This window comes from Cygnus atratus, chromosome 1 (genome assembly GCF_013377495.2).
Source record: "Cygnus atratus isolate AKBS03 ecotype Queensland, Australia chromosome 1, CAtr_DNAZoo_HiC_assembly, whole genome shotgun sequence".
NCBI classification, from domain to species: Eukaryota; Metazoa; Chordata; class Aves; order Anseriformes; family Anatidae; genus Cygnus; species Cygnus atratus.
Window position 1 is genome coordinate 82457427 of NC_066362.1, and position 243793 is coordinate 82701219.

At 38.5% G+C, this 243793-nt stretch overlaps 1 protein-coding gene, 1 long non-coding RNA gene and 1 pseudogene across 2 annotated transcripts; 1 reads left to right on the forward strand and 2 right to left on the reverse strand.

The window, feature by feature from the left end:
* Window positions 1-76397: 76397 nt before the first annotated feature.
* On the reverse strand, window positions 76398-92270 carry LOC118245205 (uncharacterized). The gene is made up of 4 exons (XR_004777802.2): window positions 92163-92270; window positions 90657-90750; window positions 87865-87925; window positions 76398-76435 (listed from the first exon to the last, which is right to left on the reverse strand). It is a non-coding gene; the product is annotated as an uncharacterized LOC118245205 (long non-coding RNA).
* Window positions 92271-111642: 19372 nt separating this feature from the next.
* LOC126913302 (uncharacterized) lies at window positions 111643-114855 on the forward strand (annotated as a pseudogene).
* Window positions 114856-117888: 3033 nt separating this feature from the next.
* Window positions 117889-242654, reverse strand: LOC126913304 (uncharacterized). Its single transcript, XM_050710571.1, has 5 exons — window positions 242478-242654; window positions 167569-167913; window positions 158727-158757; window positions 121456-121607; window positions 117889-118204 (listed from the first exon to the last, which is right to left on the reverse strand). The coding sequence occupies exons 1-4, from the start codon at window positions 242652-242654 to the stop codon at window positions 121540-121542; spliced, it is 621 nt and encodes a 206-aa protein (XP_050566528.1). The 3' UTR covers window positions 117889-118204; window positions 121456-121539.
* Between the last annotated feature and the right edge of the window lie 1139 nt (window positions 242655-243793).

Here is a 243793-nt window from a genome sequence, read left to right on the forward strand (position 1 = left end):
AATAGAGGAGAGCAGCAGAGGAGATTATTCCCTTCTGAAATTCAATATTGTTATTATTAAATTAAAAGAAGATAATTTATTAGTTACTGCTCAGTAGCTGGAGTTGCCCTATCCTTTGTTTGACTGGAAATAAAGGCAGGTCAAAAGACTCATGAGCAGGATGTCAGGGGTACCAAGGGTTTTGGCTGTCAGAAGAGATTACCAGACTAGAGGCACAGAAAGGCAAAAAGAAACGACAAAAATCTATATATTTTGCTTAACTAAACATAAATTAAAGGAATAACAAATTTAAAATTTTCTTTCATTGTCTTGAACATTTTCTTTCAGAAGTAGCACTTAATGGCATTTTTTGATTCAGGTTTATTCTGAGAGATGCTTGCACAAGAAGCCTTCTCCTGGACTAAATTCTGTGTCTTAGAATCCTTCCTTCTATTCCCTTTATATTTTCATACATTTACTACTAAAAACCATTAAGTCTATTCAAGACAGAACATCTTTCTACCTTTTACCACCTTACCTCACCAAGATCCTCACTTCTGCAGAGTACAAACATGTGCAATGTGTCTCTCCATAAGAACAGGCAAGGATCCTGAATTCAAAATACATATGATACGAGAGGCAAACTAAACAAAACCATCCTTGTATCTCCGAAAAACTCATTTAGATTTCCTAACATAACAAAGCAGATGTGAATCTACTGCCTGGAGGTACACTGTGGCACACTTAACACATTGCCAAACAGATGCCCCTATTTGAATCCTCAGATGGCTAAAGTTGTTTTTTTGCAACATACTGCTACCTTTAGTGCCTCAGAAAATTGTTATTGAAATCACTCTCAAAATAGCCAAAACTGTCTAGGAACTAACAAGAGCGATGAAATTGTACATATTCTACCCAAGAATATTCCACTTAATTTTCTTAGTATTCACCTGTTTGCGTGGTCTTAAATACCCCAGAAGTTGCTACTTCCTTCAGGATTTACTGTTCCTGGAACTTCAGTGTAATTTCCTTCCAATATCAGAACAGGCAGCAGCTTTAAATGACTGTGACACCTGCTGGGCTAACCAAAAATCTTTTCACAGACATGGTACCCTGCTCTGTTTAGGTATTTCAGATGGGCCAGTACCGGTAATATTCAGAGCTTAAAATTTCTTATGATGGAGGAGTGTTGGGGAGAATCCTCCCTGGTAGGTTCCCTGGTGCCAATTTAGGCAGACCTCTAGTTTCCCCTGTGGAGAGAGTCCCAGACTGTGCACTTCAGAGAATGCAGATCTCCCCTAAGAAAACTAGGGTTTTACTCACAGCATGAGAGAGTGACTATTTTTTATCACCAGGTCAATATGAAAGGTAAGGTCCACTATCTCCTTTACAAGAAGGGCTCAGGGGCAACACAGTTTAATAGAATGGACTTTCTCTGCAAACTCGATAGGACCTTTTCATGCCCTGTTTAGTGAATTTGTGAACAATGCGGCCATATAACCTGCACGACACATTTATTACTCCCTCATTGGTATACAGCTATTCTTTATCATACGCGCGCGCACACATATATATTTCCTACCCAGTATATACCCATATATAATATATGATATTGTAAAAGAAAAGTAAGACCATTCACTTAATAAATCACTGTCCACCTTTGAATCATTTTTTCTCCCTTTTCCACAAAACAATCCTTTCCTTAAATACACTTTCCATGTCTCTCTATATAGTTCACATTTATTATTCAGAATCCTGCTAACTGTTGTTGAGTGTTGGGTCACGTAGACTGAAACATTTTGCTTTCTCAGACTGAAATATGTTGCTTTGCATTATTCCTGTTCTCCACAGCTATTGTTATTGGACATGGGAGTTTCTTTGGATGGATTATTGACTCTTCTAATAGCATGGGATAAAATCCATAGCTACATTTTCCATAATGCTCTCACGTAATGTTCACTGCCCAAACTGCTAGAATATATCAGGCAATCTGTGACGCCAGAAAAAGGGGAACGTGAAGGATCAGAATTAGAAATCTCATTTGGTGTCTTAAAGCTCAGAGATGCATCAGACAGTTTATTGTTTCTTTCAGAACACAAAAGTCAAGATATAGTATTTCAGCATTTCTGAATATAAATAAAGTACTTCAAAATATTTTAAAAGCTTTTTGTTTGGTTGATTGATTGTCTTCTTGGTTTGTGGTTTTTGTTTGAATCTTTAATAAGGAGGACAGACAGTAAATTTTGGATCATTACAAAAGAAAGCATTATGGACTTTTCTTGGACAAGAAGAAGGAAGACGGAAAAAGGAAGAAGAAAAAGGATTATTTTTTTTCTTTGCTGTACCAGCTCACATAGGGATCAAATAATAAGTAGAATCAGTATAAGATTGGAGGAGAGACTGGAGGGAGAAATGGTCTCTGTTAGTGTCAGTTAGATAGGCTCAGCTGAATTGTGAAAGGGGGGGAGGTGGCGAAGGGGGGAAGAGTGCTATTCTGCAGTGAAACAATGGATAAGAAAAAACTGTATTTCAAAATTTTCATTTTAATCTGCCACACCCAGCAGTTTCAGGTCCACTCTACTAAAAAATAAAAAATAATATAAAATAGAACTTCCTTTAGAGATTAAAAGCCCTTTGGTATGTTTTGCTGTTCTCATATAAAATAAAATGTCCAAGTCTCATCAGCAAGAAATCCATCCCATCCTTCACTTTGTTCAAACTTTTCCTTCATTAATGAGATTTTAGAAACCACTTTTAGTGCTAAAGATTTTTAGGAAATGGGCACCAAAATCTTGTGGATGTTTTCTCAATCAACACAGAGTAACATGAACAGATAATTTATCCAGCCAAGAACAGCTATCTTGGGGAGGTTCCAATTATGCACATTTTTACAATCAATCTACGGAGAGGACAAGAACTGAAGAGTCACTTCAGAAATTTAATTTAAAGGAGTTGCCACAGTCTGAGTCACTGTGATACTAATTCATACTAAGTAGTTGGCACTAGCATTTTGTTGTGTGCATTTGGACTTTTTAAACTGCTGTTCACAACGTAAAACATCTCTCAAGCCACACACAGTTCACCTGAACTTTTCTTCTTATGAATGGAGGAAGGTTAATGTCATGAATGCTGGATGTCTGTTACTTCTCAAACAGCTGCTTGTGTTAGAGGAACAGAGCTTTGAAAACACAGCTCTTGCAATCTGAAGGAATTTACAATCGCTTCTTCAGCGCCCTTAAAATTAGTGTTTTTTTGTTGTTGTTATTTTGTTTTTAATGGTAAAATAGTGAACATCTCAAAAAGTAAGGCCCTGTGGAAATTATATAAAGACTGAACAGGTGGAAGCCTTTGCCAGCTCAAGGCTGAAAGTTTCTAACATTGCACATTTAGCTTTGCGTGTGTTGAACAGCTGAGGTCTACATGGCACTCTCTGATACAAAGGTGCACCTCACTTTTTGAGAAACTGATCTACTTCAAGAAATATTTGGTACAACCAAATCCATGTTTTACTGTCATTTTTTTTTTCCTTCAGGCAAAATGCCCCATGCTGATAAAAAGTCCTTTTTCTTAAATCATATCAAGTTTTAGCAAGGTCAAATTTATGGCAAACTTGAAATTTTCTACTATAGGAAAATAAAATGGAAGTAGAAGCTAAATGAAATTTTAGTATTTAATCTGGTTAACTTCTAGAAGTTTAAATCAACTTCAGAACTTTAAAATTGCTTTTAAGAGATTTTTTTGTTTGAAATTTTCACCTATTATTCACCTATTATTCTTCTGTTCTGAGAGTAACAGAAACAGCAATCTAAGTTTTGTAGCAACAGGAAACTAAATAGTAAACTAAACCTAAGCTAAAGTGAGCAACAAATGAAAAAGTTTACATGGTAATGCAAACACTGGAGGAGAATAAAAAAGCTGTGAAGATATTCCTACAATTTACTGTAAAAGCTTGGGGTGTATAAATGACAAAAACAATGATCATAATAGCCATGAGAATGACAATTTTGAAGTGGAAAGAATATAAAAAACCTGCCAGACATAAGTTCAGAAACCTGACTTTATTTACAAATCATGGTTTGTAAGCCCAGCGTGAAATCTTTGGATACAAATCACTTTGGAGGAATTTGATTTGACACCCTACAGCTGGGATGATGATGTAAGTGATGAACAGAGTGTATTGCATTGCAAACACAATTTGTCTTTTTTTGAAGCACTCAGCCATGCTCAAATGTAATGAAACCTATACGGCCATGTCTATTGAGATTTCAACGAGTGTGATACTCGCCATTACACTAATGCATATAAGCTTCAAACTAAACTTCAGAGGAACCTCTGGCTTGGAGGTAGTTCACCAGACTCTGTTTTTCCTCATTAAATCTTCTAGTTAACAATGGTGACTGGAAAACATCTATATCATGGTAAGAAAGGAAAACACTTATTTTTTTTCCTGAAAGAACGCATAAGTAATTGTACTCTGTATGGTATAACTTCCTAAGACTGTTTATTTTGAAAGAAATTAGCTGTTCTTTAATTTTCTAAAACCAAGAAAGAAAAACCTCCAGTTAAATGTTCCTACTCTGCCTCAAAAATGCAGTACTTATGAAAATGAAATTTTGGCACATTACTTAGTGCATAGAAAACCAAACATACTTTCTAGTATGATTGTTTTTAACTTTTGTTGCAACTACTGCTGACATTAGACAAAAGAAAATTGCCTGCATGCATCATAGCTTACCCCAGTTCATCTCATAATCACCTTCAAGCAAGCGACTGAACATTTAATCCTAATAAACTGCTAGAGAGCGTGGTGGTAAAATCTTCTGGCTTCATTGCTCACAAGTGTTCTCTTGGCAGTACAGCTATTTCCAGCTCTCCTGCTGTGAAATGTACCACTATTAAATCTTTCATACGAAAATCAAAGAAAAACAAAACAAATGTATTAATTTTCTTTAATATTATTAAAGTTTTGAGTTGTTTATGACTTCTCCTTCTTCCTGGTTATCACTTACTGTAGTTATATAAAGGTTCTAATTTTCAAAACAAATTAAAGCACTTAGCTGCTTGCTCCATCTTAGTCCTCCTGAATGACTAACAACCACTCCGCCAGCACGCCCTTGTCTCTCCTCTAGTGAAATGGTGATAATACTTCTTGGTCTCACAGAGCTGTTCCTTTATATTTATGCAGATGAAAAAAAAATATATCCTAGAAGCTTGCCTATTCTAGGCTTTGTGGAGTATCCATATCTTCTTTCTACTAAGATCCAGTTCAGATGTTCAAATCCAGTCAGTATTAGAGTATGGGACATGGGAGGAGCAGTGGGGTGCAATACCAACGCCATTTAAAACCTCGTATGTCTTGACAAATAGCCTCCACTCAGAAACCCATGACCAACGAGTACTGCAAATCGTGGAACACTGACTTCAGCTGCAAGATGCACCAAATGAGCTATGCATCCTCTACCAACTTTCATTTTCAAAGAAACAATTCCATTTTGCATTATTCTAGCTCAGAGTAGGCCCTGTGGTGTAATCTGCAACACTAAGAAAAGGTTCTGCATTCCTAGACAGAAACTGATACTACATGATTACCAGGCCTCCGCTGTGGTATCATCATCATTAATAGAAGTGGCTTTATAATTACCCTGGAACCACTTACAGCTGAGAGATCTGCAGATGAAAAAGCAGTATCCTACAAGTATGCATAATGCCTCTCTAAGAATCACCAAAATCTGCAGTCTGGAAGGGACCTCTGGTGGCCTCTATTCCAATCCATGGCTTAATGCAGGACAAGTTAAAGCAGGTTACTTAGGCAGTATCTAGTAACATTTTAAGTATCTCCAGGGATAGAGAACCCATGATCTCTTTATGCAACCTGTTCCAGTGCTGACTGCACCCCGGTTAAAAAATAAAAATTAAAAAAATATTACATCAAATTGTAATTTCCCATATTTTCACTTGTGTTAATTCTATCCCTGTACACCCCTGTCTGGCTCTAACACCCCTGAACCCTTCCTGCATTAGTTAGGTAGAGAGAGAAACATGAACTCCCTCAAGTCTTCTCTTCCTCAAGCTGACCAAACCCGACTCCCTCAGCCTCTCCTCCTACCTCCTGTGCTCCATCCCACCCAGCCATCTTTGTGGCTTGCCACAGGACTTGCTCCAGTATGTCTCTGTCTGTATTGCATTGGAGATGCCAAAAGTGAATGCAGCACTCCAGATGGGGTCCTACAATTGCCAAATAAAGAAACAGAATCAATTCCCTCTACCTACTGGCTGAATTTTTGCTGATACTGCCCAGAATATGTTTGATCTTCTTTACCATAGGGACAGACACATTGTTGACTTGTTGTCCCACAGATCTTTTTCTGAAAATCTGCTTTATAGCCATGGGCCCTCCATTGGTACTGTTGCCAGGGATTAGTCTATCCCAGATGCAGGACTTCCACCTCTGTTGAACTTCAAGAGATTCCTGCCAGCCCATTTCTCCAGCCTATGTCTCTCTGTCTTTCAGCATACTTACTGTTTCTCCCAATTTGATATTGTACCAAGCCACACGCTTACAAAGAACAAACTCTGCCCCATCATCCAGGTCATCAGCAATGAGTGGTGCCTCCCTGCTAACCAGTCACTAGTTGGACTTTGTGTCTCTGAGCCTGATGATCCAGCTGGTTTTCTGCCCAACTTATCCACTCCGCCAGTCCACACCTCACCACTTTGTCTAGAGCGTGGGAAGCGGTGGGAAGAAAGAACAAAAACACTGGGAACAGAGAGGAGAGAGGACACTGTCCCTGCCAGAGCCTGTACAATGGCTGCAGGAGAGCAAACCCTGCTGTTTTAAAGAAACATTCAAAACTTCTGAAATGAATCTGAACTTTGGTCTAGGACTGGAATGGGAAATCACAATAGAACTGAACACCTCTTGATAGTTATTTTCTGGTTCATTTGGGAGTGAAATACTGCAAGTACCTCATTTGGTTTGCCATTATTTCTGTCTCCGCAGTACGATGCAGTCTCAGAAATCTGTGTAAAGATGTGCACTGATCCTGATGTGTTAGTAATCAGGATAGCAGAAATTCAAGACATGCAGAATCCCATGAAAAAATTAACTTTAAACCAGCACACTTTCAGAAAGGAAAACTTTGGATTTTATTCTGATGTTCAAGACAGAGAGCTGTTAGTGGTTCATTTTTATCCAAACCATTCCACACATCAATGAGAAAGGCTGCTTGGATCCAAGTATTTTATGACATGTCTACTGTAAGCTAGGAAGTGAAAAACCATTGAAACTTATTCTTTTCAAACCTTCAGTTTTAGTTATTTTAATTCCCAGGCTTCCAGTGTTCTGAAGTCTGCATCACTTTAATCACTTGTCAAAACTTCTCCTTCTCCTGAAAGTTTTAAAAAAGAAGAGAAGATGCTCTACAGTTTGGAACTTTGTTGAAGGCTTTCTGTTGAAGACATGGATATAACAGGTACTTCAGAATAATACCTCTTACTAAAAAAAGACTGTTTTGCCATAAATAGTTAACTCCTGCTGAATGATTTTACTTTGATTCTCTTCCCAGCTGCCTCCACTCTAAGTGGAGGCAACCCTTCTAAAATTCCTGTCTTTTAGCAGTGAGAGGAGAATGAGGCCCTAACAGCACGTAGAGAGAGTTTGAAAACATAAAATCAGTTGCTGAAGTTAAAAACCAAAACAAAAAATCCACAACACTTAGGGCACACAATGGAAGTTTTGCCGTAGTAACGTTGGGACTTGGCCTCATAAGGCAAGATAATCTACGTAACTGGTGAACGTGTTTTGGTTGTTTCTTTTACAAGAATGTTTGCAGGATGAAGGCCATTACCCACAGTAGCAAAAAATGCATCTTACATAGATTTGCCTTCCAGAAATGCCCCTGTACATTATTACAAAGTGAAAATGTGGGAGAATATGTCTGCAGTATGAAAGAACTGAAGCGGCATGCATCCCTAGAGGAGAGGATGTGCATGTGTGGAAAATCATCATCCCTACCATCAGAGGAAGCTAGGAGATCCCCAAATCTGGAGCTTCTTGCTAAAATAAAGCAGCATCCACTTGCAGGATGGAAGCAGAACACAGCAACCAGATCTACAGAGCCACTTTTCCTAACAGCACATATGTTACTACTGGTGGCTAAGATTTGTCTCAAGGTTGGAAAGATACTGTCGATTAGCTGTAGCAATACTAAAACAGTGATGGATTCATTTATGAAGTTGTGATTTATTTTTGGAGTTTCCTTGAGTAAGAAATGAACCTGGTCTTAACAGCATGCTATGTAAAACAAATGACTGTGTTTTGCAGGCATACAAAGATAGACTCGGCCTGTTTGAGAATGCAACCAGAGGAGATGAAAAATAAGCCAGTCTATTTTACAGGATCCCTGCCTTAAAAGACATAATGCTGTTATTTCAGTGCTATGTTAATTTTGCAGCGAAGCAGTGTGGCAGGACACAGAGCTGCTCTCTCAGGGAGCAGCTAGGCACTGCAGCCAAGCTGCTCTACTGCCTTTTCAGCCAGACAGCCAAAACAGAAGGGCCTATTTCACCTTCTTCATCTCCTCCACCCTTCTCTTTTTCCCCTCCCCTAACTGAACACCACTCACCACTTCCCCTAAATCAGCTTTGGTATCTAATGCCACGATAAAGCAGCCAAGCTGGAAGAGCTAATTTTTTGCTAGCAACCAAATGAATCGAATCAAATCAGCTCATGATGAAAAGCAGGTGGATAAGAGAACTGTCACAAGGAGGTGGTGGGGTGATTTGGGGGACAGGGATGAAATGAGAGAAAACACACCTTTTGAATCGTGGTGAGCTCAGCAGTTGCAGCTGAAATTGCACCTCTGAATCAGAAACACCTAATGTTTTTTTCTGACTTCTAGAGGCTGAGCAGAAAGCGAGTGTCACTAATGGCTTGCTATAAAAGGCCAGCTCTGTAAAAGCCTTCTATGGACATACTCTCACGCATATATTTGTGCCATTAAGTGCTTTTCAGATAATGATTTCTGCAACCAATTATCCATGGCATTGTACATTTGATATGTACTAAAAGATACTGTTAAAAAACACTATCATATAATGTAAATAATAAGCTCGCAGATTTTGTAGTTAAGTAGAATGATCGTTAAATAGAGCTCCTTAAAAGATCTTTCTGAAAAATTAATATGTTGAAGAGTTTTAATAACTCCAAATGCCAAAGATGATAGGAGTTGTATTTCCTAGTATCAGGATCCATTTTTAAATATCTGCATACCTACTCAGCTCCAGTTACATCTGGTTATAAAGTATTTAAGAAAAACAAGGTACAGCAGTATTTTGCAATTCTAAATGTATGTCACCAGGAAATATCTCTTCAGGTGACAATTTGTACATGGAAAGCATTTTCAAAAGCATTAGTAGCCATAGAAGGACTTTCTTCCTCATGACCTAACATTAAAAAATTGTGATATTCTGTGAAATTGCAATGGCAATTTCCTCTTTGTTCTTTACAGAAGCACAAATCACATAATTGCACAATGATATTCACAGTAATCCATAAGACAATAGAAAGAAGAACAATGTATCTCACCTTTCATATGTTCCTTTTTCTGTTTTTTTTTTTTTTTTTTTGTTTTTTGTTTTTATTCTAGGGAAAGAACAATATTACGTTAGGTACAGAAATAATGTAGGGATAGTGGAGGTGGAGGGAAGAGGGAGCGAGAGACAAGAAAATACTGAAAACACTGAAAACACTGTCTGAGAATAATAAGGCAAGGGATGCATTGGTTACACAATTATCAAAAAAAAAGTTATCGCTTTGAACTACATGAAACATGAACTTGTATCTTTGGAGGCCTCCAATCAAAAATTTTCAAATTCAGTCTTTAACAGACAATAACCTGCCCAACCTCTACTAGACACGATATTAGCAACCAGACAAATGCACAACAGGAAATAATTCAGCAATAGGTGTTATTACAAATAAATTCCACAAATTGTTTTTGCTGATAATTATGACTGTTCCAATTGATTTTTCTGAGAACAGTTATGCCAAGGACGTTTTGTTATCAGCAATTATTATTACTCATTAAATGCACTGAGGAGGTCTCAAAAGTTCAAAATAATGAACATCCCTAGCCTAAAATGTCTACAGACTAAAAGACTGTTCCCGAGGAGGAAAAAAAATTAAAAAAATAATAAAAAAATTCTGAGGAGTTGTTTGTTAGTCATGACATTTTATACTCATTTTGCTTCAGTCCTTTCCAGGGAACCAAGTTAGAAGCAATGAGCAAAACTAAGTGGGTAATGCCTTGCAGAAGAAGAAACACACAGAAAACCAAATCAACAGAAATTAACCACATCATGAAAATTTGCTGATTTAGGCATTACAGACAATTGATTCCAGGGGTAGGAGCTGCACTACCCTCTGCTCCCTAGGGCCAGGGTCTACACATACCAGCTCCAGCAATCACTGCCAGAATAGCAAGCAGCAGCTTAGCAACAGTTAAATGTATTCAGAACTCTCACTGGACAAATAACAAGTGCATTCATAAAAAGTCACAAGAACAGTTTATAGGTATTTCCAAACAGAGACAGGTATCATACTTGCCTGACAAAATATGTATGACTTGTACTCACGCAGCTTTATCATATTTTTTTTCATCTCCATCCAACTCCTTGAAGGGAAAAAATTCTAACTACTTATTTTTCATTTGAAAATATCTCAACTGAAAATAACTCTGTTCCCAGACTTCATATGTGAGATATTTTGTTTAATAAGGATGCAGTTGTTCAGTAAACCACTCATTATTCCTCCCAACCTACAGAGATGCATGTCTGTAGGAGGAGATACAGGCTTTTACTGGAGAGTAGCAAGGGCAACAGCTGTTGGGACAACTGTGTACCTACCTCCTTTGACAGAAAAAAAACAAACAAAAAAAAAGGCGGTTTAATGACAGCTGTCAAAAAAAATCAAACTAAAGGAAGCCAGAACAGATTTTACCTTCCTCCGGTGAACAATTCCTTCTTATAAGAGCATAGCTTCCAGCTAGTTCCTTCAGGAGGAACTCCAAGTGTAATGCTGCTGTTAAGAGCTCACTGTACAGAAAACAGATTTATTTCATTCCTCTATGTGAATTTATTTTAATCCAACAGGCAGCTAAATGGGACTCTCATATGATTCATCTTTGTATTGCATACAGAACGTGTTCAGTTACTATTTGTTTTCCCTAAAGGCTTTTAAATAGAAATGAGAAGAATTAAGATATTTGGTTATTCATTCCTTAGTTTAAGCAAAAGCCTTCTCCATGTAGAAATAATAAAACATTAAGAGATATATCAGAAATAAATGCATGATTGTTGGATATAATTATTAAAATTTGAACGTTAGAAAGATCACTTAAACTTTATGCAGAACAATTTGGCTTTTGGTAACATGCACAGAGAGGCATTTTGGGGAGAAAAAGGTTGTGATAATTAAGCAGTGGCTAAAGACCAAAGAGAAAAAAAAAAAACTAGTGAAAAAATGAAAGGGGAATATCACCAAAGAGTTCAGATTCTTAAAGCCATGTTCTTGAGTGCCTAATTTGATTTTTGGACTTTTTTGACTGAACTTCAGCCAGTTTGCATGCAACTGCAGTCTAGTTATATTCAGCCAGCAGCTGTACCTGAGACACGCTCAGCACTGTAGTTCTCCTTTCCATGTGCCAGGTGTGATAGTTCAATTTTCCATTGTTGGTCTCCCACTATGAACTTTATTAGTTCTCTCGGTGCCTGGCTGGGGAAAGATCCCCAACCGTACGTGTGGGCCAGGTAACTGAGCCTTGGTTTGGATCACCCTGCAGTGTCACAAGAACATGGCTCATGTCAGACCAGGCCAACACCCACACAGTCAAGCATGTGCTTTCCAATAACTATCAGGTGGATGCTTCGTGAAGAGTTCAAGAGTCAAGGAAGACCACAGTTCAGGAGTGCCAGAGATCATTCTTATTTAGCACCTCACCGAAGAGCAGAACTTCCCTGAACTTCCATCAGTGTTACTCTCACACAAAATGCTTTTGCAAGCGAAGGATACAGAAATAAGATATGTTAGCATGCCAGCTAATTAATAACTTATCCTTAATTGCTCTTAACATCTATATTAGCTTGTCAAGAACGTCTGCTTGAGTTGCAAGCATGTTTGGATCATTGAACAAGGACTTCTTGAAATCTGACATCAAAGTCAAACAAGTTATTGTGACTTCTTCCGAACCTTGGTTGCAGACAGGTTTTCAGAGCTTTCAGACATGTAAGACTTCAGCAGCTGTAAATGGGACAGGTGGGTGTTCAACACCTTGGAAAATTGGGTTACTACAGTTTAGGTCAGAATCAGAAACGTGGGTGGTACTGGAGAGCCAGGATTCTCTCCTCAGGACTTTCTCTCTTCTGAATACAGAAAATTGGCCAAGTTAATTTAAGGCCCTTCAATTGTCCTACAGCATGATCACTACAAAGCCAAATTGTATCAGGAATGTTTTAGCCACTGTCCATCTTAAAGATTTATAAATGAAGAAAAGGATTGTCATTTCACTTCAGGGTAGGTTTTTTACCTACTATAAACTAGGAACTGAGGTAATTTGAGAGTAACTTATAGAAACACTGTCATCCTTTCTATCACGCTTTTGCAACATGTTTTTGCTTGCATATTCCTTAGAATAAACTACAAATACAGGAAGGAGAAAGGAACAATGACAGTTGACATTGTCAGTAATGCAAAACACAACTTAAGGTCATGGTGAGGAATGCTATGATTTCTATTCAGTATCACACTTAGGAATACGCTGAAACATAGTTCTGGATGCTGACTCTTTCATCAATCTTAGCTCAGTTTCTAAAAGGTAAAATTGTCAAAGTCATGATGATTCAGCACTGCTACCATCCTTTTAACTCCCACAAACAAAATGAATGAGTTAGTGCCATTTCATTACCAGTGTATGTCATTATTACACAACACTTACTGGCTATAAAGCAAAACTGTAGACAGTCATGTTTAAAAAAATCCCTTTTCCTTATGCTCCATTTTACGTAATAAACAAAGAATGTACAAGGAATATATCTTAAGAACCACCTCACACATTTGCAAATGCTTCCCTATTGAGGATTCAGTTTTCCACTTTGTTTGTGTATCAGTAGCAAGCTGACAGCCACTTGAGGGAATTCCACCCCATCTCTCAGCATACAGAACATGTTCTTCAGTGATTTTTAAATAATACAGTAATGAAATGCTTAAAGCATTTTATTTATAGATATATGTTTATTTATACATATAAAAGATAATGAGAAATATTCACAATCAGGGATCCTCGGCACCGTTTGAGGAACAATCAGAAAGATAGTCCTAAAATAGAAAGTGTGGTATTTCCTAGAAAATATATTTCCCAGTTCTGGACATATTATTGATTTTTAACGTTCCTAACGGCTCTATATTTGTAAAAGGTGCTGCTAGGAATTTTAACTTTTTTCTTTTTTTTTTTTTTTTTCAGTGCTAACTAAACTACACACTAGGACAGTCACCAGGACATTGTTTAACCGGTTTTGGGAGGACCTTAGATTTCTCTAAGATTCCAGTAGGGAAAAGAAAAGACATTGAAATATAATTTTTGTAACCTGCCTTTTACTTATCAGTGAGAAGTTACTACTGACACTTGAGATTTATGGTTCTTAGGACGTGCCCATCTGTTCCTGTGAACTCACAGAAAGAACTTTAGATCCACTTCACTTTGGGTGCAGTTCAAAGAGAACAGTTCTGAAAGTAAGGGTAATACTGAAGTAAATACATTATGTAAAAGTCATTCCCAGCTGGGTGACTCTCTTCTCATGGGGGCACAAGCATTCATACACTATGTACATGTGTATGCTTCATGATAATTAATTAAACAACATTGCGTGTACCATATTCTCCTTTTTGAATTTTTCATTATCAGGTACTACCTATAATTGGTGGAAACCATATTATGATTAGTTATCGTTTAAGAATATCAAGATAATTCAATTATGCTTCCTAAAAATAAGCCTCATTTATGAGTGTAACCAAGAAAAGGAAAATTTCCACTTCAGAGATCTTAATTCTCAAAAGAGATGAACGTTATGTTACTTAATGAAAAAACACACTTAAGCTAAAATAGTATAAGACTAAGTGCTGTGTTAGAAAATCTACAGGCAAAAAGACTACTACAGAAGGTAAAAGTGAGTGTCATGTAGATCCTATGCCACAGATGGCTGGAAAAGAGGTCAGCTCTAACACGATTAGGAAAGGAGAGAATTTCAAAATTTTGAAAAATTGGCTCTCTTAAATTACGTTTGGATTTATAGTGGTTCTGATATTTTGGGAAACTGATGAGCACCTCCCATAGCTAAGATCCTCAAAGGAGTTATTTTCTCTACCACTCCATCAGGCAGCGAGTCCTTTAAAGGATTTCTGTTTAGAATCAATGGCTTAGCACCTCAAATAATAGTTACATCACGAGCCCTGTGTGGGAGAGCTAGGTGGACTGAGGAGTTGGAGGGATGAGAAGAGATGGTTTCTGTGCAGGTTAATGAGTACTCTTGGTAAAACCATCACTACTGTTTCAAGAGTTGGCTTTAATTGTGGATAGCACAGAATGCTGTTATGGTTGGGGATATCTGAGGAAACAAAATGAAACACATCTATGCACTCTGAAGAGCTCATTTGGTAGGATCTTACACCCATACACAATGCAAATTTTTTGTAGAACCACCCTTTTTAGTCAGGACTTGTTGGAAATACTGAATTACTTCTTCACGTTCAGACAAATGAAAAATGATGTTCATCTACCCAGAACTGACAGATTGTCCTGGTTTCAGGTAGGACAGAGTTAATTTTCCTCCTAGTAGCTGGCAGGGTGCTATGTTTTGGATTAGGATGAGAAGAGCGCTGATAACATGCTGATGTTTTAATTGTTGTAGAGCAGTGCTTACACCAAGCCAAGGACTTTTCAGCTTCTCCCTCGGTCCTGCTAGCGAGCAGGCTGGGGGTGCAGCAGGAGCTGGGAGGGGACAGACCCAGGACAGCTGACCCAAACTGGCCAAAGGGGTATTCCATACCATCTGACATCATGCTGAACAATATATAGGGGTGGCTAGCCGGGGTGGGGGGGCGGCTGCTCGGGGATAGGCTGGGCATCGGTCAACAGGTGGTGAGCAATTGCATTGTGCATCACTTATTTCGTACACATTATTACTATTAATACTATTATTATTATTATTATTGTTATTATTATTTTTCCTGTCTTAATAAACTGTCTTTATCTCAACTCACAGGCTTTACTTTCCCATTTCTCTCCCCCATCCCGGAGAGGGAGGGGGGAGGGTGAGCGAACGGCTGTGTGGTGTTTGGCTGCCAGCCGGGCTAAACCACAACACAGATGAAATCAAACTCAGTCTGAGAGCTAGGCCACACTACAGTCTGAACATAAAGGTGAACTAAGTTTAATTCATTAGAATGGGAGGAAAGCACAAAATGAAAAAAAATATAGGAATGTGTAATCTTATTTGGTTCCCATATTGCAGGTTATAATATATGTTTTATTCCGTATTTATTTTTTGTTCTAATGATGAGGAAGGAGGGAAGACTGTAGGAACTAGATAAACTGTAAATTAAAAAGAAAAATACACTCAAATATACACTCAAAGAAGAGATCTGTATATGTATATATATGCATACACACACACACACATCTGTAACAACAAAGTGATAGCAACCAAACCTAGTTTACTATGGAAAACATATTTGCATCAATAATATTATCTAATAGTTTATTACCGTTATTTTTTTTCTGCAGCTTTCTGTATAACACTATTTTATATGCTGTTTTCTGGAGCAATTTGTGGTTAGATATGTTTTGACTAACTATTACTAGAAAAAACAGGAGAATAAGTAATTGATTGACCAATTATTCAGGAAGTAATTTCTATTCTTATTTCATTACTACAAAAAGCTTATGTTAAAAATAGAAAGATGAAATGTAGACAATTTTTAAGCTGGTAAATAACAACCAAAATGAATCTGTGTTTTTCTGTCATACAGTGGTTTTCAATGCAAGTTCTTGGTAAATTACGATGCTTTCAGACCAGTGCAATGTAGCTGATGGAAATTTCATCAGAAAGGTGCAAACACTCAATATTTCAGTTTAAAGAACGGTATTTCTTCAAACAACTTGTAGGGGAGGTTCTATGTGTGTTCTTACTACGTATAGGTGTATTAACATAATATTTGCTCTGATATTAATATTCATGGTACCGACTATGCTCCTTGAGATTATTTTCAGACACGCCTCTTTGTAATTTGAGGTTTGTCAAAGTGTGTGGTATTTGTTCTTCACACCTCAGGCCACATCCTATTACTTTACTTTCATTCAAATGTTGAGATATCCTTTTCACTGAGTTTTCTGAAGACAACTAACAATGACTATAACACCCCCCCCCCCCCCCCAACATTTTGCAGTTAAAGCTAAAATGATCTAGTGCCTAATTGCCATTGAAAAGGTCAGTTTTTGGCCTGGTATATCTGCCATTCCCATCTCACCGGAGCTGCCTCCAGAATGACATGACTCAGAGAATCAGTGCAGTGTGCACTTTTCATCTCTTTCTTGTAAGATTGATTTTTGGCTTAACTCCCTGGCTCAGTTCATCAGAGAGTCAGAGAAGCACCAAGGGTGGCTTAAAGTGTTGAGAGTTGTAATGTGAAACCATACTCTAAATGACACTTACAGGTTAAAAAAAAATCAGTTTTAAACCAAGCCACATAAAGCAGCAGCTATTACCAACATTTCTTCATGAAAGACGCTTGAAATCAGATTCTTTAAGTCAAACATTTGTTGCAACTACAAACAAAGGAGCAGGGGTGGTAAGAAAAGTGTAACTTGCACAGAAAAAGATCTACCTTCTAAAAACACATTAAAGGAAAGTTTTCTCAAGCAATGTCTTCCTTAAGTATGTTCCATAAAGTTTTTGGTCACTGAATGACATATATATTACTCTATTTTTTTCTGGCTTTATTTTTTGACTTCACTGAAGTTTTAGTCCCACCAAGTTATATGTAGTTTTGTCTGAATGAGAACTGCATGGTAAAAAAAAAAATTAAAAACAATCCATTCTATTTAAAATCCTGTGTCAAGTCTGTTTAGCTTTTGTCAGCTCTATTCTGTGCCTGACACACACCATGTGTGTTTCATTATGATAGCAACTTCACTCATGTTAGCATATGGAACAATTCAGAAGGCACAAAAGTTTGTATGTGAAGTGTATAAATAAGGAAATTTCTGGCAGTTCTAAGAACATATTGGGAAATTAAGTGAATTCAGCTGTGTATGACAACAGTTTCCCACATCCCTCTTATCTGCTTAAATTGTATTTTTTTCTTACTTCAGAAATAATTTTAAGTATCTTTTGCTGGAACATTTGAGAATATATCCTCACCAAATAGTCTGATGTGTAGCATCATAACATCACAAAAAAATCCACATAAAGTGGAAATTCTGTTGAACAAATCAGTATCTAATAAGTGAGGTACAGTTATAAAAGAAGATATACAATTTTTTTTTTTTGAGTTATGTTAATAAATCTTGCCATACTGATGGCAAGAATTAAAAATCGTATTCAGCAAAGTGATGGAGCAGTTTTGGCAGTTAGAATATAAGCCCGTAGTCACAAAGAAGCTTTTGCATATAGAAAAAACACACAACTGGAAGACACCGGAAGGAGGTACGCATACATTTCTTAATCAAGGGGTCACTCATTTTGTATGCATGGCATAAGCCACCTGAAAAAGCAAAAGGGTGAGGAACATAAAGAAATACAGAAAGACAGAGAGGTAAGAAAAAAATATAATGAAACATTTTATTAAAAATATAAATGACAGTTCATAAACGCCCATATCTCTGATGAGGATTTCTTTTTGTTGTTGTTGTTTATCAAAAATGTTCACACATCCATGGACATTTCTAGCTTTATAATTATGTCTGCATTATGTTCATTATGATACTGCCTTAACTCAGGTCCTTCCTGCTCAATGGTTGCACCATGACTGGGCTGAAAACCACTATTACACATTTCCACACCTTTCTTTTTGGGTTTACAAGTCTCACTCTTCTCAATACCACTGTAAGATGGGGGCAAACACATCTGAAACAAGTTGTGTAAAATCAGAACTGCCCTCTATTTGCAGCCTGAAAGATCAAGAAACATACAACTGTACACCATCACCTTTCATTCCTTACTCCATTTGAGCATACAAGTAAAATTTATGAAAGCCAGGAATCATTTTAAGAAAAAACTCTTTATGGTGACCAAGGAGGGCTTTGACTCTTTGATACAAAACCAGAAGTCCTTCTGCAGCGCTGTGCTACTTCTCTACAGGTGTGCCTTTTTGCACCAAGATATAAAATTTGGTTTCCTCCTTATGAATGGTCTCCATGTGTTCCAAATCATATTTAAATGTTACAGCATGACAATAGCAAAAACTTCAGTTCTCAGAAGTGCTACCCAAACAAACTTTTTTTTCAAAAGTGAGAGAAAAAATTTATCTCCATTTGTGATATTGATCTATCTTTGATATAGGTAAATTACACTGTAGAAATTTCCAGTGTGAGGCTTGATTTTGTGCTTGATTTTCTTTCTACTTGTATTTTCTTTTAAGTAAAAAAAAAAAAAAAACACTAACATTGAAGACCGCTAACATCCCCTAAATGGGTTGTGTTTAATCAGCAATCAAAAACTGCAACCTGTTTATTTTACTTTAATATGCAAAGACAGAAAACTATTCAGCCATTCTACCTTCTACCTTCTCAACTGTTTCTGATGTATTTATCTGCAGGTGAAAAGCGTTCTAGAATATTATTTCCTAAGAACATTTGTTTATAACTTCAGAATTGGATCAAATCTGAAAATCACCATGAATATAGAAGTGGATTTTAAGAGATCATTGAATAGGGGAATAATGTTCTTTCCTAGGATTTATTTCCATAGCAATAGTTCTATTCAACAACAGCACACTACACTCAGTCCTTCCACGTGCCTACAGACTATACTGATCCTACTTAAACTGATTTTGAATTATTTCCTAGCCATTGCTTAGCCTGCCAGTGGGAAATAAAGTATCCAGAAATTAGCAGAGAAATTGTGACATCAGCTTTTGTATAAAACACAGAGGCTGTCTAGTTTTCTTGCACTGCAAAGGAGGTCTTCATTTCTCTAATTTTCTGGAGGAGCCAGAACTACAAATGAAACAGGAACTAAGTGGGAGGGACACAATCACCATCAGGAGCTGGGACAGTCAGCTTCCTCCTCCACTGCTGACTGCCCAGTTCTGCTACCTCCCAGCTCCAGCACGAGCAGACAGTCTTCAGGGGTTCACTAAACACACGTGACCCCTTCTCCCAGCTACATATGTCTGTCCTGGTTTCAGGTAGGACAGAGTTAATTTTCCTCCTAGTAGCTGGCAGGGTGCTATGTTTTGGATTAGGATGAGAAGAGCACTGATAACATGCTGATGTTTTAATTGTTGTAGAGCAATGCTTACACCAAGCCAAGGACTTTTCAGCTTCTCGCTCTGTCCTGCTAGTGAGCAGGCTGGGGGTGCAGCAGGAGCTGGGAGGGGACAGACCCAGGACAGCTGACCCAAACTGGCCAAAGGGGTATTCCATACCATCTGACGTCATGCTGAACAATATATAGGGGTGGCTAGCCGGGGTGGAGGGGGGGGCCGGCTGCTCGGGGATAGGCTGGGCATCGGTCAGCGGGTGGTGAGCAATTGCATTGTGCATCACTTATTTCGTACACATTAATACTATTAATACTATTATTATTATTATTGTTATTCTTATCCCTGTCTTAATAAACTGTCTTTATCTCAACTCACAGACTTCACTTTCCCGTTTCTCTCCCCCATCCCGGAGAGGGAGGGGGGAGGGTGAGCGAACAGCTGTGTGGTGTTTGGCTGCCAGCCAGGCTAAACCACAACAATGTCCTACCGTCAAAAGGAGCCAGGAAAAACCTATGAAGGCCCACTTTAGAAATACATTTTCATTTTCGGACTTCTTAGAAGTAATATAGACCCCCATATTCTTCATTTCCTTTTCTTATCCTTTCCTCAGTACTGTATTTTGTTACAAGAGAGGGATTTGTGGTGGTTTTACTCGGGTGGGTGACCGAGCTCCACCACAACCGCTCTCTCACTCCCCCTCCTCAAAGAGGAACGGGGAGAAAATACGAGGAAAAGGGCTCCAGGGTTGAGATAAGGACAAGGAGATCGCACAGTAATTATCGTGACGGGCAAAACAGACTCAGCATAGGGAGATAATAGATTTATTGCTTATTCCTAACAAGCTAGAGAAGTGAGAAACAAAGGAAAGAAACCAAAAGCATCTTCCCCCCCATCCACCCTCTTCCACCTCCTCCCCCCGAGCGGCGCAGGGGAACGGGGGAGTGGGGGTTATAGTCAGTCTATAGCGCTTCTTCTCTGCTGCTCCTTCTCGGTCACCCTCGTCCCCTGTGCTGTGCGGTCCCTCCCATGGGATGCAGTCCTTGCCAAACTGATCCGATGTGGGCTGCCCACAGGCAGCAGCTCTTCAAGAACTGCTCCAGATATGGGTCCGTACCACAGGGTCCATCCCTCAGGAGCAAACTGCTCCAACCTGGATCCCCCACGGGCAGCAGCTCCTGCCAGGTCACCTGCTCCTGCGTGGGCTCCTCAACACAGGCTACAGGTCCGGCCCAGAATCTGCTCTGGCAGGGGTCTTCCACAGGCCATGGCCTCCGTTAGTGCAGGTCCACCTGCTCCACCGTGGTCTCCTCCACGGGCTGCAGCGTGGAACCCTGCTCCACCGTGGTACTCCATGGGCTGCAGGGAGACAGCCTGCTTCACCATGGTCCTCACCACAGGCCGCAGGGGACTCCTGCTCCGGTGCCTGGAGCACCTCTCCCCCTCCTTCTTCACTGACCTTGGCGCCCGCAAGGCTGTTCCTCACTCCTCTCACTCTCCCAGCTGCTGTGTGTGGCAGTGTTTTTTTTTTCCCTGTCTTAAATATGCTCTCACAGAGGCGCAAAACAACATCACTTATTGGCTCAGCTCTGGTCAGCAGTGGGGCCCTTACCAAACATGGGGCAGCTTCTAGATTCTTCTCACAGAAGCCACCCCTATGGCGCCCTGCTACCAAAACCTTGCCACGTAAACCCACTAGAGGATTTCCAAAAGCAGGAGTAAGCAGAAGATACTGAACTCTTGATGAAAGCTAGGTAATGACTTTGTCACACACTTTTGCCTTTGGGGTTTCTTGGACTAACCCTATTACTTCCCCCAAAAGTATCTGTGGAAACACCATCTTCCAATTTGAACAATACATAAATAACTTTATATATGTGTGTATATATATATATATATATACACACACACACATACACACACACCCCTCTTTTACAGGCATGCCAGCACAGTTTACATTTGTCAGAGCTCAATTTCTGTTATTATATCCCCTATGAATATGTCTACATTGTGGGGTATATCAGACATAGGCAAGCCTCATTATGCTCTTCACTGGATAGATATGAGCTCGATTTAACCTGGAAGCCTTATAACTACCTATATTAAAGCTACTTTGCAGCTGAGTTGATAAGACAGAGAAGATGGGAAAGAGAAGATTGCAGTGTAGAGTTATCTGTCCTGCCTAGTCCATTTTGGACAATGTCTCTGGATAAAATTTCCAACTGAAGGCCAGCAATTTCTCTAATAATATTTTGGAAGATTAGAAAATTTGTCTCAGTTACAGAACTTCTCAAAGAGCAACGGCATATTGCCTACAACCTCAAATGGGCCCCCAAAATATACTTTTCCCCTGGGCTTGCAAAGGACCATATCTAGCACAACCTGTATTTCTCTCTCACAATGTATCAGTTGACATACTAATTTTCCATAACAAACAAAATGCTTCTTAAAGGCTAGTTAATAAGGACCTGTTTAGGCAGCAGAGAGCCATTTCTAGTAACTAGGAAAATAATTATTTTTTTCTTACAAAACTAATATTAATCAAAAAGTTGTTCTGTCCTAAAAGGTTACCATGTAATCCAATGTGCATGATTACACTTTCCAATTACATTTGTAGGAATCAAAGGATAGTAACATGTTAATGTGCTAAATTAATCTTAATGAGGTAAATAGTTGCTGTTTTAATCCTTTCTTGCAGACAAGTCTTAGAGATTACGTAGCCGCCTTATATCCTCAGAGAACAGTATACAATATGTGAGATTTGAATAAGGCTTTTGAACAAATAGAGTATTTTGGTTTTTAGGGTGCTTTGAACATGCCTAGTTTGAAGTGTACCAGGTTTGAACAGATACAGTTGGTTGCAGTTTTTAACAGATACAACAGTTGAAGTCTCAGAAGATGATGCTATTCAACCCAGGAATACAAAAGCATTGCAGTTCTTTAGAAGAGCAGAAGTAAAGCTTTCTGTCCCTGGAGACTACAGAAACTGCAAGCTATATGTTCTGCTCCCAGTGCTTCCTCTTTTATTCTCCTTCCCAAACCACAGTGTTATATTGGTATGCACACTAGCATCTTACCAAAATATGGCTCCATTTCTAGACTGGAGGAAGAATTCACCACAATAGCTTTTTACAGCAATTTATTTCACATCCTTGTATTGCCTTGGCATGCCTATAAAACAAAACAGCTACAGAGACATATTTTGACATATATTTTTAGTTCCTTGTAAGCTTCATAAATGATTGGGTTTACCCACTGATGGTGCTCAATGGATGTTCATGGCCATGGGAGCAGAGGTTTAACACTGTAGAGCAGATGAAATGCTAGCACAGTGGTTACTGATATAAACGTACTCTACAAAAACTTGGCACATTTGAGCCTACTTTAGAAGCAAACACAGGAACTTGAGAGTCAAAGCACTACACCTACTAATATATATTTCTGAACATGGCCAGTATCCAATATTTTAATGGAAGATGGAAGAAACCACACAGTAGGAAAAAAAATAAAAATCAATAGTTCTGCAATGTAACAGGTTCCTTCCTGAGTATATGATGAAAAGCTCTGTTATGGGCATGAAAATTCTCATATAGAATTTTGTGCATCAGATGCAAGTAGTATTACATTTATCTATCTTACTGTAAAACTCCTGATCAAGTCATTTTGTTTATTCAGATTAATTCCATGATTCAAGTTCAAATATCAGTGCGCCCCTTACTTGCCTCGTAGACCAATGAATGATAGAAAGCCTAAGACAGCGTTGAGTTCTCCTCCACCTCAAGTCCATGGAGATCATTTCAGAGACAAAAGATAGTAGCAAGACATAGCAGGAAAGAGAAAATATCTTTTTTATCCCTATCTGAGAAGCCATGTTTTTTGAAACACCATCCACTGAGCTTGTGAGAACTGGAAGAGAAAAAGACAACAGATTGCAAAGATAGCACGCAGATATAGCTCCCATGCAAAGACTCACCTTAAACAGATAAAAATGTCTGTTTGTCCGTCAATACTACTATAGCCTGTTTTTATTTTTTTCCTTGGTTATAACAGTTGCTTTCATGGTAGTTCATTTTCTCTCTCTCTCCAGACTGCACAGCTGTCTGATGAACAATTACATTATTTACTGAGTTTCATGTTTGCCCATTATTTTGCCACTGACTCTGTCTCCTGGCCTGCAATTATCTACCAACTACAGCAATTCAGAGGAACACCCAAAAAGAGACCTGCAAAATCACACTAGTCCTCAGTTAATACACAAAAATAGAAAAACTAAAACTGCTTGTCCCCAAGCAGGGGAAAAAGCCAACACTCTTATCGCACAACACCTATGCAAACACAGCATGCGCCTGGAAAATTAATAAATAAACAAACCCCAGTGCCAGGAATTTGCACCACTACAAGGGTAACAAAGGAACTAATGTACATAATAACGAATGCTAAATCCCTTCCCCATTATATTTCAGGGAAGAGAACAAAAGTAGCTTTAAATACGTCAAACATCACAGAGAGAAACAACAGCAGCCTCAAATCATTCGCTCCTCAAGAGACTGAACTTGTAAATTGGCCATCAGAAAAGCTAGAGTGGTGGAAAATGCAGAAAAGAAGAAAAAAGCTAAACCATCAGGGAAAAAAATAAAAGTATTACTATTTAATGAGCAACATCTGTGATTGCCATCATTTAATGATCAGAGTTATTGCACACATCCAAAAATATTTACCACTTTGTATGTTTTGAAAGTTAACAAAAGAATCGCAAACTGAAACACAGTCAAATGTTTATGTAGCATTCCTCTGTTTAACAAAATTGGAATCTTGCTATAATGACCTTATTTTCAAGAAAGTTAGGTTATTTCTTCTTGATATAGCTATATATATATATATATATATATAAATAAAATATATAAAATATAATATACATTATTTCCTCCTACTGTGCCCCCCTGTGAATTCTGATGTTACCTCAAAGCTGAATCAAGCTACAAGCTTTCTCACTGGGAGTATTCTTCCAGAGCTACAGATACCTACCTCATCATCCTGAACTAGCTTGAATACGCCTAATTAAAGTAGATTTCAATTGCCATTGCTCCTTTTTTAAGAGTAGCTTTCCTAATGCGTTTATACAGCAGTTATACCTTAGAAGTTTCTCCCATTGCAAACAAAACAGAACAAAACAAAAACAAATAGAAAGCCATGGGAGTTTGAAAGATACTTCCCACCACTTTCCAAATATTTATTTCTAGTGCCTAGCAGGGAGATCTGTGAGACTCCTTATTTTTCAAGGCAGGAAGAACTATCAAAGGAAAAATCTCTGTAGTTAAAAGAGGAAATAGTAGAAACAATGTAATTGATGAATTAATAATGCAAAATGCTTACTGTTAAATTAACGTTAATTCACTTAACCTAGGTTTAGTTCAGAACCTACTACCTTGAGGTTTACAGACGCTGTTTCACGAGCACAGGATGTGCCCAGAAGAAAGCCTGTGCCAACACTCCTGCTCCAGAAAGCTTCTAGCCAAGGAACACGTGGCAAGGACATGAGACTGGGACATGACACTGCCATGAGACAAAACTAGCGTAGGTCACAGAAAGTATGCTTGTCAGGTACAGTGAATGTATGTAACATCACTCTCCAAATGAATTCTTCAAAGTATTTTTTTTCCTAGTTTTTGTATTACCCCTGGCTGATGCGTTGGCTCTACCTTTGCAAAATCCAGTCCCCAAGACAGCAGCAAATCCAACTTGTGAGAGCATGAAAATGACAATCTAGAGAACTAGTTTGGAAAATATGCCAATTGAATATAATGCCTTGGCAGACTAACACCTAATGCTTACATTAACACAACTATTTCCTACTTACTGATACATTCACTCTTGGGCAAAACTGGCGATACTCAAGATGTTCTTCCACTTTTACTTATCAGCAAAAGAATTAAAAGCAGTTTGCTTCTGAACACTAGAGTACTATGTAATTCCATGCCCATGTTACATTACTTTGAAGTCTGCATAAGAAAACTCAAGTTACATGCTACTGAAAAACCAAAAGACATCTTTCCAACTAATTTGCAAACCACTATCAGGTGTTTATCAGTAAAACCCCAGTTACAAAACAAGTGCTATAAACATCACAGGAGGTGCATAAATATTAGTACTTGCTGGTTTTATTCCTTTTCACAGCTCTCAGCTCAGCAAGCCTCATGACTATCTACCAAGAGAGCCTACATTGTGGCTTCTTACTGTGTTTGGCAAGGCAAACCAGAGATTTCAGCATGCACAGGCAACAAACTGAGTCTGCAGAGGGGAGAATACTCAGTTTAAGATCAAAACTCATTTGTTTATTATTTTTGTTTCTGTTTATTGCCCCCAAAATCTACTAGTATTATTACTACAGTCTGGGACAACAGTTATCTTGATTTCACCATACAAGAAATGTGCCTTTGAATTTTCAAGCAGACTTTGGGAAAGATATCTTAAAAAGATATCCTCCATCAATACATCTAATTGAACTGCAACTGAAGAAAGATATTATTCGTTTAACTCAGCTTCTCTCATTTCTATATAGCTGTCTAGCTAAGGAATAAATGGGGTTATAAGGACTTAATATACTTAGAGCTTGCTCAGACATTACAACATCCTTCCCTCTGCTTGACCCTAATAGTAATCCCTCCTTTTCCCCAAGGAGGACACAGGATTTTCTGAGGAAGGGGGGTGTAAAGAGATAGAGAAGGGAAGATAAAAAGTCTGTTTATTTCTTCCTCATACACACATTTAAAACCCCTCACTTTTGAGTGTGAGAAGAGTGCTGGTCCATATTAAAGTCAATTTTATTTTTGTTTCCCCCAAATGCACAATACTTCTGCTGTCGTATTTTATTTTAAACGAAAAACTGGAACAAAAGGTATTTAATTCTTCATTTATAAGAACAATGAACCCTGAAGCACTTTTAGCCAGTATCAATAACCACTACTGATATTTTTACTGAACTGATTAATAGACAAATAGCCAACAATGTTGAAGTTTTGAAGTTTACAGTTTTAATACCAAACTAGCAGGTTGATAATGGCAAGTTCTTCCTATCCAAGTATTCTTTCTAGTTGAAGATTTAGATTCAAATACCTAACATCTATTTACATACATTTAATAGTCAGAAAGAAGTCTTGCAAAACTAATTTAAAAAATAGGTTTTGTTTTTGAAGGGAGAATCTCATATCTGGAAGCACAATTATATAGTTCATAGAACTGAATGATCACACTACACAAAAGGCATTAGGTATTTTGCTCTGATGTCTTCAGAACAAAATCTGTTTGTTTCTGTAATGCTTCATGGTTTTTGAAATGCACACTGGTTTGTTAAATGCTAGGAAAAAAGTCTTCTTGGCCATTGTGAACATTCCCCAGCTTGAAAAGAACAAAGAGAATCAACGTGCACAGGAAATGCAGTAAAACAAAGTTTTTACTTATCTCAATGCAAGATAGCTTTTTTTCCCCCATAACTACGGTTTAAAATCCAAAGTCTTTGATTTACCTATTGAGAAGGTGAGAAAGGAAGGATGAAAACGCATCTTATCATAAGATAACAAGCCGCTGCACCTCATCTATGCCACACTAACTGCCTTGTATACACTCTTATCCTGTGGTAAATGTGAGTTCTATAATCACTGCTGCTTTATTAGTTTACAATATATTTCCAGAAACAACAATGAACTATCTAAAACTGGTAAATATTTATTTTCTGACATCTTCTTAGCATGTATGGCAACAAATAACCAGCTTAAATACCATTTAAATTGAGATGAGAACAATGGTGTTTTTCTTCCCTGTTTTGGAAAACATGTGGTAGGATACTTTGAAATCACTGCTTGAGGGTATCATTCATACTTGCAGCCTAAGACCTTTATATGTCATTGACTGGACTTCATTTTGGCATCTGTTACAAGCTCAGAAAATACAATAATAAACCAAGTGCTTTAATATATAATTTTATTACTATTTGAGATGGATTTGTCATCCTTTATGATGAAGTTTTTCTAAAAGAGTAAAAGTAATTGAAATATGTTATTCATTGTGGTTGCAAGAAAAGCTATACAGGGTTTATTTTCACTTGTTTAGGTTAGTTGGCTGATGGCAAAGCTCCTTGGGAATTAAAAAAGGAAAGAGCGCAGCGGGGGGTGATGGGGACCAGATGAACGTGTTTTAAAGGCAACAACAAAACATTTAGATACCATTCAGTTTGTAGATATGAATTATATTAGTAGCTTATAATCCTATGATCAAGGCAACTGGAGCTTTAGAACAGAAATTTTGAGCTCAGATATCCAAGAAAAGAAACTTAAGAAAATATCAAACTCAAAATGTGAAATAGCAAGACTAGTTGCTCCAAGCTGCAGGCCAAACTTAACAGTTCTGGCTGGTTGTCTCAGGCTGCATCAGTTGACCTGTTGGTATGCACTGAAATGTTGTGTGAAGTAAAAAAAAAAAAAAAGTGCCAGATTTATCTTGTCTCTGATTTAGCTACCTATTGGCTAATGCTAAAGTAAAAATTCAATTGTTGTTTAAAGCCTGTCTAATTTCATTGAAATTGAGACGAAATAAGAAGAATATTTAACACAGCTGAAAAGAAAATCTCACCCACCCTCTTTACTTTCTTTCAAAGAACTACTTCTCTCCACTTCCGATCTGCAATAAATGCCATGCAGTAAGATAGATAGCATTCATATGTGTGTGCCACTACTCTTAAGCACTGCAGGTAGGCAAGATGTACTACAAAATCCGCGCTCCAGGAAACACACTTTCTGCTCTCTTACTGGATCTGTTTGTGTGGGCAGAAGTAGTCCAATTTGTTTACAAAAATGATTGCTGTGTTCTGCAGTTCTTCTTTACAAGAAGAGACACCTTGGAAGAGAAAAATCAGATATCTTTACTAGGTGAAAGAGAGCAATAGAGGGTACTAAGAACTGGGGAAGGAGGGAGGGATTCCCCCCCCGCCCCCCCAAAAAAATCCTACAGTGCTGAACAAACATGAGCTTAGAAGGGAAGAAAGGAAAAGAGATAGCCAAGTCTAAATGAAGTCCGTACTATAGAAAATCTAGTTAGATGCATAGTCAGAATACACAGTTAGCTAGGGTCACATTGTTAGATATGAATTAACGGTATCAAAATTATCTTTATGTAGTTCTGGTTGTATTGAAATGAAATTATGACTTTCATCCCTGAGTTACGTGCAGTGACCACCAGCACGGAGGTAGTGCAACCGTGTGAAGCCCAAACAAAATTTATTATTCCATACAAAAGCATCACTTTTGGAAGCCTTATGAGAGCTTATTTCAGTTTTATTTGGCTTTTATACTTCAGAGGGAAAAAGAGTGTCAAGGGATCAAGTTATGAGATTTCAGTGTGGTTTCAGTGATAAAATAAAAGTGTCATTCTCATTCTGTATGGCAGTTTTCAGGTTAACCTGGGACTTCAAGTTTCTGTAGGTGTTGTTCTAGCAAGGGTATTAAGTTTAGAAAGAGCAATGGTAGCATAAGAAAGTACTGGATGAAAAAGTCATTTTTTAGCTCACTATTTTTAATCTCCAAGGCCATCTTTATTTGTAAAGGTTTAAACATCCTACAAGGAAAAAGAACCTACTCAGCATGGCATATGTGGGCTGTTTTGAAAGCCATAGCTAATGATTATAGAATTAGTCTGTGTAAAGAGCTACAAATACTGCACAATTCACCAAACAAGCAAATACAAAAGTCTCTGCAAAAGCTGTGACCTCCTTGGGGCTTGTTTACAAATGATAGAGATTTGTTTACTTAATCACATTAGAGCTGTCAACTAAAGTAGTATCTTAGTATCTTTAGAAGCATCTCCAAAGTTCCTCCAAAAAACAACATACTGAAAGTTCTTCTTGTATGGACTGCTTATAACCTAATGAAAGTTGATGTATATGAACACGCGTACTTTAGTCACATCATTTGATTCTATTAATTTTTAGTAGAACTAGCCTAATGATTAAAGTGATAAGTGTGAGAGTAGCATTTGCAAGAATGACACTTCAGTAAGCAAGCTTTAGAGAAACTGAAAATCCATGCAATACACTAATAAGGCACCACCTGCCTGACTCCCATGGGCCAGCTGCATGCTCCAGTGATTTTCCAAGGTGGATATGATGTTAACTACATGGCAGAGAGCATGCTGGGGCCATCACACAGCAAAGCAGTGATCCATGTCTTTGTTGTAGCAGAAAGAAAACAAAATAAGAAAAATGAAGCTTCAAGTCTGTGAGTACCCATTCTCACCCTTAACACTGCTCCATGCACTATTCTGTATATTATGCTAGAGCAAATGGAGTTCTCTGAATCTTATTTGCAAATAAGAAAGAGCGATTGCAGCAGGAGCCTGGGCATAGTCAGAAGAGTGAGACAAACCAATACTGCATTCAGACAGCATTTTAATGCTTGATTTTCATGCTTTTGAAGCTGTTAGACACCTACTGCCACATCAGGATTTTAAAATGCAAAGGGAGGGGAAATAGCATTTTTTTCTCCTCCTGGCAAGTAGCTGCTGATGTTGCTCACCTTAGTAGCAATTTCTCCATTTGCATCAGTAGATAATCATTTGAGGGAACATCTTTCTCAACATCCTCTTCTTTTAAAGCCAAAGCAAGGCATTTAATTTGCAAATAGAAAACAAAATATTGTGTTGTGCAGTTCAGCTTAGGACATACAGAGAAATTAATTTGTATTAGAAGCAGGCCATTATATACAGTTTGTTAGAAATGAGTTTTGGAAAACAGCTGTACTACAATACAGTGCATCTGTTTGTGAGAAGGGGAAGAACTATGCTTTACTCACACAGGGAGATGGAGGTCTCAGTGGAAGCATCCCAGAGCCAGAGGTCTGCACAAGAACTGGGCTCTGTGATAACTACTGGGAGCACCCAGGAGGAACACCCACCATCCTCCCACACAGCCCTGGAGACCCTCTTCTCACCTCCCACCCTGGCTAAGGTCCCTGCCACCCTGTCAACTCCCTTGCAAGCCCTCCGCGCATAATTTCCCCATAACAGCAGGTGATGATAACAAGGAATTACCCAGTAGCAAAAGTAGTTGAGTTACATCAGTGAAAGATAACATACAAAATGCTTAGAGTGTCCTTAACCCCTCCACACACATTGGGCCTTCATTCAGCTTAAAAAAATCTGGCCAGCATTCAATAACCTAGTAATCAGGTGATTATATGAACATGGTAATGCCAGCAGGATTGTTAAGTATAAGGATAAATTCAGCTGTTCTTATAGGGTAAGACTTAGAAAAGCAAAGCTGTTCCCTATCACCTTGTGTTGCTAACCAACTGGAAAGGTATTTCATTCTTCCTGTGAAGCAGAAGATATAGGTTCTCTTTAAAATATGTAAAAAAAAAAACAATAAAAGTAACATGCAGAACATCACCTTTTTTCTTGTCCAAATTTGCATTCTTACCAGGATTTTTTATTCCTAATTTACTTAAAACCTACTTCCCACTGCCTTTAAAAAAAATCAAAGGACCCTTGGAATGGAAGTACCAGTAATTTTCAATTGAACTTGGGTGTGTTTTGAAAGTTTGCTCTAACTTAAGGACTCTGTGCTCTATTAGAGGAAAAACAGTTCTCCATGATGGGACAGATGTAGGTCAGTCAGTAACCTGTCCTCATTCAACACATCACTGAAAAAAATCCCCAAAACACAACAGGACAAAGGACTGGCCTGGGTTTTAATTTCTCTGTAAGCTGAAGAGTAAATATACATACACATACGTATATACACATGTGCTCACATGCCATGCACCCCCCCATCTGCTCCACTGCCCCCTTTGGTTTGTGCTTTATATGCAGGACCAGTATTTTTAGACAACGTACCTGGGGTCTCAGTCAAAATCACCTTTTTCTGACAACGCTTTTCACCCTCATTCATTCAGAAGTTTTCTTCTTTGCAATTCACATAGATGAAACTGACAGATATTAAATATATATAAATATATAAATGACCTCTCTACAGACAGACAGCATAGATACAAGGAGAGTGATTTCCTTCATATTCATTATGATATCGGTGCAAGAAGTAAATAAAACCACCTGCATCTCAATCTAGTGTTTTTAACATGAGAAAACTTCCCGTTTGTGTAGGTTATATAAAAGGTTATGTAAAGGCAATTATATTACATGAGTTTAAAGTATATAGTAACTACACATGACACATTCCTGACTATACACACAATTCATCTTCCTACGTGAAACAAGCAAACACCTTCCTGCTGAAATTGTGTGTATAAGGTATTTTAGACAGCTTCTCAAGTCTGAGCTTTTTTTTTTTTTTAAAGAAGGACGTATACTGAATCCTGCAAATGAAATAAAAGCAGTAATTGAAACCTTATTATGCAAGAGTCCAGTCTGTTCATGAAGCTTAAAGGAAAATTGAGAAATATTTCAGAGCTTATGTACAAGTCAGCCTTGGAATGAGATGGTAGATGCATAGTGGACAAGATGGTAGGGTCTTTAAGAAAAGATTTAAGATTTTCCTAAGAGATGAAACTGAAAGGTCACAGTAATGATTCAATAATCCTCTAGTCTATTCATATTTCACACTGTCTATATAATCTTCAGTATTTCACAGCATTTGTTGCTGTGCTGTAAGAAAACATTTAAAATCTCATCTTTTAGGTCTTCCGTCAGTTGATTATACTGGTTTTCCTGCAGTTGGTCAGAAGTGGTTTCAGTTAAAAACTGATAATAATGCAATAAGAGTCCATTTACCACCAAAACAAGAAACTTTGGATGCTACCTAGATATGAAATACCCATATTGCAGGTCAATGTAGTCAGTCTTTGATGATCATGATATTTTGGACCCAGCAAGAGTCTTACTTCATGAGGTAATGGTACAAATTTGAAAAGAAAAGGAGACAGAGTGGAAGTAAGAGGATAAAAAGAAGATTTTTCCATTATCAGAGGCATGGGAATTGGGCTGACTGCTGGGTCAGTCATACTAATAACCCCTTGCTGTTGCTAGACGTGACATCTAGTGCCACCTCAGCCTCAAAGGCTGAAATGCATTAAACCAAATAGTCACTTGGCTTATAACAAGTATAATTTAAAGGGCTACAGTATCCATGAAGCCAGATCAAGTGATCCAAAGATCCCTTACCCCTTAAGTTCTGTTAGATCTAACATACAGTTTGCGTATTATAATAAATGTAACTGAAAAAAATTAAGCAAATGCATCTTTAAACATTTTGATTTTGTGACTGACAGGCTTGCAACTGCTAGTGATATTAAGAACCCAAGTGATATACTTCACTACATCTTTAAATTACACTCACATATAAGCCACGCTTTAAAAACCGATGCATTAAATTATTAATTAGTAGATTACACTCATACAATAATTACGGAATTTGGATATTAAATGTACTATAGCAGAGGGCTGTCACATCAATAATGAGTTGTAACTGATTAAAACGATTTTCTAGGTCTTGGTTAATAGCTTCCCCTTCAGAACTAGATGTCATTAGTAGACCAACTGGTCCTTAGACCAAACTCCATGGCTCTCCATGTCACGTAGTAAGTGTTGGAGATAACATTTAAGGATTCATTCATTAAGCTTTTACCTCCAAGGGATATGGCAATTTCTACAATCTCCCAGGAGAGTTTGGTGATGATATTTTGTCAATGTGATAAGGCAGGGTTAAACTGCTTTTCTCACTGCTGCTTTTCAGCATATATCTACTTAAAGCACACAGTAATAGGTAAAGGTTATCTTACTCAGACTCGAAAACAGGGCCACAGTCATATCCATCATTCCTGAGCCAAGGGCTGAGAGACATGAGAAGTATTCTCATATTTTTCAGAGGTTGTAGGAAAGAAACCATGCTCAAGATTTTTGTACTAATTTTGCAGTGAAATGCATTTTGCTTGTGAAGCTTCAACCAGAATCTGTAAATACAGACACTTGAAATTGCATGTCATTTCATTTGAAATGGGATGTAATTCATACCAGCACATCCTGATTGTCAGCCACCAGTGAAATGAGCTCTACATTTTAATACACACATAAAAAGAAAAAAGAATTTGCACTGTGACAAACAGCCAACAGGACTCAGATTATCGTTTAGTGACATCACAGATGCACAGTACAGTTTACCTATGACACCATTTGCTTTGGTCCTTCTATACATAAGGGACTTTTTCAGAGAATTTCAGAGATAAGGCAAATTCCAATTGGATTCAAGAATAACAGTGAATGTGAGTCACTTTTTTAAATAGATATGTAAAAAAACAGTATGGACTCTGGACAAATACTGATATTTCCATGTATTGATATTACTTTTGTTAATGTAAACTGTTGCAGTCAAGCACCATCCTTAGATGGCAACATGAAGCAGTAACTTTCCAATTGGAAAAGAGGAAATCTATTTATTTAGTTTTCTATGAGCTCCCATTCTTCCCATGAATGAAGGAAATTAATGAAACCTACAAAGCTTCCCATATACCATACAAAAAGATATGAAGAGGTGATGGTCTTAGCAGATGTACAAAACAGAGCACTTAGTAAGAAGAAAGCCCAAAATTTAAGTATAAGCATGCTTTTCATTTCACAAATCTGGAAAAAAATGAAGATTATATATTTTAGCACCAACTATGGAGATAACATCACTACAGTAGATTAATTTTATTCCTGTAGCAAGAAGAGCATAAACCCTGCTGAGAGTGTTTGAGAGCTGATGTGATGGATCACAGTGCAGTAGTTCTATTACGATTGTATTATGCAAATGTTTTTATGCCATCCTAAAATGGGTATGACACATTTGATGATTCACTGCACATAAAGACAGATTCTTGACTTTATACAACCCCAATGACTTCTGCAGAGATGTGTGGATCTATTAAGTAAATAAATACATTTACTGAAAAAAACAAAAACAAAGAACCCTATTTGTGAGAATGGAAGAAAGATCCAACAAAACTGAATACATTCCTGAATGCATTCTATATCTTGACACTAACAACAGAGCTCATACTATGACTCCTCATTCTTGCTTGCATAAATAAATACAAAGGCAGTAGTACATAAAGCAGAAGTGTAATCAACTTCATAAAGACCTCCAAAATGATCTTTGTTTAGGGCTGAGAAGTAACTCAAGACAATCTCATGGTCAGCAAAGCACTTCTGAAAAAGTGAACCTGGTAGCTCAACCCAGAACTCAATCCTCTCCTAGACCTGACTATGCCCTGTTGGGAAAAAACGTAGTTAAGCATGTTAGCATGTTCAGCAAGACCTTATGGGGAAACAAAGTTGCATCATTCCTTGTTTCTATTTGTTTTTTTCCATAAGCTAAGTTTAAGCACATCATGTGTAATCTAAAGACACAGAGCACTAAACTTGTTGGAGACCAATCTGAAAGACATATTCATAACCTTCTTGGTTAAAATCGAGGAAGTAAAACTGTGGTTTATTACTCAATAGAGCAGATCAAAAGTTCCTCAAATTTTGAGGAAATGTTGAAGATCAAAGTGCCAGAATTGAAACACTTCCTCAAAACATCCACTTCAGCTTTTATTTTAATAGTATCTTGTATCATGTCAAACGTCTATAAAATCATACAAGAAATTGGATGGAGCAGAGTACTCAACATTAATGCTGTGACCCTGACAGTGCTCAGAGTAGTGTTAGGCAGTGGCAGTTCTACTTAGGCCCTTGCAAGCACCTACACTAACACAAGTATCCGATTTTTCACTTGCATCCTGATGCCTTACCATGACTTCAACCCCTTCAGTTATGAAGGGGGATATCATCTGTACTCTAGATCAAAATTAACTCAGAGCTGATACAACTCAATTTGCAGATGTTTAGGAATTGAGACCTGAACTTAAAAGGTAGAAAGAATATCTTCATTAGTTAAATTTAAAATTAGATGTCAGCTAATGCTGTAAGAACTGCACTTAGTGACACATGTTTGAACTTCTGAGTACTGGAGGAAGAAGAGACAAAGAAAACTTCCTCCAAATATCTGTACTTATTCACAATAGAGCTGGTTATAGAGTTTCCTGTCACTATAAACCTGAAATAGATTTAAACAGCTGAAAGGCTCCATATTCCATTACAAAGTCTTCCAGTCCATTCTAAAAAGCAATCTGCCATGCACTAAATTGAAAGTACTGTCTGACTTGCTGAGACATCAAAACTTCATGATTCCAAAAAGTTCTTAGAGTGACAGCCGTGATTAGCTGTTTGCTGCAGTGGCACACTGCTCTAGGGAGGAGAGCAAGAAACTGGGAAAACAAGACAAAAGGAAGGTCCCCAAGCCAGGAGCTAAAAGAATATTTAGAATAAGACAGACGTGCTCTTAAATGTCTGTTTACTGACACCAACTGTGACAGCAAATACTTAACAAGACATACCCACGATGCAACTGTTGAGCTCTTCTATGCTTAGGCAGTGTATGCATAAGAGCATGCTGCTCCAAGCTGTTACATATAATTTCAGTTGAAAACTGATTCGAAAACTGATTCTTCTGACCATTTACTAAAGGAAACAAATGTATGTGTTCAAAAATCTCATTTCATGAGGTGGCCATTTTAGAAAGTGAATATATACATAAATATAAAATTGACACCTATTTGCAACTTATAATTGAAGTACAGTAACAGTAGACAGGATGGATCTTCAGTAGCAGATAGCTATCATGTGACCTGCAAGTGGAAATATATTTGATCCCAAATTTGTTGTTGTTTTCGTGTCTAAAACACTTTGACATATCCTCCCATCAAGTGTCTTCTTCCTTCCCTCTCTGAAACCATGCCACGTACCTGCAAGAGCTCTCTAGGCTATTTAACAAGACTGACAATTCCAGTCCTTTCTTCGCAATCTCTTGCTATGCAGTGCCTTTGCTCTGGCACAGAGGTGGGCATTGGGGATGAAGACTTGCCTTTTGTTGAGCAGATTGCCTTTTTCCTTCCACGTAGGTCATTGTAGCCTTTTATACACCCATTTCACAGAAGAAATAGGTCTTTCAGAATCATTGAATGTCCTTTAACACTCTCTTGCTAGTCTGACTACTTAAAAATTAAGTAGAGACTCAGAGATTATGCAAATTACACAGGGTGCCGCATAGAGAGTCTGTGCCACATAAGGCACTCAGGTCTCTCGTTCAGGTTGAGTATCTCACCCTCAGGCCACGTATGCTCTCACATACTTTGTGGCTCTTAAATGAAACTCATCTCACACTTGAGTCTAAAGTTGCCCCAAATTAAAGGAGGAATTTCCAGAATCTTTCTCCAGCTAAACTCTAAACTAAACACAGAAAGAAGAAAAAAATGGTTGTAGGGAATTTGTAGGCCAACTGATCACACTAGGTGAAAGAAAGATTGATGCTGAAGTCAAAATAGTGCGTTTTGTTGTGCCCCCCCTCCCCCCAAAGATCTGGAGTACTTGAAGTCACCGTATTGACTTAACTATTTTAGATAATTACTTATCATAAAAACAGCAAAAAGAAACCATACAGAGGCAGAGCTGGCTCTTTAAGACACAAGGAAAATACAGGCAAGCCTCACAGTTTTTGAGAGTTAAAGAACAAGCAAAATGCATTCTCTGTGAAGAGTAGGAGTGCTCAGAGCATGGCCATTTAATCAGACATCCAAAAGCAAGAAATAAGAGGACTTAGAGAAAGCATTCTTTACAGGTGCTTTAAAATCCCTAGGGATGAAATCAGGATTAGTTATACATCTTCAGGCTGTATATTGGTGTATATTCCCTATTCTCTTGTTCTCCTTTCCTTTCCCTACTCCTTCAGATTAGTCAGGACCTTGGATTTATACTCTTCTTCGGTAGAATAAGGAACTCTAAAAAAGTAGTACATTATGTTTGCATTCAGTAGAGATAGAGATACTTGTCTGGAAGACAGAAAGAACTACTGTAGCACTTAATTGGAAGGGACTTGCACAAAAGGACAATCTTCATCCCTGCTATGCCCTTCATTTTAATAACAAGGCTAAATTTCAATTTTGCCATCTGCAAATTCCACAATTTTCTTGACATCCAAGAATAACTCTGTCCCAGCAAGGCAACATGACAGTAACTGTGATGAGTGGAATCAGAGTCCTCAGCCTGAGAACAAGCTACTGGGCAACTTCTAGTGCCCAGGCCAGCTGCGCCTCGTGGACCCTGGGGTCCCCACCAGTGGCTCACCTGCAGCTCACAGATCCATGACCTGTCTTTGCTGTGGTTGGGACCAGTGTCACCAAGGAAACAAAAGGAGGTATTCCTGTCTGCATAAGGGGTACTATATACTATTTGTTTTGTAAAAGCATACTGCTCCACAGAAAATAGAAAGTAGGATATTTTTATTTTACTGTACCCTTATCACAAAGAATACATTCTTCTATTCCTTTAGTTGCAGTCTGTCTTTTCTCAAACTTCAATTTTTTTTTTCCTTCCAGCAGAAAGTAAATGTTTCAGTAGCCATCAGCATTTTAAGTCAATATTATGCTAGATAAATTATTACATTATACTGTAAAATAGGCATAATTCTCCTGTTTTCGTTCTGCTTCAAAATCAAGAAGTGGGCACACTTTTAGAAGTGCCTCTGGAGGGAGACACAGCCCAAAAAGTAGCTTGTGCCTGACATATGAAGAACAGAATTAGTGTGTTCTCAAAAATCCAAAATATACCTATTTTAAAACATATCCAAACATACACAATAAGACTAATCTGTCTAGATGTGACTGAATCTAAATTCTGCAGAATTCCTTTAACCCTTCATTTATCTTACACTATTTATCTTACACTAAGAATTTTGCTGTAGAGTTACTTAAAAGGTGTATTTAAAAACTTATGAAAAAATGTTTTCTGGATTTCAACAGCAATGATAACCAGTATACTAACAATAGGTACTGTAATCATAAATCCTTTTTCTTCCTGAGATTACTAAGGTATTCTTTAATGTTCACATAATTATTAAATCACTCGGGGTTAATCATTTGCATTTTGATGTTAATACACCACCCTTAAGCTACAAGAGCTTTAAACACTATTACAAAATTTCATGTTATACAAAGACACACAGATTAAAAAACATAGCTGATTTAATGCATCAAGTAGAATCTCACTACAGGTTGAGAATTACAATAAACCACAGCCAGGAACAAATCCAGACAAAAAAATTTAAGTAGTACTTTTTACCATACAAAGTCTTGCTGCCAAATACAGGGTCTGACTCTGCCTTCATTGAAATAAATAAAAAACACTTCCCTACATATCTACATATACAGGACAGTGGCTCTACCTATACTACACATTAAAAAAGTGCTACTAAATAAAAAAATAATGTATATTATACAATTGGTGCAATTAGCCCATACCTCATATGCCCTCTTTACTCTTTAACCTTTTTTGAAAAACGGAGCATTTTGATAAAGCCAAATCTGGAACACATGAGATATATTGCAGAATATAATTAGACAATATATAGTTACCTTATTTGAATACTGCTTTATTCTACAATGTGCCAGTAACCATTCATAACTTTATCACCAAATGTTTAATCTTTTATCTTAGAAGCTCCATTTAACATACCATGGTGCTAGGTGAACAACTGCTCTAACACACTTTCACACTCCAGAGAAGCCAAATAGTCCATGCACAGGCCAGTCCTGTGAAGTCTCAGACACATTTTGACAGACTGTCTTCAGGAGAAGTACTGGCTAACAGAGCTCCTGCCTTGTGCCTCCCACCATTCTTTACTACTCCAAATCTCAGCAAAATGAACTTTTGCTGCCGTTTTCTTTTGCGGACAATGGACACTTAATGGAAAACCTTTTTTGTTGTTCTTGTTTTTAAATTAAATCTTTCAGTACAAGGAAGAAGCTAAGTTCCCCATCCCCCTCAAGCAGGAAAAATTGTTTGTCTCACATTCAAAACACAAGACAGTCAATAGATATATTGGCACACCTGAGGCTATATTGTAGCTAATAAAAATGCTGCACCACCCTGCCCCAACACTTCTCAAAACTCTTCATATACATATACCACATGTATAATATTTTCTGAGGAACATGCAAGCTTAGAGATTGGTTGACTTACTGTTCTATTTCTATCAATAAAATACTAAAAAACAAAAATAAACAAGTTGGTCACAAGGAGACGTCTAGGGAACAGAAAAAATAGGCAAGTATGAACGATGGTTCTTGTTAACTAATATTTCCTCAGCCCCTTATCACATCTACTTTTCCTCCACTGAACTTACTGCAGTTTGTCTAAAGCATTTTTCTTCCAGGTATTCGTCCAGTCTCCCTTCACACCCTCATAAATGACTTCCTTTAGCCAAGGTCATCCACAAATCTATCCCTCACTGTATGAAGAGTCATCTCTTCTTCCCTTTTAATCTGATTGCCACTGATTTCTCCACTGGGGGCAAACAGGAACATCAATCCCACTCACCTTCTCCATTCCAGTCAATAACTTTGCAGACCACCATTATAGACCTTCAGCTGGGCTGAAGAGACACAGCCCATCCAATCATTTCTCATATGGAATTGCTCATCCTTCCAACCCTTCACTGGATCTTCCAAAGTCAGAATAATTTGGGTTAGAATGGGCTTCATTACTCAACCCTGCCTTCTCAAAGCAGGTCCAATTAGATCAGATTGCTCAGAGAAATTGTTGGATTTCCATTCTTGGAGGCAGTCAAGACTCAACTGGGCAAGATGCAGAGCAACCATGTCTAATTAGAACTGCTTTGAACAGGGGACTGGACTAGTAACCTTCAGATGTCCTTTCCAGTCCAAATTACTCTGATTCTACTGCTCATTTTTTTTTGAGATTGTCAGACCAAACCCTCACATAGTATTTAATATTCTAGCAAACCATTAACTCACACAGAAAAATAATTATGTTCTCTACTTTGCATCTAGTTCTTGTCTAATAATTTATTTCATTAAAGTTGGGTTTGGGGATGATAAGATTGGAGCTGATGAAAAATTCCACAGTAACATCACAGCCCCAAAAATTTTGCTTGAGAGGCAGTTAGCTTCACATATAAAATGATGAGCTCTAAGCTAGAATTTGTCTTTCTCCATTTGCACCATTTTAAATTTATCTGTACTATACTTTGTGCCAGTTCAATCTTCTTGTAACTGAACTGAAGCTAACAGAATTATCATATGGACAGATTGAATATAACAGGTACAGCTATACTAACTATATACAACTATCCATGCGTTTCTCAGAAAAAAATCTAGAAATTCATTTTAAGTGTGCTTTGGTAGTAGATTGCATTCTCCTAACATTGTAACTTTGTCTTGGCTTGAAGTTCTTATAGCTTTAAAAGCACTTTCACACAAAAAAAATAATTAAAAATCACTAAAACAATTGTTTAATATGCAAGTCACTAGGTAATTTGGCTATTTTTATAGCATCCATTGCACTGAAGCACAGTAATAGAATAACTAAGTAGAGCTATATTATCAAAGATAGTTTCCAAGACATCTCTCTTGTGGTGGGTTCACCTTGGCTGGATGGGCCAGATACCCACCCAGACTAATACCCTTCCTCAAAAGGGCAGTGGTAGAAAATAAGGTTGAGAAACTTGTGGATTGAGATAGAACAGGGAGCTAGATCACTTACAATTACACTCATAGGCTGAACAAACTCACCTTGAGGAAAAAAGTTTAATGTATTGCCCACCAAAACAGATTTGGGTATTAAGAAAAAAAAAAACATAACCACATTCCCCACTCCTCCTTCCCAGGCTCAATTTTACTACTTTCTCAATTTCTCTACCTCTTTTCCCTGAGCAGCACAGGGAGATGACGACCAGGGGTTGCCATCAGTCCATAGCAGCTTCTCTCTGCTGCTCCTTCCTTCTCACGCTTCTCCCTTGAACAAGCACGGGTCCTCCACAGGGTGCAGTCCTTCAGGAGAAACCTGCTTGCTCCAGTGTGGGGTCCTCCCCAGGCAACAAGTCCTCCTGGAAATACTCACACTGCAGCCCATGGAAGACGCTACACCATAGCAGGAGGTTATCTGCTCCACCATGGTCCTTTCCACAGGCTGCAGGGAAACACCTACTCTACCATGGTCTTCACCACAGGCTGCTAGAGAACCTCTGCTCCAGCACCTAGAGCACACCACCTTCCCCTTCTCCTCCTCCTGATCCTAGCCTTCAAAGGGCCGTTCCTCACGCCATTCCCTGCCATGTGAGGTTTGACCTCTCTTCCCCAAGGCTGTCCCCTAGGTGCTACCATCTTGGCTGTGAGGCTTGGCCATGCCCTGCAGTGGGGCCACTGGAGCCAGTTGGAACTGTGTCCAGCACAGGGCAGCCCCAACCTTGCCTCATACAGAAGCCCTGCAGCCCCCCTACCACCACCTGGGCACATGAGTCTAGTAAGTCATATTTCAAGCTTTCTTAGAGCCTTGAAAATCAACCCAGATCAACTTTAAGCTGCTTTTTTAAAGCAGCTTTACTTTTTCAAAAGATTGATGGAAAAGCCAGTACATTCTGAACATAGAAAGATATAATGTTCACATTATAAGCTATCAAGACAAAGCATTCCTGAGAACTCAACTCATTCACCCAGAAAAGAAAGGTGTTCTCGTCCAACGTACCTGAACTTATTCTTTCGTACAAAGGTGCCCTAGAGAACAATGAGATGAAAACACTGCAGCCGAGGAGGTAGTGAAACATATAATGACTCTCTCAAACAAAATACAGGACTCAAAACAGGACTCCAGCCCTGTTAGCCTACTAGTTTCTGTTGAAGGATTAAGCTTTCCCTAATTCTGTGCATGGCTAAGGCATACCTGGTGCAGGATACATGGTAAAGCATATCCACGTGCTCTTTTCTGTGTGCATATCAGGCTACCTGCCTATAAAGACAGACATGAACAGCTCACACAAGCTGGAAGTTCCTCGAAGTTGCTTTGATTTGCTTCTTTTAAGGCATAGAGACCCTAATTTAATTTGCTCCTTTGACAAGCCTGAGGCATAGAGTTGGAAGTGCCAGAGTACTCTGGAAAAAAAAAAACAGTCAGACCCTTGTTCTAACCCTTGGGGGTGATGCCAATAACCTATAGTATCCATACACCATCTAGAAGTTCTCCTACAAGGTGTCAATTTACAATCAATGTTTGGAGATGCCATGATCACACAAGGAAGTCAATGGGCTGCAGAAAGAATGAATCCAAGAAATAACTAAATATTTGAATTTAATACATCGTATTAGGCTTCTTTTAAAAGATATTTGTATCCCAAATTTCTCTTCCAAAAATGAAGGAATTATGTGGAATTAGTCAGCCTTGAATAACAGAAATGTGGGCATTTTAGTCAACTGCAAAATAAACAGTGCATGATTCTACCTGATACAAAGCAAAGGACTACTGATTCTTTACTGCCATGCTTTGTAAAGCAGGAATAAAATGCTAACCACTTTTGTGATACCCCATTACACTTTCTTTGCAAAAAAGAAATAGCTTCATAATGTGCAAAATTCATATAAAAATGGAAGATCTAAGATGAAATGGACTGATTCCTCACTATCTGTGTATAAATATTTAATCTGTTCATAGTAGAAAGGGGGAAAAAATCATTTCAAACCTCAGGACTAATGCATCACCAGTGGTTTGCGCAAACTCAGGATAAGAAAATAGCAGAGCAAAAAGCAGCAGAGAATCAGATGAATTCAGAAAACAAAACAAACAGGGAAGTTGAATTCTGACCTTATTTATGGCTTTACGCTAGTGAATTTCATCCAAATTCCCTTGTATCCTGGTTAGAAAGTGAATGCATTTCCTCTGCTGTCTAGATTTTTCCAATTTTTTTTTTTTTTTTTTTTTTTTGCAATTAGCATATAACTGCCTGCAGTACCAGAAGTCCGGTACCTGTAATATGTAGCAGTTGTTTCAAAGATTAAACCTACTACAGAAAATTATGTCCTTTTTCCTGAGGAGTTTCCCAAAAAAGAACAACTGGTTCAGTTTCTGAAAAACGGTGATTTTTAGGAAAGTTGCGTTCATGAAGGAAAGTGGCAGGCAAATGCAAGCTATAGTCAACTTAAATAGCCTATGGAAATATTAGTGGCACCACATACAAGCACACCTGGTGCAGAACAACACCCCGTTATTGTAACATTGAGCATGTACCATGCCAAGCAGGTCTTGCTCATAACCTGTCCACTGGCTAAGAACCTGTGCTATTGACAAACATCTGTTCACAATTCCCCTCCCCTCAAAAAAAAGTAAATATACTAAATTAGGCTTTCAAAGCCTGATTTATATGAGCCAAATATCACATGAAATCTATATAGATAAATGGTAGACAAATAACTGTGTGATGGACTCATAAGATTAAAATCAGCCATGATAAAAGGCTAGCAATGGCAATACTTGGACTAACCAGAATTACTTCAGTCTGTTAATGTTAAATTGTTGGATATCTTTCTGCACATTTGCTCCAGGTCAATAAGGTGTTTTGGAGCAAGCCCAGCATACATTCATCAGTTGTCAAAGAGCCACATGAGGCTATGAAGACATGTAATTGATCCTAGTGGAAAAGTAACTGCAGTGAAGAGTTACAGTGCTCTGATTTCAACCCCCCAACCCACCTCTGTTGCAACCTGCACAAAAAAAACATTTTTTTTTCCCTTCATTACATGGAATTACATAGTATGAATATTAGATTATTTCAGCAAGGATGTTAATATGCTGGAAATTATATAAATACGTATCATAATACTCATCCTAATCACAGTGTACAGTGGAAAATATGGGGAGGAAGGAAAGAGGAAAAGCAAAGATGGTAAGCTAGGAAAGAGACATACAAGAAGCACAGCAACACAGTAGTAGCTGTGCAGGAATTACAACCCAATTTCTTACTCTAAGGCTCTGCTAGTTAGGCTAAAAGAACTTTACCAGCAAGACTACAGCTTTGAGAAATTCAACAAGTCTTTAAGAAATGTGTATTAATTTTCTTATCCCTTTGATCATGCCTGGGACTGCTTGCCATGGCAAGAGCCACACTGAACCTTCTCACTGTAATATAATGCAGTATTTACTCTGCGCATATGCATTGCACAATGTGCCTTGAATAACCTCTGGTAGTCTCTGAATCTTTATTTGCATTTCCTATTCAGTATATGGAATACGCCCTCTCCTTTCCTACTCTGATCTTATCATATCCTCAAATACATCAGTTAACGGATGAAATCCTCATACACATTCCCTGTGCAGGAATAGCAGCCTGACAGTTATTGCGAGAGGAATTCAATATCTATGGAGAATGAAGATTTCAAAAGGATGAGTGAGAATGAATTTGTACCTCAAATTGCATTTTCTATTAAATACTGAGCTTCCTAAAAATATCATGACCCTGAATATACTATAACCTCTGATTTTTGTGTGCGCTTGTATTTTAGTGCTGGAAGATTATTTCTTACTTCCTCTCCCCCCACCAAACCCACTCATCATCTACCTCCTACACATTGCATCCTTCAATCAGGTTTTCCATTTCACATTTCCTGACCTTTCCTCCCTCCTATTGCACATCTCCATTCATCCAACTTTATCTAAAATGTATTTTGTTTCATACCTATCGTAAGCCTTAAACTGGAGAGCATTAGTCTCCTATCCCCATTAATTTTCTGAATGCATTGTGGAGGAGGTACTGGAATCTTTGCCTATCACTGGTGAAAGTTTTGTCAGATGGATTCCCTGATGATTCATGCTCATCTCCCAAATCATCATTTCCTGACTTTCAGTGAAAATATAAGCTGGTATTTAATTATAATGTGAAGTGTGAACTTCTTAAAAAATATTTTGGTGGAAAGGGGCATGGAAGAAGAAAAACTGAACCAAGTAAGGTTGCCTCATACTTCAGCAAAGCAAACTGGAGCAAGAGTTGAAATCCACTGTCCCATAGGTCTCATGGCCATTTAGTAAAGAATCTGCTGCATTGTTCTGCTTCTTTCATTTCAGAATAGAGCTTCAACAGAAGTGAAGGAGTCCCATGTCAGACTTACCCTGACAAATAGGGTTTCTCAACTGGCAGATGCAAGACCAGCATGCTAGGATGCATGGTAATTGATTTGAAATAAACAGTATTTCTTGTTTAGTGTAAAGCTATACAAGGTCACATCTAAAAACGCATACTGATTTTGGCTAGAAAGGAATATAGTACAGGATTCTTTGTGCTGCTGGCAGTGACAGCATATGGATAGTTTGCAGCCACATCCAGAAGTAGTCATTTAGCTACTCGGTACAGTCAGATGCCTCAAGTTGTCAGTAGTAATTATGGCTTGAACCTGGCAGATTTGAACCACTGCTGAAGACCAAAAGTTACTTAATCTCTGAAGAGGTATGCACACAGACTTTAGCCACTCCCATGACAGGGATGATCATAATTGTCTATTAGCTTTAGACCAAGGACACATGGCCAAGTATCAACACAAGCATGGCTATGCCTATACAGTGCGAATCTGTTGCATGTAAATTAAGTCTTGTAGTAGCAGTGTTGGCCTGACTGAAGGACTGTGGATCTCTAAGAGAACTGCCAACTACAACCTGAGCTAACATTTACAGACTAAGGTTTTGCAGACTTACCCTGCTCTCTTCTCTCTGCAGATCTATGTCTACTGAGATTGATAATAATGAGAATGGTTAGGCTTATTACAATCTCTAAATAATATATCAACTATGACTAATAAATAGCTTCACTGTAGTCTAATAGCTATTTATTAACATAACTAAAATAAATTAGGAGGTAGCTTATTCATACAGTCAAGAAAACGAGCAGTTAAGATGAGAAAGATGAATGGAATTTCTGATTTATCTATTTTGTTGAGAGATAAACAGATATCATCGCAATTAATGTGTCTGTTGCTAATTAAAAACAATGTTTGCAATGATCATTTCTGATGTAATTTTACATTTGGGTGGTTCATACTAGACTAAGGAAGCTTTCAAACCTGTGACCTAATTTTTTGCTTTCCTTGCTTTTCTCTCCTTTGTGTTTTGATTCCTATCATCATCACTACCATTAGGTATTTCCCATGTAGTATTACTTTGTACAGTACAAGGACTTACTTTTAAACAGCACTTTCTTATATAATACTGTATTCCACATTACACAGCAATTTCACTCAACAATAACAAAACCTACGCAGCATGAATGAAGGAAAACGGTGAATTAAGGTATTTTCTGTGGCTGACTGAAGAAGTAGAAGCATTAGGATGGAGGCCAGTAAAAAGACAAAGACAGATTATGGAGAAGAGACCAACTTTCAGATGCATTGCTGCATAGCACATCATAAAAATTAAATAGCAAATGTGGGAGTAGGTCCTTAAAGTATAATATCTAGTTTACATCAGGTAAATTATGACAAACTGCTTAAACTGAAAACTTGCTCCCTCTAAATTTGTATAATTTGCACTACCTCCGGTACCAAAAAGCATTTAGTTTTGCTTATTCAAAGGTTGATCTAAAGGTCTCTGGTATCAAGATAGATTGAACTAGAGATTAGCAGACCTAATCAATATGTAGCGTTTTCTTAAATAAAATTAGTCTACTTAGGCTTCAGATTTTCTTGGGAGACTATGCCGGGAGTAGAAAAGCAAGAGGATTAGGATGAAATATGGGAAATAGGGAGTGCAACGGAACTCTCAAATAAACAACCAAAGAAAGCTGACAATTCTAGGAAGTTTTCCTTTTTTTCTCCCGGTAGTTTGAAGGCAAAGGAATTTTGTCTAGGTCTGGCCACATGTCAGTTCAGCCAGTGGAACAAATATATTTTAAAGGACCAATGGAAAACATTTGAAAGTTATCGAGGGTGTTTCTGTTGATTTTAATTAGTTTAAATCAACCTTTTAAAAACTTATGTCAGATGGGAAGTATCACTGAAAGTGGCATATTCACCAATCTCAGTCTCTCCGCTTAGCTTTCTCTTTTTATTTTGCAGTAAGGGTTATTTGCTGTTGACAGTCAAACCACTAAAGCCTCATTACACCAGGAGAGGGGAGGTGGGGGGTGGACACATCTATACAGCTCTGCCAGTCAATCTCTTCAGTGACACACACAACAGCTTTGCTAACACCCTTGTTGGATAGAAACTCCATTGTGTGAATCTGTAAAGGTTATATTGTAACATCGCATGAAATCTACTGAATACAGGTCCAAATTGACGTTCACTTATGAGTTTGAAGAATTGCCAAGCTTGTTCTCAAAAAAAAAAATCAGGAACTTAATTCACTAAATTTCTCAGGAGTCCCTGGTTCTGACATTCAAGATTACTTTTGCTATTTCATATGGAATAGTTTTGAAATATGAAGAAAAATAGTACTGATACCATATAAAAGTAATTCTCACATGCTTGTTCCTTTCTCATTTTTACTTACCAGATTAGCTAGTCAGGGAGAATATGAAGACTTGAAAGGTTAATCTGGACCTAGTTCAACCTTTTTCTTTTTGTGTACCTTTTAAAATGATAGGTCTGGATTAAGTAACATAACAGCAAATAGCATTTGTCTAGAAAACCACCTGTCTAAAAGCAGTATTTGTTGTAAGAAGTCATCAACTGGGAGAAATCTGTATGTCTAAATAAAAGAAAGGGAAGTAGCAGTAACACAGAAAAGGTACACACTTCCTTACCTAGAAAAAATCTGGCTTTAGACCTTTGATTAGCTTATTCAGAGAGAATAGGGACAGCCAGAGAAGCTTTTTTTTTTTCAGCTCTAAATTAGTAGTTAGAGGAGCTCTGAAAGACAGGAAGCACTAAGAAGGTTATCTTTAGAGGGACTCAACCTGAAAAGTCTAACAATGATGGATTTATTGCTAGTGCTGAATAAGGATGGGTAGTAACTCCCTTACCTTACTTGGAATTCAGGTTAAGTTGTAGGAAGTAACCTCTTCTGTTTTCGTGAAGAGGGAATGACCAACTGTTACAGGACCTTGTTTCACACTGGATGGTTTCTTTCAGCAAGAAACCAACTTGTGTTTAAAAAACAAGCAAAAAAAAAGAAACAAAACTTTACCTTCAGAAAGACAAAAACCCTACCCACCAAAAAAAGTCCCCCGTACTTCCCTTTCAAGCAAACTTTCTGGTTCTACAATTTTTCCAAGTGCTCTCAACTTTGGCTTATAATATAATAGGAGCACTGCCAGAGCACTTAACTCCAGCAGCCTGAACAGTGACCAGGATAAACACAGAGCATAATGGCAGATAACTCAACTTTCAAGCAATCTCATCAGGCAGAAATAAACTGCTTTCTCCTCTTGCAGGCACCCTTTTTGAGAAAACTATATTGATTTTTTTCCTCAGATGGCCATACTGACTAGTAAGATGATGCGTTCCTGTCTGCATGGGCATTTTGAGCAGCAATTGATTTTTGGCTTTATGGGAAAACAGTCACTATTGAGTGATAAACTACAAAAAAAAAAGTGTGCTTCTTCTTGCTCTGCTGACAGAAGCATAGAATTAACATGAACAAAACCTAATTTAAGAGAGAGAACAAAAAAGTACTCCCCCCAATAAAGCTTTCAATTTGTGACCACAGGAACCCATGGTAGAAGACTAAAGACATCAGTAAAATTAAAAAGAGAAGTGTATTTGATCATTGTAATCTTCCATTAACAAGTCTATCTGTACAGTAACTGCACAATACAGCCAACTGAGGTCCCTTTGTGTTTGATCATTAAAGATCCCATGGCACTTTTCATAAGGCTAGAGTTATCTTCCCTGTCCTTGCCAAATTCAATCACAACTGATAATTTTCTTCTGCCTATCTGTATTTTCCCTGCAGTTTTATCTGGATAAGACTTTGCTTTTCATTTGCTGGACAAAAATTGTTGTATAATATTTCTGTGTGCTATTAAATAGCTGCAGTTTTCCACCTTAAAGATTACAGTATTAGATGAAATGATTTCTGTATTATGGATATGACAACGTTATCATAGTTCTTCAAAAGCCTGTGGTAATTTGCAGTATGAGAGTAAGCCAATTTAGTGGATTGGCTCCTCAGCTGAAGAGCAGGACTATGGTAGGACAATTGCTTTTCCCTGTTTTGATGACAGCAGTTTTACAAACCTTGCCACTAATAGCAGATTCAGGCCTGCAGAATCAGCATTGCTTGAGAACGTGCTTAAGCAGAGAGGAAAAATTGACTGCACTGGAATCGCAGTGCTGCCAAATGAGCTGAGCACAAGTTAAGTTTTCTTTTTTGTTTTATAAATGCACCTGTATGCATCAGAAAAGTAATCTATTATATGGACTTCAAGTTTTGAAAGGAATGAATTATTTCTTCAGATGAAGAGTTAACCATGCTAGATAATAAAATTCCATTCAGTGCAGGGCTAGTTTCTAATGCAAGCTGTGTAGTCTCCATGAAGGAAGAACTGGAAACGGAACTCAAGCCCAGACTCACATTATAGCCTGGTTAAGAAGTTCTTGACTTTACTGCAACTTCACAAACCATACAATGTAAGTCTTATCAGAGTCACAGTAGATTCTAGTAACCAATCTTAGTTTGAAGACCAGGTTGTAATTGATTTGGAGGGGTGGTGGTGTTATCCACCCACTGAAAGAAGGCAGAATTTTTCTATTTTTAAATAGCTTTAGTAAGATTCTATTTATTTCTAACAGTAAGCTACACATAATTTCTTAAGTGGTATAAAACCCCCTAAAACCTGGTTGATAAGCCTGTTTCTTTCCCTTTGCAAGGCAAGAATTTTTGGCTAAAAACATCTGTATTTCTAGAAATTAATGTTCAGAACATTTTTCCTTTCATGTTTTCAGGATATTTAGTTTTGCTCTTTTTTTTTTTTTTTTAGGGCAAACTACCCCCAAAACTTCTATCAGGTCTTTTCTTCTGGGAATTTTCTCTATGTACCCTCTTATTAATATGTATACATCGGTAACTTATGATTTTTGTCTCAAGTCCACCACGGTTCTGTGGCAACATGTCTTACATTAATGTACCACAACTTCATACTTTTCATGAGGTGGTTCCCATGAATTGCTATATAAGCCAGCTATTGCAGAAACTAAGAGCAAGAAGAGCTTGTGTTAGCATTTCCAAAGGTTCCAAAGAACTGATGCCAACCTGTATGCCACGTTCAGGGCTGGGTTCTGAACAACTGCTCTTGAAGATTGGGAAGGTTCAAGATGCTGAAGAGGAAAGATCACAAAGTACAGGTGCTATTGCAGTTTCCCACTCTTTGGATAAATGGGAAGGGAAGCAGGTTCAAAAGCCAGCCTTATAAGGCTAAGCAACACTGACAGCTGTTTGACATTTTCCTCAGCATTATTAAGACTTGCTTTGCATGGTATTTATCACCATTTCCTGCCCTAACTCAGCAGCTGCTTTAATATGAGAAACACAGGTTACAACAAAGCTTTACTGAGCGCACTCAAATGAAGTCACAAAAGATAGAGGCAGAAGGGGAGCCAACTTGGAACCACTTCAGCATTTTAGAAAGATTTAGAGAGCCAAGGTTGCCTCTTCCAGTAGCCAACTTTTCCCGACGTCATTCCATAAGTTCGTAGCAGAGCCACTTCCCACCATAAATGGAGATTTAATAATAATTTTAAACATAACCATTGAAAGTGCATTTCAGCAAATCAGAAAGCTAGCTTACTCCCTAAGCACTTCAGAGGTCAACTTGAGATGTTTCTTTGGCAACCCCCTACCACATTTGATTAAACCAAAAAAAATCAAAGTTTTTTAAAAAACTTTTCTTTGCTTCTTTTTACTGGCAGCATAACATGAATGAAAGCAAGTCTTACCAAAATAAAATGAAAAGAGTTTTGATTAGAAAAAATCATACATTTAAGTCTACTAATACCTCAGGAGATTATTCAACTAATTAGTATATCATTTAAGTAATTAGCAAGACAAATGCTCTGATTAACGTGGAAAATAGCTTATGTTTACACAATGAATTTTTCACATTAAAGGTTCTTAGAAATCAAATACCTAAATTCCCACTTGGGAAAATGTGTTCAGTTTTGTTAGAGTGTGATCACAGTTTTCTAATTTCTTGAAGATTATACAAGTTTAATCAACTCCTGACCTTGTTAGAAGCAATGAGATAATACTATTTCAAATCCTAAACTAAAACTACAACTGCAATTAGACAAGAATTTTCACTCTCAAATTTGGATCTCCAAACACTGATTTAAATCAAATGATACCTAATTCTTTCAGTATTCAGCCCACAACAAACTGAAAATTTAATAAGATCTAAGCTCTGGGGGATTTCTTCATATTAGACTATATAAACCAAGTATATTGGTTATGCAATTAGACTGAAATGGACAGTTTCTGAAGTAAACACCCAAACGTCTTTCTACTTCATAATGTATTCAGGATGCCTTTATTCTTTATGGTCACCCTTCCTCCCCAGCCCCATTACAGTCCTTTCTATAGTTCAAGATCAACTCTAGTTCAAACTATGAGTGTTAGAGCTTAATACAAGCAAAATCATGTACAATTATAGTATGCTGTTTTAAGTTACATCTTATCCATTTGTCCCATCACAGAGCATGCCGATTGTCTGAAAATACTGAAACTGATGGAAAGGCTCACTGGTGGCATACACCAGCCTAAAAATGTCATGTTTCAGGTAAGCATTGCCAAATTATTTTCTTCTTGTTCACTGACAGAATTACTTTCAAGAAGCAAGTGGTTTGTTTTTTTTTTTAAATCTATCCATCTGCCAGAATGTTTTCTACCAACCATTGATACTATTTATTACTAGAAAATGAAGTTAAAGAAATACAGCAACTTTAACCTTCCTAGAACTAAAAAAATCATACAGATCTCACTACCATTCAGCAAAACATATCAGATTACAGTAATGCATCCTGTTAGCTATAAACTGAGAATTTCTGTCCCTTGCTGTATTTAGTTGCAAAGTTGAGTGTCCAGTGGATATCCCACACACAGGACAGACTCTGGATTTGTTATGACAGAACTAGTGCTTGAATTTTTTTTTTGATCAAAGTAGAAGTCATATTTGATCAAAAGAATATTATGCATGCTTTTATTGAAGTTAAATAATGCATAGCTGCTAGAAAAAAGACACACAACTAAAATCCCAGGTGCATGAAAAAGTTGCACATGCAGTCTCCTATTTCAGAACTTTGAGTGTTTCTGAATCCAGCAAGTTCATTTAACATAACTGCTTTGTATAGCAAAAACTAAGTTCCAGACACAGAAGCGTTAGAAAGGGGTTATAGTTTGGCATTACGTGTCCAGCAGAAACTATTCCTGGTTCAGAGGATAGTTCTCTATACTTACGCAGCTGACATATGCTGCTTTAGGTGGCTGGACAGTGGTTGTATCTCTAGCAGCTGATAACAGGGAAGCTAGTTGTTTGAAGTAAAATAGTGAAGTTTAGATTTTTTTTTTCCAAAATCTATTATTAGATTAGGTTTAGAAAAAAACAACATGCCTTACATTATGTTTGTATACACACACACCTCTGCGTATTTACAAACTCATGGAAAAAAGTCCATCCCAACTTGCCAGCTACAGACATACACTGCTTGGTTCAGGACATCCATGAATCACAGTTTGTTGGACTCAAGTAGAGCATCCAAGTAGAAATTTCATTACATGATTACCTCACTCATATTTAAGCATCTGTTTTGCATTGCTGCTGAGAAGAGAGTACTGGGCTGAATGGACTTTTGCCCAACCTATGTTTTTTAGTCCTTAGTTACTAAGGTACTGCTAGTACCCCAGAGAAGGCCAGAGCTGCCCTAGGTTGCTCTGGGGCAGGGACAAGCATGGGCTGCCTCTACAAACTAGAGTTTTGTAAAAGTCTTGCTTGTAGATCACCTTATTCAGAGGGAAAACAAAAGCCATAAGGAACAGCTCTATCCAGATATGTTGAAAATCATGTTAGCTAATAACATGCAACCCTAGGGGATCATTCCTGAACTTTTATGCAACCTATGAACAGCATATCTTGCATGATGTTTAACAGTTTAACTTGAGATAATCTAGGGACATTAATGCGAGTAGTGTCACATCATGAATTCAGTAATAGTCATAACATGCCATGTGATCACTATGACAAATATATGTATATGTACAGGAGTAGGAAAAATAACCAGTAAAAGTCTGAACTTATTGGAAAACAGTTACATGCATTGGCACATTGATTAAACTTCAGCAAGTGGTCCTTAAAAAAAAGTTATCACTGTATTTATTCATTGTCATTTTATTAATGCCAAGAGAAGCAATTTCTTGAAATGCCTCAAACTAGTAGCCAGAATAACTTCTCAGCCAGTTTTGTTCACTTTTGTTAATAAGGGTGCTAAGAAACATCCAGATATTCACGCTCCTACTTCATTTCCTACTCAGCAGGTCTTAAATACAGTTTCCTCCATGGATTGACTGGGGTTGAAAGAGGTAATTAAATGCCTCACCCAAAAGTCACACATGGGGCAAAGTTAAGCTTGGGTTTATACTGTGGGATGCTTGTGGCTTAAAGTTATTATTTCTAATAACTCTGTGCACAAGATTATGCAACTTTTTGATTTGCTCTGTTTGGACCCTGAAGTAGCTTGATAAGATATTTATGGGTGAAGGTAAATGCAAATATGCACACAGCCCTTCTACTCATTCTGCAGTGCTCCAACATATTACACTTGCCAACAGAAAGATATCACATAGTTCACTGATTGTTTTTTTACTTAGGATCATTATTACTATTCATGTTGTATCAGCACTGGTTAGGAAAGCCTGCCAGCGGTGTCTGTTCTGTGAGGTACTATACCAATAGTATTGGCTCAGGCAGCATTTTGAAATTAATCAGAGAGTTAAATGATGCTGAGTGAAGTTGTCCAGCAAATGAGAATTATATCTACTACTCTCTACCTTTAAAGTAGGCTTTTATACCTAGGGTGCTGGTTTTACTTGAATTCACTGGGACATACGTGGTTAACTCACCAATTCATTTTTGAAGACAGATATAGAGCAGCCTTTAAACACTACCCTTGCTGTCATTAGGAGAGTATTAATGCTTAAAGCTCACCTGCTCACCTACAGTGTCAAAACCTACAACAGCACCTACAATGGTTTGTGTAGCTGGCCAACATCCAGCAGAACTTTCTTTGTTTCTAATGAACAAACTATATTAGGCTCTTTTAAACATCGACAAAGAGGATACAAGGAAATAGAAACAATGCAATACGTTCCTTAAAATGCCTCTAATTCAAAAATACTTTCAAAACAAATCCACAACAGTACCGTCCCTTTGAGCTCTGTTTACATACTTATTTCAGAGTACATATTTTCCTAACTGTTTCCATACTCTGGTGTGCAATTTGGACATGCTATTAACATATAACAACCATCTGTTCAATATTCTTTTTTTTTTTTCCCCTTCAGAGGACAAAATGCAACAAAAACTTGATACTCTGTAGGAAAATACAAGTACTGGATTTTTTCTTTTTAAAGCAAGTTTACATTTCTGAAACTCAGTTAAGTAAACCAAAATTCAAATACTTGTCAGAAAGTATTTTACATGTTTGTATATGGGAAGCATAGAAGCTATTGATTTTAAGTTCAAGAGTCTTGATTTTGGGGTTACACTAAAAAGGATAAACACTGCTGAAACTTCCTAGCTTGAGTGTAGCAGCAAGTGAATGAAGTTTTGTTTAATTTTAGTCAATTACAGTTTCAGAACCTGCTGCACATAGATCACAGTTCACACCTACAAGAGAAAAGCCTGATTTACCACTTACATTGAGATTTTTCCTTAAGTTAGTGTTCAATGCAGACAAGTAAAGGAGAGGGAAGAAAGTTTTCTTGTGTTTATGCCTGAAAATTCCTCAGATTGATCAGAATCGTCTTATAGTCCATACTTGAGTCTTTTACATACAAGAGACTTTTTTTTTTTACATACATGAGACTTTTACATACAAGGCCTGCATTTTATATAAACACAGCTTATGGTCTCCTGATTCAAGAGGCTTAGGATACAAGGTGAGGGCTTGGGAGAGCATCTACAGGAAGCCCTTATTGCATTCTTGTGGCACACCTGCAAGTTCCTACACTACTCCAGCACCATTGGCTGAGGACTAGGAGGTGGTGAGGGTGGTGGAACCTGGGTTCACCTATCCACCCAGCCAAGCCTCCATCATCCCTTTTGAAATTGAATTTCTACTTCAGACTAAACAGTCTGGGAGTTGAATAGCATGTTTGTCAAAAAATGTGGTTTATCTTCACTTATGGATTCATATTAAATTAAGTAAATACCAGAGAGAAGAAAAAATAAAAGCATTTTGTTTTGATACTATTAAAATATATTTCAAATATATGAAATACACCAACTTGATGCCAAGTAGAACAAGAAAACAGCTGGAGAGAAACATTTGCCATAACAAATAGCATATATTAACTTAGATTAAGAAACAGGGTTTTTCCTACATCGACTAATTACACGATCTTTATTTGTAGATTTTTTTCTGGCCAACTGCTGAAGATATAAGTATTCTGTATAACTTTTATCCCAAAGCAGCTTTTAGACCAGTGGATACTTCCCCCACAGTAAGAAGCCTCATGAGTAACAGCACTGGGGGGTCTGCTACATGAGTAACAAATCTGGGTTGTCCGCTAAGCAGAATATTACACATCTTTGTGCAACTCCAATCAAGTACACCCACCTGTCTTTTCTTAACATTGTGAATTTCTACTCCACACACAGCATCTTCAATTGCAGCCTTTTTTCCTTAACACATTCTCTCCTCCTTCACCACTATGACCTCAACCTTCAATGTCCCCTTGGAACCAGCAGAGAAAGTGACAAAGTCTATGGCTAGTGCAAGGGATGGACTTGCACTCTTGCCTCTCAGCAGAGCATTCAGTACACACAAGACGATTATAGTTTGAGACCAGACTGAAGACTGCAATTTAATGAGGCTACTCACTCCAATTCTCAGTTCCCCACATTCTCTCACACATTCTTATTCCCTTAGTCCCCTCATGAAATTGCCTCATAAAAAAAGATGGATACAAGAGCATGTTGAACTGCAAAAATAAGTTTCTAAACATTTTAATGAAAGCCAAAAATCCGATTAATAATATATATAATATATAATAATATCTATAACAAATATCATCAAACAAGCTTCCTTAACTGTGCAGATATTTATTCTTATACCAGATACCAGTGCTTTTTAGTTCACAGTAAGAGTCCTCAAAAAAGAGTTCCATTCAGTTAGTCAGCTTACTTAATTTCTGTATTGTATTTTGGGGGAAAAAAAGGAAACAAACAAGCTTTAGAACACAAAACATAAAAGTGAAGTGAAACTTTTCAGCTGCTCAGCCAAATCTAGACAGATATTCAGCACATGAGGAGTGCACAATTTTCCTGATCAGGAATGTTCTGCTCAGTATCAGAATTCTGCTATAAGCCATAGATCTGTCAGTTCTTTAACTAAAACAGGCAGAGATACCCCCAAAGTGAAAGAAATCAGGGAACACATCTATACAGCATTCTAAGATTACTTTTCCTTTAACAACATGAAAAGGAAAATAGAAAACAGTATTTATGTAATATCACACAGTCAGGATGTAATCTATTAATATCTTAAGACAGAGCCAGACTTATTTCAGAAAGAAGAGGGTGCTTGACATATTTCAAGTAGATGGAAGCATACATAGCTACAGAACTCGATACAGTAATTTGACTCACGCTGAACCATAACATTTTCCCCAATGGGGAGAAAGAGGAGCGGCTTGGAAAAACAGCACATATTCCCCAGGTTCTTTTCTAATGTAACCAGAAAGCTAGAGAAGTGCAGCTGATTGACCCCAGACAGCAGTAAGGCACACAGCTGCTCACTCGCTTTCCCTCTCTCCACTCAGGTATTAACAAAATTTTAGCTACAAATCCAAAACAGCAACAGCTGAGGAAAAGCTGGCTTGCACTTGACCACAGAGACAGTTATTTGTTTATATATTTGTATCCACCTATCTCCTGATAAAGGTGAAGGATACTTTAAAACCCATGCTAACACTTTAAACCAACTACCACAACAATAAGGAAAACAACAAGGTTAAAATGCTGATGCCCCCCAACCCTACAATCCTGACATTTGACAAAGAACCCAATGGTTCTGTAAAGCTTTAGACTACAGATGAAGCATTTAGAGAAATCAAAACAGTAGATAGAGAAGCTGGAACCAAACCAACCACCAAAAAAAAAAAACAGGAAAAAAGCCAACCCAAAGCAAACCCAAACCTTGAGACTTGCATTTTCTTCCCACAAGACCACTCCAGCCCTACTTGGTCCTGGCTTTGTCCTTTTAGCAACAAGGGCAAGAATTAAAGCTCCCTCAAGCAGTTTGAAGCCCCAGGTGGTATCAGGTCTTTCCAGCAGTAACCTAAGCCATCTTTTAGCTCGTATTGGGTTTACATGACAAGGGTTTGGTAGCAGAGGGGCTGCAGGGGTGGCCTCTGTGAGCAGAGCCCAGCAGCTGCCCCATGTCTGGTCAGACCCAGCTCCAATAGGCTCCAAAAGGGACCTGGCACTGGCCAGAGCTGAGCCACAGAGTGATACTGGTTGGGTCTCTGGGAGAGCAGATTGAAGGAAGGAAACAAACTGCTGAGACACAGCAGTTGAGAGAGAGGAGTGAGAACCAGCCCTGCAGACCCCAAGGTCAGTGCAGAAGGAGGGCAGGAGGTGCTCCAGGCAGTCAGGTGAAGTCCCTGGTGACTGGAAAAAGGGAAACATGACTCCCATTTTTAAAAAGGGTAGAAAGGAAGACCCCAGGGAACTACTGAGAGATGAGCCTCACCTCTGTGCCTGGGAAGATCACAGATCCTCCTGGAAGCAATGTCAAGGCACATGCATGACAAGGAGGTGATCCAAGACAGCCAGCATAGTGCAAGATGTGCCTGACCAATCTGGTGGCCTTCTATGATGGAGTGACTGGATCAGTTGACTAGGAAAGACCAACTGATATGATCTACGTGGATGTCTGTAAGGACTTTGACATAGTCCCATGTGACACTGATCTCCAAACTGGAAAGGGTAGACTATTCAGTGGATAAGGAGTTGGCTTGAAGGCTGCACCCAGAGAGTGGTGATCAACAGCTCTTTATCCAGGTGGAGGCCAATGATGAGTGGTGTCCCCCAGGCCAAGTGCATCCTGGGCTGCATCAGAGACATGGCCAGCAGGGCAAGGGAGGGGATTATCCCCCTCTGTTCTGCCCTCACGAGGCCCCACTTGGAGTCCTGCATCCAGGTCTGGACCCTCCAGCACAAAAAAAAGATGTAGAATGTCAGAGTATGTCCAGAGGAGGGTCACAAAGTTGATCAGAGAGCTGGAACACCTTCCCTATGAAGAAAAGCTGAGAGAGCTGGGCATATTCAGCCTAAAGAAGAGAAGGCTCTGGGGGATACATCATTGCAGCCTGTCAGTACTTAAAGGGGGCTTATGAAAAGGATGGAGAGCAACTTTTTACATGGGCAGATAGTAACAGGACAAGGAAGAATGGTTTTAAGCTAAAAGAGGGGAGATTTAGATTAGATATCAGGAGGAGGCTCATTACTCAGATGGCGGTGAGGCACTGGAACAGGTCACCCAGAGAAGCTGTGGATGCCCCATCCCTGGAGGTGTTCAAGGCCAGGCTGGATACGGCTTTAATCAACATGATCTAGTGGGAGGTGTCCCTGCCCATGGCAGGGGGTTAGAACTAGACGGTAATAAGTTCCCTTTCAAGCTATCCTATAATGAAGACTTTATAATTTCAATAATATTCTGACCTGAATGAAGTCCACAGGAGTTCTACCGCTGAATTCAGTAGAGCCAGGATTTCATGCAGTGAGTTAACGTAATCTAGATTAGTTTTGTAGGTTGCCCAGAAGCTGATTCAAAATACAGTTCAAAGGGAACTATATTGAATTAAGTTTTATTCAATTAACTGTATTTAATTGATTCTAATATTATTTAATCCAATCTCAAGTCTTTCTAGGAAGTAAGAATTGCTTCACTACAAATGCTATGCCAAGTTTGATGATATTAAGAGATGTTTTAGCTCTTGTACATAAATTTTCAGTAACAGGTTGTTTTTTTTTTCCTTTTAAAAGGAGTGCTCTCATTTTTCCATGAATAAAAAGAAGAACTAAGTGCTAAGTTATCAACACTTAGCAACATTAACTTGATAGGATTTCCAAAACTTCTGCCTTCCTACATTAACTAAACCAGCTGAAGTACTTTATATAATCTTACCATATTTGCCCTCTATTAGAGATGGATGTCCCTTACAGGTCTAATAGCCATTTTTATTAAAGCTTGGTTGTTAGATCAGCAGTAAGTTGCTATTTCAGTTATATGCAGACAACCCAGTTTTCAGTTATTTGACTTGAGAATAGATATTGCATTTTTCTAATTTCCCCATTGTACTTACATGCACAGCACAGAGTCGGTGTACTAATTTGTTCTGTTTTCTGACACTAGTAGCCATTCCAGAGTTTTTCTGAAAGCATATCCCTGTAATTATGTTGCTATAGAAATCACGTTATAAACTAAGATTAAATGCTTCTCATTTAAAACCATCTGACACCAAAATACCTCCAGCCCCTCAAAAAAAAAAAAAAAAAAGGCAATTTGAAGCTATCTTCCACAGAAATGGCTGTTACTAGACAATGTGACTTAGCTCCTATGAGCAGCCTAGTGAGGGCATTTAAGGGACAACAGCTTAATACCACCGGTATACTCTGGTATTTACTAACTATATAACATTCCTCCAAATCAGAAATACACTTGTGTTGATTTCTATGCTTTTTCTTGTGCAAGTCCAGAATCTCAATTTGCCATTAATAATTCAGGACTGAGGACATCAAAGAACAAGTATTGCCTCAATGTACAGATCCCTGCTTTCCCTCCTCCCTGTGTGCATTCATACACTAAGAACAACTGACTTCAAGCATTGCTGAAGGTTTCTTGGCTCTGCTACACCGGGTTAAGTAATAAAGACGGTATTATCATATACATACATTTTAAACATTCACCATACAATTAATTCAGAAAGTAAATATAGCCATATAAATTAAGAGCTTTTATGAGTAATAAAACTCGTTAATAGAGTAACCTTGTTAGTGTGGTGAAAAGCAAAACTTAAATATAAATAAAATATAAATAAAATATAAATTTATGTTCAGATACAATCTATTCATTTTCCTTCTCTGCTCATCTATATAGATATTTCTCTTCAAAAACTCTGAAAGAATTAAGTAAGGTAACAACAAAGTCTAATCCATTTCAAAGTTCAGTGACTTGGTGTCATATTCCAAGCCCCAGAAATGTTATCGCTGCCGGTCCTTGGGTATTTCTGCTTGTATTTAGCATTTATGACATTTTTCACTGTTTCTAGAGGTTATTCATCCCTCTACAGGGACCTCCTCCAATCTTTGTCATGGCAGGAGGTTACTTTCTATTTGAAAGCCAATTGGCCTTGGAAGTCAATTTCAAAAGGAATGGATATGTCTTATGCAATCACATTTGGGAAGACCTATGTCAGAAGAATGGTAAGAGGCTAGAAAATGATAAGAGCCATCTCTAGACTGCCCCGTCCATCCTCCCCACAAGTAGCAGCATCCGTGAGGAAAGAAGAATATTCACTTCACCTACCACTGCAAAGAATTCAACATGTGTATTTCTACTATGAACCACTAATTTATTTTTCAATGCTTTTGCACAAGATAGCTTCCAAAAGCAAAATGCTCCAGGAATCCCTCTAGGACAGAAATTTCCCCAAAGTTGGATAATTACTTTTTACAGAGCTTTAGACTTCTAAGACAGATTTTTACTTAAGTTTCTTCCAACACTACTCCACAACTCTGTATAAAAGTGATGTGGTAATTAGTTTTTCTCTTTTTCCTGTTTAAGAGACTATATCATCTAGGTTATTAAGCAATAAACTTTTTGGGTTCTAGTGCAAGAAGTATTTGCATTGTCTGTTGTTCTAGGTTGCTTATGGCATTAATTGAACATAACATGCCATGAAAAGTAAACCAAGTACTGTAACAACAAAAAAAGTGGCCTTGCCTTCAAAAAGATGTGAAATTAGGAACCTGTTCATCATGCTCATAGCTTTTCAGTTTCTCTCTGCTCAAAACAACTTATCGTAATAGGCTCTAAAGGCTGGAGTAGGCACCCACTCCCTAGAACACCTTATTCAAAGCTTCACCTCACATTTTGAAAGTCAATGGTTAAATAGTACAAACTCAATGTAATACAACCTGGGACGGTCCACATCCTTTGTTTTCTTCTCAAAAAGAAGCTCTTTCTTTGAGGATAACAATTTGAAGATTACTACTTCTCCCTTCTTGTGTTCATTCTATCCATCACAAACAATATTTCTATTGTCCACATAATGCCTTAGATTTGTTGCACGCATACTTCTCCACCTTCTTATTTTAATTATGTAAAGCAAGGAGAGAAGAGTATTTACATCAGAAGTGGATAGATAGATAGCATTCAACGTATTTACAAATAGTACAGGAAACAGCTAGCAATAAAAAGGATAAAAACCCTGTTTCTCAATATTCACTCTCTCAAAGGATGATTGGGGGAATGATGCATGCAAAGTAACCTAATCATATGGTTTGATTCACAATGGAAAACTACGTTAAGCTAGTCTTATTTATGTAACATAAAACATTCAAAGTAAAGTAGAGCACATCCTACACAAAAAGGAACACTAAAAAGATATAAGGCTTTATGGTTTAAATACCCTTACACCTTTCCCCAAGGCATTCATTTGCCTGACATTGAAAAAACAGATCAAATTTATTGCTGTTAAATAACATACATTGCAAGTTAACTTTGGCTATTGTACTAGCTGAAAGAGGCAAAGTATATCAATGGTATATCTACTGACGTTTAAAAAAAATACTATCTAATTACAACATTTGCTATTAATATATTTAAAACAATGTTTTGTTTTTTAGAAAAAAACAAGGATTAAAATACTATCCAGTCTACATAAGAACAGTTGTTATAGTAATGAAAATGTTCTTTTTTTTTTTTTGCATTCTCATATTCACATTCACTAGAAGCAACTCCACAACTTTTATAAAATTTAACAGGAAGAAACAATTAGGAATAGTAATTGCTAAAGTATTTCTACCAAACGCAGACTTGTTTTTTCAAGTTCACAACAGCTTAATAATTTGAGTAAAGTATTTGCAGAACTGTAAATACAATAGTTTCAAGAAGTGGGCAGAAAGCTTAAATGGTCTTGTACAAAGTGCATGCAGTACTTTGTTATGCACATTAACAACTATATAATTACACTCTTAGTTTGATAAAACAGATTTAGTAAGAATATGATCAAATTTGATTAAAGTTGTTGCAAGTTAATGGCAATCACGTCTATGTACTTTCGGGAGTTGTTAAGTACTGTAACGCATATTAGCTTGTGCTCCTGACATCTACTTAATGCTTTTCATTAACTTGCTAGATTTCTATTAGCATGAAGATATAATAGGCACTTTCCACCAATAACACAATGGAAAATACAACAATTCACAGTAGTTTTTCAGCTTAACATTTATATATTAAGCATTTATTTACAAATTTTCATAATGTCCAAGCATTACACTGATTCACAAATGAATTATATCATAGGAATGAAGCAAGCAGGAAGAATATTATTGATATTATCCAAGAGGGCATGCAAGGCTTGTTGGAAGATTTATTTCAGTAAGGCTTGCCACAAACTTCATCTCCAATCTGTATACTGCAATTAGATCCAAACCTCAGAAATTACTCAGGCAGCCAGCTGTCAGTGAAATCAATGTGAGGCAGTTGCCTGAAAGAAGGAGCTGAAAGTTTTATGCCATCATTCCTCTGACCCTTAATCTATTAGATGAGCCATCTCACCAAGTTACACACTTAGTTGGTTTAATTTCCAAGTCTCCCATTTTAGCAAGAGTAAAGTAGTAAGCGAAATGGCTCTCTCATTGTAATTTTTAATTCAATGACCTCACAGAAAAGAAAGTTAAAGAAATCACTATCCTTGAATACTGTTAGTTAAAGGCAAGAACTTCACACTCAGTGCTTTTTTTTTTTTAAAAAAAAAAAAAAAACTTTCAACTAAGGATACCTAGATTTCACAACCTCACATCAGTATTCTGAGACATGCTTCAAAACAAATAGAGATGTGTTTAGAAAATTTATGAGGTCCATACACATTCTCACATACTTCAAGCAGAAAAGAATCTACCTAGCCCCAACACGTTAACAGGATCCCAAAACCACTACACAAATAAAACTTCCTAGGATGTTCTACCCATAGAGAACATAGATCAATCATTCACCCCCAGAATACTAAAATAGAAATACCTACCTAGCATATCCTCTCAGGAATAAACCTTCCTGTTCTCTCTGATCCTGAATTCATTCTTAAGAAGCAGTCAGAGCTATGAAAGTATGACCCTTATAAAAGCTTTGAGTCTTTGTAATGTTGACCTTACAAGAGCCAGGGGCTGGGATTACACGCCACTTACCAGAAATCTATAGCAGCTGTTTTGCAGGTTCTGACTCTCAATTTTGAGACTGATTTACTCCTTCATGAGGTTTTGGTTTGGTTTGGTTTGGTTTGGTTTCCTTCTAAATTTCTAGTTAGCTTTCAATTCACATGAGCTCCTAAAAGCCATTATCAACCTACAGGTGCAACAACAGGAAATCCAAATAGATATTAGGAAAAATAAATTCATAATGAGGGAGATCAAACAATGCAGCAGGTTGCCCAGAATGACTGGGAAACCTTCACCCTGGGAAAGAGAGTGCTTAACTGACTCTGAGCAGCCTGATATAACTTGATAATTGCATCAAAATAAAAAGCTATCTCTGGTTTGAGTGGGAGCTTGAGACAGGTGACCTCCAGAAATCCCTTCAACCTTTGTTGTCTTAGGATTCGTTTCTATCTTTGTCAATTGTTAGCCTGTTACCTAATTCAGTTCACATTTTAATTTATCAATTAAAAAAAAAAAAAGAGAGGTGGTGACCCTTGAAATCAGTTCAGAATCAAATAATGAAAACATCAGTGCTTGACACAAGTACATAAAAACCTTAATTCATAGGAACTTGACTGTGTTTCAGAAGGAGTACACAATTCCTTCTTTTTTTTTTCCCTATCTCTACATTTACACATTCAGTTGATTGATCCTTCTGGTGACTCAGAGTACCACAGGTTTTCTAACAGCTATCCAGTGAGATATTTCAAAATCTCTATTAATTGCAGAATGTATCCTGATTTCCTTACCCTATTTCAGACATATCAAAACAGTTGTTTTGTTTTGTTTTGTTTTTCTTACAAGTCAAAGAATTCCCAGCACCTCAAACTCCTGTAGAACAAAGCATTTCACTTGATCTGAAGAAGACATTTTGTAGGAATTTGGGGGAGAGTTTTATCTTACGAAAAAAACAAACAAAAAAACAAACAAACATACAGTACTTCTTAATTAGAGTTTGTTTCGTTTTGTTTTGTTTTCTTTCCTGGCTACAGAACATGTAAAATGAATGAAAGCTAAAATAGCCTTTAGTCTTAACAAAGATAGAACAATTGCCTTGGGGGACTGCCAATCAACATGCATTTTATATAGCTCTTACTGGCCCCAGGCCTTCAGGTACTTAAGGATTCTGAGGTTTTCAAAGTCGCGGAGGTTAATGATTAGAAATATTAATAGGCTGTAGAGAGGATTTTGTTTCAGATGAAACTGTTGCTAAATCATAACAATGTGTAAATCTCAAATTAAAATAAAAAAACCCGTACTTTCTACTTTGCAAGTCCAGTACATAGGCAAAAAGAACAGAATTTAATCCAAGAAAACTGAGCTCTGCTTTACTTTGAAAAAAAGTGATTAAACGTCCCTTTAACTAACAAAGAGTTTATTCCTGGTCATTAAATAATGACAAAGAAATGCTAAATTTTGTGACTGCTTTTTTTGTTCATGTTTTAAATACATGGCAGACTGAATTTGAGGTGTTTATCCCCCCTTTTTAGCACTATATTTAAGAATTTAAAGCTGACCAGGAAACAAAAAAAACAACCCTATAGTTAGATTGAAATTAAAACATTTTTACTGGGGATATAAGAATGTTAGGATTTTTAATAAATATATATTTTCTGTACTCTTAATCACTGAGGATGTTAATACTTTCCATCTCCTTTGTAACTGAAGATTATTTTAAATAATGCGTATAAGAAAAAAAAATATGTTTTTGTACACATAAGCATGTCAATTAGCAAATATAAGCAATTCTCTCTCAGAATTCCTAAAGTGCCATTTAAGGTCTCAAGGTCAGTACATTGTTTCTCTCTCAGAAATACTAGAGAAAATTCTGCAGACTGGAGCAATGTCCCGCAATGTCCAATTTCTTGTTCCCACTTATTCTTTTCCTTCTGTTTGTTCAATCACCCCTCCTTTCACTGTTTTTGTGAGGCCTCCACAGAAAGTTTAGAAATGCCTCTGATTTTCTGGAAGCCTGCATGTCATGAAAAACATTGTCTCAAGGTCACTTGATGCTCCATTTAGCAGCACTAAAACAGCATTAGGTCCATGTTAAAGAATTAAGAATTGTATGACAGACCATGGAAAAAACCTTTAAATGGGGAAATCAAATCGAGAAATGCCTCCTACACCTCCCCACAATTTTAATCGAGATTTCTGGATCTTATATATTTTTCTTCCTTTGGTAATCTGGAGGTACATGATTAATAACCAAAAGCCGTCTATAACAAAACTATATTGGAAATAATTAGGAGGATCTGGCAGGTCTATAGGATGTAGCTTCATACAGAGAGAGATGCTATCCTACAAAAACAACTACCCTGGAAAGGATTTAAGGGCTGTGACGGTTAGGCAATAACTAACAAGAATTCCCGGTGGAATTCTGAGATAGATGGATATACAAAACCAAGTAATGAGAGGGATGGGGGAATGATTTTACCTCAGTCTGTGGCATCAGTAAGACCAGTGCTGTAACACTACATGCCAATCTTTGAGCCCCGTAAATAGAGACTATTAAGCAACAAACTTTAGAACAATTCAGAGCCAGAGAAAAAAAGCCTATTTAGTCAGTGACCAGAGGAACTCAGTCTGTATAACACATAACAAAAAATAATTATAACATTATTGTACAATTATCTACGCACAGGCATGAACAGAGACACAATTAATGGATATTAACGAGCTAAAATATATAACAATGACAGTAACTAACCAGGGAAAGGTCTGGATTCTTTATCTTTCAATAGGTTCAAAATCAGACAGATCTTCCTGAACCGTATGTTTTAATAAAACATCCACAATTGGATTTCAGACAAAGCTGATATTCAGTGGCCTGTAACACACAAGAGTAAGAGTAAAGGAGCCCAGATCATCTCCTGCTCTTTTCTATCCTTTACCTCTATGAAGCTGAACACCCTCACACATTCAGAAAATTTTAGCAGCTAAAATAAAATTTCTGAGAAAATGCTTGCCTTAACAGAGAAAAAAGTGAGGGAAAAATATTCACCATATTCTAGTGGGGTGACATAAGGCTCATAATGACAGGTCTAACACCTATCTTCTGGGGAAAAGGTAGGCATCAGTAAAAAATATGTATTAGTAAATGTGCAAAAGTCTTCAGCAGTCAGGAGAGTGATCCACTGAAAGGGTAATTTCTTTCTCAGAGCTCCCCCGGGCCACAGGAGGTTGGGCTGTGCAGGCTCCATGCTGCCTCCTGCTCACCACAGGGAAGGAGGTTCCCTAAGCTTCGTGGTTTCCCCTCCCAACTGCCTCCCAATGGCACTCATGCAACCTATAAGGAAAAACGTGTATCCAAGAATCAAATACTACATTTGTCATCTTTAAATTTCCTTTTTTTCTTTTCTCATTTCATATATATTGGAAGTAGAGTGCAAACAGTCTGCAGACACCAACTTCAGGTTTACGGAGAAGGTTCCATCCTGGAACATAAAATTCCCTTGGAATTATTCTTTATCATAAGGTCTTCTCTTTTCCCTGTATTCCTCACGGTTCTCCCCAAAGAAGCTCAAAACCCCATCTGGCATTGCAAGCTGAGAGGCAGACAGTTGTTCCCCAAAATGGAGACCTGCCCCAGTGGCTTGCTGCACCAAACTATGAATCTGACTGCTGAACAGCACTGATGTAAAAATAATTCCTACTTCTTTTTTTTTGCTGCACTTAAGAGGTACTTTTCATTCAGATCATTTCAGTGATCTTGCTCATGCTGCAGTTCAACAGTTTTTTGTACAGGTAGAATGGGTAGGCTTCTTGTGATAAGGGAAATGCAGCTTGGCAGAATGGAGAACTGCCAAGGACTTTGTAGGGTGGCCTTCCTGCTGAAATCTGCTGAGGAATGATTGCCCCACAAATGAAAATAAATACATAAATAAATAAATTGATACCTGCTGTAATGTTTATTAAAAAAGACTTTTCCTAATGATTCTTTTTCCAGCAGTAACAACTGGCAGCAATATGGCTAACACGTTCATTGTAAAAAATTATGGAGTTCCAGTCCTCTAGATATGAACAATTCATGAAAGGAGATGTGATAACATCTAAAGTCTGGGACAAAGGCAAACAGAAATCATGCAAATGAAAGCTAAATATAGTTATATGCGGTGCTTTTTCTATTCTCTCTCTCTCATTTATACTTTTTTTCAGAGGTAACTTAGAATTTAGGCTTTTGCATCCATATCCCTCCTTTCCCTGAGTTAACATTGGTGATGTGTTTCACAACTAGCACGAAACTTCTATCGCCCTTTTCCTCACTGTACATCCATTCCCTTGTTTCTCTTAGCCATTTTTCTATTCCTTTTTTGAAAAAAAACAGCCCCTTTCCTTCAATTCTCAGTGGTGTTTTGTGCCTGTGTTCTTTGGTAAGCACAACAGAACTCGTTACAAGAACACTTCTCCTCTATTACACTTGCAGCACGCATAAGAACATTACCTTATAGCAAGCAATATTACATTATGCTTGATCTACAGAAAACTATTCCGACTCCAGACAGAGACAAAACAGAAGAGAAAACGTCTGCTAAAATCTGAGAGACCTTTCCCTTCTCCCCACCAGTCCACAGCTGTTTAGTGTACAACCACAACTTTTCCTTGAAATGCTAGTGTTGCCATCTCTGTATGGAAGGAGCCAGAATCCATTTCCAAGGCAACAGGAAATTTGGTGCAAGTTAACTAATGCATTTCATTTATGCAGTCTCTCCTTTCCAGCTGTGCTGTATGCTGTCAGTTTGCTACAGCAGCTGAATTACTGAAGAGCTGCAACACACATGTCTGCCTTGCTCCATCGCTGGTACCCACAGGTCTTTCCTAGGAGCTTGTTTAACTCCCTAATCAGACAGAAATCTATCCAGTTACGTCTCTAAGTAAATTATTCAACGTGCTAACTAAATTAGCTCATAGATAGGCCCTGTGAGAATAAGAACCAGTACAAAGTAAGCATCACATGTGAATAGTTGGGATAAATGGTGGCCTAACCAGGACCCTCTCTTTTAGCAGCAAGGAGATGAAAAATTGTCACCCTGTATCTCACTGAATCCTATCCTGAACAACACTAATTTAACGATTCCTACTTCTATTTTTATTCTGCACTTTTCAAGTGACATCTTTCATGCAAATCATTTTGGTGATCTTAAACGATCACTGAATCTTAACAGTAGCAGTTGAAGCAGATCCCATTCCCTATTGCTCTTGCCTGTCCCCTTGCCATCATCATCTCAGTTAAAATTGCTTGTTCAACCACTAAATGAGAAATGAACCTGGATTTAAAATTAGTACTTTTAATCCAGATTTTGTTCTTTGGTAAGTGAGAGAAGTTTTACTGATAAAAGATATGGAATAAAATTAAAATGAAGGTGCCTGAAATAGACCTGCATCATTGTAGTCCTAATATTGATTACACTTAGGCTTCACACTCCCTGGACCAACTCCAGTGGTTTCAGAGCAACTTGGGGAAAGGGTGGTAGAGGTGCCTAGAGCTGAATTTTGTCATTTTAGCAGAGAGAACAAGATTAGAGTTTAAGAGTTTTGTGGTTTTTTTTTGTTCTTTTGTTTGTTTGTTTGTTCCCCCCCACCACCCCCCCTTTTTTTAACCCTAGTATAACTTACAGTAAAAGGCACCTTAAAGTTAATTCTCTCCTGAAGGTGCAGAGATGAAGACAAGAAATACACCCAGGTCAGAGGTCAGTTTCCTTAAAACTAATAAAACTTTTTTTTTTTGTTAATTAAAATCCTTGGTTTGCTTCTGATAATCACGTATTGATGACTAAAGTATCTTTCATGATATCAGTGCATCATTAAAAAATTAGAAAAGTAAACATGGAGATGACACTGTTGTAATTAATTCTGACAGCGTTTCTTCCCAATTTTTGCTTGCAACTTGAGTATGTATGTATGTGGATGGGCATAGTAGTGTGTATAAGAAAGAGAAACTCAGACACAGACACTTTACATTATCCTATGATCTGTGAAATTATATTTTCTGCTGAAGCTTAGTGATTTGTGCCTACAGGAGACCTTCAAGAGCTCAATATGCCAAGATGACACTGCAAGACCTAAGGACAGGACTTATCAGCCACCCATTCATTTTCATTTGCTACTTTCTACTTTCAGTTTATTAAAAGTGGCTACAATTTTGTCTTCTTAAGATCACTGCTAATTTATCCTGCTTAGAACAAGCAGGAACCTAAAAGTCTGATGGTCACATTAGTAACCCTGTTATTTGCAGATTGCTAAAGAAAAAAAAAAAAGAGTGTTTTGCTTCAGCTGAACAGTCAAAATAATGAAAGAGAATTATAAAGCCTGACAGGTAAAAACAATAAAATGTATAAAGTAATAAAACTGTCACAAGGGAAAGACAAGAAGGAAGATTTAATGAGGCAGAATGGACAAGTAAGCAAACTATTTATATGAAGTCTCCATTCAGACATGACGTGCTTCACTATCTCTCATTAAGCCTCACACCCATGCATAGGCCTGACCTGCTGCATTGGATGTCCTCACTCTTCTGTTTCCCTAACTGTATGACATTTATTGCAGACTAATCATGAATAGTTCTTTTAGTGATAATTTATTGTCTTCTTCGTGTTGGCCAATACTGATAGACTCAGCCTATGCTCAACGAATGAATACCTGGTGAAAAGCCTCACTATAAAGAATGATAAAAGGATTTTTTTCCTGCACAGAGATCAGAGGTCTTCAAAAGGCATGGTTCAGCTGATGAGCATGCAGTCAGAAGATATGAAGCTAAATTTCTACTATTTTCACCTGATTCACTCTTGGCTAAAAAAATATATTCAGCTACATTTCAGAAGCTCCAAGAGCAGAGGCAAGGAAACATGAACAATGGATTACACATGAGTTCCTCGAAAGTCACAGAATATACATGTGATTGGCCTTCTTGGATGGCAAGATGGGTAGGGATTGATATTGTAGATGTAATGACAGCAGCAGTCTGGGCTCTGCTTCTGCTCCATTTGGTTCTGATACCTTACAGGCAACCATCTAGTAGCAAAAGGCTGGGGTGTTCAGCTGGGCTTTAGCACGTTCTTTTGACCAAAGAACTAACTCATTCTGCATTTTAGATTTCCAAGCACTAGCATGTCTTTTTGCATCTAGCCTACTGAGATATCAGGAAAAAAAAAAAAGTGGCAAATGATTTTGCAGACAGGAAATCATTTAAATGAGTTAAGACTTATTGCATGCTGAGTTGTCTAGACTGAGGGGACAAGCCAGAAAGAAATTTGCTGCTTCGTTCTGTTTCATTTGATGATTGCCTGACATTTTCTTTCTAGCTCCGGGAGATACACTGATGATACATTTTGCCTGTGGTTTGAAGGAAGGTTGGGAGCATGAAATCTGCTAAGAAGACTGAATCCCCATTTCCAGTATTGCACGGAAAACTAGTGACCATTTTATATCTGCAGTGCTTCTTGACACAATGACTCTGCCTAGAACACCTTTATGAATTAAAGCAATTCTAAGCAATTTCTTTAGCCCAGAAGCATGGTGAACTGCTAGCAGAGAATACATCACAAATTTACATAGCATGTTGCTAGTCTTTAGGGAACCAACTCTCAAATCAATTACGTCTGCTGGCAAGGAAGCCTTAACACTGTAAATAATTTAAAGTGCAAACTGTGTGGCATACAACTCCTTTCATCAGCAGAAAGATTGATTTCACCTTGTATCTCTGCTCTACAGAAATGGCCTTTTTTAGTTAAGTTTTCAAAGTTATCACAATAAAGCAGTAAAGTCTGAAGCATGTAACACAAGTTACAACTGTTCTTCTTGGATCTGATAGACAGTCATTAATCAGAGTAAAAATTACTGAGAAGGCAACATTAAACACTTTTCTGTTCCCATTATAAATTTGCAAAAGGAGTTTGTAGAAAATATTTTATTTTAAACATTGACGAACTGTAGAACTTTATTCAGGATCAAATGCAGAAGGAAAAGCCAATGATTCTGGAGCACATTTAGAACTTGGTCACAATAAATTCAGTCCATTTCATTTGTTACGCCATTTGCCATACAGATCTGTATGTGCCCAGCTATGTAGATCTGCCTTTTTTGCCTCATCTGACTGTGAGTTATCTGAACCCAGTGTCCAGGGAGCTGAGAACGGTTTTACTTGTGTTGGTTCTGAAAACATTCTCCCTTATCCTCCCCAGCTCTATGTACCAAAAATCCCTCCTATTAAGAAAGCCTTTGCTGGTGTGGTTTCCCCACTTTTGTGCCTGGCACTCAAGGGTAAAGACAGAAAAGTTCCAGAGATACAATCTCCCGAGAAAGGGAAAGGGAGAGGGAGGTGCCGATCTCTGCTCACTGGGAACCGATAACAAGATGCAAGGAAACAGCACAAAGCTGAGCCTGGGGAGGTTCGGACTGGGCACTGGGAAAAATTTCTTTATCATAAGGGTTGTCAAACACTGGAACAGCCTTCCTAGCCAGGTGGTTGTTGCCCCATGCCTGTCAGTGTTCAAGAGGCATTTGGACACCACCCTCATTAATGTGCTTTAACTCTCGGTTAGCCCCGAACTGGTCAGGCAGTTGGACAGTATCTTTCTAGGTCCTTTCCAGCTGAAGTATTCTGTTCTAGTCTAGCCTAGTCTATATCCTTTAGTCCAAAGTCAACTTTCATGGCTAAGTTGACAGCACATTGCCTTACCAAGGAATGTGCTTCCTACAACTAATCTAAGCAGACTTAAGGAAAAAACACATTATTCTTTAATACACACTGAAAAAATGCTTTTCATTAAGCCTATAAAAATGGAACTAGCTTTTCAATTATAGATTATGCAATTGGCTTCAGAAGCCAGAACAAAATTGAAAAAAAAATTGTTTAACCCACTTGTGTTTAGGATTATAGTCAAGGGCTCTAACAAAGTACACATTTCTCTGCTTATGGAATAGCCTTTGAAAGCTGAGTGGTGAATGTGTTTTACTAACATATTCTGGGAGTCCAGAAAAAAATAGATTTCATTAGAATTGGAGCTATATGGCTACTTATTCCACTACTAGATCAGAAGGGCTGATATTGTGTATGCATAGATTTTTTAAAAATTAGTTTTTGGGTGGTTTTTTTTTTGCAAACCTTGCAGATGTGAAAGGATGTCCTTGGACAAAGTCAGAAAGGAATTTCAGCACAGAGAACCTAATTTCCACTATGTATAACAAGTTTTATTTTGTGACTAGCTTGCCTGCACAATACCAGAATTAGAATCCAATCTGAGGTATCTCATTGTAGACAACAATCTATCCATCAAATCCAATCTTTGAATTTGGCCCTTTTTACAGTAACTTAACAGTAGTTCAAAAGGAATAGAAACCTGAACATTTCAAAAAATGCCCCAAAACCAAAAAGGATTATTCAATCACTTTTGTCAGGCCTTCTATTTTATTTTTCTACTTACCTTCTATTTTCCTTCTTTCAGATCCCATGCTCAGCATACACTGTACTCTTTTAGGCTTAGAACACTTGAAAAATGAAATTAGACAGAACAAAGCTGCTTTTTGTTCTGTTAATACTGCCATAAAATTCTTGTGTCCTTGGGTTGAAAGTCCAAAATCAAACTCTATACAAGATCTAAATAATAAAATCCATAGGAATTCCACAAAATTGTGAAAATTCAAATACAGGCCAATACTGCCATATAGCCACGTACACAAAAGCGATGCTGCCTGTCTTCCATCTCTACACTCCGTGTCAGCTGAACTGTGCTGTTTGAAGACCATTGACCTCTATTTATTCATCATAACTACACAGACTTTCTCTTTATCATTCTGTATGAAGGGCCAAAACAGAGCATTATTCAACAGCTGCAGCGCCAACACGCTACACGCCTGTAGTTTTGACTTTTGGATACACTAAAGCCTTCACGTTCTAATCTTAGACCTTACACCATCATAACAAACTAGAGAGCAACTAAAAATCAAACTTTGTGTTCTAAAATATGATTTTAGCCATATATGTCCTTGGGATTGCAGAAGTAGATGTTCACTTTTGACTTGAAGGTAGAGCCTCATAAAGTTATTGCTACTGTCATTTGTTTTTCTGAGCAAAGGAAGAGAGCAAAAACATTAAATGAGCCTTTCAGGCTTCCTGCCCAGTCCTGTTTACTCTGTTCTAAAGAAAATACCTGTCAGTGTCTTTGTCAGTGTGAAAGGAGACTTCACCATCTCAAAGAAGACTGCATGTGTTCAGCACACTCATGATCTAAGTTTGAGAAGTTTATTAATTTCAGTGGATTCCCATTAAAATCTGGATCGTTTCACTCATGGCTCAGAGGGGCTGATAAATGCAGAGCTGTTTCCCAAAACTGTTTTCAAATGTTTGTTAATGCAAAGATTGTGATCTTGGAAAAGGCTGCAATGATTTAATCCCAGTTTTAGAGAGGAAGAAACCTTTGGTTTTTGTTCTAACTCCATAAACACATAAAAATGAAAGATATTTTTTCTTAGTCACCATTGTCTTCGTTCCTTTATTTGCTTTTCTCATTTAAAGCAAATTGTCTTTCTGCTTAGAAAGCAAGGAAATTAGTACAATAGTAAGTCATGCATCTGGAAGGCATAATTAATTCCACCTGTTTTACCCAAGAATGTCTCCAAAATAAAATAATATTATTTACAGTTCATGGATGGTACCTCTTTATGGCTAGTTCATGGCTGAGTCCTCAGAGAGAAGAATTACCTCTGGTAGAGAAAACCTACAAATACAGTGGTAGGCTACAGCTTTTTTGCATGCCTGGTCTTTTCACTCTCTACCACAAACTGAATGTTTTGAATTTTAGCACAATAACAGGAATGACCTTGTAATTTTGCTTTGCTCTATCCTCTCATGAGATTTCAGTAACTACATGGAATTTGAGTTGTCTTCTGAGAAACCAAAGAATGCCCTACAGCAGTGGGATTAGCTCTTTATTAGGCAGCAGGCTTCTCAGGACGACACAGTAGTATTTTTTTTGTTCCAGCAGTATCTTTCAGATGAGGTATAAAATAGCCTCAGAACCTCTGGGTATCAAAATTTCTACAGACTGTTTTGCAAGTGACAGATGAACTTACTCTCTGGAGGAAGACAAAAGGAAAGCAACTCTCCTGCCATTGGAGTGGGTTGAAGGGAGGATGTGCAAAGGCTGTTTATTTATTTATTTATTTGTGGGTTTGTGTTTTGGGCGTATTTTATGGCTTGCTGACAGACTCAATAAGTTAAAAAAAAACTTTTTGATTGCACTTCGAGTCTTATTTACATATATACTCACTGAGACAAAGGCTGATTGAATGAAAAATAATGCCCTATTCCAGCTACTCAGTTTCTCTAAGAGTTAGCTTTACAAAGCCTTACCATGTGTCAGCTTAAGCTTGCTAAAAGGCAAAAGTTTGTTTCAGATAAAAGGCACTATTTAAAGCTGCCACGCTCAGCTACACCTCTGCATACATTAAAGATAACACCAAGATTGCCACCAAACTTGGACAGTTAAAAAGTAAGCACTGAAAAATCCACAGACATTCAATATTTTGAGTCACAGTTCCACAGAATTCAGCGTGAGAAATTCAAAAGGAAATTACATAAAGTGCCCTGATACAGGCAAATGACATGATTTTTATCTAGGCATATACAAATACTTTATACATATAACAATACATGCAAATTGCTAACTTACATGCAAATTTAACTCTTCTTGCTATGTACTGAATTTTCTATGACACAACTCGTGTCGCTTCATAAAATAGGGTTTCAAAAATCCTAAATCCTAAAATTGGATTTCAAAAAATGGTAGTTAATTTTTTTCAGGTGGTAAAAATAGTTTGTAGTTCACTTTTCAGGGGAAAAAAAAAGGTGCAAATAATCTTGTGGTGGACAACAGCTAGACTAGAATGGTAAAACGACTTATAAAAGGCTTCCAGTTAGTCACTATCTTCTTAGATAAATTTGCCCATTTTCAATCATCTCTACCATAGACATTTTCTATATCCATGCAAATGTTTGCTTCTTGTGAATCTCACTAAGCTGTAATTAACTTTCTCTCACAGCAGCAAATCTGAAAGAGTAATAAAATGTTTTGCAAAATGGATCTTTTTTTCCAATGTGAAATGTATTGTCCTTCAGTTTCATCGACTATTCTGACAATGTATAAAGCAGTATTTGATTTATGTTCTTTACCTCATCCTCCTTTAAGTTTCTGTTCATGCAAAGCCTGACTTACCCACCAGCTGCATTAATTAGGAGGAACTGCATTTTCACAATCATATAGGTTAAACCTTTTCAAAATACACAGCAGATTTAGAAATTCTTACTTGCAAACCACGTTTTGTCTTACTTCCTCATCATGAGCCATTCTTGGAGGTTTTAGCTCCTGAGGCACCAGCACAATCTATAGGAGGAAGACAGTTCAACATTTCATCAACTTTTACAAACAGCTAGTTTCTCAAAATGCCAGTTTGCAGTCAAATTGTTCTGATTGTTTGCTTTCAGAGTAAATAGTATTGCTATTTATATTCCTATGACCGTAACACATTACTAAAACAGTAAATACAGTTCTCTTCATCTACTATTCTAATAAACAAAAGCACCTGTTTCTTTTTAAATCTACTACTTAACTACATGGTTTTACACACTAATGAGAGCAATTCTCAAATTTAACAATGCAGGAAATATGTCAGGAACAACAAATAATATAGGAAACAAAATGCTTATTTGAAAAGGCAAAACCAAACCAAAATAAACTGTTGTGTAAATTATTAATCATTTGCTTCAGAACTTTTCCATTTTTGCATATATAACCTATGGTTTCCTCACCTGGGAATTCACCTGAAGCTGTCAGAAGAAGCCTGTAAATGCAAACTGACGTAATACATATGATCTGACCTCAGACATATTAGTAAAATTAGATATCATGGGGATAAGTTCGCTTTTAAATGGGAACTGTCTGTATCTTTTAAGTCAATAAACTCCCTCAGGTTAACACCGCCTCTGCTGCTCAACCTTCAATTCTTCACTTGAACTTCATAGACAAGGGATGTGAATTACTGCACAGATGAATAATCATTATTCACCACAACCATCTTTCCTAAAAAACAAGTTGTCTCACTGGACAGGACATAAATATTAATAAAAGCCATCACTGCAGGAATCAGTGGCAAGATCAGAAAAGTAAGAAGTATCCACAACCTCTGTAGTAAAGCTTGCCTAAGGGGAAACGACACTACCTTGGCCATGGTGAATCTCTGTATCTATGATGAAGGTAGAGAATAAATCTCAGTATTCAAAAAGGGAGGAATTTACAAAGGTTACTGATATTGTCTGGTGTAGTGTGTACATATGGGGGAACAACTTACCTTACCATTTTAGAAGTAAAATGGAGTTTTAAACAAACAGAAAAATCAACAATCCTTTTGTTCAGCTGTTTAGATGGGAATGAGGACATTTGAAAGGCTGGAGTATGTTTAGCTAGCACCTCTAACCATGCACGTTATACAGCTGGTTTTAGCACAGCAAGGCACACATTGTACCTTGTGCCAATTGCAGCAGAGGGAGCACCAGCAAGTGCCTGTTCATTGCCCTTACTCTTCTTCCACCACATTTTTCAACTCTCCTCTAGCCTCTGGACGCTGAGAACAATTTGGAGAGTTCTTAAGCTGAAATATAAGTTACAAATTCCCTCACCTCACCACTGTGTCAAAAATCCCTCCCCCCTTATCCTCCTCAAAATGCTCACTAATACAAGACAAGGCCAGAGACTCTTATAGGTCTCCCCACAGGAAAATAGAACACTCCAGTAGGAGCTGTTTCTGAATATCTAAAAAAAACTGACTGACAGAACTATCTTCTGGGAAATGGAAGACCCAAGTTTAAATCTTCCCTGCCTTACCTGATCCAGGTATTATAACACAACCTTTGCACCTTGAATCCTTTCTGGAACTGAATCTTCCCTTCCGTACACCTGGAACTGTGTGATGCATCTGATATTCCATCATAAATAATTGATACATATCTGAGTAATTTTGGAAAAACTGAAATACTAGTTATCAGAAGATTTACAAGCAGCCTTAAAAAATTCCACCTCTAATCACAGTTAGGATCATGCCACGTGTACATGCCATTGATTAACTCCCTTGGCCTTAGGCCCACAAACTATTAATTAATTGTAAAAAAATATTTTTTCAAGGCTCATTTTTTGACACTTCTGGAGAAGTAAATGGCAAATTTTGTCTTTATGCCATTACTAGGTAGAGGAAAAAGCATAATTTTCTGTTCTCTCTATACAGGTGACAACTCTGATCTTTATACACTGGATGCTATGCTGGTTTGGAAAGTTAAAAAGGTAATACATACTATTATATGTGCTGGGTAGCTCTACAGGGAGAAGGGATTCCAACAGAGAAGGCAACAGTATTAGCAGTATCCCCAAGCATCAGAAATGTATTCTGATGAAAATACCACGAAATGGGATAACATGAGTAAGACCAAGCACATTTGGATTGTAATAAGCAAAACTGAAAAGTATGTGTGAGCCTGAGTAAAATTTAGGACAGCTGGAAGATAGGCCGTAGTTAGCATTACGATATCAAGCTAGGTAGTGTGCAAGTGGGACCATTATTTCTCTGCCAGTAACAGTCTGACACAATCATAAAAGCCAGTATGCTCTGATAGAAGTGTGTCTGTATTTCAAGGGCACCTACATCTCATCTTCCTTGTAATCTCAGACTCTTTTGGTAGTTTGAATTAATTCATGTCTGTTACTAAGTTGGCTTTAAGCTCTGGTGTGCTGCTCATTCAGCTGTATAATTGTAAGAAACATCTGAAATCAGAGTGCCTCAGTGCTACATCCCAGTAATGACACTGTGTCAGCTGCGTGAAGATATTGGAAAACATATAATGCTTGCAGTTTTGTTGCTGATGATCCCTTTCCATGGTATAACCTTTCTGTCTTAAATTTTGTTTCAAAATACCATATTTTTTTCTACTTCTTCTGAATGACTTTTTATCAACTGGAATAACATTTTGTTACCAGGAGTTCAGAGGGGAAAAAGGGGAAGGGATTGCTCTCACATAACTGAGCTTGACATGGATGGGGATACTCAATTACACAGTGTTTTAAAAGGAAATAAAATATAGAGCAGCGTATGGGAGACCTTCGGAACCTGAAAAAAAAACACTACAGCAAGAATTAGCAATTTGATAAAACTAGCATGTCATTTACTTCATGAACTCAATAACCTTTTGCAATATGAAGAGATTAATGACTAACAGTCAAGAACATCTCAAAAGGCCTGGCAATATAACATTATATAGTTATACTTGTATATACGAGTAAACTGATATTGAAATCATGATTTACTCAAATTCCGCCTTCACATAGACAAAATGCTTTAATTTTCTCTTTATGTATGCTGGGGTCCACTTAGAAAATGGGACAACATGCCACAAGAAAACCCTATCATATGGACAGTGTTACAATAAATTCTCCCGTGTTTTGTTTAGTTTGTTATTGCACCATGGCTCAACACACACAGACAAGTTATAGCACCAAACAGGTAGCAAAAAAGGATGAAAGAGCAAACAAAAAAATTAAGCATCACCCATAAAGATAATTTCAGAAACCTGAAAAAACATAGTTATCACAATTGTAGTGTGCAGTAAATCAGGCCTGAATATTGGAATCATCAATTATTCTGATTTTTGTTCCTAAATACTTTTAAATGTTCTTTAACTGTTCTCAAATATATTAAGAAAAAAAAAAAAAGAAGTAATTACTTTACATGCAACATCAATAGTGTGAACACCTGGATTTGGTACAAAGTGATACTTAATTCAACACAATTTTTCTGTCAAAAATTTTTCCATAGACAGAATCAAAGGTTCTAAACTGTAGACTCATAGTTTGCCAATGGTTTATTTAGGAGAACTCTTCCTATTTGCCAGCTGGAGACCAGAGTAGTAAAAATAAGCATTAAAATTAAAAATGGAAGAATGAGAGAGAAGATCGAGTATTGAGAAGGTAGATGTGAACATGTGAATAAGACACATTAGATACTAAAGTATCTAAAGCATTTTGAATGGGTTTAAAGGAAGTGAGATGGGAACAAACTAGTATGAAGGTATGAGACAGTAACATTTTTCTGAAGAGATTTATCATTACTCTTTCCTTTCCCCTTACAGTTGTCTTTTTGAGGTGTTGTGTAATGTTGAATATTGTGTAGCCAATTAACCTTGTTGATTAATCTTTAACTTCTGTAGTTAAATTTCAGCTCTTTCTGAATGTATAATTGGCAATGGTATCTTTCTCTTTTTGTTCATTTTTGTTATATTCTATATGAGACTGTAATAAAGTGATCTATATGAATTTAGTGTACCAGATGCACTTGCATCTTCAGAATATTTTTTGCAGATGTTAATGACAGGTATTATATAAAACAAAACGCAGATTCAATTCATGAAGATGGATTTGCTGTTCACTCTGTGTTCATTTAGACGTGTAGTTGCAGTGAGCATAAAAGAGTTTGATTGGAACATTTTGCATTTGCATTGAATTTTCCATAAATTCAAAAAAAAAAAAATCATTGACCTACCTGGGTTTGTTTCTTATTAATCTATGGTTACTATTTCTTAATCCATTTACTATTTAAAATGAGGAGACATTACTGGGAGTTCTTGCAATTCTCATCTCCTAGCAACAGAACTTCTTCTTAAATTGACCCTTGTCATTTTGTGTAGATTCTCTAAAGCTCATGTAGACTTTTTACAGAATTTCGATGTATCTTAGTACTAACTCAATTCGTATGTTTGAATTTCTATCAAAAGATTATTTTATTTTGTGAATTGACAAAGTGACTATAGTATTAGACATAATAAAATCTTAGCTCTTTACTGTATTAGAATTTCAATAATCTATTTAAATCAGAAAGTGACAAAAAGGGTATTCCTTTGAATATTTGCTAAAAAATCATTCTGATGATGTAATTTTTCAGCGTGCTTCAGAATACTTATTTACAGGATGGCAGAAATTATTGTTTCTCTGCAGTTTCATATAAGGTCACTTCAGCTTAGTTTAAGACCCTAATTCTTGGTCTAGAATAACATCTTGATAATATATCAACATATATACCACAAATGTCTACAAATGCTGCAAGAAACAAGCTGTTCTCAGAAAACCCTTGGAAGACCTTGCTGCCAGTCACTGTACAGCAACTTCACTGACATCTTGGTCTGGAAGAATCCCAAAGGTGTATTCAGAAATATGTAAAGGAAAGAGAAAATCCAAGAGATTTTTCTTGGCTCTTGGTGCTTAGGGAGTCATTTCTTTGGTCTACATATTCAGGGCTTATTCTGTGTGACTATCCCTGAAAGACAACATTAAGGATTTTGACAGGAAAAAAAAAAAAAAAATATGGGATAAATGAAAATAGAGCAGATTCTTAAAAATGTAATTTAGGTGTTGACCTTTGCTTTGTTGGCCTTTGCTGTCATTTTTTGTCCACCTACGGTGCTAATACACCCATGCACATTCAATATAATATAGATATTTATCCATGTTAGAGCTGGATGGTTTTGAATCAGTGTGATACTCCAATTGTGGCAAAAACAATTGGAAAACATTAATTTGAATTTATTTCAATTCACAGGATTTATTGCTGTCATATATAAGCAACAAAATGTATACATAAACTGCCAGCCCAAAATACAATGTGAAGACTTCAATTCATCAAACATATGTGCGTTACATGTCACATGCCACAGTTTGTTTTATTTTGCCTATTTTCCTTGCTAATAGGCAATACAGATAGATTATCTGATAGGTGCTAGCATAACCCATGGAGATGCAAGGAAGGGAAAACAAAGGTGCATAGATTCTTTACCATTTTTATATCCTCTTCAGCCCTAAGAAGATATAAAACTGGTAATATAAAGCTGATATGGGAAAGTAAGTGCTTTAAAACTTTAATTTGACAACATCACCGCCATTATTACTTATCTTATATTCACTTAGAAATATCTTCCATATTTTCAGGGATGGGTCAATACTCAATACTTCTGCTTCAACATAGTCTTTACTCTCGATTTACTCTCAAACTTGCGAATAAAGGCCATTCTCTTAGGTTACATTTTTTTCTACTACAAATAAATAGCATGGCTGTGTTCTTTGCCTATGAGTAAAAGTGATGAGCAAATACAGAATTTCTTATGAATAATCTCATGACTAAAAAAAAAATAAACAAGACTATTTGCCTCAAATGTATTCATAACCCACTTGTACTCACTAAGCTTTCTGAACCACATACTTGTCTGAACTAATGTGCTCAGAATACACTAATGATTCCGTTCAATTGATTTCTGTAGCTTGAAAAAGCCTAGGAAAATGATATTGTTTGCAAAACTCTTTTTGAATTCCAAATACTCTGGAGCTCAGTAGCAATGTTCTGCAGGAAAAGACAAGAAGTGGCCTACTTGCAAATTCCGTAAACCAAACAATCTTGGATCTTTTCTGAAAACAAAACAAAACCAACCAACCAACTGTTTTTGTGTTTTTATTTTCTTTTTCCCCAGATCATTAAAATAGGAAACTGAATAAAACAAACAAACAAACAAACTGAAAAACCAAACATAAAGTGCTCTCTCACTTAAAAAAAATTCTTCTTATGAGCATACCTGTTCCTGGCAAGACTGTAATGTTGGTTCTTCATCAGTAACCAGCCCTGTGGGACACGCTGTGCCTCAGCAACTTCACTAAAAGTAGAGTAACAAACAGGGGAGAGTCCAGCCAAAAGCTACAGTGATGGCGAGGGAGCCACCGCAAAAGTGACATGGTAACCCTGCTGACAAAAATGGGTATCTGCTTATCCAGAGGTCACCGAGGAATCCCTGGTGAGCTCAGCCAAAACCTCCTTGATGAGGAGGAGGAAAACAAAGTAAATTGTAATTTTGTAATTAGTAAGACAAAGAAACTGCAGAACAAAGAAACTGTGATAATGAATGGACCTTCCGGGAAAACACGAGTCAGCAAACTCCCTTGCAGGAACTGGTGACCTACACCCACTACCTATACAAAAAAGGTATTAAAAGGAACTACTTGTCTATCCAAGATGAGCTTCCATATAAGAACTTCTGTGCAAGAGATCTCTTGCACAGACCAAACCCTTGCTGTGGGCGTCTGGATGACACCAGACTCTGCCATTGAAGAGAGACTTTTCCATTGTCAGTTAGCCACACTCCTGGGAGCAGTTTTGCTGAGTGTTGTACTGGTAACACCTCACATTTTGTATATATGTTATCATATATATATATATTATATACACTATATAAATATAATAATGTATATATATATATACACACACATATATATAAGCTGTTGGTTCTCCACCCTTAGGGATTTTCACAACTCAGCTGGACAAGGCTTTGGCCACTCTCTAACTTCGTTGAAAGATCTAAATTTGAACTTGGTCATGGTCTGAAGAAGAGGCTTGACCAAATGACCTACAAGAGGCCCCTTCCAAACTAAATTATGCAATGATTCCTCTGAAAGTGTTTAAATATAGAGCACAATCTTTCGGTATAAAATAAGTTAGACAGATCAGGGAATTGAATTTCATTTCACATATGCCAGATAACAACCTTGTGCCACTGAGAACAGAGTTGTTCAAGGTAATTATATGTAAATCAATTTTTAACCACCCTGAATTATCCACTTTCACTGCTCAGCCTGGAAAAATCAACAAGTGAGAGAAGTAATTTTTCTTTCTACTTTCTGCTGTCCCAGTAAATGAAGGTGGGTTTTTAGCCTTTTTTTTTTTTTTTTTAAAGACTAACCAAAGCCATAACGAAGTTCATCTCTTCTGAATCTAACTGGAAGTTCAAAGTCCTGTTATACCAAATCTTTAGGTTTTAGGCCTTTGCTTTTGTAAGAGCAACTTTTTCCACTGTGGTGGTGATGCATCTGAACTATTCACTGTGGGAACACAGTTGTTAAGATTTTTAGTGTAGACACCACCTGAATGCCTACTGAACTTGACGAGAAATTGTATATAGAGTTCAATGAGCATTACATCCAATCTGCAAACAGTTAGGTCCACGATTAGACTTCCTGGAATTGGAGTAGCATCATGGTGTTCAATCTGAGTATTCCCAACACACAAGGTTGAATAAATTCACACATTTCCCAGCCCCAGGTCTCAGGTGGCAGTTTTTACAAATCACTGGTCTTTTTGCATGGTTTCTTTACAGGTGTCTTTGCCAATCAAATTCTTTGTTCATAAAAAATAGTGCTGAATTAAAATGTGACAGAAGGAGGCAAGAAAGAAAGTTAACAGAAGTTCACACTTCAAAATATCGAATTACTCATTCTATAGGCTTATATTATTATAAACTACTCATATAATATTTATAAATACTTCTAACGTTTACAAATATGGTTATAATATATATAATAGAAAATTACATTAATATTTATAAATGCACATGCATTATATTGTTTAAAAATACAGTAGTATAAAATGGTTATGTTTTAAATGTTTATATTATTCAACACTATTGAATTAATTACAGTAATTCTGTACTCACAACGCCCACACTTACAGCAAGGATAATGATGAAAGGATAGCAAATTTGTGGTCACAAATGCTATTGCTAATGCACAGTTTACACAAGGATTTTATATTCTCCTTGTGTGCCTGAAAACAGGCATGCTACTACCTTTCCACTGTGTGGATTTCAAAAGAGGTTTGTATTTTTCTTTTTATTATCTTTACTTGAAATGAACATGTAAAAGATAATATAGATTATGATCAGAAGGGGAGCTCTGTTTTTTTCTCAGCAATAGCAGTCTCTTTCTACTGTGAAGCAGATGACTGGTTTACCTGTTAAAAATTTGAATTATGGCATCAGGGCTTTGTTACTCATAATTTTTGCTAGTTTATTTCATAGTAGCATGTCTCAGGTAAAAGGTAACATGTTGCACATTTCCAGGGGAAAACAAAACAAAACAAACAAACAAAAAACACCAAGACGACCAATCCCTTAATCAAAGTGGAAAGATTCGTAAAGATTCACAGGACATGATGATTGCTTGCATTATCTACTGTTTGCCATCTCAGTACATTGTTTGAGACATAGGAGAGAGATGGATTTGTACGTTATCTTTTCTGTGTAGGACCAAAATGTACCGTCCCTGAAGGGCTCTATATAACCTGGAATTAGAGCTCAGGGCCCTGATCCATCAAGCCAGGTGACACCACCATATTGTATTCAAAATTACATTTAGAGCTGAGATTGCAGTTATTCTGAGAAATTACAGGCATATAAAAAGGCATGATATTTAAATCATTTTCACATGTCTATTAAATCTCATCAATGTATGAGTACAGATTATATAATGTTAGCTAGCCTCTTCTCTTCCTGCTTAACCAGTAGCTGGACTAAGAGACTACTGGCTGAGCTCAGAGGATCAGCAAAGCAAGCAGAGGTGACTACAAGGTGGAGGGCCAGTCTAAATAAAAGCATGGTTGTCTAGATTCTGCTCAGGATATGGCATTCAGTGTGAATTTGTTATAAATTAATCTTCTTCTGAGAGTCTCTTTCTTTACTCTTTAGGGTGCTGAATTTTCCAAATAAGCCTTATTATAATCCCAAGGGTTTGCTTTCTATTAATTCATTAATTTAGTAATTCTGTTTTAAAAGGCCATACCTTTTTAGTAGATTTTCCACATATAAATTATTTTAAATAATTATTATATACTAATATATTGTTTATTATATTATATATTCTATAATATATTGTAAATTATTATATAAGTATAATTTTTATTTATATATAGAACATCTATTTTCTAAGTAAACCTGGTACTCATTAAGAATTAAGCAAAACATGTTTTTCTTTTTGTCATTAGCACTAATGAGGCAGTAATAATGGCATTATTATTAACGCAGTTATTTGCATCTGTTGCCATTTTAAGGCTTAGCCACTTCAATTTCACTTACAGCAACCTACCTAGACTATTAAATCACAATTTTCTCCACTTCCTTTCCTACCTTTCTATGGACCTGCAAACATAACCACACTTGTTTATGCTAAGTTTGTCTGTTATATTTCTTGAAGATAAGCTTCTGCCTTAGTCACAGTGGTGAACATTCACTAACAGGAGGATTCAGGAGAAACCTTTTAGTCCCACTGGAAAGCAATCTGGTTCTTAATCTGTTTGCTAATTCCAGCAGTTATCATTACAGATTCCTTAGTTTTACGGACATCTCAGAGCACTGTAATCTCATGTACCACAGATACAGAAATACTGTTTTGTAATCACTGAGATATGAATTTAATAGTTCCTTCATATTTTTTCTTCCCCACTAGATGTAAGAGGCTGATAATTCTTACAAAGTTTAAATCTATTTCAGAGGCAATTTATTTCAGTAGACTTTCTTTTTTTTTATTAGTCCACAGCAGTTTAATTTAAGATTTAGAAGCTGAAAGTGCACTTTCTGTAAAAACAGAAGATAGATATCTATAATACATCATAACATAGCCATTAATAAACAAGCATGTGTATTCACATGTACGAAATCCACCTCTAAATTTTATTTTATATACACAAATGATACATATGCACAGAGCTGCTATATGAGTGTCACAAAAACGTAGAAGTAGGTAGCAAGATGGTACATTAAAGCAGATTATCAGCATTTACTGAATTTATGTCTGCCTGGTTAAAACCAAATCATGGTGCTCCTCTGGCTTAATTTTATATTACTGTTGCCTTTAATGATGATAAAAATATTCACAGAAAATTTCCTTGTAAGGAAATATTTAATAAAAAAACACACTAAGTATATAAATTAACCATGAAAGGCAACTCTGTCTACTGCAACAACTTTGCATGGAAGAAGGGAGGGAGGCTGCATCCACAGTTCACAACGCCAAGGTGAAAGCTGCTCCAGAACTAAAACTCAGTTTCAGATATGTACAAACCAAAAACATGGGATTCAAATGCTAGCAAAATGATGACACTGCACACAATCTTTGAGCAAACTATATTGATAGACTTTGTCTACTGCATATACATAGATATGAAAAGCCTTAATAGGACGTAATTTCTTCAGAAGGTTCTCGTTGTCTGTCTTCTAAAAGTCAATTTCTTTTAATATACCTCAAAGATTCCCAAACTGAGGCACATAAACCTTGTTCCTTCTGAGGTTCTCAGCCTACAGACTCCATACGTCTCTAAACTTCATACTTGCGGTCTATCCACCTAAATTCACAGCCAAGTTTCAAACTCAGTATGGTATTCTGCTTCAATGCCTGTTCCTATCCTCAATTAAATAACTCCTGCATGCCATTGGTTCAAAGTGAAGTTATAGATTTCTTTTCTCTGCTTTGCAAAATTTTTCTACAATTTAAAGTTTGAAAATGGTTTGAACTTCTCAGTTTAAATGTGACACAGAAGAACAAACAATATTCACGAACTCTTTGCCAATATTAACACCTACTGAAAAATAGCGAGGAAGAATTTTACATCTGTGTAAAAACTGCTTGCAGTAATATATGACAGAATAGGAAAAAAAATAAATCCAAACAGGTTAAAACAGATTTTTTGTTGTCATTAAGTTCTGTTTCTAATAGTACAATATCTATTTAACTGTAGATTAATCAAGACCTATAGAACAGAAGTGTATCATTCCACTGATTTCTTTGCCTGCAAATCAGGTGATAAAGGGAAGAAACAGTGTTGTAAATATACTTAATTTATGAGACATTTGGATCCTATTATTTTCATGCAATATTAATCCAGGCAATTCTCTCATCCATGAACTTACCTTCCATAAAATAATTTGAGGGACTGTAATTCCTCACATCAATTGTTGCCTTTTTCTCCCCCTAAAAAGACACAAGAATTTTAGTTAGGAGGTTATTTTTGTCTGTTTATCTGTTTTCTAGTTGCAATTTATGTATCACCAATGTATATCCAACCAAAAATAGTATGTTCCTGTATTGCCTTCTAGATTGTTCATTTAGGTTCTCTTCTCCCATTTTGACTTCGCATGTAAATGGGAAACCTTTTAGTGCCTCTCTACAGAGATAATAAAAAACACCATGATATACAACCGTTTCTTCTTTACAGAACCAGTTGTATATAGTCTTATAAATGTAATCAGGCACATTTGTATACAGTTCCAAATTTATTTATTGAAAGAAAAAAAAAAATGTGATTTTTGTCCATAACCATCACACAAATACCAAATATATGGTTTGTTTCAGCAATCTAATATTGAGAAATTGCTCACTTTCCAGCATTATGTCTCTGGTAGTATTTTGATAGATGAAAACACCAGTTAAAAATAGAGTTATGAAAGGCTTGCCCCAAGACCCCGTCCCGTCCCCACCACTTAGCACTTTCGTCAGCATTTTGAGAGTCCCACTCAGTAGTGGTTATTCGGCCTGTTTGTTCTTGGTCCCAGGTTTTGATAGCACATCTTTTCTCTAGTGCATAGATTACACATATTTTTAAGCTTATGTGCTTCACTGTGCCAAGCAAAGTTAAATAAAGTAAAAATATTTAAGTAATCAGGTTCTACCACTTTGGTCTGGCAGACTTTGAAGGATCTTCTAGTGTTGCAGGATTATGTTGGTATTTGTCTTCCAAAATGTTTGTGTTTTTCTTTCCTTTGTGTATTTTGATGTGTTACTAGGGCAATTCTTGATGTGTATTTTCTCCAAAATTTTCACTTACCACACTTCATGAGAATTACTGAAAATCAGTGGAATTCATGAGTAAAGGGAAAGACGAATTCATCTAATCATTTTACTTATAAACTTATAAAATGTTGATTTAAAATATTTATTTTTTTAATACTCACAAAATGAGCATGACACGATTTGACATCATATATTGGCAATGCTACAGGTAAGTATGACTATGGTAAGTATGACCTGAGGTACATTTGCAGAGTTATATTTATTACCTGCATATAATCAGGTTAGGCTCTAGCCAATGCTACTTAGTTTTTGCTTTCCTGATTGCAGAGAACCTGATCTAAAATCCACTGAAAGTCTAAATGAAATTTAGAAATTAAATCGATGATATACTCAGTCAATTGCTAGTCTTGTTTATTTATTTTTGGAAAAAAATAGCCAATCTATTTATCACACATATTGGCCTGAACTCCTATCTGGTGACTTCTATGATTTGATAACTTATTCTGAGTGTAATAGACCATAACATCTCTACCAGATGGAGTGGAATATTAGAGAAGCAAATCTGGGCTGTTCTGTCACCGAATTAACATTTCCTGAAGCCCAGATAAATGAAATTTCTGATAAAAGCTTAGAATTGCAAGGCTGAAGTCTCTTGATATGTATGGTGTCATCTTTACCTCTAAGAAGATGAATCAAAAAGATTCACTCTTTAAATGTATGATGTGGTTTAACCTGGGAGGCGGGTAAGTACCACACAGCTCTTCAATTGCTCCCCTCCAAAATGGGAAGGGGGAGAAAGAATAAGAAAAAAGGTAAAATTTGTGGGTTGACATAAAGACAGCTTAATAGGACAGAAAAGGAAGGGAATAATAATAATAATAATAATAATAATAATAATAATAATATGTGTGTGTATATATATACACACAAAACAAGTGATGCACAATGCAATTGCTCACCTCACCACCCACTGACCAATGCCCAGCCAGCCAGGCCACAAGCAGTGGCTGCCCCACCCTGTCCAAATTCCCCCATAGTTACTGTTCAGCACAATACCACGTGGCGTGAGACATCCCTTTGGGCAGGCCAGGCCAACTGTCCTGGCTGTGTCCCCTCCCAGCTCCTAGTGCACCCCCAGCCTCCTCGCTGGCAGGGCTGCACCAGGAGCCGGAACGGCCTTGGCTCTGTGTGAGCACTGCTCTGCCCCAACTGAAACATCAGTGGGTTATCAGAGTTATTCTCATCCTAAATCCAAAACACAGCACCATACCAGTTACTAGAAGGAAAAATAGCTCTATCCTAGCTGAAACCAGGACAACATGGTTAGATTTGCTAATAAATGGTCTTGCCTGGTTTTCTTCTCAAAAACTTACAACTGCAAATATGAAACTGAAAATGTTGTAATGAAGTTAGTTCTTCAGTTGTTGTGGATTAAAGAAATCACTAGTTGACTCAATTCACAGTAAGAATTTATCCAATTTTGTGCAATCTCAAAGCTGTTTTTTTTTCTTTCCCCTCTATGGACAAACTCTTCATTCTTTAAGACATGTCTTTAACACATGTGAAGGAAATATTTTTTAGCAGAAAATATTGTAAAATTTAATTAAAACTCTCTGTGTACTAATAATTATGGTATTTTTAATATAAGCCTTTTAAGATTGTATCTTATATTCCTCATCATAATAGCTTCCATAATTATTTTTATACAATAATTTGAAAATAACACATATGACTCTCTCTTCATACTATCCTATAAATTTCAGGTATTTCAAGTATTATATCAATTTAAAGAAAATATTTTTATGTTATTTTAAAAACAAAAAAATCCTCATCTATATTTATGTAATTCTTATTAATATACACTTACTAGTATAAAACATATAACAAAACTCAAACGTGATTGATTACTTACATATCTTTGAAGACAAATTAGATGTTTAGCTGTGTTAAATTATTCCTGTAAGTCTTGATAACCTTCCATCGACTTCCATGGGAATTGCATCAGCCTTTAAATGAGTGAAAAGAGAAGAATTTATGACTCCCAAAATAATCTCGAGGTTATGTGTGATTACTTGAACTGCATATACTTGTAAAAAGGAACATTCCTTTAATCCATTCTCTTCAGATAAAATGTACACAAGCAGAAAAAAAAATAACTTCAACACAACCTGTTTTTAGAGTGTCGATGTATTATCAGGACCACAAAAAGAAAAAACAAAAGTTAAGAATTATGGCTTTAGGCCACATATAGAACTTACAATACAAAATGACACTTGCGGATGGACACAGAAAGGTCTGAGAGAAATACTTCTTTGATCAGAAATGTTTGTAAGGATATTAATTGTTTTCCTCTCTCCATAATTACTTTTTTTTTCCTGCACAAATACTGGTATTATTTTCATTGAGAGTTCAACGGTACCTGACACTACTGATACCTAGGGGAATCATTTAATTTCCTTTGGTCTTTTCAATTAACTGCTTAATAAGAGACATAATGCTTTAGTGTTAGTTTATTTGGGCCTTAAAATATCTGTCTAAAAGTAAGAGTTCCTTCTAGTTTTATAGCTATTTACACCACACGTTTAGCCCAAACTCTGTCTTCCTGGGAGGCTTCCCAATTTCATGGGTTGTTTACATTGTCTCTTAAGTCCCTGAAACCAATGATAAAGTTAAGTCATTTACTACAAATTCCAGATCTGTTAAACAATGATCCATGTTGTTTATTTTAATTAAAATTCCTGACAATATTTATTGGAGAAATATTTTATTAAAGCAAAGGAAGATTTCCACTGTGGAACAGGTACTTAGCTTGATAAATCATATTATAGAAAGATTCCCCTGATACTACAGAGTGTAAATACACAAGTGGCAGTGATTTAACAGTATTTGTGTTCCAGTTGGGAAAATAAACAAATGTTACTGCATTTCTTCTGTTTTGTGCTGTGTTTAGTGGTTAGGAGACTGGCAATTTTACATGGCTTTTTCTTCTCTTTGTTTGTCTCTCCTCTCTCACTCCCTCCACCAATTCTCCTCAAATTTGGGATTTGGGAAACAATCATAGTAGTTTTCAAGAAAAGAAAGGCACTCTAAAAACTATAGTTGAAGGCAAATACAAGGGACAACATATAGGTAAGATACGTCATGGTACATAGGGTAGTACAGCACCATAGAGAGAAATTAACTCCTTTCAAGAGCAGGGCCAAAAATTCACAGGTGAAGGCACTGATGGTTGATGATTAAGTATTACAATTTTCCCTCCCAAGCTCCATTTCATTGTACTGATACTTCCAAATAATTTCAGTTAAAATGACTGAGGTATATTTAAATATAGGGGTTTTTTTTGCAACCCTAAAGCACTGTGCCTGGCCTGGGCTTGAAAGGGTTTTTCATGAGGTTGCTAGCTGATACAGGTACTAACCTCTAGCATGGAGAAATCATAAACCATGGTGGATGGGGCTGGCAATTGGTGCCATCTTTGTTCAGCACAGGCAGATACGAAGAACATTGGTCAGCAACAACTTAGGACCCTATGGCAAAGAAAGAAAAGTGTTAATTAACATGAGAGTTACATCACAGACACTAACAGATACTTTATAGATAAAAGGTAGGAATCTGATTTGGGTATGGCAGATACTGATTCAAGCTTAGCATTTTTTCTTTCTTATTTTGACCAGCAAAGTTTAAAAATCATGATCTGATTTTTTTGGAAACAAAGTAATTTTTTTTTTTTAAATTAGCATGTCTTTTGACCAGAAAGATGCTCATTTTTTTCATAATTCATTCAGGATGGAGCAAATATCTGTGAAATAATGGAAGCCACATGTAGGACTGCAAAGAATTTACAAGCTTTAATTCTTTACAGTTACTCTAGAACATAGCAACTCATGGAAACTGGCTTCTTTATGGAAGAACATCATCTTACTTGATAAAAAATTAATCAAAAGTGCTTTATGTCAAAGGTTTCTCCCGTGTTCTGGAAGTCTTTAATCAGACATTGGGTCTAAACACTTACATGTCTTTTTGGATTATTTCTCAAGCAACTTTCATTGTCTTCAAATTAATATCTAAGGAAAGATAGGATTAACTTGCATTCACGTGTTTAGAAAAACATATAGGTAAGAATGTATGGTTTTTTTAACCAAAGGATCAAAGGACGGCATGTCATACTTAGTGGAATCTTGTACTGGGTAAATACTAGTTGTACACTACAGCAGGGATGCAAACAAAAAACGTCAGATATAAATACCATGCACTACTCTTTTTCTGAAAGGCTGCCCTGCATTTTGTCCCTTTTTCTGACTAGCTCCATGTACTCAGACTGGCCTGAGGCCCTCCAAGGGCCGAGCACATGAAGAGGAAAGAGGGGCAGGACTCAGGAAAGGAAGCATGCTGGGAAAGGTTTTTTTGTTTGGTGGTGGGTTGGTTTGTTTGTTGTTCTTGTTGTTTTGCAACAGAAAGCCTCGAGTGTACTTAACAAACTGAAGACATCTTGAGACATTAACTGTGAATTTCTTTGGTTGAATCAATGGCATTTTTAGCTACGACAACTAGTTCCAGCAGATATACGTATGTTTAATGTTGTGTCCAAATAAATGAACTTCTGTTAACTACAGTCCCTTGAAAGTGGTCCTGCAGGAAATGCTATCTTTAAAGTACCTATAGATAGGATGATTCCTGAGCATCTCAAACACAACCACAGATGAAGCAGTCTCAGAGAAAGAGTCATTTTTATCGCTTCTTAGAATTTATAAATGTGAAGTCCGGACAATGAATTATGAGACTAGGCCAATACGGTAGCATAGGCTTCACAGAAAAAGCCTTTGGAGGAAACTCCAAGTGGCCTTCAGAACTAAAGTCCATGTTTCCGTTTCCTCTGATGACTTGAGTGTAATGTATCAGGGCATTGCTCAAACACCACTGTCAAGTTTAAATAAAACGCTGTGCTCTCTCTTACTGTCTCTGTCTTCTGATAAAGCCTATGTGCATTATGGGTATACCAAAGCCTTTCACTATGAGAAATAAAACCAGGCATCATTTAAGGTCACTGGAAAAATGGTATCTCCTGCAAGTCCAACTCCAAAAATAGCATTAAAATTAAGTCAAAATATTTTTCTGAGAAATGGAGTTTTACTTTGAAGAGTGGCCAAGAAGTGAATACAGGGCTAATTGGTTGCAATGATAATTACCAGCAAAGTGGATTTGTTAGTAAACACTCATTCATTCCAGAGGGGCTAGCCTGCTGCTCAAGCATGGCAAATCTGTACACATAACTCCTCTTTACGCTAAATCTTAAACACATTATGACTGAGCTTCTTCCACTTTAATGATATTTGTGAAAAGGCAGCGATGGCACAGAGTAGCAATAATGCAATAAAATGCCTCCGCAATATTCATTTGCTGTCTACAAGAGGGGATATATGTGGTGTTTTGTCTTACCACAAGTTATATGCAAAGTTAAGTTTTAATTCCCAAAGAAAAGAAAATAGATCAGAAGGGAGAGTAGCTGCTTGCAAAACAACTCTTCCCTAACAGTTCTTATAATGATGTGAAATTTCCTCTCTTAACACTGTGAAGTGGGCAATTTCCAAGCCTGGCCTGTATGTTGCTGTGACTGAAAAAGAGACAATTTTTAGGTGTCAGGTAAGATAATTATATTTCATAGCTCTGAATAGAGGTGAATCTGTAGAAGAGTCATTTATAGGATACAGCAGGAAGACATGTCAGCTAGGTAGGCTGTCTACTTTTAATGTGAAGTGAAGAAGGAAACCTCTTGTCATCACACTCAGAAGCCAAACAAAATAAAACCTGAATGAAAAATGTTAGCATTTGAAACAGATTTCCTCCAAAAAATTGAAATTCAGAATTTTTCAACAGATCCCTTTTTCCACAGATTCACGTGACTTTAGTTCTCCAGACCAGCCAAGCTGATGGGCAGTCTTTTATTAATACATAAGATTGGTACTTTCAGAGGATTTCTTCTAACACAGGAAATTTTCTGTCACCTGCTGAGGAGAACAGAATGGCATCACCCTGGTTTATGAAGTCCCTGTGCCAATTGAGTTTCTTTTGTTAAATCTGGAAACAATTCCTTAAGCAGAGAGATGGAAAGATCAACTGTACCACATTCAGACTGAACACTCTGATCACCATATTTCAAAAGCTTTTTGTTGTTTTTTACAGAACTATTAGGAATTCATATAATCCATTTGCTATTTTCTAATCACATCTTACATGTCACAGACCTGTGTGGGAGAAAGGTGGGATGTGCTCCCTAAAGATGTTTCTTTTAGGTTAAATATCATTTGAAGAGTAATTACTGATGCTTAAGGTGAAATAATAATGGCACTCAAACCATTAGAATAATGGATGAACATTAATAGTATCATGAACATTAATACTATCCAAGCTTGCAAGATCATTAGGACTTAACACATTAAGGAAAAACACGAAAACCTACTCATTCAAGAGCTCAGTGGCGACCAATTTATTCCTCTTATCTTAAACTACAGTCTGTTAGGAGACTGGAAAGGTTAAAGAGAAACAGTAGAGGGAAAGATTTGCTTTGTTTATGGAAAACCGTGTACTCCAAAGCCAAATAACATACAAAGTCATTTGAAAGATTCTCTCAATCTAATTTTCTCTGTTTCCATACATCAAAAGAAGATTACAATTTTAAGACACATGCTACAATTACTCAGAGAGCTTATCTGTAAATGAAATTCAAGAACATGACATGAACATAATGTGCTGCCAGAAGACACCACAACACAGCTAATCTGCCTCATATCACACTTCATGTCACTGTTCCCATTGAGAAGGGAGACTACCCTTGCTTAAAGATATGTTGTGAGCACAGTCATGCTTTCACTGAGATCCCTAACTAAATTTTCCTCACTTCAGCATACAGCTGCACATTTATGCTATCTATTGTCTTCTGCGGTAGAAGTAAAATAAAACCAAATAAGACCTGTCTGGAAAATACTTTTCTATGCAGCTTTTATCAGAAAGGAATTGGCATGCAAACGCATACCAAAAAGGCCCCTGCAGGTCCTCAAATCCTTTGTTATGCACAAAAATACATCATGAAATCATTAAGCAAATAGTAACAGATTTATTCCTTGTTAAATACAAATACTATGAAAAACATCATAAAGAAAGTTTTCCAGATGCATTTTCACAGAAAACTGAAAATGGGAACACAGACTTATAGCATACCTGTGTTTGCACACTAAATAGGAGATAAAAAAGAATGGCAGAGACCTGAGCTTTAGCATGTACTTTTCTCAAGTAATCTGCATTTCCTGGAGAATTTGCACTGTTCATCAGAACAACTGAAATCCCAAGCCAGTGCAATTTCACTGCAGTTATCATCTATGGTACAAAGGCAATGATTAGGCTTTTTTGCTTTTTATTTTTTTTAATGTCATCAGAAAGGAGTCCTTCTGGAATAAAAGTGAGCAAAACGGTGTTCAAATGAGCTCTTTCAAAAAATTCAAATTTAAGGGGATTCCACCTCTAACAAGTATTCTGCTGGTCTCAGGGCAAAGGATCGTTATAATACAGCCCAGGAAACATTGTTTAGGACTTTGCAAAAAGATCACCACAATCAGAAAGTCCAGTCAGAAGACAACAAATAGACAAACTTCAATGCATTCTCAGCAAACGAGCTGGCATGTTTGATTTCTATTTCAAGTAGATTCCAGATGCATTATTATTTCAGAGCAGCAAAATGACAGAAATTAAGCAAATGATAAAGATCAAATCAACTTTTTGAATTTCCATGATATACATTTATGTAATAAACAAGGAACAGCTGAACTAAACCAAGAGAAGTATTTACATTGTATCTCAGATGATGAGCTACTCAGAGAATAAATATTAAAAAGAAAACAAACCCTGTATCTAACCATCTTTGTTAAGGGATATTCCACCACCAATATCATAGCTGCAGGCCTACAGATCTCCTTCACCATTATGTAATTCTAAAGTCAGAAAATGTTGTTCTTGGTATCTGGGGAAGAAAGACTGACCGTTTTGGAAGGAAAACTCTGGTACAGAAGAGAACTGGACTCAAATCTTTTTAGACCCAAACCAGCCCTCATTAGACTAATCTTGCTTGTTTGGCATGGACTTGCTATTCTAGGGTATTGCAAAAGCTGAGGAAGGCTTGAGGTTGGTTTGTCTATGTAGTTTGCAGCAGGTTTTAGAAAATAAAATCGTTAGAAAATACATTGTTATGGTGTACATATACACAAATATTCAAACTCTTCTGTATCAAACTTAGCATATCATGAAAAGTAGGCAACAGTTTTTCACAACTTCTCTTTTTTTATGGAAAGTTGTCATGAAGTAAATACTGCATTCTAGATATATTTCTTCTGTAAACAGTAGCCTGAAAGGATTCAATTTTCATGTTTTTGTTCCCTCTACATTTTAAGATTTCTGATGACACCGTGTGAGTCAACACACGCAAGCAGCAGACCCATGGCTAAAATGCAGAGAGATTTATTTTCATTACCTCGCGAGCTGGGGTGTCCCCAAAGCAACACCCCAGCAGAGGCACACAAGTGAGGATGCAGGCACTGCTAAGCTCAGTCCATGACAGATCACCAGACTGCTGTTTACACATGTTTTTATCCAGGGTTTGCGCAGGCACAGTTTTTACCACCATGCTGTGATTCTCACTGTGCTTCTTTGATCTTCTCTGCAGCATCTTCTCAAGCACATCTGATAGGGTGCCTCCAAGTCTACCAAACACCTATGTTATCTATACACACATGCGCTACTTGTCAAACACACAGAGCACAAACAGCATGAAATGCAATTTATGTGCTTTCCTACATTACTACTCCCCAGACTTTATGCATTCCCAGATGCAAGGTCACTTGAGTGTATTTACAGTTCTTGCCAGTCTTCTGTTCTTAACCTATTCCTCCCAACAGACATCCATGATGATTGTCATTATGACATTCTGCAGTAGTCTGAAGTAGGTATAGAGTAGCTACTCTCAATAATTTCCTCTTATGTATATATACATATTAGAAGTAACGTTTTAGTGAAATTAAAGGATAAAAGCTGTGATACACACCAGGATCACACAGTAGCTTCTCTTAACAAATTGTCACAGGAAATACTAAAACATTTCTACGGTACCCAGCTGATACATGACAAGAAATCCCAGAAAGAGGTCCTAAACTAGATCTCTGTCAACAGTGTAGTCTTATTTGTGTATTGAAATATATCTTGAGATTTTAATGGAGCCAGTTTTGTTACCTTCTGATTTTTTTCTTAGTCATAATTTTTTGGTCAGGGCTGGCATGATTTTAATGTTCAGAGACATTCTTATTGTTTTGTCCACCATTGAGAGCAACCACTGATTATCTGATCTATGTGTATTCACACCTCTTTCAAAAAAGCAGCTAATTAAAGTCTCAGCTGTCCTCCTCTGTTCTCAAATGCTAATATATATTTACAGGAAAAAGGCAACAGGAGGAGGGGAGGAAAACTTCTTCGGCACTTCAACTTCTTTGGTAAAAACAGGCCAGTTGATCGTTTCTTCCACCTTCCCTCAATTCAACATTAGCTTTGGGAGAGGAGAAACAGAAACCTTGAAAGCTGGAAGAACACAGCTGACATTGGGACATACATAATAAATATTCTTCTGAATAATACTAAGGCTATGGAAATACCAAATTAATTAATTTGAATTTTCAGGCTTTGGAACAAAAATGGAAAAAGTATTCTCATGCCATTAGAGAGAAAGGACGAGAGAGTTTCTGAAGTGGAGCAAGAAGATTAACTAACTCAACAGTCATTAATTTAATAAAAAGTTCTTTATGTATCTTCTCATATGGCTGCTACTTGTGAATGTTCTAATAAATTAAAATTCCTGAAAATCAAATTAATATGGATTTTTTAAAATATATATTTCTTTCCATTTGCTTCCTGCTTTTCATTCTGGCTTTAATTACTGCATATTTGTTGCACTACAAGCAGACTATAACAAAAAGTTTCACCTAAGTTAAAAATGTGCAGTCCCTTCTTCCAACTACAGCTCACAGTACTTCTTGAGGCTTGGATAACTTTTTTTTTTTTTTTCAACAGTGAAAAATTAATCATCTAAAGTAAACATTCAGTACATTGCCTTGCCTGTTTTAAATCCAAGCTGCAACATCTGGTTCTCTGTCACTAGTGAATTCTATCCTGTGTTCTCAGAATTAACAATACCTACTTCAAGTTCATTCTTTTTGTTCTCAGATTTTGTAACAAGACATTAAAAGGAAATTATTCCCTTCCGAATTGTTAACTTCTCTGTCAATGTGTCAGATTAGAGTACTTAAGTAATCTTACTCTAATACTATAAATGTCTTGTTTCAACAGTTCATTTTCATACATTGAATTATTTCAACCATTGTAATGGTCTTTAATTACTTGGGCATGCCAAGTTAAAGCCACGGTAAGACAGGAGTATGTCCTTCAGACAGCAGACCAAAAATGCTGCAAAGCAGTAAGCCTGCGATGGAACAGCCTCCTTCTTTGGCATATAGGAGAATGCAGCATTTGTTTCACCTCTAGGTTTAGTGGTGGTATGAGAGACACAAAAAGTACAGAATATATTAAAATACATTGTCCACAATCTCCCTAAGCAAGAGCCTTAAGTGACTTCCAATTCCTCTGTTTGAAAAAACAGACTTTGCAGCCTTGTATCAAAAATACCAGGATGCTTTCCCCGGTAAATACAAAGCCCTGAATATGCTATTGAATGTGCTAGGAGGGCTTCTGAATTCAATTATATCTCCTGAGGAAAACTTATGACATGTTTTTTGACTAAGGATTACAGGCCCAAGCTGCTTGACATAATGGTCATTTCTATACAGATAACAGTATTTTAATTGCCAGGGCAATGAAGCAATTTGGTTTAGTACAGATGAGTGTAATTCATCTTGACTAGTCTCTCAGCTATTCCTCTAAATTGCCTCTAATTTCTTTAGAATTAATTGTGCAGAAGTATAATATAAACTCAGTTGTTTTTGTCACAGCTCACCATTCCTGGAAATCCTCCAATGGCTGACAAGTGGTTTTAATGAAGCACCTGACCTTTAACTAAGTCATCTCCAAGCTTGTTAGCTTTCATGCTAATGATGGAGTTTGAATAGATATTATGTGTTCAGGGACAAGTGCACACACAGTGCTACATTTAAATAAAAATATCACCACTGAGCTTATAAAATAGAATGTTCCTTAGATGCTAAGTCCTAGAACCATGGTTTAAAGGCAACTTTATTTTAATGTGCAGACACAAAAGAGATACATTACAATTTAATTGCGGTATTACTCTTCATTTTTCCCTACAAAACTGAAGTCACTTTTTCATAACGGTAAACATTTTATTGTAGTCAATGACTACTGTGTGATATTCAACATGACACACTTTTCATACTTCAATTTGAACACAGAGCTATTAATTACCTTGAAGAATTACTGTATTTTTTAGTGCTATACAATGAGGGTCTGTGTTATTAGCACATCTCCACAAAATGAAGATTGGATTCTTCAGCTTTCCTATAAAAATTGAGAGAAACTTCAATGATTTAGAGTCATAAAATCACAGAAAAACACGATTTGGAAGGGACCAATGAGGATCATCAAGTCCAACTTCTGGGACTGCACAGAACCATCCAAAAATCAAACCGTAAGTCTGAGAGTGTCGTCCAAACACTTCTTGAACTCTGTCAGGCTCAGCGCCATGAGCACTGCCCTGGGGAGCCTGTTCCAGTGCCCAACCACCCTGATGGTGAAGAGCCTTTTCCTGACATCCACCCTGAGCCTACCCTGATGCAGCTCCATGCCGTTCCCTCGGGTCCTGTCGCTGTCCCCAGAGAGCAGAGCTCAGCACCTGCCCCTCCGTTCCCCTCGTGAGGACGCTGCAGGCTGCCATGAGGCCTCCCCTCAGCCTGCTCTGCTCCGGGATGAACAAACCAAGGGACTTCACCTGCTTCTCATAAGCTTTCCCCTCTAGATCCTCCACCGTTTTCACAGCCCTTCCTTTGGACACTCTCTCCAGTAGGTCTGTATCCTCCTTACATTCTGGTGCCCAAAATTGGGCGCAGCACTCGAGGTGAGGCCGCAGCAGCGCAGAAGGCAGCAGGACAATCACTTCCCCGGACTCGCTGTGCTGGGCTTCATGCAGCCCAGGGTGCGCTTGGCTCTGGGGGCTGCCAGGGCACGCTGCTGACTTTTATTCAACTTGCCGTCAAGCAGAACCCCCGTATCCCTCTCCACGGGGCTGCTCTCCGGCCTCTCATCCCCCAGTCTGTACGTATATTCCGGATCGCCTCTTCCTTCCCAGGTGCAGAATCTGGCACTTGCTTTTGTTGAACTTCACACAGCTGATGATTGCCGATGATAGTCTGTCAAGGTCTCTCTGCAAGGCCTCTCTATCCTCGAGGCAGTCAGCAGCTCCTCCTAATTTAGAATCATCTACAAACTTACTTAGTGTGAATTCAAGTCCTGTGCCCAGATCATTTATGAAAACATTGAAGAGAACTGGCCCTAAAATGGAGCTCTGGAGAACCCCACTGGTGACTGGCCACCAGTCTGATGTAACCCTACTTACCATAATCCTTTGAGCCTGGCCCTTCAGCCAGCTGTTCACCCATCGTACTATGTACTCGTCTAGCTGTATGCTGGACATTTTGTCTGGATGGATACTGTGAGAAGCAGCATCAAAAGCTATACTGAAATCCAGAAAGATTACATCAACAGGCTTCCCTTTGTCACCTAGATGGGTAACCTTGTCGTAAAATGAAATTGAGTTAAATAGGAGTTTCCCCTCAGGAGCCCATGTTGGCTACGACCAGTGACTGCGTTGTCTCTCAAGTGTTTTTCAATAACTCTCAAACTAGTCTTCTACGTGGTTTCACCTGGCACTGAAGTGAGACTGACAGACCTGCAAATACCACGGCCTTGGGCATAGTCCTAAGCAGCCTGCTCTAGGTGGCCTTGCTTAAACAGGGGGGTTGGACCAAGTGACCTCCAGAGGTCCCTTCCAACCTCAGCCAGTCAGTGGCTCCTGTGTTTTTGGAAAACATTTCCTAATTCTGTGGCAGCGGTGCACTCAGCACCCAGTGCCCACGTTCCCTCACAAAGTGCTGTGCAGACACGGTCAGAGCATTTGTTCACGCAAGCTATTTATTGGCATCAATATATAGGATGAAGCTCCTTGACGGAATGGACTCTCTACAAGAGTTTGGGTGCTCACTGCCTGGAAGAAGTTGAGAAGTCCAGCTGTTTGGGAGGGTGGGGACAACACCATCCATCTCCTCAGGTACCCTCTCATTGCCTTCCCTCTCGAGGAAGCGGTTGAGGCATTTCTTTTCCAGGCAGCAGCAGAGGCGCCGCAGGAGGTCATCCAGGCACAGGGGGCAATCTTTCCTTCGCCAGGCTTGCCAGGGCTGTGGCTGTCAGGTGGTGAATCACAGCCGTCTTCAGGGCATGGGGGGAAAAGCCTTTGCTCACCAGCATACGGGCGCAGGTCTGCAGATGTTTGAGGTGGAAGCTGTGGGGTCGGGCATGCCTGGCCGTGTGCCCGACAGACTGCATCTCTGCCACAGCGCAGCTCTTTGGCGGCGCCGTGCTGCTGGCGAAGCTGGCCGCGGCTACTCCAGGCTCAGGAAGGTGTCCGAGTTGTCTAGCTGCACCCCAAGCGTGATCTCAATGGAGAGGGTGCTCTCAGAGGCGTTGGCCAGCTTGATCTTGCAGGAGCGGCGGGAGGGCAGCACCGTCAGGCGCCAATGGTGTGACTGCGGCAGAAGCTCCCAGGCTGCTTTCACCAAGGCCTGGAACCAGCGGGTGGTTTCCTCCACATCCAGGTAGGAGCCGGTGCAGAGGGTGCGTAGCAGGCTGGGCTCCTGTCTTCTCCTCAGCTCGTCCTCGGTGTGGTGGAGGAAGCACAGCATGTCCCCCACCAGCCGCTCCCTTGCGCAGGCGCACTCCAGCTCCACGCGCAGGCCGGGGTTCTTCGCTGGCGTCTCCCCTGCGGCGCCCAGCTCCGGGTGGAAGGCGTGCCCGGGGGGAGGCCTCAGGGGCACGAGCAGGCGGTAGAGGACGCTGTCCTGTCGGGCACTCCAGCCATCGTAGAGGCAGCCCACATCGATGGCCGGCTGCAGCCGTGGCTTGAAGAGGGATTTCCCGGAGAGTCTTTGGCAGGCACCAAGAAGCTCGTCCACCAGCTCCTCCACCACCTTGCACTTGTCGGCCATGTACGGTGCCGGCCACTGGGTGCGATCGGCCCAAACCCTGCCCAGATCCCAGGTGTCATTGGTGTCGCTGTCGTCTTCTACACCATCCTTCTTCTTCTCCTTCTCCTTCTTCCTTGGGTAGCTGCCCTGCTTGCTTCTGCTGCCCGGCCCACAGCTCCTTTTCCTGAGCCACTGGCAGAGCCCGAAGAGCAGGACAAGGAGGTCAACAAAGGTCCAGAGCTGCCACTGCTGCAAAGCAGTGAAGAGCAGGGCTCCCAGGGCCACCCTGCTCTGCTCCTGGCTCCTCTTCTCCATCTCATGCAGCAGCTGAGCCATGCCTTCAATCAGCTGCTCTGCATGCTGCTGCATTCGCTCGTTTGCATCCGCATCCACATGATCATCCACGAACCACGGCTTCTGGGCAATGCCCAGCACAGCCAGGGCGAGGAAGATCAGGCGAGCCATGGCTTGCAGGAGGTGCGAACCGCACTCACCGATGGCCAAGGCCACAGTGTGGTGGCGCTGACTGCTGCTGGCCCTGATGACAGCTCCCCCCCTGTGACTCATCCTCTGTGCTGTCACAGGCACCACAGCCGCATCACAGCAATCCCCCTCCTCTCCCCTCCTCTGCTATGCTTTTCAAAGGTGAGCACTCGAGGTGAGGCCGCAGCAGCACAGAAGGCAGCGGGACAATCACTTCCCCGGACTGGCTGTGCTGGGCTTCATGCAGCCCAGGGTGCGCTTGGCTCTTGGGGCTGCCAGGGCACGCTGCTGACTTTTATTCAACTTGCCGTCAAGCAGAACCCCCGTATCCCTCTCCACGGGGCTGCTCTCCGGCCTCTCATCCCCCAGTCTGTATGTATATTCCGGATCGCCTCTTCCTTCCCAGGTGCAGAATCTGGCACTTGCTTTTGTTGAACTTCACACAGCTGATGATTGCCGATGATAGTCTGTCAAGGTCTCTCTGCAAGGCCTCTCTATCCTCGACGCAGTCAGCAGCTCCTCCTAATTTAGAATCATCTACAAACTTACTTAGTGTGAATTCAAGTCCTGTGCCCAGATCATTTATGAAAACATTGAAGAGAACTGGCCCTAAAATGGAGCTCTGGAGAACCCCACTGGTGACTGGCCACCAGTCTGATGTAACCCTACTTACCATAATCCTTTGAGCCTGGCCCTTCAGCCAGCTGTTCACCCATCGTACTATGTACTCGTCTAGCTGTATGCTGGACATTTTGTCTGGATGGATACTGTGAGAAGCAGCATCAAAAGCTATACTGAAATCCAGAAAGATTACATCAACAGGCTTCCCTTTGTCACCTAGATGGGTAACCTTGTCGTAAAATGAAATTGAGTTAAATAGGAGTTTCCCCTCAGGAGCCCATGTTGGCTACGACCAGTGACTGCGTTGTCTCTCAAGTGTTTTTCAATAACTCTCAAACTAGTCTTCTACGTGGTTTCACCTGGCACTGAAGTGAGACTGACAGACCTGCAAATACCACGGCCTTGGGCATAGTCCTAAGCAGCCTGCTCTAGGTGGCCTTGCTTAAACAGGGGGGTTGGACCAAGTGACCTCCAGAGGTCCCTTCCAACCTCAGCCAGTCAGTGGCTCCTGTGTTTTTGGAAAACATTTCCTAATTCTGTGGCAGCGGTGCACTCAGCACCCAGTGCCCACGTTCCCTCACAAAGTGCTGCGCAGACACGGTCAGAGCATTTGTTCACACAAGCTATTTATTGGCATCAATATATAGGATGAAGCTCCTTGACGGAATGGACTCTCTACAAGAGTTTGGGTGCTCACTGCCTGGAAGAAGTTGAGAAGTCCAGCTGTTTGGGAGGGTGGGGACAACACCATCCATCTCCTCAGGTACCCTCTCATTGCCTTCCCTCTCGAGGAAGCGGTTGAGGCATTTCTTTTCCAGGCAGCAGCAGAGGCGCCGCAGGAGGTCATCCAGGCGCAGGGGGCAATCTTTCCTTCGCCAGGCTTGCCAGGGCTGTGGCTGTCAGGTGGTGAATCACAGCCGTCTTCAGGGCATGGGGGGAAAAGCCTTTGCTCACCAGCATACGGGCGCAGGTCTGCAGATGTTTGAGGTGGAAGCTGTGGGGTCGGGCATGCCTGGCCGTGTGCCCGACAGACTGCATCTCTGCCACAGCGCAGCTCTTTGGCGGCGCCGTGCTGCTGGCGAAGCTGGCCGCGGCTACTCCAGGCTCAGGAAGGTGTCCGAGTTGTCTAGCTGCACCCCAAGCGTGATCTCAATGGAGAGGGTGCTCTCAGAGGCGTTGGCCAGCTTGATCTTGCAGGAGCGGCGGGAGGGCAGCACCGTCAGGCGCCAATGGTGTGACTGCGGCAGAAGCTCCCAGGCTGCTTTCACCAAGGCCTGGAACCAGCGGGTGGTTTCCTCCACATCCAGGTAGGAGCCGGTGCAGAGGGTGCGTAGCAGGCTGGGCTCCTGTCTTCTCCTCAGCTCGTCCTCGGGGTGGTGGAGGAAGCACAGCATGTCCCCCACCAGCCGCTCCCTTGCGCAGGCGCACTCCAGCTCCACGCGCAGGCCGGGGTTCTTCGCTGGCGTCTCCCCTGCGGCGCCCAGCTCCGGGTGGAAGGCGTGCCCGGGGGGAGGCCTCAGGGGCACGAGCAGGCGGTAGAGGACGCTGTCCTGTCGGGCACTCCAGCCGTCGTAGAGGCAGCCCACATCGATGGCCGGCTGCAGCCGTGGCTTGAAGAGGGATTTCCCGGAGAGTCTTTGGCAGGCACCAAGAAGCTCGTCCACCAGCTCCTCCACCACCTTGCACTTGTCGGCCATGTACGGTGCCGGCCACTGGGTGCGATCGGCCCAAACCCTGCCCAGATCCCAGGTGTCATTGGTGTCGCTGTCGTCTTCTACACCATCCTTCTTCTTCTCCTTCTCCTTCTTCCTTGGGTAGCTGCCCTGCTTGCTTCTGCTGCCCGGCCCACAGCTCCTTTTCCTGAGCCACTGGCAGAGCCCGAAGAGCAGGACAAGGAGGTCAACAAAGGTCCAGAGCTGCCACTGCTGCAAAGCAGTGAAGAGCAGGGCTCCCAGGGCCACCCTGCTCTGCTCCTGGCTCCTCTTCTCCATCTCATGCAGCAGCTGAGCCATGCCTTCAATCAGCTGCTCTGCATGCTGCTGCATTCGCTCGTTTGCATCCGCATCCACATGATCATCCACGAACCACGGCTTCTGGGCAATGCCCAGCACAGCCAGGGCGAGGAAGATCAGGCGAGCCATGGCTTGCAGGAGGTGCGAACCGCACTCACCGATGGCCAAGGCCACAGTGTGGTGGCGCTGACTGCTGCTGGCCCTGATGACAGCTCCCCCCCTGTGACTCATCCTCTGTGCTGTCACAGGCACCACAGCCGCATCACAGCAATCCCCCTCCTCTCCCCTCCTCTGCTATGCTTTTCAAAGGTGAGCACTCGAGGTGAGGCCGCAGCAGCACAGAAGGCAGCGGGACAATCACTTCCCCGGACTGGCTGTGCTGGGCTTCATGCAGCCCAGGGTGCGCTTGGCTCTTGGGGCTGCCAGGGCACGCTGCTGACTTTTATTCAACTTGCCGTCAAGCAGAACCCCCGTATCCCTCTCCACGGGGCTGCTCTCCGGCCTCTCATCCCCCAGTCTGTATGTATATTCCGGATCGCCTCTTCCTTCCCAGGTGCAGAATCTGGCACTTGCTTTTGTTGAACTTCACACAGCTGATGATTGCCGATGATAGTCTGTCAAGGTCTCTCTGCAAGGCCTCTCTATCCTCGACGCAGTCAGCAGCTCCTCCTAATTTAGAATCATCTACAAACTTACTTAGTGTGAATTCAAGTCCTGTGCCCAGATCATTTATGAAAACATTGAAGAGAACTGGCCCTAAAATGGAGCTCTGGAGAACCCCACTGGTGACTGGCCACCAGTCTGATGTAACCCTACTTACCATAATCCTTTGAGCCTGGCCCTTCAGCCAGCTGTTCACCCATCGTACTATGTACTCGTCTAGCTGTATGCTGGACATTTTGTCTGGATGGATACTGTGAGAAGCAGCATCAAAAGCTATACTGAAATCCAGAAAGATTACATCAACAGGCTTCCCTTTGTCACCTAGATGGGTAACCTTGTCGTAAAATGAAATTGAGTTAAATAGGAGTTTCCCCTCAGGAGCCCATGTTGGCTACGACCAGTGACTGCGTTGTCTCTCAAGTGTTTTTCAATAACTCTCAAACTAGTCTTCTACGTGGTTTCACCTGGCACTGAAGTGAGACTGACAGACCTGCAAATACCACGGCCTTGGGCATAGTCCTAAGCAGCCTGCTCTAGGTGGCCTTGCTTAAACAGGGGGGTTGGACCAAGTGACCTCCAGAGGTCCCTTCCAACCTCAGCCAGTCAGTGGCTCCTGTGTTTTTGGAAAACATTTCCTAATTCTGTGGCAGCGGTGCACTCAGCACCCAGTGCCCACGTTCCCTCACAAAGTGCTGCGCAGACACGGTCAGAGCATTTGTTCACACAAGCTATTTATTGGCATCAATATATAGGATGAAGCTCCTTGACGGAATGGACTCTCTACAAGAGTTTGGGTGCTCACTGCCTGGAAGAAGTTGAGAAGTCCAGCTGTTTGGGAGGGTGGGGACAACACCATCCATCTCCTCAGGTACCCTCTCATTGCCTTCCCTCTCGAGGAAGCGGTTGAGGCATTTCTTTTCCAGGCAGCAGCAGAGGCGCCGCAGGAGGTCATCCAGGCGCAGGGGGCAATCTTTCCTTCGCCAGGCTTGCCAGGGCTGTGGCTGTCAGGTGGTGAATCACAGCCGTCTTCAGGGCATGGGGGGAAAAGCCTTTGCTCACCAGCATACGGGCGCAGGTCTGCAGATGTTTGAGGTGGAAGCTGTGGGGTCGGGCATGCCTGGCCGTGTGCCCGACAGACTGCATCTCTGCCACAGCGCAGCTCTTTGACGGCGCCGTGCTGCTGGCGAAGCTGGCCGCGGCTACTCCAGGCTCAGGAAGGTGTCCGAGTTGTCTAGCTGCACCCCAAGCGTGATCTCAATGGAGAGGGTGCTCTCAGAGGCGTTGGCCAGCTTGATCTTGCAGGAGCGGCGGGAGGGCAGCACCGTCAGGCGCCAATGGTGTGACTGCGGCAGAAGCTCCCAGGCTGCTTTCACCAAGGCCTGGAACCAGCGGGTGGTTTCCTCCACATCCAGGTAGGAGCCGGTGCAGAGGGTGCGTAGCAGGCTGGGCTCCTGTCTTCTCCTCAGCTCGTCCTCGGGGTGGTGGAGGAAGCACAGCATGTCCCCCACCAGCCGCTCCCTTGCGCAGGCGCACTCCAGCTCCACGCGCAGGCCGGGGTTCTTCGCTGGCGTCTCCCCTGCGGCGCCCAGCTCCGGGTGGAAGGCGTGCCCGGGGGGAGGCCTCAGGGGCACGAGCAGGCGGTAGAGGACGCTGTCCTGTCGGGCACTCCAGCCGTCGTAGAGGCAGCCCACATCGATGGCCGGCTGCAGCCGTGGCTTGAAGAGGGATTTCCCGGAGAGTCTTTGGCAGGCACCAAGAAGCTCGTCCACCAGCTCCTCCACCACCTTGCACTTGTCGGCCATGTACGGTGCCGGCCACTGGGTGCGATCGGCCCAAACCCTGCCCAGATCCCAGGTGTCATTGGTGTCGCTGTCGTCTTCTACACCATCCTTCTTCTTCTCCTTCTCCTTCTTCCTTGGGTAGCTGCCCTGCTTGCTTCTGCTGCCCGGCCCACAGCTCCTTTTCCTGAGCCACTGGCAGAGCCCGAAGAGCAGGACAAGGAGGTCAACAAAGGTCCAGAGCTGCCACTGCTGCAAAGCAGTGAAGAGCAGGGCTCCCAGGGCCACCCTGCTCTGCTCCTGGCTCCTCTTCTCCATCTCATGCAGCAGCTGAGCCATGCCTTCAATCAGCTGCTCTGCATGCTGCTGCATTCGCTCGTTTGCATCCGCATCCACATGATCATCCACGAACCACGGCTTCTGGGCAATGCCCAGCACAGCCAGGGCGAGGAAGATCAGGCGAGCCATGGCTTGCAGGAGGTGCGAACCGCACTCACCGATGGCCAAGGCCACAGTGTGGTGGCGCTGACTGCTGCTGGCCCTGATGACAGCTCCCCCCCTGTGACTCATCCTCTGTGCTGTCACAGGCACCACAGCCGCATCACAGCAATCCCCCTCCTCTCCCCTCCTCTGCTATGCTTTTCAACGGTGAGCACTCGAGGTGAGGCCGCAGCAGCACAGAAGGCAGCGGGACAATCACTTCCCCGGACTGGCTGTGCTGGGCTTCATGCAGCCCAGGGTGCGCTTGGCTCTTGGGGCTGCCAGGGCACGCTGCTGACTTTTATTCAACTTGCCGTCAAGCAGAACCCCCGTATCCCTCTCCACGGGGCTGCTCTCCGGCCTCTCATCCCCCAGTCTGTATGTATATTCCGGATCGCCTCTTCCTTCCCAGGTGCAGAATCTGGCACTTGCTTTTGTTGAACTTCACACAGCTGATGATTGCCGATGATAGTCTGTCAAGGTCTCTCTGCAAGGCCTCTCTATCCTCGACGCAGTCAGCAGCTCCTCCTAATTTAGAATCATCTACAAACTTACTTAGTGTGAATTCAAGTCCTGTGCCCAGATCATTTATGAAAACATTGAAGAGAACTGGCCCTAAAATGGAGCTCTGGAGAACCCCACTGGTGACTGGCCACCAGTCTGATGTAACCCTACTTACCATAATCCTTTGAGCCTGGCCCTTCAGCCAGCTGTTCACCCATCGTACTATGTACTCGTCTAGCTGTATGCTGGACATTTTGTCTGGATGGATACTGTGAGAAGCAGCATCAAAAGCTATACTGAAATCCAGAAAGATTACATCAACAGGCTTCCCTTTGTCACCTAGATGGGTAACCTTGTCGTAAAATGAAATTGAGTTAAATAGGAGTTTCCCCTCAGGAGCCCATGTTGGCTACGACCAGTGACTGCGTTGTCTCTCAAGTGTTTTTCAATAACTCTCAAACTAGTCTTCTACGTGGTTTCACCTGGCACTGAAGTGAGACTGACAGACCTGCAAATACCACGGCCTTGGGCATAGTCCTAAGCAGCCTGCTCTAGGTGGCCTTGCTTAAACAGGGGGGTTGGACCAAGTGACCTCCAGAGGTCCCTTCCAACCTCAGCCAGTCAGTGGCTCCTGTGTTTTTGGAAAACATTTCCTAATTCTGTGGCAGCGGTGCACTCAGCACCCAGTGCCCACGTTCCCTCACAAAGTGCTGCGCAGACACGGTCAGAGCATTTGTTCACACAAGCTATTTATTGGCATCAATATATAGGATGAAGCTCCTTGACGGAATGGACTCTCTACAAGAGTTTGGGTGCTCACTGCCTGGAAGAAGTTGAGAAGTCCAGCTGTTTGGGAGGGTGGGGACAACACCATCCATCTCCTCAGGTACCCTCTCATTGCCTTCCCTCTCGAGGAAGCGGTTGAGGCATTTCTTTTCCAGGCAGCAGCAGAGGCGCCGCAGGAGGTCATCCAGGCGCAGGGGGCAATCTTTCCTTCGCCAGGCTTGCCAGGGCTGTGGCTGTCAGGTGGTGAATCACAGCCGTCTTCAGGGCATGGGGGGAAAAGCCTTTGCTCACCAGCATACGGGCGCAGGTCTGCAGATGTTTGAGGTGGAAGCTGTGGGGTCGGGCATGCCTGGCCGTGTGCCCGACAGACTGCATCTCTGCCACAGCGCAGCTCTTTGGCGGCGCCGTGCTGCTGGCGAAGCTGGCCGCGGCTACTCCAGGCTCAGGAAGGTGTCCGAGTTGTCTAGCTGCACCCCAAGCGTGATCTCAATGGAGAGGGTGCTCTCAGAGGCGTTGGCCAGCTTGATCTTGCAGGAGCGGCGGGAGGGCAGCACCGTCAGGCGCCAATGGTGTGACTGCGGCAGAAGCTCCCAGGCTGCTTTCACCAAGGCCTGGAACCAGCGGGTGGTTTCCTCCACATCCAGGTAGGAGCCGGTGCAGAGGGTGCGTAGCAGGCTGGGCTCCTGTCTTCTCCTCAGCTCGTCCTCGGGGTGGTGGAGGAAGCACAGCATGTCCCCCACCAGCCGCTCCCTTGCGCAGGCGCACTCCAGCTCCACGCGCAGGCCGGGGTTCTTCGCTGGCGTCTCCCCTGCGGCGCCCAGCTCCGGGTGGAAGGCGTGCCCGGGGGGAGGCCTCAGGGGCACGAGCAGGCGGTAGAGGACGCTGTCCTGTCGGGCACTCCAGCCGTCGTAGAGGCAGCCCACGTCGATGGCCGGCTGCAGCCGTGGCTTGAAGAGGGATTTCCCGGAGAGTCTTTGGCAGGCACCAAGAAGCTCGTCCACCAGCTCCTCCACCACCTTGCACTTGTCGGCCATGTACGGTGCCGGCCACTGGGTGCGATCGGCCCAAACCCTGCCCAGATCCCAGGTGTCATTGGTGTCGCTGTCGTCTTCTACACCATCCTTCTTCTTCTCCTTCTCCTTCTTCCTTGGGTAGCTGCCCTGCTTGCTTCTGCTGCGCGGCCCACAGCTCCTTTTCCTGAGCCACTGGCAGAGCCCGAAGAGCAGGACAAGGAGGTCAACAAAGGTCCAGAGCTGCCACTGCTGCAAGGCAGTGAAGAGCAGGGCTCCCAGGGCCACCCCGCTCTGCTCCTGGCTCCTCTTCTCCATCTCATGCAGCAGCTGAGCCATGCCTTCAATCAGCTGCTCTGCATGCTGCTGCATTCGCTCGTTTGCATCCGCATCCACATGATCATCCACGAACCATGGCTTCTGGGCAATGCCCAGCACAGCCAGGGCGAGGAAGATCAGGCGAGCCATGGCCTGCAGGAGGTGCGAACCGCACTCACCGATGGCCAAGGCCACAGTGTGGTGGCGCTGACTGCTGCTGGCCCTGATGACAGCTCCCCCCCTGTGACTCATCCTCTGTGCTGTCACAGGCACCACAGCCGCATCACAGCAATCCCCCTCCTCTCCCCTCCTCTGCTCTGCTTTTCAAAGGTGAAGAGGACCTCTCCAGGGTTAGTGTTGCAGAACTAAACAGAGAGCGTCAAAAGCCATTTGGACATAGAATCATAGACTATCCCAAGTTGGAAAAAACTCACAAAGATCATTCAGCCCTGCCACAGGACTGTCCAAAAATCAAACCATAAGTCTGAGAGTACTGTCCAAATGATTCTTGAATTCCAGCAGACTTGGTGGTGCGACCAGTTCCCTGGGAAGCCTTTTCACATGTCCAACTGCCCTTTCAGTGATGAACATTTTCTAAATATGTAATAAGAACCTACCTTGATGTATCATTTCGATACATTTGATGAACATGTGGAGGTCCTCTTAACCTTTGAAGTTAGGACCCTTTGAGTGTGAGCACACTTTTGAGTGAGCACACCTTTGAGTGAGCACCCAAACTCTTGTAGAGAGTCCATTCCGTCAAGGAGCTTCATCCTATATATTGATGCCAATAAATAGCTTGCGTGAACAAATGCTCTGACCGTGTCTGCGCAGCACTTTGTGAGGGAATGTGGGCACTGGGTGCTGAGTGCACCGCTGCCACAGAATTAGGAAATGTTTTCCAAAAACACAGGAGCCACTGACTGGCTGAGGTTGGAAGGGACCTCTGGAGGTCACTTGGTCCAACCCCCCTGTTTAAGCAAGGCCACCTAGAGCAGGCTGCTTAGGACTATGCCCAAGGCCGTGGTATTTGCAGGTCTGTCAGTCTCACTTCAGTGCCAGGTGAAACCACGTAGAAGACTAGTTTGAGAGTTATTGAAAAACACTTGAGAGACAACGCAGTCAATGGTCGTAGCCAACATGGGCTCCTGAGGGGAAACTCCTATTTAACTCAATTTCATTTTACGACAAGGTTACCCATCTAGGTGACAAAGGGAAGCCTGTTGATGTAATCTTTCTGGATTTCAGTATAGCTTTTGATGCTGCTTCTCACAGTATCCATCCAGACAAAATGTCCAGCATACAGCTAGACGAGTACATAGTATGATGGGTGAACAGCCTGGCTGAAGGGCCAGGCTCAAAGGATTATGGTAAGTAGGGTTACATCAGACTGGTGGCCAGTCACCAGTGGGGTTCTCCAGAGCTCCATTTTAGGGCCAGTTCTCTTCAATGTTTTCATAAATGATCTGGGCACAGGACTTGAATTCACACTAAGTAAGTTTGTAGATGATTCTAAATTAGGAGGAGCTGCTGACTGCGTCGAGGATAGAGAGGCCTTGCAGAGAGACCTTGACAGACTATCATTGGCAATCATCAGCTGTGTGAAGTTCAACAAAAGCAAGTGCCAGATTCTGCACCTGGGAAGGAAGAGGCGATCCGGAATATACATGCAGACTGGGGGATGAGAGGCCGGAGAGCAGCCCCGTGGAGAGGGATACGGGGGTTCTGCTTGACGGCAAGTTGAATAAAAGTCAGCAGCGTGCCCTGGCAGCCCCCAGAGCCAAGCGCACCCTGGGCTGCATGAAGCCCAGCACAGCGAGTCCGGGGAAGTGATTGTCCTGCTGCCTTCTGCGCTGCTGCGGCCTCACCTTGATTGCTGCGCCCAATTTTGGGCGCCAGAATGTAAGGAGGATACAGACCTACTGGAGAGAGTGTCCAAAGGAGGGCTGTGAAAACGGTGGAGGGTCTAGAGGGGAAAGCTTATGAGAAGCAGGTGAAGTCCCTTGGTTTGTTCATCCCGGAGCAGAGCAGGCTGAGGGGAGGCCTCATGGCAGCCTGCAGCGTCCTCACGAGGGGAACGGAGGGGCAGGCGCTGAGCTCTGCTCTCTGGGGACAGCGACAGGACCCGAGGGAACGGCATGGAGCTGCATCAGGGTAGGCTCAGGGTGGATGTCAGGAAAAGGCTCTTCACCATCAGGGTGGTTGGGCACTGGAACAGGCTCCCCAGGGCAGTGCTCATGGCGCTGAGCCTGACAGAGTTCAAGAAGTGTTTGGACGACACTCTCAGACTTACGGTTTGATTTTTGGATGGTTCTGTGCAGTCCCAGAAGTTGGACTTGATGATCCTGGATGAGGGCGGCCAGTGCACCCTCAGTAAGTTTGCAGATGACACCAAGCTAAGTGCGTGTGTCAATCTGCTCGAGGGCAGGAAGGCTCTGCAGGAGGATCTGGATAGGCTGGAGCGATGGGCTGATGCCAACTGTAAGAAGTTCAACAAGGCCAAGTGCCGGGTCCTGCACCTGGGGCGCAACAACCCCAAGCAGAGCTACAGGCTGGGAGATGAGTGGCTGGAAAGCTGCCTGGCCGAGAAGGACCTGGGAGTATTGGTTGATAGTCGGCTGAATATGAGCCGGCAGTGTGCTCAGGTGGCCAAGAAGGCCAACAGCATCCTGGCCTGTATAAGAAGCAGTGTGGCCAGCAGGTCTAGGGAAGTGATTGTCCCCCTGTACTCGGCTCTGGTGAGGCCGCACCTCGAGTACTGTGTTCAGTTTTGGGCCCCTCGCTACAGGAAGGACATGGACGTGCTCGAGCGAGTCCAGAGAAGGGCGACCAAGCTGGTGAGGGGTCTGGAGAACAAGTCTTATGAGGAGCGGCTGAGGGAGCTGGGCTTGTTCAGCCTGGAGAAGAGGAGGCTCAGGGGCGACCTTATCGCTCTCTACAGTTACCTTAAAGGAGGCTGTAGAGAGGTGGGGGTTGGTCTGTTCTCCCACGTGCCTGGTGACAGGACGAGGGGGAATGGGCGAAAGTTGCGACAGGGGAGGTTTAGGTTGGATGTTAGGAAGTACTTCTTTACCGAAAGGGTTATTAAGCATTGGAACGGGCTGCCCAGGGAGGTGGTGGAGTCACCATCCCTGGAGGTCTTTAAAAGACGTTTAGATGTAGAGCTTAGCGATATGGTTTAGTGGAGTACTTAGTGTTAGGTCGGAGGTTGGACTCGATGATCTTGAGGTCTCTTCCAACCTAGAAATCTGTGTCTGTGTCTGTGTCTATCCTCATTGGTCCCTTCCAAATCAGTTTATTCTATCATTTTATGATTTCTGTAACTTCAAAGTACAACCATTAAATTTTTTTTTCCAGATTTTTTTTTTTTTGAAACTTGCACAATTAGCAATTTACAACCTAGAAAAAAAATGCTGTGCTTGGTTATTTTTGTTTTCGTTGGTATCACTTCTAAGTAAAAATAATTGCATGGAAATTTTGAATAGATTTTATGTGTACATTGTAATGAGCAAAAATGATTCACAGGTAAAATCCAACTTCTGCTTTGTTTTGGAGTTTCCAGTATTCTCACCAAGACAACAAAAATTTAGTGTGGACACACTCAAAATCAGAAGGTAACCAAATATTTATATTTGGCCATTCTCAACTTGCCTTGCAAACCAAGCTGTCTTTAACTGAATGAAGAAAAAAAAAAAAAAGAAAAAAATCTTTCAACATGTTGAAACAGGGAACCACACTAACAAATCAGAACTAGAATGACATTTTAGAAAGTTATCACTCTGGTCAGTATTAATTACAAAATGTTTCTGAAATATCCTATCTTTAGTTATACACAACCCTATTTTTATTATTTCCTTATTGATTTACTCTTGGCTTTAGATGTCATAATTATGTTAATTAAGGTATTACCTAACATCAGTCATGGGTATTCTTTTTCTTTTATTCATTTTACCAAATTTACCTTCCTAGGATGGATCAAGTTAAAAAGAAGCTAAATAAATAAATGTATAAATTTATGCTCATGATTTTTCTCTCCAATCCAGAACTACATTTGAAATAGGAAAAATGAATGGTGTGAGTCTGAGAAATGAGAACAATTTGCAGAAGAGAAGAAGAGAAAAAATTGATAACTTGTTGGGCCACTATGTGCCATGGAGGATTTAGTATAAGGTTCTTCTAAAGCAAGCTCTGTGTAACAAATATTTTTCCTCATTATACAACAGTGTATTGAAATGTCTAGTGTGTGTCATGGTATTATTCCATCCTGATGAAGTGATTGTGTCAGAAATAACATGGATGTAAGGTATTTAAATACAAGTGTCACAGGCAGTCAGTATGTTCAGTGGACTGCACACTGAGCAGGATCTCAGATCTCAGGTCTACTCTTGGCTACGACACCAGCCTGCTCTGTGACTTTGGGCAGGTTATGCTTATCTCTTTTTTTTTTCCCCCTTTTTTTTTTCACTTGTGTAATTGGTCTTGTCTAGTTACATTGTGAAGGTTCTTTGGCCTAAACTGTCTCTTACAACATTTTTACATTACTGAAATAAGGAGAACACAAGTAAATATCAACACCACCGTGTAACACTGAAATACATATGATAACTCAGAGGATGTACAACTCTTAATTACGTAGTTGCTGAATTAAAAAAATATAAGCTCACTAAAATTATTTTTACCAGTTGTATGCCAGCATCCTCAAAGAATTTGTATGATGCATACCTATGGTGACACCGTGAAACACATTATTACTTCAGTAGTTCTTAATGATCTTTTACACTTGATTTATTACATAAGCATGTAATGTGCCACTTACAGAAGTAATATAGTTGCCACTAAATTTGGTTCAACTCCTTTTTACCGTAATAGAAACTGAAGGAACATGGCACCTTCTAATTGTTCAGCACTTCACTACCCTGAACCCTTGAATAACCTCGGCAAGTCTCTATGATTCTATGTGTTCCACTGAGAGGAAACTGAGATTATGAAATGGAAGAGTTTTTGAAGTCTATTTATTATTTATGATGTTACTTGAAGCAGCCATATAAATTATAAGTATGTAACAGTAATAATTTCAGAACCACAAAAATATAGTATATAAAAACTGTAAGAAAAACAAATGTAATTTTATACATATGTATGCGCATTCTTACAAACATACACAAATATAAACATAAAATCCAGATAGTAACCAGACTATTAACTTACATTTTCTTCTCTTAATAGTAGGGTAGCTCATCTCACAAATCATATTTCTGTTCGAAATGAAAGGTGCACTGCTGCCAGCATTTTGTAAGAAATAATGACACACTTTACTACTTGTAAGTGCTGACTGAGTGCTTCTGCTTTTCCTTCCCAAGGTGACTGTAACACAGATTGATGAAAGATTCGACAGGACTACAAAGGTTAAAGATGCAGACCCAGAGCTAGAAGGCAGCCCTGACACTGATGGAATACAGTACAATGAGAGTACCCCCATTATTGTCCTATCCTCTGATAACCTGTGTAATATGAAAACTGACTACAGGAGAAGGGAACAAATTAAATCCATTAATCAAGCATATCTGTGCTAAACAGTTGTTCTGAAGAGATGAACAAATGAAAAATTTACTGTTTGTTTCCGTGCTTGCTAGCACCGGAGAAGAAAATTAATTATAACACTATGGCTAAACTATTAGTTAAGTTTTTTTCTTGAAGAAACTATTTATTGCTTTGTCAAAGAACAAATGAACCTCATTAGTAAGATTAGTTTCAGCTGATCATTTTGCATTAGGACAGACTAATAATATACCCCTTAAAGATACATTGAAAGAAATAACTCTGAAGAAACAGAATACATTTTTTTACCTCTTACTGTATTAGACTTAAATCAGAAATGTATGATTTGTTATCCAGCTAAAAATCAACTCTACTTTCTTCAGTTTGTTCTGATCGAGTTAAGTGACTATAGTTAGCTGTTTGTCAGTGATTCATAAATGGATCTCTCTAGTCAAGGAGTCTCAAAATTCACTCATAAAATTCTGCACTTGAAGTGAATTATCTGAAACCTAGCTGATTCTTAAACAAAATGAAAACAATGAAGCCGAACAACAACAAAACAAAAACCCTTAACAGGGAATATTTGAATATTATCTTTCTTTCTTTCCTTTTTTTTTTTTTTTTTTTTTAATAAAATGAAACGACAGTCTAATACAAACTCATTGAACCTCTTCCAAAAGCTTCCATTGATGGAAGCAAGATATACAGAAGTTCTCCAATCTACAGGGCAAACAGTACAAGATGTTTTTTCTACATTGCTGTGTCATCCTTCCAGAAATTATTATTACAGTAGTCACTCCCTTTTAGAATGAACGGAAACTAGCATTCTATGAACTGTAAGCCATCGTAGCAAACTATTACTTGCAGTTGGTCAGAGAAATTACATACCTTTGCAGTACATTTATGCTGACATTTTTAATCTCTTTTTCAAAAAGGAAGTACTTCATGGTGAAGCCTCTGGTTTACAATGGGCTCTGCTACAGTGCTGGATTTCTCATGATACAAACTCTTCCCACGGGGAACTGAACTGAAATCATGCAGATGAAACAGCCAAATGTCAAAGAGTAATTAGCTTGTCAATGTGCAATTGACCCGATTCCCACTGGAAGTCTACAGGCAAAGTAGTAGTTGTCAAACACTTTAGTTAATGAAGTCTGTTTCCATTGGCTTTATGTCTCATGAGTGCCACACATGGTGGGTAAACCTACAGGAAGAGCTTACAAAGCTTGAGACCTTTGAGAAGTGCTTTCTCCTGCATAGCCTCCTCATGCCTCATACTGCTGTTATTCTTCACATTTGCAGTATTGATAATGTCTGTTTTTCTGTCCAGTATCTTATTTTCATAAGCCTTGAATTCAACTGTATTTTGTCTGTGACCTCTGTCAAACACAGCTGGAATTGAACAAGTTATAATGTTACCAAGGGGAATGAGGAGAAAAGAGTTGTAACAGCACATGGAAACTCATAAACCCCAATTACATAGGTCTAATTTTCTTCTAAGTCCAACTAGGAGTTGCTATATCCCATGATTACTCTTCTCCTGATCCATCCAGTTGTACAATCTGTATTCTTAACTGTTGAAAGTATCAATATTTAAAGATGATGTTTTGGTGCTACTATGAATGGCTTCCCTAAATTTAAATTAAAAAAAAAATCCCGTTACCAGATTAGAGCCTTTTGTTTTTAATATAGCTTGTTCAACTGTAAGAAAAATCTTAAGCAGGATTGAAAATCTGACCTACTGTCTCTGCTTTCTATTGCTCAACTGTTTTAGCTGGTTTTCTCTTTCTAGAGTACATAATGAAATGCAACAGAAGTTAATCCAACAAAGGCAGCTGCTAAGACATCTCTGACAGCCACCCTTGAAATTTCACTTCAATTGCAAAAAGGCACTTGGTATGATAGGGACAAGTGATTTCTGAGGGTAATCTTCAAAATTACCTCGAAGACTTAACTGTAGACCTCACACCCTTATCATATGTACAGGCATTCCTGTAGTTTAAACAAGACAACCTGTCTTTACACTGTTTCAACTCCATTTTGGCAATAAATCCATCCAGCCTTAAGCTATTTTAGCAGGAAGGAATATATTCAATACAAGTCTCACATGGTGTTTCAGTGTTTGCCTTTCATAATCCAGCTACATGATGGGTGTCCAGAGGTTATCTTTAACCCTATTTCTCTTTTCTATGACAGGATAAAATCTTTGACATTATGTCCTTAGTAGCAGATGACTGCATTAGCCCCTATTCCCCAGGGTAACATTTGACAGACTGAAGTGCAAATGGTGCTATCTGGAAGGAAATGTGGTGTGGGCATAAAAGACCATGATTCAAAACCTCCCTTCTTACTCTTCCACTGCTGGAGCACTTAGCCCTAGTAAGAACTGAAGTCATCCTTTGTGGAAACTGCACTTTAAAGATTAGCCAGAAGAGTCTTCTCCTTTACTGTAGTAAATCTTCTGTGAATAATGGGGAACTGGCTACCATAAAAAGACAATCTTTTCTTCCCCTGTACAGCCTTTGATGACTCTGACCTATAGCTGCACTCATAATTTTGACTGATAAAAAAGTAGTTTCTACTTTTTGCGTGAAGGATGTGTACTATGTTGTATAGATTGTGCATACAGTAAACACAGATGGCACATTATAAAACTATCTGAAAGCTCTACTACGGTGATAGAAGTTTCTAAGTCAAGGTAGACGAATAAAGAATGATAATAATGTCAACACTAAGTATTTTTGAAACACAATGGAAATTATACTTTGGACTACTGGTGCTTAGCTACAAATGATAAAAAACATGTTTAGATTTCCTTCTAAATGATACGGGGGGGCTGTCTAAGCAAATGAAGTAGAAAATGGATAGCAGATGCTATTATATCTACAGTATTTCATAGCATCAAATTATGAATTAACAGAAGATATGTATTATTAAAATGGAAATAATTTATGTTCTTTACTCAGATTTCCTACTGAAAGTAAAAGATTAATGAACAACTGAGAATATGCAAACAGGATATTGGAATTTTGAAGACTCACAATAGATTACCAAAACAACTTAGGGTTGTTTTAATGTCAGCTTGAAAAAGACAAATTCCAAATTAAACCCCTACTAACAGTGCCACTGTATGTGATGTGAAAGGTTTGAATTAGTGGTGTAAAACAGGCAAATCCTAAAACTCTGTGTCCCATTTTAGAAAGTAGTTGCTTCATTGTTTAATGGAATCAAGTACTTTCTTCTGTTATTTTTGACAAAATGCTTCAAAAGGTCTCTTCTTTTCTTTTTCTCTGAGTCAGAATAAGGCAGAAAAAAAAACTTACAATTTTTTATGAATAGATTTTTATTTTTTTTTCTGGGCTGGAATTGCAGAGGAATTACACCATACTAGATGAGTCTTCAGACTCCCTGGAACATACCAATTTTTGTCCCCTGCCTTACCACGTTAATCTTGTTTCAGAAAATTATGTTGACTTAAGGTCTTTTAACAGGTTTGTTCATTGAAAACTCAAGGGTGCATTTTTTTTCCCTCCAAGATATATAATTGATTCTGGGAGAATGACCTCTCTTGAGGCTTTCTTTATTGTTTCTGTGATAATTTTGTGTTTCTTAAAGTGATACTCTGGACTTTAGTCATTTTGGCTGCCTGCTAGTGTAACATGGAGTCTTCAAAAATCTTTTAAGACTAAATTTTTGAGACAATCATCTGATAAACATGTTTGCATCATCGGTATTTTATCAAAAAGCTCAAGTGTTAGCAGGAAGCATAATCAACCTGACTTCAGACATTCATGATTTGGAAGCAGAAAAAAAAAAAAAGGCGCACAAAAAATAGCAAAACCTTATCAGCTTTGCAATAAGCAGTTAGAAGACAAACAGTTAACGTGTTTCAGTTAGGTCTCTGGAGACTCCATATCCCCAGAAAGGGTCTTATTGCAAGCACCTGAGCAGTACCTCTGGAGTGCCCTCCTAGCACCACCATATACATCTGTACAGACACAGAAGACAGACCGCTCCTCTTTATGTTCTCAGAGCTATGAAGAAACTCAGCAAGGCCCAGGCTTTGATCATATGAACCAAATTAAATGGTAAATACATGGTGACTCCTTGCAAAGCCTTATTCCTGACAAGAACAAGTTTAAGCTCCTATACCAGTCAACAACATTGACCACTAACTGCTCTTTGTTATGATAAAATTAACTTCTCTGTCTTCAAGACTTGTTATATTGCCTTCAGATATATCTAATCCCTAATGGTGCTGAGTTACATATTTCTTACCTTATTAAACTCTTGCCTCAATGAGCGCTGAAAGCTGAATTAATTTCAAGAACCAGCCACAATCTTCTCTATTAAGTAAGTAGTTTACTTTCTTAAAATACTTAAATCCAACTTTGACCAATGAAGGCATTTCTCCACTTCCCGTCCTAGACCTAGGATAGAGAAACATAAGAAAACATGAAAAACAGAAAAGAATTTCTCATGTCTCACAAATTATTCTATTCTAGTTAGTTCAGCAATTTGAGACAGTTTCAGTCTAGGTTGTTTGTTACTTCAACAAAATAAGAAGCCCTTTCTCATACATTAAAAGATTATTCCTAAGGAAAGAGCGAAGTTAATGTATGCTCATCTACAATATTACAAAAACTTTGCAGCCAGTGTTATCAAATGTATGATTTTCAAAAAAAAATCCAAAGTTCAAAATTTTCTGCATATTAAGCCAAAATCAAAAAACAGAAGTACAAGAAAGATTTTTGTTAACTAGATTTGTTACATACAAATTAGATAACAGATAAAGAGACCAAAACAAAACCAGATTTCTTTCCCTTAGAACTTCACGTCAGAAAGTATAACTCCATATCTGATGAGAAAGGAATAGAATTCAGAAAGAAAGGTCAAATAAAATCTCTCTTCACTGCTAACTATCAGTATTTTTTCCACTTCAAAGAGTTCCTTCTAAGAACAGAAGTTTTATTCTCTGGTTAAACTAAATTATCAGGGACCAAACATTGATTGCAGTTGCTCCCATCTGGAATGACTCAATTGATTTTAATGAGATAGACAGAATAACAATAGCAAAGACTACAGTGTTACAATTTAAGTCAACATAGCTCATGAGGATTTATACTGAAGAAACTTGTATCAGGATGTGGACCCCATTCACCTAGTCAAAACAAATAAACAAACCCCCCTCTCCTTGGTAAAAGGAAGCCTTTTAAAAAGAAAGGGAAGTTGTTTTTGTGAAATTTCTATCTCCTTAAAGAACTTCCCAAAATAAATCTGATTCTACCCAGTTACAGGGCCCAGTCTTGTAATTTTCTGTCTATCATCTGTTGCGCTCCAGTTCACATGGTTCAGTAACTTTCATGTAACAACAGTATTAAAAATTCAGTGTAGTTTTATTCATTGAAAGTAAGCAAAGGACAGTTGAGTTTGGGGTTAAATTCTGAATCACCAGATAGATTTCAGATATACCTGTTTATCCCATCCATTTTAAGACCTACTCAAATTTCCAAATTCCACTGGTTTCTACTGCAACTAAGTGAATTTGCAATAAAGTAAGAGTTATTAAAAAAAATAAAAATAAAAGAGAAGAAAAGAAAGAGCCCACGTCTCTGGGATGAGTGGAAGCTAGCACGAGCTCAGCATTTTGCAAACTTGGGCTGGTGCCTAACTACAGGTTTCTGAAAATCTTAATCACAGGATTTATTTCTCTGCTGTAACAGAGAATAGAATAAATGAGATTATGAAACCCATAAACTGTTCCATTTTCACTTGGTTGGATTTCTAGACAGGTAAAATAAAGATAAATGTTCTCCAAATCAGGCTTCTCACTTTGACATTCTTATTACAAATAATATAAATTGTATATGAAGCCCTCCCTCAGATCTGAGGGAAAGGGCTTTCACGTAAGGCTTTGCAAATTTATGATCAGCATTGTTGCTCTGTGTGTGTGTTTGGAATGGTAGTATTTCAAAAATTTTTTACTGGAGATAAAGATCCTCTATTTCTCTATATGAATACTAATTCTTCTTCAAAGTTTTACCACCCAAAACTCTCTATCAAGTGTGAGTTACTTCATATATAACCCACGACTAATGCAAAATATGTTACTAGGTACACCTAAGTTTGACAGCTTTTCCACATTTCTTTTTATTATCTGATATTGTTCAAACACTAGATCTTTGTTGTCTGCTAGACTACCACAGTATAGTTCAGTTTAGCTACTGCCATGACAGTGTATCAGCCATGGGAAAATCATGAATTTTATCTGCTTTCTGCTTTATCGTATACCTTACTCTGCCTAGTAAGTCAAAATCTCGTACTTTAAAGCCCTTCCAGAACCTCCTGGATTAATCACAATCACTGTCATTTACTGACTTTGTTATAATGACATCAATGCATGAAAGATAAACAGCAAAATCTATATAGTAGTTTCAGACAAAAAGCAAAAATCTCTCAAGCAACTGAAACGACAGTATACATAGGCAAAACTCAGGTCCTTCACTAGTGCTTGACAACAACACACATTGTTCCTCCTATAATCTTTGACAATTTCAGAGGTTTAATAGTCAAAAATTAGGGATTCCATTCATGTTTCCTTTAGTTTTGATTTTTTTTTAACCTCCAAACAGACTGGCTTTCAAATAGCATAGTTGTGTCTAGCACCATGAATGTTCACTATTGACTAAGAGAGAGAAAATGAAACTGTCCTTCACAGTTATATGATTCCTGGCAGTAGGTATGTTGTACAGGAGACCTCCACCAGCAAGTGCAGAACAGGACTGTGCCTTTCCCTTTCCAAAGGGGCAGGGTGATTCCTGAGAGCATGCTGTATCTTCTAAGCCTTCTTACAATTTTCTCAACTACTTCTTTGCTCACTACACTGTTTTTCCTTTAATAGCTGGTCTGCCTTCTATGTTGATAAACTGTGATCTTCTACTAAATGGTCCCAGTTCATATTATGCTTATGCGGCCATCTCCTTATTCAATAGAGTCAGTATCTTCATTAAGAGAACTGCATTCATAAGCACAGTAGAGACCACTGAAAACTGATTATACCTGCAAAAAGGGATTTACATAGTTTGAGAGGGCCTACAGGGAAATCAAGGAAGCAAAATTATGTATGTTGTTCTTGCTGAAGAGAATACTGCAAAACCCTGCAGGAACCCCATAGAAAAGTGAAGTGTTGACAAGCAAAAGATCATAAAAAATGGTATTTTGACATGGGCCTTCTATTTTTTTTTTAAACTCATATAAAAAAAAAGAAAAAAAGAAACTTTGAAAATAGATGAGTGAAAAGAATGAAATATTCAGATAAAGGTATGGGATAGAAACCATAAATGTAAGACAAGATTAAAAGTTCTTTGAAAGAATACAGTACTACAATACTATGCAGTAAGCAGACAAGAAGATAAATAGAGCTTGTCATCCTTTTATTTAGAGCATTATTAATGGTTTAGGTTGACAAAATTGTAAAATAATGCAATTCAAATTTCAGGTACGAAAGGAAAAAAAAACATTTGAAATCACTCTGCACAGTATTAGAATAACATGGTAAGAATGCTTCCTACTTTTGGAAGCAATCATTTATCATTTTCACATTAAGTTTAGTTTTGTCCCTCTACCAATTGATGCACCCTCCCTGAAGGGGTACAAGAACAGATATTTTTCCTTGGAGAAAATAAAACAAAACAACAATGCACTAACTGTGTTGAACAAAAAGAGGACAAAACCTGAATGAGTAACTACCTTTCTGTATCATTTCAAAAATATAGACTTCATATGTATGTGCACAGATACAGAGCTTGGGAGCTGTTCAGAAGCCTGTAAGTCTGTTCCACAAATACTCGGACTGACCAAGGACGAAGTTCCCTAATTTGCAGAGGAAGCTCGGGTTGTCTGGCTGACACCCTAAATCTGAAGGGAATATAACAATGAATTTCTGTCATGGCAGGAAGGGAGGAGGTGCAATTATATGTAATCTGAGGACAATAAATGTAAACAAATTTGAAAACTACTTCCAATGTTGCCACAGGTAGTTAGATACAAGCAGATAAGAACGTTACATATATAAACACAGTATTATTTTAAGGAACTATTTTGGTGTATAGTAAACAAGCAACAACCCTAGAATGTATGCAAAATGAAGGACTGTCACACAGAGGTCTTGAAAGTATGGGCTATGGACGAAGGCCTATGACTATAAATACAGGTGGCTACTTATTGATCCGCCTGGACACAAACCAGATTTAGGGCATAACAAAAAACACTAACAAAACAAGGCTTTATGCATGGCTTAATTGTGCTACTGAGACCAGTAGTTATCTTCACAGAAAAACATATATTCTGAAGAGTACTGAAATCTCCTAATAGAGAAAAACTTGAATCTTGAGGAAGAATTAGGAACAGAAGGAACTTCTGCTGAAATTGCCTACTCTTTAAAATGGCACAGAATTGCATTTCAAACTATGAAACCTGTACATATCTAACAGTGTACAGGTTTGTCTTTAGATCGTGTGTATGAATCCACAATAAAAACCACCGGTTGGGCTGGCACCCTACTTCAGCATCAGGTATGCAGAATTGATCGCTCTCATATCACATAGCAGTATGTACGTAAGTATTATTTTGGTTGTCAGTAAAGGAGAATTTTATTTTCATTGCTTGCATTTGGTCTGATACTCTGCCCTTGAAGCTCGGTTTTCATTTTAGATGCAACAGTGAATCACTGTTAGCAAGCAATACAAGAGAGATTATTTTTTCTGGCTCATACCAATGGAAGTTGGGGAGCTTTTATCTTCAGGTTTTGATTCATAGATAAGGACAGAAGATATTGTGAATTTAATAATGCAGATAATGAAAACAGAGCAGCACTATATCAGTGCTGACTTTCACTGGATGTATTACTGCAATCTCTACCTCTTACATTTCTAACTTTTCAAGCAAATTAAATCAGTTCTTCACTTTGAATACCAGCTGGATTTTAACAGTTAAAAGATGACAAGATGGCCATATATTCTGTATAACACTAAGACCTTCCTTCTGGAAGTTTTATTTCTGTAACTGTGATTGCCTGAAGAACTTAACTTCCATTAGAAATAGGTAAGAGTTTGTGCGACCACATCCTAGATTAATTCTCCTTAATGCTGGAAGGCATCTATGGGCTGTCTCATCTCCGATTCACATTGAGTCACTACAGTGTCTCATGATTTCAAAGTCAAAAACTTCCTATCTAGATGTGAGATGTATTTAATCTTCAAATAAGCTTCAGTACAGCCTGGCTCTCTTCTGTCTTTATCAGCATGAGCTCAGTGACACCTGGCTCTTCATCAACATTAACAGTATCTCCTGAGTGAATCACTAAGATATGAAATGAAGGGAACTGAAAATAAAATATGCCTACCTAGGTAGGCAGTGAGAACATGAAGTTTAGGGAAGATCATGCTGCTTTGTTAGAGTCATCTCTTTTGGATTAGACAAAATAGACAGGGGAAAGTTGCTTTTTTGTAGAATATTGTGTAGAATCATGCCAAGGTTATAAGACCCCTGCCTTGAGTCCTGACACTGAAGAATTGTTCTTTACTGTGTACTTTCCACTGTTTTCTCACATAATAAAAAATCGTACAGAGGATTTGATCATACCTTCTGCTAAGACTATTTTGAACATTTCAACATAAAGGAGTATTTTCCTCCTAACGTTCCATCCCTTCATTTCAACATATCGATTTCTCTTCTGATCCCAAGTGATGTCTTCGACGATAATCCTTCTCTCTCTTAAAAACTGAGGAATATCTACAAATATCTGAAAGTCATTCAGCTCAGGTCATTTAGTAATATTAATCATTACTAAAATTTCCAGGAGCTTTATTTTATTTTGTTTTCTCATGTTAATTGGCCTTTCTATTCTAATGAATTAACAGATAGGTAAAGAGAGGAAATGGTTTTGAAGAGAAGGAAAAAGTAGATCTTACGCAAAAGCAGTTTTAGATCCGAAGTCCCTTAATTTCCCTGCTCTTGCCAGATAACCACTTCCCATGCTCCACAGAAACATAAGACAATGTCATCCAGGTCCCACTATGGAGGTTCCTCAGACTCTGCACCCTATTGCTTACTCCTGCCACAAAAATGACTGAAGTATTGCACCACTACTCCAAAGCCATTTGAAATTACTTTTACAATGTGAGATCCACAACAGATTCTGTCCCAGAAACTGCAAAAGAAAACGGGTACCCAGAGAGATATCATACAAAACTACTTCTCAAGCACCAGTATTAGCATGCATTGGCACTGGAGCAAGACTAGTTTCTGTATAAATAATCCTTCCCTTTTATACCAAGGACAGATGGAGATTTATCAAGAAAGTCCACAGAAGTTCTTATGTAAGCATGAGATTTTGGAAATCATTCTTTACAAGATCAAACTGCTTATCTGTTTTAAATCGCAACTATTTGCAATCAGCACTAGGAGAAAAGAAAATAACTATTTAGTGTTGCATAGCTGTTTTATACAATTGAGATCAGGTACTACAGGCCAGTCATTCTCACTTCTACGCCTGGCAAGATTATGTACCAGATTCTCTTGGAAACTACACTAAAGCACATGGAAAATAAGGAGGTGATTGGAGACAGCCAACACGGCTTCACTGAGGGCAGACTGTGCCTGACACGTCTGATGGCCTTCTACGATGGGGTTACAGCACTGGTGGATACAGAAAGAGCAACTGACATCATCTACCTGAACTTGCGCAAAGCATTTGACACTGTCCTGCATGACAGCCTTGTCTCTAAATTGGAGAGAGACGGATTTGATGGATGGACCACTCCGTAGGTAAAGGAATTGGCTGGATGGTCGCTCTCAATGAGTTGTGGTCAATGGTTCAATGTCCAGGTGGAGACCAGTAACAAGCGGTGTTCCTCAGGGGGGTCAGTACTGGGACTGGCGCTGTTTTAACATCTTTGTCAGTGACATGGACAGTAGGAGTGAGTGCATCCTCAGCAAGTTTGTTGATGACACCAAGCTGTGTGGTGCAGCCAACATGCTAAAGGGATGGGATTCCATCCAGAGGGACCTGGACAGGCCTGAGAGGTGGGCCTGTGCAAACCTCATGAAATGCAACATGGCAAGTGCAAGGTCCTGTGTCTGGGCTGGGGCAATCCCAAGAACAAATACAGGCAGGCAGAGAATGGATTTAGAGCAGCCCTGATTAGAAGGACTTGGGGATGTTGGTTGACAAGAAGCTTGACATGAGCCAGCACTGTGTACTTGCAGCCCAGAAAGCCAGCCATATCCTGGGCTGTATCAACAGAAGTGTGGCCAGCAGCTTGAAGGAGGTGATTGTCCCCTCTATACTTGTCCCCTCTGCTCTTGTGAGACCCCAGCTGGAGTGCTGTGTCCAGCTCTGGGGTGCCCAGCACAAGAAAGACATGGAAGTATTAGAACTAATCCAAGTGAGGGCCACAAAGACGATCAAAGGGCTGAAGCACTTTCCCCACGAAGACAGGCTGAAGGACTTGGGGTTGTTCAGCCTGGAGAAGAGAAGGCTCTGGGGAAACCTCATTGCAACCTTCCAGTATCTAAAGAAGGTCTACAAAAAAGCGAGAGAGGGACTCTCTATCAGGGTATGTAGTGATAGGACAAGGAGTAATGGCTTTAAACTAGAAAAGCATAGATTTAGATTAGATATAAGGAAGAAATTCTTTACTCTGAGGGTGGTGAGGCACTGGAACAGGTTGCCCAGAGAACCTGTGAATGCCCCATCCCTGGAAGTGTTAAGGCAAGGCTGGATGGGGCTTTGGGCCAGCTGTTCTAGTGGGAGGTGTACTTGCCCATGGCAGGGGGTTGGAACTGGATTATCTTTAAGGATAATCCAGCCTTGGATTAAGCCCCTTCCAGTCCAAATCATTTTATAATTCTGTGATTCTACTTCAAGAACTGTGGTATTCTTTTATGAGAGATGTAACAAAAATTTGAATATTTTAGGTTCTGTTTTTTTAAACCTCTTCTTCCTTTATCAGACTTCTGGTCATTAATTTTTTAAGACCCCATGAAAGGTTTTTTCCAGCCTATTTTCCAGAAAAGGTTTGAGCTAATCAGAGGGGACAAACTAGGAGTATCTTTTCTGCCGTTCTGCATTTTCTTCAGTACTGTATTCGTATACACAGACATACCTAGATTTACTTAAAACCTTGGAGACCTGCAAAGCTGATTTACAAATCACATGGGTAGAAGTGAGATATTCTGCCTTCTTGTCCATAAAAGCCAACTTGGTAAGCGTCATATTTAGAAATGAATGGGGAGACAGAAGACAACTGCTGTTCACTGTGACTTACACATGAACTTTAAACTAAAAAATATTTGGAACTCAGATACAGGTTGCCATTTAAAATGCCACTGTGCAATTATTTACTATGATTTACTTTTCCATAATACATAGACTGGATTTTAATATTGTAGATATAATATTGCTTGTATAAAGAGAAGACATATTTAATATTATCTATAATTCAATGTACATTATATTGCCCTTTGTTGGGGCACATACATTCCTTTTTTTAAGAATAATCTAGAACTTGGTCATCTCACAACCATACAAGACATCAGTAATGATCCAGCAAGCAAAATCCAATGTTAGCATATGTAGACTCTTTCACACAGAGAAAGCACATAAGAGAATTATTATTAACTTTCTTTTCAAATATGCATTTCATAGTCCCAGAATATTGCAAACAGTATTTGAAGTATAACCTTTAAATTAAACCTACTGGATAACAAGGTTGCTTTATCCAAGACTTCCTTACTCAGCTTTGTTCTGCTCTTTCCTTTAAACCTCAGATTAAAGCATTTAGTTTCTGCCTATATTTAAGCTCTTAAAGCTTTCTACCTTATAACAGTGACAAAAAGCCCTGTCTCTGTCAATAAAATGTTCTGATGACCTGAACATCACTCTAGTGATGGGCTACCTGAAGGAAGCCTCAACAACCTCTCAAACTATACCTGAAAAGTGATGTAAGCATCGTACTTCATTTCAGATGCTTGTCTTGGTTCTGATGTATGAAATTGCACAATTTAGCAGAGGTAGAGGAAGAACATCTCCAGGGGAAGAAGGATTGTTTTTTATTTTTAGTTCATTATGCTGTTCTTATACTGCTAAGAACTAGCTGGTCATTTAATAGCACTGAAAGCAAAGATTAACATTCTCAGCACTGTGCCTTCACCCAAGTTTCTTTTCAAGAAATAAAACAATGTAAAAAGAAGCACTGTTTAGTGGGAATAATACCTTCAGAAGATATATATGAAAAGCAGGGATGGAAAGTGAACTATGACAGCAAAGATCAACACTACTGTCCTGAAAGGTTCTGTGCTGTTCAACATAATACTTATACTCAGTCATACTTAGTATGCTCAATGTGTGTTTACAATACACCATTGAGCACAAGAGTCATACATACTCTTTAAAGGGGTGAATTGTGAGGAAACAGCCAAGAGACAAAACAATGTGGTGGATACTAAAAAGCTACACAATGCCAAGGGGAAACGGAACAAGTTCACAAAAGTGCAATACTGCAATGAATTATTAAATATTCACTTACATACAGACATCCCCGGGTCAGACAGTCCCCGAGCAGCAAACTGGTGGAGGCTAGGAGAGTGTTCTGGGAACTATCACTGTGTACCTGCTCTTTTTTTTTTTTTTTCCCCTGCTCCCTAGGCAGCCTATTCTGGTCATTCTCCAAGACAATACACTAGATTAACTGGATCCATCCAATGGTTATCAAAGGCCAGCTTCATTTTATATATACAGTCAGGCTTTTACAGAAAGTTAGCCCATTTGTTTTAGAACCACTAATAATGGTAGTAAATTCTGTAGTTTTATCTTCCCTCAACCCCTCCTTCAGGAAGGAATAGATATAGTGCGCTAGGCAAAACCCTCCAAAATGCAAGCTCTGTGTAACTTAAAGAACAAACTCTAAAGGTTCCAACAAAGGTTTTAAAACTAGAAAGAAAAAACAGTAGCAATGTCATGAAATACTCAAGTTTTTCCCATTAATCTATTCTTGAAATTAACAATAAAAACGAGCTCCAAGCAGAACAGCCAATATAATATGTACCACTGAGGTGGTTCTATGGTTATTTTTCATAACAATACCAAAAGTCTGAATATTTTTTTATATAACTTAGGTTTGAGTAATAATCTACAGAAAAGGTCATCAAATATGCATATAGTATCACTGTGTAATCCTGGAATGATAGCTGTCCTAACTAAATAAGCATGTATTTCATAGGTCACATTGATGAGTTGTTACTTCTTACAGCGTAATTATTGATATAATAACTGCTAAACTATCTTATTACATATTTAATTACAAACATTTAGGTTTAAACAGTTAAAGTTGTTTGTAATGGGGCCATCAAGTATCCTTGATAACCATTCCAGTGCAAGTGAGCTCTAAAGGTCTGTCTAGCCCAGTACCCTGTTTCTTCAGGGTTGCCAGCAGAAGACAGAGCACTCAAATTATACAGCTCCCAGCTTTCTACAGTTTATAGGCCTTCTGAGACAGATTAAATAACAGTACATAATAAAAGGATATTCATAAACATTAAGTATATTTACATTTAATATCCCTTGATTGTTTTTTCTATGTTTGTAATAACTTTAGATGACCACTTTTAGAACCAGTCTAACGCTACGGCATTCTATGACAATGTGATCTTTGTCCATCTGTTATGTGAATAACGGTATACTTTGTCCCATTTTACAATCACTCCCCCTGTTTTTATGAGGAAAACTTAATCATCTTCACCACAGTCCTGACTTCACAGTCTTCTATCATATCCCACTTCAGTGCTCTCTTTCAGTGTGAAGAGTCCTTCTAGGTAAATTACTCATACGGAAACCATTCCACAACTTGATTATCTTTGTTGATTTTCCTTCTAGCTTCCTTCCTAGAACTTTCTAGTTCTACTAAACCACTTTTAGATGAACAGTCCTGAGAGAAAAAATATAATCTTATGGATACAGTATTAGACTACGGATTATGTTCCTCTTTATGTCACAGATCTTATGAACTATTCAGTCTTTTTATTGGCTTAATTTTGAGTCACCATTCACTGCTAAGTGAATATATTCTTCTGAAACAGAGAACATTTCTAATTCCAGCATGTGGAACATAACTGTTATAAGGTAAATTGACTTGAAATTAATATTTAAGTAACAATATGGCATGGGCTTAATTTGAACTTCTTTTAAGTTAATTGAGACCCTCACATCTGCTTTTAGATCAAACCCCTACAAAGTCCTGAAGGTAACTCTGGGTATCTCGGTTCTCCGGCATTCATCTTACAAAAGCTTAGGGAAAGGACCAGTTTACAATGGCACTTAGCCAAGAAAGTCAGGCATCCTCAACCACTGACATATTTACGGATAATAGATTTACTCCATTGTTTAACCTGCAGTCACATCCACTGTGCCAGACATAGCACACTAATGACGATGTTGTATCTTCAGAAGGAGCTGTACTTCAGTGACACTGCATGTTCATTAAATCAATTCCTGTATATGGAATTGCCATTGGTTCTCAGTAATTTTGGAGGAAAAAGAATATGCTTAATTGTCCTATAGGTGTCTTTTTCTGGAACACAAGCTTTTCAGAAACTGAGATTCTAAACTACAAGTAACTCCAAACTATGAGTAAACTTGTGATAAGAAAATCAACTGTTTGCATGATCATTTAAGTCAAAACAACCCATCTCATTTTCTATTTAATTCACATAACTGGTTATTATGAAGGTGTAAGAAACAGACAAACAAACAAACAGTCCTCATTCGCTATGTTGCAAATAAATATTTTATAAATAAAAAATAGCCATTGAACTTCCCTAATACAGAAGCACTGTTCAATAATTCATTTTACGCCCTAAAATTGGTAATGCTGAGAAATCTGGAGAGAACGCTGGATTTTGTTTTTGCAAGTGAGTGTTGACTTCTCCAGTGATAGTCACTGATTTCTGAAGCATTATATCCAAATAGCATCTATTGTGTCACCTTTCATTGCCAACCTGTCATTTATAAACGAGGCTTTTTTTTTTTCTTTCCTATATTTGTGTCTATTGAGTAAAGAGATAAGTTTCAGCATAACTCATGTGGCATCATGCCAGAAAGGCAAATGAGAAGCATGTCAAACTAAATGAAAAAAACAGTTGAACTCCATAAATCCAATCAGTGGATAATCTCTCTGAATTTCTGAACCTTGCTTCTGAGCCTTAGGCACTTCAGCTGGAGTCCAATGAGCCTTAAGACCTTACTCACATTCTCAGACCCAAGCCTAATTGACATACAAAACAGACTAAAAAAATCTGCTGTAGGAACCAAAAATTTGTAATGAATTTTGTGGCACATTCGCTATTTTTTTTCCCAATGCACAAAGCTCAGTGTAGTTAGTACAGATGGGGAAGTACCACAAAACTCATTTACCTCTCTTCCTTAAGCATTTATTCAAACACACATTCATATATGATGTGGCGCAATATCAGAATAAGTCCTAAATATTTAGCAGCTACTGATTTAGTTGGGAAAGCATTTCCAGAATCACTTTAAAACTGACAAACAAAAAGGAAACAACAACAACAAAAAATAAGGATTGTTTTCAGTTGCTTTATCTGTGGATGTATAACTTGAAAGATTGTGTTTTTTTTCACTCAACGCGCAGAAAGTGTTTTCAGAATTCCCCAAGCAAGTCAGCACATTCATTCAGAGGTCTTACCATCAGGTCAAGCCCCTCCTTTACAAATGACATGAAAATAAAACGGGAATTCCTTTTGTGCTAAGTGATTTCCTGGGTCACCATCATGAGACACACTGCCTTTCCCAGCAGGTTTCAACAAAATACTCCAGTTGCTCCATTGTGGGAGGAGGTAAGGCACAGGCAGGCTTTTTCAGCTCCCCATGAGCTGATCATCAAGTCAGCTCTACCCATGGCAGCAACACAATGTTAATGCAGAAGTCGTCAGGATTCTAGTCACCAAACAATACAGACAAGAACGAACAGAAAAAGAGCACAGAAGAATCCTCCAAGGACGACAGCTCTTCTCATGAACTCACTCCAACCTCACAGAGGCCCACAGTTTAACTATTCCATCTCCCTGGCTTGCATTTAATTTGATTTTCCATTTAAGGAATGACTGCATTTATTGATTCATGTAAGCCCATCTCTGTGGAAGAAGTGAAGCCTCCAAAATTAATCAGGGAAAAAGCTAATAAGCTTATTAGATCCAAGTATCTCCCAGACATTGCCTTGTAAAGTTTTACTTCATTTTATAGTGAAAGATTCTGAAACAAAGACTACTGTAGGGAAGCCATAAATAAATAAAATGTTGTGGACGACTGGTTACAGAACTACAGAAAATAAAATGAAAAAAAAAGCTCAAGTATAGTCTTATGTAAGGTTAAAGCCTGTGATGCAGCATACATTACAAGCAGAGTGCACTACAAGAATAATAGTGATATCAACCAATTTTATGTAATGAAACAAAACATACCGTATAAATGAATAACCACTGTCAAAATTCTTGTATTTTCCACACTTACTCTAAGATGACCCAGACAGTGAAGGCTTCAAGATAATTTGATTTGCAAATCTTGCAGATGCTGTTTGCAATTTCCAGGTGTACTATTGCTATTACTTAAAAGGAAAGCATAATTAACAGTCATATAATTTGTTATTACACCCAATTTTTTGCAGGCCTGTGCTTTTGAAAACAAATGTGCTTAGGCATAGAAAAGGGAATGCACATTACAGAAAAAAAACTTGCCTTAGTGTTCATGGTCAATATACGCAGGAATCATGTTTAAGCAATTAATTACATTCCTGAACTCTGCTTATAAATACCTTCATGCAAATTAAATTTTGCCTCCATCCACACTATGGTTTCTTATGTTCAGATATCCAGATTCTTGGAGACTTTTTCTCCTTCTAAAAAGAAACTGTAAATTTTGTGTATATCTGTTTTCATCCATGCCTGCACAAAGACAGAACTTTGCAGACAGCTGAAGTTTTGTTCTGCAAGATTCTACACAAAGAGCAGTTTTCTAACACCATCTTTCGCTACAAAACTTAGCCAAAATTACTTCGGTCCTCATGGTTGTTTTATGTAATTTTAACTGACCACTACAAATGGCTCTGCTCACAAACCAATACCAAACTCTAAGATGGCATGAACATTTTTAAACAGCCTTCAAGAAAGCAGACAAAGATCATGTGATAAAAACCTAAACTGGAAAAACCTCTCAGCCTTGCTAAGGCATACTCATTTTGCACAGACCTTAATTTCCACTGACTGAAAGACTCTTATAAGCAGTCAAATTGATCGGGCTACCCTCAAATCCCTGAATATTCATAGCTTTCAAAAATTAAATTTTGGAATTTAAAATTAAATTTTAAAATTTAGTTTTGCAGTAAACAAGAGTCTGGCGTTAGAGGCTTTCAGAATCTACTTCATAGAGGATCTTCAATTAACTGAGACCATCACAATTAATTTACTGATCTTTTCAAAGGCTGCTAACCTTCCTCCCAGGAAACCATACGGCCTGCTTACAGAAAAAAAATTCTGGTGTCTGTAGACATTATATCACACATGCTGTACTATGAATTCCCTTCCATACTTGCACCTGGAGCTCAGCACATCTGTTAGTGCCCCACGTCTGCTTACTTATGAGTGGGACTTCCAAAGTCAATTCCCAGATCATCTAACTAGCAGCTCCTGATTATACATTACTATTATCTATATTAACAAGAAATATTAATGGAATCATTAGTAGTATTACAATAGACAATTAGATAAAATCAGATAATAAGTCTAGAGGTGCTACATTTCTATAGAATATTCTTTGTGTATCTTTCTTTTAGTCTTTAAGTGCAACACCTTCTGGGGTATCACAACCTTTCATTTTTGTTTCTCTACAACAAGGACATCTTGCAATAATAAAGAAATAAAATTGAGATTGAATTTTCAAGTTTGATCCAATGTCTATTTCTAATTGAAAATAAACATTTTTTTCCATTTTCCTTGTTATTTCAAAACATGTATTTATACTTAGGCATGTTGTGGTTTAGCCCGGCTGGCAGCCAAACACCACACAGCCGTTCGCTCACCCTCCCCCCTCCCTCTCCGGGATGGGGGAGAGAAACGGGAAAGTGAAGCCTGTGAGTTGAGATAAAGACAGTTTATTAAGACAGGAAAAATAACAACAATAATAATAATAATAATAATAGTATTAATAGTAATAATGTGTACGAAATAAGTGATGCACAATGCAATTGCTCACCACCCGTTGACCGATGCCCAGCCTATCCCCGAGCAGCCGGCCCCCCACCCCGGCTAGCCACCCCTATATATTGTTCAGCATGACGTCAGATGGTATGGAATACCCCTTTGGCCAGTTTGGGTCAGCTGTCCTGGGTCTGTCCCCTCCCAGCTCCCGCTGCACCCCCAGCCTGCTCACTAGCAGGACAGAGGGAGAAGCTGAAAAGTCCTTGGCTTGGTGTAAGCATTGCTCTACAACAATTAAAACATCAGCATGTTATCAGCGCTCTTCTCATCCTAATCCAAAACATAGCACCCTGCCAGCTACTAAGAGGAAAATTAACTCTGTCCTACCTGAAACCAGGACAAGGCATTAGAAGCATGGCCATATGGATATCCTGAGAAACACAACAAAATTTTCAGATATATCCACAGACTGCTTATGTCTGGCAAAAGAAAGGTTGATATCTTTATAGCAAGTGCTGACTTACTAAGTTATCTATTTTCATTTATCTTCCAGTGGCAACATTCATTGAATTGGCACAGTTTATTTCCTGCATATGACCTTAATGGGAATCAATGTAAATATTCAGGAACAACAGAATCAAAACATACTCATCTACACACAGCTAAACCTTTTACCAGGCTGATAAAAAAATATGCATTTCCTGAAAGATTTAGTTACTTACCAGGTCAGTTATGCTGAAACTTCTGTGATAAAAGACTTGACATATGCCTTAAACTGAATTCTGCTATTGAATTTTTTTATTTTTCTGAGTTTTCATAAATAATTACTAGTGTCATAGTTCACCAGTTTAAAAAAGTATATTCAGTTCATGGGATACATTATATACATGTATTTTGAGCTCATCGTATAGTAAAACTGGGCTGCATATGTTATTTAAAAATGGAGATTACTTGGTCAAACTGTATGGTGGGATCCCTATCCAAAAATCCACAGTGGTTACAGGAAAAAAAAAAAAGACTGGAATTAGGCTCTCTATGAGATTAGATCTCAGTACTTAACAGATGAAAATCAGTCTTTCACCTTTTCTGTGCAGAGGAATAACACTGAAATATATACATATATATATACACACATTTTCACATTTGGAATATTAATATACTAGGATATTGCCATGGATTTGTCTTGTTTCTGCAATTCCCAGATAAATTACTTATTTACACTATTGTGTATGTTTGTTCACATATATAAATATTGATTTGACATCTATTATCTTCCCTGATTTGCAGCTCTTCACTTGTATGGTGTACAGACTTTGCACTTTTAATTGGCTCAGCCTTTCATTCAATATTTGCTTGTGTTAGCTCTGTGGAAACGAGGTGTTGCAACACTTCACATTTATATTCATGTATGTAGAATTTATATTTTTTCTGTACTAGTGTTGGTCCTTTTGAGGTTTCCAAAGGAGTTTCATCATCTTTGTTTTAAATGCATGGGACAAAAGTACCTATGGAAGGTGCAATAATGAGCTAAATTTGTTATTATACTTATTTTTTCCTTTGAAAGACACATAGCCTGAAAGTATGTACCTACCTAGGAACCCAGTGTGAAAAAATACAGTGTTATTCCCCATTAAAAGTGCACTGAGTGTTATATATTGTGTATGCACATACATCTACACAGAAAGCGCTTGTATCTATTTTTAGGTTCTCTAGATTACCAGATTTACTTATCCCTAATCCAGCCTAAACTCGGTGTGTTCACAGTATTATAAACCAGCCACCATGGGCATACAAAAATGGTTTTGGCAACAAGGATTATGTCCACAGTAAGAAGTAATTTGGCATAGACCAAAGCATCTGTGCTGAGACTCCTCAAACCTTCATTTTAGGAGGTTTTCAAAACTGACTTTAGTCTAGCAGTGCAGCCACTACACCCTTCCACCTGCAGGACCAAGCACCTGCCTTACACCTTTACTCCAATGCTTGCTGAAGCTGTCCCACAAACCTTTCCCACCCCACCTGCAGGCACCCCATGAGGATCTTCAGAAAGCATCTGCATTTTTCTTTAACTCAAGTAAATGACCTTAATATACCCTCATTCCCATCATACCACCATTCCTTGTGTAAGGCCTCAGTCCAAGCACACACTTTCCTCAGTAACTCACTCAGTAGCTGCGACATTACAAAGGACACAGAGGCTGTCTAGCTCCCCTCACAACATCACATTTGGGCATTATCACTACCATGGACTGCAGGGGAGAAGTTGTAGACAAGATGTTGCCACAGCTATGGCAGAAGAACGCCTTGAATGGACAGACGTCTGTAACACAGGGCTTTCTGTTCTTTGAAGACAAACGGAGAGCAAACTGCCTGTCTGGGAGTCCTTGCCACTCTGACTGCTCTGACCGAGGTTGAGCAGAGGGTGTGGGCCTGGGGCAAGACCACAAATTCCCTTGTACCTTATTTAGCATTCATTGCAGCTAAATCTAAGTTCTGAAAACTTTCCATTACAATTGTTATTAGTAATATGACTCTACCTATAATTCACTTCCTGATATAATAAAGTTTGCTATCAGACTAGATATTATGATATGGCATCATAATATGCTATACAATTTCATTTATCAAAGCCACTATGGCATGTGCTTTGGTTTTCCAGTTCACCTCTTTTTTCATGGACAATAAAAAAAATATATTTTTTTTGTTACACAAATACATGCATGGTAAAGTGTAAGATGCACTTCAGCAATCAGCTTATGTGGCAAAAAGTCATCAAAACACGGCTGACTAATGCATAGTAACCACATACATTAAAGGTAAACTCAATTTTCTATCCAGAAATTCAGTTTAGTAACAGTTCCAAAGGAAAACATTTTGTTTGAAATACATAAGCTTCAAATGTAATGAATGGTCTCTCAGCTTTTATAATGCTTCCTGAAAACTAGATTAAAGTATAGTAGAAAACCTTGCAGGAATCAGTGAAATCATAGTAATTAATAGTGGAACTTTTCCAAAAGTCCAATCAAGTACCCTTCTAAAAATACTCCCTTTGTGTCATTATTCTTGTCAGTGATACCTTTAAATAAATCCCTGCTTAAAAATAATAAAAAGAAGGAAATGTATAAGTGTATACTCACTCCTGGAGTGACTTCATAAATTGATTAATTTTTGAAACATTTGACTCTGATTAATGAGAAAGACAGCTGAAATATGTGACCTGAAGATATAAATATACTTTAGCTATTTATATTGCCATTTTTCAAGCTGTCCTTTCTAAGGATTATTTAAAATTAAATATCTTATACTTTGCATAGAATTTGGCCACGTATATATACTTATTTATTTTAAATCATAAGATCAGGACCTCTTGTTTTCTGAAAACAAAGATATTGGTGTATCTATAACTGTAATTTATGTCACATCACATGTATAATACATATGTGAAACTATAAAATTATTTCAGCACCACCTCACAAACATTGGTGTAGATCTTGAACCTACAATGGCCAACAACGAGTGAATCCCTTCATTTGTACTCCAAGGGAGCTGAACTCTGTTCAAGGACTCCACCAATGCACCAAAGGAACACAAAGTTCCTCACCCACAGCTCATTATAGCGTAAGAGTATTAGCTACGCTATACACTTCTGTACTACCTTCAGCGTGTGAGAGCACTGCAGATTCCAAGAATCACATCAAAAGATCTAACAAGAGCCTAGCATATGCAGTTAAAAGCCAGAGGTGACTCAATTTCCAGGGGCTTACTTTAAATATTTAACACCTGCTCTGACTCTGGAAAGTATTTAATATTTAAAAATAAAGTAAAAAGCCTGACTGCTGAGATTCCTTTTACTGTAGGTAACAAATATCACTGCTTTTTTTTCCTCTTATGCAAAAGTAAACCTGCAATTACTTCAAGCATAGTTTTATCTTCAAGGTTTCAGCTGCAGAGCAACAATGGTAGGAATAGAAACCAATGAGAACTGCAGGTGCTTCTTTTTAATAAAAGCTGGTGCACTGCTCTTTGGCATATTACTTTTGCTGTTGTTGTTCTGAAGACAGCATATCTACAATTAACACTTAATAAATATCTATCAATAAAATTATTAACATCGGTGATATAGATTGAGAATATATGCATATATTGAAATTGATGGGAGTTTTGCATGCAGGAAAGCTACAGGATATAGCTGCTTATAATTGTCATATTTAAATCTAATTTCATTTTTTGTATCTTCATAAGGAATTAAAATTCCTTTATAAGGTATTTGGTATTTAAATTCTGAGGGGTGCACAAATCCAGCAGCTGAAGTTGAGGCTTGAGATAAATTAAAAAAAAAAAAAAAAAAAACATTTTCTAAGAGGCAGAAGTAGTTTGTGCTTCAGCCTTAAATGATCCTGATATCTGATACAATGGAAAAGCTGAAGAAGAGATTAGGCATTTGAAAAATGACCATTTCAAAGCTGTTCATTGATTTCTTAAAGGTCTATTCACTAAAAATACATCTAAAGTATAAATAGCAAAGATCTTACTGGTAGGTCGTTACTTGGACTCAAACTGCTTGTACTCTGCTGCTTCAAAACACTATAAAATATCGGTACCCTAGTAATGAGTTCGCATTTGCTATGAATGTGGGTGCCAGCTTGTGATAGGACATGAAGGCAAGGAGGTGCTACTAAAAGGACTCAGTACAACTGCATGTATGTAAGCCTCAAATCACCCTACAATCATTTTAATACTGTTGAAGATACCTCACAGATAGCATATGAGGTTTTTATTCTACAGAAAGATTATAGTCCACGCAGTGGACATAAGGATGTATCCACAGATCCAGCAGCCAGGGCCACATGCTCACAGACACAGTGCCAACGCTGGATTCAGCAGCATGGGTAAGCAAATATGGTGAAGGGAGAGGAGACAGCAACTTAGCTACAGCACGTAACTGACTGCTGGTATATTTGGATTGGTACATTACTATATCAGGATCAGATTATTATTTTGTGGTAAGCTGCTATTCAGAACACTTGATATGTTGAAGACAGATGAGGTTCTAGAAGAAAAAAAAATGAAAAAATATAAAGGTGAAATTCTTTCAGGTAGGAAAGGAAGAAAGGAAGAGAGAGAAAGGGAGGAACGAAAATATAGGTCAGGGAGTTAAGACCAGAAAGCTTAACTACATTCTTATGATGCCTCAGGAATACTGGAATCAAGGCAGACATTATTAACAGGAGAAGAACCCACAAGCCATGTGAAGAAGCCTTTCCCTTGCATTCAATACTGAGCAGGCCTCTGATGGGTTAGGATGGGTCCAGGAAGTAATATCACGCAAAGAAAGAAGATGCATCTATTGAAACAGTGCAGAGGACAGCCATGACAAGTCAGTCTAGGAAAGAATTGAAGAAAGGGATGGCCCAACCTCAAGAAAGAAATGCAAGTGTTGGAAAGTATTGGAGAGAGGAAACACATCCCCCACATTCACAAGGAACAGGACTAGCAGAGCTTAATCCGTAGCACAGAAGGCTGCAGTTGGCAATGACAAGAATATGAAGGTCTGTAACCATGCTGGGGACCATGTCATCTCATCAGTGAGATCACTTAACTTTCAGTGTAAGTTAAGCGCCCACTCCTCAGGAAGATTATAACCACAATTGATTTTACCTAAGTGTTGAGAACCAAACAAGATGACCTCCTGTGGCCCAGTGAGCCCACTTTTCTGCAGGTTCTATTGTGCTGGTTTCCTAGGATACATTTCACATCATTTTTGACACACACAGAATTACTCCTCAAACAGGTACCCAAATACAAAGCATGAGAAATTGTGCCACTAATAGTATTGACCAAGTTCTGTTTTGCAAGGACTTCTTTGTTTTAAGTGATGAATGTAGAACATTATCCCCAAAATTACTACGCAGCCTGTGAGGACAATTAATTTTTCTGAGAAATAGTGAGGTAGTTAATTAATCTGACTTAAAGTTAATTAAAATTTTACTCCTTTAAGAAAAGAGTTGGTCCATTTAGCATATGTCAGTCTTTTACTAACGACCTCAAAAAGAAAATATTATAAATTCTTGAACTTACCTTAAAACGCTGCTGAATTCCTGTATATAACCCTCAGTGCAAGAAAACTAAGTGTTAACTCTTTGTTATTATTCTAATTTTTACCTAACCACAGTAAGACTACATACTGATAGGTCATTGTGACATTACAGATCATTGTCAACCAAATTTGCACACAAAACTTCTGCTGCTTGTAATATATTAAGAGTCTGAGGGAGAATGGGTAAAGGCATTAGAAATGTAATATGGGGAGGGCTCAGTTCCCTTCTCGTGGAATTTATAAATCACATTCCACTTACTACTGGGCAACAGTTCCTTAAAGACTTCCTTATTATACCATTTACTCTACTGGAAGAAGCAGCACTATCAAGAAAAATGTGACTACATATGCCCATAGAGATTGCAGAAACGTGACTCAGAGACTGAGCTCTCCCTTTCGCCCTTATACAACAGATTGATGTCACTGATATTTCAAATTAAGGATCTTATGCATCATCAACATGCTTTGGTTGTTTCACAGTACTGTGGAGATCCAAAATAACCATAAAATCCAGCTTAACTGGCTGGCATGCTCTACTTGCTTTAGTGTGCTGGTGAACCTGCTCTTAAAAGTTGAAATAAAATATAATTTAAGATACTAGATGAAATCAAAATACACAGTAACATTACATTCTTCTTGTGTATTATTATTATATATGTTTCAAAAAAATTTTAATAGAGTAAAACCAAATATGTTCCTTAGACTATATATGCTATGAATTGGTTCTTCAAGTACAACATATAAAAAGGATGAGATAATCCTCCTGAAATGTGTTACTACAATACAAAAATACCTCTAAACTTCATTCAAAGGACTTTAAATCAGTAAGCAATGTTAACTCTGATGTGTAGTCCTACCACAAGAAAGATATTTTGAGGAAACGTGAAGGGAAGAAGAAATCTAATTAACTCTATAACTTTTTCTTTTAAAACAGTATTTGGATATCTAAAAGATGCCAATGATCGTGCATCCTAGCACATGCTAAAACTTCAGGCTTACAAAGCTATTTTTGTAAATATTTATGTGCATAATACCCAAACTTATAAACATTATTGCTGAGAAATCTATGAATAAACATTCTGGCATTTCCAATAAAGCCTTCAACACCCTTTCATATTTTATCTTAAGGCACCTTTATCGTTTCTTATTCCATCAGTTTACTTAAACTATTTGAATACAGACAAGGAAAAGCTGTGGTTTAAATTGCACAGTAAGAATTGGAAAGAGGGTTTTTATTTTGCTTTGGTTTTACATCTTCAGGTTTTGTTCTTACTTTACTGGACAGGAAAGCAGACAGAAACTTATCTGAAACATACATACTTTTTTTTTTCTTTCAGAGCAGAGTGGAAACCAGTAGTATTTGAAACACACAGCATTAAAATTAGTCGTTTCAAAGATACCTGAGTAACTTCGCAGAGGGAGTGACAGAGACCAAAATTTAGGCTCCTAATTTGCTCAGGTACTTTATAACATGCAATAGTGTTGTGCTGTTTTAGGTCTAGGCATCAAAAAATAACACTGATTCACAGTCTTAGCTAAAAAAAAAAAGTGTCAATGTACTAATTGCATATAATTTTAACTTATTTTAGAAATATGATCAAGATAATGATTCTACTTCACATGAAAAAACACCATGGCATTTGACATTTTGGCAAAATAGTCTTCTGTTGAAGAAATGGGTAACTGTAGCCAATTAGGGTCAGTGACTGCAGACAAACGTAAACATGCTTCAAACATACTCCTCATTTCTCCATTTCCTTGCACTGCCAGGAGCTTCTTTCACCTTCAGAGAGCCTCGCAGACACTCACCTGCCCTGGCAAAGGGACCAGACTGTCCCACCAATCCCAGACCAGCTGTACTGAATAGTGGTTCAGGGTTTTGAGTGGAAGTACTAAATGAGGACTTCACTGTGATTTGATTTAAAGACTTCTAAAGCAGTATGACATTTTTAGGCAAAATGTTATACAGAGGATTATTACTAATAGTGACTTCATGCACGCATTCAAGGACCTGCAGTTGACTGTTGGTAATTCAAACTGAATTTCAAGTCTAAAGGAATAAGTATAAATTAGAAAGTTTCAGTATAAACATCAGTTCAAGATCTAAAGTGCTTATGACTTGAAACAAGTTTAGTTAATTGCTAATCAATAGACTGAATCCTGAGAGAGTGCTTTTAACAGGATATGGATAATAGTAAACCTGATATGCAGTCTTAGGGGGGAAAAAAAGAGAAGGTAAAATATATTGTCTAGAATGATAAACCAGATTTCAGAAGCACAGGAAAAAAATAATTGTTCATGATCCATATTTAGGCTATGTAAATTTAATCTCTAAAGGTCGTGGAGCAGTATGTTTTTCTGCTTGCCATATTTAGTAACATATTTAGAAATACATAACAATGACTTTATGAAACTCGAGCTTTTTGTACAAGATGTTTTGAGGCAGTTCACAGAACAGGTACAAAGTTACAATGCTTTATATAGCAAAATTCTGCCCTTTTGGTTTTTCTGATGAATGCATATGGATATACTCAAAAGCAAAAATCAGAAGATAGGAATTAAAAATGATACACGGAAGGTGAATTTGCATATCAACTTGAGAATACAGATGGAAATGAAGGTGTATTTAATCAGGCACTTTATATTAACATTATTGATTACCAGAAGGGTTCTAGCTGTCACAGGCAAATGTCAGATGCTCTAATTAGATTACTGTACAACTTTTATAATAATTAATTGCACAGGGGATTGCATATAAAACAAATGTACTGAATGTGTCTTTGTTTTTCACTTTTTTTTTCCCCTCAACAGATCTTTTACATCTGCTGGACGATAACACCAAGTACAGTTTCTGCATCCATAGTTGTTTGGGGATGTTCGGTAATTTTACGTATGCAGACAGTGTGATTCCTATCTCTTTTTTACCAATGGGTCTACAAAGCCTCTCAGAAAGATTAATTACAGCTCACATCAATTTTGGCCTCTAGATGTCATGTAAAGAACATAATACCAAAGAAGAAGCAAAAGAATTTTGATTATGTCCGTCAAAGAAAGCAGAGAGAATAACAGGTAGCTACTGGAATTTTAAAAAGGGTTGGGTTTTCTGTTTGCATTTTTAAAAATAACTGAAGTTCTTAAAAGTGGGGAGTAGGTAAAAATAAGTTCAATGGAAGAAACGTTACTAATTGAAGAACTACTTCTGTAAATCAGCAAGATTTGAGGAAATACTAAATGAGGTTCAAGAACTCACAGATGTCATATAACTGATATCCAAGGTTAAAAATGGTACAGAAAATACAATAACTGTCAAGGATGCAACAAAAATACAGTTATATATCTGACCTTTTGCATCAAACTCTGTCTGCAGTTTCAAGCATTTCTCAAAATATTTTTGATAACACTCGCAAAAACAATTTTCTAAATATATTATTTGCAGTTTTAAACCACACAGTAAAAAAAAAAAAACAAAAAAAAAACCACTTTGCTCCATAACAGCATTTACCTAAGGATCTTAAAATGCATTAGTCTTGCAAGTATCATATAAAATAAGTAAACAGAATTATATTCATTTTTGCAGATCAGTGAATAGAAAGTTATTGAAATGCAGGTCACAACTGTAACTCCAAGCTGATAACAAGGCCAGAAGAGGAACCTCTAAATCCTTTCCCCATCAAATCAAACATTCATTATCAAATATTAATAAAAAATCTGACAGGAAATCAATTTTGATTCTACAAGGAATCTTGCATGAAGGGTTTCTAAGACAGCGTGTTTTTCTGTTTAGTAAGATACTGGAAAAGTGTTAGGTGCCTGCAGGCTTAGATGCCATCAGTGAACAGCTTCTCATCTTTATTCAGGCACAGTGCATCCTAACACAAAATACCCATGTTAAGCAGAGACACAGAGAAAGTCTGTGTCCTAAATGTTGAGCCCTGCACAACAACTGTAAGACAAGCCAGTGCAGTAACACTGACCTTATCCCTGAAGACCACAGTTATTTATAACCTGTGCAGCACTAGGGTGCTCCACTGCTTCTCCACTGTATGGCTCTATCCGCCATAAATCCCTTACCTGTCCAACTGCTCGTGCATATTCCTGTCTTACATGCTTCTCCTAAGGTTATCACCAGGACTTTCAACCTGCCAACATTAAAATTTTATCTTTGTTCCTACTCACTAATGATGACTTTCAAGTACAAAAGCACAAAATGAACTAAGATCCAACTTATGCCAGTATTACCTCTTGATAATAGTTATTTCAAAATGATACCATAAATTGCTATACAACACTACTTAGAGTATGACAGTACTTGCATACTTCCTTAAGTATCCATTTTTAATTTTCTCTCCTTCCACTAAAATACCTTTCCCTTTTCAGTATTTTTCTTATTAATCAAAAATAGCTGCAATACGCTGGCCATGCTGATAACACTAAATAGATCTAATCCTTTAAGAATGCTGTTTCCAGGACTTAAAGAATAATGAGATTAGACTCCACTTACAACCAATACCTTCTGCTTGAAATTCATAAGTACCTCAAACGCATAAATACACTCAGCCTTGATACACAACACTGAGTATTTTTAATCAATCTCTGGTATGTTTACCCACTCGTCACTTTATTTCACTTCTATTAATAGTAAAGACTCAAAGGGAAGTATTTCAATGTAAGATAATGGTCTTACCTCAAATTGTTAACTCACAAAAACAAATCCCATTCCTCACGTTACTTTTTTTCCTGTTCTCTGATTCTGAGGAACGCTAAATGTTAAGCAAAAACAACTTTTAAGAAAATTACCTCTTGCCTCAGCTTCTTGCAGTTGCGTCCTATCTAGGTTATCCACATTCCACATGTCAGTGCAAACTGCCAGTAGGAATCAAGAGTGGAGTTTCATGCTTTGTTTCTTACTATACAAACTTAAAATTGTGAATGATTTTTATTGTGTGGACCATTTCTGCACCAAAACAGGTATCTTCTTTCTCAATTCCTTTGTAAGTAACGGTCTATAGCAAAAAGTTGCCCAGTCCATTGAATAAACACGGCATGACACCAGCTTAGAATGAAAAGTAAATGAAACTGTGTATGAACGAATGGTAACACTTCTACAAATGCATGGATTAAATGGTCGTAACTTGAGGTCTCTCATGATCAAAAATTCTGTTCAGGGTGGCAAGTTCTCTTCTGAACAGTCCCAAATTTCTGCTTAAATTGGCTTTTGGCACACCAAATCTTTGAGACTGAATTCAGAAGCTTGGAATAACAGTTTATGAGTGCAAAGAATTCTCTACAAGCATAAAAAGTATGGAAAAAAAATGAAAAGGTTAAGCAGGAAATTATTTAAAAGCATGTTTCTCCCTCTTCTAAGAGATTCTAACCTTGAGAAAGAAATAGTTTCTACAAATTAAACAGTGAAATACAAATGAATTTTTAAAATACCAGTTAATATTTTGTGTCTTGAAATTAATTAAATTAAAATATATTTCAGGCATACAAAGTGCCTTTTACTCAATTTAATCACTGGTTAATTTGATCTTCCATTTAATTTGATCAAAACCCCAGGAATCATATCAGCTGTATTAAAAATAGCAAAACTTTCACTCCTTATTTTGATTAATTTTCATTGCCTTAGGCAAGTAATATCGAATAATTCAATCACTGGTTATAGAACACTGCCATTTTAATTAATTATGAAAATGAAAAAAATTGAGTAAGAACAGAGATAAAAGCCCAAGGAAGAAAATGTATTTATAATGAAAGGACAATTACAACTGAATGTTGTGTTATTAAGACATTGTTACTAAAAATTTTAGTTCTACCATTTATCATTGTAACCCACTTGCTTACTGTTCAAGCCCAGTAAGCAGCTTCATGCCTGATTATACTGGAAGTAGGAAGATCAAAATTAAATGTAAAGAACTGCTTCCTCTTGATATTTACTTGCAAGGAGAGGCCACTCATAAATACTATGCATTTTAGCCTTCTACGGAATTTCAGTCCTGCCTTGAGCTAAATCTCCTTGGACAGGTTTGTCCCTGATTTCCCACCTCTCCAGGAAAAAATTGCTGTCATAACTGTCTCACAAAGCAAAGGCAATTATTTAAACAAAGCTGAAGAGAGAAGAGGGGGGAAGAAAATATCGAACAAGTCTCTTCGTTACTTACCACCCTTCTTGTTCTGTTCTCCTTTCCTTCTCACTACCCACAGTGTCTGGTTGGAGAAGCAGAAGAGGTAATTCTGGTGACTCAGGAGAGAAAGACAGATTCCCTGAAGAAGTGTTGAAGCTGGCAGCACTCAGAAAAATGTAGAAGATTGGTACCATAATTAAGTGCTGATCAAGCAGACTGGTATTATGCAGATAAACAATACTGTAACTTATCTTCATAAATATGGCAGGAATGCCAGTGTCAGTGATACACATAAGAAACTCCAGATCCAGGGAACAAAGATGGTGGTGCTTATAATGCTAATTCAGCATTCAGGGGGGAAAAAAAAGTAAAAAAAATCCTATTTTTAATGTTTTGTTTTTCAATTTTTGTTTGGGACCTCTTCCCCCCCCCCCCTTTTTTTTTTTTTTTCTTTTTAAGATTCATAATATTGACTCACCGGTCCATGAATACAAAAGAACATTCATTCAAAACTAGTGGAATTGTGAGATAGAATTGTATGGTTTTACCCAACTGGGCAGCTGAGCTCCACTACAACCACTCTCTCACTCCCCCCTCCTCAAAGGAGAAGGGGGAGAAAATAAAATGCAAAGGGCTCAAGTGTTGAGATTAAGGACAGGGAGATCACTCAGCAATTATCGTGATGGGCAAAAAAGACTCAGCACAGGGAGATGACTATAATTTATTACCTATTACTAACAAGCTAGAACAGTGAGAAACTAAAAACAAACTAAAAACACCTTCCCCAATCCACCCTCTTCTACGTCCTCCCCCACCAGCAGTGCAGGGGAACAGGGAACGGGGGCTGCATCAGTCCCTGATGTTTTGTCACCACTGCTCCCTCACGGTTATTCTCTGTCCCTGCTCCACATGGGGCCTTCCCACGGGATGCCGTCCTTCCCGAACTGAGCCTGCGGGGGCTGCCCACAGGCAGCAGCTCTTCAGGAACTGCTTCCACATGGCTCCGTACCACGGGGTCCATCCCCCAGGAGCAAACTGCTCCAGCACGGGTCCCCCACGGGCGGCAGCTCCCCCCAGACCCCTGCTCCTGCGTGGGCTCCTCTCCACGGGCTGCAGCTCCGGCCCGGGGCCTGCTCCTGCGGGGGCTCTCCATGGGCCGCAGCCTCCTCCAGGCCACATCCACCTGCTCCACCGGGGGCTCCTCCACGGGCTGCAGCGTGGAGCTCTGCTCCATGTGGGACCCATGGGCTGCAGGGGGACAGCCTGCTCCACCAGGGGCCTCTCCACAGGCCACAGGGGAACTGCTGCTCTCTGTCTGGAGCACCTCCTGCCCTCCTGCTGCACTGACCTTGGGTGCTGCAAGGCTTCTCTCACATGTTCTCACCCCTCTCTCCCAGCTGCTGCAACTCAGTAGTGTTTCCCTTCCTTAATTCTGCTCTCCCAGAGGCCCACCCAGTGTCGCTCACTGGCTCAGCTCTGGCCAGCAAAAGGGACCCGCTGTAGCCAGCTGGAGCTGGCTCTGACCTGACGTGGGGCAGCTGCTGGGCTCTGCTCACAGAGGCCACTCCCGCAGCCCCCTGTTAACAAAAGCTTGCCACATAAACCCAATACATTTTGCCACTGCCCAGTCAGTCAGGCACAAGCCAAAGTTTTGATGTTGCAAGGTTTTTTGTTGTTGCAAATTAAGGTCTGCTGAGATCTAGAGTTGAGGGGAAACATGTCTCCCCACTGCTCCCAGATTTCATTGATCCACATGATACTAAGAACATTGAAAGGACATTGAGTAATTAAAGCACTGATGAGTACCAACATTAGGTTTATTTCAAAATGATTAATCAAAATATTGATATATATTTTCCTCCTATCACACATAATTTTTTGGCTCATAACCAAGAACCCACTTCCTCGAATAAACTGAGATATATGTTCCATGTTGTAATGACAGAAATAAACTTTTACAGTGATTTTAGCTATAGCAAGACCCAGGCCAACAGGCAATAAAGAAGTTCCCACTATTCAGCTTCCTTGAAAAAAGAGTATTCCAGAAACATCTTTTCAGACTCAATAAACCAATGCAAACCAGTGAGATTTCACAGCTAATTCTTTTTCATCTCTTTTTCTGAAATTTTTCTTCCATTGTTCAATCCAGATCACAATGCAACAAAACTGAGAATTATTAGACTGTCACTCACATTGGAATTTCTAAACTGTATAAAGCCCTGGCCTGGCAGCAGTTATCAAAACACACCCAGTTTTGTAGCAGATTCTGTTCTGCATAATGTACATTGTGGGACTAGTTGGAAAATTGACCTCTCACATGAAATACAGCTATACAGTTGTTAGTTAACCATATTTAAATTACCATAGTCTTGACACCATCTATTTTCTTGCTTAGCTATCCCAGCTACTCCTTTCTTTGTATCCCCAGAAAGCTCCTATTTTTTGAGATTGTTCTTTTTCCACATTCCCATCCCAACACTTAGTGTTTAAGATTATTTTTTTTTCCAAACACAAAACCCATCACTCTGAGGACTGACTGTGATACATTTTCTGTTGTTGATCTTTCTCCTAATCTAAACAGACTGCAAATGTTATTCCATCGTTGAACTAAATTTCTGAAAGGTTCCTACACAGGAAAAAATCCTTCTTAGTGACCTTACATATTAACTTGGTGTATTCAGACATTTCAAGTGAAAAGGTTTGATAGCAGAAGGAAATTTTCTCAAGAATTTAGTCCATACATCCAATTACATCTATTCTGAATTGTTCAGCTGTACCTGTATTTGTTCTGTACTTGCCTCAGGCTTAGAGCTATTCTCCAGCGCAGCATACGCCACCTTTTAGCAGGTTAAATTAGTATTTGGTCAGGTATGCATGCAGTAATTTCTACAGACAGTTTATACTGAAAGGCAGTTTCAAGCCCTAAATATAAATAAATAAACAAATAAATAAAATGCTTAAAGTAATACTCAGAAGAACATTACCAAGTTTTTGCAGCACTTTTTTTTTTGTGCAATCTGCAAAGACAACTAAAAAGACTTATTTTCAATAAATAACCTTTTAAAAGTATTAGTAGATAGACTGTGGTTAAATTTTTTTGAGTATAAAAGGCAGACTAAGAGAAAGAACTAACACTGGGAAGCAGCTTTGCATCATTTTGAAAAACAAAGTAACGAATCCATGTTAAGATTTGTCTTGATTTCTACACACACTTTCTCGCACCTGCGGATATGATTGTGGAGCAAACAGAAAACTTGCCTTCCTTCCTCTTCCCTAGAAAGCTAGTTCTTCCATACCTTAAGGACCTGAAGTGCTGTTAGTTTGCCATGTTTAAAAGCAAACTGTTGAAATTGATTGTTTTGAGTAACCATGGCATAATTTCCCATTATAAGCATATTTTAAAGTTGCAAAAAAGCAACAAAAAATGAATTTAAATCATTTTCAAATATACTTTTATTACTTTTCAAATTTAATTATTATAAGAACAGTATCACTATATTAAAACCTAATTGCCTTATACTCTTTCTGGCTTCATGACAATGCCCACAAAATGCTTAATATTCATGTAACATGCTACCTCACCCTGTAATATCACCATATTTATGGAAAGAAATTGTAATCCTCTTTACTGGATCAGGTTAATTCCAATAAAATATTAAATCCATTTTCTAATCTAAATGAGTTCATTAGGAGAGGCATGGTACTGAGAATACCAAACTCTCTATAGAGTTCAGCTTCATTACATTTCAGCACTGTGCATTTCCAGAGCTGTTGTACTACATTTATGAGGATTTATCTGTACTGTTCCAAAAACATTCATCCTAATTCTACTCCTTCTGTGCATGCTAATCATGAATATGTTAAGTGGAAATACTAAGCGAGCAGCCAATCTCATCCCCAGATGGGTTCAAGTTATGATTACAGAAGCAAATTTGCCATAAGCACTCTTAAAGCAGTGCCAGAGAAGAGAAAATGAAGGTTTGGAGATTCTGTTCTCCCCGAAATCCCTCCCCCCCACTTTTTTTTTTTTTTTTTTTTTTTTTAAACTTAGTGTAGATGGGAGGACAAGGGGATATTTGATAAAGAGCAGAAATGTAACATAAGAGATTTAGAGGGCTGGTATTTCAGGCCTGATGCAAACTATTTACCTTGCATTAGGTTTTAAATGTTATGCATGAAACAAATCTAAACGATATAAAACAAACTTATTTGGGCTAAATTCTGGCACCTTCCACAAGTTTAAGGGCACCTCTCCACAAAAATAATCCCAATGATACGATGAGAACTGCTGGTTTAGTACAGCTTGCTCAAATTTCAGTCTACACAAAACTATTAACTTTATTAAACTAAAAAGCAGTGGATACAATTACTTTTACCCTGCATTCTACAGCATCACCACCAGAAGTAAAACTATTTCATACATAAAATCTGTATTTTAAAGGACGAACTCATAAAATAAAATGCATACAACAAAAGATATTCTCAAATTATATATACTCAAGTACCATATATTATGTGTATTAATGGCACATCAGTCGAAAAGGATGACCTTTTTCCTCAAACCTTTTCTCTTAGGAAGAACTAAACCACAATCTTTGCACAGGTAATGATCTCCATATGCTATCTCACCAGCAATTCACTGAAACCTTCAATGGCCATACCTATTTATATACGCTACAGAAATACAGGTAACAACATGGGTCAGTAATTACTTTTTTTTTTTTTTATCTAACTACAGCAGCTCTGTACTGTATTGATAGAGGAACAACTGTTCTTAAGTAGAGAAACACTCTTTTCTTTTACACTCCTCATCAGAGTTAAGAAAAGTAAAAGGAAATAAATTAGTTCTGTCTTTTACCTCTGGAGAATGGATATGGGTAGCTGGTAATCTGAAGGACATCCACTTCGAATAACTTGGCCAGCATTAGGTAACTGGCCGCTGGTTGTCACTGTTGCTCCACAAAAGAGGAGCTGCAGACGTGAACTTTCAAAACGAAACCTCACAGCCCGGAGCTGCAGACTTTTGGTGGATCCCTTTACGTGGCCTGAGGTAAAGGCATCCACTGAATGTTAATAGGTTTCAAAACTGGATTGTTATGTTAAAAAGAGCAGTTTGTCAAAGACAAAGAGATCAGATAATTGGAAGCTGTATAGTGTTATGACGGAAAACAGAGCAGGGCTGAATGTACACAGAACAAAATTAAATGTAAGTGTTAAAAGAAACCCCATTTTAATCACAATTCATTAATTCCCTTCTGAAGTCCAATATGCAATTTAAAGATGTCATTTCTATGCTGACTTAAAAGCCCAGTCATGCAAATATTCCTAAATGCAGTGCTACTCACCCCAAATAGTTCTCCTTACTTCACAGTAATTAAGTCTCTTTCTATAATCCCTGCATATTACGAAGCCGAATTCCAACTATGCAACCCTCAATGCTTACTTCTCTGAGTAGCGTCAGTAGGAAGAGTGCTTGAATTACAGTATCCACAGATTGTAGCTGCTAACACAAACCTCCCAGCGGTGCTATTCACAGTAGCAAGCAATGAATTGGCTGGCAAGAACACATCATTAGTATGTAATTGCCACAAAATCAGACTAATTCATGTGAAGACAGTCTTCCTCCACTTGTTCCCTAAATTCTTATGAATAACTCTCCTTCTGGAGATAAAGAGATGATTAATTATTCTGTTTTAAACAGAAAGCATTGTTTTTAAAGTCAATGGACTTTAAGCTTGCAAGGGATTCTGAACAATATGTCCCAATTTGTCTCATTGAGAATTTCATTTTGGCTCTAATACAATTAGGTTACAGCATAAAAAGGACCAAGTTTCACAACAATTTGCTTTGCATTTTCTCTTGAATGAAAAAAATATATATATTCAGATAGAAGTGAGGATTAATTCCAGGTTGCCAGTCATGGGCTCCTCTTTAGTCAGAAAGAAAAAGAACTGTAGTTTGAGATTCCTTGACAAAAGTGAAGATCAAGTTTTTAAGACAAAGGAGCATTGATTAGGCTGCCTTTTTAGAGAATATTCTTGAAAACATGAACACAACATTCTACCAAAAGCAAAGAGCATGTATTAACACCTGCCATTCTAAATAGTAGTACCTGCTTAATGGGAAGGAATATACTTTTCACTGTGATATATTTATATCTCAGTTCAGTGACCAATTAATAGACAACTAACAGTGACATGAAATACACCTCAAGGGTATTTCCAATGCTATCCAGTAACACGTATCTTCAGATAGTTCCTCTAAACAGTTCATTTTGCTTGAGTATCTTATGGTTTTCTCTTAGTTTCACTATTTGAATGAGCTATTTATTCATATATTCACAGTTAAATCAAACTTCATTTACCCCATCTAAATTTTTGAAATAATCAGTATTAATTTCCATCACAGACAACATATTTCTATGAGCCCAGATGGTGCCTTGATTAACTGTGCAAAAACTCCCATTCTCAATGTTCAAACATTATTTCTTTGAGTTCATAAGGTCACAAAGCACAAAATAAATTAAAAAACAGAAAGCTGAAAACAAAAGTGGTGAGTGATGGAATCCCCACAGTGACTGAGAAAAGAAGGATCCTTTAACTATGCTTCCTACTACACTACACACAGATTTCCGCCCCAAGACAATGTCAGCTCCAGTTTATCAAAGGAGCAGGGCTCCCGGAACAATCCAATGGTTGGATTTGTGTTAACGGCTTGTTAAAAAGAAACCTTCAGTTCAATGGTGCTGTGAAATAATTTTTGTGTTTATTGAAGACGAGCTGATAATCTGTCCCATATGCAGGTAGGGGGTTCCCTTTTTACATTTCTGTTCTGTGCCCTACATCTGTATTTTTTAATACTTCATTCCTGTTACTTCGGAACCACAAAAGAGTCAGCAGAGCTGCAGAGCAGTTATCAAATTTTGCAGTGCCTTTCAAATGTGTCTGAGTACCCAACAGAGACTATATTAAGGAGATTATTCAATTATTACATAAATTGGAGCCTTCTTTTGCAGCCTACTGCAATCATAGAATCTCCATTTCTTAAATTTAAAAAAAAAAAAATGAGTAAGAAGGTATTTTATTTGTAAGTACAATAATAGGGGAAAAATTACTTCAACCCCAGAAAGCTATTTTAAAACCCTTTGTAAAGTATGTGAATTACAGGTTATTCACAACCTGATTACATTTCATTATATTCAATAGTAGTTAGTTTTCTTCTGATACGATGGGGTTTCTAAAAATGCCCTCTTAAACATTTTGAGATAGGGAGACCAAATTTCTATAATTAGGCTTTTTACCATGACACTTTGAAAAAGGAAGAAGCTACCGCATGTGGACGAGTCAACTTCTACATGTTTTTTTTGGAGGAACTCTCAGTAGGGGTTTATACACACCTTGCTCATCAACTCCCTGAGAAGGTACATCAAGACCAAACTGTGACATCAAATGGAGAGAGAAATCCACACAGGGTGGGTTTCAGAGCTGAGCTGAAGAATACCTTCCCAACAGTGAACTGGTGAAGGGTTGCAGAGTCCAGTAAGGCTGGACACCCTGAAGCTAGGCTACCTACCTGGGGGGGGGACACAAAGGAGTCTCCCTCTCCAGAAACCAGGAGACACCTTTGAGACAAAAAAAGCTGTTGTAGTCATATTATTGCGGATGTACAGATACTTTTCATTCTCAGTATTTAAGGATTTCAGTGTCATTAAATCCTTTCCAAAAGAATACACAGAGGAGGGGAAAAAAATGAAAAACAAAACAAACAAACAAAAAAAACAGCATCAGCTCTCAAGACACCAAGTGCACCTCAGTTGCCACTTCAGTTTAGGCTACACCTCCTTTGACAATTTTGTCCAGTGATACGCGGACCTTGATTTTATTAAATACAGCTACAAACTTCCAGAAGCTGATTAATTATTAGTTCTTTTGTACATTCTTCTTTTAAAGCAAACATGTATCATATCTTAAACCTCACTTCAGTGCAGCCACTAAGCAGATACTTAACTATTTCTTTGTACCAGGAGAAGATCTGGACAGCTGATACATGTAAGTGAAAACCCAGACAGCAATTCAATTAAGAGGCCAAAATGAGCATAAAAGCTTTTCCTATCAGGATTTCAAGAGCTGACATTTTTAAAGAACATTTTTAAAATTATGGCAAGCATTTCTGTTCAGGAAACAAGCTAGAGTCAAAAACTACCATTAAGGTCAGTTAAGATCAACTGTAATCTTTTTATCAATTCACTTTTGACCCCGTGTTCTCAAGGGTCTGCTCGGCCCCCCAAGACATTTGGCAACACATTGCATACAGCTATATACAGTGACAAAGGCAGAATCCCATATACCAGTAACCCACCCATTCTCCAGATCCATCCCATCACTCCTCCTGGCAGGAGACTGTCCTGACGTATTTTGCACTCACAAAATGAGAGAAGGTAAGTATTTAAACCCTCCAATTGCTTCTGAATGACTTACAAATCCTATCAAAAGAGAAAAAAAAAAGTCCTGTTGGTTGTGCTTTGTGTTTCCTCTCTCTCAAAAACCTACATGTAATTTTAAAAACTCAGGTCACTATTGAAGGTGTTCAGATGCTCTTTTGCATTTCTGCTACAGTAATTCCTCTGTACAGTGGTGAACTGTCAGAGAAAGGGTCTTCACCTTTATCCCCATGTCAGAGAAGAAGAAAGGAGAAAAAGAAAAAAATATGGTGTTTCTGTTACTTTGTTTATCTGTGTCTGCCGACCAGACAGACCCAGAACATCAAAGGTGTTTTTTTTTCTTTTTCTTTTCTTTTTTTTTTTTTTTTTTTTTTCCAAAAAGCAGCAAACTACCAGCTTCTTAAAAGCATTTGACCTGAGAAGAGGATTCATTTAAGTCAGCCTATTGAATGGTATCTACAGAGTCCAGTCTGGATAAGCAGAGCAACCAAAATGCGAGTGAAGAAATCAGTGCAGCAGGGTAATGGAGGAGGAGCAAGTAGTGATGGAGTAAGATTTCCTAGTGAACAAAAAGGGGCATATATTTCATTCTGGCAGGAATGATTTTCTAAATACGACTAATCATTTACATCATCAATTAAAGATGAGACTTCAGTGCAGTCACTGATGAGAAAAAACAAGCATCTTTATGAGTTTTCAGTACATTACTATTTATTTTCCACGCAAAAAAATGGATACATAGTCCCAAACAGTACAAGAGGGAATAGAGGAGAAAGAGACCGTAAGGACATGTGAGACTGTAAAAAAGAAATGTAAAAGATGTAGAAAAATGTACTGTTGGCTGGCAGCCACTTGCATGTTTCACTATACACTTACTGTTATTTCTAAAAAAATGCTTTGATTTGCAGTTTAAGAGTGTTCACCAACATTTAGGAACAGAAGCGTCACTATACAACTCTTGGAGAAAAAAAATAAAAACAAACACTGCATGATTTTCCTTATCAAATCAATCTATTTTGGAAGGTTGCGGTGAGGTTAACCACCACTCCTACTAGATCTTCTCAAAATTAAATTACTCACAAGCAGCGAAGATACAGAGAAAGCATCATTAAAATGGTCACAGAACTAACAGAACTACTCTTGCTGATACACTTGCTGATGGGAGAGGAAAAAATAAATAATTGGGGGGGGGGAGGGGGATCAGCACCACAGATGGTGTCAGCCAGGCTCAACTGTAAGCAACAGAGAACCTTAACTCTGATTTCCTTTTCTAGGTCTAGTTCCTTAACATGTTGCTGTAATTCAAAGTGACTTCTATAACATAATGGTTATGTTTACACCAGACAAACTCTATCACAGTTTTTATCAAATCCATTAGAAATATCCCTCTGAAGCAAGGACAACTAGTCTAAGCACGTAGTCACGTACTAGTCTCTCTCATTTTCCAGAAATAGATGTTCTTCAAAATTCTCTCTCTTCTATTTATCAGGTATAAACATAACAATAAGTTTTAGAGACTATTTTAGGACTTAACGTCAAAGATGCTCAGTGGAACTTGCAGAGTCTCAGCTATCTGAAGCAATACTGAAATTACCTTGTTTAGATATTTATGAAAGGTTACCTGTGATTGTTACTCTTGTTTCCTTGTTTCCCTATAAAACAAACAAACAAACAAAAAGGATATGAACATGAGATTACAGTTCTCCTTTTAATATAAATTTCTATAATTGTTCAAGTAAATGTATATTTTATACACATAACTGACATTAAAAATCTTTCAGGAGTACCATCATCACTCAAGAACTTAAGGTGACATGACTGTTTTTCGCCAGGACCTTACCATTTCCATTCAAAGGTAGTACTGTTTTCGATATTGTCTACAAAGTTCAGCATTTAATAGCTACAGCCTTACAAATACCACTGAGAGAATGGACTACATCTGCTTATGTACCAGCTGAGAATTGTACACCTATATTAAATTGTCATGAATAATTCACAGCCACATGGGACTAAGTCTGAAAGAAATTCTAGGGGGAGCCAGCATAACTGGATGGAAACAGATGGAAACTCTTAAGCAGGCAAAGAAGAAATACAGTGGCATTATCAGAGGCCTTCCTTGTTGAACATAGCTTAAGCACCTTCACCCTCTTTCATTCCAGTCCTGGGACAGTCACAGGGCATGAAGACATCCAGCGAGGTGGCAGCCTTATATCTAAGATGCATTCATCACTGATCAAACTGCATACTTAACAATGCTTAATACAGTAACATAAATGCTACAGAGAAACTTGCCTGGGTCTTGGAAACAGCACGGCCATGTCACTGTTTTTTGACGGCTGCACTTGGGATGCTGTCCCAAGATCTCTTTTGCACTAGCTGCCATGCAGATGAGCTCTTCAGCTTTAGCTGAGCAATGCTGGCTACACCTGGCGGTACGAGAGGAAGGTGTTTCCCCACATCCTGGGAACTCACTGCTTTCCACAGGAAGCCTTCCTCTACTCTTGCTTTTAAAACCCAAGGAATTATGACTCTGGTGCAAGAGACTGCGTTGCTGTTCTGCGTGCACTGTCAGGCAGACAAACTGGAGCTCAGGACACCTTGTATTTACCCAGCAGATATAACATATATGGCAGACTACCTCTTGAGATACACACAACACTCCCACGTGGATTAAAAAGAATTCCCTTAATCACTATGAATGAAATTCTGTGATTCTGTAAAATAGATCCATGATAAGCAGATACAATGTAAACTAATATATGTATTATATTGTATAGTAAAATACACAGTAAAATACATAAAAGGTAAATATATGTATTTTGAGAAATAAGCCACAAAAATGTAGTCTCTTCAGCACACAAAAAGTACAAAAAAGGGAGAGGAAAAAGAAGTAAATGAAATTCCACACAGTAATTGTAAATTGTAAAGCTGTGAGAGGAAATAAGAATCCAATACTTGTATTACTCTTTATGATTCTATCTAGGATTAGGAGAAATATTTTTCTTGAAATATTTTGCAAGAAAATTGACTTATTTAAAGGCAACTTTGCCCAGGGAATACAAGACTTGGTCTGAAAGTTGGTCATGACAATGCTTCAGCCTTTCCCTGCTGCATGGCCTTGGCAAGTCATTTCACCTCAGAGCACTTCTGGCTCCCGACCCCTCTTTTTCTCCGCTGTGTACAAAACAAGCCCTTCAGACACCTAGTACTTAAGAGCCCATACAGACATAAGACCAGGTACCAATCTCAGCTTCAGTTTCTAGGCACTGCTGTAGTACCATTAAAAAGAAATGCAGCTAAATGAGAAATACTCTTTTTGCCTACTGTTTGGCAGTATTCTGAGGCTTTACAGTTACAATTTGAGGCTCAAAAAAGCAAAGCAGTCCACAAAAGCCTTCTAGTTTTTGATCTCAGGCAATTCTAGCTAAACACAGTTTATTACAGAAATGAATTACATGAATTCACCAGTTCATGTTTACTTTCATGATGAATTTTTATGTGATTAACAGTGAAATAACAGAATTAATTTAAAACGTTGATCTTCTTAAAGTACTAGTTGCTTATAGAAAAAAAGACAAACCTGCATATGGTGCATGACACAACCATCAACCACTACCCAACCATCAACCATCATACAACCAGTGATGTATCTTGCTATGCAAAACAATATAGAAAAAGCTCGAAAAAGCTAAACCAAAATGTAACCTGTTTTCTCAGACCGAACTCATAAGCTTTTAGCTAAAAATCGGAAGCCAGACTTAGTGGCAAGCTTCTGAAAACTTGCACAGCTCTGATAAGAAAGGACATCTCTCATAAATATTCATTAAAAATTACCCTTTCTGGATCATGAATTTTTCAAACAGACACTGGTTTGACCTCTGCAAGGAACAAAACCCAGCCCATAGGAGAATGTCTCCATTTTCCAACAAAAAAAAAAAAAAAAAGGGCTTTTCTGGGTAAGCATCTACTTTGTACACTACATGAGGTTGCAGGTCAATTACCTTTGCAATCCAAGCATCCGAGCATAAATATTAAATTCAAATTACAGTCTTTAAAATCTGAAGTGTTACCTTCTTATTTTCTTGAAAAATTGATTGTGAAGCAAGACAATGATTTGCATTTTAAACAATTTTCTAAACTAGCATCCCCATTCCTCAGCCAGTTCAAACAAGACAGCTCTAATTGGTAATCTTAAAGCACTTCATTAACAACTCCTGGGCTGGGAAGGCTGGAATATGTTTGTAGGTCTTCTCAAGCTGTTCTGTCCTGCTAGCTGTCTGGAAACTGGGGATTCCCTTTGCATTATTGTTACCCCACTGGATAAAACACAAAGCTTACTCAGTACCATCAGGTAAGAGACGCATAAATGGATGCTGAGATAGCTGCACCCAACACGTGTTGTGCGTCAGATACCCTCGCTGGGTATGCTGTCTCCCTAAAGTCTGTTTCACACAAGCATTTCAATCTCTCTAATGTTTTGCTAGTTGCTGGTAAAGACTTGCGATACCCATTTTCAACAACCACCATCATCATAATCTTGGTAGCTTCAACTTTTTGCTATCATTTTTGCCCTAACATCTACCTGAAGCACAGATAAAAATACCATCAGTCAGTGTAGACATGAAGAGTAGGCTTTACATCTCAACCCCATACACAAAGAAGTGGCTCAGAGAGAAACAGGTGACTATCCTATACAGCTGTATTTCAACTTTGCCGGTACAGAAGAGAGAAACATTGTGCTTTTTATGGATTACCATATAAGCACTGTAATAATTTCTCCTTAGAATCTCACAATTTTAAGGCTACTTGAACACCAAGGATGGAAATGAGAGATTTCCTCCTATTATTTCTCTAAGTTGTAGGTATCCACGTAGGAGATGTGTTAAGCAGAAGATATAGATCATTTTTTTCAGATGCTCTATTCAATTCCCTCTCTGGCTTCTACACAGGCAACCCTTACAAATGGAGTTCTAAATGTAACAGGACTCTAGCTAACAGGGAAAAAAATTGGCAGGCTGGAAATTTTAGATTTTGGCATGCTTTTGTAAAATTCAGCTTAGCATGCTGCTCTCAGGCAAGATAATTCATTTAAGCAAAATTGCACGATTTGCTGCTTATGCTGAACATCCTTCCAGCGCAGAAACTTAAAAGGACATGTTAGTAGGATTTAAGCTATATATTCATACAATTTCAGCAACAAAAAAAATTACATTGGAAGAGTATGAACTGTATCTCTGCTAGCATGGTAGAGACAGACATCTGTCTGCATCAGCACACTACTAAAACCTATGCACACTAGTTAGCTACATTCTAAAAATGCTTGGAAAATGTTCAGCACTGAAGGTAACCTGTAGAAACTTGAATCTTTCTTACTTAATTCTTCGGTTTTACATGCATTTCTTTGATTTGTTTATGACAAAGAAGTATGTACACTGTGAACACTGAAGTAGACTGGTTTGTTTAGTAAAGAAGACAGAAATCTGTCCGTGACTTTTATTGCATTTCACATTTCAGTGGTTATGTACAGGGAGGGAGAGGGAGAGAAAGGAAAGGAAAGGGGGAGGAAATGAATCCACCTGGTTGCCAAAGATTCAAGATGTGGCAAACAATGTATGCTCCCCTTTTCAAAGGCAAGGTGCATATGTATACATATAGGCTATTCATTATGAACAACAGAATTGCTATTTGCCTATTTCAAATGGAATCCAAATGTGCCAAGCACAGCAAGAATACTGAGAGCAGAGTGCTTAATATTCTAGCCCAGCTCACTGAAAAAAGCACTGAATTGACAGAGCAGTGTTCTGTAGAGCAACATGATGTGTCTGCTTTAAATGGAGAATAATGGATTTAAGTTTAGTGCAGAACTAAAGGGCTCAATTACTATTCATGAATTCTGAAATGTTCTACTACAGAAACTCCTTTTGCATGAAATGTTCATCAGAATCAATGTGCAGAACTACAAAAAGTAAACCTTGCCCCCTCACACAATACAGTACTTACCTAGATTTGTGCATTTACAAGGAGCGCTGCCGTGGCATTTATCTAAAACCACCTAGACTACCATTTAAAATAAATATGCTTCAGATGGTTGTTGTAGGGAAAGCTACTCTATCAGGGCCATCTTCTCTAGCTCTTAGACAACCGCATTTCCATTTGCCTAGCCTAAGGTGTGCTCGGTGCTTCACGAGAACAGTTTTCATGAGGTCTGAAGGTAGGCTTTTGGCCAGCAAAGCAAGAAGGCTAATTTCCAAACCCTTTGAAGGGTTTCTGCAACTACCTGTGTTTTTATCAGAAAGTGTATTAACACTGAAACTACAGAAATTCCAGAAATTGTTTTGTGTTTTCAGTGTAATTATTCAAAAGCATACTCTTTGTTCAACGTTTATATCCTCACCCTTCCTGTAAGGTCAGAACCACCACGTACAAGTGGGGCAGCTCAGTACTTCACTTGAAATACAGGCTTTATTCCACAATTAAAGTCTCATCGGCTTCTACTGTTCTAGTCTATAAATTTTTTTATAAAATGAGTTGTCATCAGTTGCTAAAATGCAGGCTGAGAATCTGTCATCTATCTTGCACTGTATATACAGGCATGTAATGATATCTCTTGGAATTATTCTTGAATTTCAAGCTCATGAATGTTCAAAAGTGGTTGCCCTTTGCAGTATTCAATTTAATTAAGGCTAATCACGGAGAAAATGTTTACTCTGAAGGACAGAAAGGTAGCACAACATGACTTTAATATATGAAGCTATTTGTATATCCCTTCTTACTATGTTCAAACCCTATTCACCCTCATAAACTCATATATTTTGTATTTCTTTATATCTTAGGGCAGACCAAATTAATCATCTATCTACTTGGAAAACATCTGCCATTCAATATTTATTAGCATACAAATGATGCTAATTCTTCAAACATTAGTGTTTTCTGCATTATAACTGCGATTTGCACAAGATTTTTTATTTTTCCAGATGCATTTTCTTTCTAAAAGTCAAAAGTTTTGTTTGTTTCCTGAGTACACAGATGACTGTGTCAGTCCCTGAAGTCAGCTTCTAGAGGCTTTGTGTTAACAAACTACTTCTGTTTGCATATTCCATCCCTCAAAGTAACACACACATAATTTTATCATCGTTCTGCGCCATCTGGAGTATATTGATTGAACTGCAGTTTTAAAATGAGGTCTGTGGAGTATTTTGGTTGCTTGTATCTGACCAACACATTTCAAAGCCTCTCAATTAATGTGTATGAAGTTTCGTTAGGACTTTACCCGTAGTCGTGTTAAAGTATGAACTTCAGTTTGAAAACAGGGTGATTTTTTTTTTTTTTTGCTTGCTTGTGTTGTGTTTTTTTTCAACATTTTCTGCTGTTTTTTTCCACTATAGCAAGGAAGAGTTCTGTAGAGGAAAAACAAATCTGATGCCTGTCACACAGGTGATATCCCTTAATTTTCATGGTTCTTCAACCAAGTGGCACAAACTCTGAACAAAAGAGGTGATGTTTGCTGCTTTACACTTCCACGTCCAAAGAATTACAAGAAAAATTAAGCCACAAAACACCTACGAAGAAAATGTAATAAATTCATGACACTGATCCAGGGTCATTTGACAAATAAACTTGAAAGCTATATAAGTTCCCAATAAAGATTTTCAGAAAACCAGAAAAGAACCCATGTTTGGAGGAAGAAGGCCAAGAGCAGAGCAGGTGAAACTATAATGCACCTGCACTGCTGGCACACTAGAAAATGTTGAGTTGAAGCCTTTGATGGATCTGGGGATCTACATGAGCTAGGCACAAGATTCTGTTTTCCAAAAGGGCTCCCAAATCCAAGGCAGTGAGAACCAAGCCTAGAAAACTTGTGAGGGTGTCGTCCTAGCTAAACTTCATCAAGGCTACGTGACAAAGTGATTTGACTAGAATTTGAATTTTTATAGAGATTATATTTCAAAATGTATCTGTTGCAGGTGATCACACAAAGGGTTGAAAGATTGGCTTGCCATGGTGAAGTACACTTGACATAGTGGAGTATATTCTTCAGTAGCTAAGAAAATACGATTTATACATGGCAGTTTTTGCATCTCACAACGTAGGACCAAATAGGGCTGCTGTGTTACCTTATTCAAATTCTTTAATGCATCTTGGTTAAATGGTGACAAAGACTAGACTCAGACAATTTATTTTATGCAATCTAATGTCACTAGGACTACACTTGAGATTACTTTAGGTAGCAAAATTTATCAGGGTTCATCCAATTGAAACAGTATAGATTAACTCTGTTACCATAGAAACACATGATTTTGGCATTGCAAACACAAGAACAGTACATCTAGCCTGGTATTTCACTTCCTACTAAGGACTATCAGATTCTTCAAGGGATGATTAGAATAATTTATTAGAATAAAATATGTATCATATGCAATGCTCTATAAATTTCAGACTATCAAAACACGGTGTTCATGGGGTTATCTAAAACTGGTGTAATACTACTTTACACTATTCTATCCACATAGGAAAAAAAAACACACAAAAATTACAATCATGAAATGTATGCAAGTAAATTAACTTCCTGTATGATAAGACTTCAGATCTCTCTTTTGCTACTGGAAGCTAATTGTATTTATTTGGACATCTTTCTGACATCTTCAAGCACATTTTATGAAAACAACTTGACCTTGCAAACAACATAAACTGCCTGTTAAATTGTGGCGGTAGCCCAACAATTTTTCTCTTATATTTCCTTAAACCTCTGATTAGTGCTTGAGTTTGCTGATTTGCAACAATTTGATGTATTTAACAACATTTTTTCTGATACCTATGGCAGTGATAATTTCCTTCCCTGACCACACACTTTTATTCCATCTCTTCACGTGCATGCAAGACACAGAGAAACTCACAGATGTTTAAACCAGAAGCAGTCATTTTGAGAATGGTGTCTGGTATTATGTGCAAGGAAGCAGTAGCATTTATTTCAGCCATTCCTGTGTCAAATTCAGCTCATGGTTGAACTACACTGTATCTTTCAGAAAGACACCCCACTGCCAATTTAAACACCCTGTGTTAAAGAGGTTTTACCATACCTCTCCTATTCCAGTGGTTAACTGCTATAACTGCCAACATCGTCTTACTATTAGTTTCAACTTAACTGCCTAGTTTTCAGCCAGTGCCTGTTTTTATGTCTTCATCTAGTAAATTTTAGAGACGTGTAACCTCATCTTTACAGATAACATGTTAATGGCTTAGAACAACTTTCTTATTAACCTGCTTTTCAACTAAATTATACAAATGTGTTATTAAACATATTCAAAGATCAAGCTATTTTTTCACTCTACAGATTGCAAGCAAAACGTATACATATATACATTAGAAAGAACAAGATACTGTTCGCAGTAACTCAGTGGAACTGGAGTCTATGTTTTACCTTTGTAACGCCTTCACATTACGGAGATATTCTACAAAGAAATGTAACTCGGAAACTGCAAAATATTGAGACAATCTTCACTGAACTAAATGTAGTCTTTCACCGCATATTAGATGTCACTTTCTTTTCCCCTTGGATATACCTTACTGGTATTAAACACAGATGGAAGGTCACAAGTGAGCAGAATTACAGTATTTCTTTTTCTGTGTGCAGTTTTTGTATTTTATTTTTATTTTTACTGTTCTCATATGATAGCTCTGGATATAAAGTTCTTATGTATTATACTATATTTTTCAACGTAAATAGAGGAAAATTCAGGCAGATGAAGCATTTCAAAATGTGCTACACTTTGTAAGCAATATAATCCACGTATTTAACTCAACATATCAGTTCCACCTGAACTCGATGACTCTTATTAAACATGTCTTCTGTTTAATTCTATTGTTATTTGGGATCTAGAACAAATGATAACTGCTCAGTGAAAAATATACTAAACATCTTTAAAACGTATTCTGCCTTAGTAAGAGACGGGAAACACATTATTCAGAATTTATTCTCTTTAGAGTATATTTAATATCTTCAACATTTTCCTTAGTATCTTGGGTTTCCTGTAAGTCCTTTATCTTTCCTGCCCCCAAATCTTTCCATGGCAAGCCATACAGAAGCGGGCAGACCTAGGCCAGCTGCCCACCCAGCCACGCTCACTGCCCCTCCTGAGCAGAGCAGGACAGGGGGAATAAAGTGAAGAGGGCTCTGGATGGAGAGGGAGACCTGGAGATCACTAACCAAATACTGTCCTGCACAAAACAGGCTTGACCTGGGGAAAAACTACTTTAATCTAATGCCAGGTAGAACTTGATAGTGAGAAACAAAGACAAAAAAAAGCAACACCTCTCCTCTTCTTGTCTCCATTCCCCACTTCTCTGCCTTCCCTCCCCGAGCAGCACAGAGGGGTGGGGGATGGTGTCTGGGGCCGTAACAGTTCTTCCCTGCTGATCCCCTCCCCTCATCCAGCTCCACAGGCTGCAGCTCCTTCAGGACATACCTGCTCCTGCGTGGGGTCCTCCACGGCCTGCAGCATGGATACCTGCTCCACGTAGTCCTCTACCCAGGCTGCAGAAAAATACCTGCTTCTGCAGGTCCTTCTACAGGGCTGTAGGACAACCTCTGCTCCGGCGCCTGGGGCATCTCCTACCCTCCTCCTTTCCCCTTTCTGTCTGTGCAGGGCTGCCCCTCGCACCGCGGCGTTTGCCCTCCCTTCTCCAGGCTGCCCCCGAGGTGAAGCGCCGCCATCTTGGCTCCGGGGCCTGGCCGTGCTCTGCGGTGGGGCCGGTACCGGGCAGCCCCGGTCCTGCCTCACGCAGCGGCCCCGCGGCGAACGCCTTGCAATCTACAACCAAAAGCAGGCGTTCGTTAGTTCTTATAAATAATCTATTGCATAATAGTAACATTATATATTTGCACACACAGCAGTTAATTAATAGCAACTGCAAATAAATCAGTAAATCTGGTGGAGGCTTCTCTAGAAGTTCAGCAAGATTAGGTCCCAGATGTTGAGGCTTCCCCCTGGCCTATTTTGCAGGATTTGACATATCTTGCAATAAATGCTGACCCATCTTGGAGGAATCATCTGCTAAGGAGATGATTCTTGGATTTGTTTCCTGGTTTCTGGAGTTGTCTAAAATGTCCTGTCCCTCACCAGCTCCCCCTCACCTGCAGTATTCAGTGATTCCATGCCAGTGCTGAAGCACAAAAAGGACCATAATCCAGAAGCACAAAAAAAAAAAAAAAAAAAAAAAAGTAGGTTCAGCTTTGATGAGGTTTCTCAGTTGGTATTAAACAGAATTTACAGTGAAAATCTGTGTATAAAGACATATTTGTAAGATTGTTCTCTCCCTCATTCTGCTTTCTACTCATGAGCAGGAGGACTACTTTAGTTCTGTTTGGGACCAGAGAGTGAAAGAAGATGGATGGCAGGAGATGGAGGGCAAGGAAGACCAGGGATGTTAAAGGCCAAGTTCTATACCTGCTGTTACCAATTGATGGTTTTGGTATGAGTTTGTCTTGCAGCACATGTGTTATAGTTAAGCTGCAACGTATATGTGAATTGTGAAACTTTAGTCTTGACTACAGGGTCAGAATGTCTTTCCATTTTAAAGACTACTAGGCTGGAAGGAAGCTTAAAACTAGTAAAAAATTTTGTTGCATTTTTTGCATGACTCAGAAAAGATAAGTAAACCAAAAAAAAGAGTCCCCATTTTATGATCAATATCTGTACCATTTATGATTAATATTTATATGATTTATATGAACAATATTTTATTATTTATCTTGTTTGTTTGTTTGTTTGTTTATTCCCTCACATTTCTTATAATACCTCTTATTACCACTGGATTTTTTAAAAATTAGGTTGATGTCCCATTACCTTTCCTATTCAGAATGCTCACATAAACAGGTCCTATATTATCTACACAAATAAGGAATATTTTTTTCTACAATCATGCATCTTGTCAAGATGAAATATAAGTAGAATTAGTCAGGTGTACAAAGAAATCTAGATATGTATAAGACAACCGAGTTGATCTCACTACATTTTAAGACAAAGGATGTTTTCCCCTCGACTGAATAGGAGAATGCTTGCATCACTGCTTTATTTCCATTCAGCTATTAGAAATAGAATTTAGAGCTATCTATTCTGTCAATTCTAGGTACTTGAACTAAGGTGCTTTTCCTTTTAAGGATATTCAGATTGATATTCAGGAATATGTAACTTTTATTTATAAATGATAACCCCTTTTCCAAAGTAAACCTCAATAAATTTCCATAGTAGAAAAAGTCCCATCTAATACTTTTTTTTTTTTTTTTAACCTTTCTTTCACCAGCTAAAATGCAGTGCTGGCAGTTTGTAAGTTGACAAAAAGATGAACACTTTTTTATACTTGTCTTTCTATGAAACATGATGCTATATACATCCAGCCTAGATAGCAGTAAAACCTGCTTTTCAAGAAGAAAGGCATGAACAATACTAGTGACGAACTAAACCAGGGTAAGCCTGGTTTGGATGGTTTCCAGAAGTTTAGATCTTTACACAATATATTTTAGCACTTCACTTTTACTCTGCCATTCTAGAAATTGCAAAAACACGATCATTCTAATGACATACTTAATATTTCTTGTTCTAAGTCAAATAGGATATGCCACCAGAACAGCAACAATACTTCTACTGCATGTCCAGTTTTTGATTCTTACTGTGCCCTATTTGTGCACTTTTGCCACCTAGCAGGAGCTCAGACTTGTTGTGGTTTGGTTTCTACTAGGTGTTCACCTGCTGACAGACATGAGCCAGTGCCTGGGTTAGGTTGGAAAAAACGTTTTCCTGCGCTGGGAAGGATAAGCAAACAAAATTACATCTGTGAATCGTCGATGTCAAAACTCAAAATATCTCACTGGCTCCTATAGCTCTATGAATTTTTGCTAAAAATTTCAAAAAATCAATCTAAAACCAGACTGTTTTAGTATCAGTCTTCTCTGTCATGTCATCTCCATCAGGTAGGACCTTATGTCATTGTGGGCAATGCCAGAAGCAAGGGACAGGTCCAAGCTAATTTGAATGGAGACATATTCTCCGTTTATTAACAGCAAGTAACCAACCACAAGTATTACTCAATCTGAAGCAAATCCATGACCTCCAGATTGTCTCAAGTCTAGGATGTTGGCTTTATATAAGATGCTGTCAAGAGCTGCTATTTTGCTTCTCAGTGAAGTGTACCATTTGATCCTGGATGGAAGTCTGACAATAGCAGGTGAAATCTCCACAGTTTATAAGACCTAAAAAGTTACTGTGTTGCACAATATTGGCATTATCATCTCCAATTTTTTAGCAAGGAGGAGGACTGATCCTGAGACTCCCAAGAACTATCTTATGAATTCAGCTAATTATCTGGTGCCTGTTGGGTTAAACAGTGGCCAACTCATTACCCACCATAGGTACTAGCCAGGAGTGATAGACAGCACTGTTTAGAACATCCTACTGTTCAGTGGACTCGAATGAGATCAAAGAATTTTGATAAGTCATGTGTCTGCACCATGCGGACTAAGACATCCTTCTAACTATGAAAGAAGCGGAAGTCATGTCAGCTTTATACAAAGGTCTGGGCTTTGGCACAATGTCAAAGGTCAGTGAAACACAATATCTAATGCAGTCCAACATGACTTGGGAGTCTATGCTAAACTAGAGATTCCATGCATGCAAATCTCTACCTGTGTGTGAAACTACATTTGACATACTCAGGGTTCCAAAGCTTTAAAATATTTTCACACGCCAAAAATTTTCTTTGTAAGAAAATGACATATTCAAAACTCATATATTCTCCAGCAGTTTTGGTGCGTCTGTATCCACTCTACTTTCCCCAGAACAGTAAACACCTCCATAACAGCTCCTGTTAATCTCCCCTTTCATAAAGAATCCAAGTCTAATTTTTCCATTCTTAACAGTGCAAGCATTTGTCATCCTAATGATAATATTCTTCTACATGCCTGCAATATGGTACCTAAAACATGTAATTACTTCAGACGTGTTTTCACTGAGAGAGAGAGAGAGAGAGAGGGGGGCAATCTTCATTTTCTTTTGTCTCGTTAGACCAAAAGAGATTTACCTTTTTCTCATTTTTCTCAAATTTCCTGGACTTTTTTAACCATTGCCTTTTAAAATTAGACATAATTAATATATATACATATAAAAAATAGACTGAAGTTTGATCAATTTCAGATTTAAAAATATGATGCTATACAAATACTAGAGCTAACCTGTCAGAATGCCACTCAGGCATTTCTTTAGAGACATGTTCTGTATTTATATGCATTTACCTACCTTACAATTGTTTGCCATCTAGATGCGCTACATCCTTCAATTCAGTGAGGCATCATTTAAACTAAATTGAACTAAATTATTCATGATCATTTATAGGCTGTAATCTTCAAACATGCTACCAAATGTCATGACACTTTTTAAATCTTGAAAGCTAACCCTGATAACATATATTTTAGAATTTGACCAAAAATACCACAGCTATTGTATTCTAATGACACACACACAAAAAAAATAAATTACTGTGATACAGAAAAAAAAAAAGATAAGAAAAAAACTGCTTAAAAACAAACAAGCAAGGCAGAAACCTATGAAGTAGATAGTGTAATTATTTAACTACTGGAAATGTGAGAAGTTAAATGATTTATTCTTACAAAATGTTATGTTCTTTTAGACAGTTCAGTAGTTTGTGACAGGCATTCCCCTATTGTTTGTTTTCTGCTTTTCTTTGAACAGCAAAGGCCTGTTAAGCATTGGAATAAACAACTACATTTTTCTGCGTTTCTGGTATTTTACTCCTTGTCTCTGAAAAAACACTGATGATCGGATCAGCTTAACAACTACCCATTTGTTTCTGTCTCTCACTTCCTCACTTTCAAAGCATGAACTAAACTACATATCCCAAGACACTGGCCTTTACCTGAATGTGCCAACTTTCCCTTATGCTTTTTTCATCTTAAAGACTGTGACTATACAACAGAGATGTTTTGTCTGTGGTTGCTCCAATACCACAATCCTCAGTCTTCTTGGGTTGCTGTCTCTCTGTAGTTAGGACTGGGGACAAGGCTGTGCCCCTCCACAGCGCTGGGTCCCCAGTGCAGCTGCATTGGTGAGCACTTCCAAGCCTGACAGTCTCCTAAATCAGGCCTCCCAGGCAAAGGGACAACTGAAGTAAAAACAGAGTCATAGTAGGAACATAGTCTTGTTACACAGGAGGCAGTTACCAGGAGTTGGAATAGAGGACCTGGCAGAGCACCTCCATCAGTCAGGGACAGATGCAACAACAACTGTCCCTGGGCAGATGTTTCTGGGCATCTCTGAACATAAACAGTTCCAGAAACATTTTGGGCTCTACCTAAATACAAAGATGTCCCTGATACTACTATTGGTAGTACCACTTAAAATCCTGTAAAGATTTTGAAAGGGGATTCTGCCTCATTTTACCATTCCTGGTGGGCTGAAAACATCATCAAAACCACTGCAGTCAATTTCAATAGACTGAAAAGGGACTTCTAATTTGTTAAAGGTACCACATTTTGCTGCTCATTTCCTCACTGCTTGCTCACAGATTTTACCACCACAGCCTGTGAGTCTGAGCATTTAAAAGGTTATGTACATATGTAAGCTTTTTAACAGTCATATAGACATATGAGTGTCGGCTTCACATTCTTTTGATTTCACTTGCCATACTTACAGAAACTGTGTCATGTAAATTTTCTAAGAACCACATATAACAAAGAATAAATTCCTTTTCTCTGCTGTTTCCCAGTCCCTTCTCCGAGTACATTGAATGAGATTTCACATCTGGTGAGCACTTTGGACATAGGACTCCCAGACTAAGTAGAGATATGCTGGTTTCTGTCCCCATGGAAGGTGAAAACACTGAGAAACTAAGTTTACCTCCTGTAAGTTACAACACCCAGGAACATAAATTGCTGTAGTTTAAACACTTTTAAACTCACAACCAAAGCTAAAATGCTGTTTAGTCAGCATGTAAACATTGTGCATTTCCCAGCAGCAGAAATTGCCTATAGTAGTATATTTGTTAAAATTGTTTCAAGCATTCTCTAACAATCATAAGAAAGAATAAAAGTGACATTTTACTGGATTCTGTCCACATAACTCTATTGATCCTGGTTAATCTGTAAATGTGATTCTTCTTTTGAGGTCCCAGACTTAACAGTGGTATCTACATTGTTCATATGGTGGAAAAGTATTAGAATCCACATAACCTGTTTTTTAAACAGTATTGCACTTTGCAATGCCAAGAGATGATAACCATACTGAACAGACTAATTTTGAAACACTTGGGATGATTTTTCAATTGATCTGGAACCAAAATACAGCTGATATGTGAGAGTTACTGTAAATGAAAATTGTCATTTTTGCAAAGCTTCTGAAAAGAATCTTTCTGTGGGATAATTGTCTCTATCATTTAATTTCACAAGAAACACCTTGAAAAATTATTTTTAGCGCTTGTGAAATCATATACTTAGTGATGTGAAGATGAAAAAATCCACAGTTTCCAAAGAACCAACTTTCCTCACTGGTGTGCCTCACAGCATGACAGGCAAAACTCACAAAGAGGAGACAGAATCATTGCAGTTGGAAAAGAACTTCAAGATCATCAAGTCCCCCTAACTCTACAAGTCCAATGCTAAACCACCTCCCTAAGCACCACATCCACACATCTCTTAAAATTCCTTCAGGAATGGGGACTCTGCCAGCTCCCTGGGCAGCCTGTTCCAATGCTTAACCACACTTTCTGTGAAGAAATTCTTCCTGATATCCAATCTCAACCTCCCCTGCTGCAATTTGAGGCTGTTGCACCAAAGTGTCCTGCCACTTGTCACCTGAGAAAAGAGACCGACACCCTTCTCCCTGCAATTTCCTTTCAGATGGTTAATAGCAGATTAACTAATATTATATAAATTAATTTTAATGGCAGATATTCCCAGTCAATTTAAAAAGAAACACATAAATACGCAACCTTGTACGAAAGTCCTTTTGCCCTTTCAATACCTCCTTTTAGTTAATAATACTTGTGCATTTTCTTCACATTAAAGGAAAAAAAGAAAAGCATTCAATAAATGTAAGACTTGTGGAACATTTAAGTCTCCAAAATTTGATCTCTTTTATGTGCCCTTCCCACATGCAATATTTACTTTCAGTCTTTCCTATGCAGCTCTGACATCTATTGAGCTGAGCAAAAAGCATTTCACTAAAATGTGTGTGGCTTTTAATGCTGGTCCTGCAGTAGCCCTACCAGAAAATGCATTAGTCCACCATGTCTAGCTCCATCTCTGTTATTTTAGACAACTTCTCAACATCTTTACCAGAAGGGAGAGGGAGAAGAAGCAGCTAAAGAAATTTATATTTTATTTTTTTATTTTTTATTTTTTTTATTTTTATTTTTAATTTTATTTTATTTATATTTTATTTTTATTAATTTTATTTTATTTTTAATTTTATTTTTTTTTTAAATTTTTTAATTTTATTTTTTTTATATATTTTAGCAGAAATACACTCAGGCTGAGAAATCCAGATGCTTATGGACATTCTCCCACAGTGACATTTTCTCAAGGGAGGAATCAAAATAATTTTTTTGGTCTGAAATGGGGAGGATTTCGCAGAAACTATTATAACAAGGTGATTGTGGTTTTGTATTCTCTTGGTTTCCTACACCAGTATCCCAAGTGAACTATTATGGAATGACAAAAATGTAATTAAAGTACAGGAGACTTGTATGCTTTACCTGAAATCTTGATAGAAATATAAATTTAAGGACATTTTGCAGGCTCTCTTTTATTTCACACAGTATTTCTCTCAAAGGGTGCTCATTACAGCAATGCTTCCTGTTCTGGCCCCAGGTCCCTGAGGAACTCATCACTGGTCCTTTAGGGATCAATAGGAGACTTTTAATTGACTGTGAAACTGAGCCACCATTTATAAACAGGGGTCCCTGCAGGACAGTGGAGGTCGTTTCCGGGGAGTTTTAAAGCGCAAAGAAGGAAATCAATACATAGTTTTAAAAATAACTGTTCAGAGAAGAGAGGAAACAGTCATACAATGGAGCATTTTATAACTGTTTACTGTGTGCAGTAAGTACATCCAGGCAGCAAGCACAGGATTTTCTGTGCCATAGATTAAGCAGAAGGCGCTTTTTCCCGATGGAAAATAATAACCAATAATTGATATATTAATTTATAGTATGTTTCAGAAACAACAAAGTTTTTTTTTTTTAAGTATTTAACAAACATGGGAAAGAAATGCTAAAATACATGTAATTATCACCTCTCAATTCAAATATTGCTCCTTTTAATGAGTTCTCTCATAATTACATTTTTTTTTTCATTGATCAGACGACAGCCTCACAAGTTTACACCAAACAGCTTGTATTCACCGTAACTGGTTCGTAGAGTGACATTGTAACTGGCCGTTCAACCTGGAGGCAGGTGTGACCCACAATAGGAAGACTGCAGCCATTAGCACCAGATTTTCACAGATCAATCAACTTTCACCTGGTCATGTAAATATTGAAAAGTGCTTAACACTTCACAGCTCTCAGTTTGGAAAATCAACTTGTCTCAGTTTCCAATTCCCTATCCTCCTGAAATTTAAAAATCCACTGCTAGATGCCAATCAGCCCCAAAACTCTTTTGACAGTCTGCCCAGACTATTGCTCAAATCACAGTAGTATACCTGCAAAAAAATACACAGACATGAACAGGCAGAACAATTATTAAAAAACTAATTTAGTTTTGACATCTTTGTGCTTGCAGGGGAGAGAGGATTGAGTCTGTTAAACTGAATGGTCACTGGGAGCCTCTGATGCAAAGATCCTTGCCATGACATCTTCAGCTAGGCTGGGCAAAGCTCCCTGAGCCACTGCTCTGCTCAGCTCATAGCACACGCACCACTCTAGCACATGCACAGTCCATGAAAATTGGCTACGTTAAACTGCATTAAAAACACCTCTTATGTACAAAAGTCCTACATGACCTTTTCTGCACCTGCAGGAACAGTTTCTATTGACTATTTAGAAGTACCTTATCTGTGTATGATTTCATCAATTTTTCAGCAGGAACCACCTGGGGAATGTCTACAAGGAAGATGCAGATTCTCCACCACGGATGTTAATCACCACATTTAAGCACACAAATTGGTCCATGCACAGCATGGACTTTTTTTTTCTTTTTTTTTTTTCAGTGCTTGTCATTAAATTTAAGTAATTAAAATATTTTTACACTTAATATTTTACACTTAGCGATATGGTTTAGTGGAGTACTTAGTGTTAGGTCGGAGGTTGGACTCGATGATCTTGAGGTCTCTTCCAACCTAGAAATCTGTGTCTGTGTCTGTCTGTGTCTGTGTCTATTTTTCAAAGCATCATCTGAGTAAAGCTGTTGAAAACCACCTGTATTCTGAGAAATGGAAGCATTTCTGCAGTACACTTTTCATTCCAAACTGAAGTAGATGCCCATAGAGCACAAGAGAAACGTTCTTCCACTGACAATTTCATTTTATACAACCTTCAAGTTCTTTACCTTTTATTAACAGGTATCCTTTTTGCCATGGAAGAAAAACATAAATTCATCCAAAACAAACAAACAAACAAAACAAACAAACAAAAACATCAACACAACCAAACAAAAAAAAAACGCTAAGTAGCATCAATGTTAATATTTAACAAAAATCACAAATTTCTAGTTGTAGTTTTCTTCTTCTTTGCTGTAACAATCAGTAAAATGTTAGTTAAAAACAAAACAAAACACTAAACAAAAATAACAAAAACATTAAGTGGGGGGAGGGGGGAAGAAGGGAGCCAGAAATATATTTCAATGTAAACAAAGAAGAAAAAAATCCTGAGAAAAAAATACCTAAATACCTACTCTAAAATACCAAAGTGTCTTGGGAGCTTAATTACATTTCCAAAAAATACAAAGGCAAAGTAGAAACCTTAGACTCTCAGTGAATTTAGGGAAGCATATTTAGATAGACATAATATAAACTCCTCTACTTATGCTCCACACTAACTAGCTGAAAATCACCTCATCCTGGAAGTTATACACATCCATTGATATTTTGTCTAGGAAGAGCTAATATACCATGATAGAGCATCTGTATGGTTTCTAGATTGAAGACTGCTTGCACTCAGCCAAAAGAGATGAGTAGACCCCCTCCGTGCACTTTAGGAATAGTCATCCCTAGGGTTGGAGTCAGTAGGTTTCATGCCTCTAAACTGGGATGTGTTTTCACAAGTGGTTTATGCTAATCCAGGTCCATGCTGCTGTTGAAAATCTTCCCCCGGGTATGTTCCTGCCCTTTTCACTTCAGTCAGCACTGTGTGCAGCCATGTGGTAGGCTGGACTAAATATAAGTACACTCTACTCTACTCTGCTCTCATGAGACCCCACCTGGAGTACTGGGCTCAGCTCTGGGGCCCCCAGTATAAGGACATAGAAGTATTAGAACGAGTCCAGAGGAAGGCCATGAGGATGATCAGAGGGCTGGAGCACCTCTGCTATGAAGAGAGTCTTGAGTGCATTGGGGTTTGTCAGCCTGCTGAAGAGAAGGCCCTGGGGAGGCCTTATAACAACTTTCCAATATCTAAAGGGGGCCTACAAGAAAGCAGGACAGGGACTCTTTATCAGGGAGTGTACTGAGAGGTCAAGAAGTAATGGTTTTAAACTAAAATACAGTAGATACAGATTAGATATAAGGAAGAAATACTTTACTCTGAGGGTGGTGAAGCACTGGCAAAGGTTGCCCAGGGAAGCTGTGGCTGCCCCATCCCTGGAGGTGTTCAAGGCCAGGCTGGATTGGGATTTGAGCAGCCTGGTCTGGTGGGAAGTATCCCTGCCCATGGCAGAGGTGCTGGAATTGGTTCCAGCACCTTTCAACCCAAACCATTCTGTGATTCTGTGATATGATGGATCCTATGCTGCTTAAAGCAACGATCTGGTGGGCTTTGGGACACAGCTACAGAAGAAGCTTAAGTATTACTTGTTTTTCATATCACCACTTCTATTTTTCAGATCCCAGAAAATGAGAAAGGAAATAGACAGGAAAGGTTTTCCTTAACATCATCAATCAAACTGTAAAACTATGCAGTTGCAGAACAAATCCATATTTTCAACTACAAGGAAGGCTACCAGCATATCATGGTTAACCTGGTTGTACATTTAATTGTCCTGGAGAGACTGGAAAGGCCAGTTTGAGAGGGCTGCTGCAATCACTGATGGTTTTTACCTGAGAGAGACAAGCTTCCGCATCTTTTATAATAATTGCCTCTCTGTTTTTCCTGTTATAAATTTGCATATGTTGTTATTTTAAGACAAAGAGAGTGACTGGGTCAGGTGGACCTTTCCAGTGAAAAGAAACCACTGAGCCTCCTGCAGGTGCTGGAAGAAAAGTAACAGAGTAAGGAGTAAGAAGTCTGTATATGATGCTGAAATTTAGAAAATGCTGGGAGATGCAGGGTGCAAAAAGCCTAGCATTAGATAGAACTTCTTGGTCTCCCAGAGGGAGCTGAATAGGGTTTGCTACAATGCAGAAAGCCAAAAGTTGGCCAAAACCAAGCCTGGAAACACAAAGCCTTCTACAAGGACACTGCAGTTAGGGAAAGAGTTGGTTATAAAGCCTTTTCTGCATAACCTGGCTTGTCTCTTCTCCTTTTCTGCATAACCTGGCTTGTCTGTTTTTTTTGTTTTTTAAAAGTTGAATCAACTAGTTTATAGTCTGAAAAAAAAAAAAAGTTTTCTTTAACATAAAAGTCTTTTGATCTTCCTTGGGAAGCTCGCTGTCAGAAAAAAAAAAAATAATAAAAAATGTCTAGACAGCTCTGCCTGCTGGTTCAAGGCCTCATCATAGTTATCTCATTCCTGTATTATGAGTTGCCTAGCAGCTGTAAGTGGTGACCCTCTGTCCCTGCATAGCCTGTCAGGCAATATTTGGTATAAGGAAGAAGCAGAAGAACAAACCTAAAAACAGAACAAAAGAAAAATGATAAGGATCGAAGGGAATCTATGCAATCTAGGAAGTGCAGCAGAAAACTAGAAGAAATTAAAGTAAGATTTTTGCCTCCTTATGGAGTCAGGAGGAGACACACTTTTTTTTCTTTTTTTTTTTTTTAATATAACATTTCAGAGACTCAGAAGCTGTTTAACAGCCTATAGCGATATTAGAGAAGTTGAAACCAGTTATCAGTTTAGCCTATAAAATTTGAAAATATTGCTTTCTTAGAGAAATTTATTTCTGAAAGGGAAGAATTTCATCTGAGAATACCAGGATGGGAAGAAACTTGTGAAAGAAACTTGTGAAGCCTTTATAACAAATCTGAAAAAAAAAAAAAGAGTCCAAATCCTGTTGAAATGAAATTCTTATGAAATTGTTAATCCAAAGTCAAACAGCAATGGTCTTAGAAATCAAGACCTGAGGAAAAGACCATTAGGTGATCTTAACGAAGGATTATTAATAAATTAATCAACCAATTAATTAATAAAATAAGGCAGTATCAGAGAGAATAGAATGAAAACAGACCAAATTGTCTGTTTCTGACCAACGGACAGAAAACAAGGCAGTGTCCCTGGTTAGTATTCCTTAAGGAACACGAACAAGGAAAATGCTAAACGCTAAAAGGAGATATCTGCAAAATGCAATTGGAATGAGTTGACATAGTTGTCATGAAAGGTTACTCAAAATCTTAAAGAGGAAATAAAACCTTAGCAGCATTCTGTTCTTGAACAGGGCCATTATACTTGAAATTAAAACATTTTGCAGAAGCCTGCAGTCAAAGAACTGAAGCTACTTAAAGAGAAACAAAATACACATTGTATGCATAGTAAACAAAGAACTAAATTCCTTTATGGGAACTGCTCAAGAGAAAGCTACATTGAGAGGCCACGTACATCACCTTGAATATGAAAGAGGCTTTATGACTTACAATTTAGACACTGATACATAATTTAATATGATCTCTTGTATTTTATTATATCATTTTGATAAAAAAGACAGTCATATTGAATATGGAGAGAGAGAAAACTCAGATTGCAGTGGGGAAAACACTCTTACTGTGAATGAACGTATGTTTGTTGTAAAACAAAATCTTAAGAGAGTGGTTTGCATTGTTTCAGAAAACAGTATATCTCCCTGGTTTGAAAACATAGCAAATTCTACAGCTCATTGAAAGAAATGTTTTGGAAGAAAAATGGCAGCCGGTGAAGATTTTACAAGTAGCTACAAATGCAGAACTACAGAAAGGCACTGCAATAGCTAGCAAAAAAAAGCAAATGGTGGGAAGACAAAAAAAATGCAACTAATAAAAAAAAAGTGGTAAAGATGAGCAGAAAGTGATGCTATAGGTATGAATACACTCAAAGGTATTTTAGATCAATGGTCATAAGTTTCTCTTATGTGGTGAACCTTCTTTTATAAGACAGTGAGTAGGTACATGTTCAAAGTTATTCTCTCAAGTTATCCAGAAGGTGAAGAATTTAAAAATACACGTGTCCAGCATTTAAGATCATACATAACTTACCGGAGTTGTCACCCAGGCCAGGGCAAGAACAGACAGTAGATGACAACTTGATTATTATGCATTTACAGATTATGTTAATAAATTTTAAAATTTTTTAAATTTTTAAATTCAAATTTAAAACATCATATTTTAAAAATCAACCTTCAACTCCATATATTCTATATTGTTTCTTTAGAAACAATAGAATCATTTAAGTTAGAAAATACCTTTAAGATCATCAAATCCAACTGTGAGCCTGACCAACAGAGTCTCATCACTAAACCATGTCCCTTAACACCACCATTATCAGTGTTGCAAAGTTCACACTTTTCTTTGGAACCATGTAGTTGGCATCATCCAAATGAGAGTACCTTCTCAATACTGAATAACTATTCAATAAAACGCTTAGGGGGAGACTGCCTGATTATACACGAGTTTATAATATATTTTTAGAAATGCTATGCCCACAAAAAGAGCAGGGAAATAGTGCTGTAGATAACTGGCTGTGCCTGAGCTAGCTTTTGCAGCCACAAGTGAACCCATGCAATATATATGCAGAACAGCTAAAGTGGAAATGGCTGGAGAGACTACTTCTTGCCAAGTTGCTCCTGACACAGGAGCACAGAAAAGAGAAACCACATTCAGCTCCTTCTGGGGAAGAAGATGGGAAAAGAAATGGACTTTCAGAACTGACACCAAGTAGACAGGGGATGAGACACTGCAGAAAACAGCCGGGAGAGAGCTTTAGCCCCTGAGGTAGTTTGTATGCTGCTCAACAGGGTCACCTCACAGGCTGCCTGTGATGCCTTGACATGAGGCTCAGGGTACCAGTCCTGGCTGGCTTTTCTCTTTTGTTCACCTCCTCGAGATGCAGTCTCACATGTGCCCAACCTCGTCCACTGAAGGACAGACAGCCCCACTGCCTCCCTTCACCTCCTGCTCCCCTGCCTTGCAGCCGGTGTAGAAATATGGCTTTCTCCAGGGAGGGAGAGATCAGCACAGTAGTCTGGCAGAAAACCTGTTGCTTGAGCGAGTTTACCATCAAGCCAACAAGCCAGCTAAGCAATCCCAGGCTCACAGTGCCCTGAAGCTTTGCTAACCTGATCATTCATTAAGGAACCAGCTTATTAGTTTTGGCACAAACTTACTGCAAGAACATTGTATGATATACAAAACTGTGCTTTTAGTGTGAAGCAAGTCTTCGTATACTCACATGTAACCTTACTAGGTTTGTATTCAGACTGCATCACTGGACTAACTATAGCAAGGTCTGCATTTAGAGGGAAAAATATAGTCCCCTGCCAAGAATGAGAGAAGGGGTAGAGGGGAAGAAAATTAAAACACCTAAAACCAACAGAAAACACAATTCTGTGACAAAAATCTCAACCACTGATTCCAATGTGTGAAATTTTTTTAAAGGGTTCAGCACTAGCATAGCTCCTTTCCTCACTAAAATCTCCTACGGGAGTATATCATGAGTAAAACTTACCCCTGGTACACAAACAGGTGAACTGTAATTAACAAGCAGCATGTATATTTTGGAGAAGTTGAGAATAAGCATACCAATTCACTGTTTATTAGAAATTGGTTTATCCAAGGGCAGGTCACCTAAACAACTAATTATGCTATGCATGCAATCAGCTTCCATTGAATGTTCAATATTGATCATTTTATGTGACCACTGTAAACAGAGACACAGACATTGCCTGGTGTCTGGATTTGTTCCATGTCTTTCTAAGATAGATGAGGTTTACTATTATTCTATGCAGGAATAAAAATTTTGTGAGTAACTCAGACTCCCTCATTTACCACTGTGATCCTGTATGCTTTCTTCCCAATGGCTATGTACAGAATATAATTACAACCTGTTTTTTTTTTTTTTTCTGCTAGGAAAAATGCAATTTGGTTGAAGCTAAATGTTTTGTGAAAATGAATCAATTTCAATTAAACATTTGCCAGGATGAATTCTTATACAGAGAAGGTTTGGAGGGAGAGCTGGGAAAGGAAAGGTTGTGGAAAGAATCTGTCAGATCCAAAATGACAATTGCTTGAATCAGAATGGAGAAAAACTAATAAAAACCCTTCTGCTCCAAAAGAGGTAAAGCAATGAATCTACTTCAGCCATCTTCACTCCGTGCTTTAAATACTCAGTAGTAGATAGCGTGAAGTCTTTCTTCCTCTGTGAAACCCTGGTCTCACATTCATTTTGCTGTAAAATGAAATAAACTTCAAACCTTCGATGTTTCATAAAATGGATTTGCTTTTCCACTTTAATTATAACAGTGCCTTACTTAGAAAGCTGGCCAGCTTTGTGTCACCACAGAACCATGTCTTATTTGAGAAAATCCTTCCTACTGTATGCTAATTGGAAAGATGTAGCCCTCGCGAAACCTCCTTCAAGTCAAGCAACAAAAGAAACGAGTACAATGCAGAGTTACATTTCTGCTTGCAGTGACTTTCCTCATATTTTATTTATTTGAAGAAACGACTGTTCAAAGAATAATGATGAACTTCTTAGATGAGCAAAGGAGCCTCAGGAAGGAAAGGCAGAATGGTGAATCAATCAGGTGGGACAGAAATCTTTTCCAGTGAGCTAGCATATATATATTCCTTTTCTTTAAGATACAAGGATCCAGTTCTGTACTGTTTCAGTTGGACAGTAGCTGCTTTAAACCTGAGAGAGAATATAGCCACCAAGTCAGATAAAAATCTCATTGGCATCTGTCCACTGCTTGGTATGACTGTGGCTACAGTCCTGTATTGTCTCAAGGTAGGAATCCCAACCAAGAAATGCAAATGTAGCTGATAACTTCTATCAACTTTTGCACTTTAAAAAAAAAAAACAACACTACTGCATTACTCTAATGGTTGTACTGCTAAAAGGATTTTCGTAATGTTCAGATATTTAGTAAAATAATTTCTGTAAGAGTATCTCTTAAAAAATAAAAGAAATTAAAAAATAGAAATAAATAATTTCACTTCTTTTTGAAGGTCATTGGTAGGAAAATGGTCTAGTTTAAAATGAGTGCCAGGGAGGGAAGGGGGAGAGACAGAAAGGAAAGAACGAGCCACATGAATACTTATTAAAACGTGAGAACAATTGATCTTGTCCTTTCAAAGGAGGCACTTCAACAAACTTTTGCATTTGACCTTCACTGCTAGGCCATGTGAACTATGAATTCACAGCATAACTCGTTATCTGATTGATCACATAGTAGGTGGAATTGTAAAATATTAATGGTTACACACTCTAAATGACACAGGATACAGCTACGTGTGTAATTCCTCAGTGTGCCAGTTCAGTATGCTGTAGTACAAAAAGTCAGTGCACACCCTGCTATTCACTCCGTATGAGCTGCATATTTCAAATATGCTCACACACATACCTATATATATACGCACACACACAGAGCTCCCTAAATGGTGCAAAAAGGCATTGCCTAATTCTCTCTTGGTGGCGGGGGAGGGTAGAAGGGGACATCATCAAAGAGGCCCACAAATAATCCTGAAAGCACCTCATATACATACTTATGTGCTCTGCAGAGAAGCCCCCTTCCTCAGGGTCCCTGGCGTGCGAGTGCTGGCCCCACGCTGGTGTGGCAGCAGCACCCATGAGCTGGTGGCAGCACCTCGAGACCTCCTACAACACTTTCTCTGCAGCACTCCTGCTCATCCCCTGCCTTCCTGCCCCTTTTTTTCACTAAGTCATATAATACATACCCATATCTTGAATGCAAGCTGGACATCTCATTTCTTCAACAGATTATCAAGCTGTTCCCTGAGACCACCCCCTTTTATCCTAAATCGATGAATTTTAACACAATATGTAAACTATGTGAGACCAGTGTATATTCAGTGTATTACCACTGTGGGCGAAGATATTTCATCCTTTTTTCCGCATCATGCTGATGTTCCTGAAGGATGCTTCCTATTTCTGGACGCTGCTCTGTTTGGATGTGAAGCAGTAATCATCAAGTGAAGTGTGTGCTGCGTCCTGATTGAATGGGTAGAAATGTTAGTAAAGCTGACAGTTGTAATGTACATTTGGGGAATAAATGAGTCATGCACAAAGTACAAATAAAATGTCATAAAGCGTCATAGCTTCATACTAAGTCAGACCTAATTGAAGGTCCATATGGTTTAGTATTCTGCCTCCAGACAGACCAAAAGTAGGTAGCCAGAGAACACAAGAATGAAACAACTGCACAATACTTACTCAAAATGTCAGGATATGATTATGGATTGGGTTACAACCCTCCCCACAGTCACCGTTTGTAGAGAACCAGATATCTGATGACTTAATTTTATGTACTCACATTATCACACTGAAGTAGATGGCAAACAATTGATTTTTACTCATCTCCCAGCCATTCACCAGCCTTCAGGTCTTTGCCATATTCTGGCAGCCCTATTGCTGTATGTTTTCCAAAATGAAGGGAAAATACCTTTTCACACCATCTGTTAGAGTTCCACAAATAATCAAGATTTTATATATGGCCTTTAATAGAAACATCCTAATGAGCTCTGTACTTCCCCAAAATGGGTCAAAGCTCCTCAATATTTTCTTCTAGGGATACTAAGCTTTAGCCAAGATAAGTTGTACAAATATATTGACAAGAAATACACTGAATGCAAGTTTTTCAATTTTCCAGAATGAAGAGAAGCTATTGAACTGTGGTTCAGCAGCACAATAATGTCTTTGGAGAGAGAAATTATCTAAGTCATCTGAGTACTCACATGTATTTGGTAAGATTAGAAAACATGTTATGGTTTAACCCCGCAGGCATCTAAGCACCACACAGCCGTTCACTCACACACACGCATACATACACACAGTGGGATGAGGGAGAGAATTATGTTGAGATACAGAGAGTTTACTAGGACAGAAAATGAAGGGAAATCATAACAACAACAAAATAATAATAATAGAACGTACAAAGCAAGTGATGCACAATTCAACAGCTTATCGCCCGCTGACTGATGCCCAGCCAGACCACAAGCAGCAGTCCTCCCCAACCCCAGTCCAGCCACCCCATAGTTACTGTTCAGCACAACACCATGTGGCGTGGGACATGCCTTTGGGCAGCCCGGGCCAGCTGTCCTGGCTGCGTCCCATCCCAGCTCCTGGTGCACCCCCAGCCTCCTCACTGGCAGGGCAGCACCAGGAGCTGGGATGTCCTTGGCTCTGCGTGAGCACTGCTCTGCACCAACTGAAACATCGGCAGGTTATCACCGCTGTTTTCATCAAAAATCCAAAACACAGAATCATATCAGCTACTAGGAGGAAAATTAACTCTATCCCAACCAAAACAAGGAAAACTAAAAAATAAATGGTAGAAAATTAACGTTAATTAACAAAAACAACATCTTGGCAAGCATTAGTAGAGGTTGAAATTCCAAGATAGAAAAATATCTGCTTGAGTCAACAGTATGTCATTAAAAATGACCAAAAGGTCAAAATATTGCTATAAGCTACCTGTTTTTCCTGGTGTTGTGGAAGTAGTGAAAAAGTGATGAAGATGTGCTTTTTGAAAGGTAGACTCCCGACTTTATATGGTAACAGTGAAATTTAGGCATCTAAGTATTTTTTACAGGTCTCTCTATAACTGTTTATTTTTATATTAAAAACTAATTTTAAAAAGTGCCCTAGGTTAGTTTTCAGAGCTTTGAGGCTCTCTTACCTGCTATTTAGCAATGTTCTCTCATTTCCCTATAAACAGAAAGAAAAGAGAGAGTAATCTTATACCATAATTTATTTTACCTTTGAGATATAAAAACCTTTTGTTTGAAAGAGTCATAAAGTCATCAAGAGATCTAAAATGACTGGCAAAGATATCAATGTTTTCTCTGTCCCTAGTGGGTGATATCAGGCCACCAAAATGAGAACAAAATGGCATGATAATGGAAATGAAATGTCAACCACAGCATTTTTAGGGGACTCATTCTGAGTAGAAATTAAAAAAGAACACGCTGCCTTTTCTAAACTTATTAACCACAATATGCTAGTGCATATAACGTAAGAAAGTCACCCTAGGAATTTACTTCTCTGTGATCAAACAGATCATCTGTTCAGGGTCTTCCTTCATTGCTAGCTCTAGTTTAGGCCTCTGAAATTGCAAGATTCAAAACCACATCTTTGTGGCTGCCAAGGTAATAGAACTGCAACTAAACACAGCTCAGTGTTTATCCTCTCTAGATATGAATGATCACAGGCATCTGGTCCTTCCATTTGCAACTTGCTCTAGGAAGGGCATGAACTGCACCATAGTCAGCTCTACTAGATTATGATTCCAGGTTATGAGAGGCACCAGGTTTACCAAGCTATAATACTAAAAGTCCTTGAAGAATTAATATTGAAATACTAGAATATTCCTATTAAAGCATAAGGTTTCATGGTTAAAAAACATAATATCATATATAAGAGTTATTCAGAAACAAGTATCTCATGATACCTTGATCATGATGCTTAACACCTTGATCACAAACCTGTCAAAAACACGTTTCAGAAAAGGAACTGGTGTTAGTTTCAGGCAGATGTAACTCTCCGGTATTGAATTCTGTCCAGGGACAGAAAAATCATCACTTAACACCTATTTCTCTAAGGTATGTGAAAAATCAAAATAATAATATTAAATAAATAAATAAATAAATAAAGCCAACAATTACGGTAATAAAACGCATAAGAATTTACAGTAATATAAATTAGAGCTTTAAATAAATGTTTTCTGAGTGACTGCTGGAAGAGTAATGACTCTCAACATTATTTCTAAGTAATGCACAGGTTCAGTACTGACCAAGTGATCTGGTTCCTAACAGTGTACAACAATCTTTTGTAGAGGATCCATATCCAAATTCTTCACAGGCTCTGCTATGTGAAAGCTCTCACTTCTCATGAGATTACTTGGTTTGTGATGTATGACAAAAAAAGAAAAAAAAAAAAGAAAAGGTATGTATTTCTCTGTAAGCTTCTCTTCAAACTGTGGCTGTCAATCTCTCAAAGAAAGAGCAAGCAAGGAAGGGAGGTAGAGGGAAGAGGGAGAAAAGACATGCACGTTCGCACACATGAAGGAGCTAGAAGGCATTACTGATGATGGATACATAAGACGCTGCATTCTGAAATCAAATTCCCAAATTCACCCTCCCCTTTTCATCTGTCTTTTATTTATGTACTGTTTGTCATACTCTGTTTTCCCATCTGGTGGCAGTTGTGTGCATCTGATGAATCCGACAAAACTTTTGACTTTGTATTCTTCTTTGGTTTCTTAGTTCATTTACTGCTAACTTCTTAAAAGCTTTTCTCAAAAGCAGCCACTTAGGTGACATGCTTCCACTTCGCAGGTGTTACACAGGTATTACTGCCTCTATGCTGCCTGCCCTGTTGTGAAGCCCATCTTTATAGCTTCAAGATTACAGTAATAGGCATACGCTATATGGAATAATATTTGCAAATGACCCCATTGTTCAGAATGCTGCATCCCCTACTTTTACTTGTGGCAATAAATCACATCACATTACTTCAGCTGTGGCAGATTTATACCTGCTTCCGATCAGTCAACGCATTGACTTTAAAATTTTGTTCTGAGTTTTTCATTACCTGTCTGAAATGTCCCTTTCATACCTATCAAAACTGGTCTCCATTTATACATAGCCTCAGTCCCTACTTTCTAATAATAAATCTCAAATTCATCAGCCCCCTTGTCAGGTCTCTCATCCGTGGGTAGCAGAGCATTCACCTGTTATGCCTCTGAGCTGTGGGATTCCCCGAACTGAAGTCTCATCTCCAAATCCCCTGAGTTTTTCTAATCCCTCTTTGATTCACACTTATTAAAAGTTACTTTTAATATTTGATCCACTACTGACACGTGCTATAGGCTTTACTGACATGAAAATATTTCTGTGTTCTTTACAGAAGATGCAGTGACAATTTCAAGACTGAAAATGCATTTTATTGGCATTCCACATAGATTCCAAGACTTGCTTTTCTTTGTCGTTCATTTCTGGGGTTAAACATTGGTACATTAGCTCAGGCTGTAGCCTCTGGACCCCAAGTCTAAAAAATAAAAATAAAATAAAAAAGCTGTTGTTACTAGTAAAATATCAGGAATAAAATGCAAAGCACTGACTAGGCACGTAGCAAAAATCTCATAATTTGTAGAAGAGGTGCTTTACAAAACATTAGCCAATGAACTGTCAGTATTCTTCTGGTCTAGTCAGGTGCTATACTCAAAGAAAAAGGAGCAAAGAGGGGATGTGTCAAAAACCACACCAGATCTTTGGTGGAAGATCCCTGGTGCTCCAGCACCCAAGCCCCATATGTGGACAAGACCACTTTGCCAGCAGCAGATACATCTGTCTTTCCTGCCTACGACGGTTTGTCTCAGTCTGCATTTTATCATTTGCAGAAAGAGTGTTTGTTACAGGAGTCCACTTGTTATGTGAGTACAGTAAAGTGAAGCTCACAGAGCTCTGAATTATATTAGGACTGTAATTCCTGAAGGCAGGTATAATCTTGGCTCAGGATCTGCATCCAAATGACCTAAGCTTCATCTCACCCCTTCGGGGTGAAATGATAGTTTCTTAAACCCAGTGCAAGCACAATATGAAAAGAAAACACATTCATACTTTGGGTGCTTTTCTTTTTTAATCCTTTCAAGTACATCTTATCCCACATATAAATTTATATATACACACTGATTAGGATAAACTGATGCTGTATCAGAGAATGCTAAAAGCCCATGTAAGAATTGCTTGGAGAAGGCAGTTAGTAGGACATTGTCTGACAGTTTGGGTAAACCCAGTGGGGATCAGGGACAAAGGTTACTATCAGAGGGTGATGCTGTATAAAATTTAACAGCAGCTGAAGCTCAGAAAAGCATATTTGTGGGAAGTGACCTAAGAGGAGGATTTATTTTCTGATCATGAGAAATGGCTGAACTTCCAATTATTTTTGTTCCCTGACTGAGTTGAATAGAAGTCTTAGTAAAATGCAAGATTAAATGATTTCTCAAGCCTTGCATACCCTACTGAACCTCATGCACCAGGGCATTTCTTGGCTCTGGCTATGCTCTGAACACTCACTGGGGATTCTCTCCCCACAGATGGGCAAAGGGTGGTGGGACGCGTTACCTGGTACTGCTTGTTGCAGTGTTAATAGAAATATTGAACGGCACTGGGCTGAGGCAAAACCCAGGCAGAACAAACCGCCAAATGATGATGATTTCTCATGTACATTTACATCCGCCCACCCACAGTTAAACAGTTTATCATAACAGGCTATATATATTTATCTTTACAGACTGAGTTCCAGGTCAGCCTTTCCAAGTTTGGGCCCGAGATTAATGTTGGATTGCCAACTCAACTTACCGCAATACATTTACTCTCGTAATTTATTGGTACATTGAATTTGTTTTAGTACTCTGGAACTTCTTCATTGTTCTATGGTTTATTTAAAATCAACATTAATGGTTCAGAGAGTTTCTAGTAAGCTCTTTTAATACTCTCGGGTGCGAGTTATTTGGCCCCGTCAATTCAAAAAAACGTTTAGCTCTGACAGCTGCTGCTTAACATCCTCCCAATGTATTGATTGAATACGAAGTAGTCCTTATCACTGTCAAATATGAGTATATCATGGTGCTTTGTTCCAAATCAGAGCAGGGATATTTACTGAGTTCTTTTGCCTTCTCTGCACTGTGGTTGACAGTTTTACCATCTTTGCCTATTATAACACCATTGTTGGCATTCCATCCTTCTTCTACACAGAAATAATTTCCTTCTCTTTGTCCCCCATTATGGTCTCTCTAACTTTTTTGGACATATCTTTAATTTCTAATTAACGATACACACTCCTCCAACAGTTTCCCAGTTTTCCAAATGTTTTGCACTAGCCTTAATGAGGAATATTGTTCCCTTTTGCACTGATGATCTTTTCTTATGCCATTTTGGAAATATAATTTATTTATTTATTTGCAACACTGGAAAAGAAAAAAAAAAACAACCTTAGCTGTGGCTGATTACACTAGAGTTACTACTGTGAAGCAAGTCTATTACTGGTTGAAGCTATAGTCTCTTTGTAATTAATAAGCAGAATTATATTTATCTATCTATATACACACGCATATATAAACTCTTATTCAATAATTGATTTTCACTTTAATAAGCATGTCATATTTTATTTTAACTTTAATTATAATGGATAAATACTGCCAACTGAAACTGAGTGCTGCTCTGAACACTTCTACCAAAAATGTTTGTCCATGATAATTTTTATTATTAAATATAAATATTTTAAGAAAAAATCTGCTTTCAGTTGAGTATTTTTAGGTAGAAAAATTAAATGGCTTTGTTTTATTATTACAAAATAATGTAAGCGTGTTAATAATTCTCTTCCCTCTCCTCTCCTCAAATCTAACAAAGCAGGTTTTTTTTGCCTTCTTGCACAACATGATTAAAGAGTTCTGTGCCTGCATTTTAAGGAAGGACAGTCACAGCCAGCAGGAGGAGGTAGCAGGGTTCTTCCTGCCCTGGCTTCAGAGGCACTCTCACCTGGCACCTGAATACCCAATGGATGGGAATTGCATGCTTTTAACTTCCTGCGACTATTTGGTCTCACCCTGCTTTACCCAGCTTTGGGAGAACACTGAGAGGCAAAACTGGCTAGAGGTAAGTGTCACCTTTATAGAGGCTAGTTAGGATTTTAATCAAAATGAGACACCTTCACGCTGTGCTGACTTTGCCTCTGCCTCGACACACTGCCTCCTCTTCACAGAATCCACTGCTCTCCCCTTCTTTCGTTTTGCTGCTCACTAAACTTACTCCTTTCTGCCTAAACATTCCTAAAATGCCCCAAATTCAGTGGCCATCATACTATTCACTACTTTGGCAAACTACTTTCTCCTTTTTCTGTTGTGTTTATTTAAAATGTATGGCGAGGAGCTGCCTCTGTCCTGTCTCTTTATCGCATGTACCAAAGTTAGGCTCTGTTTTTGTGTTCTTTTCACGACCTATCATGCTAAAGTCAATTATAGGTGTTATTATAGAAGGAAAAAAGAGTCAAGAAATCTATTTCTCTCCTTTTTTTTCTTGGTGAAAGACAGAAAAGCGTTGCCCACGCTTATACCACTCTTCACAAAGGTCTGTTGAAGAGACCTCTTTATGCATTGAGCAGGGATACCTGCTTTAAACTGGTGATGCAAGGTGTCATCAGATGACTACTTACTTCTCACTGTGGTCTTCTCAATTTCCCACAGCACCAATTCTCATGGCTTTGTATGATAAATGCCCACCATGACTCACAGTGTTTCAGGGATCTACCTACTTACGCTGGGGATAGTCAGCAACGGACAACATTTGGGGCTTTGAATTCATAGTTTAGAAACATGAAGAATGGAAAGTGCCTGTTTAGTTTAAGTTTCTGGCTGGAGAAGCTCCTCCAAGGATGACAGGCAGCTCAGGAGTACATACACAAGTGGCTGTTTAAAAATTTAATAAGTAGGCAGTGGAGGCTGCTATAATAGGTTGATCAAAGGCAAGAGTCAGCATCTTGACAGTGAATGAGTGGTAATAGCTACGATAGGGTTGGACTCTAAAGGACCTGGAAGGCAAAAGCATTTATTTCTGATGCAATATAGAAAAAGGAAAGATGCAAGAGAGGCATAACAAAAGAAAGTGATCTTTTCAGCAGTATCCTCCACGGCTACAAGTGGAGCAGAACACTATTTGTCAAGGCCAGAGTGACGGATGTTGCTGTAGCTGAGATAAAAGGAGAGGCTGAATGAGCTGGATAGAAAATCTTCTGTATGGAAATCTTTTCAGAAGTGCTGAAGAGGAAGAAAGTGTAAGGGTGTGACAGTGTCCAGAAGCCTCACTTGCCCAAATGAGCAGACCATGTTCCAGACTGACAGGTACAAGAGGGGGCAGCAGGCAGTGAGCTCTTTAGTTGTACTGAGCTTGCCTGATGGACCCATATAAATGCAGGTGGTATAGGCGGGGATAGATGTCAGTTAAAGAAAAATGTATTATTAAGAAGATGGCAGAAAAGGGAAATAAATTAATGTTTGAAGATAACAATATTTAGAGGAAAAACAGGAGGGGAGAGACAAGAGACCTAAAAGCTTTTGGTAATCAGCTGAAGAAAACAGGAAGGGGTTTGTTGGGTTAGTTTGACCCTGATTACTGAAAGCCCCATCAATTCAATTATTTCATTCCTTTGACTAATTACTTATCTACTATAAAGGCCTGCAATGGAACAGTCATCTCAGGACAGGGAGCAGCAGGGTCTTTTTATGCCAGCCTTAATAAATCACTATGGTTTAGCAAAAACAATCTGCAAGTTGGAGACAATCTTGGAATCTTCTCTGAAATGTAACCTATTGCCTTTTGTTTTTAATGCACCATTTTTCTTGTTCCAATATTTCGCTTAGTCATTCTAAAATATCCTCCTTCTGATTAGGTATACGCCACAAGGCACAATGGGAGTACTGTCTGGTTAAAGACTAATTCTAAAACCAATTTAAATCAATGTGAATGTAATTTACTGTGTATATGCCTCTGACATTCCCTTGTCAGTTTTACCCTTTATTACAGTCAGGGAAGCATTCTGCTGTAGTTCCATTTTTTCCCACATATTACTTTTTTAAAATAACATCCTTATCCTCTGAATACATATTACAAGTACATATGATCCTTACAGAAAACTAATCCACTTACATCTCTAAGATCCATCCTGCGAACATACTAAGCTTAACCTAGCTTAGGTTTTGGGGTCTAGAAGTTCTTAGTTGCAGTTATTGCAAAAATTATAGTGTCAAGAGGGAAGATGAGGAAGATAATTCCCTGTATTTTTTATACTTTGATAGAAAGAGTCAGAGGATGATCTATTACGAACAGAGGAAAGGAAGGCAGAGAAAGAAGAAATCCCAGGACAAGCATGGATGACAGCATGAAATGCAATTAGCAGTTCAAGATGTATAGCTTTGGCTAGGAAACAAAAAATAAATGGCTTGGGAATCATTGTGAAAAGCAAACTACAAGAGTTTGAAGCTAAATTTTAGAAGATCTAGAACGGAAGATCAGTTGATACAGAGAAGACAGAGGCAAATGGGACACCAGCATTTATTTAGAACAGGAAGAAATGAACCAAAGGAGATTGAGGATGAAGTACTAATGAAAGAAACAAGAACAGATTCAAAAAATTACCAAATGCTTGCAGAAAGAGATGACAAGCTGCAGAAGAGAATTTGAATCGAAAATAACCTTCCATACTTCTTCTGTACAGAGACATGATGTGTTCCTAAGACACTTCTACAATTTCCCAAATCCAGTTGCTGCTTCATTTACATAATTTCTATCCATTTTTACTGCATTAAATTCACAGTTAAAGTCACCTTGAAGACAGAAACACTGTATTTTTCTCTCATCTCAAATTCATATAACATGCTTAGAAAGGACATTCTCAGACCCCAGCCTATCTAACCTTAGCTTTAGCTTTCACTGTCTCTTCTGGCCCTCAGAAAGTAGTCTGAGTTTCAGGTACTGTTGAGTAATAAGGAGGTAAGACTAGGACTTGTTTTTACATACACAGTTCCTTCTTATCAGCGGGAAAAGAATAGCACAAATTTATCCCATCTTACATCTTCACTGAAGGTCACTGAAATTCCCCACAACAGAAGACATCAATACATACAGATCTACTCACATTATTGGAACCAACCAACAGAAGAACAGTTTCTGTACTAAACATTTCAGTAAAGATAGGAAAAACATTTCCTTGAATATTGCAAAAAACTGAGCTGCATGGGATATGGATTGGTGCTTTGGATTGCTAGTCTTTAACAAAACAGTTTCTAACAGAAAACATCAAACAACAATTTCATAGGGAGATGGAATTTCTAGTTAGAAGAGAGACCCTAACCCCAAAGCCAATGTCTTGTGACCAGAGCTCACTACAGGGTGGCAGATCCAGGATCGAAGCCCAGTTCAGAGCAGAAATCTGAATGTGTGCATCTCGTATGCAAGCTCTAACCAGCAGGAGACCTATATATAGCAAGGTAAAACAGAAGAGAAGGGAAGAGAAGGGAAGAGAAGGGAAGAGAAGGGAAGAGAAGGGAAGAGAAGGGAAGAGAAGGGAAGAGAAGGGAAGAGAAGGGAAGAGAAGGGAAGAGAAGGGAAGAGAAGGGAAGAGAAGGGAAGAGAAGGGAAGAGAAGGGAAGAGAAGGGAAGAGAAGGGAAGAGAAGGGAAGAGAAGGGAAGAGAAGGGAAGAGAAGGGAAGAGAAGGGAAGAGAAGGGAAGGAAAAAAATGATTCCTTCTCTTTTGCAGCCTCTCTCTGCTATGCATACCATGCCAGCATCTCTAAAAGCAAAACTCCTGAAAGCTGAACTTCCACATTCATGTATACATGCTCACAAGCACATTAAACAACGGTGAGCTCAGCCTTTTGATCACAGGTCACCACAAAGTGCATGCTAATAAGCCTCCCATTCTGTAGTGGTTCATGGTACACCATTCTTTATACTTTTCAAATGTTTCTCAGAAATAGCCAGCCAGAAACAAAAGCAGAAAGAGCAGAGTGTTCTTTTAACCAGGAACATCCTGCTGTTCTTTGTTATATGCGTACTTAAAAACAGAGAGCTGATTCTTTTGCTCAGTTGCAGGCATTACCTGGCATACAGAAATACATTCCGTGTGTTTTATTAATGTCAAGTATCTAGCAGCAAAATTTTCCCCTAGGTACAGGCATTTGATCTGAGATGCAGGAATGCTCATATAAAGGCAGCTTCATCAGTCCAAGTGTGCTGCTAGAAAGGTCTGAGCTTGTGTCTTCAGACGTCGCTGAAAACAGCAGACAAATGGTACTCACATAATAGCACATGGTTGAAGAGGTCATCGAATTTGAATGCACAGGCTACGTCACCCAGCATCACTATACACAGCACAGGAAGTATTCATTTCCCACAAACCTGTTTTCAAAATGTACCTGTGGGCCAAGATAAAAAAATAAAAAATAATAAAAAAAAAATCAGAGTGCCACTCAGTAAAGAAGGGAGATAACATTCTAAGAAGTTATTTAAACATAAAGGGAGATTTTTTGTGATTCGTACAGCATTTTAAAATGGTTTTATACCAAGATCCTAATAATTATATGTTACGGAGGTGTAAGGGGTGCAACTTTCACAGAAATTGTTTCCCCTATCTTCTCTTGCAGAGAAGAAGCCGATGTTTTATGTCAAGAAAGTGAGCAAGCTTTTTGTTTCACTGCAAGAAAGTGGTAGATGAAATGAAGCACAGTGAGAAGCAGCTATTTCCAGTTCTAGCACTGAGAGTACCAGTGCAATCGTACTGTCCTCTTCCCATAGCCTCAAAGAAAGCCTCTCGATCACAGCTATTTCATGCAGGTAGTTGACAATAAGCAAAGAATTCCAGGACATTTAAGGAGCAAAGAGTGGGTTACAGAAAAGCTACAGAAATTTTTGAGCCAATCTTTTGCTATCAAGCAGTAATAACATTTCCTCACCTCTGAGTGATTGTGCTTCTCTGCATAACAAGTGGTACAATAAAGAACAGGCAGCCAGCGTGTGCCAGATCAAGAAATGCCTCCAGAGTTGGCGTTCACACACAGGAGATGAGGCAGTGCTCAGGTCACACACACAAGATCCAGGAATTTAAGTTGATGCTTGTTCATCAAACAATTTGAATAATGTTTCTTTTGACTTGTAGATTGCTTCTTGAAAAAGAGCTGCCATATACTTTTTTTCCCTTCTTTTCACACCATGAGAAGTGGAAGAGCAATTTCATATCTGATTTTCTATTGAATTCTTTTCTTAGTTTAGTTACAGCAGGCAGAAAGATAAAGCACTGAATTATCCAAATCCTTGTTGCTTATCATTGTTTCGTAAGGAAAAGCTTGTTTCTCTAGCTACCCCAGCTTATCCTATTTATTTTTCTAAAGAAATACTGTGTTTTTTTGACTCTTTTTTTACTCATTTCTTTTCCTTAGCATGGACAACAGCCTGACAACAAATGTGCCAGCAAACAAAGGTATTTACAAGTATAGATACAGAATGAAAATAGCACATTTCTGTAGAGGAAGATACTGAAAAATGCTCGTTTGTGTGTATACAAAGCAATATGATTAACAGAAGGCAACATATCTGACTGTTGAAATTTATTTACTAATAAAGATGGGTACCCTGTTTTGTTTCTACATGCCTCACTGGAAGTTACATCTTTAAAAGAAGTCTGTAAATCATCATCAAAAGCTAAAGTACCTGCCCTTTGTCATTTCAAGGGAATAATTTCTGGCTACAAGAAACAAGCAGAAGTGTCTTGACAAGACAATGATTGCTGGAAAGTTGATGTCCTTCTGGCTATTCTAATAAGTTGTCTGTGGAGACAAAAGATCTGTTTGCATTAAATAGAATGTGTTTTATGCCAACTACTGAAAAGAACATTTATCCAGTGTAAGATAAATTTATATGTTAAGAGTCCACACATTTTGTATGCTGTCCAGCCTACAGAAATAGGAGGGAAAGGAAAAAAAATCCATTAAAAACAATTAAGGAGTTCAAGGCCACAACTTTGAAAGTTCAGAATGAAAACATTGCTTGTTTGCATTAGAATCAGAATAGTCTATAAACTTCAAAAGTGTTGTTTCTTATAGCATTTGCAACTATAAAATGAAAAGCTGTAGGGTTTTTACAGGAAACTAGAAGAGTTGCAGAAATTTAAATGTCCTTAAGCTCAGTTAAAGGTTTCAGAAAGTCCTTGATTTGAAGTGGTCGTTTCATACTAGCTAATTAAACTACCTGTTCTCAAGGTTTAGCTAATTACTAGCCATGTACTTATTTTTGTGCAGTGCAGATAGCTTTGGAAGTTGTTGAATTTAGGCCAACTTCCCTTGAAAAGTCTGAAATAAGAAAACTAAACTCTACCAAGTATGAACCTCAAAGTCAAGCTGTGAATTTACACTTATATAAATTGAAAACAATTAGGAGCTCTACTTGAACTGCCTAGGGCAATAGGGAATAGAAAAATAATAATAATAAAAAAATAGCAACAGCAGAGCAAATGAGAAAACCACCATTAAGGAACAAATTTAAATAATTTTAGATTCTTCTGCACCTATGGACCAAGGTCCACCACCATCATCTTGGTTCCCCATGCACCGCTGCAGGTACCTCCTGCACTTCTGCCTGATTCCCCTGCTAGTCCTTCTCGAGCACCTGAGCCATGGTCAGGGCAGCAGGCATCATGCTCGTCCTCAGTACCAGCTGTGCTTTCTGCCTGGCCAGCCAAGCAGAGCAAGTGGCCACCAAGCCCTCCATGCAGCATTTCTGTTGTAGGGGACATGAAACTCAGGTTCTCCCCCCTCTTGAGGAGGTGACTTGACCGCCTGTGTAGGAACGTGGTGCCCTCAGACCTGCTGCTGCCTGTGTGTAAAGATCAGGCACAAATGGAGAGGTGGAGGGACTGACAGAGCAAATGTGTACATTTTGTTGCCATAAGGAAAAAGGCTATAGAGAGAAAAATTACCAAGTTTCTCACATTTCTCAGTGTTATAATACGTTTTTGTCCACTCTCAGCTATCAGTTCATTATTTCAGTTCCAGTACTACCTGCCATGTTATTCAAGTACCACACAGTAAATTCGTGCTGGGTAGTTTCTCTCTACTCTGCTATTCATATTTCCTAAGGAGACAGCACAGTTCTTACAAGAAGAGGCATTTAATTCACATACCTGCCATGGGCTCCCTGCGCGACCACAGACAAGCCACTTAACCTTTCAGTGCTGTGGCTTTCCCAGCTCTAAAAAGGGAATAATAACAATGCATTTCTTACCTTTTATTCATTTTGTCTGCTTTGACTGTATGATCTTTAGGGTGGAGGTTGTCTGCACAAAGTTACAGTACTATAGTATTTATCAGTATAAAGCTATCAGTCACTTGCGTAAAATAGTTCTGAATTTTTATTTTTGTGAATTGAATTGAAGTTCATCACTATCAGAGGGAGTACAAAAGGTTCAAATGCATTTAAAAAGCAAGTAAATTGCTCCACATTGCCTGTACTTACAGGTACTGTGCTGTCAGCCTCTCTCTGACCATGATGTTTAAGCTGCACTGTGCCTGGATCCTTGATTTCTGACAGCTGGGAATCCTACAGCCAGCAACAGGATTAGGGACTGCCTTGCCTCTGGATTCTCCAGCTTTCTTGTTCAGCACATCATTAGCATGATTTCAATGTTGACTTGCTGCTGCTATGTTCTTGCTTGACGCAGAGGTGATGATATGTGTAGTAGCAGAGACACACTATATTCCTCGTTTCAGCTCTGAACATACAATACTAATTTTAGGGCTTAAACTGTTAGACTGCTAACAGTTGCCAGGTACTTTTTTATTACAAAGAAAGAGGAAAAGAAAGAGAGAGAAAGAGAGGAAGAGAGAGAGAACATTTACCTGCTTGCTGAGATTCCTGACCCTGCATTAAGATGTGTCTAGAACAAGGCACAGATGCTACCTACACCGTCAGCCAGAGAATTTATGACTCTTTTTCAGGGTGGGTGGAATGGACACATTTGTTTATACTGAGACATAGCGTGGTAAATGGTGGAATTGCCTGATAAACTTGTGGCAATGGAAATGCATTTGTCTCTATACTATCAATGATGCAATGGGGCCTTACTTAAGACACTATAGATAGCATGGTTTTGTTCATCACTATGAAAGCCCCCCTCTCCCCAGAGATAGCATAGGACAACTGTACTTGGCTTGACAACCATTTTTAAAGAGTTCAGAAAGGCTGATTCACCCTTCCTAGTAAATTCATACTAAGATCTTGGGGAAGGCAAGGGGAGAAAGTGAGTCTGGGGGCTGTGATGAAGAAAAGCATCTCTTCCAACCACCAGTACTATTGGCTAATGTCCTTTCAAAGCTATAAAATGGCTAACAAAAGCATTAGCAATTAGATATGTCACCACTATGAAAAATACTGTTTTGCCGTATTCTTAAGGCAGCTGGGACTCTCTTAAGGTTGAACTTTTAAAAAAAAGATCTGTCTGTCCTGAGATGTTTTCCTGATTTTTTTTTTTAACCTGCACACTCAGATTTATTCAAAATTAAAATTTACTGGTGCAATTTGAATTTTGTGCCTAAGATTGTGGCTTACATTTGCGGAAATAACAAAGTTCCAAATCATGGGGATAATACAGCAACTATTTTAGAAGATTGAACTCAATACTCTGTATTGCTGGTGGCCCGTTTCTAGAAAGCTGGGAGGCTGAAGGTCCTTAACTCCATTCAGGAGTTAAGAAGGAAAATTCCCTTCAAAATGAGAAGGGAAAATTCCCTTCAAAATGCAGGTAGGAAAAGAACTTACCTATTTTTAAGAATTCCAAATTATAGCTTTTTTTTTAATCAGACAATTGAGTTTTGTTTTTCCTTCAATTCCGTCCTCTGACACCTGTTTCTGACTAGCTTCTTTCAAAACCGAGCAGATCTGATTCAAAGATAGAGAAGAAATTCTCACCACATTCACATGTGTACACAAAAATCAGAGACTTAGAGCTGCATATTAATTCACACTCAAAGGTTTTTAACGCTATTTATCCTAATTTACAAGCAACAGTGATTTTGTGTCAAGTTTGTTATGATTCACATTTTTCAATGTAAAGCATTCATACCAAATCATGATCTGGAATCAGCTAGGCTGCAAAGAAAAAAAAAAAGAAAAAGATATTCTTTAATATTAAAAAAAAACACATTGAACTAAAATGAGAAATATTTACTTTTATTTTATATAGAGGTGCCTGTTTTGACCGACCTATTTAAAGTTCTACCTGCTACTTTGTTCAAGCAGCAATGATGCCATTACCATAGGAAGTAGTTTGGATTTTTCTGCTTCTCTGAATGAAAATGGTCACTACTGATAAGCTTGATGGTTTGATGTACTAATAACAGTTTTACATGCAAGCAGAGGTACGTTATTTGCTACAAAGCTGAAAAAGCAAAGTTTTTGTAGAGCAATATCACGCACACGTTTGCCTGTGAAATATTTCCATCAAAAAAAAACCTGTTATTCAGTGATGGAGATGATTTTAACCTGCTGTCCTGCCTCTTCAGTGCATCCTAGAAGCAATGAACATAACAGAGAAAGACCCCTTTCTGTTAACAGGGAAATGAATAAGCCAGCAGTTTTCTTCTCAATGATACAGCAGCGTTAATGAAATGTTACTTCAGTCATAATTCTTAAACTAATCTTCATGGCTCATATGCACCAAAACCACAACCAAAGTCCTTTTACTATCAAAACAAAACACAAAAACAACAAACATAAGGCAAAGATGTATTTCTAAATATTTCATTGAAACCACAAACTATCAGAGGAAAACTGGTTTAGCAGCAGAGAAAAGCTGTTCATTTAGTAAACAACTGTAGATGGTAAAATGTAATTATCACAAAAGCAAACTTTACTAAGGGGATAACTGTGAAAGCTGTTAGAGTAAAAGGTTTCTTTACATTTTTAATCTGACAACCTGAGAGCTCTCTGGAGAAAACAATTCTTAATGAAACCACACATGCAGAAGTTCTTTTCAGCCTTTGTTCTCCACTGTGCCTCATGTAACAAACTTTTAAAGCAAATTAAACTCATTTGTTTGCAATAATGACCACGCATGGAAGATGAACAGAAGACTTACTCAGTATTTATTGGCAAAATAATTCTTGACTCACAGGATGAACAGCTAATCTGGGTTCCAGTTCTTGAAAATGGCCTTGTTTTCAAGGCCTCCAGTTCCAGGCCTTGAAAACGGTGATAACTCTCTAAACTCACTTTCTGGAAGTGGCCAAGAGGAGAAACTAAAACCAAGTTCCGTCTGTGGCCAGTTTTCTAACCTTAAGTATAGAGTTAGAAGACAACTAGATACAGGAGATAACAGATGTACCACTTCTACAAGCAACCTTATGCATACAGTTTCTGCCTGCATTGCCCCCCAAGAGTCATTTTCCCACAAGCATCTTTAGCACTGTAAATAACATTATTGCTACATTTTAAAGGGGAAAAACAGTCTTCAAAACATTTTTTTTTTAATTTAAATATGGCCATCTACATCTTTGCCATATTGCTTACAAAGCTAATTTGAGAGGTGCTAATTGGCTTTATCACTACTCAGTTCCCCAAAATATAAAATATGTGAAATTTGAACCATGAAAAAGAGATTGTAGCATGGGACCAGTGAACAAAATTCCCTAGCCAGGGTCCTGTTAGCTTCTGTCCTCTGCCCTGTTATGAAGCTCTATTGAAAACAATGGGGAGACTCACACAAATGTTAAGGTTCAGAGCTATAGGTTGGGGAAAAAAAGGAAGAAAGAAAGAAAAAAGAAAAAAGGGTTGATAAGAAATGTTGAAGATGCTTACTTATCTGTTTTTATCTTACGAAGAAGAACCAAAGTGTAACAATTAAGGTCGAGGAGGCTTGGAATATCCAAAAGCAATCTGTACTTCCACTTCCTTACTTCCCAAAGGAGTAATTCTGTAAATCCCTGTTATGCATGTCAAAACCCAGTCAGCTTTTTGAAGGTCCAAAAGGCCTTTTGAGAAAGATTAGGAATTGTTTCATCAGTTTAGTCTGTCCTTTTGGGAACATGCAGTTTGATGCTCTGAACGTTCACATTCATTTCTTGCTTTCCCAATCCCCAAGGACCAGAAGTTCTTTGAACCAAGAAATCAGCAATGTTGCCTGTGTAGTTTATTTAAAGACCAATCTGCTCTTGGTAAGTGACCTTAGTTCAGCAACAAATGTTTGATTAATAATTCCGATGACATTGCTTCACATTTAGTACTTGATTCTACTGCACTTTTCCAGGCAAAGCTCCCACCAAAGTTAAACAGAGTTACACACTGGTAGAGATGGTTGCTTTTAGAGTAGCACATGTTCCTTTACGTGTGGATTAGCAGTTTGTTTGTGGTATCTTAATCACTTCTCTTGATATGATTGAGGCGCCCCCATTGTCTTAAGTTTCAGGGCCAAACCTTCCAATTGATTTTTAAGCAAACCTCCCATTGATTTCAGTAGGAAGCTCTGCCTTTAAAAGAGAAAGAAAAGAAAAAAAAAGAACAAAGAAAAAGAAAAGAAAAAAATCAATGGCACATTATGGCCCTTAGAAAGTAAACAGGATAAGAGAAATCATTTGAAGATGTTTCAGGCATTGCAAAGGGAGTTTGTTTCAAAACGTGAGGAAACAAGCCTAGTAAATTGTCTGAATTTTCTTATTGATCTTCAGGCACAAAGAATGTATAAAGAACAAATATACAATGTTCATATCAGTCTGAGGGAAAGAGATACATTAAACCTACTAAAATTACAGTGCTATGTCCAGTGCACAACTATAACAATAGCTGTTTAACAATGACCTTTGCAAGTGACTTCAGTTTCCTTCAGATCAGCTACTTCTCAGTTAAACATGGACAAAAAAAATACCTTTCTTTTAACCTACAACCACGGGAATTTTAAGGTTCTTTTAATTTTTATTTTAATATAAACAAGTTGCCATTTGTGCAAAAATTTTAGGTCTAGAACACATTTATTTTAGCAAAATCAGGAAAAAAATATCTAGCAAATATAGAGAAAATATTCAGCTTCTATTAACATAATTTTTTTCTGAATGAAAAAAAATATAGTTCACTGAAAAGATCACTCAAGCTCTTTCTGCAGTTTCACCTCTTGCTGGTTCTGCCTGTGAAGTAGCTACAAAACTCCAGAACTGACTGTTTCCCTTCCCCAGAAGCATCTCTGATGCTTTCTCTCTCAAAACCCAACATTACTTTATGTTACACCAGTCTGTCAAATAAAATCTCTAACAATAATCTCTTCCATTTCTTGTTTACATGGTGTTTAGCTTCCCTACAAAATAACTGTCCTCATTGGGTTATTCTCCATGCTAGTACAGGCAATTTATTGTGATCATCAGTCTTGTAAAACAATCAGAGCCAAATGGATGGTAGCTATCTATGCCACCCAGAAAGAGTAGACTCATTTCTAACCAACCATGGAGAACAAGGACAGGCAGCTTGGGTCTACCTGCAGCCAGCCATGCATATATCAAATAGCACTTAGACTCTTTAGTAAGCTCCTGTTGATACTTTCCTCATCCGTTTGCTGCTATTTCCACTATAACAAAGAGTGAAAGAGAAGATGCACTTGAGCACTACGTGAGTCCTTTGCACAGTCTACAGCCTGAATGCATTTAATCCCATACATACAGACTGATGTCACGGCTGTCAAACTACAGCTGTATCTGTAAAACTGAAAATTTCAGTTGCTGTGTCTGAAATGAAGAATCAAGGTCTCTAGATGGGCCTATAATAGACACACTCTCTGTATGTTGACATAGGTAGGTCTGTAACATATGCTCAGCAGTAGGTTACGTGTTACCTCTGCCAATATCAAACAGTATTATTCTCTCCACTTCCCCTTCTTTATTTGTGCTTGGATAGAAGATATTTGATCTTTCTTCCTTAGGAAGATCAAATTCACATTCAAATTGCAGCAAGAGGAGAGAGATATACTCCTTTCCTGTCCTGGTACGGTAGTAGTAGTCAAAAGCAGGAAGGAAAAGATTCCTCTCTGTACAGAATTTCCTGACTATCCTGCATCTTTATGCTTCATTCCCCCGCCCCCCCCCCCCCGGCCCCAATCAAAAAGTTACGGAAGCTTAAAAATGTATAGAATAAAATAGTTATAAAATAATAAATATATATATATATTGAGCTACTAGTAATTTGGTAGTTTCTTTTATTGGTTCAATTTGTGTTGGTTTTGCCAACAAGTCAACAAATAATAATTTTTTATCCAAAAATGTAGTGAAACAAGAAATAAATCTAAATAAATGGCTAATTGATTAAAAGGAAAGACCTATGCAATCAACTCCACCCTGTGAATATACTTCAGTACCCCCGTGGGTCCCTGTGATTATTCTTCTCCCTGTCCCAAGGGAGAAAACATTGCTTTCAATATTAACTTTCTCTCCCTTCTAATCATTTGCTCTGGCTGTCCTACTGGCTAAACAAGGGGAACTCCCCACACACACATACACAGCTTCCATGGGACAGCTTTCCTAAGAAAACATACAACCCCCAAAACAGAAGAGAGACAGAAATTACTCTGCAAACACAATGGTGATAAAGCTACCTCTACAGACCTTTCTTCAAATGCTATGCATTGACTATTCAAGGAGAAAAATAAAAATGATTGAGATGTTATTTTGTCTCGGAGTGAGGCTGAAAATGCAGTACCATCTCCAATAAAACTCTCAAGGGGATTTTCAGCTTGCAGTCCTAGCACACATTCATGATAGATGAATAATCTATGGATTCCAAGGTCTGTACAAATTCATGCACATGTTACGCCAGGGCTGCTCAAAAAATAAAGAAAGAATCTGTCACAATATATTAGCTTACAGGTTAGCTTTCAAATGAGCTTTTAAAGCTAGATATACATAACAGATTATAACAGTTCAAAAAATGCAGGTTAGTCAGAAAAGTAAAGGGAATTCACACAATATATATTTTAAGGCTCATATCTGTTTTGCATTTACCTGAGAGATTCAAATGTCTCCTACAGAGCAATTATGGCAATCCAGAAACATAGCACATTTTAGGACAATGCTCTGCTAAGAAAAAAATATGTAAATATTCAGAACACTGTTCACACTACAAGAACCTAATTCAGAATTCAAGTTGAAGCTGTGTCCTGAATGCATTGCACCTGGAGATTGGCCTTTCCTGCTGCTCTGAGACCAGCTGAAAGTGAATCATAGCATGTGGTCCTAGGGAAAGAGGAAACTTTTTTTTTTTTTTGTTATTCAAAACAGAATTCTTCTGAAACTGTGGCTGCAAAGTGACCCCTTGAATTTGTTTAAATTTCAAATGCATCTCCTTTCTTGAGTAGTAGCTTAGTATTTAGTAAGAGGGAGAAAAGGGTGATTCCACTTTTAAAAATACTTCTGATATAGATGGTGAATTTCAAAACACTCTACTTTTTCTACTGTTATCTCAGAGTGCAAATGTCACAGAATAATTCTGCTGTTATTTTTCCACATTATTTCTTGAGTTAACAGACCTGACTGCTATACATTCCAGGGTTGCTGATTTCCATTGCAATTTCTCTACTTTCAAGCTTACATAATTTGCTGCTTTGTCTGCCACCTTCATACCCAGCTGCTGTCTCCTTAAATATCAAAGTAATATAGGCAACTTTTAGGCATGCTTTATACTTAAAACAGTATCATATGGCAAACAAAGTCCTTGTGTTGTCAAAGGACTACAGATCATACACCAGATCTTTTTTCTTATTTTGGTTCTGTTCGGCTCTGAGCTAAACTATCCTGGTATATATATTGTTGTAGTGTTTGCATTTGAAAATCACAGAGAAGAAGTATGTCTCTGTAGTCATACAAGATGATCTAACTGAAAGAAAGATCATATAAACTATTGTTAGAAGCAAAGGACAAGTTAGTGAAACATGAGAAAACAGGCGAGGCAGCAAATGAATCAGACAAATTACCCCATCACAGAGTGTCTGCCACTAAACTAAGGTTGCATAGCAACAACAAAACTGTCTTCAGATAATCCACCTAGCTAACATCATTGATTCTTCAGTTCAAAAAGATGCTGGTCTTTGGGGACTAGATATAAATGCTGGTGTTCAAAGCATCAAAACTGTTTGCTTCAGAAAGGAGTGCTCAGGTGGATGAAACAATTCCAAGACCTTCTCAAAAGACCTTTTGGCCTGTTAAGGAGCTGGATAGCATTTGCTGTGCAGTGCAGGGATTTGCAAAGGAAGCTTCCTTGAGATTGACACAACAGAAGCTTTTGACTCATGCTAGCCGTGGCTGTGGGCATGGCACCTGTGTACAGGGCAGAATATGCAAGCTTTGCAGTGGAGAAGGTTAGTTGGCACCAAAGATAGATAAAACAACGAAGAGGTGCTTGCAACAAGAAAGACTCTACATAAAATGAGGTCACACTTTTAAGGGAGCAGCAGCGGCTCTCTTTCTCTCCTCAAGGCTCTGTCCATTTTAAACAGGGTCTGGCTAAAGAGTAATAGAGTTTTGGTTTACTCTCTTCCAGCCCCTGTAATGTATTCCTAGAACCTGAAGGTGCATTAGCCTTTTTCTTAGCTGCACTGCAAACAAAATCGTATTTAGACTTCAGTATCTCTGAAATAGAAAAACAAAACAAAACAAAACACCAAAAACAAACAAACAACAACAACAACAAACCCTCTCCCAAAGAAAAGCAGAGATACAGAATAGAAAGTTCGCTGGAACCTTTCTTTGAAAAGAGCGATCCTTTCCAAAATGGGTGTTTGGCTTGGATGTTTGCACACAGCCACAAATAACAAGCAAAGCTTACCATTTGGGGCTTACATGAGAATCCTTCTGATTCTTCTGAAAGACAGCTTGCTATTGCAGAAATGGACATTTTGAGTGTTTTTGTTGTTGTTGTTGTTTATTATGTAAGAGGGGGAATAACTTTCAGTCGGTTTCTCTGGAGTTCACGTAGCTCAGAAGAGAAAGTTACATGTGGGTGCTGACTTATGCTACCGTCTATTGCTTGCTTTTATTTCTGTTTATTTGTTATTATATTCTATTTCTGCTTATTTGCTAATTAGAAGAAAACACAATCAAGTCTTACAGAGTTTGTGAAGTATTAAGCCAAAACATCTACAGTCAAAGTTTTAAAAAAGTATTTCATAGTTTAAACATCAGTATATATCAATAACTTGTAACAGATGGAAAAAGCTGACTTTCCATGCAGAGACTCCTATAGTATCAATCAAATGAATTTTTAATAGCTTCATTCCCCTTCCCTGTCTGTACAGTGTCTAACCATCATTGTGTACATACGCAGTAATGGAAATGTAGATAGGTGGTATAAACAAGATGTTCTTTAAGATATGGAAGGCCATTTATTTTTATTCCTCACTAGTATTTAGATTTTCCATCTGTGAACAGGACAAACATCTGCTCATAGACAAAAGGAAAATCATTTTTATGACAGCCTTGTATCTCAGTATTTCATGGAGCTGAAAAAATAAACTATTTTTCTTCAGAAGGATAAAAATGTTAACCTGGGACAACCATGTTCCCCGACACAAACAAACACTGAGTATGAATCCTGAACTATCATTCAGACTTTATTATGGCATAGTTCCACTTTTAAAAGGAATAGATTACATTCTAAGTCTGCAACACTGCCCATGGAATTAGCCTCTTCTTTTAAAACAAATTTTAAAAGAAGTTATGAAAATTGCAGGTTTTCAAATGTTCGCTATTCAGCTAAAAGAGAAGCTGCATAGAAATCTACCTTTGGGTAGAGCTGCTGTGGCAAGACTAGCTTCTCACAATTATAGTATCACTCAAACACCCTTGGGACACTGATTCCATTATATTTTATTGTTCCTGAGTTCAGTTAAGTTCTTTAAAAGAGAGCATTTTACTAATCAAGCCAACAGCAATTCTGAAAATGTTGTAGCAATCTATATTCTTTATTAAGCATACATTTGCTGACTAAACAAATGACTCTTGTTTATTTCCATAAGATAATAGCTCTGATGCTATATTGTCTCCAAGCCTATTGCACAATTTGCTGCCACAAAGAAATAAGAATTTTGGCAATGAACAAGATCCAACTGCAGAACAAAACTGTATTTTCACAGAACCCACCTGATCACACCCATAAAATGGCTATATTCTGCTACTCTGTATTAACAAGGCTGAACATTTAAGTCTATTAAGATGCATTTCATTACCTCTGCCAAATGCAAATGACTTTCAACCTTTTCAGAGCAGTAAGATTTATTGTACAGTTTGAAGAATGATTGTGCCTCCTTTCTTATACAAACAGGATTTGTTTTCATGAGTACATTCCCAACAATTTAATAGCTATAATTCAGTGGGCTTGATATACTCCTGTAAATATTTGCAAAGGAATTTGAGTAACAGCTCTGGCACATCCACTTTGATTTACTGAGAGAAACTTGCAGGAATGCTGCCACGAATCACAATATAGTTCACATTGTCACTAGTGGAGTAACTACACAGTTATCAAATACTACACAATGCAGAGAGTAACTTAGTTTATCACTTCTGTTACAAATAAGGATGCTGTTTTATGATAGGACTCAGGATGAGAGTTATGGCAAAAAGTAATTTTTATGAGTAGATTTTAATCCTACCCTTTGATACATCACAAAAAAAAGGTTATAGAATTAATAAGCTTTGTGTAAACATATGAATGTGCCCTAGCATATGTAGATCAGAAATGAAATTAAAGTTCCAGTCCAAGTTCAGAATACATATAAGGTTTTGTAGGACTTCAGCCTGAGAGGTTCATTTCCCCATTGAAGTGAAAAATTGTCTGTACTATTAAGGCATCAAAACTTCCCTCATAATACACTAAACATCACAATACTACAATCACTGCTACTCAGCACCTTCTGTTCTTTGTGCCCTCCCCACACCCTCCCTTTATGATGGCAAACAACACAATGCTGTAGCTGCTGTTTCTTCCACCCATCACCCCATGTTCCTTGTCCTCCCCCCCAGCCAGCAGGATAGATGTAGAACAACTCTAGTAAGTATGATTGATAGGGGAAGCGTGCATACAATAGGTCTATCCCACTACGCTAGTACTTGCTAATATAAAGATGAAAGCACGATAGCTACTCCGTTCCAAGCACTGACAAAAGATGTTCCTCAGTCACCACTGAGGTACTTAGTAGTAGAGTAATCCACCCTGATACAACAATAAAGTATAAAATAAAAGTATAATAATAAAATAATAATAATAAAATAATAATAATAAAATAAAAAAATACTGATCTCATTGGTTCAGTATTTATTTTTTTCCACTTGTAGATACCCAAAAAATGATGCCAAACCTTTAGTAATAATTCCTCAAAAAGGAAGTTCTTTTGGCATAAAAATATTGCCCAGAACTGGAATGCCCAGTTATGTAATCTTCCAAACTATACATTTTTGTCTTTGTCAGCTTCAAATCTGAACTGCATGTAAAGGTTCTACAAACAGGCAATATTTTAAAATGAAGGTTGTGCCTGTATCAGGAAAGAATACTATAGATTTGAAGTCTTGAACTGGATTTGAAACAGTAATATGAAGCCAGTGGATACCTGGAGGTATTTCTACTCTTCTACATTCTATAGACACTGTTAATTCATTTGTTCTCCTGGCAGCATAGAATAAACAGACTTTGAAAGCCTAGAGGACAGACCGTGTAATGTTATCTTAATAACTCTGAAACTCTGCTCCAAGGATCAAGCATGGGAATTATTTGAAGCTTATTTCAAGATGGAAACAGGCATTGGGTAATAGCAGGGAGTTTAATAGGGAGAAACTTAAGAGCACCAGGAAGACCACAATTACTTAGCAGTGGCTTGGGAAAAATTTCTATCTTCATTTCAAATACCAACTCTAGAATTGTTGTGGTATAATTCCCCTCAAAAATAAATATGATCACCCACTTAGAATCCAATTCTGTTCTAAGAAGGCTGTGGACTCAGAAGGCATAAAGTCTTAACACGAAAGAGTTAGGCATATTAACAGTTAGTCAAGAATTACTTCCCTAAGTGGCTCTCCTAGCCTCAGATTGTCTTCTCCAGAAGGCCTTTAGCTAATCTTTTTAACTGTAATGAGGCCTCTGGGACAGAAGCCTGTTGCTTAGTTTGGGAAGTAAATGGCAGCATAGATCTGTCTGGTTTTCAAGAGGATCTGGGAGTTTCAGGGCATCAAATGGGAGCCTGGCTTCCCTCCACACAAACAGAGGGTGAGGCTATTCCTCTTTCAAGTCTTCACCCTCACTGCCGGATTGTTCAAAATTGATAGCTTTCTGGAAATACCTGTTGTTACTCCACACATGGTCTCTGAGCAGCATCAAAATAGGCTATGTTAGAGGCATGGAAGGACCTTGCAGACCAGCTCCAGAGCCTTACTTCTGCTGTATCTTTGGACTGCAGATAAAACCATTGGGCAGGGAATATTGTGAGCCCTTGAGAACTCACTGGCAGGAAACAAATTCTCCTTCCACTGAGAGTAATGATTTCATGTGCTGGCAATAACCTGATTTCCAGAGAGCCTAAGTCCCTACTAGTGTAACTGAATCACCAGTTATCCTACCTCTGAGAAGATCAGTCACTAAGGCTTTCTGGGAACATCACAGCCACAACTGCCAATGTGAACTGAAGCAGAGACTTCAAGATATGCTTCTGATAAATTCCAGCCAGAATATAATGCCTTCATCATTTTTGTATGTAAAACTCACATAACTCTCTGTCACTATGAAGCAGTCCTCTACTGTTTCAGAATGCAATAGTTATTAGGTGCACTAAGCCTGGGTAGCAATTACAGGAATAGACATTTGGGGTAAACCTATTCAGGGAAACTCTTACAATGGAGAATTCCACAATGGAGTATTAATTACATGTTCAGTTATCTACATTATGATCTGGCTTTGACCTGAAAGTGAGACTCTTTCCTGGAATTAATATTTTTCTTTCTTTCTTTCTGCTAATGACAGATGTTTCTTTATTGTTGTGTTCATTTTCCATACTTGATATATAAAGTATAGTTTACACTGGGGATCAAACAGGTAAATACAAACCACACATTTTTATGCTTTGGACAATCCCTCCTTTTATTTTGAACACTACACTTTGTTAAAAGGAAAAACCTTACATGACATTTAAAAGTAGACACGGATGCGTGTAACGGATTTTTCTCCTGTTGCTTTTTGAGGCATAAAACATTGTTCTGTTTTTGTAACACTATCTGGCAAGAATCTATAAATGTGTATAATACTATTTAGAATAAAATAGTCTATCGTCACTTTTAATATAAACACTGCTTCAGCTTGAGGTCTGTACGCACTAGACATCACCAAAAAATAAAAAATAAAATAAAATAAAAACAGAAATTGAATGAAAATCACAAGTACAGCATCACTTCACAAGGTTTCCTAAGTCATGTAATTACATCAAAGTACACTGAGCTAGAGCTACAGCAGTTCATATTAATTCTGTCATAGAAACACTCAACTCAAGTGGGTCCTCTACCCTGCAATCCTATCCTAGAAGCATATTATTCAAGTTCAGTAACATTTTGCTAGAATAGTACAGAATCTTTCAGAGATCTGCTTAAAGTCATCACATGTTCCCAGAGTAGACACTATATTGTTATCATCTTTTAAACAAAAATCACATTCATGATCAAAAAGAGAGTTTTACACTATGCCCCCAAGGAAGATTTAAGACACCAGACTGATGTGATTCCCTGTGAATTTACTAACCTCAGAATGTTTGTAAACGGGAACAGTTAGGTCCCAGTTAAACAAAGACTTTCAATTTGTACCTCATGTACAACCTGAAAGCAAAAAGTGAATTAGTGATAGAATATTTTATATTGTTATGATCTTAAAAATCTGAATGTGAGATTTAAATTCTCAACAACAGAACTGGCCAGTAGGTATCAATGCATACTGCCAGATGGAGATTTTTACATTTCTGCATAAAAGCACTGGAAAGATGTGAAGTTCTCTATCCAAGCTGTTCCACATGCTGACTTCAGCATAAAGTTTTACTGAGGCAAATGTAAGAGGCTGTTAAAACAAGGTGCTTGAATCCCTTAAGGGAAGACAGAGTTATCTTGGAGACCTGCAATATGTTAGAGATATTAAAGTTTCACTCCTGGATAAATGGGGCATAAAGTCTTCCTTTCTTGATCATCATGAGGATATTTGGCTAGATTATCATAGAGCATATGAGTTGAAGTGCTGCATGCTGACCAAAACCTAAGAATCAAAAGTAAAATTTTCTAATTTGAAGACTTGCACATTAAATTATTAGTAATGATATGTTGTCTCATTTTTTAATAATCATCACAGCCCTGGTTCTAGGTCTTCACAAGTAAAACTATAAAATAGTCTTACCTGCAAACTATGATCTCCCTTTTCCCATACTCAGTCATATCAAATTACTAAAATACAAACAAGTGACATCCTATATGTCACATAGTTAATGTCAGATAATCCAGTAAGCGTATCTTGCTACTCATTTAAACCATTGCACCACTGGTACTAAAAAAGTGCATTTAGAGTGGCAGAACCAAGTTGTATCCTTTAAATTATATACATACACACACACACATATACATATAATTTTGAAAAACATGTAAGATTGTAATAGGCACCTCAAAAGGTCCACTCTTGTGTAATATTTAGACTAACATGTGAGGTAGACATCAGTTCAGCTTAACCTGTTTTGCCCTTGACAAGATTACAAATTCTCACAGAATTAAATAGTATTAATGAACCTTGGATTACATTCAGAAAGCTAGGCCTGGCAAAAAAAGGGAGCTTCAGTTCAATTGAACACTTCATTATGAAGATATGGAAAAATATACAATGTGAGTATATTTGAGGAAATACAGTGATAGCTAACAAGCCTCTTCAGAACCAACAGGCTTGACATAATGACACTATACATCGTACTTTTTCCAACAAGAAGGCAGGAAGATTGACCAGGTAACCAAGAGGAGAGGAGGAAAAAAAAAGGGAAAGAGAAGGGATATAAAGAGCAATTTCCTAGTAAAGCATTCAACGGAAAGACATTGCTCTTGTGTACCTATCATGCACCTTTTAATATGGGAGATACAGTTTTTACTTTGCAGCTGCTAAACTTAGTTCACTGTCACTTCACTTGCATAAGAGAAAATAATTAAAACGAATTCCTGAAAAGGATCATACAGGACTTCTCACAGGATTTTATTCATTTGTACACAGACCTATTAGCATCAATCCAGTTCAATGAGCTCATATGAAATGTTAAATGAAACTTGTACATTTTCCAACTTGCTTCCATCCAAGCCAATTGGATATTTTAACTCAACTGAAGGAAACTGAAGGAAACAGGTATCCAAAGCAACCATAATTCAATTAAAAGTTCTTTTGTCCTCAAAGTTTTTGTAAAAGGGTTCTGCATAAGGTAAAACCTTATGATGACATGCTGTACTACAGAAAATTGGGAAGAGTAATAGGCTGACAATATAATGCAACAATCCATGGACCTTTTTAACACTTGATAAGACAGCAGTTCTTATACTTTTTTTCTTATGACACATTTTGTTCCTTTTTGACCCACCTGTTAGAAAGCAGCTGCCATAGCCCATGTACTCGTCCCAGGTGTGTGGTGTCTGAAGTACACCAGTCCCAGCCATGCCAGGCAAGCACAGCACAATGACAGGACTTCATCAGATTCTGGAGTTTAGTGTTCCCTGTCTTGTTCTTCTCTCTTCAGATAGATACTTGTGCCCTGGCCATGTCAATGTTGCCACTACTCCCATGCTATTGCAAGATCCTGAAAAATAAAGTCATGAGTTCCCTCTGCTTCTGTTTTGTATTGCACACATACTTGCTGCCAAAGCTCTATCAGCTCTACTTCACCTTCTAACCCCAGTCAATCCACATCAGCAACCCACTGATCAGCAGGTCCTCAGCAAACCAAATAGATGTTTTTCTTCATTCATACATATTTTCTTCTTTCATTTAAAAGTCACCAATCCAAAACTTTAATTTAGAAATATCATCAGCATAAAATTAACCTGATACTGCTTTAGAAGTATTCAACAGTACTGACAGATCCTGACCTAGGCCTGTTTCTGATCTACTTAGACTTCATAGTTACGTAAAGGAAAGAATTTATTATCCCCATTAAAGGATTGTGTTGTCCAAACCTTAACAGTATCTTGTATCAGCCATATGTATCAGAGCACAGCTGGTAATTCGTGCATAAAATACCCTTCTTGTAAGGTAAATTTTCATGTTCTTTGTACCACACACATCAATTTCTTGTTCATTTGTCCATCTTTTCAACGTATTCCATCTTCACCTTCATCTCTTCCTTCTTCACCTCCTACAAAGTCTTAGAGAACATATTATAGTTGACAGCTGGTCCATAATGCAGTAGCTGTGGCTGAAAATTTGAAATATATGACTTCATTTAGCACGAATGCTAATATCCACAGCCAATACCACCCAGCTTATCAGACTTTGCTGGGCAGAGGATAAACCTTCTTGTTTTTCATCAAATGTTCTGCCAATATGGAGCTGGCAGCAGCTGGTCTGATGCTGAAGGTACTGTGCCAGCCAGAACCAGTCTCCCAGCAAGGGCTCTCCGCACTGAAACAGCAAGACATTCAAAGTCTCTGCAAAGGATGCAAAGGTTTGTGTGCTCTGTTTTGGCATCTTCCCAATGTGGAGCTCCCACAACTTCAGCCCTTCCCATACAGAGGATAATCAACCTCCTTCCATCAAAGGAGAAATTGAGCTGTGCCACCTTCTCTGAGCAGCAGGTTCAAGCCTAAGACCATTAGCCTATTGAAAGCTGAGGGACACAGCTCTCCTTTTTGTGAGCATGTACAACCAATGCTTTGTGAATTAATTTTCCAGTGAATCTGCTTGAGAGAAATGGCAGAGCTAACAAGCTTGCCTGTCTCAGACTCCCACAGAAGAGGTAAAGGCTGCTTTTCTGTCCCTTTCCTACCACAAAGAAGGCTAGGCTAGTTCTGGTCCCACCCCACCCCCAAATACCTTTATTAATACAATAATAACTAAGGCTAGGATGGTTTAGAGAAGGGCTTATGGGTACCCTGGTTCTGTCACTGATGTCAAGAACAAAGCTTCAATCAATGAATAAGTGCTCACTTTTCCTTTATCATAAGAAATTGTGGAATACGGAGACTGCTTCCCTTTAATCCTCTAGGCATTCTTCAAAGCATGGCTGTATAGCTTGTGGCAAAAGAGAAGCTTAGCATATGGTGATTTTTATTCCAAAGAACACTCCTTCCCTGCTGTTTCAGGATTCTTTTTCCTTCCCCCCAAACCAACACTTGATAGCTGTCTAATTCCTGACTGAACTGCACACAGTTGCCTCGTATGATACAATGCGTGACCCAGATATGAAGCTTACCGCTTTGCAAAGCACATTCTCCTGCACTGACAGATAAATCAGTTCCTTGTGGCTGCGTAAAAATAGCAGCTAGCTGTTGGAGAAGTTCTCGGCAAGTACAGCTGAAAGAGGAAATTGGGTGAGTAATCTACCACACTCTTGACAAGACCAAGCAGAGCCTGATTCATGCTATCACGAGCCCCACATGCAACCCCACTGGCACAATGACAAAGCTGAAAAATCCTCATGGTACAGCAAAGGCTGTCAGCAGCATTAATATGATTAGTTCAGGGGATCTGCTTGTTTTCCTCACACAGATGTGAAGTGCTAATATAGTTAAACTTGGGTACTCCTGTTAACTGGGTCATCTCTGCCCTAGGCCCTAAGTAGACATAAAAGCTGTCAATTCATGCTAATGCTGTCAAAGCTAGTCTGATAATCCTGGCTCTTTTCCTCAGGTGTCAGCATAACTGGGCTTGACCAAGAGGTAACTCAACTACTTGTGCATATACTATAGCCTTTAGCCTTCTAGCCAAGGGTACTTTGCTATTCTGTCATCTTCCATTACAGCCCATGAAATAGACCTGAATAGGCAAAAAACACTTGTCCAAATGATTTTTTTTTCTTCCACTCTTAGAATATTAAAGATGAAACAGAATGCTAAATAAGAAGAAAAGAGTATCTTTCTCTCCAACCTGACTTAATACAGCAGTTCTTCTCAGATGTTCCCTAAAACCTTTTGGGATAGGAAGCTCTAGAATATAATTCTATAAGCAAAGTCAGAAAACAACTAGTGGTAGTAGAGGTGGCTTTATAAACTAGTTGAGTAAGAGGATCTCAATTGCAATCCATCACCTAGTCAATATACTGCATCTGTGCTATCTGAAAATGATTATTCCCTGGGTTTGGTGTTTTGTTTTGTTTTCCAGGAAACTGGAAGACAACAAAAGAACTAAGTTGGTGCAGTGACTGCCTAATCCTCTTGTCATGTGAAAATAATAATATTTGCTTGTTCATTTTGTGTACAAGTCCACCCCTTAAAAGAGAAGGCCCCTGACAAATGTTTTTAACCAATATGGACCTCAAGTGAAACACCCAAGGTGTGCAAAGAACCATCTTCAGAAAGGTGAATTCATCCTCTGCACTACTTAAGTTAGTAAGGTCAATGAGAAGGTAAGCCATTCTCAGTAACTGCTTAAGCACACAGGATGTGAAAGAAGTATATGCACATAAACGTACTGAAGGACAACAATTTTGTGGTGATTGATTCCCCTGTAAATATCAAATTAGACTTAGACTAACTAACCATCTGATTTGATGAGTATGGTTTCTAGATGAGTATGGTTTCCTGCATCTGGGCTAAGGTTATCCCAAGAACAAATACAGGCATGCAGAGAATGGATTGAGAGCAGCCCTGAGGAGAAGGACCTGGGGGTGTTGGTCAATGAGAAGCTCAACGTGAGCCGGCAACGTACGCTTGCAGCCCAGAAAGCCAACCATATCCTGGGCTGCATCAAAAGAATATGGCCAGCAGGTCAAGGGAGGTGATTCTCCCTCTCTGCTCTGCTCCCGTGAGACCCAACCTGGAGCACTGTGTTCAGCTCTGGATCCCCCAATATTAGCAGGACATGGAATTATTACAGACTCCAGAGGAGGGCCACGAAGATGAGCAAGGGGCTGGAGCACCTTTCCTATGAAGACAGGCTGAGGGAGTTGGAGATGTTCAGCCTGGAGAAGAGAAGGCTCCAGGAAGACCTCATTGCAGCCTTTCAGTACCTAAAGGGGGCCTACGGGAAAGCTGAGGAGGGACTCTTTGTCAGGGAGTGTAGTGATAGGACAAGGAGTAATGAGTTTAAATTAAAAGAAGGTAGGTTTAGATTAGATATTAGGAAGAAATTCTTCACTCAGAGGGCGGTGAGGCACTGGAACAGGTTGCCCAGAGAAGCTGTGGATGCCTAATCCCTGGAAGTGTTCAAGTCCAGGTTGGATGGGGCTTTGAGCAGCCTGGTCTACTGGGAGGTGTCCCTGCCCATGGCTGGGGGGTTGGAACAGGTCTTTAAGGTTCCTTCCAACCCCAACCATTCAGTGATTCGATATTCCAGAATATTTTCCTTGCAGCCTGTCAGAGCGTGAATATACACAGTGAGCTAGTCAAGGTGACCTAAATGCAGCAAGAAGAAAAAGAAACTCCTTTGACAAGTTAAGTTTTGTGGCACATGCTGCAGACAGGAGGTCAAGCTCTGATCAGAATAGTGTACTCTGACCTTAAAAACTTTCTGGACAATACGTGAAAATACAGGTAATGCCTAGATTTTTATCCAAATTGATGCTGTCCAGAATGAAAACTTTAACATGGCTCTCCAACCATTATGAATAAGATTTTTAACCATTTGCCTGTCCAGTTATTTTTTAATAAAAAAGTTAAAAATAAATGAAATTAATATTACCCTATTTATTTCATAAAGCAACAAAAAGTAAATATTCTCTCAATTATAGCATATTAGATTATATGATGAATAACAATCGAAATTAAATACTTTTTTTCTGCTCATTTTCCTTGAAGGCACCTTTGCTTTTTATTTGCTTTGTATCTTTACACACTGCATAATGTCACCCCATTTTACTCTGACCAGTCAGATCACTCAGCAGAGCTCATTTCCCCACGGGTACTAGTTCTAATAGTTTGTCCTCCAAATCAACTAGAAACAAGCCAGCTCTGGCCTGGAATCTGCAGTGGTGAGAAGTTCAATGTGAATGGAAATGCAGTGTTTCTCATCCAGCTTATGGCAGGGCCATCCCTGAACTCACACAATGGTACAGTGTCCTGGTCCCAGCTGATCACCTCTGGGCGTGGGCTGCATGTATGCACGACCGCCTCTGTTGCAGGGCTACTAACTCACTGAAAACGATGCTATACGGAGGTTGCATGTTTGTAGCCTGCTTATGAGCCAATTTTGCTCAATGGGATTGGCATCTCAAGATGGCTGCACAAATGCTCCTTTCAGCATCTCTTGCCTTAAGCCTCTGCCTCCCTTCTATCTTCATATATCATTCTTGCTCTGGTAGCTCCCCCATGTCAGCAATCAGCGGGGTTTGTGGGAGTTGCACAGTAAGCTTCTAAGTAAATTGATACTGCTATTGCAACACTGCCGCAAAGGTGGCCTTAGTGGTATCCAAGCAATAAACTAGAAAGAGGGAAGAGTAATTGCTGAAATTAATTGATGTTTTAAAGAAAAAGGGGGGGAGGGGAGATAAAAGTGTTCTCACTCCTGCTATACTTCAAATACACTGCTACCAACTATCTTTGACCTCTTTCAGAGCTGCCTCTGAACTCAATAAAAGCAGGTACAGACCCTTTGAATGCAGGCTAATCACTCCCATGATGAGGATCATCATTTCCAGTATCATTATCTGGATGATTAATGGGAACACCACTGTTGCTAGCGTCTTTCACTTCACTTGTGGCAGCATTCACAGCACAGTTCTGCTTAAGGTAGTTCCTCAGCTGAATCAGTGCGGGATGGGATTTGCTTTTAACTTGCCTTTGTCACTACCTAGCAGGCATCAAGCCAGCTGCAGATTGTCCATTTTGGGAAAGTAAAACCAAACGTAAATCTCATCCATCTCATTGAGTATTGGTCCCATATATGATTATTAAATTACAAGAATATCTTCTGTTTCATACTCTTGTATGTACAAAATCCAAGAAGATACTTTTATTGGAACCTTTCTTCCACTTCTGATGAACTGCCAGAACTTAGATGCAGAAAGCAGAATGACTAATAAGTTGTAGCAATTTACAGTTCTTTTATATTCAAGAGTCTTAGGGACGTACAAAATATTAATAAAAAAGCCTCAATGTTTTACTCATGTCTATTAAGATATCCTTCAATAAAATGGTCTGTCAATATCGACTTCAAATCAACTTCTAGTTTTTAGCTAGTACATTCTTCATTGATGAGATTTAGTTTCATTCCTGAAAAGGCAATATTTATTTAATGAAGTCTTACAATAACTTTTTTTTTTTTTTGAATCAATACATGTTCACATTTTCCTTAAGGTAAAAAAATAAGGCAGAGAGTTTCTGTAATCCAGTGACTTGTCCTTTGGTACTGTATAGCATGGCTACAACAGGAACCTACATTGATAACATGCTCCATCAGTAATTCTCAAAACTTTCTGTTCTACTAACCATTTTCATGCAAACTTAAAGCACTTCAGGGAAAAACAGAGAAGACAGCATTCACAAATATTTTTAATACATGGGCTAAGTGAGAGGCTTAGTTTGGAATCATCTGTCTTGATGCTCTCTGTTGACTCAACAAGTTGCCAGAGTTCTAGAAAGAAAAAGAAAACCACTTGCACTTGCATAGGAAGTACTTACATTTATATTATTCTAAAAGAAAGGAAGAGAAGAGAAAATGCTGTACTGTGTTTAGATATTTGGTAGATGATTTATATAGTAACTAGTAGGTATGTACAAATTCCCCAAATCTTGAAACCTGTGACAAATTAAGTTAACTTTATCTCATATCTAGTAGAAAATGTAGTAGCCATATCTGTCAGTTTACAACAAACCTCCTGAAGAAGTGGTCATATATTTTATTTTTCTGCAACTCTGGAAATACACATTAACTGCACAACTCCACTCTAACTGCATAGCTTTAATCTCATTCTGATATTCTGGTTGTTCTCCAATGGTAAACATGCCTCCAGCAAAGCAGATCTCAACTTATTAGCAGAGATTTTAATCATTTCTCCCTGTCTCTTTTTTTCTCTCTCTCTTTTTCTCTTTTATTTATTTATTTATTTCCTTTTAAATTATCACTTGAAAAGTGCTTTCTTTTTTGGTTAGACATTAAATTTAAGTTGATGTAGTACATAAAAACCTGCATTATATCAACTGGCAATAAATATATTTATCTTACAGATTTGTTTCTTTACTAGCCATGTGTTCTTCCCCATTCACACTCCAAGGTTTATTGTAATACATCTGGCTAAATAATCTTGGTTTATTTTTCAGTAAAAATATGGATTCTTCCTGAGAGCAAAATTTTATTGCAGAGCTATTGGAAAGTAATATCTGTTCACTATAACAAGCTCCCCTGAATCCATGCTATCAACCAGAAACCTGTTATGGGCCATTTGTTTTGTCTCCTGGCCCCCAACTTAAGCAAGTGCATTTGGAGCAGGAGCAAAAATGCAGCCTTGGAGGACAGATATCAAATGGTCAGCCTTCAAAAGTGTTAAGCAATATACATTGCCCCTTTGGATGTTATCAGTCAGTTCACCTTAATTCCCTCTTATATGAAAGGACTGCCTGCCTCGCATTTCTATTGCCTTTTGACAGCTGGAGTTTCCTTTCAGGTCTGTGAAATGGGAATATTCCATGACCCAATACAACTGTTCACATTAACACACACACACAAACAAAAAACACCACACATATGAGCACAGAATTCCTGTTTACCAAAAAAACTCATCTTGAGCACTGAAAACATAGGCTGGATACACCTGACTTGAAGTAAGCATCAAGTCTCAGAGAAACACACTGGTCCAAATTATTACCTACATGCAGCAGGTTTTGTGTGAAAGAAAGATTTATATTCCTTATCGGGCATATTGAAATATGGGAATACATATTTAACTGATCTGAACTACCATCACAGTAAGACCTGGAAAGCAAAAGAAAAAGTGAATGAGGCAAGTCAGGGATGGGGTGGTAAGCACACCCATTCACTGACTTTAATATAATTGTGGCAGTACTCAAAAGAGGGAAAACAACTGCAGAGATGCTTAAAAGGGTAGATTTATGTCATAAATAGTTCATAAATATGTCATAAATAGTTTAGCTGCTTAACTTTGCCTAACTTTTCCAAATTAAATTTGCCCCAATAACCTCTGTGGAGACAATTTTTGCCCTTAATTGTACCTTCTATTTCAGGTGGTTTGGTTTTGTTTTGTTTTTTTTTTTTCCAACAGGAGGTATAAGTAGAAAAGGTCACTTCAGACAAGTAATAAAGCTGTAAAATTTTGCACCAATTTATATTAACATAAAGAAGTGAGAAATTTTCACCATCAACAGGGCTGAAAAGTGAACAAATTATAAATGAAAGAAAGAGAGAGAAAAAGAGAGAGAAAGAGAGAGAAAGAGAGGAGGAAGTTTCCAATAGCAAGGCTACATATATGGTGCTTTGAATCACTTCAAGCTCTCTTTCCTGTGCTTTTCACTTTTAGTTTGCTCATGTTAACCTATTTATATGAATAGTTTTTACAAGTGAGGTAGTCACAGCACTCACACATACAACTTCTGCATATTAAGTATAGTTCAAAGGTGATTCATTTTCTCTTTTACCTGGAAGAATGGAAAACCCACTGTTACCAGCCTAGCTGTTCTACTCCTATTTTTCATATGTGCATTTGTTTCTCTAACAGGAACATTTAAATTTAAATAATATTGCCACTGCTGTGTAATGAGAAGACAAAAAAAAAAAAAAGTAACTTACATTTGTTTCATCATTCTCTTCCAAACTTCTTCTTTTTTCCATCTCTAACATTGGATATGAGTTTAGATAGTGGCCTCTTTATATATGAACAATTTTTGCAGCCCAAGGACAATTGGAATCTTCATTTATATTTCTACCGTCTGCTCATGCATAGTATACGTTTAAGATAAATGCTGTCTTTTTCAGTTGCATCTTTCTAAAATGTTGCACTACTGGCTCTTCTCTTTTCCCATAGATATCTTTCAAGTAACAGCAGCAATAAATAGCAGCATGTTTTGGCATCTGGTTCATGTTGTCTGGGGACAAGAATAGCAGCTCTTCCTCTACCAAAAAAACAACAAGCAAACAACATTTTCAGACCAGCTAAAACCAGAAACAATTTAATAAATGAGGAGTGACCCACTAGATTGCTATTACTTTGCATAGAAGTAATCATTCTAGGACAACTAAATGCTAGTCCACAATCTGAGTCAAAAATATGCTCAAATGCTTTATTTTTTTTTTCTTACATAAAAGACAAGGTAAAAGAAACTATAAGATAAAAAAAGAAGATGCCTGTGTGCATGTGAAGAATGCTCAGGAATAAATCTCAGAAGGTTTAAATAGTTGGTTTTGGCCTTTAAAATTATTCTAATTGGTAATATTTTTATGCTCCAAGACAAATCTAATTCTGTGTATTACTATTTGTCTTAGAACACCTCTGCCCCAGTAGCAGTCCTGGTAGGCATTGAAGGCATAATATTCCTATGACTGGTGTTTTTCATACACAGATACTGTTCTTTTTGTCACATTAAGACATTTTACTTCCCTTGTATCTTTCAAATGCATGAGATTGCTATAACAGATAAAAGCTGATTCTTAGGCATAACAGACAGTTCATCAGCAAATTCACAAGTTGCAATCCTCCCCACTCATAGTAGGTGACAGTTGCGCTGTTTGTAATGAAAGTTTTATATCTTTACGGAGTGCCAAACAATCAAAATATAAAGAAGCATTACTGAGCAGAAAGATGTCTGTTCGTCATCACCTACTCAATAAGCAGTACTTAAGTGTTTCCTGGACTCTGTTCCTCCTTTAGGTACCCAAAACATTCATGCACTGCTTACAACGCCAACAAGTAAGTATGGAAGTTGTCCTTCCCTTTTTACACTTCTTTAGGAATGAGAACATTTAAAAAGTGATGCCTTCACTCCAGAAAACAAATCAGTCACGAGGCTACTGGCAGGGCCTGTGAGCTCTGTTCTTAGAAGCCCTCAGATACCCATCAGACCTTGATAGTTATACTGAAATGGATCCATAAATCTGTTTAGGCACTTACTTCTTAACGATTACTATAAAATGCTGTGCTTTTAGCTCATAGGTTGTTCAGAAATGGTACGAATCTTCAAGCATCTGTCAAATACCTACCATAGCTGAACTCACCTTTGTCAAGGCCTTCTGTCATGATCCAAATACAAATAAAAAAACAACAGCTGGCAGAACACGATGCAGGATTTTGACTCTTGTTGTCGCAAGCTTGGGTAATTCTTGCCCTCTGTGCTTAGCAGTACTTCCCCTCACCATGCTCAAACTATTCAGCCTTCCGTTCTTTGAGACTCTGTCTTTGCTTTCTCTCTCATCTTGGTCTCCTCAGAAGGTTGTTCTCCACCCACTTAAAATTTCACCTAGGATGGGCTTAGGAATGCGTAAAAGATGGAGGACATTCCAGCAACAGGGTCCTTCTCAGCTATTTTGGTCAGAGGTGACTTACTAAAATTCAAAAAATTCCAGATATTCTGCAAATATCTGCAGTAGTGCCTGAAGTTGTGTTATACAATAATGATGTATGGCATGTATACATACTCATGAAATACACATATTTGTCTGTCAGAGAGAACTGTTTCTTCAAAGCAATATAGCTGTGACAAGTTGATCGTGACAACTCAAGAGTCAGAGAGGAAAACAGAAAATACTAAGGAATGAATTACTGTCTTTCAAAGAGGTTGAGTACTTTGTCTTCAAAGTTATTGTACCATAACAGATATGCATCACTGTGTGTCTAGATACAGAGCCTCTTTTCCTGCAGTTATTGATATTAATCAAACAGACTATAAAAGCAAGTTTGTGTTGTTCTTAATATGCTTGTACCACTTAAATGCACGCTCTGTCATGAGTTGCTTCAGAATCCCAGGGCTTTCATTCCTGTGTTAAGGTCAGTACAGCAAAGATAAACACTTACTATGAAGAGCCTCCTGTTTGTCAAATATTCATATCATAAGAGTTGATGAATCCACAGCAACACTGATGGATTTCTTAAAGCCTTCAGAACCATCAGTCATACGGAGTCCAAGACCGGGACCTACAGATGAAAATGGAAATTACAACAAAACCTAGAGAAATCTTGATAGAGCACCAGTAGAGTACCTCATTCAGTTTTTCAAACACCAAAATGCAAATCCATTTTGAATAAGACGAGAAATATTTGATCACCACCTGAAGCTGATCTGGAGAATGTCAGTTGTCAACAACTTTAATCCCTAGTACCTATATACTTTACTATGCATACTATGTACCTATGTATATGTTCAGCATCAAGCTTCAGCATCAGGATTTGTTGAGATTATTTCCGATGTGCTATGCACTCACTGAATCACAATCATGTGTCAGTCAGACAAATGTTGAAACAAATTTGAAATAAAAGTAAAAGCAAGATAAAATTTTGATCTAAGGGATAAACAGTATACCAAGAAAAATGGTTCAGTTGATATTTGAAACTAAAGGGAGATTCACCAAATAGTAACATGATTATACTGGAAAGCCAAGTCATTTTGACATAAAATATGATAAAAGAAAATGATTCAGATATGATCCTGACTTCTTAGTCTTTATAGCTGAGCATACAGATCATTTCGAGTTAGAGGCCTAAAAAGCTAAAGAAATGTCATCTGACATCCTTATCCCCATTTATACAAATTTACTTGGGAATTTTGTAATGAACTTCTGATTTACTTTCATCTGACATAGCTAAAATGTCAAAGATTTGGTTTAATATATATATTTTAGCCTGTGCAGATCTGAAAGGTAAATGTACTATATAATGAGTGTCAGAACAGTCAGGCTAAACCTGGAATACCTTCTGCACAATAACCGACGCAGGAGATGCCGTTGGCTCTTTTCTCTCATCTTGCTCTACTCTGTAGTCAAAGGGCAGCAGCACACTTGATGGCCAGTTTTGCCAGATTATGAATGCCAGCCATTAAAGCAGCACCATGTTCAGTAAATCCACCCCAACCCAGATCTGTTTATCAATACAAATAGCTTCTATTTTTAAAATGCAAATATCTACTTTAACACTTGTCAGGCAAGCCTAGAATGGATCTGACCTCCTGCTATAGTATACCATAAGCAGCCACTCACTCTAATGCGAAATGAATTTAAGGCACTGGAAGCACAGATCTTATTCATTGGTCTGGATCTACTTGTTAAGAGAAAAAGAACTTTCCAAAACATTCCTGCAAATATAGCTGGAAAATAAAGCTGATAAATCTGTCCTGCATGAATGCTAGCTAGTACCAATAGGACAGGGAGCAATGAATTCTTTTAAACTGAATCCTAACTGCTGTTGACTAAATATGAATTCCAAAGAGGACTGTAAAAAGTGGTAATTTATCTCCAAGTCACTTAAGAGATGCTGAGTTTCACAGATTCCAAAATAAAATTGCCTGAGAGTTTTTTGCTGATACTGTACATATTCCAAATTATGATCAAAAAAAAAAAAAAAAAAGTGCAAAAGTGCCTTAACCTTATCTACCAGATTTATTAACTCTAACATTGATCTATGCTCAGACAGTTAAGGACCTGCCATTCATTCTCAGTAAGTCTAAGAAAACATTTGCATCTTTGTGTCTCTTAGCACAGGCAAGGAACTCCCCACTCCCAAATACCCTCAATCTACGAAAAGCATCTATGGTTTAATTCAAGCATATGAAGGGAAGGTATTTGCTTCTTTAGAGCAGAAAGTTTGTGCACAATGCAACAGAAGCTGTGACAACAATCTATCTGCTTAGGTAAAAATGTCAGGCCAAAGTATCTGCTTCCTCTCATCAATCACACTTCTGGAATAGCACAAAGCTCCCCTCTAGTTCTAAAGGCAGTATCAGTATTATCCAAAGGTCCTAGCTTTTCTGAGGAGTGGCCCTCCTATTCTTTCATCATCCCCCACCTTTCAATTTAAGTCTATTTAAAAGTCTCAAGGCTTGCAATCTTATACATTCAAATAGATTTTAAAGTATCAAGAAGTGCTTCACTAGGGAAAAATGCACATGGGAAATAATTTGCAGCCTGTCTGCTGTCAGCATTCTTTTTCTAACTTTTCCCTTAAATACAATAGCAACAATAGACTGACTCTAGACCATTAAAGAGAGAAAAGAAGGCTGGTGTAACTTTAATGTCATAGCTGTTTGAAAGAATCGCTTTTCATAGATAGCAGAGTTGCTGCTAATAATTTTATGGCATTATTAATACCTTTCAATAAACTTGACCTAAATGACTAAATCAGTGCTCTTTAAAATCAGGGTGATGCCTTGATCTATCACTGTGTGAAGTCACACAACTAATTTCATGGCGGTGAGTCATCCCCTCCTATTCAGCGAGGCTGTGTCCATGAAGAGCACTGCGGCAGTATGGCAGAGACACACAAGCTCATTCCTAGCACAGCACACACTTGCACAGAGCTCTTGGATTTCAAAAGCATTGCAGCTGCATTAGGAAGGCATTGCACTTGGCTGAACTGGTGCACTGCTCCTGGTTCTCAAAGGAGAATACTGAATGGTGCTGCAGGGATCCCATGCAGTTTGCTGGGGTATATATTAGGGAACATAAGTAACACAAAACTGATATTGTTCACAACCTCATTTAACAGCCGTGTCTGCAACATAAAACTACAGCATGATAGAATGTGACTTGAGGAGTACTACTAGTTAGGAGAGTTTTAAATGAACCATATTAAAAAAGATTGCTAAATTTAGCAGTATGTCAGATGGTCACGCTTAATTCAAGGTTAGTCTTTGCTAACACTAAGCACAATCTCTTAAGACATTGCTTTTTTAAACAGAGAGGAGTTTACTGTCTTGACAAGTAGCAACTAACCCAAAATATATTCTTAACAAAAACAATAAGGACTACTTACCTACTACTACTATAGGTCATTAGGTCAAGGCACACTGTAGTCTTCATCACAGTGTTTACCTCGGCCTAATACTAAACTGCCAGCTTTTACTAAAATTTCATTTGTGTTATTTAGTGTATTGTACAATGCCTATAACACCCCTCCCCCTGGCTTTTTTTTCCTCCTACTGTGCTCTGTGTGTTCAGCCACATCTAATGCTGTGTTCATTACTTGACACAGGTGGCTGCTCCAGCATCACATGGTTTTCACTGCAGGTCCAGCATTGGGTAGGTCCCACACATTCTGCTAACTCCTTCATCTCTCTGATGGATGCAGGAAGGGAAGCCTCTGCAATGGCAAGCAAATAAAAAGCTGCATAAAGCTCTGTATAGGGTTGTACACTCCATACTATCCACAAGGCACAGAAACTAATAAAAAATTATTCTAAGAAAGAACAGAACAAGCTAACAGACAAAAATCCTTTCAAGTTTTAGCCCCATTTAGTCATTGTATATGTAAGATTATCTGTAGATCTATCTAGCACCTATAACTTCAGCTTTAGGGCTGCTTTGTGTTCAGCCTTCCAAAGTATGACTATATGCAGTGATATATACGTAGATTCCATAGTAGTGAAAATCGGGACAAGATGCTACTATTCAGACATTTGATGGAAGTCAGACAAATGTAATTATAAATGCAATTAGGAAGAGTCATCTACTTCTTCCTATCTATTCTGGGATCTTATTGGGGAAAAAATGGTAAGGAAGGTAACAAGAATGCTGAGAATCTCTGTAAGGCATTTCTACATGCCTTTTACACTGCACTCTTTTTTTTTTTAAAAAGGTTTTCTTTCATAACTGTCTGCCTGAAAGAACATGTCTTCTCTATCTTTCTCTTAAAAACAACAGCATATAGTTAGGTCCTAAAGAGGTAGAAAAGTCAAAGCATAAATTATAGAGAAATTAAATATTTACTGCAATATAGTAATAAAAAGACTGAGGTTTATCCTTGTTGCCACTCCATGCACATATGATGATCCCAGAAGAACAGCCTATATTTTTAAACACGACATGAAGTGAATTTCCAGCAGGGCTACAAAAAGATTGGGAAAAATCACCTTGCAACTCAATTCACTTTATTTTTAAAAGCTCACCAAGGTCGCAGGCCCAAGGAAAGCTTAATTAAAGTCGATGGAAGATGCAGAAGTGAGGCGGAAAGAATAAGATGGCAAGAAAAATCATTTTTTAAAACATATTAGATTATGTGAAGCCAGAGAGGCTTGACACCATCGATTTCAGAAATGGGTTAAAGATAAGGAACTGAGTATTGTAGGAATTACAATGAGGCAAAGCAGGCTGGGAACATCTGCTACACACATCCACTTTCTAATTCCAAAAGATAAAATGAAGGCTAAGACTTGAGGGTGCCAAAACCCAATAGGCTTTCATTAGGACCTGCACATTTAACTCCCCGGGATCCAATTAAATACAAAACAAAACAAAACCACAAAACAACAGACCATGACAGACCAGTCACGTTACAGAGCATTTTCTTTTTTTTTTTTTTTTTTTTTTTTTTTTTTACTGTTTCTTATTAACTGCTAGTGAAAATTACAGATCTTTTCTCCTTTTCTCCCCCAAACACCATGCTACATCAGTGTTTTACCTCAACCCAAGCCACTCCCTTAGTCCTGGAAAAGATGTAATCATTTCCTGTAATTATTTCCTGTCTAGAAGTCTAATACAGCTTCCCAGCAAGTTTGCTCAGGACAGAATAAAAAATGAAAGAAAAAAAACACCACAAGCTGAATTAGTGCTTATTATGCATAAAAATATTGGCAATACATGATACTTTCATGAAGTGCCTTCTCATCTTTGTACAGCAGTCCTAAAACAAACAAATAAACAACCAACAAAAACAAAACAAAAAACCAACCAACCAAACAAACAAACAAAAAAACACCAACACAGGTAATATGGAGTTATGTTTAAAGCAGTCTTTTACACAGCTGCATCTTAAACTGACTTAGATGCATATCTCATACATAAGGTCCATGTCCAAAGGTATACTCCCCTTCAACAGGGCAATTTTCATTATCTGGGTGAAGATTTTGCATCCTAACCTCTAAGACACTCGACCCCTCTCAGCATTCATTGTCTGCTCAAGCATCACTGAACTCAATGGCCCGGTGCATTTGTAGAGCTGAGATTGAGAAGGGTCCACGCCAAAGGACCTCCAAAAAAATTCCCAGGAAGTTTTCAGATTCAAGATGTATAGGATTATTCCTTTGGTCTTTTAAACAACATAACAATAATAGCTTGTTTTTGCAAAATATTTAAAAATGCAGTTTGGTATTTCATAATGCAGAGCTAGAGAGAGACACTGGAGGAAACGGAAGAGCTGACTGATTCTAGCATGTTAACTGCTTTTTAGCTTAAGGCTGTGCTGACTAGAGGATATTAGATTTGCAATCAATTTTACTAGTCTCTCTGTTGTTTTCCAGGTGTGCATATTAAATATTAGTTTCCAAAAGTAACACTTACTTTGAATAAAGTATAAGTAGTTAAGAATTACAAAGACATGTAATTGTTTGTGTTTTGGATTTTTTTAATGTGGATTACCTAAAGTGCTGTATGTGTACCAAAATCTGTGACACCTTTTCTGACAATGTTGTTTTCCTTAAGGAGACTGCAAACTTGCCGGATAGACCGATGAAATAAAAAGAGAATAAAGGAAAATACCATCTACCTGAAAACAGCAGAGAACTTTGAAGTGAGCTGATTGTTCTCAGAATTAGCTGCCTGATTATTAGTCAAGGAAAGTATTTAGCCAAATAATAATATTGTAACAGATCTAATACTATTACATATATGGAAAACATTCTTATGGTTAAATTAGCCACACTGTCTTCTCATGCTCACCACCAGTCAAGGTCTTCTCACTATTACTAAAAGAAGCCATTAATTCCTAAGTAGCACATGAGCTATACATTTCCTACTGTCATTTGTCCCTATGTAAAGCAAACAATTAAGAAAATGAATTGTTCATAAACATACTTTTATGAATCTGACTGCAGCCTATAATTATTTGAAGATCTTATGTCAGTAACATTTGGCCTACGACATGCTTGCAAATTGTGTTTAGAGAATTAATACAGCTGTTTGTAGTGAGTCACCTTGGGATATTTTTCTGCTCTTCCTTTTCTTGATGAAACACTTCATTATATTTAAGTACATTCATGGAGGAAAGAGATCAAAGCAAAGGCGACTAAGGGAAGTAAGGTTAATGGATTGAGAAGTTGAGGGGGTTCTCTTTTTAAGATATTCCCAAACTATATCTTTTTGGGTCTTTAAATATCTCTAGACAGGAGTTTAGGATTATTGTAAATTAACCTGAAACCTTGAAGTTAATATTCAGATTTTCTTTCTTTGCAGGGATACATGCCTGTGTCACTCAGATTCCAGCCTCCCTCAGACTATTCTGCTCCAGCTTCTGAGAAGCTAAAGGAAAAATATCCATAAGCATTACTGGAATTTCTTCTTGCTGAACCTCTGGCAGAGTTCATTTCAATTAAGCTTTGCTTGGTTCAGGGTAGCACTGTTTTTCTTGATCTCCAAGTCATTCACGCACAGATATCATCTGCATGCAAATAACAAAAACCAGCAAGGGCAGGGAGATGTGCAGGAAAGAGGGGAAATTTTTCCTCCTAGATCCTGTATAGATATTCAAGGTCAAAATTCAAGTTGTTATCAACTCTATGTCCCTCTCAGCCCATCAAGATAGTTCTGACCACATAGATGACAGACAGAAAGAAATTGAGATAGTATACATAAAACACAATCAAGCTAGATCACAATCACCCTAGGGAAGGATAACAGAATTTTTACAATAGGACTGCTAAAATATCTGATTTAGATGATGCTTTCTATAATTATTCTAAGACGCAAAATATTACAGGTGTTATCTCATTACTGGAAATATTGAATTGCTATATATAGAGAGTATTGAATGGGTACATGGAGAGACATGATGGTGGTGGCTGGGACAGTAAGCGAATGTGTTTCATGGCCCATTCCTACTCTGTATTATACCTCGGGAAGAGAGAGAGGGAGCAGGGGAAGACAGGAAAAAAAAAAAAAAGCATTCTGATGAATTGGAACACCAAAAATCTAATACTTTCACTTTTACCTGAAACGGATTTGGTTTACTATGAAACAGATTTCAGACTGTATCCTAAAAAGAACTTTCTTCGTAAACATTTGTACAAACAAAATTTCACACACACAAATACAAATATTTGTGAAGAGATGAACATAAAAAGAAGAAAAACATGGCCAGCTGTTTCACTTTCTGAATTATTCCAGCTATTCATGAATTATTTTTCCTGTTATTTGCCCAGCTTTAAGTTGAACTTAAATCCTAACTGGTCACAGCCTTTAAGGGAAAACATAAAGATTCTTATTTCAGTTAGGCTACAGCAAAGCCATGTTAGTCTACTTAACAACAGTAGCTTTACTGTTTTGTTGGCTGAACTCTGTAGTCCCTTACTAGACTCCAAATACTGCATATTGATTAAAAGATGTAACCTTTTAAGGACACCTTAATTTCGCTTATAGATATTAGGTTGGCACAGTAGATAGACAACTTTACCTTCTTAGGCTTTTCACAAGACACTTTATTTAAAATCTCCCATGGCAGGCTCAGGCAGTTCTCACAGTACTGTGTAATGTGAAAATTTGCCACTGGGCACTGCCCTTATAACCATGACCCTTATCAGGGATGATTAAATGAGAGAGAGAAAAGCCACATTTACTTAGTCTTTAGTTTTGATAGGGTAACGGATACAGTATAATCTTAGTGAAACCCAGAGATGCAAAGCATGGTTTGATCCTGAAAGTCATTTCAGTGCTGGAAATAGACGCTTTTTGGAATAATGCCCAGTGAACTGCAACTTTCACAAAGTCTAGTCTGTCCTGTTAAATCTAAAAGGTTGGTTTGGCTGGTATACAGTAGTTATTAAACTCAAACTACGAAAGTCAGATTGACTTAGACATTTGTCTGCTGGAAGGATAGCCCACCTTTTACTCTGTTCTGCTGAACTATGCTGCTTCTAATCAGATTTCATGCCTATGGAGGTATATGTGGTATATGTGACACAAGGCAAGTATCAGCCCTGAGATCCCAAGGTGCATGACAGAATTATTACCATTTATTTTTCCCCATTTAGGAATGAAAAGCACATATAGTGTTTAAACACCTGACAGGAACGTTCTTTTATTTCCAGGACTTACTTCGGTGCTGTGTGACCCATTGCTCTTTCTGGCATGAAGTTTCCTGCTCTGTTATCCATACTGAAGGCAGAATGCGATCTAAATTCTACCCAAACCAAGATATACTTCCACAAACAGACGGAAGGAGATGCTAGGAAGCAAATTACTTTGTTTTTTTTTTGTTTTTTTTTTTGCATGTGTGCATCTGCCCAGAACTTGGCCCCTTAGCAGAAACCAACCCAAGGATGCTGTTTCATTGGGTCCTGGCAGCTAAATCTAAATTGAAGGAAAAATTGATGGAATCTAAATTGAGCAAGGAATTTCTGTGGCCCCGAATGGAAGTTTGTACTCCACAACATCCAAATCCTCCTTTGAAATGAAGGAGACCTATACTGACTGCTTTCTCTAGCTCTCCTATTTCTACAGAAAAGAAATCCTCACCACAGCTGAGGTGGTGACAGAGAGCCCAGGCTGCATTATGGAGTGCACTCAAAGGTCATATTGGACAAAAATTGTTGGACTTGGTCTTGTCCTCTGTGCCAGACACAAAGACATGTAATTCCTTCTCCTAGGCTAGCATCTCACAGAAATAATTGTCTCAGACCCAGGTATTACCCTTACTTGGTAGTCAGCAGAGAATACTAAGTCATTTTATTTCACAGATATTGGAGGTGCCACTTGATCCTCTCCATCCTCATTTTCTTTCAGTCTTAGTTTGAAAATGAGAATGAAACTGAAAGAGGAAATTAGCCCGTAGATCACGAGCATGAACATGTGAATGGGATGTGTGTCAACAGTGCAAACAGCTTATTTTAGCTCTGCCCTAAAAGCAGTCAAGAAAAGTAGCCCCAGCTTCCTAAACCTTGTTCTCAGTTTTAATGAGCAAAAGAGAATAACACTGAAAGAACTTGTACATTTCAAGTCGCAATACATCAGACTGTCAAAAACATTGGAATTCTACATACCTTAATCTTTTTTCACTCACCATAACACAGTCTGTACAATTATCTTGTTGCAGTAAAACAGGGAAAAATATATCAAGAGTAAATTAGTGTATAAGAGCTATAAAATCTGCATTGCAGGTTGTCCTATTTCCTATTAAAATTAAATAAAGGAATATTATAGCAGAATTAAATAAGGATGTGATTTTTTTTTAATAAACCAATTTATTTTTTCTGCAGCATTGCAAATATTTTTGGTGCACAGTCATGACAATCTGTAATATTATCAGGGACAGAGAAAAAAAATATTAAGACTGGATGAGACCTGTAATTTTAGAACCAATATGTAACAACAAACAAATCTGATGGAAAATGCCATGAATACTGATTGTTTGCTTGCAACAAACATGAAGGTCAAGAAAAACACTGGATAAAATTAGGAGGATGAAAATACATACTGGGAGAAAAAGAAAAAAACTGCTGTTCATGTCAAATATCTTTCTCAGTCAGCATAAGATTTATTTTATTTTCTCATCTTTTAAGTGCTGATTATACCCATGACTAAGACAATTAAGAGTAAACAATTTGAAAAAACTTACCTTCTTCTAGGTTCCCAGTGTTTATGACACTTTTCAAAACTACCAGGCTGAATTCACCTGCCTCAACCCGATCACAGAAGCTTAAATGCCCCATGCAGTTTTTGGATACTCCATCACCGACAGCTCTCTGTCATACTAGAGATACAAACCTAAAGGGACACGGACAAATACAGCAATAAATAAGACCCTATTTATTCTTGTCATTATTGTCAAGAGGAGGAAAATGAGAAGAAAATATTAGAAAAAGAGGCTGATGTGACATATTTGGAGCTTTTTCAAAAATTAGTCTGTTGACAAAAAATATTTATTTTTTTTATTGTCAAAGATGGAGCACCTTTGCTCCATGCACCTTTGAATTAGATCACATCATCTATAGGCTTTTCATTCTTTTGGAAGCTGTTACAGTGGGGCAGGGATGAGGGAGTGCAGTCTTAGACTCAGTTCACAGCTTACAAGGAGGGCTCTTACTGGCTGGTGTAATACACAAACATAAATACAGCATTTAAAAACAACAATAACTTACTTTTGTCAAGGTGATCAAAGCAAATATCCCTAAATCCAGTGTCTAAAGTTCGTCTGCCATAAGTTTTGGATTTGGTTTTGTTTTACTCCTGAAGGATTTTGCAGTGAGCAATGAGTTCTGATCTGCTGATCATTCCTCACGGCTGTGCTCTCTTGCAGCTCTGGACCACAAGAAGCCTCTACTGTAATTCACTTAATATCTCTAAACATTTGTACATCTGTTGTATGCATTGGCTTGTTTTGGAGTCTGGTTCCCCTTTTAGTAAGTCTAAAGAATTACCAATGAGTTCACATTAACTCATTCAATTGTAAAACTTACCTTCTGATAGTGTTTTTGTAGCTCTGGTGATTTAAGGATACAAGCAAAACATAGCTTTTAAGATCAATGTTATCTTCTATTGGACCAATATTAATGGACCAATATTAATCTATATACTATTCTTTCCAGACACCATTATCCACAGAGAAGTTGGTGCTGGACTGGAATCAACAATTCAGTGCTTCTCCTGTCAGTATAAAATTGGAAGACTTTCCCTTGGGTAAATCACATACGTTTTCTCCCAGAAGTTGAACAAAGCTATCATAGACTGCCATCTACAAACACAAATGTTGTCTGAATGCAAGGTAGGCTGTGCTTGTACCTACCCTAAACAGTTGCATGCTGCGGTGCAGTCCCCAGTCCCCAGTCCCTCCATCCTCCATCCTCCATCCTCCAGCCAGTGACCTGGCAGGAGCTTCCCTGGCTCCCCACCAGCCCTGATCTGACTCTGGTTTCAACACCACATAAATGGGGTTTAGGAAGGCTCATGCAAAGTGATGCCTATCATAGGCTGTGTGCAGCTGAGGCACGTAACTCAGGAGATGAGGGCTTCTGAGTGCCACATAGCAGATAAATCCTGAGTTTCCATGTATATTATTTTCCAGACTGAATAGAATGAGTATTGTTTCTCAACTACAAAGAAAGTTTTTTTGTGTGGATGAAATATGCACAGAGAGGCACTTCTGTACTGTGGTAATGGAAGCCATAAAAGACCTAAAATCAGTTGCTCTTGTAATTAAACCATCCTTCTCAGGAGAAGCAAGAAAAAGCTGCAGATGGATACTTTTCAAAATGAAGAAAAATTAAATGGTAAATAAATATTGGGAAAAAAAAAAGATTAAATGAGTGTTTTTGTTTTTTTTAATAGACTGCATACATTGTTCCTAAAAAAATCATGAAAGTTGAAGTTATTCACTTAGTACTCACTAGGTCTATTCAGGCTGGCTTATGATATGAAGTACATGGATTTGAAAACGAATGTTTGCTGTGTGTTTTTGTTGTTTTTTTTTAATTACTATTGATTGGTTGTCTTCTGTCATACAAAGACCAGCAAACAGGTGAATGATAACTAGCCATTTAATATTTGGACAGGCTGGTGCATTATTTGCATGGATATAAAATTTAACAAGTCTCTGCTGTTGTTCTAGTCTTTTTTAGGAATTTTAAAATGACTTCTGCTAGCTCACTCTGGCACCCTCCTACTGGAGAATATCTTTTCCAGTTAGATAAGACTTTGTTTCTGTGCAATCACACCTCTGTGCAGATTAAGGAAGGCATTTGATTACATTGGTGAATCCTTCACAAGGGGCTGCCTTAAACATCAACTTTTAATCAATTTTATAGACACAAACAATGCAGCCCTTGAAAAGCAAATTCAGACTGAAGTGGCTAAGCCGTTTTTGTAGATCCCTCTAACTCCAGCATTCAATTCCAACTAAGAAAGATCATATTCTTCATGAAGTATTTTTCTCCTCTCTTCTTGGATGATTAGCTATAGAATGAAGTAAAATGCCTGATGTACCACATTAAGAAGAATGCTAAGCGGTTTACAAGTCTCAGTAATTAATGACTATTTTTATCACAGAGAATATAGACTACCTTCTTATATCTATCTGAAGCTCAATATAAGCCTCTATAAGCCTCCAGGCTGCATAATTGGTGCAATAGAGCTGAAAATGAGATGGAGGATATAATACAGCTCAAGTAATCCTGCCTTTAGCCGAAATGGAACAGTGGAGGCTCTGAGCATCCAGAAATGTTGTTTCCACTAAGATTTAAAGCCATCCAGCTGTCAGCTGCTGCAGTGAAAATCATAGCATTATTTATTTTCTTTAGTGTACTTTAAATATTTAAAGTAACACCACTGTATTTATGGGCATTTTTTATCTCTAGCAAATTAAGTAACGTATACACTTCAACATTTTTTCTTACCAGGGGACAAATAAGTGTATATTCTTCATGGAAGTTTCAATTCAAACACTCTGGAAATTACCTCAGGTTACAGCATCCTGGAAATGAAGAAATTGGTTTTACCTTCACTATGCAGTAGTTGTAAGAAATAAAATCTTTTTAAAATCATAATGGGTTTATAAGGGGTTTAGAGAACAGGAGGGAACATTGAAAAGGTTTACGCAGCGGTGACATTTTAAGATTGAAAGAGAGTGCTTGTTATACAGAGAACTGATGAAATCTGTCAGGTTGGGATTTACTGTTGAACACATTTACTTCAGATTTAAAATTAAAAAAAAAAGGCATCAATCTCTTTTCTTTTCTTTATGCTTTGCATTGCAGACAAGATTGGAACAGACTGATGAGGACATTGACAAAATCATTAGTCTACCTTCTTATATTTCTTTATGTCACTTATTGCTAAGTGATACATATAGTGTAATGTATATCCTTGCTCTGTGAGAACATTGGAAATAAATCCAAAATACAACGTTCTGGCTGAAATACAGACATTTGTTTTCCTTGATTTTTTTTTTCCCAGGGAAATCTTGACTTCTTGTAAATTTATAACAGATGAAATGCAGTCTGTAACCTATGCTATTGGATAAGGAATATCTTTTTTTTACTTGTGTGCAAGGAGCCGGGCAGAGCAGAGCCCTGGGGCACCATTAAAACAATCACTGAAGAACATTAAGCCTACAGCAAGGAAGAAGGAATCAGTGTAATCATTGTACATTTTGTATCCTGGATCCACCCTCAGCCTAGAGTCTAGTTCTTGGTCTGTTGGAACTCTGTCTTCTGATTACAACAGAAAAATCTCATTAATGTTTCTGCCATTGCCACCGTCCTGCTGTGTTTGTCCTTGGGACAGTCACATTACCATGTTGTGCTTCATCATCTGCATCACTAAAATTAGAACACTGACTTTCTATCTCAGCGATATGTTGTTTGCTTTCATTAATGGCAGGCATGCATTTTGATACTGCTAGACTGAAAATGATGTGGAACTGCAGAGTATTATTATTACTGTTTAATAATATTGAACTACTTTAGCTTCCTAACTCCTATTCGGTAAGTGCAATCACGTCGCAGGACAGAGAGCTGGTAGGCAATTTTTAGGCACTGTGCTTCATCCAAATGAGTGGTAATCTCTCCCAACACATTGGCCACAATGGGCTTTCTTTGTTTCTAAGGGAAGCTCTCATGCTCCAGAACGCCCTCCATTACCACCTACACATCAAACTTTAGTGACCAGACAACACCTTGGGACTGTGACCAGAAAATTCTTGCAGGAGAAGCTGAAGAGCTGGCAGTAACTGGTCACTCACTGTCACTTCTGCAACACAAAACCAGTTCATAAAGAAATGGGCTGCAGATAACAAAGTCCTTGGGATAAGAACAACTTACCTACAAGAAAACATACACATCCTGCTGCTTTTTTAACCCAAGTATGTATAGTTTAATTAAAGCATACTAATCCCAGAGACATTCTGTATTCTGCTGATTTTGCCCTAGGCAAAACATCACTCGAACCAAGAAGAATTTATTTTCAAAATGGCAAACATGGTGAAACAACCTAACCTTCATGGATGAACAGAAGGGTCTTTCCTTGGTATCTGACTGTACTTCCTCTCATGACACAGCATGGACCCCCAAAGCACACTTACGCCCCTAAATTAATCTCTTGTGTATTGTATCCTTACATATTGTTTAGAACAGAAAGTTCAGTTGGAACGGACCTTCAAATATCATCTAGTCCAACTGCCTGACCACTTCAGGGCTAACCAAAAGTCAAAGCACATCACTGAGGGCAGTGTCCAAATGCCTCTTGAACACTGCCAGGCTCACCAGGAAGCCTGCCCTGGTGTTCAACCACCCTTACAGGAAATAAATTGTTCCCACTGCCCAGTCTGAACCTCCCCAGGCCCAGCTTTGTGCTGTTGCCCTGTGTCATGTCATCCATTCCCAGGGAGCAGAGACCGGCACCTCCCTCTCTGCCTCCCCTCCTCAGGAAGCTGTGGAGAGCAGTGAGGTCATCTCTCGGCCTCCTCTTCTACAGACCAGACAACACAGGTGTCCTCAGCCTCTCCTCACAGCACATGCCCTCCAGCCCTTTTACCAGCCTTGTTGCTCTCCTCTGGATGCTTTCAAGTACCCTGACATCCTTTTCATATTGTGAAGACCAGAACTGTGCACAATATTCAACATGACGCTGCACCTGTGGTAAATGTAGTGGGAGAATTACCTCTTTTGACCAGCTGGCTGTGTTGTGTTAAATGCACCCCAAAATTTGGTTTGTCCTCTTGGCTGCCAGGGCACCCTGCTGGCTCACATTGAGCCTCCTGTCTACCAGCACTCCCAGACCCCTTCCTGCTGAGCTGCTCTCCAGCCTCTCCTCTCCCAGTCTGTACGTGTGTTCAGCGTTACTTCGTCCCAGGTGCAAATCCCAGCAGTTTCCTTTGTTGAACTTCATGCTGTTGATGATTGTCCAATGCTCCAATGCATCTGTTGACTCCCCCCAAGTTTAGTATCATCAGCAAACTTGCCAAGGATTCATGCCACTCCTGCATCCAGACCATTGATAAAAATGTTGAACAGGACTGGTCATAGAATTGGGAACACCATCAGTGACCAGCTGCCAGCCCCAATCACTACAACCCTTTGAGTCCTACTGTTGAGACAGCTCATTACCCAGTGTAGCGTGAACTTGTTTATCTCACAGTTGGACAATTTGTCCAGAAGGATGCTGTGAGGGACAGTACGAAAGGCCTTACTAAAATTCAGAAAGATTACATCTGCTGCCTTCCCTTCATCCACCAAACAGGTGAGCTTATCATAGAAAGAGATCAAATTACTAAAGCAGGACTTTCCCTTGATGAATTATGGCTGATAATGACTTTGTTCTTTAATTGCCTTTCAACAACCCCCAGGACAATCTTCTCCATAACTTTTCCAGAGACTGAGGTTAGACTAACAGGTCTGTAGCTTCTTGGGTCTTCTCTCACGCCCTTTTTGTAGATGGGTATAATGTTGGCTAGTTTCCAGTCAGCAGGGATGTCCCTAGACTCCTATGACATTAATAAATTGCAGAGAGTGGTTCAGCTATAACATCTCCTAACTCCTTCAGCACTCTGGGGTGAATCCCCATCAGGTCCCATGGGCTTCCCTTACAATTTTGGTGGCCAGAGATGGAAAATCACTACTCCCCCTGTCATGGTCCCCCAACTCCAAGGGTTGGGCAGCTAAAGATTTGTCATTATTATTAAATACTGTGGGGAGGCGGGCATTAAATGCTTCCACCTTATCCTCATTCTTATTTATTAGTGGTTTTTTTTTGCCTTTATAAATTGCACTGCAGAAAAATTGCTAGATAGTATGCAAAGAGATAATATAGAATATTATACTAAAACTGGTTTGTCACATTTACATTAACTCGGTGGTATTGAATATGTTTTGGTATTCACTGGGGCATAGAGAAATGCATCTCCTTTTTATGTTAAAATTTTACAGTGTCTCCAGCATCAGATTTGAACTGCTTTGCCTGACTGGTTTCTTCAAATCCCAGATAAACTAGGAGTAGGGGAAACACTGTTAAGATGGAGATTTTCTGAACCTCAAACCAGTTTATTTGGTTCACAAAGCCCACTTGACCACACAAGGCATTTCCTCTGGGAATTTCAGACCACTGTTTCTGTGAGGCAACTATACTTGCAAGAGACAGGTTTGTGAGTTACAGAAAGTTTTAATGATGTTTCAGGAGCTATAGGTGACCAAGGGAATAGTAGTTTGGTTAAAAGGAATACAGTATTGCCATGGAAAACCTTCAATTAAAAAAAAAAGAAAAAAAAGAAGCAAGCCTGAACAGTCATCAATAGCCAACAGACAACAAAAAAGATTAAAACAATGATGACCATGTGACCATGTTATCTATTAATCTCTTTAAATGACTCATCAAAATTTTGATTTCATTGTTAAAGTCTCCTCTAATTGGCTCTATAGTTCTTATGTTTTGAATTTACATGTTTGAATATTCTCCTTATCTTTCTACTGTCTTTTCTACTTTTGTTTTTTTTTGTTTTTTACTTCTCATCAACATTGTCTTCTCCATATCATAATCTATTGTTACATTTCCTTCTCACGATTTTTCCTTTGTTTCTTCATCATATTAAATGTTTTTAAGAACAGATTCTCCTGCAGTGTGCACATTAGAATCAAGTTTTCAAAATCAGTCCATAGAAGGAGGAGACACAAAAACCTTTAGCGCTATTATACTAGCCTCCCTTCCCTGCAAAAAATGCTCAAGATGACGATATTGCTGTCTGGTTATGTACACATGGAGATAATAGCTTTTAACATGTCCTAGGCTTTTATATGAAATCATTCACATTGGATGGCATTCAGAAAGCTTGCTCATTCCATCCTAAGTTTAACAGACTTCTGTTGCAGTAAAAAAGTTATGTTAAAAACACTTTATTTAAAGTCTACTTTATCAAATTGAGTCTCACAGGTAAACGCAGAGTTTGTAAACCTTAATCATATAAAATCCTGCAGCAGGTTATCCATTTCTTAATGTTATGTTACATTTTCGAAATTATGCCACCTGCCCATAAGATAATATGTACCTGCAGTTTTGAAGCAGACTGCTCGCAGACCTGTGTCACCAAAGATGTATTTCATACATTGGGGTGGAACTACAGGGAAAAAAAAAAAAGGAAAAAACATAAAAAGCTTTGTAATCAGGAAATAGTTACGGAAGTGTAGATACTATCAAAGCCTTACTAGTGGCATCTGGTGAGTGTATGGACTGATGAGATGACATATAATTTGTACAAGGCTGTTAGTCCAGGCAGCATGTGAATTTGACTAAAACTGTGCATGAAGCTGACCTAAGAGGCACAAGATGTGGGAAGCTCATAGGAAATCAACAAATTTGTTTTCCTGTAAGATTATCAGGCCTTAGCACATTCAGTCTCCTGCAACCTTATAAGCTTCCTCTGTCATACTGAATGATAATGAGGATTCAAACTGCATGCAGAAGCCTAGGAGAAACATTGACATTGCAGCTAGTTTGACTTTGGTATGTCCCAGATATAAAACCTGGATTGCAGGAAGGCACTCCGGGTGGGCTTTCATAAGCCAGCCACTGCTTATCGCCACATGTGCTGTTCTGTGGCTGTAAAGGCAGAGGACCACTCTGCCACATGTCGCCAAGGAGCCAGCAGTACAATGCATAGCAGGAGTGACACAGAAAACAGTAGGGAGCTCGTGCACACTGCCAAGAGGGTGACTTCTTTTCCTTCAGGGAGGCTGTAGCCTCATACAATCATAGAATCATCTAGATTGGAAAAGACTTTCAAGGTCAAGACTAACCATCAATGTGACCTTCTGAGTCCTTCGCTAAACCATGTCCCTTGGTGCTATGTCCACATGTCTCTTAAATACCTCCAGGAATGGGGACTCCACCACTTACCTGGGCAGCCCGTTCCAATGCCTGACCACCCTCTCCTTGAAGGAGTTCTTCCTAACATCCAATCTAAACCTCCCTTGGTGCAACTTGAGACAGTTTCCTCACACTCGGTCACTTCATCACCTGAGAAAAGAGACTGGCACCCTTCGCACTACAACCTCCTTTCAGGTAGTTGTGGAGACCAATGAGGTTTCCCCTCGGATTCCTCTTCTCCAAACTAAACAGCCTCAGTTCCCTCAGACGCTCTTCATAAGCCTCATTTTCTAGTTTCTTCACCAGCTTTATTGCTCTCTCTGCCATGCTCAATGAACTCGATATCCTTGTAGTGAGGGGCCCAAAACTGAACACAATACCTGAGGTGTGGTCTCACCAGTGCCACGTACAAGGGGACAATCACTTTCCTAGTCCTGCTGGCCAGGCTGTTTCTGATGCACCTGCAGAGGGGAACAAATGTGACCATCACCAGGTGCAGAGGAGCCAGAGCTGCCTCTGCCACCAAAGCATGGCACGGTGGCAGGCCTTCTAAACTCAGGTGCCCTTGTCACACTCACATGGCAATGCAACTCCTGGGGCATCTCTGCAGACCAGCTTGTTGCGCTGGAGGGGCGCTGTGGCAGCCAGGCCTAGCTCAGGCCCTTGTGGTGCACCATGCTGCAGCTGAAGCCTCTGCATACATTGAGTACTTCAGGCATCAAGACACTCTCCTTATTTTTACCCCAGAATGGCACTTCTGAATAGCCTGAACTGGACACAGTGACTTCTGCTGTGGTGTCAGTGTTTCAAACTGAAGGGACCAGATCTCTGGTTGGGGGGGAGGTGAATCGGGGAGCTAGTAGCGGAGCGATCATTGTGTGGAAGAAGGAGGGCAGCAGCCTTCCCCAACAGGCACCACAAGGAGGTCTCACATGCTGCTGAGTGGCAGGCCTCGTTACTGCCACACACTGTCAGGGAAAAAGTAAGTTAAAAAAAAAAAAAAAAAAAAAAAAAAACAAGAGAGTAAACAACCAGTATTTATTTGTGTAATTAAAGGAGGCTAAAATGCGATAGAAATATGTAATCTCTACAAGAAATCCCGTAACCAATTTCCAACGTGATTAAATTCACATTGTTGTGAAATGAAACAATCTAATCAACAGTCTATGTTCTAATTATGTCTACCTGATCTTGAAATATTTCCAAGCTTGTTTATATCCCCAGGCCCTTTTATCTTGACGTATCGAAAAATCATTTCTAAAATGAATCAAGTAATGCGTTTTTTCCTTCCATGGCAGGTACCACATGGTGAGCTCAGGGAAGTTCAGAGCCTGCTGCTACGAAATGATGATTGAAAAATCTCAGGCAAGGGAGGGAGCAGTGGTGAGGGAAAAGCTGTCTTCCTATTTCAGTGCATAGCAAAGTGCATTACAAGGTTTTGATCCTGATACTGGCTTCTGGATGCT

Coding starts and splice junctions, on each gene's coding strand:
- LOC126913304 (XM_050710571.1), bottom strand. CDS start 242,654: ATGGCAGAGAGAGCAATAAAGCTGGTGAAGAAACTAGAAAATGAGGCT. Junction 167,914..242,477: donor GTGCCAGTCTCTTTTCTCAG/GTGATGAAGTGA, acceptor TTTTGGTTGTAG/ATTGCAAGGCGTTCGCCGCG. Junction 158,758..167,568: donor AGGACCCCACGCAGGAGCAG/GTATGTCCTGAA, acceptor TTTGTTTTATAG/GGAAACAAGGAAACAAGAGT.